The sequence below is a fragment of the Fusarium mangiferae genome (assembly GCF_900044065.1).
Source record: "Fusarium mangiferae strain MRC7560 genome assembly, contig: FMAN_scaffold008, whole genome shotgun sequence".
Lineage (NCBI taxonomy): Eukaryota > Fungi > Ascomycota > Sordariomycetes > Hypocreales > Nectriaceae > Fusarium > Fusarium mangiferae.
In genome coordinates this window covers 1,379,513-1,650,399 of record NW_024573928.1, presented here as the reverse complement: position 1 = coordinate 1,650,399, position 270,887 = coordinate 1,379,513, and the positions used below count along the sequence as shown (strand labels likewise).

General features: G+C 49.5%; 80 protein-coding genes and 1 non-coding gene across 81 annotated transcripts in view; 30 read left to right on the top strand and 51 right to left on the bottom strand.

The window, feature by feature from the left end:
* FMAN_11487 (uncharacterized protein) overlaps nt 1-408 on the bottom strand; it is a gene marked incomplete at both ends in the record, with an annotated part of 1,194 nt that extends 786 nt beyond the window's left edge. Inside the window, 3 exons of the mRNA XM_041834304.1 lie at nt 32-99; nt 146-182; nt 235-408. Of these exons, the coding sequence (XP_041684581.1) occupies nt 32-99; nt 146-182; nt 235-408 (279 nt within the window). The remainder of the gene's footprint in view (nt 1-31; nt 100-145; nt 183-234) is intronic.
* Nucleotides 409-1,567: 1,159 nt separating this feature from the next.
* Nucleotides 1,568-2,031, top strand: FMAN_11486 (uncharacterized protein; the record flags this gene model as incomplete). The annotated part of the gene is made up of 2 exons (XM_041834303.1): nt 1,568-1,818; nt 1,875-2,031. 2 exons carry the CDS (start codon nt 1,568-1,570, stop codon nt 2,029-2,031), a joined length of 408 nt encoding a protein of 135 aa, XP_041684580.1.
* A 90-nt stretch (nt 2,032-2,121) lies between these two features.
* Nucleotides 2,122-7,028, bottom strand: FMAN_11485 (uncharacterized protein; the record flags this gene model as incomplete). Its single annotated transcript, XM_041834302.1, has 13 exons — nt 2,122-3,329; nt 3,381-3,772; nt 3,833-4,121; nt 4,172-5,110; nt 5,165-5,282; nt 5,335-5,450; nt 5,498-5,656; nt 5,705-5,790; nt 5,838-5,872; nt 5,923-6,143; nt 6,194-6,261; nt 6,311-6,771; nt 6,819-7,028. 13 exons carry the CDS (start codon nt 7,026-7,028, stop codon nt 2,122-2,124), a joined length of 4,302 nt encoding a protein of 1,433 aa, XP_041684579.1.
* Nucleotides 7,029-7,841: 813 nt separating this feature from the next.
* On the bottom strand, nt 7,842-8,934 carry FMAN_11484 (uncharacterized protein; the record flags this gene model as incomplete). Its single annotated transcript, XM_041834301.1, has 3 exons — nt 7,842-8,124; nt 8,173-8,605; nt 8,655-8,934. 3 exons carry the CDS (start codon nt 8,932-8,934, stop codon nt 7,842-7,844), a joined length of 996 nt encoding a protein of 331 aa, XP_041684578.1.
* Nucleotides 8,935-11,830: 2,896 nt separating this feature from the next.
* FMAN_11483 (putative sulfate permease II) lies at nt 11,831-14,364 on the bottom strand (the record flags this gene model as incomplete). The annotated part of the gene is made up of 4 exons (XM_041834300.1): nt 11,831-13,248; nt 13,305-13,845; nt 13,892-14,037; nt 14,106-14,364. The coding sequence occupies 4 exons, from the start codon at nt 14,362-14,364 to the stop codon at nt 11,831-11,833; spliced, it is 2,364 nt and encodes a 787-aa protein (XP_041684577.1).
* Nucleotides 14,365-19,910: 5,546 nt separating this feature from the next.
* On the top strand, nt 19,911-21,046 carry FMAN_11482 (uncharacterized protein; the record flags this gene model as incomplete). Its single annotated transcript, XM_041834299.1, has 5 exons — nt 19,911-20,509; nt 20,556-20,629; nt 20,680-20,714; nt 20,765-20,937; nt 20,986-21,046. 5 exons carry the CDS (start codon nt 19,911-19,913, stop codon nt 21,044-21,046), a joined length of 942 nt encoding a protein of 313 aa, XP_041684576.1.
* A 1,319-nt stretch (nt 21,047-22,365) lies between these two features.
* Nucleotides 22,366-23,336, top strand: FMAN_11481 (putative endo-1,4-beta-xylanase B precursor; the record flags this gene model as incomplete). The annotated part of the gene is made up of 3 exons (XM_041834298.1): nt 22,366-22,515; nt 22,563-22,681; nt 22,730-23,336. 3 exons carry the CDS (start codon nt 22,366-22,368, stop codon nt 23,334-23,336), a joined length of 876 nt encoding a protein of 291 aa, XP_041684575.1.
* Nucleotides 23,337-27,334: 3,998 nt separating this feature from the next.
* FMAN_11480 (uncharacterized protein) lies at nt 27,335-28,045 on the bottom strand (the record flags this gene model as incomplete). The annotated part of the gene is made up of 2 exons (XM_041834296.1): nt 27,335-27,443; nt 27,873-28,045. 2 exons carry the CDS (start codon nt 28,043-28,045, stop codon nt 27,335-27,337), a joined length of 282 nt encoding a protein of 93 aa, XP_041684574.1.
* A 1,896-nt stretch (nt 28,046-29,941) lies between these two features.
* Nucleotides 29,942-32,842, bottom strand: FMAN_11479 (uncharacterized protein; the record flags this gene model as incomplete). Its single annotated transcript, XM_041834295.1, has 1 exon — nt 29,942-32,842. The coding sequence occupies one exon, from the start codon at nt 32,840-32,842 to the stop codon at nt 29,942-29,944; it is 2,901 nt and encodes a 966-aa protein (XP_041684573.1).
* Nucleotides 32,843-35,370: 2,528 nt separating this feature from the next.
* FMAN_11478 (uncharacterized protein) lies at nt 35,371-36,531 on the top strand (the record flags this gene model as incomplete). The annotated part of the gene is made up of 1 exon (XM_041834294.1): nt 35,371-36,531. One exon carries the CDS (start codon nt 35,371-35,373, stop codon nt 36,529-36,531), a length of 1,161 nt encoding a protein of 386 aa, XP_041684572.1.
* A 1,760-nt stretch (nt 36,532-38,291) lies between these two features.
* Nucleotides 38,292-39,065, bottom strand: FMAN_11477 (putative het-c2 protein; the record flags this gene model as incomplete). The annotated part of the gene is made up of 4 exons (XM_041834293.1): nt 38,292-38,586; nt 38,636-38,754; nt 38,807-38,865; nt 38,921-39,065. The coding sequence occupies 4 exons, from the start codon at nt 39,063-39,065 to the stop codon at nt 38,292-38,294; spliced, it is 618 nt and encodes a 205-aa protein (XP_041684571.1).
* Nucleotides 39,066-39,909: 844 nt separating this feature from the next.
* FMAN_11476 (uncharacterized protein) lies at nt 39,910-42,808 on the bottom strand (the record flags this gene model as incomplete). The annotated part of the gene is made up of 6 exons (XM_041834292.1): nt 39,910-41,570; nt 41,642-41,925; nt 42,005-42,085; nt 42,133-42,515; nt 42,616-42,643; nt 42,699-42,808. The coding sequence occupies 6 exons, from the start codon at nt 42,806-42,808 to the stop codon at nt 39,910-39,912; spliced, it is 2,547 nt and encodes an 848-aa protein (XP_041684570.1).
* A 1,281-nt stretch (nt 42,809-44,089) lies between these two features.
* FMAN_11475 (putative bifunctional P-450:NADPH-P450 reductase) lies at nt 44,090-47,532 on the bottom strand (the record flags this gene model as incomplete). The annotated part of the gene is made up of 6 exons (XM_041834291.1): nt 44,090-44,765; nt 44,812-45,008; nt 45,055-46,934; nt 46,984-47,200; nt 47,248-47,366; nt 47,421-47,532. The coding sequence occupies 6 exons, from the start codon at nt 47,530-47,532 to the stop codon at nt 44,090-44,092; spliced, it is 3,201 nt and encodes a 1,066-aa protein (XP_041684569.1).
* Nucleotides 47,533-48,795: 1,263 nt separating this feature from the next.
* tRNA lies at nt 48,796-48,867 on the bottom strand. The gene has a single exon. It is a non-coding gene; the product is annotated as a tRNA-Gln (tRNA).
* Nucleotides 48,868-50,249: 1,382 nt separating this feature from the next.
* On the top strand, nt 50,250-51,147 carry FMAN_11474 (uncharacterized protein; the record flags this gene model as incomplete). Its single annotated transcript, XM_041834290.1, has 2 exons — nt 50,250-50,321; nt 50,428-51,147. The coding sequence occupies 2 exons, from the start codon at nt 50,250-50,252 to the stop codon at nt 51,145-51,147; spliced, it is 792 nt and encodes a 263-aa protein (XP_041684568.1).
* A 798-nt stretch (nt 51,148-51,945) lies between these two features.
* Nucleotides 51,946-53,700, bottom strand: FMAN_11473 (uncharacterized protein; the record flags this gene model as incomplete). The annotated part of the gene is made up of 3 exons (XM_041834289.1): nt 51,946-52,969; nt 53,063-53,502; nt 53,557-53,700. 3 exons carry the CDS (start codon nt 53,698-53,700, stop codon nt 51,946-51,948), a joined length of 1,608 nt encoding a protein of 535 aa, XP_041684567.1.
* A 2,179-nt stretch (nt 53,701-55,879) lies between these two features.
* Nucleotides 55,880-56,332, bottom strand: FMAN_11472 (uncharacterized protein; the record flags this gene model as incomplete). The annotated part of the gene is made up of 4 exons (XM_041834288.1): nt 55,880-55,943; nt 56,006-56,188; nt 56,260-56,279; nt 56,330-56,332. 4 exons carry the CDS (start codon nt 56,330-56,332, stop codon nt 55,880-55,882), a joined length of 270 nt encoding a protein of 89 aa, XP_041684566.1.
* A 315-nt stretch (nt 56,333-56,647) lies between these two features.
* FMAN_11471 (uncharacterized protein) lies at nt 56,648-57,799 on the top strand (the record flags this gene model as incomplete). The annotated part of the gene is made up of 1 exon (XM_041834287.1): nt 56,648-57,799. The coding sequence occupies one exon, from the start codon at nt 56,648-56,650 to the stop codon at nt 57,797-57,799; it is 1,152 nt and encodes a 383-aa protein (XP_041684565.1).
* Nucleotides 57,800-58,115: 316 nt separating this feature from the next.
* FMAN_11470 (uncharacterized protein) lies at nt 58,116-60,581 on the bottom strand (the record flags this gene model as incomplete). The annotated part of the gene is made up of 1 exon (XM_041834284.1): nt 58,116-60,581. The coding sequence occupies one exon, from the start codon at nt 60,579-60,581 to the stop codon at nt 58,116-58,118; it is 2,466 nt and encodes an 821-aa protein (XP_041684564.1).
* Nucleotides 60,582-62,101: 1,520 nt separating this feature from the next.
* On the top strand, nt 62,102-63,419 carry FMAN_11469 (uncharacterized protein; the record flags this gene model as incomplete). The annotated part of the gene is made up of 3 exons (XM_041834283.1): nt 62,102-62,380; nt 62,438-63,246; nt 63,299-63,419. The coding sequence occupies 3 exons, from the start codon at nt 62,102-62,104 to the stop codon at nt 63,417-63,419; spliced, it is 1,209 nt and encodes a 402-aa protein (XP_041684563.1).
* A 384-nt stretch (nt 63,420-63,803) lies between these two features.
* FMAN_11468 (uncharacterized protein) lies at nt 63,804-64,746 on the bottom strand (the record flags this gene model as incomplete). The annotated part of the gene is made up of 2 exons (XM_041834282.1): nt 63,804-64,579; nt 64,629-64,746. The coding sequence occupies 2 exons, from the start codon at nt 64,744-64,746 to the stop codon at nt 63,804-63,806; spliced, it is 894 nt and encodes a 297-aa protein (XP_041684562.1).
* A 539-nt stretch (nt 64,747-65,285) lies between these two features.
* FMAN_11467 (uncharacterized protein) lies at nt 65,286-66,015 on the bottom strand (the record flags this gene model as incomplete). The annotated part of the gene is made up of 2 exons (XM_041834281.1): nt 65,286-65,852; nt 65,911-66,015. The coding sequence occupies 2 exons, from the start codon at nt 66,013-66,015 to the stop codon at nt 65,286-65,288; spliced, it is 672 nt and encodes a 223-aa protein (XP_041684561.1).
* Nucleotides 66,016-66,820: 805 nt separating this feature from the next.
* FMAN_11466 (uncharacterized protein) lies at nt 66,821-68,441 on the bottom strand (the record flags this gene model as incomplete). Its single annotated transcript, XM_041834280.1, has 2 exons — nt 66,821-68,138; nt 68,191-68,441. The coding sequence occupies 2 exons, from the start codon at nt 68,439-68,441 to the stop codon at nt 66,821-66,823; spliced, it is 1,569 nt and encodes a 522-aa protein (XP_041684560.1).
* Nucleotides 68,442-69,280: 839 nt separating this feature from the next.
* On the bottom strand, nt 69,281-70,936 carry FMAN_11465 (uncharacterized protein; the record flags this gene model as incomplete). Its single annotated transcript, XM_041834279.1, has 3 exons — nt 69,281-69,894; nt 69,949-70,704; nt 70,822-70,936. 3 exons carry the CDS (start codon nt 70,934-70,936, stop codon nt 69,281-69,283), a joined length of 1,485 nt encoding a protein of 494 aa, XP_041684559.1.
* A 3,514-nt stretch (nt 70,937-74,450) lies between these two features.
* Nucleotides 74,451-77,901, top strand: FMAN_11464 (related to URB1 Nucleolar protein required for the normal accumulation of 25S and 5.8S rRNAs; the record flags this gene model as incomplete). Its single annotated transcript, XM_041834278.1, has 2 exons — nt 74,451-74,607; nt 74,666-77,901. The coding sequence occupies 2 exons, from the start codon at nt 74,451-74,453 to the stop codon at nt 77,899-77,901; spliced, it is 3,393 nt and encodes a 1,130-aa protein (XP_041684558.1).
* A 522-nt stretch (nt 77,902-78,423) lies between these two features.
* FMAN_11463 (putative chitin synthase) lies at nt 78,424-84,139 on the bottom strand (the record flags this gene model as incomplete). The annotated part of the gene is made up of 3 exons (XM_041834277.1): nt 78,424-78,455; nt 78,515-83,763; nt 83,832-84,139. The coding sequence occupies 3 exons, from the start codon at nt 84,137-84,139 to the stop codon at nt 78,424-78,426; spliced, it is 5,589 nt and encodes a 1,862-aa protein (XP_041684557.1).
* A 4,267-nt stretch (nt 84,140-88,406) lies between these two features.
* Nucleotides 88,407-93,848, top strand: FMAN_11462 (putative chitin synthase; the record flags this gene model as incomplete). Its single annotated transcript, XM_041834276.1, has 3 exons — nt 88,407-88,675; nt 88,724-92,422; nt 92,474-93,848. 3 exons carry the CDS (start codon nt 88,407-88,409, stop codon nt 93,846-93,848), a joined length of 5,343 nt encoding a protein of 1,780 aa, XP_041684556.1.
* Nucleotides 93,849-94,459: 611 nt separating this feature from the next.
* FMAN_11461 (uncharacterized protein) lies at nt 94,460-95,954 on the bottom strand (the record flags this gene model as incomplete). Its single annotated transcript, XM_041834275.1, has 2 exons — nt 94,460-95,648; nt 95,698-95,954. The coding sequence occupies 2 exons, from the start codon at nt 95,952-95,954 to the stop codon at nt 94,460-94,462; spliced, it is 1,446 nt and encodes a 481-aa protein (XP_041684555.1).
* Nucleotides 95,955-96,462: 508 nt separating this feature from the next.
* On the bottom strand, nt 96,463-96,843 carry FMAN_11460 (uncharacterized protein; the record flags this gene model as incomplete). The annotated part of the gene is made up of 4 exons (XM_041834273.1): nt 96,463-96,553; nt 96,611-96,679; nt 96,733-96,773; nt 96,829-96,843. The coding sequence occupies 4 exons, from the start codon at nt 96,841-96,843 to the stop codon at nt 96,463-96,465; spliced, it is 216 nt and encodes a 71-aa protein (XP_041684554.1).
* A 4,123-nt stretch (nt 96,844-100,966) lies between these two features.
* On the top strand, nt 100,967-102,815 carry FMAN_11459 (putative cytochrome P450 (involved in C-22 denaturation of the ergosterol side-chain); the record flags this gene model as incomplete). Its single annotated transcript, XM_041834272.1, has 5 exons — nt 100,967-101,138; nt 101,201-101,351; nt 101,412-102,376; nt 102,440-102,723; nt 102,777-102,815. The coding sequence occupies 5 exons, from the start codon at nt 100,967-100,969 to the stop codon at nt 102,813-102,815; spliced, it is 1,611 nt and encodes a 536-aa protein (XP_041684553.1).
* A 755-nt stretch (nt 102,816-103,570) lies between these two features.
* On the top strand, nt 103,571-104,211 carry FMAN_11458 (uncharacterized protein; the record flags this gene model as incomplete). Its single annotated transcript, XM_041834271.1, has 2 exons — nt 103,571-103,859; nt 103,910-104,211. The coding sequence occupies 2 exons, from the start codon at nt 103,571-103,573 to the stop codon at nt 104,209-104,211; spliced, it is 591 nt and encodes a 196-aa protein (XP_041684552.1).
* Nucleotides 104,212-104,436: 225 nt separating this feature from the next.
* On the bottom strand, nt 104,437-105,437 carry FMAN_11457 (putative YIP5 Protein that interacts with Rab GTPases involved in vesicle-mediated transport; the record flags this gene model as incomplete). The annotated part of the gene is made up of 3 exons (XM_041834270.1): nt 104,437-104,837; nt 104,889-105,291; nt 105,393-105,437. The coding sequence occupies 3 exons, from the start codon at nt 105,435-105,437 to the stop codon at nt 104,437-104,439; spliced, it is 849 nt and encodes a 282-aa protein (XP_041684551.1).
* Nucleotides 105,438-106,144: 707 nt separating this feature from the next.
* FMAN_11456 (putative ubiquitin fusion protein (ubiquitin / ribosomal protein)) lies at nt 106,145-107,003 on the bottom strand (the record flags this gene model as incomplete). Its single annotated transcript, XM_041834269.1, has 4 exons — nt 106,145-106,231; nt 106,284-106,394; nt 106,479-106,737; nt 106,990-107,003. The coding sequence occupies 4 exons, from the start codon at nt 107,001-107,003 to the stop codon at nt 106,145-106,147; spliced, it is 471 nt and encodes a 156-aa protein (XP_041684550.1).
* A 213-nt stretch (nt 107,004-107,216) lies between these two features.
* Nucleotides 107,217-108,953, bottom strand: FMAN_11455 (uncharacterized protein; the record flags this gene model as incomplete). The annotated part of the gene is made up of 5 exons (XM_041834268.1): nt 107,217-107,536; nt 107,581-107,998; nt 108,030-108,212; nt 108,259-108,783; nt 108,834-108,953. The coding sequence occupies 5 exons, from the start codon at nt 108,951-108,953 to the stop codon at nt 107,217-107,219; spliced, it is 1,566 nt and encodes a 521-aa protein (XP_041684549.1).
* A 794-nt stretch (nt 108,954-109,747) lies between these two features.
* Nucleotides 109,748-110,646, bottom strand: FMAN_11454 (putative HYP2-translation initiation factor eIF5A.1; the record flags this gene model as incomplete). The annotated part of the gene is made up of 4 exons (XM_041834267.1): nt 109,748-109,818; nt 109,872-110,004; nt 110,108-110,374; nt 110,623-110,646. The coding sequence occupies 4 exons, from the start codon at nt 110,644-110,646 to the stop codon at nt 109,748-109,750; spliced, it is 495 nt and encodes a 164-aa protein (XP_041684548.1).
* Nucleotides 110,647-112,496: 1,850 nt separating this feature from the next.
* Nucleotides 112,497-114,587, top strand: FMAN_11453 (uncharacterized protein; the record flags this gene model as incomplete). Its single annotated transcript, XM_041834266.1, has 3 exons — nt 112,497-112,950; nt 113,004-113,398; nt 113,448-114,587. 3 exons carry the CDS (start codon nt 112,497-112,499, stop codon nt 114,585-114,587), a joined length of 1,989 nt encoding a protein of 662 aa, XP_041684547.1.
* Nucleotides 114,588-114,879: 292 nt separating this feature from the next.
* FMAN_11452 (uncharacterized protein) lies at nt 114,880-116,239 on the bottom strand (the record flags this gene model as incomplete). The annotated part of the gene is made up of 3 exons (XM_041834265.1): nt 114,880-115,733; nt 115,792-115,953; nt 116,011-116,239. 3 exons carry the CDS (start codon nt 116,237-116,239, stop codon nt 114,880-114,882), a joined length of 1,245 nt encoding a protein of 414 aa, XP_041684546.1.
* A 4,685-nt stretch (nt 116,240-120,924) lies between these two features.
* On the top strand, nt 120,925-125,446 carry FMAN_11451 (putative FUN12-general translation factor eIF2 homolog; the record flags this gene model as incomplete). The annotated part of the gene is made up of 5 exons (XM_041834264.1): nt 120,925-121,155; nt 121,360-122,634; nt 122,687-123,198; nt 123,263-123,579; nt 123,633-125,446. 5 exons carry the CDS (start codon nt 120,925-120,927, stop codon nt 125,444-125,446), a joined length of 4,149 nt encoding a protein of 1,382 aa, XP_041684545.1.
* An 818-nt stretch (nt 125,447-126,264) lies between these two features.
* Nucleotides 126,265-129,623, top strand: FMAN_11450 (putative FUN12-general translation factor eIF2 homolog; the record flags this gene model as incomplete). Its single annotated transcript, XM_041834262.1, has 4 exons — nt 126,265-126,732; nt 126,814-127,308; nt 127,363-129,323; nt 129,377-129,623. The coding sequence occupies 4 exons, from the start codon at nt 126,265-126,267 to the stop codon at nt 129,621-129,623; spliced, it is 3,171 nt and encodes a 1,056-aa protein (XP_041684544.1).
* An 816-nt stretch (nt 129,624-130,439) lies between these two features.
* On the bottom strand, nt 130,440-133,234 carry FMAN_11449 (putative heat shock protein Hsp88; the record flags this gene model as incomplete). The annotated part of the gene is made up of 6 exons (XM_041834261.1): nt 130,440-130,721; nt 130,776-131,075; nt 131,310-132,741; nt 132,850-132,881; nt 133,031-133,092; nt 133,222-133,234. 6 exons carry the CDS (start codon nt 133,232-133,234, stop codon nt 130,440-130,442), a joined length of 2,121 nt encoding a protein of 706 aa, XP_041684543.1.
* Nucleotides 133,235-135,446: 2,212 nt separating this feature from the next.
* FMAN_11448 (putative chitin synthase D) lies at nt 135,447-137,868 on the bottom strand (the record flags this gene model as incomplete). The annotated part of the gene is made up of 3 exons (XM_041834260.1): nt 135,447-137,550; nt 137,611-137,777; nt 137,836-137,868. 3 exons carry the CDS (start codon nt 137,866-137,868, stop codon nt 135,447-135,449), a joined length of 2,304 nt encoding a protein of 767 aa, XP_041684542.1.
* A 1,180-nt stretch (nt 137,869-139,048) lies between these two features.
* Nucleotides 139,049-142,846, bottom strand: FMAN_11447 (related to regulator of nonsense transcripts; the record flags this gene model as incomplete). The annotated part of the gene is made up of 9 exons (XM_041834259.1): nt 139,049-139,152; nt 139,212-139,353; nt 139,406-139,702; nt 139,755-140,036; nt 140,087-140,241; nt 140,294-140,585; nt 140,633-142,665; nt 142,729-142,773; nt 142,828-142,846. 9 exons carry the CDS (start codon nt 142,844-142,846, stop codon nt 139,049-139,051), a joined length of 3,369 nt encoding a protein of 1,122 aa, XP_041684541.1.
* A 1,956-nt stretch (nt 142,847-144,802) lies between these two features.
* Nucleotides 144,803-147,583, top strand: FMAN_11446 (putative nitrate reductase; the record flags this gene model as incomplete). Its single annotated transcript, XM_041834258.1, has 2 exons — nt 144,803-146,618; nt 146,676-147,583. 2 exons carry the CDS (start codon nt 144,803-144,805, stop codon nt 147,581-147,583), a joined length of 2,724 nt encoding a protein of 907 aa, XP_041684540.1.
* A 317-nt stretch (nt 147,584-147,900) lies between these two features.
* FMAN_11445 (uncharacterized protein) lies at nt 147,901-149,472 on the bottom strand (the record flags this gene model as incomplete). The annotated part of the gene is made up of 4 exons (XM_041834257.1): nt 147,901-148,651; nt 148,707-148,913; nt 148,970-149,108; nt 149,166-149,472. 4 exons carry the CDS (start codon nt 149,470-149,472, stop codon nt 147,901-147,903), a joined length of 1,404 nt encoding a protein of 467 aa, XP_041684539.1.
* Nucleotides 149,473-151,310: 1,838 nt separating this feature from the next.
* FMAN_11444 (related to helicases) lies at nt 151,311-154,782 on the bottom strand (the record flags this gene model as incomplete). The annotated part of the gene is made up of 2 exons (XM_041834256.1): nt 151,311-153,229; nt 153,282-154,782. 2 exons carry the CDS (start codon nt 154,780-154,782, stop codon nt 151,311-151,313), a joined length of 3,420 nt encoding a protein of 1,139 aa, XP_041684538.1.
* Nucleotides 154,783-155,438: 656 nt separating this feature from the next.
* FMAN_11443 (uncharacterized protein) lies at nt 155,439-157,004 on the bottom strand (the record flags this gene model as incomplete). Its single annotated transcript, XM_041834255.1, has 4 exons — nt 155,439-155,510; nt 155,570-155,967; nt 156,098-156,596; nt 156,657-157,004. The coding sequence occupies 4 exons, from the start codon at nt 157,002-157,004 to the stop codon at nt 155,439-155,441; spliced, it is 1,317 nt and encodes a 438-aa protein (XP_041684537.1).
* A 1,112-nt stretch (nt 157,005-158,116) lies between these two features.
* On the bottom strand, nt 158,117-159,154 carry FMAN_11442 (uncharacterized protein; the record flags this gene model as incomplete). The annotated part of the gene is made up of 3 exons (XM_041834254.1): nt 158,117-158,366; nt 158,420-158,990; nt 159,076-159,154. 3 exons carry the CDS (start codon nt 159,152-159,154, stop codon nt 158,117-158,119), a joined length of 900 nt encoding a protein of 299 aa, XP_041684536.1.
* Nucleotides 159,155-159,807: 653 nt separating this feature from the next.
* Nucleotides 159,808-161,912, bottom strand: FMAN_11441 (uncharacterized protein; the record flags this gene model as incomplete). The annotated part of the gene is made up of 3 exons (XM_041834253.1): nt 159,808-161,462; nt 161,527-161,823; nt 161,885-161,912. The coding sequence occupies 3 exons, from the start codon at nt 161,910-161,912 to the stop codon at nt 159,808-159,810; spliced, it is 1,980 nt and encodes a 659-aa protein (XP_041684535.1).
* Nucleotides 161,913-166,383: 4,471 nt separating this feature from the next.
* Nucleotides 166,384-168,491, top strand: FMAN_11440 (related to `extra sex combs` protein (WD-40 repeat family protein); the record flags this gene model as incomplete). Its single annotated transcript, XM_041834251.1, has 10 exons — nt 166,384-166,446; nt 166,497-166,533; nt 166,614-166,690; nt 166,748-166,822; nt 166,879-167,004; nt 167,070-167,090; nt 167,147-167,308; nt 167,369-167,428; nt 167,478-167,578; nt 167,627-168,491. The coding sequence occupies 10 exons, from the start codon at nt 166,384-166,386 to the stop codon at nt 168,489-168,491; spliced, it is 1,587 nt and encodes a 528-aa protein (XP_041684534.1).
* Nucleotides 168,492-168,524: 33 nt separating this feature from the next.
* Nucleotides 168,525-169,733, bottom strand: FMAN_11439 (uncharacterized protein; the record flags this gene model as incomplete). Its single annotated transcript, XM_041834250.1, has 1 exon — nt 168,525-169,733. One exon carries the CDS (start codon nt 169,731-169,733, stop codon nt 168,525-168,527), a length of 1,209 nt encoding a protein of 402 aa, XP_041684533.1.
* Nucleotides 169,734-170,197: 464 nt separating this feature from the next.
* Nucleotides 170,198-171,017, bottom strand: FMAN_11438 (putative NADH-ubiquinone oxidoreductase; the record flags this gene model as incomplete). The annotated part of the gene is made up of 3 exons (XM_041834249.1): nt 170,198-170,258; nt 170,312-170,416; nt 170,476-171,017. 3 exons carry the CDS (start codon nt 171,015-171,017, stop codon nt 170,198-170,200), a joined length of 708 nt encoding a protein of 235 aa, XP_041684532.1.
* A 600-nt stretch (nt 171,018-171,617) lies between these two features.
* Nucleotides 171,618-172,946, bottom strand: FMAN_11437 (putative BAR domain protein; the record flags this gene model as incomplete). The annotated part of the gene is made up of 6 exons (XM_041834248.1): nt 171,618-171,653; nt 171,718-171,849; nt 171,906-172,506; nt 172,579-172,661; nt 172,721-172,802; nt 172,903-172,946. 6 exons carry the CDS (start codon nt 172,944-172,946, stop codon nt 171,618-171,620), a joined length of 978 nt encoding a protein of 325 aa, XP_041684531.1.
* A 764-nt stretch (nt 172,947-173,710) lies between these two features.
* On the bottom strand, nt 173,711-175,750 carry FMAN_11436 (putative amino-acid N-acetyltransferase; the record flags this gene model as incomplete). Its single annotated transcript, XM_041834247.1, has 2 exons — nt 173,711-175,459; nt 175,517-175,750. The coding sequence occupies 2 exons, from the start codon at nt 175,748-175,750 to the stop codon at nt 173,711-173,713; spliced, it is 1,983 nt and encodes a 660-aa protein (XP_041684530.1).
* Nucleotides 175,751-177,489: 1,739 nt separating this feature from the next.
* On the top strand, nt 177,490-178,842 carry FMAN_11435 (uncharacterized protein; the record flags this gene model as incomplete). The annotated part of the gene is made up of 1 exon (XM_041834246.1): nt 177,490-178,842. The coding sequence occupies one exon, from the start codon at nt 177,490-177,492 to the stop codon at nt 178,840-178,842; it is 1,353 nt and encodes a 450-aa protein (XP_041684529.1).
* A 334-nt stretch (nt 178,843-179,176) lies between these two features.
* On the top strand, nt 179,177-180,156 carry FMAN_11434 (uncharacterized protein; the record flags this gene model as incomplete). The annotated part of the gene is made up of 2 exons (XM_041834245.1): nt 179,177-179,221; nt 179,278-180,156. The coding sequence occupies 2 exons, from the start codon at nt 179,177-179,179 to the stop codon at nt 180,154-180,156; spliced, it is 924 nt and encodes a 307-aa protein (XP_041684528.1).
* Nucleotides 180,157-181,149: 993 nt separating this feature from the next.
* Nucleotides 181,150-182,164, bottom strand: FMAN_11433 (uncharacterized protein; the record flags this gene model as incomplete). Its single annotated transcript, XM_041834244.1, has 4 exons — nt 181,150-181,613; nt 181,664-181,820; nt 181,873-181,926; nt 182,066-182,164. The coding sequence occupies 4 exons, from the start codon at nt 182,162-182,164 to the stop codon at nt 181,150-181,152; spliced, it is 774 nt and encodes a 257-aa protein (XP_041684527.1).
* A 633-nt stretch (nt 182,165-182,797) lies between these two features.
* Nucleotides 182,798-184,681, bottom strand: FMAN_11432 (uncharacterized protein; the record flags this gene model as incomplete). Its single annotated transcript, XM_041834243.1, has 1 exon — nt 182,798-184,681. One exon carries the CDS (start codon nt 184,679-184,681, stop codon nt 182,798-182,800), a length of 1,884 nt encoding a protein of 627 aa, XP_041684526.1.
* A 1,643-nt stretch (nt 184,682-186,324) lies between these two features.
* FMAN_11431 (uncharacterized protein) lies at nt 186,325-189,532 on the bottom strand (the record flags this gene model as incomplete). The annotated part of the gene is made up of 6 exons (XM_041834242.1): nt 186,325-186,391; nt 186,442-188,772; nt 188,839-188,972; nt 189,066-189,083; nt 189,275-189,299; nt 189,360-189,532. 6 exons carry the CDS (start codon nt 189,530-189,532, stop codon nt 186,325-186,327), a joined length of 2,748 nt encoding a protein of 915 aa, XP_041684525.1.
* A 2,604-nt stretch (nt 189,533-192,136) lies between these two features.
* On the bottom strand, nt 192,137-195,340 carry FMAN_11430 (putative protein MCD4, required for GPI anchor synthesis; the record flags this gene model as incomplete). Its single annotated transcript, XM_041834240.1, has 6 exons — nt 192,137-192,912; nt 192,963-193,071; nt 193,128-193,263; nt 193,313-193,500; nt 193,547-195,102; nt 195,160-195,340. The coding sequence occupies 6 exons, from the start codon at nt 195,338-195,340 to the stop codon at nt 192,137-192,139; spliced, it is 2,946 nt and encodes a 981-aa protein (XP_041684524.1).
* Nucleotides 195,341-196,214: 874 nt separating this feature from the next.
* On the bottom strand, nt 196,215-197,723 carry FMAN_11429 (uncharacterized protein; the record flags this gene model as incomplete). Its single annotated transcript, XM_041834239.1, has 3 exons — nt 196,215-196,432; nt 196,485-196,904; nt 196,958-197,723. The coding sequence occupies 3 exons, from the start codon at nt 197,721-197,723 to the stop codon at nt 196,215-196,217; spliced, it is 1,404 nt and encodes a 467-aa protein (XP_041684523.1).
* Nucleotides 197,724-198,367: 644 nt separating this feature from the next.
* On the top strand, nt 198,368-199,690 carry FMAN_11428 (putative MSP1 AAA ATPase protein; the record flags this gene model as incomplete). The annotated part of the gene is made up of 4 exons (XM_041834238.1): nt 198,368-198,394; nt 198,460-198,730; nt 198,791-199,163; nt 199,210-199,690. 4 exons carry the CDS (start codon nt 198,368-198,370, stop codon nt 199,688-199,690), a joined length of 1,152 nt encoding a protein of 383 aa, XP_041684522.1.
* A 926-nt stretch (nt 199,691-200,616) lies between these two features.
* Nucleotides 200,617-202,005, top strand: FMAN_11427 (putative cystathionine beta-lyase; the record flags this gene model as incomplete). Its single annotated transcript, XM_041834237.1, has 2 exons — nt 200,617-201,861; nt 201,910-202,005. The coding sequence occupies 2 exons, from the start codon at nt 200,617-200,619 to the stop codon at nt 202,003-202,005; spliced, it is 1,341 nt and encodes a 446-aa protein (XP_041684521.1).
* Nucleotides 202,006-203,913: 1,908 nt separating this feature from the next.
* On the bottom strand, nt 203,914-205,398 carry FMAN_11426 (uncharacterized protein; the record flags this gene model as incomplete). The annotated part of the gene is made up of 2 exons (XM_041834236.1): nt 203,914-205,290; nt 205,348-205,398. 2 exons carry the CDS (start codon nt 205,396-205,398, stop codon nt 203,914-203,916), a joined length of 1,428 nt encoding a protein of 475 aa, XP_041684520.1.
* An 816-nt stretch (nt 205,399-206,214) lies between these two features.
* FMAN_11425 (related to MCH1 Monocarboxylate Permease Homologue, not transporting monocarboxylate) lies at nt 206,215-208,088 on the top strand (the record flags this gene model as incomplete). The annotated part of the gene is made up of 5 exons (XM_041834235.1): nt 206,215-206,304; nt 206,365-206,728; nt 206,765-207,365; nt 207,418-207,551; nt 207,607-208,088. The coding sequence occupies 5 exons, from the start codon at nt 206,215-206,217 to the stop codon at nt 208,086-208,088; spliced, it is 1,671 nt and encodes a 556-aa protein (XP_041684519.1).
* A 758-nt stretch (nt 208,089-208,846) lies between these two features.
* FMAN_11424 (putative sphingosine-1-phosphate lyase) lies at nt 208,847-212,279 on the bottom strand (the record flags this gene model as incomplete). Its single annotated transcript, XM_041834234.1, has 2 exons — nt 208,847-211,690; nt 211,755-212,279. The coding sequence occupies 2 exons, from the start codon at nt 212,277-212,279 to the stop codon at nt 208,847-208,849; spliced, it is 3,369 nt and encodes a 1,122-aa protein (XP_041684518.1).
* Nucleotides 212,280-214,526: 2,247 nt separating this feature from the next.
* FMAN_11423 (uncharacterized protein) lies at nt 214,527-217,674 on the top strand (the record flags this gene model as incomplete). Its single annotated transcript, XM_041834233.1, has 3 exons — nt 214,527-214,559; nt 214,609-214,705; nt 214,781-217,674. The coding sequence occupies 3 exons, from the start codon at nt 214,527-214,529 to the stop codon at nt 217,672-217,674; spliced, it is 3,024 nt and encodes a 1,007-aa protein (XP_041684517.1).
* A 200-nt stretch (nt 217,675-217,874) lies between these two features.
* Nucleotides 217,875-219,763, bottom strand: FMAN_11422 (uncharacterized protein; the record flags this gene model as incomplete). Its single annotated transcript, XM_041834232.1, has 3 exons — nt 217,875-219,290; nt 219,346-219,541; nt 219,600-219,763. 3 exons carry the CDS (start codon nt 219,761-219,763, stop codon nt 217,875-217,877), a joined length of 1,776 nt encoding a protein of 591 aa, XP_041684516.1.
* Nucleotides 219,764-220,162: 399 nt separating this feature from the next.
* FMAN_11421 (uncharacterized protein) lies at nt 220,163-221,849 on the top strand (the record flags this gene model as incomplete). Its single annotated transcript, XM_041834231.1, has 3 exons — nt 220,163-220,441; nt 220,498-220,956; nt 221,007-221,849. The coding sequence occupies 3 exons, from the start codon at nt 220,163-220,165 to the stop codon at nt 221,847-221,849; spliced, it is 1,581 nt and encodes a 526-aa protein (XP_041684515.1).
* A 51-nt stretch (nt 221,850-221,900) lies between these two features.
* On the bottom strand, nt 221,901-223,002 carry FMAN_11420 (putative electron transfer flavoprotein alpha chain precursor; the record flags this gene model as incomplete). Its single annotated transcript, XM_041834229.1, has 2 exons — nt 221,901-222,647; nt 222,706-223,002. The coding sequence occupies 2 exons, from the start codon at nt 223,000-223,002 to the stop codon at nt 221,901-221,903; spliced, it is 1,044 nt and encodes a 347-aa protein (XP_041684514.1).
* Nucleotides 223,003-223,887: 885 nt separating this feature from the next.
* Nucleotides 223,888-226,062, top strand: FMAN_11419 (uncharacterized protein; the record flags this gene model as incomplete). Its single annotated transcript, XM_041834228.1, has 4 exons — nt 223,888-223,999; nt 224,058-224,126; nt 224,175-224,593; nt 224,641-226,062. 4 exons carry the CDS (start codon nt 223,888-223,890, stop codon nt 226,060-226,062), a joined length of 2,022 nt encoding a protein of 673 aa, XP_041684513.1.
* Nucleotides 226,063-227,597: 1,535 nt separating this feature from the next.
* FMAN_11418 (putative carnitine O-acetyltransferase precursor) lies at nt 227,598-229,969 on the top strand (the record flags this gene model as incomplete). The annotated part of the gene is made up of 4 exons (XM_041834227.1): nt 227,598-227,666; nt 228,000-228,057; nt 228,123-229,785; nt 229,843-229,969. The coding sequence occupies 4 exons, from the start codon at nt 227,598-227,600 to the stop codon at nt 229,967-229,969; spliced, it is 1,917 nt and encodes a 638-aa protein (XP_041684512.1).
* Nucleotides 229,970-230,360: 391 nt separating this feature from the next.
* Nucleotides 230,361-232,227, bottom strand: FMAN_11417 (uncharacterized protein; the record flags this gene model as incomplete). The annotated part of the gene is made up of 5 exons (XM_041834226.1): nt 230,361-230,804; nt 230,855-231,374; nt 231,424-231,746; nt 231,824-232,115; nt 232,181-232,227. 5 exons carry the CDS (start codon nt 232,225-232,227, stop codon nt 230,361-230,363), a joined length of 1,626 nt encoding a protein of 541 aa, XP_041684511.1.
* A 925-nt stretch (nt 232,228-233,152) lies between these two features.
* FMAN_11416 (uncharacterized protein) lies at nt 233,153-234,682 on the bottom strand (the record flags this gene model as incomplete). Its single annotated transcript, XM_041834225.1, has 2 exons — nt 233,153-234,288; nt 234,382-234,682. 2 exons carry the CDS (start codon nt 234,680-234,682, stop codon nt 233,153-233,155), a joined length of 1,437 nt encoding a protein of 478 aa, XP_041684510.1.
* A 1,043-nt stretch (nt 234,683-235,725) lies between these two features.
* Nucleotides 235,726-238,482, bottom strand: FMAN_11415 (putative subunit of pre-replication complex; the record flags this gene model as incomplete). The annotated part of the gene is made up of 3 exons (XM_041834224.1): nt 235,726-235,759; nt 235,814-238,346; nt 238,410-238,482. 3 exons carry the CDS (start codon nt 238,480-238,482, stop codon nt 235,726-235,728), a joined length of 2,640 nt encoding a protein of 879 aa, XP_041684509.1.
* A 500-nt stretch (nt 238,483-238,982) lies between these two features.
* Nucleotides 238,983-240,933, top strand: FMAN_11414 (uncharacterized protein; the record flags this gene model as incomplete). Its single annotated transcript, XM_041834223.1, has 2 exons — nt 238,983-239,196; nt 239,249-240,933. 2 exons carry the CDS (start codon nt 238,983-238,985, stop codon nt 240,931-240,933), a joined length of 1,899 nt encoding a protein of 632 aa, XP_041684508.1.
* A 1,631-nt stretch (nt 240,934-242,564) lies between these two features.
* Nucleotides 242,565-246,292, bottom strand: FMAN_11413 (uncharacterized protein; the record flags this gene model as incomplete). The annotated part of the gene is made up of 3 exons (XM_041834222.1): nt 242,565-243,289; nt 243,342-244,048; nt 244,104-246,292. The coding sequence occupies 3 exons, from the start codon at nt 246,290-246,292 to the stop codon at nt 242,565-242,567; spliced, it is 3,621 nt and encodes a 1,206-aa protein (XP_041684507.1).
* Nucleotides 246,293-247,058: 766 nt separating this feature from the next.
* FMAN_11412 (uncharacterized protein) lies at nt 247,059-248,072 on the bottom strand (the record flags this gene model as incomplete). Its single annotated transcript, XM_041834221.1, has 1 exon — nt 247,059-248,072. One exon carries the CDS (start codon nt 248,070-248,072, stop codon nt 247,059-247,061), a length of 1,014 nt encoding a protein of 337 aa, XP_041684506.1.
* Nucleotides 248,073-248,589: 517 nt separating this feature from the next.
* On the top strand, nt 248,590-251,222 carry FMAN_11411 (putative SEC23; the record flags this gene model as incomplete). Its single annotated transcript, XM_041834220.1, has 7 exons — nt 248,590-248,682; nt 248,731-248,861; nt 248,919-249,213; nt 249,270-249,746; nt 249,802-250,896; nt 250,943-251,142; nt 251,198-251,222. 7 exons carry the CDS (start codon nt 248,590-248,592, stop codon nt 251,220-251,222), a joined length of 2,316 nt encoding a protein of 771 aa, XP_041684505.1.
* A 404-nt stretch (nt 251,223-251,626) lies between these two features.
* Nucleotides 251,627-252,332, top strand: FMAN_11410 (putative ribosomal protein L12; the record flags this gene model as incomplete). Its single annotated transcript, XM_041834218.1, has 5 exons — nt 251,627-251,630; nt 251,685-251,718; nt 251,769-251,889; nt 251,942-252,266; nt 252,319-252,332. The coding sequence occupies 5 exons, from the start codon at nt 251,627-251,629 to the stop codon at nt 252,330-252,332; spliced, it is 498 nt and encodes a 165-aa protein (XP_041684504.1).
* Nucleotides 252,333-254,480: 2,148 nt separating this feature from the next.
* Nucleotides 254,481-259,242, top strand: FMAN_11409 (uncharacterized protein; the record flags this gene model as incomplete). Its single annotated transcript, XM_041834217.1, has 5 exons — nt 254,481-255,859; nt 255,921-256,128; nt 256,234-257,876; nt 257,940-258,549; nt 258,607-259,242. The coding sequence occupies 5 exons, from the start codon at nt 254,481-254,483 to the stop codon at nt 259,240-259,242; spliced, it is 4,476 nt and encodes a 1,491-aa protein (XP_041684503.1).
* Nucleotides 259,243-264,568: 5,326 nt separating this feature from the next.
* Nucleotides 264,569-265,417, top strand: FMAN_11408 (putative regulator of conidiation rca-1; the record flags this gene model as incomplete). The annotated part of the gene is made up of 1 exon (XM_041834216.1): nt 264,569-265,417. The coding sequence occupies one exon, from the start codon at nt 264,569-264,571 to the stop codon at nt 265,415-265,417; it is 849 nt and encodes a 282-aa protein (XP_041684502.1).
* Between the last annotated feature and the right edge of the window lie 5,470 nt (nt 265,418-270,887).

Genomic DNA, 270,887 nt, shown 5'->3' with positions numbered 1-270,887 from the left:
GGACCTCCGAAAGACAAGGATGTAATCGAACCTTGTAAAACGGCGTGGTCTTGTTCTCTGGCAGAGTTCCAGTAGGGTCGTTTAGGCCGAGTGGTACAACTATAAATATTATGATTATGATTTTAAAATACCGGCCATAACTTACGTGTGAGTATACAAGATCCCATTCCTACTATACACAACTGAAGTTCAAGCTGTTAGCAATGCTCCATTCTAGCATCTCCGCCAACCTACCAGAGCCATGACAGCAGCAGCATCATCCCAATACGAAAACCCAATAATACAGCGACACCAAAATCCAAGGGCAACAAACAAAAGCGACACACAAAGAGCAAAACATACAACCAATATTACCATGACAAGATGAGTATGAGACGACTTTGCAGCTTCTTGTTCGGTTAAAGCCATGTTGGATGAGGAACCTGAAAGAACCGGTAATTAACAATGCTGAGAACGTGAATTTTACCCTTGGAGGGGTCATTAATATATAACTTGTAAGTGAAGTCATTTATAGTCCAAGATAGCCACTCCTCTTTTGGCGTTTTGCTTTCCAGAGGACCTGAATCGGTCAGTAACTGCTGGAATGTGGGTGCCACTTACACGATGGCTAATTCCCAGTCTTGATCAAGATCTACCAAAGATCCAGGAACAAAGCCTCCTCGAATCGTATAATATAGCTAAATGGAGTATCACGTCGCTGATCCTCTGTGAGGCCAAGACTTGTTACGTCGACGCTGTTGAAATTTGACTTGACCAGGGGAAAGAAAACCTAAGACCTTGACCCTAACCTAAGTAATAAAAACATTTAGAAGTCAAGGGTACTCTTTACTGAATTCATTTCAATATCTTCTTTTCAAGTCTCATATTTCCTTGCTCCCACAGGCTTAGGCGAAGCAAACCAGCGTGTTGGATTCGCCGCGTGGCATTAACCGCAACTTGAGGGCAGATCCATTCCATACCGACCCATGTCCACTAACGTCGCTAATCCATTCGGGCTGTCAAGCGTCGGGATAATGAGGAAAGGCGACAGGTGAGGCTCAGGATCTTCAGCCTAAATGTCCGAGCACAAACATTTGCAGTAGGATCCATGGATCCTACGATTATCGATACATCTAGAACAAGGGATCTCCTATCTGCAAAAGCCACACAGCTCCTTGGCAAGCGATATTCTAGCTAAATGCGTTCGAGGACTGACATACAACGTGAGTGATCCTGCGACATTGTGAAATCACAATTCGTCACCCTGCACCCACTGGCAAAACACAGCCACCGATACTGAATTCCAGACCGAAGTGGTGGAACAATTGCCCGGCCAGTTAGTCCTCTGCTTCAGCTCCTCCAAAATGGTGTCGGTGGCTGATGCCAACCATCGTCTTATTGGCTACACCTTCACAACGCGAAATACGAGCGCTGGGCAATGTGATACACCAGGCATCCGCAATTACAGGGGTCATCATTGGATGAGGGCTGGCTTGCCATTTTGAAGCTCAATGCATATATCAACGGCTCTCGCAACGATCTATATCAAAATTCATAATCATCAGTCTTGGGCCAACTATCCATCAGCATGGCAACTACCAAAAAACAGAGATTTCAGACGTTGTTCAAAGATGATGCTTCAGATGACAACAATAAAATAGAACTCTTCTCCCCCCTCGAATCTCAGCAACAGACCGAGATCACAGCATTCAACACTATCTCTCAATCCAATGTCGTTCCTCTGAGAAAGCTGAAACAATGGCCTCGAGCTGTCATATGCCCTGCCTGTCGAGAACTCTCTCTGACCCGAGTTGAGCGCAAAATCTGTGGTGGTACACAGTGAGTATAAACCCCGAAATCAGGTATACTGATGGACGCTAACTTAGACTTACCAGTGCCATGGCTGCATTGATGTTTGCATGCACTATCGTCGGGGGCCCTCTTGCGTATATCGGGAATCAGTGGAAAAATACTGAGCATTACTGTTGCAGATGTAACCGCAGACTGGTGACCTGGCACTTCAGCTCTGGGACTGAGATTCATGTTTGGTGAATGATATTATTGTATCGAGAATAGGTGATTCATTGAGAACATGTCCAGTTGTGTTTTAGCCTTGCAAATAGCTCTACAGCGGTTGATCTCTTATCCAGAGCTCAAATCCCATAGCCTCTTGAACTCGCTCTCCCTCCTCAGTAGCTCCCTTGGGTTATCCCACTCGATTACCCTTCCTCCCCCCATCACAGCAACTCGATCAAAATCCACAACAGCACCCAACCGATGTGCAATAGCGATGACCGTGCATCCCACGAACTCCTCTTGGACCACCTGTCGGATCAGTTGCTCGGACTTGGCGTCGACGTTGCTACTCGCCTCGTCAAGAAATATTATCTTCTTGTTAGCTAGTATCGCTCTGGCAAGGCAAAGAATCTGGCGTTGACCTTGCGATAGTCGCTCGATGTCAAGGATGCTGTCCAAACCTCCAAGCTTCTCTACAGCCTCTTTCATCCTAAGGCGATGAAGAACAGCGAGAATCCTCTCTTCAGCCTGCTCACCGCGAGGCACCAGATTATCGCGAACAGTAGTCTTCTTCATGAAGAACGGATGCTGAGGTACGACTGCCACAGAGGCTCGTACAGTTTGTCGCGGAAGTGTAGTGATGTCAATGCCGTCAAACTTGATGCTAGAATTGGAGTCAACCTCCAACATCCGGAGAAGACAGGCCATCAAGGAGCTTTTGCCACTGCCACTGCGTCCAACTACACCGACCTTGAAGCCTGCAGCGATATCCAGACTGACGTCGTGTAGTACTGGCTCACCCGAAGCGGTATATGCAGCTGTCAACTTGTCGATCTGCACATGGCCATGAGGAGGCCAGCTCTCGGGTGGAGTGACAACCTCGTACGGAAGATTCTCACTGTCAGTTGTGGTGCAGAACTCTTTAGTACGACTAACAGCACCCAGAGAAGTCTCTAATTGTGTATAATTCTTGATGAGTTGCGTGAGATACTGCGAAAAAGATGTCACATTGAGAAGGGCCATTGCCACAAACTTCGGCTCGAAGTTGTCTCGAAGCTTAACAATGAGAACCATCAGGATTGTAGCCAGCGCTGCAACTGCAAGGTCAAGGACAACAGCTAGCCAGCGCTGAATACTGAAGAGGAGATAGTATGGACGCTGAGATGCGTCGAGGAACTGGAAGTGTTGTTCTTCGAACTCCTTCACCCAGCCGAAGGATCTGACACTGGATAAACCTTGAAGGGTATCAAGGAATTGCGTGAATAGTGGTGAGTTTGCTTGTAACTCCAGGATTCGGATCTGACGAGAAGTTCGAAGGTAGAATCTCTGAAGCACTGGCGCAATTGTCAGTGCACGGTAACAAGGGGGCCAGGAGCGAAACTTACACCAGCAGAAGAAAGCAAGAGGGGGCAGCGTGGCCACAAAGTATCCAGAGAACACGCACATCAGTATAACAGACATGACGGTGACGCTGGTGTCAATGGCCAGGTCAATCAATGCAAACGGAAGCTCGGTGTCTATGACGGACATGTCACGGCTGAAGCGGTTTGTTGTGACGCCAACATCCATCCTCGAGAAGAATGACAATGGAGCATTCATAACTGTCCGAAGTAGCCGGGCATGCAGAACTTCGCTGCTCAAAGGTACCATGATAACAAGGTAATGCACAGCTGCACCCATGATACCAATTATTGCAAGTCCAGCTAGCATCGCGTAGAGTCCGAGGTAGAAGTTGTTGACGCTTTGTTGAGTAATAACAGAATGGCCAGTCCAGAAACTTAGCAATAGCTCAGTCATCTTGTGGGCCGCGCCGAACAAGACTGTGAGCGTCACTAACAACAGGACATGCCACTTGGGTACTGTGTTGAAATAGTAACCATAAGTAGCAAGTTCTCCCAGTGCTCGGTTAGCAGATTCATTCTCTTCTTCTGGTCCTTGAGGTGCTGAAGTTGATTTGTCGTTGGCTTTCGAGGAGTCGCCGTCTCCCTTGGCAGCCCCGTTCTGCCGAAGATGTAAACCACTGAAGTAATCAGTGTCGTTCTTGAGTTGCTCAAATGTGCCTTGATGTTGAACTGTGCCATGTTCGCTTAGAGCAACTACGTGGTCTGCATATGCCAGCCGATGAACTATGGGATGTTAGTATGTTTCACTTCGACCTGGCGGAAGCTGAACTCACTGGCGTTGGTTACACAAACAACAGTCGTGCCAAGCTCTCTTAGCAACCCTGCTTCTGAAAAGAGCATCCTATAAATATGCTCCTCTGTCGAAGCATCTTGTCCTGAAAAGACATCATCGAAAATAAGCACTCCTGCCATTGAGTAAATGGCCCTTGCAAGTGCAAGTCTCTGGTTCTGGCCACCGCTGAGAGAAACACCACCGCTACCCGCTTTCGTGGCATCCTTGTCAGGCATCTCGCCAATGTCCTGCTCGAGCCCACATGCATGGACAACTCTATCATACCAATCTTTGTGATAAGTGGATATGCCGAGGATGTTCTGTCGAATTGTCAAGTTCTGAATCCATGGCTTCTGGTCAACAAATGCTATTCGTCGAGCATCCGTGTATATAAATCCCTTGTACGGTTGTAGCTCGCCAAGTAAGGCCTTCATGAGAGTGCTTTTGCCAGACCCAACACTGCCAATCACAAAGGTGAAGTGGGATTTACGGATAGGAAAGGAAATATTGCGGAGAGCCGGGGCTTCAGCCTTGGACCATCCGAAGCTGGCTTCTGAAACGATCATGAGAGGCTGGCCAGCTGCCACTGATGATTCGTTGGAGCGGTCGAGTAGCTCAATCGAAGCTCGGTCCTGAGCAACAGCATGTGGCCCGAAGCTTTGGGTGTTTTGTTGGCCTGGACTATCGCGGACACTGAGAGGTAAGCGGTGATCCTTGCAGCTATCCGATAGCAGAAAGCCCTGCATTCGATCAAAGCATGCAAGCGATGCCTTCATTCCAGGGATTGTTCGTATGAGCGTGGACATAGGATTTGACAAAAGATAGATAAGTGAAAGAGAAGTATATGCCGAAGCGGTACTCAAAGGGTTGCCTGTCTCCTGCGATATGACGACATAGGTCGCAAATGTAGCGAGAGGAGCTATGGCCTCCATGGTATTTTCTAGGGGGTTAAGTTAGCGATACACCGTATTCAAGAAGTAAATCGTAGACCTACGGAAGAAGACTCGCCAACACATGAGTTTACGGAACTTCTTGGACAGGTTCAATTCTCTGACACGCAGACTCTGGACCATGTTGTTGAGAACATCCGTCAGGCCAAGCATTTTCACTTCCTGCAATTGCGGTCAGTAACTCGGACCAAGCATCTTTGAATTGAGCACTTACTTTCATTGAACCCAGCATCGAGGCAGTAACATCGATGCGCGTTTGGATACCACGAACCCACTGCTTTTGGGCGTTCGCGATATACTTAGCTATCATCAGGATGCCAGTTGTCGAGACTAATCCCGTGTTAGAAGTGAAGTTACTATTAATAGAGAATTCAAACCTATTGCCACAACCATAGGGGCCAGAAATGCCATGCCAAGCTGTCTGTATAGGAGATATAAAGCCACTGCGCACTCAATAGGCGAGGCCCACATCTCATGTATGCTTGCGAAGTTTAAGCAGATGTTTTCGGTATCGGCAGACATCAGTGTTACAGCGACTGCAAGATGTTAACTATGTACCTTGCCTAAGAACCGTCTTCTCTTACTTGATTCGTCAAAAGCCGTGATGCTCAAATCGAGGGTCTTGTTATATACCAGGCTGATCAAGCTACCCCTGACGGCGGTGACAAACCTAGATAATTAGCGCTGGTTTCTTAATCAGCAGGAGTTTGATCTTACTGATAGGTCATATGCCAGTAGAATGCGTTAGCGATCTTTAGAATGTCAGACTGGATACTACAAGAGCAATGGGCGAGACACGAACCGCCAGTCCAATGAAGACGCAACACCAGGCTCCCGTAAGACCCCATCCAATGGCTTTATCTTCATCCAGGTTACTCGCAAATACAATTGTTCTCTGAATAAGAAAGGGTTGTGCGTATTTGAAAGCCATCAAGCAAATACGTGATGATATTCCAAGGAGAAAGACTCTTCTAGACGACCAGATCGTGGACCAAAAGAGAGCGTTACTCTTTATTTGCTTTGCTGGAATTCCTATCAGCTTGACATGCCGCGTAGATGCATTGTGGACCCACCGGTGCGCCATGACTTCTCAGCTTGTGCGAATAATCTCTTCCCCAACAGACTGTTTTCGATGGCATACCTGCTATCGTATTAGTTGGACCAGTATTCTAGTAGACGAAACAACATACAAATCCCGTTCAGTCAAGAAGCTGGAGAATCCTAATTTCATCAGAGGGTTGATCCACCAGAAGACACTACGGCCTAATATACCGCTCGTCGTCTCTGGTGATAGATCGCGGTACTGGACTCTCAGTATGGACCTCTTTTCCCATGCTTCAGATATGAGAATGAGAGCTTTCGCGCTGGTTGCTGCCGTGAACAGCCTCGCAACTGCGTGCGCTCCGTCAAGAAGCCAAAGAGTTCTTGATATAGCGCAATCGAAGAGGGCTGTAAAAAGTAGATAGACGTTGATGATTGTTGAAGGCCTCACGGAGCGTGTATGCTCGACGTAAGACAGCAAGGCCAACAACAGGCCGTTCACAAACACAAGAGCCGCTGCAGCGATTTGAGGGTTAGATGTAGGCAGAGGTCCAACCGTCCAGTATGTCAATACCACGAGCTGCAGTCCAGTATAGAGGGTGATCAGACCCTGATGTATCGTCAGCATCATCATGACTACAGCCTTGGGGCACTAACCAATTTGATAAGAAGGCGCGAATTCTCAACAATTTTTCGTGGCTCCCTCTTCAGCCATAGTAGTCTTTGCGGGACAAGAATCAAGAACAAGGCAGATGGGACAATCGATAGCACAACATTCTCAAATAAGACAGTGAAATCAAATCTTCCCGAGGCTGAGGGACCGAAATCAGTTTCGGGCAGAACGTTGAGTGAAGAATTAGCATCCATAGCGCTTGTGGCTGAGCAATCTGTACGTCTTCTCGACGGGAAAAGTAGATTCATATCATCATCTTATAAATAAGGTAACTTGGTTATGCCAGTGTAAGACCCAATGACGAATTGACCTGAATCAGTTGGTGCTTACGTGGGTGACTACGTTTTAATGCACTATCAACTGCGGGGAAAGGAGTTGATTGGGTGGTCAGCCAAGCGATAGGACAAACTCACGCCGTCTTACAGGGAGAAATAGGGAATGATAGACTTAACCGTGTTTGCGAAGCAGACCAGATAGATATTCCATGTGACCAATCTTTAAATCAAACGAAATTTGGTGTGCCCCTTCAGTAGGAGATGGATCCTGGCTATTGACATTCTATGAGCTCCAAATTCCTGTTCTCGGGACAATAACAGTCAAGTTCTATTCTAAGCCAGGGCAAACCCAGTAAGCTACGCATAGTCTCTGTCATGGTGAATTACAATCTCTCCTCACAGATGGCAATCGAATTTTAGGTAAGTTGAGCTGGAATATGAGCATATTCCGTTCCTCAGGTTTGATTTGGCGGGATAAGAAGCTAATAAGCGCGTCAAGCTTACAAAAGTTCCTCACCATGCATCTGTTGTCGTCACCACCTTACGAAATCCTTCACCGAATCGCGACAGCTCCAATCAGTCAAAACGGGTTTAGCTCAATAACAGCCAACGTCAATTTCTTCAAATTCGTAATCTTACAACTTGGTATATCCTTCAACCTCGCTTTTCTCCGTCAAAACACATTTGAGCTCCACAGTCGCTATTTTCTAATCTCTTCAACACGTAACCATTTTACTCCTTGACAAGGACAGCTCTGTATCGAACCTTGCCCTCCTTCAAGTCGTGTAGAGCCTTCTCAATCCCCTCTTCGTTCAGAGGGTATGTCATAATGGTGGGCTTGATGTTCTTCCTGGCAGCAAAATCAAGAAGCTTGCGAAGGCTATCGCGAGAGCTGACCAGAGAGCCCTGAACGCGAATGCCCTTGAGGGAGAGCGAGGTCAGAGGCACGGGAGTAGACTCCAGAGCGGCAGTAAGAGGGTAGATGACACCATCGGTATCAACAAGAGGAACGAGGCTATGATTGTTAGTTGTGACGAATCAAATACTGGTGCGGTGTACGTACCTGCTGTAGTCGACATTTGAGCTACCGCAGAGAAGCAAGTGCTTAACGGGCTTGAAGTTCTCGGGAGCCTCGTCTCCAGACTTGAAGACAATAAATTCAGAGGCGCCATAGTCAAGGGCTTCCTGTCTCTTAGACTCGGAAGAAGAGAAGACAACGACGTGAGCCCCCTTGGCAGCAGCTAGCTTGATAGCAAGATGGCCCAGGCCACCAATGCCCATAACACCAACTCTATCTTGAGAGCGAAGACCATACTTGGTGAGAACTGTGTAGACAGTGGCTCCCGCGCAGAGAAGAGGGGCGGCATCAGCGGAGTCGTATCCATCGGGAATAGGAGCAACGGTCTTGGAGTCCCAGACAGCTCCGTAGGAGAAGGAGCCGTTGTCAGTGTCAGAGAAACCATAGATCTGACGCTCACGACAGTACTGGTCAAGGTCTGCAGCAGGGTCAGTACTGTTATTTCCTAGAACTCTCAGGTTTCTTACCTGTACAGCAGTTGTCGCAAGAGCCGCAGATCTGATGTGTGTATCCGAATCCAACTCTGTCGCCAACCTTGACGTTCTTCACTGACGATCCGACCTCACGAATAACACCAACGCCCTCATGACCAAGGACAATTCCACTGGGCTGGTAGAGCTTATCCGTTCCACAAACACCAGAGTGTGTTGTCTCAATGAAGACCTCGTGGTTCTGGAGCTCACGCTCGACGGTGTCAGAGACAATCCTTCCCTCGGGGGTTCCTCGGAAGACCTTGTAAGAGACCATTGTTGCGATGTTATGTATGTAGGGTTATAGAGATGTAGAGATAGAGTTTTGTGTAAAGATGGGGTATATGGTTCGATTCGAAGGGGGCTTCTGGGCTGGTCTTTATATAGAAAACGGCTGGCGATAGCTACGGTTACATAGGGCTATCGGACCGGCCGGGGCAGTCTTCCTCATCGAGTTGGCCGACCACGCGAAGCACGGATTGTGGGTTTGACTCTGGAATGAGCCTGAAGAAAGAGACCGAAGTGGGGATGTGAAAGCTTCTTTTTGCCTTGATATCGGGGTTAGCGAAGAGTCCGTCATTGTGGACATTTTGGCATTCCAGGTTTTGCATGTTTTGGGATGTTTATTTCCGGTGAGACTGATCCAGCATCTTCTCCAGCACCCAGCTTTTGATGCTTCTCTTTTGTTGCACATTTGATATGTTGACAACCGTGATGTTTCTTCACCGACAAGTCGCTTAACATGTCCCCTTGCCATTAATACCTACTTCGGAAACATCGTTATCTTTATCCGTCCTGACCGTTTGTTTCAGGTCCTCGGATCATTCACGTAACTTGTCCCCAGCTTTGTAATCTCAAAATAAAATTCAACCGTTGAAAATGGATTCTCGGACCGCTCTCGGTGGATACGGACCCGGTGAAGAGTGGAGCACGGCGGAGCCGCTTGCCTCGGCACGGAAGTATTTTCCACGTGTACTAACAAGATCCATGACGATTTGTTTCTAGAATTCCTGATGGAAGGATTCGCCATGCAAATCTTTTGCTCCGATCGGCGGACATGATGTCATGCGATGAGATCCTCAGGGTCTTGCATCCTTTGCCTTTCTCGTCAATCTGAGTTGGGATATTTTTGTTTTATGGTCTGGAGATTCGCATTGCATCATCTCGATTTCAATTTGACTAGGCATGAGACCTGGACCAGTAGTGGGAGTTAGTGCCGGATATGCACCACTAGCAGTTAGTCTCCGAAGCTTTGTTCAAGAGTGATGATAAGTTACGAAAGACATAGATATCAGACCATATCTTGAACCATTCTGGCGTCAGGGGTAAGTTGGACGATACGGCCCATGTTCATCCGACATCCGGGGACAAGATGCCACAGATAGCTTTTCTCATGAGACTTGTCTAAATTCTTCTGATTTTCCTGTTAACTTGATGTGCATGGGCTTTTGAAACGTACATTGCGTTGCCAGCTTATGTCCTCCTGTTCACCTGCCCGAAAGATGGAAAGCAGATATCTACGAGGTAGTCGGGCTCTAGGCAACAGTGAGGGCGACGAGTATTTTGCCCGTATGTGTTTTTTTGGTGTTCTTTACCTTTGTGGCCTTAAGGCTAAAGCCTCTTTTTGACCCCTCAACCCTATCACAGAGGTAGTCGGGCGGTATATTCATTTGTATCTCCAAAAATACAAAGAAGCGAAGACTCCTTATGGTGACGATAACTGCCTTCTTTCAACTCATCGCTAAGTTACGTGATACTTTCTGGAAGCACGTGTTCTTTCTGAAGCTTTGAGTCTGCGACTTAGTCTACTGATGGCCAACATATTCAGTTACCCCTCATGGTAAGTCGATACTGTGTCGCTACTCGCCAGGGATGTTTTCATCTGATGGCAACGGTGTTAGATAGTTGAGACCCGAAACCAAAGCCTATATAGTGTATGATTCACAGTGCTAGAGTCTAGGAATAGCCTTTTGCCAGAACAATATTGGCCTCATTCCAGCTCATTTGAAGAGTCCTCGCCCAGCAAGAGATAGGATCTTGTGAACTCTGGAGCACCCCTATGAACTTTTCCCATGGCTGCAAAAGCCCCTTACATCAGACTAGTCGACATAAATGGTGGCAAGGTACGCTCGAGAACCTTCACTTTAGGCTATGCGCATATTGCCTTTGGAAGCCTAAAGTTAATTGGTATTTTTCAGTGTGTTGGCTTGATATATCTCGTTGAGATATCATAAGCTTGAACTATCAATCAATCAGAACCTTCACTTTCCCAAACGCAGCTTCTTCATTAAACTACACTTCTCGTGGTGCTTCACTGTTACCTGCCTCTAAATAGTTCACTTAAGAACCTATGCTAACAACAATATTATGGAGTCACCGCTCCCCGATGCCAAGACGAATTATGATTGGACTCATGGCAGACAGTCTGCTTGTACGATATCAGGCTCACTAGAGCGATTCCTCTATTTCTCTAATCTTTCGTCACCTTGGAAACTTCACTTCGGGGTAATCTGTCCCTGGAAGTGATATTACGTCGTTCAAAGTGGACGATCGATAGCTCGAGGCTCCCATGCACACCACGTACCAAATCCATGATAGCAGTGTATCAATTGCTCAAGTGGCCAGTTTTCAGGATCTTACAAGTATGGTAACGTATCTCACTCAACTAGATAAGTTGAACACTGATTGACCTTGGACTGGTTTCTTATTTGTCTTGGGCAATGACCACACCACCTTCGTGCATGCTCGTGTTTTTGCTTAGCACATGACTTCAAAGACAAGACTTGGAACCGAAATCTGACAGCGAGCATGGAGGGCAGATATAAAAAGGGTTTAATCACTGCCAGTACATATTAGGATTCTGGGGATTGTCAGGCTACTCAGTATAGTCTCAAGTTCTTCACTATTTACGGCAGTCACGAGCAAAAGGCATGCATGTAAAAGTGATAAGTCATTGTCATTCATAAGCCATGGCCAACTTCGCCATCGACATCTTCCCCCATATAAACACTAGAACTAGAACAACATCAAAACTGAATCGGGTATAGACACATCGCCTAACAACCTCTATGGCGATGTGATTCCAACACATGACAAATCTTTTACCATATTAAAACTCCATGAAACACCTTAATACCCAGATACACAACGATTAATATGTAATAATAGCCAATTTAGTGCTGCTTCAACTCAGCGGCGGAAACGGCAGCGTCGACGGCCTCCTGCAAATCGAGATGGAAGAAAGGTCGGTTGAGACCCTGCACAGCAATGAGACGAGCGCTGGTTGGGTCTCTTGTTACACCCTTCTCGGAGCCAATGCTGTTGATAGAGTCGTCAACAGCCTCGATATCCTGCTTGATGGGGGCGCTCTTGGCCTTCTCATCGAGAGCAGCAGCAGTAGCAGCGCTGTCATCACCGCCGAGGTCGGCAATGGAGAAGATAGCCTTCCAATGTCCAGTGCCGTCGTGGTTAGTGCGGGGAGTGCGGAAACCGAAGCCAGCAGCAGCGAGAGCACGCTTAGTCCATCGGTTCTCGATGTTGGCGAAGTGCCAGTCGACAACCTCGGGAGCAGCGAACTTGTCAAGTTGGTTGCGAACATCAATCAGAGCTTGGATAGAAGTAACGTCGACGTTGTTGACACTGGAGAAATCAAGGACGACGGCCTTGAGGACAGGTCTCTCATCATTATCAACAGTCTTGATGTGGCGAGGCTCTCGGTCGTTCCAGGGCCGGTCACCAAGCTTACCCAGAAGAGCAGGGTTAGTTCGTCGGCACTCCTGGAAGATGGTCTCGGTGAGGTGGTTCAGGTAGTGAGAGGCATTGGGGTAGTTGAAGCCCTCGGCAAATCGGTAGATGAAGACACCAGGGTAAGGAGTGCGGACGATGACCTTAGGGTTGGAACCGTTGCCGTGATCAAGGGGAAGGAAACCAGCTCGGAGAGAACCCTCACCCTCGTCAACGGATCCAGGGCTGGCGGTACCGTCACTGACGTTGGCCTTCATGGTTCGGACACGGACAACACCGAGGAAGCGGCCACGGGTCTTGAAGAGACGGAAGACGACGACAGCAGCGGACATAGCGATCGTGGTGTAGATACCGTTCTCGATGGAGCTGAAGATGGTGACGAGTACACCAGCGAAGAAGATGATGACCTCGATGGGTGAGACACGCCAGAACTGGTAGACAACCTTGGGAGGAGTAATGACATCTCCGACAGCGTGGATGATGACACCAGCAAGGCCTGCGTTAGGGATGTAGAAGAAGACAGCAGTAAGGGCGTAGAGAGCAAGCAAGACGACAATTGCAGTGATGACACCAGCAAAGGGAGTTCGGACACCGGCCTTGGACTTGATGGCAGTTCGGGAGAAAGATCCAGTGGCGGGGTAAGCTCCAAGGAAGGGACCGAGAAGGTTGCTGACACCAATCGCGACAAGTTCCTGAGAAGGGTCGATAACATAGTTGTTGACACGGCCGAAAGACTTGGAGATGGAGATGTGTTCAATCAGGACAACGATGACAGCAGCGGGAAGCTCAGAGACGAAAGACTTGATAATGGGGGTGTTGATCTCGGGGACAGCAGCGTGAGTGAAACCTGAAGAGTTAGTCAGTTACTAGATTGATTATCAATTGTGAGACGAGATAGCTTACCACTGGGAACGTCGCCGACAATGCTGATGCGGGGCTTGGAGCGGTGGTTGATGTTCATGCCAGCGCTGATACCAACGTACAGCAGGATGACAAAAGCAGTTCGCAGGGTCGAAATGAAGAAGTACAGCTTAGCGCGCTGGGGCTGCTTCTTGGCCATGGTGCTGCAGAAAATACGGATCAGGTAGAGCATGGTCAGGGCTGACAGACCAATAGCAGCGTCGAGTTTGCTGCCACCCAGGTTCTTGAGGGTGTCGATGATCACACGATACGTTGCCTGACGGGTGTTGACACCCTTGATGCCCATAAGCTTGGGGACCTGGCCAGCGATAATGTTGACACCAGAGCCAGTCATGAAAGCGCAGATGGAAGGCAGAGGGATGAACTCAACGAGCCAGCCAAGACGAGCGAGACCAAGGAATGTGACAATTGAGCCGACGATGACTGCAAGGGCGGAGGCGACAACGTGACCAGGAACGTCCGGCAGGGAATCGGCAGCCTTGAGGACGATGTTGCCTGTGACCTGGGACATGACAGCGACGGGCTAAAGAGTCAGTTAAAGTCGTTCAACAAGATCAAAGCGTGCTTACACCAATGGTGATGTCCTTTGATGTGGCGAAGAACCAGTAGATCAAGACACCCATGAAGGATGAGTACAATCCATATTCGACGGGAAGCTGTGCCAGCTGGGCATAGGCCATAGACTGGGGAACAACGACAGCACCAACAGTGATACCTGCGGGGAGTTGATGTCAGCAAACAGAGTCTCCCCGAGAATGAAACCGCACCGGGGAGTTAACTTACCGGCAACCAAATCACCAATGAACCAGATCAAATTGTACTTGCCGACCCATGACAAGAACGGGAAGAGGTTGTAAAAGTATTCTCCAACAGCACGAGCGCTGGGTGTGATTTCTCGAAGAAATTCACCGACTGTAGGCTCCTCTTCGATGTAAAGGTCTGCATTGGTGATTGAAGGCGCTTTCTCTTCGGGTTCGGTGTGATCGGCGCCGATGAACTTCTCCAAGGCCGTCTTGGCAGAATTCTTGCCAGGTTGAGACATGTTGGAACAGCAATAGCAAAACCAACTGGGGGGAAAGGACAACGCTCAAAAAAAAAAAAGACGATGGGAGAAGGGAGATAAAATAAGATTGTTGAGTAGGTATGCAAGAACGGGGAGATCAAAAAGGTTGATCAGCAACGGCACAACGTGGGTATTTGAGTCGTCAAGACGTGCCGTGGGTCCCCAAGTCGGATTGTCGCTCGGTCGGTCGGGGGTGTGATGCAGCGCTAGCAAGACTTTCTCCTAGTTAGGACAAGTAGTCGAGGTAGCTATGACGACTGAAGTTCTTGGGTCTTCAGGGTCAGAGGGTTGAGGGATGGAAATGGTGAGCCAGATCGAGTCGATCTGTAGGATATATATGGGGTTAAGACCCGTTGAGGGAATTGAGAAGTGGGAGCGAGGTTGAGAGAGAGATAATCGAGAAGAAAGAGGCGAGGAAGGGCCACATATAAATTTAGACCGGAATGGCTGACCACCAGCGGCGATCCGAGTCCAAGGGCGTGTGTATTGTTTGTGAAGTCAATTGCTAAGCTGTCGCTATCGTTCCGTGACCCTGAACCTGTAGTTATCCTGGTCTGGTCTGGCCTGGCCCACGCGGTAGTGTCATTTCGTCTCAATCCAGCCCTTTTTCAGGCTTCATGCAATCGTGACCACAGCCCAAATCCAATGCCACAACGTTTCTTTTTTTTGCGAGCGGGGAGATGAGAGTCTCACTGAGCGAGTGAACAGGGATCGACGAACGCCAAAAAAACTGTGGGTGCTACTGGTAATGCCTGTATCCTTTGTAGCGTGTACATGCGAGCTGGGGTCACATTAGAGGTCTCCTCGGACCCTCGTGCGGTGTGTCATTTCCTTCACACCCCAAGCTCTCTCTTCTCTTGTCTTGTCTTGTACCGCGTCAAGCTGCAGAATTGATGGAGGTAGCGTGGGGAGTTTGCGGCAAAAGCTGGGTGTCCGGGGCTCCATTAGAACCATTGCGTGCTGACCAGGATCTGAGCATGCAATTGTCGCTATCCCAATTCAGCTCCGCCAAAACTCCACCAACATTCGTGTCGTCTCCGTGGCAAGATCGCATCTCTTCAAGAACAATTTTCTCTCAGAGCTTGCATTGAGCGAGGCTTCTGATGCTCTGTAGGTAGTATTGATCAAAATGACAAAGGTCTGTGAGCATTATGCCGACCTTGCATTACAACGCTCAAAGTTCATGAAAAGAGAAAATCCCTGCTAGATCTCGCGACGATATGGTCCCCGATTGCGCCATTTGATCTAAAGCCGTTAACGGTTTAGTTCCGCTTTCTAAGCGGCAGACTTATTCCCATTATGGAGTAGTAGACTTGAAACCATAAAAGCTTTGATGGTAAAATGAGATCATCATTGGATTAGAAATGGACAATGAACTCATCCCATCGAGACACGGAGGAAATCGAGCGTGAAAATTGTTGTGAATTATGCACCACATTTATTGTGTAGCGTACGGAGTATTGTTATCCACGGCTTACAGTGGGTGAGGGCACATCCTTCAGGGACCTTCGGGGAGTTGGTCAGGTAGCTCAGGTACCCCTGTCTTTGAAGTTTACCTCGCCGTTACCGGCCTGAGAGCTTTTCGTTCCATGCAGGCTTCTATTCTCGGGGAGATGAACGCTGTTGGACTCTCAAGCCTTTCATTGCTTTATTACATCGTTTTGGTGCCATTGCTCCCTTGAGAAAGAGTGAATCGTCGCTCTGGATGAAGACTTTTTCGCTGTTCAATCTCTTCAATGACCCAATTTTCATCATGATGGCCTCATCGGCCCATACCCCAACTCCCCGTAACGCTTCGGCCCCACTCCCCTTTGCTACCGGTGCTAACGTCCCTGGCGTTACGGGACCATGAATAACCTTCATGAGACTCGATATCGCATCGCGAATGCCGGTGTGGTTACGGAACAGAGCCCACAATACAATTGCAAATCTCTCATGTCCAAGCTTCGTCATGAAAGTCCTGAGCCCTCCATGTAGTCCAGAATTGCTTCCGGTGAGACTATTGCTCAGCCATCACGACATCCGTGCTCTACGGCTGAGGATTCAAGATGGGTCCCTATTTTCGGGGAGTCCAGTAACAAGTGCACATCCATCCTCATTTGTCTATTCGTCCATTCGTCAATTTCCACCACCCCCGGTCCAGCGCCCAACCCTTGCTGTCTCTCAAAGTGAGTGCACCAAGACAACTTTAGCTTCCCAAGGCTGTGGTTGCGCGGTCACACATCAGGTCTAGACTCGAACAACTGCACCTACTGTGCGTCAAAGAGGCTCTAGATTGACAGCTTGACCGTGATACATGTTGCCGATCTTCCGAGTCGTGTGTGAAGCGGCCAGCTCTCGATCAATAGCTTCAACTTACAAGTCGACGCACTGGCATGGTGCAATATGGCAAGTCCGAAATCTTATCTGTCGCAATAGACCCTTCCATATTGCTCATATTAGTGCGTCGCATGTGTCTTTTCTCATTTCAGGGAACGCGGATCTCCAATCTGGGCGATCGTGGCCGCGTATTAGCTTGCTTCCATTTCAATATGGACCATCGTAACACTCTCCGCGTAATACTCTCGGGCCATCGCTGGGTCGTCGGTCGTTTCCCGCCTTTTCCTTACGAGATCGAAACAGATTTATCCCGCAGTGGCCGGCTGCGTCTGCTGTTTCAGCTCAAAAATGGTCCCTTTCGTCCCCCACTCACGCAGGCACGCGAGCTGGGAGTAACCTCGTTGACAGTCTAACAGTCTCTCCCTTTGTCATTGCTGCATGTCTCATTGGATCCAACAATAACCCTTGTTCCGGACCATCGGGGCTTGCCCGACGGTCCAGCTTGCATTTGGACGAATGACTTGATCAAGAAGCCAATGTACAGCCAAGGCCTCACCTCATCCCTCCCGCTCGGGACCATAAGCCTTCCGGCTTGGTCCCCCACGAAAGGTGACGCCTTCCGGCACAAAGTCCGTCAATCCACATACAATTTTGTCTTGGCCATCTCGATAGCAATTTGCCTTGGCGAACGTGGTATTTGAGCTAATGCAGATGAGTATCAGGGGATTGATATTGCAAGGCTGTCGACGTCGGTCCTTCTGTTCCTTCGATGATCGAATTTGTCTATGCGTTGATGAATTTGCGACAGTTTCAGGGCACTGCACATCGCACCTTGCGATCCAGGCCCCATGGCGAATATTTCCAGATCTTGCGCGCCATCAGGTAAGCTTATCCAGCACTGTTTCTGCGTCCTAATCAATCTCGCCGCGGTTGGTAGGATGAACAACCCAGATCTACCCTTGTCGTCCAGTTGGGTGGTGGTAGTCTAGTGTCGGGGAGTGTGCATTTGGAACCGTCTTAGCTCGGTGTGTTTTTGAGCGAGGTACGGTAGTGCTCACACTCGTTGTACACGGTACTTGATCCCCTGCCAAGCGACGCCCACGTCTTCCTTTAGCGCAGCCGTTGGCTTCTCCCGGGAATGCATCCTCCAAGCGGCGCCATCAAATGCACGCGAGCACATCCCGTTGTTCTGGGAGCTTGGCAACGCACTTAATCGGCAATACGGCACACAACCCTGCCAACAACTGCAAGGTTATCAAGACATAGTCGAGTTTATACGTGGGATTTGCAGTTCCAACTCCAATTCGGACGTAATTGGGTTCGCTCGTGGCTGGTCGTGGCCTTGCGAGATTCGTTCTCTGGTTGATTCGTCAAGGTTCCAATTGGGCACGACATTGTGAGCTGAACCTCCMCCTGCCACTATTGGTTATCGCCCGTGGAATTGTGACAAGTTAACGATCAAAGGTGACAAGCCATTAGACATCTCATCTCGATAGTCAATTGCGTCGAAAGCCACGGCGATGGTGAAAGACGGCCAGGCGCGTCTGTTCCACTTGTCACGACAAAGTTATTACGTCGATAGATGACAGATCGATGTGGTCGTCAGCGTAAAGATCGGTCGGCTACTGGAGGTCCCGTATGCTATGGGGCAACTGATCAACAATCTGGACAATCTAGATGTTCCCATGTCAGCAGAGTTCATTATGCTTAATTGCGTCGACCCACATACCACGTCCCTAGTGACATTCGGTATTCGTCCATCCCGGTCATCTTGTCGTGCCTCGGAGTTGCGTGGATGTGGTGTAGGCGCTGCTGTCGTGGATCGACAGTCTCGCAATGTTGTTGTGAGGTTGAAAGAGAATTTTTCCCTCACGCGGCTCAAGTCGCGTCCAAATTCGGGACCGTCATTTGTCCGTGACTTTGTTTCGGGGAGTTCACGAGGAGTCGAGACTACCAAGCCTCTCTCGGGGAGTTGGTGATGGGTGGAGACTAGAGAATTCTTGATCTGGCCAAGGTGACCGGGACTGGGCACCAGAAATTGAGACAACCGAATGGACAGCGCATCAAGAGTGGCAATTACACTAAGGACTGTTCTCAAGCTAGAGACTTATTGACTGATTGACGACATATTGTCGCAGGTCGGCTGGTGGCGATCCAGTTGGCCATCGAGCTAAAGAAATGATTTTGGTGTGAGTAGCCATTGATAGCCTGGTCAAGACAGATCACAAGGTCGTTCGTGGTCAGTTTACGCTATTTTCTAGACGAGCGGTGAGATTATTGGAGCTAGTTGTGACGTTTTTGGACTTTTTTTCCACCTTGTCCTCGTCAAAAAGCTGTATCACGATTCTAAACGGTCGGTAGTGGAATGAGTAATGATCGTGTAAAGTCGAACAACGTCGGGTTGACCATTCTCCATCCATCTAAAAAGCGTTGTAAATCTACATGAAGCCCAAAAGAGGTCGGGAAAGATAGTAGGGATGTTGGACAGCTATTTGTCTGTGAACTTTTCTTGGTGTTGCTTATTGGGACAAATACTGTAGGGTAGCTCACTTGTGACAGCTCTGATTTACGGAGATCCTGTCTCATCTCATCAGTGTCCTTTCTTTTTTCACTCGGTTGTTCAGGTACAGATAATTCTTTAGAGGCTTTAATACGTATAAGTTACTGGTAGGCATACAAAATTGAACCGGCAGTGGCATTATTGAGGTGAATCCCCAGAGAGGTGAGGATCAGCTTCGGCCCAATACATGGCCTTGGACAAGATATTCTCACTTGAACAGAGCTTCAGTAATCTCGAAGGTTATGGCCACGGTAAGCATCAAAGACGAAGCTAAGCATGACTCGTTTGGCTACCTTTTAACATACGCCACATATAGCTTGAGTTCAGATGATCTAAAAGTGACTAAGTCATACCTCAATTCAACTACCACCCGAAATCGAAGGCAAGAAGAATAAACACGATTCGGTGTTTTAGCTTTCACACTGAACTGAAGTATAGTTTCGCGACTCTTACCTAAAGACAGGGAAGTGATCCCAGTGACTCATTTTCATGCCAAAAAGCGTCACCATCGCAATCCTTCCGATAACCGATATTTACCCATGCGTGACAATGATTCATTCATCCAGGTATCTCAACCTATTTTTCTCGATGCCATTTCTCGATCTGTCGAGTCTAGCACTGTCTGAGGGACTTGAAAGTCATAGAAATGGCGGATTTTGTCAGAGTGTACACGACCGTGCCAGAGCAGCTCTTGGCGCTTTTGACTAAACAACTGCCCTACTCGCTACCCCTCCTTCGACGTCTTCAGTTTACCAAGTTTGAAAATGGCCTACGAGAGACAGCAAGAGTCATACTGGTAGCGGAATCTCAACTTGAGGAAGGGGTAGATCTTCCGAAGAGATTCACTGCGGCGTATATCGACGTCGGCGGTGGCCCTGACACGCAAATGTGGATATACTCGACTCTTGAGCATCCCGATAATGCTGACACCAACGACACGGCTGTCTATGAGCAGCAACTCCAGAAAATTATCGAGGAGAGCGTCGTGGTAGCAAAGGGTTATGGATATCCCCTCGTTTACGGCGAGGCTGTCTTGTTGGGAACATTGCACGACTCGGTCCGAGATCTCCTCTCCAAGACAGGCCGCGTTCAAGCTCGTGAAACAGGGGCATATGACAAATGGCTGTTCAAGTACGAGGATCTTCCGAAGGAAGAAATAGCTTTACCCGAGGGTATGCACTGGGGAACGGCAACAGATGATGATTGCCGAGTCGTCATCTCCCGAACCAATATCCCGAGAACAGTGCAAGTCTGAATTTAGCCAACTGGAATACTAGCTGACTCCCCATAGGCAAGTCCTGAGACGCATGCCAAGCTTGGTAATCAAGCTCGATGACGGAACGCCTGTCTCCTGGGCTTTTCTGGGCAAGTTCCCTCGAGCCTAATTCATGCGGCTCAACTCTAATTAGACTTAGGGTTCGATGGCTCACTAATCAGCCTCCACTGCGAGGTACGTATTTTATGACTTCAAGACACGATACGAAGCTAATTGTGAGCCAGGAACCGTATCGTCGACGTGGCCTTGCCAAGACGCTTGCTGCGAAGTTGTTTCGTGGAAAGTCTCTTGACTTTGCTGATGATGGCTGGTGTTCTGCTGATGTGGCACCAGACAATGACGGAAGTCGAGGAATGTGCAAGAGATTGAACGGAAAACCAACTTGGAGGGTTTCATGGTAAGCATTCGTGTGATTGTAATGGAAATTGTGAGCTGATAATCTCAGGGTGGTGCTGTTTGTCGGAGAGAAGCCACCAAGTGAAACCAATGGTACCAAGAACGCATGATGTACTCTGGGGGTTCTTGAGCGAACAAAAGACTTCTCTGGGCGCATGCTAGGTGCATTTGTTACAGGTTTAGTGCCCATGGCCTGAACTTGCGTTGAAAACAGGCTCATATAGACGGTTGAGACAGAGCGTAGGATATAGAGTGAAGATAGAATGAGACCGGAAGCCCAGTAAATTTTCGCATTCTGGCTGAATTAGTCATTCTGTCAAGCTATGGTACATGCTACTGAACCACCATTCACCCCGGACTGCGCGCAGTCTTCCATGAGGCGCATCGGTGATGATAGGATGTACGTAGGGTTCATTCGAGGAATTTTTCTGTAACAAGGGATCATAGCAAGACCCGAAATCGCGTACTATATCCATTGTTGATGTCGGATATTTAAGACGATCGATCCGTTATCTTGATTGAGTATTCAGGCTAAAAATGTTCCATGGCACTTGTCAGCCTCGACTGCTGAAGTACTCTAAATGCAATCAATGTGTAACTAGATTGTATCATGTATACTTATATCTGGGTCCGATCTAATGTGATTGATGTATGCAGTTGTATTCGGGTATTTGACTTTCGAGAATAGCCTGATATCGGGTATTATCCTTGAAACGTGAAACTTGGGCCACATGGTTCTGGCTTATGCCAAGTTTCAGGTTGAGGATGTTGCCGTTTACCGATGCTGGTTGCAAAATACGGCCCTTAACCCGTTTCAATTGAAATTAACTGTGGAACGCGAGGTTAAACGAGTGGATTTTAGCCGGAATAGGTGCCGTGGCTTTATTGCTAGAGACGACATTGTATCTGATATCAGAAGACGATGTGAAGTCCAGTAATGAAAATATGTGCCGAGATCGAACATATCATGGCCAAACCTTATCTCATGAATCATTAATACTTATTCGATCCTCGGTAAAATTACCATTTGTAGAAATGATTCTTGGAACATGACGAAGCTGTGCGGAAAGCATGAATATTTGCTTGGCATCTAGATCTAATCGGCCCACCATCAGCTCAACGCATTGAAATCACCATCTCCCGGAAACATCAAAACAATCGTCCAATGGACGGAAAAATCGAGCCTCGTTCCTCCTTCATTAAACGTCAAATCATTGTCCGATCGGGAGAACGGGCCGGCCCCACAAGTTGTTTCAGACCAAGCAACACCACATGTTTATTCGAAACAATAGTACGAACCGATATAACAAGGGTCATTTTCTCTATATCTATACCAACAACTTCGCAGCAATGGTAGAAGGAACCATCCTCCATCGCAACACTCGTTTTCTATTCTAACACACTCTTTTTTCTCTTCAAATCATTCATCATGGTTCACTTCACTTCCGTCTTCGCTGGGCTGTCGCTCGTAGCTGGCTCTCTTGCCGCGCCCTCCAAAGAAGGTCTCTTCTCCAAGATTACCAAGCGGGCTGGTACTCCCAACAGTTCCGGTACTAACAACGGATTCTACTACTCCTGGGTGTGTACAACCAACATTATTCTCGGTCCATGACTGACTCTATACAGTGGAGTGATGGCGGTGCCGATGCCACTTATACCAACGGCGAGGGAGGTTCTTATTCCATGGAGTGGAAGGATGGCGGTAACGTCGTCGGTGGTAAGGGCTGGTCTCCTGGAAAGGCCCGGTAAGACCACTCCAACCTTATACATGGCCCCTTGCTAATACCTGGTAGGACCATCTCGTACGAGGGAGAGTACAAGCCCAATGGCAACAGCTACCTCTCTGTCTATGGCTGGACCCGAAACCCTCTCGTCGAGTACTACATCGTGGAGTCCTTCGGTACCTACAACCCCTCCAGCGGTGCTACCAAGAAGGGTACCGTTGAGGCTGATGGCAGCACCTACGACATCTTCGAGACTACTCGCACCAACGCCCCTTCAATCGACGGTACTCAGACCTTCCAGCAGTACTGGTCTGTTCGCCAGCAGCATCGCTCTACTGGTAGCGTCGACACTGGTCTTCACTTCGATGCCTGGGAGAAGGCTGGTATGAAGCTCGGTACCCACGACTACCAGATCCTCGCTACTGAGGGTTACTTCAGCAGCGGATCTTCTCACATGACCGTTTCTGAGGGTGCTTCTTCCGGTGGCTCTACTGGCGGTGACGCTTCCCAGGGTGGTGATGCTTCTCAGGAAGGTGACGCTTCTCAAGGAGGCGATGCTTCTCAGGGCGCAAACGGTCAGCAAGGTGGCAACGGAAACTCTTTCCAGCAGCCTGGCAGTGAGAACCAACCCCAGCAACAAGAGATTGACACTGGTGCTAACGAGCCCTGCCAATAAGTCTAAGCACAAACCTTCCGAGCAAGAGCCTGGTGCTATTGTAAGCGCTCTCTCCTTCACAGCCCAGCTGACTCATGGATACTAACCTCAGCAGTGCGCTTCTGTTTACGGACAATGTGGTGGCCAGAGCTGGACAGAAGCTACCTGATGTCATCGGAGTTGCAATGGGCGCTAGTGGTACTTCCAGAGCTTCAACGACAGGATCACCGGTGATTTGGAGTTAGAGTTGGAGAGACTGTATTCTTTCATACCCATGAATCCTCGCTCTTTAGTTGGGAAATAGTGGCTTGTATATACTTGATGCATAAAACTTATTGACATCTCAAAACGGTAAAGTTGGAGAATTCAAAATAGGCACGATTATTTTCAGTTTCCCATTGCTATTCGCACCTCATAATCGTTGCTGTTGTGAACCGAGCTCGTCCACCCGTGAAGTAAGTGTCGTGGGCGTCACTCTGAGAAAAACAAAACATGATCAACCGGTTAGATTTTGAACCTTCTGTAAGGTACTAATCTAGCTACCGAAAGTATTACACATGTATTATGTGTTAGATAACTGATTCTCGGAAAATCGAAGATATTCTCTTCTTCTGTTACTCAGAGGTTGAACTTGTTCGTCTCCAGACACCCCAACAACGACCACAAGGAGAAAGAAAGAGTCATCTTCGAACTTAAGGACACTTAAGTATATCTACAATATTGCATGGCTGATCATTCAAAGCATGATTAGCTCTCACTTATCGTGCTTTCTTACGAGACTGTGAGAAACGCTTCTTTCTGAATCCCTATCTAGTTGCGATGTAATTACCTTAGTAATATTGGAGTCAGGGTCGGAAGCAATAGTGGCAAAAGACTTGGTGGAAGGATTAGGAGGCATTATAACATTCCCCATCGATAGCAATAAAGCTTATTAAGCAGTGTTATAACTCAACAGCCTTCCTAATTCATGCTGTTAAGTCGTCGCATGTCGTGACAGCCGTTGAAAGCCGTTGACAGTCGTTGACACTGGCAAGTCGGCTTCCATTTAGCGGTTGATTCATCCAAACAATCATCAATCAGGGCACAGCAGAGAAGTTTACGCACCTCTAAGCTCGATTGTACCAGCGACAACTCTCACCATCCTCTTAGAGACAGCTCCGATGCCCAATTCAGGTGCCCCTGTGCGCCACCTTAAGGGCCATTGGTTAGTATTGGAGAAAGCTTAGTATCGAGTATCACTTGAGATTAACCTTATCAGCAGATCATTCACTGTATACTCCTCTAAGAGACGATGCTGTATGCGACATCGAGTCTGTTAGTTTCCCCCGTTCGAAGCCATAAAGAAAACCAGCAACCGAATACTCGAGAATGACTAATTTGTCTATTTACTAACCCCTTCTGTGCACCCCAAATGGTTCCGCTGTCATCTGCTGCTTCATGGTGTGTTATTATGGCCTATGAGCCAACCTTCTGGTGTAAAAGCTAGGACGGTGTCGAGGTCTTAATACCTACTTCCTGAGGTCGGTCAGGACGGTGTCAAGGCTGTTGTGCCTACCTTCTGATGTCAAAGTCAAAATGGTGGTTGGTGAAGGGAGTCTCACATTTAATAGCAGCAGATGAACTTGGGGTGCAGCAGTGGGTCCAGAAAGATGGCTGGAACCTTCTCGTGGTGTTCTGGGTAAGTAACTTCGGGGATGATGATACATATCATGAGTCCCTGGGTGAAGCTAAGACCAGCCAATCCCGGCATCAACACTTCACCATTATACGAAGCGAGCTAATTGATGGAACAAGTGCAGCTTGTCAGATGATTCAGCCCGTTGCTCCCAGAGGTCTTTCTGGCCTAACATGATGCTGGTTACAAAGGCTGACTCGAAGCTATGAAATGGCTTCCTTTCCAAGATTGATCAAGCACAGTGACTCTTCCGGCATTGAAGGACGACAATAACAAGCTACATGGTATCTGAGAATGAACAGTTTACAGTAAAAAAAGGCATATATATCTTTAGACACTCTGGACCTTTTTTTATTAATTACACGATAATAAACTGATGTGCATTATAGAATAAATACCATTCATTCCTATTCAATGGCAATATCTGCCGTGCGTTTCAAGGCTGCAGACATTCTCAACAGCATCCAACTGCTGAACCTTCCCACCAGAAGCCTGTACAGTCCAGTTTCGTTGGGCTCGAAATCAGTTCCAATTCGAGAGACTTATGGAAGGCCTGTCAGGAGAGATAACCCGAGCACTCTGCCAAACAAGAAGCAAGTAGAACTCCATCCAATCAGCACTTCCTTCCAGATATAAGCTATAGAACGGATAAGCATGCGCTCAGAAATCCAACACCTGTTATTCCGCAACGGTTGCCTGATTCTGAACTCACTACATGCCTGATGCAATAGATGTTGGCCCATGTTTGTCTGGCGGTGGACAAAGGGAATTTTGCCTGCTCTCATTTGTGTAGATTTGAAGGATCTTAAAAGCTTCATATTATTGTCAAAATGATATACGCAACGAAGATGACTTACAGTATATGCAGCAGGGTGGGATACAATCGAGTGCCATCTTCAACTCGAAGCCTAATCCATCCGGTGACAGAAGCTGGCCTGGTTCAAAAAGCGGCAAAGGGATCGTCATGATCACGGCTATGTATTTAGCGCGCAGGGAGAAGTCACCTTTTGACCCGCTGACTCGAATTTTGGATTGTGATGACACCGCAATCTTGGTTCGTTTCTCAAGTTCGTTAATAGGAAGAAGGTGGGCTAGTTGGCGATCGATATGTCCGGCGGGTTTTGAGCAACTCATTGCGCCTGTGTGTTTTCTATCAAATTGAAGTACTGAAAGTCAAAGCCAGGATAAGTATGGGCAGTCCGGGTTTTTGGTGAGGCAGGAGCTTCGATTTCAAGCGGTACAATACAAGGATTTAGGTAAATTAGTAGAAACGTAGGACCTCGACCCTAAACTACTATATGAATGATCAGGTAAATTGACCTAAGCTTAGGGTCTCTCTTTATTTGGCGTCTCGGTCTACGAATGTACGAGGTTTCCTTCTTGTCACATGTTTTGTTCGGTCATAATGTTGAACGTCAGGTCAGTGCTGAGGGATGAAGTCATCAAGATGCAACCCAGTCAAGCCCATCAATCTCTCGCACTTTACGGAAGCTCAGCTGTATCTCAATTCATAAAAATCCGCAAGATATCGACACAGCGCTAAACATAATGTCTGGCGAAGATGCAACTCGTCGCTTCACGACAGCGATGCACCAGGTCTTTGGCGACTTTGACAAAGAAGTTAATACCTGGACTCCCCCTGATAACCCGGGCTCTGGCGGCAACAAATAGAGTTAACTTTGGACAGATGCTTTCGGAGTCGTCAACCTCATCACACTCTATGAAGAAATAACAAACAACAAATATCTCGCTCTGGTCAAGCGCCTTACCCAGACTGTGCACGACGTTTTGGGCCGCACGAGGGACGGAGCATCTCGTCTACCAGGCGCAACCGATGCAGAGCCACTTAAAGGTGGCCTGAGAATAGGAAACGAACGAGCGACCGGGAGCGACAGAGATGGACAGCATCATCACTTTCTGACTCTCTGCATGTTTGCTGTCAATTGCCATTCCTGAGCCACCCAAGACCCGTCCTATGATGACTTGGCCATCCAATTACCCAAAGCTATCCATCCAAAGTTCTGCTTCCAGTCTTCAGGTGGACTCAGGATAATCTGGAAGATCTCCATGGATATGGACAAGGTCCTCGTTCCCACCGAAGGGCAGGCACCTCGATGTTGCGAGTGGATTTGTGGTCTTCAGAATGCTCCAAGAGACAGCAGTACAACAGGGCCGAAAGAACCAGTTTCACAAACAAGAAATGAGTGAATATGAGAGGTTCATGCATCAAAAAGGCTCAATGAATCTCAGTCGTGACCCATCGGATCTTGGTATGGGTTTATGGMCCTGCCACTTCTACCCTCACGAGGAGTGGTCGCAGATATTTACTCGGCAAGTCATAGATCTAGTCAACAACCTCTTTGATGGAAAATTCACGGATATGAGCGGAAGCGCTTCCAAGAGACTGGCTTTCAGGGACTTTGGTGCCCGTTTGGGAGTCCACTGCGTCGAATCTGATGAGACATTGAAAGAACAGGTCAGTAAACTGATCGAATTCCGGGAAGGGCATATCCATCAGCATGATACAGATGGCTTGAAACAAATTACAAGGTCATGTATGCGGCGAAAATGAGTCCTGTATATAAGGCTTTACCACTCTCTACTTATTCGTCTGGTCTCTGAACCAATCCACCTGTGCTTCGTACTCTTCTCACAAATCACCAATCCCTCAAGTCTGTACTGCACAATACTCAGTTCGTCAGTCAATCGTAAACAGTGAAGCGAGACAATACCCTTTTCTTCGTCGGTTTAATTACTTTCATCTTTTTTTCCTTCGTTGTTTCTGTTTTTCTCTCGTCCGTGTTATCCTCCAAGAATGACGGTTGACTTTGCAAACGGCCCGCACACCCAAGTCATGAATGGTAGTCTTACACGCCATCTACTGGTTGTGGTTATCGTTGCAGGGCTCACAAAGGTTCCCTCCGGAAAATGTGACGACGTTGTTGCAACCGCAGTGGCAGGAGCACTTGGGGTTGGCCATGTCGACAGGAGTGTTGATGATGGTAGAGGCCTTGACATCAACGAGAGCGACCTTGCAGAGGTTGGAGACAGGCATGATGAAAAATGTGGAAGGGATTTTAGTAGAAGCCTTTTGTGTGGTGAAAAGGTGTCGAGTGTTGGTGTGAGGCTGTGAAGTTGAGAAGTTGGGATGATTGTTGATGAAGAGTTGAGAAGAAGGTTGAGATTGATCGAGGTCAATCTTCAATTTATATGGAAATCTAGAGAGCAAACACATCTTTCTGTGTTCTAGCAGTGTCAGTTTGAACACACCACTGGCTTCCTGAGTGGACATTAGGCGCAGAGGTTGTTCTGGCAGTGGGAGCGTTCGCCGGGTGTTCAAATCGTTGCACTCACGTCAGAGTTCTGCGTCCTTCTCTCCGACTATTGTAATGAACAAATTAACGCCCAGATCGCTACCCCTATAAAGTACCATGATTCAAGCTCTTTCATGGAGGAAGCCTTGACAAAGGCACAACACAAGGTAAGGTCAATTGAACAATGTCTGCATTCACGAAATGACACAGTAGCAGTTCAGCTGCCACTTTGTGGACTATTATAGGCGTGAGCCTTTTTTCTTTTCCTCATTAAATTTAACACTGGCATCCCTTCCGACCAGTCTCACGTAGGATGAATCACAGAGACACTCCCGTTACTGAGTTATTATGCAGTCAACGTCAAAGCCATCCCCGGACGTGCATTATTGAAAGGCTTTACAACTAAAGAACTATAAAATCTGGCCCAAAAAACCCAGACCAGGTGCCCGGAACAAAGCTCGCGACATCAAATTAATGCTCAAGTGTGTTCAAGAAGGGGGGTGAGGGGGGAGATATGGTATTTCAGGCAATACAAGTTTACACGCACAGAGCTCTGTGCAGCACAAGGAGAGTACCAAACCTGAGTTATTGAAGCTATAGTTAGACCCTTTGTTATAACTCACCCTATTGTTCTGCGGCTGCCCTAGATATATCGCAGCATGGGTCGTCGAGTGTGTAAGGACTACGCAAGCAAGAGACCAACTCCCCATTGTAAGAACCTATCCTAAAGTTGGGAAGTCCTAGCATAAAGCGGACCACAAGGCTAGCTCAAGACTTTAGCTGATGCTCGGATACTTTGAGCATACTCTCCATCACTACTAAGGTTGTGCAGCCATCCATGTACGTACAAGTACTGAAGTGGTGAATACCGAGCAACTGAACCCTCAGCCACGACGCATGATAAACCACTTACTGAGAGCTAAAACACCGAGGCCACCATTGACAGAAGTTTATTCAACATTCAGTTGAATCTTTCCTGCTCTGGGAATAGACGGTTACCGACGTCAAATAACTGCCAAACTTCTTAACACCAAATATGTATCAATACTTGGGTACGGGATAGTCGGCCTATGCCTCTCCGCTTTCACCATGAAAAACAGTTAATTCGGGGAGCATATACGCATATGCTGAGACTTCACGCCAAGGAGTTATGTCTCTTTCTTATGGTTGATCGCTATCGGCCCCAACGCCCAGGTGGCTCAAATATGTAGACCTTCACAGAGAGTGATGTGCATCTCTCAATTACCCCGTGGCGAGGTTCTAGGGAGACCAATATATTTGAATAACTGTATTCTTTAACTAGTAGTATTGGTGTCCATCAGCAGGCGCAGCCTGTTGAAGATGATCCGTCTAGAGAGGGTATTTCATCCAGGTTTGGTATCTAAGGGGGAATTTTAAACATAAGCCACATTCGCGAGACTGCCACAAGGGAAAATCACCATCCAAGAACAGCCATTAAACAAGCAAACCATCCCGTTAACAAAGAAAAGCACAGGCCGTTATTCCGTCGTATCCTCCTACGTCCAATCTCATGTAAAGTATGGTATCTTTAAAAGAAACGCAATAAACCTCCTCTTCCGTTCGCTAATATCTCGCTTTAACACCATGGACGTGATTGGTGTGATAGCAGTTCGAATTTAGTCGGTGAAGAACTTGATGACGTTCTGTAGATCGCGCAGGCCGACACCGTGCTTGGGGTAACAGATGTATATCTCCTCGCCGAGGGCGCCGAACTTGGATCGGAATGATGCCTTGCGACGGAGGCCGAGACTGTCGACGATGGATCGGTAGCTGGCACTAAGGAACTTGGCCCGAATACCACCAACGTGCTCACCGGGGGTAAGCTTTTCGGAAACACCAGCGCCAAAGGTGACCTTTCCGCTAACGTTCTGAAGAGCAAAGCTCACAAGTACCTCTATGGCGCCGTTGACAGCACCAGGGAAATCCAGTGCCCACTTGACCTGCCAGCCATGGCGAGGAGCAAGCTTGGCCAAAACGACCATGGACATGACCTTGCCATCCTTCTCGGCAGCAAAGTATCGGCGGTGCTCCTGGTCAATCCAGGGGCGGACCTCAGTAAGGTGAACCTGTTTGCCCTTGCCCTTACGAGTGCCCTTCCATGCCTCAATGGCGGGGTTAGCACGAGAGATGAAGTCTTCGTCGGGCTTCACCTCATGGATCTTGACACCCTCACGCTCAACGCGGCGAGCCTTGGCAGCGAGGCCATCGATCTGTGCGCTGTTGTGCTTATCAGCGTCGACACGCTGCTCCTCAGTGCAGGATAAGCTTCGCCAGCGAAGTTCAGAGGCAAGAATCTTCTGGACTTCATAGGAAACCAGCATCCAGAAAGGTGTCAATCGAAGGTCCACAGTAATGTAGTGGATAAAGTCGCGGATAACTTGAGTGTACTGGCTGCGGTCGCAGAGAGGATCACCAGTAATCATAGCAAACTTCTCGCGTTGGACCCAACCAACAGCGGCACCAGTGGAGTGTCGCCAAATCTGGAAACGATCATCGAGCCAGGAGGTGTTGGTAGCATCGCCGTAGTTGGCAATGAGTTTCTCGATAGGAGGGGGAGAGTCGGCGTGGTGAGGCTTGGTGGTGTCAGCCTCGGGATGAGGCAGACCAGGAGCCTTAGTAGGAAGAGACTTGGGATCACGGTGGAATAGAGATGCATATCGAACATCGCCAAGCTCAAGCATCCAAGCGACGATTCGCTCAAGACCAAGACCAGCACCAGCGTGGGGAGGAGCACCCAGCTCAAAGGCAGTAAGGTAATCCTCCATACCATCCTCGGCCATGCCAGCGGCTGCCATGTTGGCGCGGAGCTCATCAACGTTGTGGATACGTTGACCACCGGAGCAAATCTCCTGTCCTCGAATGAAGATATCGAAAGATCGAGTCCACTTGGGATCCTCGGGGTCCTTGGCAGTGTAAAAGGGGCGAGCGTTGGCAGGGAACTTGTCGAGGACGTAGTAGTCTGTACCATACTTCTCGCGCACAAGTTGACCAAGTCTCATCTCGTCGGGAGTGGACAGATCCTCCTCCTCGACATCACGGCCGTCATCACGGAGCATCTGGATACCTTCGCTGAAGGGGATAATGGGGGTCTCTTCTAGCCACTTGAACTCACCACTAGGCCATCTCTTGCGAATAACCTCGAGCTCTCGAGAGGCATAAACGGTTCTGAAGACTTCCTTGAGGAACATGTCGATGAATTGGATGACCTCATGATAGTCGGTGTCAATGGCCATCTCAAGATCCAGGCCAGTGTATTCTGTCAAGTGACGGTGGGTATTAGAGTTCTCGGCACGGAAGACGGGGCCAATCTCGAAAACGCGACCGAAATCGGCAGAAATAGCTTCTTGCTTGGCGAGCTGAGGACTCTGGGCGAGGAAAGCACGACGACCGAAGTAGTTTACAGCGAAAACAGCAGCACCGCTTTCAGTGGCGGCAGGCTGAAGCTTAGGGGTGTTGATCTCAACAAAGCCTTGCTCTTCGAGGGTGTTTCGGAAGATGCGGGAGACCATTGAGCGCACACGGAAAAGCGCCTGGTTGGAAGGGTGTCGGAGATCGAGGATTCGGGCGTTCATGCGGTTGCGCAGAGTCTCTGGGGGCTTATAGTTGCTGAAGGGGAGGTTCTGAGCGGGGTTGACGAGGTGAACAGACACGACGTCGACCTCAACATTGGAGTGTGTGGCCGATCGAATCGGCTCGGGAGGGGTCTTGAGGGTACCAGTGATCTGGACAAGAGATTCGGGGTTGATCTTTCGGACCCATGTGATAAAGTCGGCATTACTGGCATCACGGGCGAGAACACCCTGAACGGAGTGTGTCTGGTCGCGGAGGAGGAGGAAGTCGAGAACCTTTGAGATAGGTCGCTGAGTCTCGATACGGGCTCGGAAAGTGACTTCGGTGCCAATGGGCAGAGTATCGAGCTGTGCAATTGTGTTGATCTCGCCAGGGTGAACAGGCCAGTCAGAGCTCATGCTTGTTCGACCGCTGTCGAGAGAGGTGCGGCTGCTGGGAACAACAGCGCCGTTGGTGGTGGTGGTTGTGCCATCCATACTAGATCGAGCAGAGTTGCGCAGTTCAACGGCGCTATCGCGCATGGTTTCGCGAATAGTTCTAGATGGAGACGCGGAACGAGGCGACGAGAAAGCCGAGCTCAAAATAGCAGCGGATGGCCTTGTGTCAATGCTCAGCACTGCTGAAGCAGGCCGGCTGGTCTCTGGGCTCGCCATATCGAGCGACGTCGGTGATGATGTCAGACTGGTGGCTTTGGCTTGTGAAAGGACCGAGTCTATGGAGACGGCAGATAGTGGGGGTGTCAACGGGGCGTGCACTGGGGCTGGAGTGAAGGAAGTGATTAAACGTGAAGGAGTTTTAGGTGAAGAGAGGGAAGAGGAAGAAAAGGTTGAAGTAGAAGGCGAAGGGGGAGTTGAAGAATTTGTGGTGGCCGAGGATCCTTTTAGACGATTCTTTGAAGGTAGTGGCATGCCAAAGGCTGATGTGACGGGAACAAGGATGCCCGTCATAGTTAGGTAGCGTCGCGTAGCGCAGGGCCGCAGACGGAACCAGGGCACGGAGGACAGGGATTAGAGGATCGGGGATTTGGGGGTGATTTGATTCTGATTGTGATGACGGGCCCTGGCCGGGAATGTCTGTTTCTGTCTCAAAATGAAATGGATGGTTGGCTGGACTGCTCTCGACTGAGATGGAGGGTGTGGCACGGTGGGTCAGCCACACTTGAAAAATCCTTGCTATCCTGACTTGGCTTGCTAGGGACTGTTTCCGCAATACTTGCTCGAGTCGATGACGATCGAGTGGGCTGCTTTTGGTTATTCAGATTCCTTTTTGGTTGTTACTCAGGGACAAGCCTTCGATTTGATCGTGGCTGTGACGAGGGAAGTATTAAATAGCGTATCAGGGGACACGAGGCTGGAGTCAATATAAGGGTTGGTTGGTGTGAATGAGAATAGAAACACTAAATAGGAAATGTCGTGATGTTTATATCACTTATAGCGGAGTCCGCATCCACGGCACTTTCGGCCTCACGGAAACAAGACTTGCTTACAATGCCGTGAGAAGAAAAGAAAAAACTTCACTGTCAAATTCCTATCGCTTACTCTAGCAACCTCCATTTCGGGCTCGGCCCAGTGCATAAACCCGCGGCGTGGAGGTTGAGGATGACAGATGACTCGGCATTGCCATGTAACTCGTTCCGCGCGTGAGGGTACCGAGAAATTTACGGGTAGATCCAATTGCAATTACAGGTCAGTCAGCGCCGGTTTTAGCTTCGGGTCTAGCACTAGCACCCTACTGTAGCAGCTAACAGCCCTAGGATATGGGGCATCGCTGATTCAAGCATGGCACACCATGAGTAACGGGCCCGGTAGTGGCATGTGGATGCGCATGTGGATGTAAGAGCCTCCAAGGGCGCAAAGTCCGAGTAATTGATTCCGTCATGATTTTTTAATGTATGCCTCTCAGAGATTTCTTTCAGAATGTCTAAAAAGTGACACAGAGTTTTACTGATGGGTTAATGTGTCAAGTCGATCAATTACACTCAGCCACGAAGACTATACCACGTCAAAGAGGACGCCACAGACACACATCCAAGGCCAAGGCCTTATTGCCGTCAGACGTTCAGGTCCTAAGCTTGGCCTCACCCAGAAGCGCCCAAACAAGCAAGGGATGGCTGCCGTTTGCCGTCTGGGCATGTCTCTACGTACCGCCAGAAGTACCGGATACGTCAACGTGTGATACAAATTTAGGACAAGGTGTTATCCGTGACATCAGGAGGGTCGCTGTAGATTTTTACAGCCCCAGTCTCTCTTCAGACTCTCCCGCCCCCGGATGCGCGGGGCTGCACGGAGCTGGTGATTGGAGTTCGGTGGAGATGCTCCGGAATTGGCTTGATAATGCAGCCAAGGCCAATGACATATCCTAAACCCATCGGCGATTGACGACTATCAAACCGTTGATTTTCATGTTTCAGTGCCTTTGTGTCCGTTTTATAACCTGCATTTCACCCAAGACTCTGTAGTGACCTCCCTATCAATGGTAGGTAGAGTAGAATCAGGGGCAGATGACCAGGTTTGTTTACGAGAGATTGTCGGTGACTGACCTGACGTCAATGAAGATGAAATGCCAAACGGAATTTACGGGTGACTGCAGAGGTAGCTAGCCAATTCAAGAGAACATTCTCGTATCTACGGTCCGTCGTGGTTAATAATTCTAGGCTCTCGTCTCTTCTCGGTTTTCCTTCTAAAAACAGACCCGCTTGGTCGTTACGCTCCCGCATTGACCACTAAAATGACCCAGCTAAGCGGGAGACCATACGTCATAAGCATCGACTCTCCAACCTCACGTCACCTAACAACTTTGGTTGGTTCTGGCCAGGTTTTACAGCTTTGTCTCGTCTCTCATGTCGTGTTTTGCTTGCTTATCGCCTAATTCACGTTCACATAATCAATCTCTCGAAATCACCTCAGTCAGTGGGTGATTTGATTACTACTGTTTGATAACCTGCTTTTCCACTTTTGTAGGCGAGACACGTACTACTAATGACGGTCGACAACTTCAAACTGCTTATCCCCCATCAAACCACAAACCTACCTTAGACGCCATCAAACCTCGCGCACGCACGCACGCACATCAGCAAGCTATCATTCTTTTTATTCCTTCTGATCAACAATTCCGAGCCAATCCTTGCCCTTTCTACATCTCCTACCGCGCTTACAGAATACTGCACTGTACCATTATTGTACTGTACTGCATACTGAGTCAACCACGTGTTGCACACAAATCTCCCCACCGCTTCTCCGTGACAGCCGGGTCTCGTCTTGGCTTGGCTTGGGTTTGGACTTGGGCTTGGATTGTGCTTCCTCACTTTGCAGCCTCTCTTGTCTCTGCCGTCTTTTCCTGACAACCCTTCTCGACCCCTACCATAACCAACCTAGCCCGCTGCAATCTGCAGTCTCACCCAAAAGCTATAATCTCATAGGCTGGTGTTGGTGTTTGCTGGCTAGGACCCCTCCCCTCTCCCCTCTTCGCATCTGATATGGAGACTGAATTCACCCCCTCTGAGTCACGGCCAACCACTCCGGAACCTCCGGGCTATGTGAATCCTCTCGAGTCCAGTTCTAGATGGTACCTGATCGCTCGTGCCCAAGCCATTCGTTCTGCTGCCAGTCTGGGCTTCAGTATCGCTAATCGTACGGATCCTCCTGCACCCTCACCAACCAAGGACATCTGGCTCGATGCTACCCTGTCCAAGGCTGATCTTAGCCGCGCCGACCGCGCCAAGACGAAGATCAAGGCCGAAGTATGGATGCCGCCCCGTCCCGCGCTCGGTGCCCGGGCTGCCGTTATAAACTTCCACGGAGGCGGATGGATTCTCGGTCAGGGTACCGACGATGCCCGTTGGGCCGGTGCTATCATGGCTAATCTCGACGCCGTTGTCTTTACTGTCAACTATCGGCTGGCCCCATCGTGTCCCTTCCCAACACCAATCGAGGATTGTGTGGATGCAGTTCTTCAAATCAAGCATCGTGCTGCGGAATTCGGCATAGACCCTGATCGTATCATCCTGTCGGGGTTTTCCGCTGGGGCCACAAATGCCCTGGCAAGTTGGCTCATTCTTAACGACCCTGATCGATGGGGTTACAAGTTTCCTATAGAGCCTCCAAAGATTGCCGGTATCACTCTCTACTATCCACTTCTGGACTGGACCATCTCGCGTCCGGAAAAACGGCTTACATGTTCAAAGCCGGAGTTTACCTTACCCAAGGGTCTAACAGATCTTATCGACGCTTCCTTCATCTACCCAATCATTCCTCGCGAGGAACGTTGTGATCCAAGACTATCCCCGGGGTTGATGCCTGATGAGTTGCTAAAGAAGCTTCCTCCTATTCACTTGGTCTTGTGCGAGTATGACATGCTCCTCGCCGAAGGTCTCAAGTTCTCGAATCGTCTCAAGGCTGCTAACAAGAAGTTCACATTGCGTATAGTCGAAGGAGAGAGACACGCATGGGATTGTCCACCACCGATGTCACCCAAAGAGAGTGTTGCCATTGAGTATCAAGAAGCCGTGGAGACTATGGCCAGTTGGTTTGGGCAGAAGTGCGAGACTGACACTGAATCCATGCGATCAATGAGATTGAAACGGCCGGTTCTCAAGCGACCAAAGTACCTCTCCTTCAAAACCTGGTCCGGGAGGTAGTTGCCCCTAGCAGGGTTCTTGATTCTCGTGGGTTCGGCTTTTATTACTTTACTGTACTTCGTCGTTTCCTTTTTCTTTCAACCTAGCGCGGCGCATGATGCGATTAATGAGACAAGACTTGGCAACATTTGAGAAGCAGGGCATTGGTTGGACATAATCGGTTTTGAGCGAAATAAAATGCATTACATATACAGACATAAATAAGACAGATTTCCCGAGATAATGATCCAGGAACGGGTGGCAGTGCAAAAATAAGCATCAGGGTCTTGGTTCTTGTCAAGATCATGATCCAGCCACTACCAAGTGGGTAAGTCAACTCAATCCAAGACAAGCATTCCCAGCCCTGTCGAGAGACAACCTTCGGCATTTGGTGCTTGCAGTCATTTCCACCCCAGGCGTAAATCAAGAATCGGAACCAGGTACTTCAAGCAACGGAAAAGATACTTAACAATAGCAGCTGGTTTAAGGGTCCCATTTCCGGAAGCGTCGGGGTTACCAGCATTGGCCAGGTCGTAAACATGTGGCATTTCCACGCCCACGCCAATTGGTTCACATACTTACACATGAACTTCATCACAATATTGAAAACATGCGTTAAGAGACTCTCAGCTTAGACTAGCTTCGCCTTACAAACATTGTGCGGGGATCCTTGGTCAGCTGCTTATCTCTACGTCTATATACACGAATAGTGTGAGACATATTGTCTTGTCGACTGAGCTTGTGACTGAGAGTCAAAACAGTGAAACTTTTTCGTCGGGGTTTTGTCAATATACCGAAATTCTTTCGCGATCCGGAGGGCCCGAGGATCCCGGGGGGGATATATCGGACTCCGGCATCGCGTTTACTCATGACGGAATTATCAGGCGAGCATTTCACCTTCAAATAGTTCATAGAATCACGATACGTTTAGCTTTTCAATCAGAATGCCAAGATTGAAAGAATTGTCATCAACCAACTAATTAACTAACTAGCTAGGATAAGCAGCATCCACCGTCTCACTCAGCGCCATCATCATAAGCTTCAAATTCTTAAACGCCCTTCGCCACACTTTACTAGACCCCAAGGTTGGCTTTTTATAACTTTCCCATGCCGTCAAACAGACATGGTGTTCGGCCGTTGGGTGGTGTGCTCGGCTCCGAAGTGCCGACGTGGCTCAGGCGGATCTGGGATGCGATCATGGCGATCTCGTGGTCGTCATGACACAAAGCGTTAGCCATTTCGTGATGATCTGTGGCGGTTTTGAGAATTTCATGTGGCTTGACGCTAAAGCATGTTTTGTTTGCTTAATATCAAGTCTTCGGGACGAGTCATGTTGGAGACGAAGCGTTAGTGGTTGAGAGATTATATCACTACCATGGGGTTCATGATTCAATGAGATACTCGAGAATGACTGAGTATGAAGTCGGACTCGATAGACCATTGAAGCCAGTCGAAAAAACAATAAGCTTGCTGATTATGCTCTATGTTTCGCACTCATGAATTGGTCCAAGTCCATGTATTGAGTCTAGGGTAAGGATCATCATAACAACAGTAAGGTATCAAATGTATGGTCATGCATGTATATTCGTGTCAGTTATTGTCATCTGAGACTGCAGTTATTACTGCCGCAATCTTTTAGACATCCTCTGCAGGATAGCGTCTCGATGCTGAAAGCATTCTGATCAATCAAGCCGTTTTCTCCAACTCGCAACATAATCGTCACCAGCTCTGCCCAAATCGCAGGCTGATACGCTAATATTTCTCGTATATCATGAATTTCTTTACCACTTGGCCTCCTTGCTGTTGATGAATTCCTTGAGGATGGCAACGACCTTGGAGAAGGAAGCAAGATAAGCCTCGAGATCGGCCTGGACCTTCTCAGGGTTGTCACCAAGCTTGGCGTAGAAGTCCTTTCGGTAGGGAACAGCGGACATGGCAGCGCTGAAGATGGGCTTGACCATGAAGCTGTGGTGGGGCTTCAGAGTGTTGCCGTATGCGTCGCGGAAGGAGTCGGAGAGTTCGACGGAGGGGTTTTGGACGTTGTGCTCAAGGCCCTGCTTGGTGAAGTCAAGACCACTAGAGTTGTTAGCTGATAGGAAGTATGTTCGGGGAGGATTGTTCGTACCGGACGAGCCAGAGGCAGCCCTCGGTGGCAGTGTGCTTGCCAGTCTTGAGCTCGTTACGGACAAGGTCCTGGACAGTAGCGGACTCGGCGGGAGCAGCGGCGTGGCGAGCACGGAGCTTCTGTAGGTAGGTGTCAGATTTGTTCGATGAAAAGGGGGATGATGAGACGAACCTCGACGTTGCCAAGGATATCCTTCTTGACGGGGCCGAAAGCAACACCACCAATAGCATCTGTAGGCGCAGTTAGTCATTGACCTCTTAGCAAAACTTTGATACAATGCCGTACCAAAGATGGTGGTCAGGGACTCGGAAGCCTCAAGGAACTCAACGGTAGAGACAGCATTGCCGTTGGCCTCATCGACGGGGACGTCGGCGAAGGTTCGCTTGAGCGACTGGACGATGGTACCACCGGGAGGATAGACAGCAGACATGATGATTGATGATGGAGAAGTGAATGGAAAAGAGGATGAGAAAGTGTTTGGCGGGAGGAGGAGACTTAAAAACGATGAGGTGTCGTTGAATGTTGAAGCGGTCAAGCTGAGCTGTCCCTTTGCGGGTAGGTTTAGACAGGGAGCAGCAATACAGGAGGGGTCTAGCTCAGGGGACCTAGTGAGGGGCTCGAGACGGTGAAGGAGGGGCATTCGTACAGTGTAGATAGATAAGATAAAGCTGGTGCATGCAGCTGAAACAGAAGATATCAGAGCCAAGCAGTATTCTAAGACACCCGTGAAGGCTATAGCGGGTGAAGATCTTAATAAAGCTCATATAGAGTCCGCTAAAGGCCATTTATCATCCAAATACAACGGCGTTTACAGGATCTTCATCGAAGGGTCAGGTGGAAATACCAACACTCCGCACTGTGTTTCGGGGCTCGATTTAGTTGTTCCGTCGAGACCGCCTGAAACCCCACAGTCTCCAATGTTGATCAGGGCGGAGGCCGTAGACGAGAGGCTCAATCTATAGTACGACATGGTAGGACTCTCAGCCGAGACCAGAAAACAAATGGTTCTACAAAGAGTTCTGTGTGAAACCAATAATGCACTACATATGAGTGTAACAATCTGCTTTGAAATGACATGCCGCTGAATCATCAAAGCCTGCTAAGTATCTATCTTATGTGGTGTTGTGTTAGCTGACGACGCTCAAGGCGGAGCCCATCTCATGATACCTAGACAAGGCAAGGATGTCATCATGAACAAAATAACAGTGATTCAACTCATATATACGTTATCATTAAACTATCAACGCCAAAACATTATCCCATAAGTCATCCTATTACGTGTAGATAGACTCGGTCACAGAATTGACCTGCAATCCCCATTCCGCCATCTCAGCATCTTCAAGGAAGCGCAAGGGGAACCAAACCAAGTGACCCTTGATCTGTGACAGCTTCTCTCTGGCGTCTTCGGGAGGCATGAACTGATCAAAGATATGACCAGCTTTGACGCCGCGCGGAGGAAGATATCGATCATAATCGTCGAAAGTCCTGATATGGTCATCTGGATCAGCATGAAATAAGTGGCGGAATAACTCGGTGTTCTTGTCTGCCTGGCTTGTCCACTTCTCCCAAAGTTCGTCGCTGAGAGGATCTTCAACAAACTTGTAGCTCTCATCTTGGTCGTAGATATCGTTGTTGGGGTTGACGGTCGGAGGCATGGCGTTGATATCCTGCGAAGCATCGTGGGGTTGAGGGGGCAAGAGACCCATGTGCTCACGCCAAAGGTATCGACGGAGGGTTGCTGCGTGATAACCTGCTTCGAAAGGCTTTCCATCCATAGTACTGGGGATGAGACGCGTGTCCTCCATGACGACACTAAGCTCACTGTCGTGGTCACCCAGTTGACTTCGATCGTTAAGGTTACTGCTTCCGCAGATGGCAATTCTGTCATCGACCAGCAGCAGCTTGCCATGGATGTAAAGCTCCTCCTGGACCCAGTTCTTAATCTCTGACTCGGGATCCTCCTCAAACCAAGACTCGCCCTTGAGGCCTTCGCCAGTACCAGCCATAGCATGGTGCGCAACAGAGGACGTTGTGTGAACTTCTTCCTTCGGCATGGCAGCCTCAAACTTCTTTCGTGCTTCCATAGTATTCTTGATATCCTCATCAAGCTCCTTCTGCTTTTTATCGCCACGCATGTGTTCATCGCCCTCACTGTCCTCAGGGTCATATGAGCCGTGAATGCCTTCACCCATAATCTCCTCAGCTTCTGCACGCTGCACCTGTTGGTAGCTGATACCAGTCTCCTTCTCAGCCTTGATGATAGCAGGAGTCTTGTTAAGACGATCATAAGATCGCAAGTTGAAGAAGAAAATGTACTTCTCGGGGTCTACGCCCTCAGCGCGGCATTGTCCGAAGATAGAGTGCTCACCCCGGCAAATAGACTTGTACTGGTAATCCATAATAGCTCGCGTGCCCGTAGCAGCTTGCTCTCTGAGATCTCCAGCAAATCCAGGAATAGCAGGAATAAGCACGATGACGCGGAATTTGCGACCCTCGTTTGCGGCCCTCACAACGGCATCGACAATCGCGCGACCAATAGTATTCTTGATCGGAGCCTGTTGCTCGCCTGTGGCAGTGATAAAGAACTGATTCTCAATGTAAACGTAGTGCTGAGCCTTGGATATGATCTCAATATACGCGTTCTGAATGGAGTGGTCGGTCAAGATACCGCTACTCCAGTCGGCGCTTGATCGGACGAGCTGGCAGTTGACGGTGCCTCTATTTTCAAGGTTTTTAGTGCTTAGAGGAGTATACGGATGCTTGACGTATTCTCCAACGGGGTGTTTCGGTCGTTGTACGCCAATTAGGTCCTCATCTTCATTCTCCCTATTCTCCAACACCAACCAGTCGAATCTCTCGTCTCTTTTATATTTATCGCGCTTTACGAAGTTCCATCGAAGTACGAAGTGCTCCGCTACATCATATACCGTCGGGCCTTTGTTAATGGGTTAGAAAGCTCAGAAATTGATGTTTTGTGTTGAGGTTTGGTGTCTGATGCCAACCCACCTTGGATACACATCGCGACATCGTGCCACGGCATACGACCATAGTCTGCTTTGCTTAACTCGTTATCTTGCCAGGAAGACACATTCTGGAAGTCCATAACTCTGTTGTTATTAAAGTCTTGTCCTGGCCAGATTTCATCCTGAACGTTGGTGGGATGAATATCGGACAGAGGGTGCTGGTGGTTATCCCATCGTCCGAAGCATAGATCTAGGCCTCCGACGAATGCGATTTCGTAGTCGATGACAATGAACTTCTCGTGATGTGCCCAGTACCATGTCATATCGCTGTCGAGTCGTCAGTAGATGTCTTGACAGTTGCATGTGGAAAGTCGCCAACTCCTGCGCCCTCTGTAAATGCACTCACCCAAAGTTTTCAAAGACATTGTGATCGGGGTGGCGACCGACATGAATATTTCCATGACCAGGAGAGCCCTTGGGGCAAAGTCTGTTAGAGTCAGCTTATGATGTACACCAGTCAATTGCTCAACCCACCTCCTCAGCGCATGCTTGGTATGAGCTGAGTTGCAAGTCAAGGCCTGCTCAACTTCCTTGTAGACACAAACATAAATCTGGACACCCTCTTCTGCCTTTCTCTTGATCAGTTTGTCCAGTCTGTATTCTTGCGCGGCGTATGGGGGTCGACGGAGGAATAGCTCTGGTGACAGCCACCAGTCGGCGATATAGATGGATTCTTTGGCCTGCTCGAGAGCAATGGACACAGCCCAGAAGTAATCTCGGCCATCTACATACCACTTGACATGGTTGCCAGCGCGCATTGGGAAGTAAGATTTGAAGCGGTTCTGCTCGGCAATGGAAGTTCGCTTGTCGTCACATCGTTGCTCGTGTTCTTCGTCGTGTCTGTGGTTTTTATTGAACTACGCATATGTAAGTCACTATTTTCGTCTGCGTCTGTCTTATCTCATTTCACGGAGCTGATGCGATGCGACACCACCAACAGGACAGGGCGCGTCATACCAGATTTGCCAATTTACCAATTTTGTGCCTGGAGACTCAAAATTAGTGACGAATTCTATTGCGATTGAGTACCAGTTACAGACTTTTGGTGGACGAGATGAACTTTTGCATCGTGTAAGCCATCGCTTAACTTGAGCTTGTCCAACATTGAACTCATTGAGCCAGAGCTCTCATGCTTCTTGTGATCCGCCATGATGGATGGCGCGAGTCACGGCAATTTCACAGGGGTCGTCGAATGAGAGAGCAAAGCGCTCAGGTCACCTCAGGGTCTCTGCACTGCAGGAGATTATCGATCGATCGGGGGGGATGAGGGGTGAGATGAGGGGAAGCAAGCAAGCAATTGGAGGGGCAGTCAGAAAGACGAGAAGAGAGTGAGAGGAAGAGGAAGAGGAAATGGAAGAAGCAGAATTACGAGGGTGACAATGCTTTTGGTAGTTTCTCAATGGTAATAGTAATGGCTTGCTTGTCATGGTCTTGGCTAAACTGGGCACGCGACAAAGCATCTGGTATGGCCTGGTCAAGCCTTGATCCTGATGCGATGGATGGATGCAGTTGGTGAGACAAGACGAGACGAGCAACTGGCGATGTCATCGACCAAGCAGAACCTTCGCATCAAAGACAGGAAACCAGTGCCAAGCCGGCGAACACGGCGCGCAAACCTCTTGGGGGGTTCTAACAATAGGCCCAGCTTGACCAGGACTGTCACAGGCCGAGGCCAAGATCGCGGCATCCGTCATGACCCGCACATACACGTAATACTACGCACAGGGCTGAAAGCAGATGCACCAATTGACTTGTGCCATTTTCACTGTGAAGCTTTTTGGTTTCCGTTCTAATGTCTTTGCCAATTGATCAAGCAGCGACAAGAAAAAGCTTGCTTGGTAACTCTAAAATAAAGAGGCAGGTCAAGCTTTTCCCACTGCACAGTGGAGGGCACATTAAAACTGATCGATCCTGGAGCTATCAGAGCATATGACGTCAGAAGCTGTAGCTTCCATCCTGACCGTTACGAATTCCGTGATAGTCAGCATTTGTTCCATGTTTCAAGCTAATTTAATCAACCATTTCCCTGACTGCCATCCTTGTCTTAAAGGACTCTCTAATTGGCACATCGCGTGGTTTCCCCGTAGTGCATTGACAGCTGCATCTCATATCTGCCAACATTTGAGCTATCCAGGCTAGAAGCTTAGCATCGGGTAGTTTGTCCCAAGATGTGGATCGTTCACTCCATGAATAGAACTCAAGACGAGATGCTGCACCGAACACTCAATCGTCCCCTTTTCGCAGTAAATACTCGCCATTATTCTATATTTACGTCCGGATAGAACAATGAGGCACTATCCGGTGCAACATCATGGCATCCAATACTGTGTAGGAAGTACTTGAATAAATTAAAGAAATACTAAGGGTTGAATCTTTTCCTAAATAACATAAAACTCAGGATCAATGCACACCGGGCTCTTCAATCATGCCTCTAATCGAAAACATCCGTAGCAAAACGCTCATTCCTACTCCTTTCAAACCAAGCCCGTGCCATTTCTTCAGTAACATCCTTGCCATTCTGCTGAGCCTTCTCGATGGCGAGACGGACACAAACATCCTCAACTGCTTTGCCAATTTCACGGCTTCCACAGATGAATACCTTGGCTCCCTCATCCCACACCTTGAAGACATCCGCGCGATCATGGTAGACACGATCCTGGACATACTTGCATCCCTCAGACTTGTCAGCGGCGCGAGAGTACGCACGTCGCACATCTACAGCGCCCATCTTTTCCCAGCGTTCAAACTCCTCGGCGTACAGGTCATCGATCTCCGGGTTTCGACATCCGAAGAATAGAAGAGCTGGTGCGAGAGTTCGACCTGCGGCAAGCATGGCGGCACGTTCTTGGATGAAGCCACGGAAGGGAGCCAGTCCGGTTCCAGCGGCGACACAGATGATGGGAGTCTTCTCGGCGTCGCTGGGGAGGTGAAAGGCTTCGCTGGAGGCACGGACCGAGACGTGGAGTTTGTCGCCAGCAGTGAGATGCGACAGGAAATTTGTGGCGACACCGACATGGCGACCTTGTCCAGAGAGCGAAGGGGCATCGAGGAGGGAGTATGTGAGTGTGAGTTTGGAGGGGTCTGCAAAGGGTGAGGAAGAGATGGAGCTATCTTGTTAGTATATACAGGTGGTGAGGAGGAAAGGGAACATACTATTGTCGTACTCTCATGGGAGGGAGCATGGCCAGATAAGAGCTGATAGGGAGAGCAACAGCAGGGAACTTCTCAAGAAGATCCAGAACCGAAACTCTCTTTGGCGAGATCTCAGCTTGATAAGCATCCCCAGCAAGCCTCTCGAGTTCCTGGATGGTGGCCTTGTCTTCTGTCGCCTCAGCAAGAGCAAGGATGTTCTGCATTTGTTAGTCAACGGTGGACAACAGTGATAAGTTAACATACCCTCTTTGTAGCAGGCTGTGATAATTCAACATATGCGCTAAACACATCGAAGGCAGAAATGGCGACGTTGGTGGGAAGTGTAGTAGGTCCCTCAGACTGGATCTTCAGGAAAGAACCCCAGGCCAGAGAGAATCGTCGGAACACTCGCGCCACAGTCGACTTCGGGTTCAGAGGAAGAATGGCAAGATAATCGCCAGCCTTGTAGGTCATGGCCGAGGGAAGCTGAATCTCAATATGCTTCTTAGCAGGGCCCGATTTGGTAAGAGTCTTCTCAGCAACTACCAACGCTTCTTCGACATCTTGACGGAGACTCGTCTTTCGTGGCGTTGAAACCTCGACCAACAGGCCCTTCTGGCCGCCTGACTCTTCATCAGAGATCTTGTATTTCTCCTTCAGCCCTGGCCAGAGGACAGTATCCTCCCAAGCTTCAAAGTCGCTGAACATGTCACTTGTGGCAGCGTCTGCGCTACCCATGGGAACGAGGCGAGTACCGCCACGCTTCTCAAGAGTAGAGTCAACAAGTTTGGGGATTCTGTGGAATGTCTCAACCCAGTCGTGATGACCACACGCAAAAACAGCGTACGACACCTTTTCCATCTCGTTGCCATCCAAATTCTCCATCCACTTAATGAAGTGGGCAGCGTTGGAAGGTGGTTGTCCTTCGTATGATGCAGTGACTATGACAACGGGACGGTCTTCAGGAAGGCTCTGCTTGGCCTGATCGAGAGGACCAACAGTGGTTGCGCTGAAGCCGTGGCTAGGAGCATCCGAGGCCAGCCTGTTGGCGAGAGCCTCGCATGTGCCACTGTTTGAACCGTAGAAAATAGCCATAGGCTTTCCACTGCCGGCCTTGACATCTGAATTCGCAGCGGATTTGATGTTGTGACTTGAAGAGCTGGTACCTCCGCTTCCTGCCAGAACATGCTCTAGCTCGGTTGGGGTCATGCCATGTCGTAGGGTAGCGTTGATATAGAAGTGTACAGGCTTAATAGTCAGCGTCTGCTGAATCTCCAAAGCGTAGTTGGGATCCGTCATGGTGAAATTGAAGTTCTGGAAGAGAACGACCATGGCGAGAAGAGACTCTTGCCAAGCAAAAGGACGTCCGATACAAGCTCGCTTTCCATTTCCAAAAGGCTTCCAGCAGTTGGGGAATTCCTTGTTAAGTCTCGCGAATTCATCATCAAGCATTCGCTCGGGTATGAACTTGTCAGCATCATTGCCATATACGGCAGGGTCAACGTGGCCCCTAGACAGAAGAGCAGTGACGATTTCGCCCTTCTTGACGAGATACTTGCCCCCAAGGAAGGTATCTTCGATGGCCTCGAGACCAAAGGCACTAATAGGGGAGTTGATTCGGAGGGTCTCTCTCAAAACAGCGCTTATGTAGGGGAGCTTGGTGAGATGCTCAACCAAGACGGGACCACGGCCGACAACTTCGTCGACTTCTTTCTGGACCTTGCTGTAGGCTTCGGGGTTCTTAAGAAGCTGATACATGGCGAAAGATAGAGTGCCAGAAGTGGTTTCGTGGCCAGCGATGAGGAATGTGATGAGCTGGTTGGTGATGTTCTCGTCGGACAACTTCTCTCCCGTCTGAGGATCTACCCCGTTGAGCATAGCAGCGAGCAGATCCTTCCTATCGCTGGGGCTTGCCTTTCGTGCGGCGACGACTTCATCGGCTACTGACTTCATCAATGCAATGTCATTATAGAACTTTTCGTTTGCTGCACGATAGAGGAAGTTGGGCGCAAATGGAGGTCGTCGGTTTCTGTTTCCTGACTCTGTAAGGAAATCGCCCATGGCTTCGATAAATGGGTGCAGTTCCTCTTTGTAATATGAGTTGAAGCGGAAATCCATGGCGCAGAGAGCCAGAGTATCCAGGGCTGACAATTGTTAGCGATGAGCGTGTTGAAGACTCAATGTTTTGCGTACCTAGACGGGTAAAGTTATCGCTAGCATCAATTGGTGTCCGAGGACCATGACGAGCAAACTTCATGCACAATTGGGTAGCGATGTCGTGCATTTCTGGAAACATTCCTCTTATGCTCAAAGGGCCAAAAGCCGGTACTAGAATCCTGTGTGCTTTGCCCCAATTGGGCTCATCCTCGAATGCTGTGAACAGGCCATCGTGAACACCTTCTCGAACTTGCTGTCAAGGGTCAGTGAAGCTCAATTGCTGAGATTTCTGCTGCGTACGCTGAGAACCGACTTTAGGGTCTTTTTAAACCGCTTCTCGTCACAAACTTCGTTGATCAATGAATTGGAAGAGACGAAAATGGGAGCCTTGGCTCCAAGACGTAATCTGAAAATGGGGCCTGAGGGGAATCAGCGGTGGTCAATGAGTTAGTTGACTGTGATCAATTAGTTACCGTATGTATCTGCTAGACGGTTCAGATCAGAGAGAGGATTTGATGTGAATTCTCCCAGGTTTCCAATTAGAGGGTAGCCAGGAGGCTCAGGGATAGGCACAGATTCAGCCATGCTGTATTTGCGTTGCGTTGTGTTGTGTTGTGTTGTGTTGTGCTGTGCTGTGCTGTGTCGCGTCTGGTTTGGTCTGGTCTGGTCTGGTGAGGAGAAGGTGGAGATGTGTTGAATGGGTCGTGGTTCTTCGCTCTTATAGTTGTGAACAATGTGATATGAGCGAAGGAGCTGAGCTGGAGTCCGGATTGAACTTGGCGTTGCAATGGTGGAAAGTTTCTTGACCACCTTTTCTTTGGTTCAGAATAAGCAGCAGAGCAGAACGAATGGAACTGGAAATGATTAAATAGGCAAAAGGTTGAAAAGCCGATGGTTCAATACGACACAGACTCCTTTTCTGCTCGCCTCACAACGTCATAGCAACGCGTCGTATGCAATTGCTACGGCTTTATTACTAGAGAGGCTCACTCAACCAAGACTAACAGAACAGAATCTCCCGTCTCCCGCCTGTCCGTCTCCGTTTCTTCAAAACCCGACCCCGTTTGTGCCAAGTGCCGTGAACGTAAGCCAATCGCTGGAGACGCATTAGATTAGACTCGCCAAGAACCTGTTCAAGTTAGGTAGTCTGGGCGGAATTGCATCTGCATCTGCATCTGTAACTGAACAAGAACGAGCCCTACAGACGGATCTAGCCATGAACCATAAGTCGTACGTTTATTTCATAACATTGCGTTTTATTGAACTGCCTAAATCACTATAGTTCTTTGTTTACCAACTAGAGTATTAGCTAAACTATTTCTTTGTTTCTTTCTTTTCTATCTATTGTCTGCTGTCGATCTCTCATGCTTTCTTATGCCTCGGCATCTCCATCAAATTCTCGGCCGTGTCCGGTGCCCCACTCTTCCCGCACCGGATCCGAATCCCGAGGCGGTGAGACGGCCTGATTTAATCATCCGAATTCCCTTATTATGGAGGAATAATGAATAAGTTAACAGTATTAGTTTCAGGGGATATGCGAAATTGCAACAGAATACGACGCTCACGGGTCCCCCGATTGGTGTTTGCATATACATCTTGTCCTACGGCAAGCGGACAGTCGGCGTGTCGATCACTTCTCCCCACCGTCTTGGCACCCTGAACGGCGTTTATTTACCACCGAAAAGCCCGTTCCTGCAGTACGTAGGTATTCCTGGACTATTTCGTCGAGTGTGCTTCTGGACGGATGCTGCGCCTTGCATGGTCAGCACTAACGGCTCTCCCTTGGTGGTGATGATGATGATGATGGCTTCTAGCAAAAGCTCAGGCCATCATCAAGAGCAAAAGAATAGGTCTCAGAGGGAGTCGAACCCTCGCTGGCGGAATCAGAATCCGCAGTCATAACCGTTAGACCATGAAACCTCACAATATGATGGCTTGGATGGGTGGCAGCGGCAGCAGAATTTGCCAACATCAGGACGTTAGCCCGGAGCTGTTATAGCCACGGCCGTTGGTATTATGTTCCATGGGGAGTAGTTGGATAATCGTATTGTTACAAGGCTCCCGGAAGACCTTTCCATCTTCCGTGTGTAGTCGGCGAGGTCGAGACTTTTAAAGTTATACCCCTGCCTCTGATCTTTGATCTTAGGTCACATCGGCTCACATCTTTATCTTCCTAGTTATCCGTAAACTCTTGTATCCTGTAAACTTAATTTTTGACATTGGGGAAATCGGTCACAAAACCGTAACCTGAAGTATACTATTCTCAACAGCCATTGGTCACAGCAGCAGCAATTAGCAGGTGGGACGCCATGTTGAGAGTGTCAGTGACCAGGGCCGGGGGAAATGTATGTGCACATTAAGCACTTCAGTATTATTATTCTGCCACGGTCTTATCCGGCCCGTTGGTCTATTCTGGATGCCTATTTCACTCACCTATACGCTGAGCACCCATTCTTTCTCGAAACCCCATCACCTCGGCATCTTCCATTATTAACCGTTACGCCACAAACTTGGTATAAACGCAATCGTCCGCCAACTTGAAGCCCCATGTCTGGTGCAACGTTCCAGAACTTCTTTTCGAAAGACGCAAGCGAGGGCAAGTTTGTATCGTGGCGTCAATAACAAAAACGTAGTTGTAAAACTTCCAAGTTGCCGCACAACGAGACTCCGAGACTGGATACTATGTAGATCCCTTTCCGTGACCAGGCACTTCTAACATCAATGCACTGATGAGCTTGTCTCAAGATACAGGTGGATTGCAAATTTAGAAAAGGGAATCTAAGGAGCTGTCCCCCTTACCTCTTGAGCTATGGCTGCCTTGACAAACATGTATAGGTATTGCTACAAGGCAAACACCTAGGTACCTTAAGGTAGTACCTAGGTAAAGGAGGCAGCTGAGAAGTGACTGCTCCCTACCCTGCAAACATCAGAGCCATTCTTTTGTCATTTGGCTGGTTAATGCTTTCCCTCTCAGAAACTCAGAGAGTTGGCTGAAAATTGATAAATTCTACAGTATGTCCTAAACTATCTTTCCTCCTTCGACCAACGTCAACATCATCATCATCAACAACATTATCATCATCATCAACAACATTATCATCATCATCAACAACATTATCATCATCAACATCATCGTGGTTATCATCCCAACTTTCGTTATCACCATATTGGCTAAAGCATTCCATCTTTATTGAAATGCTCCGTCTTGAATCACAGACCAACCCATCCGCTCGTTGTATACTATTTATTAGCCTTTGAGTTTTCCCTCACTTCCCGAGACCTCGACAATTGGCGAACCCGTCATGAGCAACTGCCCCCTCTGTGATCCATCCGGGTCTATAGCGGGATTGATCGGGCCTCAATTCTGCGCAGCCGTAAGTTTTATCTCACATATGTAGCTCTTGAGTTTAATACAGTTGTTTACATCAACAGTGTAATACAACATGGCGGAACGGCAACGACTCTCCCCAGAATAATTAGGAATCAGGACCGGCATCATCTCCTTTGAACCCTCAAGCCTCAGAATTTCAGCCCCCAGCTTCCTCCCCAAGGGTTGCCTTTTTGCCTCGGTCATCGGGAGGTGCCCCAGGCTCTTGGTCAAACACACGGCCTCCAGAAGGGGGACACGCATCTGAAGAGATACAGCCCCCAGAAGAGGGACGCGCATCAGAGGAAACACAGTCTCCAGGGGAGGGCCATGGATCTGAAGAGAGATATGCATCTCAAGAAACACAGTCCCCCAGAAAGAGACACGCATCTGAAGACACAGGGTGTCCGAAAAAGAGGCAGTCGCTTTCCCCACCCCTTCAAAAGACTACGTCACGTGGAGGCAGCAATTCTCCTGAACCAGCACACTCAGTCCGAGGAGGCACTTCAGCACCGGTGGCGGCTCCAACACCCGATGTTGTCGCACGACCTCCTGTGGACGAAGAGATCCACGAGACTGGTTTAGATCAAAACCCACCCGTCTCACCCAAAATCCAATCTCATGATCCATCTCCCCCTTTAGACCAGGATCAGGAGAAGAAGCCGGACAAGAAACCAGGGCCGAGTTGGGCAAATGTTGCTCAAATTACCAAAAAGGAAACAAACCAGTCCCACCTGAAAATAAACATGAGATCTGCGAAACCAAAGAAGCCACCCGAGGACCCAGACTGGCCCTCCACAAAACCCAAGGGCTTTGGCGGCGAGACAAAATAGGAAGCCTGACCAGCAAAAGAGTCGATAAGGGAGACCAAAGATTCTACCAAGAGATGGGGAGATTGAGTCAGTAGCAGCCTGCGTAAGAGCGATCTGAAATTTCTGGATTCATGCAGCGAGATAGTCAAATACATTACTTTTTTCTCGGGATCGAACATGTCTTGTCCTGAGTTATCACCTTGATCATGCATTGAAATTACAAGAAGCTGCCCTATTTTCAATGTGTAATTATCAGTGGGGCGTCTATATTTCATTGATAGCTCAATAGTCAAAGGTTGATGTAAGTTCGGCTCTTGCAAGACTTGTTTGGCATCTCAACAACCAACCAATAGACTTGAGCACATGAGCATTACCTTACAGGAGGCTATGTCCATTGGCACATTCAACAGCCGTTGTCTAGAAGGCAATCGTTTGATATCCATTGACACAACCAACATGGGTCGAGCTCACAGGAAAAGCACTCAACATCAGTCTTCATTCTTATGGGGTATCCCTGACGTCCATTTATGTAATTAGCAATGCCGCTGGTAGCTCAATTCCAATCACTCCCGTGTGCCCTACCAACTAGACCTCTATTCTATTCCGTACATCGAAGCGCATACGTAAAGAAATTGGCACTTGGTTGCAGTCACTGCACGTTGTGTATCGAGGTGGTACGATAGCAATACGTTCTCTCACCAAGGTCTGCCTCTAAGACCTCTCATTGTCTTCATGCCACCTTGCGAGCGAACGACGAGGAATCAGGACTTCTGATATCATCCTTAAAGCGATTCCCCCAGAGTCTGGTGCGTGACGATTCTACTGTCGCCTTTCCTCTCGTGGCGGTCCGTTACCGGGCCCTCCTCCACCAAATCTATCGCGGAGCCAGCTAATGGGGCCATGGCTGCTCTGTCGTCGTTGCTGATCCGAGTCCGCCGCTGACCGACGACTACTCTGGGAAGGGCTTCTCTGTCTCATACGAGCGCCATGTTCACTCGGGGCAGTCGCTCTAGGACTTGTTGGAGAGTGTGAGCTTCGTCGCTGAAGTCGAGACGTGTCGTAGCTAAACCCCGATGTCTCGCCTCGTTCACGCTCACGTTCACGTTCTCTCTCTTGTTGCCGGTTCGAGATAGTACGCAACGCTTCATTCAAGCGACTCTGGCTCTGACTTGGAGGTCGCGAGAACCGCATCGGGCGTGTGTGAGAATGAGGGTTGTCGAATGGTGTCCACTGATTGGGAGTAAACGTGAATGACGCTCGAGTTCCAAACGGATTCGGTTGGTCAGAGTTAGGCCCTGGCATTGGACCTTGGGATCGGGAGCCGTCACCGCTATTATTGTTGTTATTGTTGTTTCCATTGCCGCCATTATTGTTGCCACTGCGATCGGTCTTTTCGATCGGCGTTCGGCAGATGGGGCAAGTGTTGTGCTCCTTTAACCACAAGGTGACACACTCCTCGTGAAACCAGTGATTACAAGGTAAAAATGTGGCCATATCCCCCTCCTTCATCTCATCGATGCAAATGGTACACTCTGCCTTTCCCTCCAAGCCCAACATTAGTTTGTCGACAGGTTTTCGTTCCAGGTTTTTAAGAGCTTCCTCTGTAGCTGGAGGAGCGGCGTTGGACTGGGGATTGGCCTCCATGAGTCCTGTGATGATCCGATCCAGAGCCTCTTGGGAGTACACTGCATCACCATGCATTGCATTTGCTGGATTAAGGAGATTCAGGATATCTTGCAGGCTTCGAGCCAGGCCGGGTGGAGGACCTCCGGCGCCTTCCTCGCCGTCATGATTATGAGCGGGTGGTGGCGGGACAATGTCGCGTAGCATGTTCTGAAAGAAACTGGTACGCTGGTTAGCTCCAATAGTCATGGAAATGGCCGTGACTCGCAAGCCGCCAGGTCGTTCAGCAAGCTGAAACGGGGGTTGTGCATACTCTTGAAATGTTTCGCCTCCTGGGGCACCAGCGGGACCACGGCTTGTTGCATGGATAGGTCCCGAGACGATTGTTACAGAAGTCGTTCCGCCTAGTGGCCCGGACGTGAAAGTCGTCCGGTGAATGCGCGGTCCAAAGTTTGGTTCTTGGGACTGTTCATGTTCTCCTGGGCTCGGTGGGAAAGAACCGTTGCCACCGGGTGCTCGAGGTCCAAATCCGTTAAGCATATCCCAGAAGCGCTCATAAGTTGGCGCAGTAGCGGGATCGTGATGATGTGTATGGTTCGGACCGTCTCGGACGCTCCGTCGGAACACAAAGCCATGCTGGGTATGCTCATCTATGTCGGCTTCTTCAGGATCTGAATCGTATGGGTGATGCTCGGGTGAGGTGGAGGCAGAGGAGCGGTGATCCAAGGCGCGGGGGTCGTTGGCGGGATCGATCTGGACATAGTGGTTAGCATTCTGGATAGGAAGTAGCAGCGTGGGAAAGCATACAATCTCTGTGATCTCGCCGTGACATTCGGGACAAGTTAGTCCGTTCTCATCTCGATACCATTCTCCGGCGCAGGCGTGGCAATAGACTACCTCACGACCTGCGGTCGCGTCGAGGTGACCATGCCTCTGGGCATGAGAAGACATCTGCTGCGCTTGGCTGCGTTGGTACGCAGTCAAGGCACTCAAACCAAGGCCGACAGCAAGGCCGGCGAGGCGAAAGGCGCGCGAAGCCAGAGTGAAAGATAGTTCAAGATGTCGTTGAGGCGAAAGACCGAGGTTGGGTGATGTAGGAGACCAAGTGTGAGAAGGTCTGCGTGAGATCAACGGGTGTTGAGATTAGTAACACAGGTTGAGTGGTGAAGGGTCGGTCGTATGGAGGATTAATAGAGAAGTAATAAATAAGGAGGAAATGGTCCGGCTCGATTCAGGAATAAGAGCCAAACGAGGTTATCAAGACGAAGAGATAGATCTGATCGATGCAAGGTGGTGTGGTATGCTATCCGTTGGTTGACGTTTAGTCTAGCTCTTAGGCTGGTGGCGAATAACTTAAGAAGCGACCCGCAAACTGGGCAAAGAACAACGGTGATGCAGTACCAAGCCAATGACGAGCTGAGTTAGAATAGACACTGACAGTCAGTGCACGTAAGATCAAAAGCGGTATGAAGCGAGAAATAATCTAGGTAGGGTAAGTCAAGGTAGGTGGTAGGTAACGATTGTAGGTGAAGTTGAAGGTTTAAGGCAGAGACAGCGCAGAGCAGCCCAGTGGTTCAAGCCTCTGGAACACGATCGATACCCGCGGAAGAAGATCGGAGCAGCTGAAAGATGGCCAACAGCCTCAGGTTTCCGCACGTAATAGAGACAACATTAGTAAAGAGAGGAAAGGGGGGGGAAGTCGGCTTGAAATCAATATTCAATCAAGCAACTTGAAACAATCAAATACTACCAAATCGATCAATACTAAAGAGGGGAAATTGCCTTGACCAACAACGCAAAACAGCCTTGGAGCCTCAATAAGCATAAGCAGCGGAGCACCCTCATGTAGGTTGTACAAGGGTCCTCTCCAACTGACTGTAGAAAGATACCTGGGCCTAGAGCCGGTAGTGACCTCAGTGGCAGCGGCTTAAAGTGGACTCAGGCAGTTTAATCCTGGTGCCCCCAAGTACCCCTGGACCTGATATTTAGTACCTGACTGTCTAAGTTGGCAGACCGGGCTGAGTTGGCGTGTCTTTGAACATGCAACAGTTCGTCTTGGAGAGAACCGATAGCCAATGATTCACAGCCGACTTGTCCATGGTGCTTCTGTTATTGGTTGTCCTATGTAGTATCAGGCAGTCAGTATCCAAGGCAGACTGGACGGGACTGAATTACTGAGCTATGTCTGAATTACATTTAACGAGGTAGTAGTGCTGCATCATGTTTTATCAAGTTACATACATTTGCCATTACTTCCCTTATGCTTAGCACCAAGGTCCTTGAAAACAAATATATGGTCCAAGCTCAATTAGGTGTTTTGTTATAAGCATTGTCTTCTGAGACCGTCTCAGTTAGTGCCTTTAACATATTCAGACGAGCTTGATCGTGTGTAGGGTGTGCTAGTGAGTCCTTATCGTCGCCCTTGTCTTGGTCGCTCTGGTAGGATTGTCACGTCGGCTCGGCTGTAACGGATCACTATCTGCAGTCGTCTGATGCTTTGTGTGAAACCTGTTCCAGCAATGTGGATTTAGTCCCAACTCACTTCAAGAGGACGAGACTTAAATAATGGCCTATTACTCCGTACGCCGTATGCACATCTTCCCAGCATACCTTAAAGTGTGTTGTGAAGAGAATAGGTCCGATATTTTATGTTCGGCTAACTGTCCTTCTCGTCTAGCATAACGGAAGACATACTACGTAAGGCATTTGGAAATTCCAAATGTGAATGAGTTTATCCCAATTTTGAAGCGCTTTTCGTTCATCATAAAGCCCGTCGAGATACCACCAGTATGAGTCTGCTTCTCGGGAACTAGACGGCAATATTGATTCTCATAAGCAGATTTAGCAGTGCTCTGATTTGCTCTCAGGAACGAGCATTAACACCCACTTGAGAACCCTCTGGTCTGGGAAGCAGCATGTTGGTAAACCGAAGAACAAACTAGAGACTTCTTGGGTCGAAATTCGGCTTCTCATCACTTTTGATCCTAGTCGAGATGTTCTAGGGAGCTTCGTGAAATGGAATATTAGCGACCCTCATCATCACAACATCATAGACACTGGATATTGATCTTGAATCAGATTGTATTCGTCTTGTCGCAGAAATTTGTACAAAGTGTCGTTTTATCCAACTCTATTCGCTCTTTGACGCATTTCCCTTATCCTCTTCATCCCACTGCTTCAACTGTTTCGACCAGCTAAATCCCCATTGTTAGCACGTTCGCTCAGAATCTCGCCAATATGGAACTGGATAGCATACTGTCGGCTAGCGTACCACTGCCCCTGCTCAGGTCGGTGCGCCCATTGTTCTCGTCCAGCGCTGAACTTCCACGTAACCGCAACGATTCCGGCCATGACGACACCAGCAATCAGGGTGTTGGCGCGCCAGTTCGCAGGCTGCGCGTACCAACCACCGGCTGGAGACCAGACGTGCTTGGGGTAACTGTCGCAGGGTGGGTTAGATATGGTCATCGCTTCGCTTTCGGTGCTAGGTTCGTGAGAGGTAAAACTTACGGAACTTTTCCGCCGCCGCCCTAGGTCAATTGTTAGCTTAGACTCACTCCAGTTTGTAGACTTCACTCACCATTTTGAACAATTAATCAACGGACGTAAAGGAGAGGTTTTGGGAGGGCGATGGCGACGTTGAATTGATGTCAAGTGTCCGGTTACCAACAGGTGAGGTCCCAAGCTTCCAAGGCTAGATGGGAGAAACGAAGGCCGGGCCGCCTGTTGTTCCGGACAAACCAAACACCCCAGCTCACACGACTCTCTAGCCTCGTAGCGCAGAACTTTTTACCCGTCGACGACCCAAAAACAGGCGACAATCCCCAATTCGCTTCGTCGCCTCATCGACGCCTTTCACAAACCGACGGGATATTCGAGAGGGAATCTACTGGGCTCGATGAAGAGGGCACGGATCGATCGATGGGGCGGCCAATTGCTGCAGGCCCATGCCCGCGGTATCGGCAGCGGTATCTCAAGACCGGCATTTCTACAAACGACTCGACGTCAAGCTTCTACAGCTGCCGCTTCTCAAATCAACGAAGAAACACCTACATTCACCAATCTCCCATCTCCCTCCCCCGAACGTGCCGCTGAGTCGGCTAAGCTTGCAGCTCTCCACTCCCGGTTATCCCTCTCTAACAAGATCCCTCTGGAAACTCTCGCCCGGGCTCTCATCGTTCCCTCAGCCGACAAAAACCCCAGTTTCAACAACGCCAACCTCGCCTTCCTCGGCAGCACATTCATCAATTATCACGTCCTCGAGTTCCTCGTCTGTAAATGGCCTCGTCTACCAATGACCGTCCTCTACGAGGCCCTCCGTGCTTATTCTGGGAAGGAATCTCTGCATCAAGTGGCTCGTAGATGGGGTGTTGAGGCCGCTGCTGCTCCCGGTGAGGAGGTTGATCCTGGTCTATTACAATGGGCACCCCGTGATGCGGATATGCAGTCACGCTGGGGTTCTGTTCGTCAAGAGTCTGCTTTTACCGACCGATTTAAACCCCGACGAGGAATCAGCAGTCGTGTAGTCTACGACAATGCTTTTGGTGATCCTGTGAACGCCGAGAAGATGAGCAGCGAGGAGGGCTATAAGTATTACCAACACGAGGCGTACTCTTCATTTGTCCAAGCCGTTGTTGGTGCTGTTTACACCCACTCTGGTCAAGACGCCGCTCGCGATTTCGTCAAAGCTCACGTCCTTGCTCGACAAGTCGACGTTTCTACCATGTTCGAATTCAGTCTACCTACACGAGAACTCTCCATGTTGTGCGCTCGTGAAGGATTTGAGGCACCTGTTGCTCGTCTAGAGAGCGAGACAGGTCGGCATTCACGAACTCCCGTATTCATTGTCGGTATTTACAGTGGTTCTGAGAAACTTGGTGAAGGTGGAGGCCCTAGCCTCGACGTTGCCAGATGGAAGGCATCGATGAACGCCCTCAAAGCGTGGTACCTCTACAGCCCCGGCAACAAGGTCCGGGTACCAAGTGATATGTACGAGCCGGATGCTAAGCGCTGGACGGCCCCTCATATCGATATTGGCGAGGTCATCTAAACCAGAAATGTCGTGGTGTTGGATATATATGTACTCAGAGCGGCGTATCAGGCGTCGGCTCTTCATGTGGATAATGAGCAATTTTCGCCCCGGTTGGGCTGTGTATAAAAATTACATGGGAGCATAGGATCCTAGAGGATCGGGATGGGAAACGTCACTGTAAGATACAATGTAACACAATGACAAAACTCAACAAAATCAGAATCAGAATCAAATTTTTACATTACACTGCATCCCTGGCGCCTGCACGGGTATACTAGATACATGGTTCTATAAGTCAAATGATTATTCTGCCAGGGGTGTTGAAATCACAGGCTCAACTGAAATGATCGCCTTCGCCCAGACGGGTGCCTTCGCCTCTCCTCATACGAGATCGATAACGATCCTGACGTTGGGCCATTTCTGCTTCCTCGCGAAGCTTCTTTTTGCGCTGATACACTGCGCGGATGGTATCTCGGATCTGCTGCTTTCCCTCGTCATAGTTTGCTCGAGCCAATGCAGTGACATTATCAATCTGTTCGGGGGTATAGATGAAGTTCCATGTACTAAGGTAATCGGTAGTTCCGGGAGAAATACCAGGGACCTTATCGTTTGAAATAAAAGGCAAGTAGACAACAGCAATGCCAGCATCGGGCTCCATGAGTTGCCAAGATGTCTCGTCCGAGATTGCTTTTGAGGGAGGGGGTGGCTCAGTACTGCGTTCTGTGTTGGTCCCAACCCAGACAGTGCAGTAGCCCAGATCGCCGGACTCTTGATCCCCAGGCTCGAATTTGGTCTTGTCATTCTCTGCCATAACTTGCTTGCCCTCTTCGTGAGCTTCTTGGCGAAGCTCATCCTGCTCTTTTTTGGCTTCGCGGAGTTTAGCCTCAGCTTCACGAGTGGATTTCGCTTGTGCCTCATCTAGCTCTTCCACGACCTGGGATGTAGCTTCTCCAGGCTTGGGCCAGCCAATGCCGACGGGCCAACCCTTGACACCGCGTTGGCGGGCGTAGCCATCGGCGACTGAGAGCCAGTTGTCGGTTTTGATGTCTGCAGAGGCATCAAAGGCAACAAGTACGTCCACATCTCTGCCCGGTCGCAGGAGGGGGTAGATAGGCAAGTTGTTGGACATTCCAGCATCCATAAGTTGAATATACTCGTTGTCATAAATACTGGTCGGCGTGGTTTCCGGTAATTTTCCGTGCATTCCGTAGGCAAAGTTGGGTATTTTGGCAGGATCAATAGGATGCACTTTGACCAAATCATCGTCTCGTGTCGAGATGAGTTCATCAATAGTCCCAAAACCAGTCAGACCCTGGACAAGCGGCTTGATCTCTCGGTAATAATGGCTGAGAGTTGCACAGAATGCGCTACCAAAGATGCCCATGAGGAGTGGCAAACGAAGTTCAGGAAGATGGAAGCCATCCTCAGGAGGAACATCACATCCCTGGTTGAATCTGCGGCCTAGAGCCCAGGTGGGGATTCCGGCGCCAAACTCTTCACAAAAGAATTCGTAGGGAGTGATCTCATACCACTGAAACCAAGCCTCCTTCTTAGCTTTCTCTTTGGCGATCTCGGCTTCGATGGGGCCTTGTTCAGCAGCCTCTGGCAAGTCAGGAATCTCGTGTCTCACAGCAGTATAGATGGGCATTGGCAATTGCCCGTACTGGACATATTGGCGTTGGTTTGAGAGCTTAAAGTCGCGATCGTTGACCCCAAGGTCTCCTTTCGGCACAAGATACCGAGCTGCCAGTAAGACACCATACACGTCAACAAGGCCAAAATCTGCTTTGGGATCACCCTTGAGCTTCTCGACCATGCCACTCAGGAGGTATTTATTAGTGGGCATAGAAGCAAGAGATTGGAAGGCCACAGGTGGGTAGGCGATATGGGTTGAGGCCCTAGCTTTGAGGTGCTCGAGAAGGTTACGAATGTTTCCCTTGTTGAACGATGTGAGACTCAAAGCTTGAAGCCAGCATGAGCCGCTCACGCCCGAGGTGTATGTGACGCAGTCAAACAACCCATCCTCTTCTGTGGCAAGAATTGATCCAGTTCCAGCAATGAGTGCTCTCAGACCTCCACCAGAGCCGCACATGGCAATTGTTGGAACATCATCTGGATGGACATCCTCCTCCTTTAGTCCGAGATATTTAGCCAGCCCTATTCTGGCGACTCGTTTTCGTCGGGACAAAAATTCCTTCTCCTCATCGCAAAGATTTGGTGAAACTCGAACCTTGGCTGAATATCGAATCTCGGGATTGATTAGGGGGTCGTGGGCGTCTTGCCAAATCTCGTCGGCCAGAGACCCGGGGGACATGGAGAGTTCATGCTGAAGTTTCCGAACATAGCCTGGGATAAGTCTGGACCACTCAGGGAGGAGATAACTAACGACCTTGTCGGAGAAGGAAGAGAATTGAACGTCGTTGAGCTTACAGAACGTCTCGAAGCGGCGAGCAAAGTTTATCCAGGCCGACTGATCCGCATCTGATTCTCTATCCTGAGTCTTGTCTTGCTTCTCATCCTTTGGAGAGTCCTCATGGGTTCGCTGCCTTAGTTGTTTACCGGAAAGCTGTGCAAAGTCGTCAGAAGGGTAGAGCCACCAGATAAAAAGCCCGCCGGTAATTACTGCTACTGGAAACGTAGATTTTTGCTGTGCTTCTTGCTTGGCATCGTTCTTGGATGGAGATGTCCAGAGATGGCGGTGTTGACGATGCGATAATCTTCGTCGGGGGATCCGCTGGTGGGTATTGAGTCTTGCAGTGACTCTATTGAGGCTCTTGAGAGAGCCGCGGTAGTGTCTCATGGTTCTGGGTGCAATTGGGTTTTGTCGAGAATTTTATTGTCATAATTTGACAGCGCACAGCACATGCTTTCAGTGGCTGCAAGCCCAAACTCAGTGCATTGTCGCAAGACAGATAGAGGAATGATGGGGTAGAACTTTGAAAGAGAGTATAGAATCGAAATGGTAGATTGAACCGCGAGATTGGGTAGATACCTCGGCAGGTATCCGAAGGAGTTGGTGCCTGGATGCCGGGGATTTTATATGACACTACCGTACGTTGCGCAACTTGTTGAGAATAGCTCAAGATGGCTGATGTCATTCCCAAGTTCCGTCCTGCAAAAGTGGGATGTGGGGTCTACGAATGCAAAACTAGAGGGCTACTTGAGAGCTGAATATGAGTCTCGACCATTCCAAGGTATTTCTCTATCCCCGGTCGAGGTCACAAGTACGTCGGGGGCAGACGGGCTCTCCCGCATCATGCCACGGATCAACCAAGAGAATCGAAAACTCCCGATTATTGTATCAAAATTGTAACTTTTGCGGTTCCCTTCGGAGGTTTTCTCTCTGTTCGGCATGTGGCATTCACTTTATCTGTGCCACGGATCTTCAGGTCCGCTTTCAACTTGGATGGTCAAAAAGCTTGGTTCCGAGCCAAGGAGACAAGACAAGGCCCAATCAGGTTACAGCTGACGGTCAACCCATGCACTCGTTTTTAAAAGAGCTTAATTATTGCCAAGTTTCATCGTGGTAGAGTGACTCGATTTTGGGTGAAAGTCATGGTCACTCGATCTCTAGATCATCTGCTCTGCTCTGATACAGTTACAGAACCTGACAACTCAGATCGAAGAATTGCTGCATAGGCTAGGTCTGATTTGATCGGCTGGGAGACTTGCTCTTAAATAGACAAGTTCATAATACATTTGTCGAATTACGAGTTTGATCTCAAGTTGCCATCGTCATGATACAAGATAAACTCTGGTAGACTTCTCCATCATCTTAATCATCTATCCATTGGAAACAGAACACTCACAGCACTACTTCACTAAAACAACCTAATGGAGGGAACGGCAGGAAAGTGGGGTCATCCGCGGTGGGGGGGAAATGGGAGAGACACAGAAGTACGGAAACGCCAAAAAAGGCGGGCGGTGAAATCGCAAAGCTAAGGCTAGCGAGAGATGGGCCTTTCGATGGATTTTTTTAAGGTGATTTTTTCCTCGCGCCGGCAGAATCAATCAATCGCATTTTTTTAACTCTTCTTCAATTGAATCTGTTTTATACAAACAAAAACTCATCAATCGTGTAACCTCGAGTTAATCCTTTCTATCAAGGTAAGCTTCATTGAATAGGCAACAGTCACACCGATGACTCGCTTTTTTTTTTTTCAACCCCGCCACCATCTTTTACGTTTTCGCGACCCTTTCTCACCTCGCTTCTAGCTTCTTTCCTCTTTATTCTATCACTCAACACTTCTTAGCCTGCGACCGTGAAACAATCGCGATCGCGCATCGTTCCCAATTATCAAATAACGGTCGAAAGTCACAATGAGCGAAGCTGAAGCCCCCAAGCCTGTCGAGGCTGTCCACTCTGAGGCCGAGGTTCCTACCACCCAGCCCACAGAAGAGAAGGTTGAAGAGAAGACAGAGCAGAAGGCAGAGGAGTCCACAGAAAAGCCTGAAGAGAAGCCTGAAGAGAAGCCTGAAGAGAAGGGGGAGATTCTGAAAACCACAGCCAAACATGATGATGCAAACCCTCGCAACAACCGCAAATTCGACCCTTCCACCCGTGAGGTCACTGATGACCCTGAGGCCATCCGCAAGCAGGTATGTGTAGCTTCACCTATGTCCCGTTGTCGCGCGCGTATGTACTTACTCCCGTAGGTCGAGTTTTACTTTGGCGATTGGAACTTCCCTCAAGACAAATTCATGTGGGAGTCATGCGGCGGAAGCGAAAACAAGCCCATGAAGGTCAAGACTATCCACTCCTTCAAGCGTATGCGAACTTTCCAGCCCTACAGCGCCGTCATCGCTGCTCTCAAGGACAGCAAGTTTCTTGAACTTTCCGGTGAGGAGGGTGAGGAGGTCGTCAAGCGCAAGACCCCCTACCAGCCCATGAACACCTCCAAGTCCAAGGTCGAAGCCGCTACCGTTTACGTCAAGGGCTTTGGCGATGAGGCCCCTAACACCCAATTCGACCTTGAGAGCTTCTTCGCTCAGTTTGGCGAAGTCAAGGGTCTTAAACTCCGACGTACCAACGAGGGTCTCTTCAAGGGCTCCGTGTTTGTCACCTTCGCCGACGAGGATGAGGCGAACAAGTTCATCAAGATTGACCCCAAGCCTAAGTGGAAGAACCATGATCTGAAAATCATGAGCAAGCGAGCTTACTGCGACGAAAAGAACGACCTTATCCGACAAGGGAAGATTGAGCCTAACCAGAGCAATCCCCGCAAGTTTTATGAGGGTAGAGAGACAGGTAAGAGTGGACGTGGACGAGGCGGAAAGGATTCTCGTGGCCGTGGTCAGGACGACTGGAAGCAGCGGCGCGAGAACGACCAGAAGAACGGTTTCAAGGATCGACGAGGTGGACGCGGCGGCCGAGGAGGTCGTGGTCGAGGCCGTGGCCGTGGTGGACGCGATGGTGGACGTGACCGTGATCAGTCTAAGGATGAAGTCAAGCACAGCAGCAATGAGTGAGCCACCCTGATCATTATACCAAGATGTATTCGCTAACACACTACACAGCACCACCCCTCGCATCCAGTCCACCGCCGACGAGTGTGCCGATAACAAGAAGCGAAGCCGCGAGGAGGATGCACCCTCCGGCGAGCCTTCTGCCAAGAAGGTCGATGTCAAGGCCGAATAGGTCGAGTTCAAGGCGGAATTAGAATCGCTCATCTAGACCGAGGAGGAAAATGGAACCAAGGAACGAACCAACATCATTTAGGCTGATACCACATATTGAACAAAAAAGGGGGGTTCAAAAACCATGAAGTTTTGTGAAAGGGAGACGAAGCGGAAACCGCTACAACTGTATTATGGGATCTTTTTACGGGGCAACTAGGTGCTTTGCTATCCTTTCCTATTGTCTATCACGGGTGTATAGATGGCTAGTGGCATTTGACAAAGATTACCAAACAAGTGATACTATTCGCAAGTGACTTTATCTCCATTATCGCGATTCTCGTTCATTTTCTCTATATGGTCCCCCTCTTTCTCAGAAAACACCCTATTTTACCTCGTGTCGACTCTATACAGAGTAATCCAGCTTCTTATCGCCAAGGACGCCCCAGAACTCTTCGATAAGCTCCTTTTGACCACTTGGTGCTCCTCGCACAGCAAGATATACGCGTGCCTCAAGCTCAGGATCCCAATTGCCCGGGTTTCCATGTACCATGCGCCCACCAGCCTCGTTGAGGATCGCCCATCCAGCGCAAACATCCCACGCCCAGCATCCACCCTCCCAGTACATGTCAACCTGTCCCGCGGCCACAGCAGCAATGTTCAGCGCAGCAGAGCCCATCGATCGCAACGAGTGAACCATCGATCCGCCGTTCTCGGGAGTCGCTGTGAGCTTTCGGAATGCTTCGACCTTGATGTCGAAGTTGGATCCGTCACGCTGCGCTCCCCATTCAACAGCAACGAGAGAACTGCCGAGGCCCTCGATGGGTCGCGGTGAGCGTGCGAGAGGGAGGCGGCGGGGTTCTTTTCCACGGCCGTGTGTGAGGAAGGCGCCGCAGCCCTTGATAGCGGTGTAGAGAGTGTCGAGCCATGGGTTGTAGATGACGCCAATGGCGGGCTGACGATCGATTGCGAGACCGAGAGAGATGCAGGCGCTGGGGAACGAGTGCACGAAGTTGGTTGTTCCATCGATTGGGTCCACAACGAAAGTTGGCTCAGGGCCAAGCCTAACTCCAGGCTTGTACGTCTCTTCGCCCATGAAGGAGATTAAAGGGAATGATGAAGAGAGGCGAGTTGAGACCATCTTTTCAACGCCCTTATCTGCTTCAGTAACAATGTCCACGGCTGCAATTGTGTCAGCTACAAAACATATCATGGACAGAACATATCGTACAGTTGAGCTTGGTGTCGGTGTCGAGCTCAGCAGGATTGGCAGCCAAGATCATGGCTCCGGCCTCGTAGGCCACTGAGACGAGCTCATCATGAACAGCTTGAAGATCGATATCAGTCATTGTGTATAATGTCTCTCCTGTTGTTGACTGAACAAGATACGATGGTGTTACGATGAAGTGGAGGAACAGATTTATGGAGGGGTCTCGATGATTTGGCGGGGCAGCTCAAGCTGACGTCTGTGAGGAGCCGAAAGCCGGGGCTGGCCAGAACAGACCATTGCAGTGATACTCAATGAACAGGGGCTCAATAGCACGTTGGGTTCGTGCTGTGCTTCAATTGGACACCTGGCATTCCTCGACCATATCTAGGGATAGAAACGCCGTGAATTGAGTGTCAAATCACTATCGACAAGTGTGATATAAGACTTCCGTACACTACCAAAATGAAAGAATCCTCGCAGCACATACACAATGTCATGATATATCAGAATTCCACCCAACCAAGTCCAGGCTCTGCATGGACAACAGGTTCCCAAGCCCAGTAAATAAGAAGGAAAGAAGGAAAGGCAAACATAGCAAAATTCGCAGATACTCCATAATTGCGCAGCTTTTGTCTCGTCCTCCGCAACATCCTCGACTCGTTCAGCTCATGTCTCGTCTTACATGTTTTCCCTAAACACGGACCGTCGCTCTGTCGGACTACTCTCGGCGCTGCCGCTTCTGTTCTTGGGTTTCGCAACTCCCGTGTCAATAGGTCGAGGGCTCACGCCGCGTAAACTCGAACCAGCATCGTCATCGAACGGGTTTCGTCCTCCAGGTCCCGATGCAGGGCTTCTGCTTGCTCTGCGCCCCCGATCTTCCTCTTCGTCGAAACCTCGTCTGCCCGACAATCCCGGCGTCGCCGCGAGGTTCATGTTGTAACCACCGCCGTATCCGGTGTCCCGGCCGCGACCGCCAACGTCCTCCTCATAGTATCCATATTGGTCTGCTTCGTTCCCAACGCGCGAGTCCCACGCTTCATCAGGATCGAGTGGACCGAAGCCACGACGGCCGCGAGCACTGCCGGATTGCTCGTAAGCGCCTGCGGCGGATCGGTTGTTGCGGTTCTTGAATTTGCGAATCTTGTCGTTGAACCAGCCAGCGATGCCGCTAGGGGCGGGCTGTATTCCATAGCCACTGTCTTCCTTATGCCATGGTAAATACGATGCGAGACTTGGAGGGGGGAGCTATATAGATAGGGTATTAGTTTGAATGACAGGACTGGGACCGAAGGGATTGACATACGCCGAGTCTGCGAGCACGAAGCTGTGTGAATGTAACCCATCCAACAGCTCCTGCGACGAGAAGCACAATAATGGCGATCACGATGCCTCCTGCAGTCGACACCATCTTTCTGTAATCTCGCTTCTGTGTGCCCCAAGGGATTTGCGATGCCAATAGTCGCGTGGTGACGAAAGATGAGACAGTGACACAGATGCTGGTCGGGCGCAAAGCGCAACGATTGGGTTGTGGTTGAATAGTAATAATCCGCTGTGGGAAGGAGAGATACAACGAAGGTTTTGTTTGTCGCAGGTGAGATTTGGTGTCCTTTGTTTGACTTTGGCTCGTCTTGGGGATGAAGTGGTGGTGCGCTTCGTCCAAGCTCCTACAGTGCAGTACGAAGATGTCACTGACTGAGGTGGGCTTCAATTGAGATGTAATGGGCGTTGAAGGACTAGACGGGAAAAGCTTAGGGCGGTCCACTTCTGTCAGCGTCCACGGACTAGGGTTGCTTACAGTGGGCTTGGCGCTGATGCCGGCTCTGGGATTAGTATCAGTGGCCCACTGTAGTGGAGAAAGGCGTTTAAGTCCCTGCAGATTCTCAAAGGATATCTACTAATTCCCTGCCCGAGAAGTCTCAACCTAGGTTCAATTGCAACATCTAATGTTTACATTCACATATCCATGTCAATTGGACTTCTTTCCAAGATCAAGCATCGTGAAAATGATTCAAGTGTTCTGCCAAGTCACACTTATATCGTCATCCTATCTCATTAAATAACCAGCCTCTTGTTTCGTCCCTCGTATTCCGCACCCGAGCAAATCCACTCCCTTGCATCCGAGTCTATTTCAGTTCATTACAACGGCTACCAGCCTCTTCGAATAGCAAAAAAATACAATTTACCGCTCTGCATATCTAATTCTTCCTGGGGGCTCATCCCTTGGTACCACATTTGTTCCAATGCCCTCCCTGCCTCGCAAACGACAAGCTCTCCACGAAATCTTCTAGCTTACACCGTCCATACTCATCTCCTCCACAGGTCTCCATTTCCATAACTCTATCATTTATCAACACCCTCACGTATTCTTCTCCCTTCTCTTCACTTGTAGCACCACACTCGAGCTTCTCTACATACATCCGTGCAGCAAAGGGGACTACCCATGCCGATGAGTAGCCATGTGCTCGGATAGCTGGCACGATGTGGTGTTTTGGCAGCTTGCTTGTCGAGTTGTACAGGCCCATTGCTGAGAAAATAGACACCATAGTGTTGTCGTGGCTAAAGTCTGCATATAGCGCCCTGTCCAGGGGAAATGTATCTGGATTGGCGTCCAACGTGCGATTAGTTGTGGTGTGGTCATCAACAGGCTTCCTCGTCAATCGCGAAACAAGTTCGTTGACGTATCCTACGCCCTGTGTCGGTCCCATTGCGTTGCCATTACCATATTCGTAGTATTTGCCCAGAGTCATGTAGTAATCGTAGCTTCGCCAATCTTCTCTGGAGAACATGTCGCAGAAAAGGGATTGTCCCACACCATCGGGAGTGTTGACTGTGTTGAAAGGGCACAGATCCATGAGATAGATCGTCTCCTGTAACGACAGTTTGGCTTTGTGCAGATTCCTGTTCAGTCTATCCCGAAGAGGGGGCAGGAATTTGTTTCCCCAGGCGGTCTGCGCACTGTTATTGCCTATCTCATCGTTGTCCTCGAACGAGCTACATGTTCCATGTGACAGTGTGTTGTTGATACCGGGCTCCTCAGGAATTACAAGAATGTCATCGGTGTAGTCATCTCCAGACTCTCCTCGAGAGGCATAGAACCCTTGTGTGAAGTTGTGAGAGGACATGATAACTCTGTCGGATCCTGATGCCCTGATGAAAGGCTCCGTCTTTTCAGCGAGTCCGATGTATCGCTCATAAAAAGCCTTTCCCGAATAAATCATCTGGTCTTGACCAAAATCGGTCAGATCCTCAGATCCGAGGTTGTATTCGTAGTCCTTGAGCCATTCGTAGCCCTTGCCATAATTGGTTACTGATTTCTGTAGGCGGGCAATGGTGGCGCCGTATGCTGTAGTCTTGCTGGCGGTTGGGTATCGAGCTCCATGACGAGACAGGGCAATTCCTATGGTAACCTCGCAATCATCCGGTGTTGACGAATCAATCTCTGATGGAACAGAGAAGAAGGAAGAATATTGTCCCCATAGCTTGGAAATGTCATTGCAGCTTCCGTCATATTCACATCCCGATGACAGTGTGCTTACAGACGTTAGTTTAGGGTCAAATGCGAGGTTTGGATGAGGGTGCTCACTTGTTGTGAACCCAAATAGCGAGAACTGTGATCAATGCAACTGTGCTTATAACCATGACAAGGTAGCTCCATCGTCGGGTCTCTCGACGCTTATGCTCTGTATGCCAGTTCTCAAGTCGCTCTGCGTCCGCATGGCTCTCTTCGGCTGCTTCATCATTTCCAGATAGTAGTCGCCCTCTCTCATCATCGGCATCAGATACATCTGAGCGGTTTGCTTCTGAAGGCGCGTCGTCGCGTGGAATTCGAACCATTTCTACTGATTCGGTTATCTTGACAGGGATGTTTTAGATGTTTTTGGGAGCCAATAAGTCCCTGTGAGAGCGATAACGTTAAATCAATAACGGCTGATGCGAACAAACACGCAAAGTTTGAGGTGTTGAGCGGCTTGAAGCTCTTTCTTTGGTAGTCTTGCGCTTTACTCGCATTTGTTGGCTGGGGAGTGTTGATTGAGCTGAGCTGAGTATCCCTGAATGTTGGAGGTTCAAAGACACTTCACTTCACTTCAGGTGAGAGTGGGCCACGTGCATGGTCATGAGGCTGACGAATGAGGCACCATTAGCCACATGCCGATGTCTTTAGCAGTTGTTACTGTGATTACGCTCAGTCGTTAATCAGTGAAACGATGATACAAAATTCAGAAGAGGAATAAACACGATAATAAGAGTTGAGTAATTAAACCTCTGTCAGCATCATGAGATTGGATCACACCAATGCCCAAAGTTAAGTGATGAAGACGACAAATGAAGTGGAAAATATCGAATGAAACATGCCGCTCTAGGCGGACTAGATTGCAACTAGCTGTATCATGCAGATCTCAGGATAACATCTCTGCTCCTATACCTCTATCGTTTAACATGGACATAAATTTTAGAGCAAACCTGCCGCCCAGAAACCAGTTCTTTAATCCAAACCCTGTTCCCAAATACTTTATCCCATTACCATAGCATTCTAAATGCCCAACAGGCCTTGCTTGTCACGTAGTCTAGCTACAGGGCAGCAGCTGTAGTACGAATGGTATCATCAAGTGTATAAGTCATAAAAACGTTGAAGAGAAAACGCGGGGTATAAGCCAGAATATCCAATCATTCCTTCACATTGCAACACCGACACTCCTCCTTTGAGGTCGGATATCATTTCTGCCAAACGTTGAAGTGGCGAACCGTGAGATGAGGGGCTCATCCTGTGACACAGCAGCTGTGCTACCCACAGAGCATGTTGTCGGGACTGTACGATTTTCTGCGTCCGATTCCCAAGTGCTGACCGTATCGATTGACTCTGTACTCCGCCGGTGTTCGGATGTTCCGCCCAGCGAAACTTGGTAAAACCCTCGGTTGCCCCTGATAGGACGAGGAGCGTTGGTGACAGAGTCGAAACTCATATTACGGTTGTGCTGTGACCCGGGGAAGAGCCAGCTCGACACCCGGGAAAAAGACTTCTTCTTCCTCAGAGGAGGTCGAAGTACTAAAGGTAGAGGTGGCGGTGGGGGCATATCATCTCGCCTTGGGCGAGAAGGAGGGGTAGAAGGTGACCTTTGCTCACCAGGAGTTCGGGATCTGCGAGGTGGTGTGATGGGAGTTCTCACAGGCGTACGAGGAGACCTGATGGGTGCTGTGTGTGGCCTTTCAATGATATCGGAGTTGAGTCGCTGCGCAAAAGAAGGAGCAGCTGGGGGCAGAGCCGGAATTGACGGCATGGGCTCCAGGTCTGAAGAAGTCAGCGGGAGCGGTTCGTCACCAGGTCCGTAGATCGAGCTCATACCGGGCATGGTTCGGGCGACCGAGTGGGGTGTTGGTGGTCGACTGGGAACATATAGACTCTGTCTCTCGATGACATCGTCAATCTGCTTCTGGAGCTTTTCAACCTCTAGCATAGCACTCGCGACTCGTTCCTTGACCTTTTCCACATCTGGTGAGCTACACGCACGAGGACGACCCCGTGACTTGGGGGGAATTAAGGGCGGGATCTCATCTTCTCCATGAGAGGAACTGGGAGCACTCCCCAGCGCTTGGCGGCGTGGAAAGTGAAATGACATGGGAGAATCTGAGAAGCTCTTCTGGTGCTCCAATGAAGGTTTTACTTCTTCGGGTTGGCTATCTGACAAATCTGACACACTCTCAGAATAGTCTGATGAGGGCGCCGGATTCGCAGGCCTTGGTTCAAAGTGAGGCATGATAGGAGATACAACATTGTCGGCCTGATAGATGCTCAACTCGAGCGGGCGGTAAGGACGATGAGGTAACTGTTTCGCAGGCCGAAGGTTCGAGGCTCTCGACGGCGTAGGTTCAGGATAATCAAGAAATGGGTCGGCGGCAGTTGATACATGGCGAAAGTCTGAAGGGGCTGAAATGAGCGGCCGGCGCGAACTTGAAGAGAGTGACCAGAATCTCCTTCTCTTTGACGAGACACTGTCTCTCGTAGACCTCTCCGACATTTTACGATGCTCCAGCATTGCAACAGGCTGGGGATGGTGAATTGGTTGGTCGTATATTACTGGATATGAACGCTTCTCATCGACTTGGCCTATCAGCAACTGGTCGTCGCTCAACCTGCCTACGGGCCACGAAATGTTCAAAGTTGAAGACGAATCCGAGGCCCAAGCATTGGCAGAGGTAGAAGTAGACATAGACTTACTACGACGCGGCCTCCTGTCCTCTGAGGAGACCAGCGGTGCGCAGCAGAGAGATAGCCACGATGGCCAGGAAGCTGCTTCAGAGCCATGGGCACCGTGAGAGCCGGCGTGTGTCATGCTGCGAAGCTCTCACGTCATACCGAGAAGGCGTTAAGAACGTTGAGTGAGAAGAGAATGGCGGAGAGGAGGACAATTCGTTACTCAACGAAGTGAAAGAAAAATGGCCGAGAAGCTGAAAGACAGACCAACGTATGGGGATAAGGTGGGATATGAGTGTGTATGGAAGTACACTCCTTCGTATATGTAAGCCAGCACCAGTACTAGCACCTGCAGAAGAGGAATGGGACAGGACAAGAAGTGAAGCAAGACGGGAAAGCTGCAGGAAGAGGACCAGGGACCCGGCAGATAAAAGAACAAGAGGAGCAAAGCAGCGGCAAGCAACTTGTAATGCAGCCCAGCCCATCTCGTGGATGACGGCCGGGCCGCGACGTTCCCATGGTGGTATATCCACACCCATAGAGGCAACAAAGGACAGTATTGGCACCCATGATGCCCCTGCTACAAGTCTGTAGTGGGATCTGGGTTGGTTTCAGGCCCCGTTACGATCGAAATTTAGAAAATTAAATAAGAAGAAAAATGGGCGGCAGCCAAGGGAGATGCAAGACGACGTATCGAGTGGTTGACGATTGTCCAAGACGAACCCACGGTGCAGGTGATGGACCGGGGTCGGTTGTCTCGCCGGACCAGTCGGCGCTTAGAAGACGGTCCTGAAGGACTCCCGATCATGTTAGCGCTCCACACCAACTCTATCAAACCACCACAGAGACACATTGACTGGGCCACACGTAGTGCCCGAGATGGTGTCGCTGTTGCCCTTGGCTTAAGTCTAGAGAGTCGAGTCAAGTCGATGTCGTGCATTTGGTCCCACTCTATTCCACTTCCAACTCGCCCTCTGGGTGGTCGTGGATCCTTCCATTGACTTTTTGGTCTGCTTGTCCTTGCCACAAAAGACCCCAGGCAAGGTCTCGTGCTGCTGCCGTATTGGATAGCCGCGTGAGATGACGGGGTTTGAGGCCTTTGCCTGTGTCCGAGGCTGTGTGTCGTCACGCTGCGCATTTCTCACATTCTCTTGTCGAACTGGTGTGAACTTGGGTCTTGGCGAAGGCGTCGTCAAAACATGAGTTCCATTCATACCCAAGTTTTCATTTGGTCTGGCCTGACATGTAACCTTGAACAAGAGACGTTCTTCGTCAGACGTTGTACAGAGCGCATGTTCAAACAACAAAGGTCATAGCTTTTAGCCCTGCTCTCTATGGTAAACACACAACAGAAGCTTGCCTCGCTTGCTGGCTCCTAGTGCAAATCTTAGCCTTGTCGGCTCTGTTTGCCTTCCTTGAATCGACATCTGACGTTGCATCCATACCCAGTACATCTTATTTGGGGTTGCACCGCCGGTTTGGGCAATACCCTGGTCCTCCCGGGCTGATTGGCAGATGCACCCCGGAACCTGGTCTCTTCATCATCTCTTCTCTATCAAATCGGTATGCTGCACGTTTTGTTACTCTTCCACCTTGCGACTGACGACCGCGTTTGTCTGTGAATTGTGAAAAGCTAGGGTCTCTTGAAACGTGGGAGCTTCAGGAACGCCTGTCAATCTGCCCTCTCATCGAATCCGGATGCTCCTTTGGGCCGGGCTTGTTAGTACTTGGCCAAAGAATTGGTGGCTACATCCTAAAACAGCCATGAGAGATGTTTCATGGCACCTAGAATAGTGATGAGCACGAGGCCATTGTGATGACCCGTATTCTGGCGTGAGCTGACACGATACGATTCGCCTGCCTTGAAATCTTGAGACAAAATGACTAAACGATGATAGTCCCGAAATTTTAATATTTGGCGCTGGTAGACCAGAACGGCTGAAATGCATTGCTTGGCCCTTCAGCGGTATCTGACGGTAAGCGGCCATACTACGTTGATAGCAATGTCGTATTGCAATTGCCTCTTCATCTCTCAGTCGTAGAAACAATGCACAGCCCGGCATTTGTCTCAGTGAGAGTCATCAAAACCACTAAACATCAATCAACAAACAAGGTGGGATGGCTAGATGGCTAGGATGGCTTCATTTGTGGAGTCAAGAGGAAGTGTGCCAGAAAAGTCTTGTTTAGGGCACCTCAGCTCAAAGAGACAGTGGAAGGGTCAGACCGTGTAGTTGGGTCGGTGTCAAGCCTGATCGACAGCCGGACCGCTCCCTGTTGCTGCTGCAAACATCCAGGGTTGTTGCATAGCTTAGTAGGGAGTCGCGTAGTGTTGTTTGCTTTTGGACCCTGCGAGCAAAATTCCGTTGCGCTTCCTTCCGCTGCCTTGTCTTCAGACGAAAGTGATTATTGAGGGTGGTGCCCCTGACTTTGCCATTCCTTGGTTCTTAAAATAGCGACTCTTAAGTTGAAGCATGCAACCTTGGCTTGGCTAGGTAGCTTTTGGCAGGGATGCATCCAGAGTCCCTTCGGTTGTAATCCAGTATGATGAAAAGATTTAGGCAAGTCTAGCGTAAGCTAGAGGGCCTTTACATTGGCTATTTTTGTCACTAAGGATAAAGGCCCTGGGTTTTCTTGCCTGCCCTTGGGGGATTTTTAAGATAATGGAGACAAAGCCCGTTCACATGCGATGGTGTGTTCTCCATCAAGCGCAAAATAGCAGATGATGGATGTTCAAGTGGCGATCTTCAGTCATTCTGACTGGCTTTTTTTTTTAGATCATCCCGTACAAGGCGCAATAATCAGTTCGGAGGTCAACCTGTCTCAGTCTTGACTTCGGGAATGGCTGGAGAAAAGACGGAGGATCCTCTCAAGTCTATTTTCCTTGTTTCTTGCGCAGTTGGCTCCTTCCACTCTGCAGCGGCGGATGCAACGGGAGTGGCGCATTTTACTTCACGATGTGGGATCGATGCGGCCTTGTCGTTTTGTGAGTGGAGTTGTTTGACTTGTTTGACTCATTCTGTGTGGGAAGAGTAGCAGTCGATTAGAGGCTCATGGAGATGACTATCTTCAGCCAAGGTTGATTGCAAGGCAATGTTGTATTATGCAATGTAACCAAGTCATGACTTCACTTATCCACCACTCCAAGGAAATGTTGAAGGCATTGGAACAGCGAATGTAAGATGCTGAGAGCAGCAAGCAAACCACCTCTTGCTTCAGGGAACCATCTAGTATCCTTCGCAATGCCTCTGCCGTCCCAACGTACAGACAAGTTCTTTTGTGCCATGGTGTGTACCTTGAGCTTTTGAACCGCCAAAGTCCAGTCTCTCAAAGTACAACAGCCACAAGACGAAAAAACATATTTAGTGGCCAAACAGCACCACAGATGATGGCGAATAGGTGCTGTCAATTGAAATATTGTTGTTCCACGTCTAGATTCGTGAGGTTCCATGTCATTGGACCCATGACTAGAAGAATCGACAGATACCTAAACTTCAACAGGGCGGGTAATAGATCTACCGACCGTACTCCACACTGCTTGTCCCTGATTCCGAATCTGGCAGGCGGAATAGCGGTCACGCGTGGCAAAACGCCAAAAAGTCAAGTAAATTCATGGATTAGAGATCTAGATTGCGACAAGCTCCGTGGTGGTCAAAATGGGCAAACGAGACTTCAACAGCGGAGATGGCGCTGCCGCTTTTCGCAAGCGCCAGAAAGTCGTCCACGAGACTCCAACGAGCGAAGAAGTCACCTCGAGCGATCAATTGCGCAATCTGCTGTCCTTCGACCAGGATTTGCGCAACGCCAGGCATGGTAAGTGACGATGCTATTGAAGGCACCAACGAACTACATCTGATACATACCCCTATAGGCCTTCAGTCTTTCAAGAATCTCCTCGATCAAATAGTTCACGAAGAGGGTGGCCGAAGAGCAAACCTCGACATTCTACATCAATACCTTGAAGCCGTCAAGCCCAGAGATGCATCCGAAGATGCAGTCTTTCTCAGCGATATCATGGAAATGTGGTCTTTCGCCGTGCAGGTTAACAACGATGGTGTCATATCTTCTGTTGCCGTTGTTTTGGCTTTGCTACTCCAGATCCTCTCAGGCTCACTACAGCTTGTCAAGCATGGCCTCGGTATCTGCCAGACCCTTCTCCAAGAGCAGCAACTGAAATCATTGGCAAAAAATCTGTCAGCAGAAAAGAGCAAGGGTTTTATCATCTCACCTACTCTCCGTCTCCTTCGAGAAGCTACATGCCTAGATGGAGGCGCCTATGCGAAGCGAATCTTCCGCGCTCGAAATTTCACATTGACATCGTTTGGACGAAATCTTGAAATTGGGCATGTTGGAGATACGCAGGAAGATGTGCGCAAGGCTTCTGTCAGAACAAATGCTGTCCGTTTTTTTCTGAGCCTTCTCAAGTTCCTAGGTTCAGATGGACGTAAAGAACTTGTATCGCAAAAGGAACTTTTGTCACATGTGACTTACATGATCAAAAGCGACCCAGCCTACCTCGTTGTGGATATTCTCGACTCTCTAAAGCTCTATGTCCTCAAAGATGACAAGATCCCTAGGGAAGTCAAATTCCGATGCTTCAACACCAAGTCGTTGGTGCGCTTCTTGGCTCTATACACATACAGCAGCGATGGCGAAGATGTCGATGAGAAGTCAACGGTGAGCCATAAGGCCCACCAACTCCTCATCTACATCTGCACGACGCCTACAGCTGGTATTCTATATCCGTCCACTGGTCTATACCCCAAAGAGTCTGAAGACGACCCAGCGCCAAGTGGGCGTGCGGAGGCTGGTACACAGGGTGCTCTCTTCGCCCAAAGATACAAACAAGACATTCCTGTGTATAACTTTGTCCTTGCCGAATTCGCTCAAAAGTTGCGTCCTTGGTCCAGTTTGAAACATAGCGAGCTTTTGGTAGCAATCTTCACCTCTGCCCCTGAACTTACTGCAAAATATTTTCTTAGCAACCGATCTTTCACGTTCGAACCCAAGTTATCCATGACATGGATTGGATATGCCGCCTTTCTCTTCAACACTATACAACTTCCTCTCCCTCCTCGCTTCGGAGACCGATCGCGATCTGCCAAAGCACCTCCTCCCACGTCCATCCTTCTAGACAACATTATTCCGCTCCCCATCAATCAAAAAGTTCTGATCCGGTGTCTTTCCTCCAAATCCAACCTCACATCTTTCTTTGCTACCCGCATTCTGATCGTGGCAATTGAGAAGTTAGCTGAAGCTATCAAGATGCATGAAGAGGTTTCAAAGGGCAGTGATCCTGTCTGGGCAGAAGCTAGCCGTCGTTTAATCGATGCTTTTTGCCAACGTATTCCGGACATGAAAGAAATCGTTCGGTCTTACAAGGGAACACCAGCTGAGAACATTCTCCATAAGACCATGGCCAGTCGTTTGCTACGCCTTTACTATGAAGTCATTCCACAAGTTGCCCTTGCTGCCAACTTTGATGTTTCGCCTTTCTTCACAGAAGTTCTCAAATCGCTCAACAAGAAAAGCGAGCAGCATGAAGACGAGTCACTAAGAGTTATGGAGCTCGAGAACTTGGTATCAATTGCCAGTTATTCCCCTGGTATGCGTTGGTTCTCAAGGATAGACAATCTCATTGATGGAGCAGGATCGTCGCCATACACCGCCCTCCTGCGGCTTCTTTGTAATAAGAAGCGAGATCTTTCTTTCCAGCAGCTCAAGAAGGTCCTAGGCGAGGTCGCAGTTGAGAACCAGATGGTAACGAAGGCGTCCCTGATGAGCTCTCTATTCGAAGCCCTCCAGACAACGCTAGCCGATGTCAAGGCAAAGCCAATGGAGAAAGTTTGGTCATATGTTGACAACTGCGTCAACCGGTGTGCCTCGTCGCCCATCAAGTATCTCGATTTGTTAGAAACATATGCCCAGGAAGATGGTGTATCACCTGGTAGTGAGACTGCTTTGGTTGACGTGACCCTGGTAGAGCAGTTGTCATTCGCAATGGGCTCTGCTAGCAGCGATGAAGAAGCTGCGCTTGGCCAATTCCTATCTTTCTACTTCTCTACTTCATACAAGTTCAAGCCAGGAAAACAACTCACCAAAGCTCTACACAAACGCATCTTAGAACAGTTTTCATCAAGCAAGGTCAAGATGAAAAAGCTCGAGGAGGAAAAGTCTGATGATGAAGATGCTGATGAAGATATGCCTGATGCCGATACAGTTGATGCGAATGGTTCAAAAGATGGCTCGACCATTGATTCTTCAAGGCTCGAGGCTATGCTGCTTGTACCACTCCCCGAAGACGAGGATACCACAGCTTTGACAAAATGGGCTGGCAAAAACGCCGAAGACCTCGTTGAAGACGGCTGGGCAGCAGCTCTGATTCGCCTCCTCTCCTCTCCCCATACCAACATCCGCAAGGAATCTCTCACCAGCATTCTCAAGATGGCTGCCAAGCTCAAGGATTCTTCATACGAAGAAAAGGAACAAGTTTGGCTCCTCTTGTGCGAACTTGCCGAGTCATCGCGTGATGAAGTTGAAAAGGGCCCAGTCCCCTCTGCCTTCACTGCTTTCGCCATCCACGCTCTGGATGTCTTGAAGAATCCACTCCACCCGCTCTACCCCAAAATCAACAGCTTCCTCACGCGCAGCCCCGTCTGGTCTGCTGACAAGCTTCCCCTCGTCCACGACATTCTTCACGGTGAACCCTCAGAAGATGATAAGTATTACACCGAAATCACATGGCTTCTGACCTACCTCCTTGACAGCTTGCGCACACCCTCTGACCTTGACATCTTTCATCGCAAGCGATGGTTCGAGAAGATACTCGCTCTGGACGCTAACCCTCACTTGCGTGTCAATTTACGCACTCGTTTGCTGCGTCTATTGTATCGCGCGACTTGCATCGAAGGCGGTAGCACCACGTTGACGACTCGCTTCGGCATCCTCTGCTGGTTAGACTCGCAACGGGCTGCTTTTGAGGGAGGTGAAGAGGCAGATGTAATGGTTGCACTCATGAAAAGGGTATGGGAGACATGTGATCAAGAAAAAGTCAAGGTCTGGAGTAAGGGAGGCGTCGAAAAGTTACTTGCCAGGCATGATTTGTAAAGGTGAATGGATTGGATATATAAGCTATACAAATTTATACATATGACTGTTAATACCCAGCCTAAGGACGACAAGACTTGCGCTTATTATCAAGGAAATGACCATCTGCTATTAGGCACTCGAATGCTCGCGACCTGTGCAGTCGACTTTAAGCATCAATTGAGAAATTCGTGGAGTAAATGTTATCACTGAAACAGCATTGTTCAAATTTGTTCGTACATATGTACAGATCCCATCCATCTACCAAACAATAACCAGAATGGACACCATAAAGACGACAAAATATATATGCCTTTGGACACAAAGGATACTCTCCGTCGCTAACTACCCCACGCATTAATATGGATAAGAGCAGCCTTTTTGTTCTGCCGTTAACAAAAATGTTGAGTTTTTAATTTCCCATCCAAAATTCGCCGTTGTAAAATATGAACGCACTTCAAAACAGATATAAACAAGATAATTGGAAGTCTGAATAGGCATTATAACGACCGTCTCAATGGATACACGCTGAGTCTAAACAGTCTACAGTTGGCCAGAAAGCAGAGCTTCAGTTGCTGAGAAATTGTTAGCATGAGGTCGAACGAAATGCATGGGTCAGAAAGTATTGACTTACCAGAGTTGATGTAGGCCCTCTTCGCGTCTAGAGGAACGTTGAATCGCCTCTCCAGCTCTTGCTTAATGCCCTTCTTGGTGACAGTCATCAAGTCAGCTGTCTTGAGAATGTCGCGAATCTCAGCGAGGAGGGCATCATCACTGGGCATGCCAACCATCTCCTCGGGAGAGAAGAACTGCGAGCCACCAAACTGGCTCGCACGGTTGCCAGGCATCTCAGAATGGGCCAGGGACATGCGAGACATGTTCTGGTGGCCGAAGCCAGCTGTTGAGCCGGGGCGACTGGGCTGGTAACCACCACCGTACTCAGAGAAAGGTCCCTGAGCCTTGGTGGCATAACTATAACCAGAGATCTCTGATCGCACATCGTCACGAGCAGTCTGGGTCTGTGTCTCCCAGAGCTCGGCTTGGTACTCCTCCCACTTCTTGCGAGGGATCGAACTGGGATCAAATTTGCCCTCGTCTGAAACAACGATCTTCTTACCAGCTTCGCCAGCAATAACGCGAGTGTTACCCCAGTTGAAGTCATCCATGTGCCAGAAGGAGTACAGGGGCAGACCGAAAGAGAAGACAGGAATGGCGGCAATGTACATAATCATCCAACCAACCATCTCCCACTTGCGTCGGAGGATGAAGATGACAGCCTGCAGACCGTAGATGGCACCAAGCAACAAGAAAGCTGTAATAGGCACCACTGACGGGTTGGTAGCGACTTGGTAAATCAGGTACACGATATACATGACAATGACAGGCTGGACAATAGTGCTCAGAAGATCGATGAAGACAACGAAACGCATACTGAAACAACAGAAACCGCAAAGCTGGGCCAAGGGAATAAGCTCAGCCAAGTTATGCACGGTAGAGTTGATCCAACGTCGTCGCTGAGACAGGAAGACAGACCAAGAGTCAGGGGCAATAGTCCAGGCCTGTGCGCTGAAGAGGTACTTTGTCTTGTACTTGGAGTGATACTTGAGGAGCAAGGTTGTGAGATATCGATCCTCACCAAGATGGAGCAAGTTCTTCATGTGCAGAGTATCAACACGAATCGTGGAGTAGTCTTCAACGATCTCCTTGCTGACGAACAAAGGCTTGCCGGTCTCCGCAGCGCGAATTCGGTACATGGAGAAACAACCAGGCAAACAAGTGACTGAGCCGAACAAACTCTCGAATGCCTTGGACAAATTGTGTGAAATCCAGTACTCGTAGACCTGAATCATAGTGATGAAAGAGCCCTTGGCGTTGGTGAGAGCGGTTTCACCACAGCAAGCAATCAAGCGAGTATCATCGATGAAGGCTGAAATCATTCGAGTAGCTGAGTCTGGAGCGACGACAGTATCGGCATCAATTTGGAAGAGGTATTCGTAGAAGGTTGGGTTGACGCCAATAATGTTGCGGATCTGGTGATACATCTCCAACTCCATGGGGCTCATGGCAAGGTTGTAGTGGACGCGGTTCAGGAAACGCATGAGAACCATCTGGGAGTCTCTCTTACCACGGTTACCGGGGCGAGAGACCTCAGAAGGCTTGCCAACCTTGACAATGACCATAAAGGGGACGATGTGGCCTTGGACTTCGTAAAGACCCGAGTAGATCTTACCCATGTTGTGCTGTTTCATACCCTCGCCGAGAGCCTCGAAGCTGAGAGGCTCAGGGTCGACGGTCTCAGAGACACCAAGAATATCCAACACAATGCGAGGCGTAGGCCTGTCGTTACCTTGACCGATAATCATACCGTCACAGACAACGACGAGAAGCTTTCGCTTATCATCATACTTCATGCGAGAAAGCGAGTCAATAGCACGGCGCAACGAGTCTTCATCTTCGGTATAAGCGGGAATCATACACATGACGAACTTGTCGAGGTTCTCGGGCACGTTCTTGCCACCGAATTGGAGTGCAGCCAGGAACTTGAAGACCAGGATAGATGCGAGCATGACTGAAATAGCCAAGATGAAGTATGTAGCGAACTGACAGCGGGTGGAGTTTCGAGTATCTGAGTCACCAATGTAGAAGAGGTTGTTCAGGCAGGTCTCCATGCGTTGTTTCTTGACAGGGCTGAGCTTGATGTTATCCCAGTACTTGGAAACATCCTGGCCCTTTGCACTTCGGAACAGCTGGACGACACTGTCCTCCATGAAGTCTGTGGCACCTGGGATGTTGGGAGTAGGCTTGCCAGCCTTGGCCTTGAGACGGAGACCACCCTGGAGGTACTTGGTCATGTCGTAGACCTTTCCGTGGATAGTGACAACGTTCCAGGAACTGTCTCGGGCCAACTTCTTGACATATTTAGGGCTGTAACCCATGCGACCCTTCAGGTAAACATGCTTAAAGGTGTACATTTGCTCGAAGTACCAATCAGGTCGACTGTCGTTGGTGTAATAACGGAAATCGTGGTAGACGGAGTTGACATCAATATCTCTGGAAGCAAGAAGCTGGGGCTGACCGGTGATGTTGGTGTTTCGGTTGTCGAGAGTGACCTCAGGAGGGATCTGACCGTCTTTGCCCTGGCACAGAGCAGACACTTGGATGGGGAAAAGAGCGCTGATATCCTTGCCGGCATAGTTCAAGAGAGTATCCTCACTGACAAGGTTGCTGCCAGGATAATGGTTGGGAATGAAGGCATTGAGGTCAATAACGAAACCGCGGATAGCAACGTAGGCGCCCTTGCTGCCCTTGTCACCGTCGTAGGAAGAGAGTTCGTTGGAGCTGTAGACATACTGCTTGGGGCAAATGAGCGTGGGGAATCCGACCATGAAGAAGGCGGCAACCGCACACATCAACCAAATGAGCATGTTGATCGCCACCTTTTCTCTCCAGGCCATACGAACATCCTTTCGAGGCATACGTCCGATCAGTCTGATGGCGAAGTCGGGGATGAACCAAGTGAGGAAGAAGACGAGAGCCACCCAACGCTTGCGGCTAGGCTTATCTCGGTACTCCTCAACCTCTTCGAGAGACTTCTCATTGCCTCGTTCAGCCATCTGCTCACGTGTGTCGAGGTTCTTGAACATGTCACCACCACCAAAGGCAGAAACACCAGCCTCGGATCGAGTGTCGTCGGTGAAGTAACCACCCTTGGCCTTCTCACCGTACATGAGAGGGGTGTTACCACCAGAAACCAAATGCTCCTTGGAGGCGCCGAAAGCCATAGACTCAGCAGGTGTGAGACCATCGCCAGCATCGGACGAAGGCAAGCCACCGTAGCGACCAGAAACTGACACTGCCTCGCCGAGCTGAGCAATCTCCATCCAACAGCGTTCACTAAGGAAAACACCAGTGGCACCGACTCTGACTTCATTCTGGGGCCACTGCTTCTCCTCAATAACCATCTCAGCACGTTCTCGTTCACTGCCAACCAAGATTGTCTCCGCATCTGTCATACCCAGAAATTCGCCGAAAGGCAAGAATAAACTGAAATCGGCAGATCGAAGACGTTGGCTGATTTCCGCAATACCAAAAGTTTGGACCTGCATACGAACGCACTTACTGTCAAACTGGTTCGCAATTCGTCGATCGTTGGGCTTCAAGCAAAAGACGAAGTATGAGTTGGTACCGGGGTCAGTGACAGCCTTCTGGACATTGTCCAGCGAGGCAAGGAACTGGCCTGAAGCACCTTGATCGAGAGTCATCTTGGCATTCTTCTTAGACTCTCCCGCCTGGCTCTGCTGATCTAACTCCTCCATTGCCTCTTGTTGCTGGCGCTTGTAAGCTGTGCTGGGGCGACCAGTTCGGTGCGTCTTCCGAGACATGACACTAGGCGCTCGCATAGGCTTTGAGCTGACGGTAGCCTGCATAACAGTAGTGCGTTCGTTGGGGTGGGTGACGGTCTGAAGAGCGTCTTGGCCGAAAAGGCGAGCAACGAACTCGCTCTTAGTACCGTTGATCATATTGAGAAGGTCACCAGAGATGATTTCGCCGTTCTCTTCTATGAGTCCCTTGACAGGGTAATCCACCTCACCAGCAAAGTGCTTCACGGTGAAGACGGCAGAGGTGTTCTCAGTCAGGAAGTTGCTTCCAGGAAGCTTAGCTTGAGCGGAGCCAACCTCGATAGCAGCGTTCTTTCCATCGAAACGTCTTCGGAGAGCCTCAAGAAATTGCATATCTGTTCGGTTTCGTCGAGTTTGGTCATCAAGAATGCTAAGAAGACCGTTGCCAGGCTTCAAGATGCCTCGAACAGCGTCCGAGTTGTCGAAATAGCTGGTCGCAGCAACGCTGACTTCCTCGGACTCCAGCATGTCAGCCTTGCGGTCGAAAAAGTTCTGAAGAGTAAGGTTGTAGATGCATTCGGTAGCAGCATTGTTGAGAAGTTGGTCGAGTGCGGAGCCAGTTGGAGTTTGCTGGCAGAAACCGGGGAAATCGACAATCGAGACAGTGTTGGCAATAGACTCCTCTGGTGCACAAAGTCGCTGGTTGATGGTTTCGAGAATCCAAGCAACGAGGAGGGAGTAGAGTGTTCGGGCAAGCTCTCCAGCGTGGGCACGGGCACCGTTGGGGTCGAGCATAACAGTAACACGTTCTCGATGAATCATCTTGGTCTTATAGCCCAAGGTGGTCTGGAGGTCAGCGGCGCTGACACCGAGGAAAGCAGCGATGATGCTGAGAACATCTTTGTTCTTGACAGCAGTGATGGTTGTACCACCCTCGTGAGAGAAACCACCACTATCGTCGCCAGTTACGCTGGTCTGGCTAGTTGTCTCAAATTCTAGTTGACCAATGTGAAGAATACTAGCGAGAATTTGGCAAATCTCGGCAATTTCAGCGCGAGGGAACTCGAGCTTTCGCAGAGCATTCTTGAAGACTTGGAAACCCTCTGCGTCGTTGATTCCAACCTTGAGCTGAGTAGGATGGCCAAGATACTTCCATCGCTTTTGAGTGGTTCCAGTGACAGAACCACCGTCCAAGCCGAGATGAGACTTTTCAGCCTCGCTTGTTCCGGCAAGAAGATAGTACAGAACGTGGAAGTTACGCTCTCCTGTAGGAACATCGGCGATACGGCTACGCTCCAGGCGATGATCCAAGAGCTTACCACCAATCAGAACAGGGTTTGTTGTGGCTGAAGTATCGTACTGCAACTCGTAGAAGAGCCCGGACTTGGAAGCAGTGGGTGTTGTAGCAGTCTTGGTAGTTGTGAGACTATCAAAGACATACGCGGCGAGAGAGAGCTTTGTGGACAGGGGCGTTGATGATTTGTTAAGAAGAGCAGTCAGGAGGTGGGCTCGAATAGTAGACTTTCCAGCGCCAGATTCACCCCTGAATAAGTATATTAGTATTAGCAAACTTTGGGTACAAGTCTCCCGCTTTCGGCATCATAGACTTACAAAAACACAACGGCTTGGTTCTCGGATCTGTGTCCTAATCGCAGAAAGGCTCTGTCAGCGATTTCCTCGGCGCCAGCCATGGCGCTACCCTCCTTGCCACCATCGGGACCCTTTGAGGAGTTGGTATAGGTGTTGAGAGATATGAGAGCGTGAGAAGACAGTCGAGCGGTAGGATGCGAGACATGGAAGCGACTGGCAAGATGAGCAGTAAGATGCGTGTCGGATTGAAGATGTGCAGGCAGCGATGGCAAAGAGGGTTGAGTATGAGGGCCTCCTGCGCCGCCGAGCTGTGGGAGGCTCATAGCCATGATGGACAAGCAGCCAGCGAGTGGCTCTAGAAGGTTATAACGACTCGGTAGATTTGGGTTTCAGCAGAAAGGCTGTTGTTGTGAATTGGGTTATTAAGGAGTTGTTATCGTCGTCGTTAGTTTCGATCGTATTATCGTTTAGGTTGGTTGTTCAACAGTCAAACAGGCACTCAGAGCGAGGGTTTAGAATGCTGGGAGACAAAACGAGCGTCGAATAAAACAATAATAAGGATTAGAAAATATAAGAAGAGCCAGGCTCCGGAAACAGAAGCCTTCACCAGAACGATTGGACTTGGACTGGTAGTCGTAACTCTACGTGCCAAGATAGAGGAAAGGTATCAACACCAACAAAACAACCTGGGCTCGGCTGGGAAAAGGGATTGTTTTTCTTGGGACTGGACTGAAATGGACTGGACTGGACTGGGCACATGCAAGTCTCCTCTCTCTCTCCTCGTACAGGACAGGGAGAGAGTGCTCTACTCTCTCCACGGTAAAAAGGTGGGATTGTCAGTACGGAACACCACTAATACCACTAATGCAGCTCGGGCATAGCGCAAGCCCCCCTTTGGCCTTGAATAATTTCTATGTTTGGATGCTGTCCCACGGCGGCGGCATAAAAATGGACGCCATACGAGGTTTTTCCCTGCCCATAGCCACACGGCACTCCCGGAAAGCTCCAACATGTTCCCCCTGGATCTATCTCTGTCTCTTTTTTTGCCTCTGTTTTCGCCTCGGCTCGTCTAACTCTTAGCAGTGTTTGGTGAGAGTGAGACGTTGAAGCGTCATTAGTAACGAATAATGCTTGGTAGATAATGTTAGCCCTATGGGCGATGTGCTATGATGGCCTCAACCACTAGATCAAAGCCATTCAGTCACAAAGCGAAATGTTGAAGATTGGTCTTCCTGAATGATTTGAAGCAATTCGGCACTTCAGCTAAAGTGTGTAACGAGTGGCATTTCTTTACATTAATAAAAACCACTCAGGAGTGCGTCCAAGTGCCAATTAAAGTTCGCGCATCTGCTCATACATGAGAATTAACGGTTTCTGAAACTGCGCTTGCGGACAACTAATTGAATTTTACAATCATGATGAGACCGAATGCCATAATTTTAATAAAAGACCCGGTGGTGGTGGTGGCTCAGGGCTCCGTCCAACTCATCTAGCTTATTGCACGCCACAAAGGGTCAGCCATGATAATTATAACTGAGACCATGTCTTGTGATAAGCATTCCTCCCGTCTGTCAGCGGAGGGCCAAAAGTTTAGCTGTTTTGTTGATGAGTGCATCATCCATCAGAAGACGGACATGGGGACCAACAAACAGTAGCTCATCATGACCAGCGTGAACTCTATCAACATAGTAGACCCCTAAAAAGAAAACCCTTGCCAACTCTGGCCCAGTAACCAGCCAGGTGTTCCTCAAATGGATCCCCGAATGCTAGACTAACCCGCACAGACAGGGACGACACAGCGGGTCATACAAAAGGCTTGTTTACTTTGATGCTCCATATGTCCTGTACTGTGTGAATACCGATTCATGGCCTCTGTCTCTCTCTGGAGTCCTGTTTTGCGTTGCAGGGCTTGAGATATGTTTCTGCTTCAACGTCGGGTTCCTTGATATTGAGAGCCAGATGATCAATTGACTGATGCTGGGCTCAGTTCCGTCTCATCATGGTGGCAACTTTTATAGGGGATTCCTAAGACAACTCGAAGGGATCGAGACATGAGCAAAAGTCCGGGCAAGACAGCATGCGCCCAATATCCTTTTAACATCGTCATGGCAGGACCATCTACCCTACGCCATCGTCATGTAAGTATGTAGAGAATGTAATTCCAGTGATTATGAACGCTATCAACAATCTCTCTTGAGTAACTCTCAGGGGTATTGAAACTCCACTGGCAACATTTCAGGCTCACCTTGCCTTGTGTCGACTGAACCAGGGAGAGTGTTGCCGCTCTACTGGGGTCAAGACCGCTCCAGTGATCGATCCTACCACTCGGCCTTCTGGAATGTATGAACGATAGTGCTAGCCCGCAACAATTCCCTGTAACTCTTATTTTAGCAGCGGGAGTCCATTGATGAGCGTCATGTGGAGGAGGCACAATCGTCGTCGAGGAGGGCACCCTGTCTTTGTTCGTCATGGCTATAAGATCACGAGGCTTGCAATATTACTTGTTGTTCTCGTTTACGCGACATCCATGCCAGAATTCGTTCAATTTTGCGAAGCGTGAGTGGACGGGAAGCGCGTGCTGTCAGAACACCTGAGACACCCTTACTGGCTGATCTGCGAGACCATATGAGGCGGAGGGAAAGCAAATAGATTAGCCTGTCCCAGCTGCGGATCACTTTTGCTGTCATTGTCAGCAGCGAGCATTACCGTTAGAACTAACGAGAACCAACTGCGCAACTCCCGTTGACGCCTACGTTACCGTTGACTGCCTGCTAGGTACCTTGGGTATTTCATGAATTACGGCGTTTACCATATGCGCCATGCGGCCATGAGAGCCCAGTTGGTCGCGGGCATATCAGATGCTAGTAAACGTTACAAATTTGTCTTGGTAACCGCGGATCGAGCTGGATAGAATAGCATGGAAAGCAAGGTTACATGTAGATCTGCGATAGTCATAGTCTCCTGAAATTAGGACCACAACTAGACAAGATCTTCGGACAATGCGATCTCTCGATCCGGTTGACGTCTGCCTTATCAGACCATGCTGGTGGTGAGCCTGTGACAGTCCAAGGGAGGAAAGAAAGGTTGGGACCTTAATCCCAAATGACAAAAAGACTTAGGTAGGTAGGCTTAGGGGACTCTTTACTAACTCTATTTTAGCACCCTCTTCTAAAGTCTTATGTTTTCTTGCTCCCGAGGAGAAAGTATGGGTTGTGTAACACACACGTAGGGATCTTATTCAGACCGTCATGGATGTAAAAGCACATCATGACACTTCAGAGAGACTGCTGATGCTGAGGTTTGCATGCACAAACGAAGGATCGCGACACGACACAACACAGCATCTGTTCCTCTTACAAATCAACAAGACACGGTCAACAAGATGGATCCATTCAGTCATCCTATATTATACGAAGTTTTGCATATTGTGCATCGCGAGACACACAGGACGGACGCGTAGTCAATACAGGTGAAAGAATATGCACCTTGTCCCAATCCTCGTATTGAGTCGGCCCACACACCTAACCTCCAATCCAGGCCCAATCCTTACTAAACACAAGGTTTACTGCCCTGCCCTCGGGTCGGGCCCCTTACCCCGACAGGCGATGGCACGTCCGGCTGTTCCAAGTTTAGATATGGATGGACAGATCCATTTGTAGTGACAGACTGTACAGTATTGGACAGTGTCGGGTTGGAAGAATATGACACGGAGTAGAGTCATTTTCACTGTTGGATGTTGTTGTTGTTGTTTGTGGAGGGGCCTCCTGTGGCCAGCTGAAAAGAATACTTGCCTCTCATCCAGTGAAATCACCCCTTTGAAGTGCATAACGCGCCTGATGCGCCACGCCCTGAATAGCTACCAATATCGAGATGGGACGTTGGACTTGAGCATTGTATCGAAGTGACTCTATGGTCCTCCGTACACAGTGCATCACATCAGCCGTATCCATCTTCGGAGGTCGCCCTTTTTTGCTGGGGCACTTGAGTGCAGTACCTACAGGACAGGCAATAGCCCCATCCTCTACCCACTACTGGGCTTGCTACCTCTACCTCCCCAGCCCAGTCCAGTCCAGCACGAGACCCAGTCATTTCTTCAACTCTTGGGGAGCCTTCTTTCGAGAACGTTTGTGTCTTGTCATTTCCCTTTGCTTTCGCTTTCGCTACAGCTTCAACTGGCCAGCCTCACTCGCTTTGGCTGTGTCTCTTTTACATCAATCAATCGCTACTTCATAATTTTCAACTTTGACCCGACCTCCTTGCATTAGTACTCACAGCCGCCCAGGCCGTGATACTTCATTCGATCAGCCGAAAAGGAGGGCGGCGTTGCCCAGCGACCGAAACCTTCATCTCATCATTCGACAAACTCCCTCCAAGCCTTTAAGCCGCATTCAATCGATTACAGCCGACCTCTCGTCTATTCATTCGCTGACACTTCTAATTATTACCTGTCTGTCGTTCCTCGGACGTAATACCCTTCAACAGTCTGTTCAGTTGCACTTAGACTCGGCCGTTGAACCCAGCCCCGTGTACAACATCCATATCGCAACGTGCAATAACCTGTGATCGTCCCCGTCGAGGGCATCACCGTTGTTCATCATGGCCAGCCGAATGTCCATGTACTCGATGGCTTCAGAGGCCCTGGGTGGCGGTCCTCAAGCCGCTCAGGTGTCCACCACAACTCTCCTGAACGCCATCCACAACATCTACTTGTCTTCTCAACCCTATCAACTCGATGCCAGCACCAGTCTAGTTGTCAATACGTGGCTTACAGCTGCTCAGGCTGGAGCTACTGTTGATGCTACTCTCGCTGCTCGAGCATGGGAACATGCTCGACGCCGTGCTGAGGATGGCTGTGTGATCTTGGGGTAAGTTCCTTCAAAACGATTATGTTCCGCCATTCTAACATTGTACAGATCACTCCACCAGTCAACTCCCTCATTGCTCGTGCCTTTCCTCAACACTTTCCCCTTCGCCATTCCTGCTTCCATCTACAAGTCTCTGGAAGCTTTACAACCGTTCCTCCGATGCGTTGCTCCCTACAATGCTTCTGCTCCACGACAGATCGCCCTCGGCGTTACACTGACACTGAGTTTGGGAGGAAATGTTACAGGCGCCTCGCTTGCTCTATCCCAAGGTGGCATTGACACCGAGAACGGTTTGCTGAACATACCCGCCGAGGCTGGTTACCGTGCTTTTGATGTATTTTATTATCTCCTCACATCAGCATCCACACCCGCCGAGCGAGAATTCTTAGGCCTCAAATCCCCTTCAGCGTATGCCCTTCTGGCTCGCTCCGGCACATATGAGCCGCCATCCTACCTCATCACCGCCGACGATGGTGCTGCGGCCGATGACTTCCGTCAAGCTCTGAAGGAGATTGGCATCAAGGGTTCTGCCCACCGTAACTTCATTTCCACTCTTGCCGGTCTGCTCAAGCTGGGCAACACTCTCGACTACGATGCCGACTCAGACGATTTTGAGGAGATTTGCGAGGATGTTAGTGGCCTTCTTGGCATGGAACCAGAGGTGCTCATGCAGCAGCTAAGCACTGAGGACCGCCGAACACTCGTTGGTGGTTTGTACGAGGCTCTTGTCGACTGGGTGATTTCAAAGGCCAATAGCGCTATTGCTGCTCAGATGCTTCGCATTCGAGATGGCGACGAGTCCATGGATGGTCGCGGTGTGCGCACTCCCACCTCTAATGAGGACGGTGATACTGTCTCAATCACTGTTGTAGAAGTCCCTGAGCCTTCCATCGGTCGGGCCTTAGCTATGCGTACGATTTTCGATGATACCATTGGAATCAACGCTGAAATGATCGAGGATGGTGTCGAGGTCCACCCCATTGGATCTTCTGTGGTTCGTGAGATGCAGCAAGCCGTTTCTGATGTCGCACCTGATCTGGGTATCATGACTGGCCCCCAGGGAAGGGACCGCCAACATGATCTCGAGAAGCGGGAGGTCATTTTGGAGAAGGTTGCTTACGGATCCGAAGATGACAGTTTCGTAAAGAAGCTGTTGTTCCCTGTGGAGGGTGAAGGAATCAGCCTTGGTCGCGCAGGTCGTTTCGATCTACCTGCCCTTCTGAGTGCCAGCCGTACTTGGTTCCATCTTTCCCTTCATCCTACGGATGACTCGCCTGCCAACTTGGCTACTCTCCCTGCCATTACTTCGGCATGGTCAGCTGGCACAGTCTCCCGCCAGCTTCGCTCATGGAGACTTCCCGAGTGGGCTAATCGTCGTAACCGCAACCTTGATTACACAGCTGACTTCGACGTCGACGAATTCGTCGGTCGATACGGCGCTCTCGGTTGTAAGGATGGCAAAGACGGCATCGAGACCTGGATGCTCGAGAGAGGATGGAGCAACGGCGAAGTCTTCATCGGCAAGGAACGAATCTGGGTTCGCGAAGGTCCTTGGTGGGAGGCGGAGACCATGCTTGATATCAAGCCCGCTCACAGTCTTCAGAGCATGGGTCAAAATCCTTTCACTTCAGGCTTTGACACAAGTTATTCAGCCAACCCTCCCAATGGCAGCGGTTTCTTCCCCCCCCCTGCTATGGACAACAGCTTCAATGGAAGCAATGATCAGCTGATGCACACTCGCAACTTCAGCCAAGGCAACATGAGCCAGGTTACCTTGAACCAGCATCAGAACCTCAACCCCCAATCAGCACCCTCAATTGCCCCCTCAGCTATGCGCAACGTCCAGACCACTGGTGATTACGGTCTCGGTACCAAGGGTGACACATATAAGGGTCAAGTCTATTACAACGAGGATGGTGAATTCACCGGAATCTTGGATGGTGAACTTGCCAAGAACAAGAAGATCGAGTCAAAGCCTTTGCCTTTCGGTCGCCGGGCATGGATTGCTTTCGTTTGGGCCCTGACTTTCTGGATTCCTTCGCCTCTTCTCAAATTCATTGGCCGTATGCGTCGACCCGATGTTCGCATGGCATGGCGTGAGAAGTTCGTTCTTTTCTTCCTCATTATTCTTATTAACGGTATGGTCGTTTTCTGGATTATCGGTTTCGGAAAGCTTTTGTGCCCCAATGCAAACAAGGCATGGAACGTCAAGGAGGTTGCTAGTCACGCAGAGGACGAAAAGGCCTTCTGGGTAGCCATTCACGGAAAGGTCTACGACATCACCGATTTCTGGCAACAACAGCACAGCGATACCAGCATTAAGGTCACGAAGTCCAACATGCTCCCTCTTTCCGGTATGGTCATGGATGACTACTTCATGCCTCCCCTGAACAGGGCTTGCAGAGGCCTTGGTATCAAGGAGACGACACAGCTCACTTTCAACGACACCATCACCAATCCCCTGGCCCAGCACACTTCCGGCTTTTATACCCGCGATCGTACCAGCGCGCTTCATGATCCCGACTGGTACTGGCAGAAGTTCCAGCCCAAGATCAAGGAATACTACCATGGCAATCTCGTTTGGAAGAAGAGTAAGGTTAAGAACGAGGGTGAAAACGAGCAACACATGTGGGCCACCTATGGCAACGAGGTTTATGATCTCACTGATTACTTACATACCCTCGACGTCAACGACAACTTCGATTCCTATAAGTTTCTAAACGAAGATATGGTAGACCTGTGGAAGAATAGCCCTGGAACCAACATCAAGAAGGATCTCGACCTGCTCATCGCCAACGCAAAGAACGAGACTGTCAGTGCCAACCTTAAGAACAGTTGGCAGTGCATTCAAAACATTGCGTATAAGGGTATCCTTGATTTCCGTGATTCGCCACGATGCCAGGTCAACAACTACCTTCTTCTGGCTTTCGCCGTCATCATTTGCATCGTCACCGCCGTCAAGTTCCTTGCTGCCCTTCAATTTGGATCTAAGAGACGTCCATCACCCCAGGATAAGTTTGTCATCTGCCAAGTGCCTGTCTACACCGAGGGTGAAGATTCTCTTCGAAAGGCTCTTGATTCATTGACTGCCCTCCAGTACGACAACAAGCGCAAGCTCATCTGCGTCATTTGCGATGGTGTCGTCGTTGGTCAAGGTAATGATCGCCCCACCCCCAAGATTGTTCTCGACATTCTTGGTGTTGATCCCAAGGTTGATCCTCCTGCGCTTCCTTTCAAGTCCGTCGGCTCTAGCAGTGAGCAACTCAACTACGGCAAGGTTTACTCTGGTCTCTACGAGTTTGAGGGCAACGTTGTTCCCTACATCGTCGTCGTTAAGGTTGGAAAGGAGTCTGAGCAGTCAAAGGCCAAGCCTGGTAACCGTGGCAAACGTGATTCTCAGATCCTGCTCATGAGCTTCCTCAACCGTGTCCACCACCGAGCACCCATGTCTCCCCTCGAGCTTGAAATGTTCCATCAGGTCAACAACATCATTGGTGTAGATCCTGAGCTTTATGAGTACCTTCTCATGGTCGATGCCGATACCTGTGTCGAGGAAGACTCGCTCAACCGTCTTGTTGCTGCTTGTGCTCACAACGCCAAGATTGCTGGTATTTGTGGTGAAACTACCCTGGAGAACGACGAAAAGACTTGGTGGACTATGATCCAGGTTTACGAATACTTCATCTCTCATCACCTTGCAAAGGCCTTTGAATCTCTTTTTGGCAGCGTTACTTGTTTGCCTGGATGGTATGTTTATTAACCCTGCCTGCCGTTATGTCAATTCCTAACCTCCCTTAGCTTCACCATGTACCGTCTCCGAAGTGTTGACAAGGGCAAGCCTCTCATCATTTCTGACGCTGTTATCAAGGACTACAGTGTTTGTGACGTAGACACCCTCCACAAGAAGAACCTTCTGTCTCTGGGTGAGGATCGTTATCTTACCACCCTGATGACCAAGTACTTCCCTGAGATGTCCTACAAGTTCATTCCCGATGCCCAGTGTAAGACTGCTGCCCCCGAGTCATGGAGTGTTCTGTTGTCTCAACGTCGACGATGGATCAACTCGACCATTCACAACCTTGTTGAACTTATGCAACTGAAGGAGCTCTGTGGTTTCTGCTGTTTCAGTATGCGATTTGTTGTGTTTATTGATCTTTGCGGTACCATTATTCTCCCCTCGACCTGTGTTTACATTGGTTACCTTATCTACATTCTGGCCACCGGCTCTGGACCCATTCCATACATCTCAATTGCTATGATTGCTGCTGTTTATGGTCTCCAGGCTCTTATCTTCATTCTCAAGAGGCAGTGGCAGCACATTGGATGGATGATTATCTATCTCCTTGCTTTCCCCATCTACTCCTTCATCCTTCCCCTCTACTCTTTCTGGAACCAGGACAACTTTTCGTGGGGTAACACCCGTATCGTCATTGGAGAGAAGGGCAACAAGCAGGTCGTCGCTGTTGACGATGAGGGTTTCGACCCTCGTTCTATTCCTTTGCAGCGTTGGGATGACTACGCTCTAGCTAACAACCTGCCTGGACGTCGTGGTGGATACCAGGAGAAGACTGACTATTCCTATGGTGACAACTATGAGCTTGATGAGATCAAGTCTGTGTACTCTGCTGGCCCTCAGGGCTCTGTCTTGACTGCTATGCCTGGCCGCAACACCTACATGCCTCCTCAGTCCCCCGCCTTCAACAACGGTCGCACATCGACCATGGGCTTCCAAGATTCTCCCATGCAGCATCGACAGTCGATGTTGTCTATGGGCACAGGTGTTCATGACATGCGTAGCCAGTCACCATACCAGGACTACCCTGGCCAACATCCCAGCGTGAGCAACCTCCGTGGTCAGGCCAATCTCTCACCCGCCACTGGCGGTGGACATAGCCGATCTGGCACTGCTCTGGGTTTCAGCAATGGTGCTCGGTCTCCCATGCCGGATGCCATGCGATCGCAGTCCTCGTTCGACTTCCAACATGGCCACGCGGGGCCCAACGACATGGCTATCGTCGAGTCTATCCGCTCAGTTCTGTGCGAGGTTGACCTAGACACTGTGACCAAGAAGCAAGTCCGCGCTCTGGTCGAACAGCGTCTTCAGACCGAGCTTGTTGGTGAACGCCGAACATTTATGGATCGACAGATCGACCACGAGCTGGAGAACATGTAATTTGCATCTGAAGGAAAATGAAGGATTTATAACTGTTTTTTATACTCTAATCTTGGGTACATACCTTAAACTGGGTTTATACAATGTCGCAGCGATAGTCTATCCCAATATTGGATAGAGTTGCTGGCGCATTTAGCAGAGCATGATGGGAATATGGGTGTTCAAAAATGAGGAAGCGAGAATACCGGCAGGCGTTGGAAATGATTTTTTACTACTGGGCAGATATGGGAGTCGTTCCTTGGAAAGCTTTTACTGGTTGATTTTGAAAAATGTTATTATTTCTTAATGAATGGCTGGCTGGGACCCACTAATGGCTCAGATCTCATACTTTTAATCCTACCTGCTGTCAAGTCTTTTCACATGCCCACTTGTTTCGCTTACGCTTCATCTTCAAAAATCATATGTCAGTATCTAGCTTGACTCTGCCCCGTGAAAGTTCTCCTCTCAGCCCAAAATTCCTTGATGCTACATGTCTCACTCCGATCCTATCGGTCGTTCTGGTGTCGTCCTTGTGTTGTAATCATGTTCTTTATCTGCCCGCTTCATCTCATTGCTCAACCATGGCTTCGTATGTGACTTAGATATCCGGTACCAAAAGCTATATGCCTCGACTACTTCTTACCCAGATTTCCAACGCCCTTTAATCGTAGGTATACATCCGTTCCCCAGCCATATAGACTCTGAACCGCAATGCCACCTCCAAAGTACTCGGCGTATGCCCTGCTCAGAGGTAGTCCGTATCCCAGTCCGGCAATGGAACTACCGCCAGTGCTAGCAGTTGATATCGCACTGAGACCGTCGCCACCATTGCCATCTCCTGGAAAGTCATCCATGTCGTCGGAGAAGGTGGTGAATGAGTACGACCATATATTCGGGCTGACCTCTGGTGGAATCCCGCCACCACGATCGCGAATACGAATTGTCACTCCTGGAGCATTATCATCTAGAGGGACTATCGCATCGTTATTGGTGGCGTTCCGGCTGTCCTTTGAAGGCGAATCACTGTGTTTGATCGATGAATTTGACCAAGATGCTGTAGAGGGTTCTTCGGTCAAGGCAGGCTCTGGTGCGATCGTGACGATTACAGGTTCGTTAGATTTGTTCTCAATTGTAGCACGGAAAGCATTTTTAAGCAGTTCAGTAACTATGTACTCGAGGTGCATAGGGACAAATGCGAATGTGGTGTCTGGCTCGCCATGAATATAGAGAAGAGGCCGAACGCCATATCGAAGCTCACAGATATCAGCGACGAAGCCAGCACATGACTCTACTATTTGTGCGGGGCGAAGAGATGTGTCGATGACTCCAATGTACGAGGGATCATCAGGGCACGGTGTTGGACTAGCATTAGGGTCAAAGTGCGGCTGAGAACTGAAATGTAATGCAATATGCTGCTCCGCAATGAGGCGCGTACCAATTCGAGCGCGGAGGTGCTGGTCGAGGAATTTTGTAACCTCTTCGGGAGATATATATCGTCGACATTCGAGGAAGCCCTTTGCAAGAATGGGAATTGTATCGGTGTGTGTCGCAACGAGCTCGGCCAGTACATTTGTGAAGCGTATCTCGTCTTCGAGAGTCGATATTGGTCGTCCTTCACGAGTCGCGTGCCAGTATGGAAGGAGTATTGATAGAGAATGGAGATAGTTGTTGTATATACGTGAGATATTCGGGTTCGCGACGACGATGTAAGGAAGGTTGCGAAGCGCTTGGATACGATGGGCGAGGCGCACGGGGAGAAGAGATAGTGCAAAATTGGCGGACGAGAGGAGGGACTTTGAGGATAAAGGAGGCCGACCGTGTCTATAAATTGTCAGGTATTGTCAGTAGCTAAAAGGGGAGCTGGACAAACCTCACGAGGTCTGCGAGACACAGAGGATGTTGATGCTGTTGAGCCAGGGTCGCGATCTCATCATCCGACACCTTTGGGGAGTGCAAGTCTCGTCTCGTCAGCAGCCGGCTCCGTGTACTTTCATGGCCCCAATGTGATTGTCTAGGGCCCCTCCATTGAGACAAGCATCGATGTGAGATGTAACGGGACCATGATCGAAGAATAGCAGAGGCGGCAGGCCCTTGCCGCCTTATTGACCTGGTTGAAGAAGCAATCATCGCAGCATTATGGCGTGCCTAGTAAAAGTCTTGTTTTCCCACTCCTCTTGGAGATAATGTCGTTGATATGAGAAAGTATGGAGCTAATCTGTAGAAGCTGGACAGACCGGCAAGTGTCTCCGAGGCGGATGACTCTTCAACGGTCCGGGTGGAGCTGAGAGCTGTCATCTGAAGCGCTTGCGGCCGGCTTATCGCTTATCACACGGCTCACAATTGCGGGGTGACGGGCATACGTCACCGAGTCGGTCCCCCGCTAAGCATCAATCATATTAGATTCTCAGACCCTGGATCCAATGTTGCCATGATGATGGTCATCTTACTACTAAAAGATGGCTCTGTATTCAAATGCTAGGCTTGGTGTGTCTCAAGAAACCACGGCTGATGCATAACTTTTCGATAGAAGACAGTTTAATGATTATATTCCCTGACGCCGATGCAGTAGAGCTTGTGATAATCTATTTATGGATATCGATGGCCTCTCCGAAAGCATCACCTGTATCCCATTCAATCACTGGGTCTTCATCTCACCATCGGGCTCGACTGCCTTGATGTGCTCGTGGTTCTCAAGCGTTTGGATCTTGTCGTCATCGTACTCAACACTATGATCTTTGTCAGCTATCACCCTAGAATTCTCCGTGTCCACGAGGTTCACTTACGCGAAGCCTTTGATGAGACTGTACTCGTGTGTGATCTTGCCGCCCTGGTCAATGGCGTGCTGCTTGGCACTTTCAACGGTTAATTTCACATGAATGAATGTTTTTTTCGAGCTGGCACGTACGACTTGACCTGATCGTCGGACGCGTCGTCCTGGCAGGTAACCTATGAGAGATTGTCAGTTGATGACGAAATAGGATAAGGTGAAGGTGATGCATACGATGTAGGAAGGCATGGTGAGCTGGGTTGAGTGATGGAAGTGTTGTCTCTTGAGGATGGTTGTGTATGAAGCTTCTAAGTTCACATGGCTGCGGATGCTGCCACTTATACTCGCTATTAGTCGGGCTGAAGCGTGACCACGACCCATCCTTTACAACGCAGAGTGCCCTGCTTTACAACGTTTCGAAAGCAGGCACACGCGGGACTACGTGGTTTAAGTGCGACAGAATCCACTCTCGCAGCTTGCAGCTTGTTGGATACCAATGAATCACCCTCCTTTCCAGCTGCCCATTCCGGTATCTCTCGTGGTGGAGAGACTGCTGTATGACGGTTCTCGACTGTTATAGGGTACCTAGATACAGATCTCACTCATCACAGGCATGACGCAATCCAAGGGGGCTTGTGTGACGCCGGCAAATATCTGACTGCTATGACGTGTTTGGGGAAGATAAAGCACTGCAGATGATTTTATTCGAGATTACAGCACTGTTTCTTTTGACAATAATCTCGAGTAACCTTTGTAGAGTGTTAGGTGGCCGAACAGTGGAGGCGTGAAACGTGGCACTGATGAGAATGTTGTGCATTGCATCCATGAATAGGTAGGTAACTTAAATATTTACACGAACATCAATAGGGGTCCTTCCAATCCTCTCCAAAAAGCGTCATAGAGCCAAGGGTCGCAGAATACGGTATTGAGACCGATCGTGAGCTCCCGCCAAAATACACCATAGCATAAATACCTGCGCTGGGGTCCACCGATACAGAGTTGTATTCGTTAAGGGATGTGCTTACACTTGATGATGGATGCTTGATAAGAGAGGGACAACGTTCAGTTTCCAACAGACCTAGTCTAAACCTAGGGGTGTGGAAACAAGCAAACCAAAAAATGTTACTATAAACTCGAAGACTAAAAACCCTGAAAGCTTGGATCTAAACTGCATGAATGTTTGTTGAAAGCAGGAACAATAAGACATCATAAAACCGAAGTCGGAGTATAGGGTAGGCGGTATGGAATGCCCCTCATGATCCTGACGATCCCCCACCTCTAGCGGAAACCCGTTTGTCAGAAATTCTTCTCAAGCAAGTGACGTCGATGATGGATAAGGAAGGCAACACTTAACCAAAATAAGCCCTTGATAAGCTTATCTGTCTGCAGGTCTAGCGAGATTCTTCGCTTCTTGAGTTGCCACGATGGAAGGGTAGTCACGTGGGCAATATACATTGCTAAGCACTAGGTATGCATGACTTGATCAGTAGTAGCCTAAGGAAAACATTTATTTATGGGCAAATTAACTCTGTTCACGCTGGGCTGGGGAAGGGAGCAGATTGTTACCGTGCTCGAGCGTTACAGTCCGATACAGTGACTTCACTGCGGCCCGGGTCGCATTCGTATTCGGGTGTAGTGATTTGAGGTGAAATAAAATGGGCCTGGCGTTAAGCAAGGACGCCATACTCCGTATGCATAAACGACACTGTAGAGCTTTACTTATGGTCAGAGTCTAAGTGGTTGACAGGATCCGACCACCTACATATTAATGATTGCCATATTCGTATTTGAAAACGAAATTCACACTGGAAATGTGTCTTGCTGAAGCACCCCCTACAAGCAGAATCCTGACTAAATCACCCAGATAAGTTCCATATGCCATTCTTCGAGAACAACTCTTGTCTGCTGCTAGTACTTAAGGCAATAGAAAGCCATCGCGAGCTTTCAAACCATGGGCCGTCAATCTGCGAAGGAACAGCGTGACACGACACGAGCGTAAACCCGATTATTTCCAGGTAAACGAATACGTCGTACTCTGTGTCAATAGCGAACCGTTCGTCGGTGTGGAACTCTGACGATCGAGCTAAGGGTGGACCCTGGAGATGAGACTTTGTCAGCGCCCATTGATTGGTTCTGTCCCTGAACTTGTGAATTAGCTGAGCCAATAAGGTAATGATGTATCAGAGTGGGTGGGGAGTGTGAGTATGTAGACCCCAAGGCTGTATAAATCTGACAGTAAGGAGTATGTTGCTTGTTGTTAACGGTCATCACACCTGTTACTTAATCCATACCATACTGGTATGTATGTGATGGTGGTTATGTATCCAATAACCAATTTACGATTTCCACGCGAATTGACAGGCATTGGCTTTGTACCCTACCCGCATGGCAGATAGACTTACTGGGTAAGATTCAAGCGCGATTGACGTTAAGATATTCCCCGGACGTAGCAAGAGGTCCCGGGATATGCTGATAATAACGTGGGAGTTCGGGAGAACAGAAGTCGCAGTGTTCAGCCTCAAACCCATAGCAATGGAGAGCAGCTACGACCGCCACCAACTACGAGATACATGCGAACTTCTGAGCAGACGGAAACTCAGACAAAAGTTTCGAGGTATGATTTACTTGATGCCCCTGTCGAAGGTAGTAGCAGACTCACGTTTAACATACACGACGAGTCGCATGATGACCATTGCAAATCGGATTTCCCCGACAAACTCGCCAATAGCTGTGCCAAACGAACAAGCAGCTCTATGGCCCAAAGTTCAATGATGTAATAAGTATACAATGAGGCTGAAGAGGAAACATACGATGAATATCCGCAGTGCTATCCCGAATATCAGGCTAGGGCCCGCTTAGATCTACGACGGAAGACGCGGAACAAGGCGAAGGCGGTAAACGTTATTAATGCTAGGGCTGTCTATTGCGTACATACGATTACGATCAAGGCTGGTGGAGCTTAAAAGACAAGCGAACAAGCAAGACATTATGGTAGTTGGCCTAGTGTTATTATGGTTGGTGTAAGTGGTGATCCAGAGGTCACGAGTCTATGTCTATTGCAAGACCAAGCAGCGTGGCGCTGGTACAGATAGAACGAGACACTAAAGGTTGTACGTATGTAGTAAGAAATCATGTCAAGTTGTCACTCCGGGTGAATGATGATACCTACACGAATACTACGAAATGCAAGTGGTCTGCTTTCCAGTTCCAGTTCCAGAAGCAAATGCGACAGGCCCACATTAGACCCTTTACGGGATCGTCGGGGCTTCGAAGTTCGGAGACTAAACTAAAGTAGGAAGCTTTTCGGTGAAAGATGTCGAGTTGGAGCATGGAAATTAGCACCAGGTAAAAAGGAATTTGATATGAAGACCCAGTGAAAAAAAAAAGGATAGGAAATTGTCATGGAAACATGCAATCTTCCTTTTACACCCCTTTATCTTGATATGTAGATCTGGAAAGGCCCAATAAATGAATTACCAGTTATGCGTCTTTATTGAGCGTACACACAGATTTATCCTCCTGGCAATCGAAGAAAACGGTCGTTATTGAAGTCTTTTGAGGAAGGTTCCATGTGTTAATTGGGCGGGCGTATCTATAGAAGTGTGGCACTCAGCCGACCCCCACCAACAAGTCAACCACGCTGCAACTCCACCTCGCATCTAATCTGTCTCTCCTCACGCCCTGGCCAACAACATCTATTTGGGACACAAGGCCACAAAAAAGCTTGCAATAGGAACAAAAAGTAGTTTATGGTAATCAGAAAGTAATCAACAACATTCCTGCCAGCCATTGGCTTGTTCAATACAGAGATGGTCCAGCAGTGTATCTTTCATCACATTCATCTCTTTAAATCTCCGCCCTTGGCGAATTCGCTCCCGTTAATCGTTCACACCCTGTCCCTTGCCCTTGTAGTGCTCGTACCTTGACCTTGAGACCCCAGGGCCCTCTTTTTATTTTTCACTCTCTGCCCGTTCCCTGTAAATGACAAGCCAAGCACTGATCTCATTGACTGACTGAACGGACTTTGTTGACGGGAGGCGCCTGCACCTTGGACAGCCAACGGCGCAGACGGGAAGACTGGACAATTACTAACCTTGCTAAGGTACCTCCTGCATCTGGAAAGAAACACAACCTCCACTTCTCCTACTCTACTTCCTCCTATCCTCTCCCCTCCATCCCGTCTCTATCCCTTTCCTCTCCTTCATCCGCATACTACTTCTCAGTCCCAAGGAGTATCACTGGTTGCGAGAAACTCAACAACCACATAATAATCTCGCTTGGTTGCGAGCTCCAACTCGACTTGCGGCGCGGTTCATCCAAACGACTGGACTGATTTGATTCCTTACCGTCGCATATCACCGCCCTCAACAAAATGGAGGCCGTCAACGCTACCTCCAGTGGCTTCTCGTCTGTTCTGGCCGGCACCAAATACGCCAATGTGGCTCTTCCTCCTCAGGTCGAATATGTTATCGAAGCCGTGTCTAACGCCGGCGTCTGGACTTGGGTATTCACTTTCATCGCTCTTTGTGTTGCCTATGATCAGAGTATGTTATTGTTCCGTTACCGGGTAACCCAAGGCGCATTGCTAACCAGAGCTCCTAAATAGTTGCCTATATCATTAGGAAAGGCCCTATTGAGGGCCCGGCCATGAAGCTTCCCTTCATCGGCCCATTCCTTGACTCCATGGATCCTCGATTTGACGGTTATCATGCCAAGTGGAGCAGCGGTCCCCTGAGCTGTGTTTCTATCTTCCATAAGTAAGTACTGAACGAGCGATTCAACATGACGGAACGGCTATATTGACATTGAAATGCTAGGTTCGTCGTTATTGCTTCCACTCGTGACATGGCTCGCAAGGTCTTTAACTCACCCGCCTATGTCAAGCCCACTGTTGTCGACGTTGCTCCCAAGCTTCTGGGGCACGACAACTGGGTGTTCCTCGACGGAAAGGCCCACGTTGATTTCCGCAAGGGTCTTAACGGTCTCTTCACCCGCAAGGCCCTGGAGAGCTATCTGCCTGGCCAGGAGGAGGCTTATAACACTTACTTCAAGCATTTCCTCAAGATGACTAAGGATGCCGGCGGCAAGCCTGTCCCTTTCATGCACGAATTCCGTGAGGTTATGTGCGCTGTCTCTTGTCGTACCTTTGTTGGCCATTACATCTCTGACGAGGCTGTCACCAAGATCGCCGAGGATTACTATCTTATCACTGCTGCACTCGAGCTTGTCAACCTCCCCGTTATCCTTCCTTATACAAAGTCTTGGTATGGCAAGAAGGCCGCTGATATGGTTCTGGCCGAGTTCTCCAAGTGTGCCGCCAAGAGCAAGGTTCGCATGGCCGCTGGTGGTGAAGTCACCTGCATCATGGACGCCTGGGTTCTGTCAATGATCCAGTCTGAGCGCTGGCGTGAGGCTGAGGAGAAAGGCGAGGGACACACCGTCGAGAAGCCCACTCCTCTTCTCCGCATGTTCAACGATTACGAAATCTCTCAGACCATCTTCACCTTCCTCTTCGCTTCTCAGGATGCCACCAGCAGCGCCGCTACTTGGCTCTTCCAGGTTACCGCCCAACGACCCGATGTCCTCGACCGTGTCCGGGAGGAGAACATCAAGGTCCGTAACGGTGACCCTAACGCGCCTATCACCATGGATCAGCTCGAATCTCTTACTTACACTCGCGCTGTTGTCCGAGAGCTTCTTCGATGGCGCCCTCCTGTCATCATGGTTCCCTACGTCACCAAGAAGGCCTTCCCTCTGACTGAGAACTACACCGTTCCCAAGGGTAAGTTGAGAAGTTTCCGATCACATTTTTGATCGCCGTGACACTGACTCGAATCCTCAATAGGCTCAATGTTGATCCCCACCACTTTCATGGCTCTCCACGATCCCGAGGTCTATGACAACCCCAGCCACTTCGACCCCGAACGATACTACAGCGGTGATGCTGAGGAGAAGGGTTCCAAGAACTACTTAGTTTTTGGTACTGGGCCTCACTACTGCCTTGGACAGGTGTACGCTCAGCTGAACCTGGCTCTCATGATTGGAAAGGCTTCAGTCATGCTTGACTGGAAGCACCACGCAACCCCTAAGTCTGAGGAGATCAAGGTCTTTGCCACCATTTTCCCCATGGTATGTACTCGCTACAGGGCAATACAGTGCAATAACGACTGACTTTGAAATAGGACGACTGCCCCCTCACCTTCGAGGAGAGGAAGTGGTAAACGGTACGGAGGAACTTGGTCGACACTAGATTCAATACGGACCATTGGACACGATTCCGGCATCCCTGATGCACAGGGCAGTGCGGTTGCAGCCCAAGTGTATCTGATGAGGGAGGCCGAAAGAATGATCGAGGAAGATGGCTGTGAATGGCTTAAGCTTCCAATGAAGATAAAATAAGAGATCAACTGTTGGCATATGATTAGCTACAGGAAAATTCTCTGGAGATGAAGCTTGAAGAGCCGGGAAAACAGCTCAATGTGGACGGAAAGGACAATCATGATGGTTAACAGTTTTAATACCTATTCTCGGTGTATATAGTTGGCTGCCTGAGGGCATTTGGGACCGCAAGGTCATAGAGATGATTGCCATGATTGGAACTGGCATTTGGACAGCGAATAGCAAAAGATTTCAAAAACAGATCAGATGACCGAGTTGAGTGAAGTGACTTGATGTCGGCTCCAACTTAGGTCAGCATGAGGGATTCATGATGGCTATCACTTTGGAGGCTTGAATATGGAGGCCGCGTCTTGTTGATTTTCGATTGATTTTATTACCGGTGATTACGAAACGTCTATTCATTCATTACTACGATAACATCATGGCATTCATTTTATCGTGTCTGGGCATCACCCTGGTCCCAGCCTCTTAGTCAGTGGCCTTAGCTCGGTATAGTCCACGATTCGCCATCTTGAACCTCAATTCACATTTCCCACCTCGATATTATCTAGGGAGTACCTCTCTACACTAATACAAAATGGCGGCCCGTCGCGCTCTCTTCTCATCAGCCTCGCGCGTATCCGCTGCTATCCAACATGCTCGACCTATCTTGATAATTGCAGCTCGCTCGCCAAGCCCCTCGCTACCATCCCGAGCTTTTGCGCCCTTTCAGTCTACTGCAAGCTATGCTGCCAAAGCCCAAACTAAAGCCCAAACCAAAGCAAACCCGATAGATGATCATGCCCCACCGGACCCCAAGCCATGGAGCTTTGGAGATATAAAGAACCATATTGAGAAATCTGACCCGGGCAATGTAGTCCTCATCGGCACGTTCACCTCTAGGCATGTTGGGAATTCGAGTTAACAAGCGCAACAGACGTCCGAGAACCAGTCGAGCTTTTCGAGACGGGCAAGATCCCCGGTGCGATCAATATTCCTATCACATCGGCAGCCCAGAGCTTCCATATCTCTGACGAGGATTTTGAGGACATGTACGGCTTCCAGAGACCGGCAAAGAACAAGGAGCTTGTGTTTTATTGCAAAGCAGGAGTGCGTGCGAGGGCGGCAGCGCAACTGGCTCATTATGCTGGCTGGGACAAGATCGGCGATTATGCAGGCAGCTGGCTGGACTGGGAAGCCCAGCAAGGACCAGTTGAGAAGGTTAAGAAACGATATTGAACAGACAGAGCTCGATAAATGCAGACATTCGTTGGCAGAATGGTTGGTCAAATAAAAGCGCCTTCTAACTTATTGTACAAACAATTACCAAAGATCTGCTTCCTTAGGGACTCCTTTTGACTATACCTTAACTGTAATTGTGGCCTAGGAATACATATTCTCTTTACACGTGTCATTCAATTCCTGACTTCCATCTCATGGTTCTAGTCGATTTGCTACCACCCCTTAAAACATGCTGCTACCTTTACCCTCGTCCGGCTTGCTGGCCACGGGGCTACCGTGAGCAAAGAAAAGGATCTTGATCGCAAGGGCCAGACCAGCGTGTAGCAGCACCACAACGACCAGCAGCACCTTGCTGACCTGGCGATCTGTGGCGCTGAGCACAGGGTAAAGGTTTCGCAACAAAAACGCAACCGAGATTCCGAAACCAATACCGACAAAGACCCAGTTGAGTATGGAGATAGGTGATGAGCTAATGAGGGCAACGGGGACCCAGATCAGGTTGGAGTAGCCGTACAGAGCCCAGCACTCGAGGAGATTGGCAGATTCGCTGCCGAAGTAACGGAGGGCGAGGAACAGAGCCATAGGAATGAAGAGAGTGTAGCCGTAGATGAGGCCAGCAGCGCCTGTTTGTCATTTTAGTGCGTGACTCCCAGCCAATATCACATGAGACATACCACTTAGCAGCTTGAAGTCATAGAGGAATGGCCCCTTGCCCGTATCCGACATATACTGGCTAATGGTGCCGCCCAGGAAAAGGATCAAAATGACCGTCGTGGCGATCCAGAAAGGTCCGTACAGATCAGGGTTGCCCTCTAGAACGTCGAGGAAGTTGGCCCTGGGAAACAGAGCAGCCCAGCAACGGGACAGAACAGCTGAGGTGTCGACATCGAAGAATTGCGCATAAAAGTTCATGCTCCAGAGGAAGCGCTTGGATGAGCCGGAGCCGGTCGAGGCCGTCGCTGGTGGAGGAAGACCGCTGCCGCTGGAGGGAGGTTTGCGGGTGTTGGGGTTTGTATCATTGAAGTTAGACGTATGGAACTCGAGGTCTTCTTGAAGATCGGTATGTCCGAGGTCGCCCTGAGCATCGTATTAGTTTAGTCAAAGAGCCTTGTGTAAATATCTTGAGGATTGCAGCATTGCGCCTGAGAGGGTAGCTAGCTAGAGGGGACATGGCATACCTCATCGTCAACATCGACGACGGCGTCGTAACCGGAACCAGACATGGTGAAGTTGGGTAGGTATCTTATCTAAATATATAGCTTTGAAAGGATAAAAAGAACGGCTCGTTTGCAGTCGATGAACGTATTTGGTGAAAATGGACGGCAGTGACAAAGTCACAAGGGAGAGTAAGGTTGAGGTGCTCCCACTGGTTGCTGTCGGCTTCTAATTGGGACAGTTTGGCAGTTGTCGTAATAGGAGCACGCGCACCGTGCCAAGCTCAGAACCGACGATTAACCGGCGCTTGATAATTGTCGGCTTCAATCATATGTATCGAGCTCAGGGTAGGGATTATCAGTGGAGACGAAACAACCCTGCAAGCTATCGCAAGGGAGATTTAGTGAATTGGAGAAGTGTTGCATTCAACATGACAGAATTAATAGAGGAATACGCCGTAGTTTGAGAATCAATTGTCGGTAGCTTTGCCAGCTACAAGTTGTGTTGTTAACATCATAGCACAGTCACTCATTTCCCTGCCCGTAACTGTCTCGAAGCGTGAATGCTTTTATTTCTTTTGAAGGGGTCTGGCCGGAACACCTCGCGGCACGGCACATCGTCAATATGGGCATCATCTAGAATGTATTGCCTGAGCTGCACATGCTAATGTAAAAACAACCAGCCTCGTTTGAACAAAAGAAAAGAAGCTCTCCTCTGTCCTTGCCATCGACCCCCAAATGCCAAATCCCAGACGCCACATCCATGGAGTAATCGTTTATTTGAGCTTCTTCTTGGGTCGGAGCTGGTTGGTGTGTCCACACTTGCGCTTGCGGCAGTTGGTGGCACGGGGAGGGAGACGAGCCTGTTGATGCTGGTTAGAATCCGGTGCGTTGCGGGCGGCAGGTTCGACATACGTAGCACTTGCGGCAGATCATCTTGTCGCAGTTGAACTTGGAGGCAAGGGCCTTGAGCGAGGGCTCAATGATACCACCACGGAGACGGAGGACGAGGTGAAGGGTAGACTCCTGTACAAGGCGTAAGTGGATGTTCCCATAATTTCCCAATCATCTTCCTGCGAATGCAACGGCATTTCGGATCCCAGCACGCACCTTCTGGATGTTGTAGTCGGAGAGAGTTCGGCCATCCTCGAGTTGCTTACCAGCGAAGATCAGTCGCTGTTGGTCCGGGGGAATTCCCTCCTTGTCCTGGATCTTGGACTTGACATTGTCGATGGTGTCCGAGGACTCGACCTCGAGGGTGATGGTCTTGCCCGTCAGGGTCTTCACGAAACTGGACGGTTCTGTTAGTACACAACGGAAAGAGGCGATTTTGGTTGATTTTTCGCAATCGGTGGGCTCGAGCTTACATCTGCACTACATGGAGAGTCAGTATTTACGCCTATTGAGGTTGTTTGAGGCTATAGTTAGGGGTATACTCACTCTTTACTGATTTTTGTGACGTGACGATGTGAGGATTGGAAAGCCGGTCTTCTTCTGCGCGCAATTGGTGGGGCGAACAAGTTCAAAAAGGAAGGAAAGCCCTAAGGTTGAAGATGATCACGTGCTGGGCTCCCGCCCACCAGAACCGTTTCTGTGAGGCGAGGGGGAGTGGATCCAACACCTCCCGTCGCCCATGATGTCCTGGTTCACGTGGAAGCTTGCGGTACCTGATGTATTAGATGTAAGTCATAATAAGGTAGGTATCCATGGTATTATCGGCCATGTTATTGATATGATCAAACAACTTCCTCTTCTTGCTCTTCCTCTCCTTGCTCTTCTTCTCGGCGTCTCTTCAATTGCCATGAAATCATCTTCTGCTCCAACATGTAAACTGCTTGCACTATGTCATCAAGCGACAGGCCTGATATGTGACCTTGACCACCGATCAGCTCGAGAGACTATATGAAAAAGGCCTGATAACTTACCAGCAGCTTTATACAATGCCTGCGCTGTCTCTGTAAGGTCTTTGACCGAACGGAACGCTTCATAGCTTGGTTCTGCTAGAGTTTTCCCGTCTTGTTCTGATCCCTCTTCTCCTCTTACTGTAATTGCTTGACCAAGGATCTTCCGCATTTTGTGGTCATTATCTTGTTCAGTGTTTTCTCTTGGAGGAGCCTCTGGAGGAGGTGCCTTCTCTGATGGAAAGAATCTGGTGATTTCCGAATCATCTTCCATTTATTAGTATTGTCTTGATGCCCTGGGATGAACTCACTCTTCCTGTCGATCGTGCTCGCAATATGAGCAAAGTATTGGTCAAGCTCCTCTGTGGCCATTGAAGTAACTTGGTCAGCGGTAACCTGATTGAAGCTGGGCTCCTTCCCAGGTGTTTGAGATGCTTCTATTAATTCTTGGGCGCCTTTGAACCACGTTATCCAATCAAATCTGATACTCTGCTCTGTGCCAGCGGCGCGAAGAAAAGGGGTGTGCTGTCCCAACGGAAAGCACAGCTTTGCTGCAACCACAATAGCCGACATGAGCAAGATCTCGGGATAGTCTATATGAAATCGCCGTGACTTCTCAATGGGTAATTGAAAAGAGAACTTCATCACCGATAGTATGCTTCTTGCTGCGATGAGCGTTTCCACTAGAACAGTCAATACAGGACGGGTCGGCGTCTTGAGAGCACTCGCCTGGTAAAGTGAGCTGCCTGACAAAGTGTACAATCGTTGGTGTATCATTAATGGCTGGGAATATCATTCCATAGTTGTGATGATATGAGAGAGCGAGATCTAGCACAGCATTGTGCATGTCGATGCCTCTGAGAGAAGAGCGCAGGGGTAATTTGAGGGCCCTGGTATAAGCAGATGGCAGTCGATCTTGCATTTCTTCGGGAAGATCGTAGTACTGATATCTGTTAGCTGAGGTGATAAACTCTTCAAGGTTGACTTACTGCTCGTTTGTAAGGCATTCGTCTAGAATTGGCCCAGGCGCAAAGCTCCCCAATCGTGGTAGGTATCCTGAGCAACAAGCATCCGAGGTAGCACAAGGCCAAGGTTTCAATCATTCTCGGCACAGGCCAATCTGGGTTGTCCTCTAGATTCCAGCTACGAGCTCTTGCACCTTGCTTCTTAGGAATGTCATCTTTTTCTGTGTCTGTAGGCTGCGAACTGAATATCGCAAGGCCATCACCCGTTTGTTGTGTTTCCTCCTCAGCCAGGAATGCCCCAGAGCCTCGAATGCGAAGATCCCACAGATCGCGCACGACAGTCTCAAGTTCTTCTCGATGACCTTTGCTCTGAACGAGCCAAAGGAGCTGCTGCCTTAGCACTAGCTGTAGACATTCCAGAAACAGATTCTTGCCTGCTTGCCCTGTAAGATGGCGCAGCTCTTTTTCCTTGACCTCCTTGTCCTTTTTTGTCTTTTTACCAAGCTGACCAGCATCGACATCATCACCAATGTCGAATTGAATGAATCCCTAATATGATTTTCAGCCCAGGGTCTTCGAGAGTGTAATGCAAGACACACCTCAACCTGATGTCCGTTGGAGCAGAAGCGCAGACCATTCTCCAAATACCATCTTCGAGCACCACATTCTGGACATCTCTCCCCGCGGGGAAACTTGCGAAGATCTCGCCTCTCATCCATAATTTGCACTGATTATGGCATTTCGCATTTGCTTTTGTCGTTGTCTTTGCTTCTGGCTTGCAAGCTCCGTCGTTATGGGTTTGCGATGGTCAAAAAAACGTGGTTAGAGCGAAAAAATATATATGTAGGTAGGTACTTGCCCATATGTATTTGTAGGATCATGTTGTACACTTTGTAGCGAGCAAAATCATAAGCATTGTATACACAATTATAGCTGTATAATCATTTCGATTTAATTATCTTATCCTTCATTTCACAGGGTTGTGGTTTTTGGATTGTGTATTAATAAATGCAGGTTTGTACCACACCTAGACCCAAACACATGTTCGTCCATACCTACAACACCTTACTGTCTCGTCCTAAGTACCTACCTACCTACCTATGCAACGCACCCGTATTAAGCAAATGTTACCGCGGTGCCCAACGACTTTACAGAATTCACGTCACTCAACATCAACAAATCATGATCAACTCCAAAGCTCTCCCATTTTTTTTCTTCATAAAATTGCCGCTACGTATCGTGACATGATGGCATGTGCAGCGTGTGAGCTAGGAACAAAGGAAAACATTTTTTTGAGCCTGAGGCTCGGGTGCTTAGAATTGCCGTATATCATAACCGGCAGGCAATCCTGTCCAGATAGAGTCCTTCTGCGCAATGCCCAATCCATGGCCCAGGAGTATTGATGCGCCAAACATTCATCAAAGCAAAGATCCCTAGCCCAGATCATCTTTCAATGCGGAGCTCAGAGGCTAAGTGCCATTTAAAAGAGGGTGCGGATCAAAGGTTAGGCGATTTAACCCTGGTTGGGGGCCTCCTTGGCTTCCATGGCGCACTCCTCGCCCATGGAAGTGAGAACGATAACGTCTGAGAGGCATGATTAGGCAACTCGTCGATTAAAGACCACAAAAGCAACTTACTGGTGTCCTTCTCCTCCTCCTTGAAGAGCTTGGTGATCTTCTGGCCAACCTCGTTGTCGGGAAGGGGGACATCGTCCTTGGTGTCACCGTCATCGGTCATGAGAGAGAGGAAACCGTCGTCGGAGATGTCGAGCTTGAATACATGTTAGTTGAGCTGGTGGCGGAAATGACCGGGGGTCTGCTCTTCTGAGGAGAGGGGTTGTTCCTCTTTTGGAGCGGGGCAAGGGTTTACACACCAGTTGGTACTCGCGACGAGAGACGTTGGGGACGTCCATGTTGTGAGTAGAGGGAGAAAGATCCTCGTACTTCTTGCCAGTGAAGATGTCGGTAGCAACGAGATGGACCTTGGCGTGACCGTGCTTTCCGGTCTTGGAGGTGGACATGTCGACGATCTTGCAAGGGCGGTTCTTGATCACGACGAAACCGTTCTTACGAAGAGCAGAGCACTGCATAGGGTAGGTAAGAGAGGCACCGGCATCGGCCGAATCGAAGGTCATCTCATGCTGTGCCAGGGTGAAAAGGGGCGATTAGCAAAATTCTTGATAGATATGAACATAATATGACGGTGATGGCCATTTTCATGGTTTGTGAAGCTCGATTCAATAACTCAAATGGCAAAGTATTGTATCGTGGGGCATAGGTCACAATGCGGGGTGTCAATCTCCAGGCGAAAAATGGGCGCAAGGGAAGATTTCGTGGGCGCGTGCGCCTGGGATTCGACAGAGGCAGCAGCAGAAGCAAGCAAACTCACCTCAGCATCGTTAGGGGCGGCCATTTTGACGGTATTGACAAGAAGTCGAGTTCTTTGAAGAGAAAGGAGTGAGGTTGAGGAGGAGAGAAGAAAAAAGCTGAGAGTGGTGCTTAATAGTGGGATGGAGAAGAGAAGAAGGAGGAGAGGGCCAAACTCGGAAAAAAGAGATGGGGGGCAAAGAAAAAGGTGCGAGGCCCTCGACAAGTTTTTTTCCTAAAGTCTTTGATTGGTGTAAATGGGCGTAGCAGTGGACACTATTTTCCAGGCTGTAGTTTTTACTTAGGTCCTGTGGATGGACGGACGCTGCCGGTGGATATGATAGCCCAGCTTGCCCAGCTAGCACAGGTAGAAATTAAGAAGAGCACAGGCAGTCTTAGCTCTCGTAAAACCTGTAAGCACTCAAGGCGTCCAACCTTTGTCCTTCTTTCCAGTGGCCGAGAGGGGAGCCCAGTCCATGGAGATGGACCCTCGACATTGCCCCTCGCCTGTGAGCTACTCGACCCCTCCTCTCCCAGAACTCTGTTCCCGTACCAGTGGAGGGGTTATTGCTTACAGGGCCTTGAGGGCATCTGTTCCGCTGCAAAGAAAACTGAGCGGGGTGGAGCGGGAAGCCACCAGGAAGTGTTAATTGATGGCAGCTTTAGGTTACCGCCTTGACGATCGGTCATCTCAGCAAAGCTCGAGGTGGCGGGGTCAAGACAGAGTAAACATTGCTCTGGCCATTCACATGTCAGAATTTGTTTTTATTCTGGGTCGAATATTGAATTTGAGACTGAACTTCCAACCTCTGCCAACGGACAGAACTCAAAGAAAGCGAGGTGGTCTAAAGGTCACGAGGGCACTCTAGGCATTTCAAGAAGCAACCTGACACGGAGATTCCCAAGCCATCACTGCGTCAAGGCGTCAAAGCCTGCAGGGGGTCATTGATGCTAACCTCAGGACTCAATGGCTGAAATGCAACTGCTCACGCGGGGAGCAACCCATCCTATGTTTTTGATTTGGGGGCTTGCTTCCAGGTTCCCCTCTCAAACCTGAGGTGGCCATTGGTGCCCGGGACCTGTGTGTCTCAGCAAAATGGCTTTGGTGAACTGCAAGCAACTCTTGCAAGCATGGAGCAAGGCATGGATGGTCATGGATCGCAGTGTCGCACAATAAAAGCCATCACATTTTATATCGGTAGGCCGATTGCTACCTCAGTCCCTATAGCGTAGGTAGCAGGTACTAGGTATTCGAGCCATACCTAAGCATCGCCGTGCAAGCTGCAACATTACCCTTTCTTCCACTGTTTGCTCTTCTGTGGCGCTTTGAGCCTAAGACGAGCCAGATCATCTCCTGCTGAGGACGATTTTCGATCTAATAATAAGGGGGACCTGGGGGCCGAACATAAGTAGGCCCTGGTTCGTGCTGCTAACCATAAGGACGAATACCAGACTGCTGTGTTTTTATAGTCTTCTGGTGCCTTCTTATGCTTCTGTCCAAGGCGGTTGTAGTTTTGATGTGGTCGGGTGGGTTTGCATTTTGCCGACAGAGAGACAGACTATCGGCTGGCCAAGATCTGTGTGTCGTTGCCAAAATTACCTACCTAGAGAGAGCCCCGCACAGCCACACAAGGCTGGAGTTAAAGTGTCCCCGGATTGAAGTGTCCAATCAGCTTTCACTCGACACCTTCAATTTCATGGCTGTCAACAGCCTCGCGTTGCAAGCTGGCCAAGCTGACCCTTTTGCGCCCAGCTCAGCTTCACTAATAGCTTGATGCCCATTATCGACCAACGCATTTGACTTCGACAACCATTACCATGATATTGCCTACGGCTCTCGAACCCGCGCATTAATCTTTATATATTGAATTCTGCTACTGTCCTACCTCTCCCGGCATGTGGCTCGACCGACTGGCGGGAGGCCCGGCCAGCAGTCCTGGACCCTCTACGCCTCAACCCGGTGGCAGAGTATATCCTAAAAGAACTTCGAGCACTCTGAGCCCATATGTCACATCTCAGCGTCCTGGGATTTCTCCGCGAGGCTCCTCGCTATCACTCGTATCCAATGATTCCACCATCTCACTCCTTTCGTCTTCGCGAAGGCCTAATGGTTCCAACTTGAGGCAGGCCTCAACAATAGACACGGGATCTGATTCTTTGGAGGTGCTAGAGACTTTGCTAGCAGGCTTTTCGAGCGACCGCGAACAAGACGACAAGAAAACTGCCATTAATGAGGACGATATCAACTTCGAGGCCGTATTTGGGGGATTGTCATTAAAGGAGCTTGCCACGTCCGAACCTCCTGATACAATCACAACCAGCAACCGCAAGCCAAAAACGGCAGAAGAGAGTCCGTTTATCGCAACATATGCCCTTTTGACCCCTATAATTAACATATCATAGGCGAGAATGATAGAACCAAACTCGAAGATCTTCACCGATCGATTGAAGCATGTGACGATGTACTCAATTCAGTTGAAATCAGCCTTGCCAACTTCCGTAACGACCTTGCCCTGGTATCCGCAGACATCGAGTCTTTGCAAACCCGATCGACAGCCTTGAATAGAAGATTGGAAAACCGGAAGCAAGTTGAGAAGGCACTGGGGCCTCTGGTAGAAGAGCTAAGCTTGCCGCCCGAAGTTATCTCTAAGATCTCTGAGGGGCACATCGATGAGACGTGGGCAAAGATGCTCGCCGAACTGGATCGCAGGTCGACTCTATTTAAAAAGAAGTCCGAAACTCAAACTAGTAATGCGGCAAAGGACCTCGAACCGATTCTTGACAAGCTCACTTTCAAGGTATCTGCACTCTGCCATGCTCTTGTCAGAACTTCAACTAACTCTTCAGGCAATCGAGCGCATACGAGACTTCATCGTGGCTCAGATCAAAGCACTGCGTTCACCGCATATCAATGCCCAAATTATTCAGCAACAAAGTTTCCTTCGATACAAGGATCTTTACACATTCCTGCACAAACACCATCCGACTCTCGCAAATGAGATCGCCCTTGCATATATGAACACTATGCGGTGGTACTACCTTAATCAGTTTTCCCGGTATGAGAAGGCTCTCGGGAAAATCAGGCTTCACATATTAGACAAGAACGACGCTCTTGGCCACGAAGATGCAACCCGCAAGGCTACTGTTCTTTCGAGCAACAGGGCACCAGGGCCTCCTCATGATGCATTTAACCTTGGCCGGCGCATTGATCATCTGAAAACTAACAATCAAGCGGCACTCTCCTCATATCTCGCCGAAGAAGACCAATCGACTCACTACCTCGAAGTACCCTTCCGCAACTTCAACCTGGCACTTATTGACAATGCCACGGCGGAATACACGTTCATGGCCACCTTTTTCTCTCCCGCATTGTCCTACAGCCAGATTTCGAAGAACTTTGACTATGTCTTCCAGGCTACCTTCGAACTCGGCAGAACACTTTCCAAGACTCTGATAGGGGAGACATACGACGCGCTTGGCCTACTTCTTTGTATCCGGCTGAACCAGCATTTTGCTTTTGAGCTCCAGCGCCGAAAGGTCCCTGCTGTGGATGGCTACATCAATGCTACGACCATGCTCCTGTGGCCCCGTCTTCAGGTCATAATGGATCGTCACTGCGATTCTGTGCGCCACCTCAGCAATGCTGTGCCCGCCAAACCGAGCCGCACCGAAGTCGCTAAACTCTCTGCGGCACCTCATGTTGTGACCCAGCGTTTCGGGCAGCTGTTGCACGGCTTATTGGCCCTCAGCACTGATGCCGGTGATGACGAACCTGTTGTGTCCAGCCTGCGCCGCTTGCGCTCCGAAGTTGAGACCTTTCTTACTCGCCAAGCTGAGCTCTTCGGTGACAAGCGTAAGAGCGGGCGCTTCTTGTATAACAACTACTCACTTATCCTCACCATTATCAGCGATGCGAACGGTAAGCTTGCTGATGAGCAGCAGGGGCATTTCGAAGAACTGAAGACTCAGTACCAAGAGACGTCCTAGAAAAGTGGCTCATCTGGATACAAAATTGTTGGGAAACAAGAGGGGTAATCCACGGGAAAATAGTGCATTCTCATGTCTTCCCTTGGGTGTAACTAGTGTATATTTCTTTTGCATGGCGTCTCGGTGAAATCATCTACGGGTCTTGTTGCTAAACAGAGCTTTGAACAAACAAAGTGTTATCTATGCCATTCTAGCGTGGGGTAAAACATTTCATCTGCCAACTTTTATAACCAATATGCCGACCTTGAGCAATTTATCTGAGCAATTATCTTGCGGGTGGGGACTTTGGTGTCTATGGAGAGAAGAATGAGGCAATGCGATGGACGAGTATTGGATTGCGGCGAAGGTAGAAAGCCAAGGCTCCCACAACAAGAGCCATACCAACGGTCTTGGCTGGGCGGCGGTAACGCCAGAGGACCGACTTGATGTGATCCCACATTTCTTGCCAATGAAGCTCATTGACCTGCTTCTTGAAAAGCTCTGAGCCCTCTTCCATGGTCTGTTTCGCACAGGTTTCGATATCCCGGGCTGTCTTTAGAGCACTAAAATTAGAGATGTGTCGCCAGTAGCTAAGAGTCTCAGGAGGATGCTGCCCAAAGAGGGCGGCTGATTTTATAATAAGCTCGTCCAGATCCATTTTTGTTGGGACCTTGCCCAAAATGACATGCAGCATATCAGGCTCGTCTATCTCGAAGATCTCATTTCGACGGTCAAGAATGATCTGCGCAAACACGTAGACTGTGAATACAGGCTCCCGGGCTAGGAAGACGTCGAACAATCTGGCGATGTCTTGATAGGTCTCGATGTTGTGGGCATACATGGTCAGGGTTCCGGCTAAGGCATAGAAGGGCTCAACACCTGCAAGATGCCGTCGGAGCTTGGGATCAGCAGCATGGAGAATGTCCGGCAGAAGACGGAGTTGAGCGGTTGTTGGCCCAAAACTGGGCAACATAAAGTCCCGTATCCTCAGGACGGATAGGCGCGCGAGAACACGAGCTCTCCATGTTGGTGCCAGCACCAGCAGTAGAACCTGAGAGATGTCGTGGTAGCCCTGGAAGTAGCACAGATAAGGGTAACGACGTAGGACCTCGGTGATGAGAGATGAGAGTTCTGACTTGCGGAGACTCAGCTCTGCGTCGGATTGGTCTGGTACTGCATTAGCTCTCGCGACGTCTTGGGGGGGCAAGTAGGAATTGAGAAATACTGGCTGGGTAATAGATGAACGAGCGATTGACATCGAGCTGGACCTGATCCTCGTCTCTATGGCGGGGKAATTGCTTCCATGCGTTGGATTCTTCTTGAGGCAAAGCAAGATCATGGTCATCCTTTTCGTCAGAGGGAGCATCAAGACCTAGTAAGATGGGCCCTGTGAGATGGTGTCAGTCAATGAAACGGGGTGTATACACGGACGGTAACAACGAACATGCTTGTCTTCGCAATGCATCCGACAGGAATCCACCATGAGCTTCAGCTAGCGACCGGAGACGGCCAATGTCTCTCCATTCGCATGCTTCGATGATATCTGCAGCTTTAGGATGAGATAGCATGTCCGGTTCCTGCGATGTCTCTATGTTGATGCTGGCATTGGTATTGCTGCTGGTGCGACTGAAAGACAAGGGCGACTTATTATCGCTATCCGCCGGATTATCCATGACTGGCTCGATAGACAGAAAAAAACAAGCAATCTGAAATGGGGGATGTAACGAAGCGAATCGATGAGAAGGGATAGTATCAAGTGGCGAGTCTTGCCATGGCCAAGGTTGAGGGAACCTACCAGCTCAGAAACAGAACAACTTGTTCTTGTTCCCTTGCTAGCTCCTGAAAAGCCTATTTGTTCAAGTTTATGACTCTTCTGCTGTCTTGTTGCCGATAATGTTTGTGTCGCAAGGGACTTGTGGCGGGTGATTCGTGTCACTTGGTGGATGAAGATTATAGTGCAAGCGTAAGTCATGAGAGGTATGAGAGTTGCTTTGCTGATAGGACCGTAAGTAAAGTTGATCCCTGTTTGGATGACCCAAGGTCTGATTCATTCAGATTTGATACAGAGTTAGGGGCCATGTACCCACTCTAACCACCCCCAGTAGTGGGTACCTAGATTTGAAATCACATCCACCATTCAGTTAAGGTACCTACCAGGTGGGTCGCAAAAAAACCGACACACCGATTAAGCCTGACAGAAATACCCGATAGAGAGATCTCCTATCACTGATCTAGTGATTTTTTGTCACTACGGAGATTCTTATATGGTGAGAGAGCTTTCGTGTGCCGGTTAATTTGCAACCCACCTGCCTACCTAGGTAGGTAGGTTAGTAGTCTAGATAGTTGATAGCGGCGAGGGCAGCCAAGCCATACCTAGGTACTTACTTTTGGCACACTTGCTTCTCTATTCTATGTATATTCTCGTTCGAAGTCTTTTTGCTTCTTGGTTTAGCAATGTGGATACGGCTTGCCATCACCATTATCATTCGTTCTGCTTGTATCGCACATGGTTGTTCAGGCTCCTTGACTAACGTCACCTCCACACCCTGTGACCATGGACAATCAGACATCAAGCTTCAGTCTCGATCAGGTCAAGACATGGCACAGCGGACTGCTCATTGGATCGATTGTTTTGACAGTTTGGGGATGCAGTCGTCTACAGCATTCACTCTTGACCTGGTTGGCGTTGCCATGCTGCTGCATTAATTTCCCGATGGCAAGTTTGGTGATGCTTATTAGTTATTTTTTATGGCCATGGACTGTCCGAGACGGTGAATGGCAAGTTCTGATTATCAACTAACAAAGACCCGAATACCTAGACATAGCAATTTTTGTATTATGGCCGCACTAGCAAATGTCGTTTCTAGAACTGCATTTGGTAATCAGTTTGGTAATCAGCTTGGTAATCGTTTTTGTTTGCCATGTAGGGCCATCATTAACAGAGTGAAGATATGCACGGAACAGTCACCCGTTAGATGCTGGCCATAGCATGGCGAAAGGGATCTGGAAGTCTCCGACAACGGCTTGGTGTAACTGACATGTCGTGTTCGAGGTACAAACCATTGTGAGCCACATTTTACAGAGCCGGCATGAAAACAACTTCCCCGGGAGCTATAGACAAAGATTGACTCGCGCGAGCTGTGATAGTCTCAAGACCAAAACCCAAACTCGAGTCATCTGCTGCAGTAGTTGTCAGCTTGGAGCTTTCCCTAGCTCTGGAGTGGAGTTGATGATTGAAGTGTCCGTAGTACGCGTAGAAGTGTCGAATCTAGTGCCGTGGGGAGAAAATGGAGTGGATCACAAATCCTTGCTCAGATCAGTCCCACTAGTACAGCTTAAGTTTGGATTTTGAGAGCTGATGGCGACTAGCCTAATAAGGTACTAGGTAGCTGGGGAGCAAGAAGGCTTTTGGACATTTAGCTGCGATGATAAAATAAGCAAGTCTACAAGAACATTAAATTCATGCAAGACTTACCTAAATCTTTTCATCACTTAGAGCATATTGCAAGCTTCTATAATCCCCATGATAGGAGATCTGCGAATTGGGGTAGTAATTGCAATTGGTGCCGGAGTGCCAAGAGAAAGACTGTGGCTGGTTTAGCGATGGCAAAAGCCCAAGAATAGGTTCGTTCTCGAGATACAGTCGAAGGTCCCCGAATGCTGAGACCTCTTTGTAGATCAAACGGCATTAATAAAGAAAAGCACAAAGCCATTTGATCGATTGACTGGCTAAGCGTCATTGTGACTGAGTTCGTGCCCACTTGATCCTTAGGCGACTAATTCAAGTCGGTGTGACCAAAAAGGCAGAAGGGCATACTCTGTGTCTCGTGTGAGGATGGAGGTGACAAAAGGAAAGGGACGGAAGCTGAGACACTTGGCTGGTCCAGGCTCGGCCTAATGGCTGCTGGAATTCCCACAGTCGTTCTTCTAGATGATTTATTAATGGTTTCGGGAATGTCAAGAGCCGCTCAGGATGAGAATGTGATATGCCGTTGGTTGAATCGGAGCGAAGTCCCATGTACTAGACTAGGTTGTCTGTGGTCGGCCCAGCTCAAGAAGCTCAGCTAGAACTAGTTTTTCTACTAGTCGATCGGTAGGAAATGACGAAGCTGACAAGAAAGATAGTCGAAATAGTGCATCCCCTAAATTAGTTATCCGTGATTTCTTATACGTAGTACGTAATTCGGAGAGCAACTTCCTCTAAGAATCGGACTGCAACACAACACAACGCAACGCAACGCAACACAAATGCCGATGTGAGTCGACAGCCAACCACATGAGGTGTGGTTGGCACCCGTTTGACCTAAGAAGAGCCGCTCGAGTTACCGACCCCCTGGTTCTCGGTCGCCTCTTGCGGAGTTTTGCTCGGGTGCTCATCAGAACCGAGCTGATGAGCCTTGGCCGACTACCAATTCTGCTGCATACCAAACTCCAGGGTCGTGCTTCATGGATGCTTTCTCAAGAATGTGTGGCTGTCCTTGTGAAATAACAGGGATCGGCCGAAGTTCGAGGATTCTTCACCAGTCTGTCGAGATCAAAGGCTCTTCCCTGCGATGTCGGGTATCAGATCGTCATCATTGACGAAGATGGTACGTTATGTACAGGGATCTAGGGTTGAACATGTGCTGTATATGTAGGTATATGTACGTATGTACAAAAATGGTTTCTTCTTTGGCTGAATAGTAGTCGAGATTGGTTCTCGGAGAGGGATTATCAAACCTTAGTGGGGGTTCCACGAAGCAGCCCTCTACGGAGTACTCAGGCGGAAGATTCTTCTCAATCGCAGTGAATGGAGGAGCCTCCAAGCACACCTACCTGTTGGTTGCACACTACGATACAGACTAAAGCAGACAGGTAGAAGGTTGGTAGGCACCTTGCCGACTCAAGGTACTAGAGTTTTCATGGGAGTTACCTTGGACTACCTGGCCTTTGTCACGGAGGCAATTGGTGTTCCAGGGCAATTCTGAGTTAGATACTATGGGCAATCTTACGATGTTGCTTGAAGTTGCTGGCCTGGTTCCATAGGTAGTATACGCAAGGTACCTTAGTACCTAGGGTGAAACCGGGTTGTCCAGCTATCATCACTCAAGGCAACTTGCAGGTGAACAAGGATTCATGGCGCGTCGAGCATTTGAATTTGACCTTTTTAGTGCTGGGGACCATGATTCTTTTGTGTCACTCGTTACACAGACGGAATCTTGCAGGGACCCGACTGGCGCTAAAAATCTATCCGCCGCTCGAGATCTTTACGGCAAAAATGGAAGTGGAGGGCAATCAAGTGGAGTGGACCTCGGGCTTCCATGTCGCTTCTTAAACTTTGATTCCCGTGGAGCCTCACACGCCTCGCCTCGAATCTCTCTCTGTCTGACTCTCTATCTCCCTCTCAGACCAGTCTGATTCTTATACCGACTCCACGCCCCATGGTGGCTCTCATTTCAATTCAAGTCCCAAGATTGATTCACCAGTCCTTGGCTATAAGTGCCAAGCACTAAACGAATAGGGCTTCTGTCTAACACGCTGCCCTGACCTGATCAATGATCGATCCATCCTTGGAACAACTCACACCTCATTCTAATCTCCGCGGTGTCTCCAAAAACACACACACATACAAACCTTGACAGCTCGATTTTTTCTTCTTCCTCTTCTTCTTCTTCTTTTTTTTTTACCTCACAAACAAGATTTGGTCGTCTCTCTATCACCCTTGATTGTTAGTTTCTCCGGTATCTTTTCAGAGCTCAAAATATTCGCGCTTTCGATAAATACTGTATCACAGATCGAGCAAGCTCACTTAGCCCTGGACGACTTCCTTAGCTTCTCTTCCACCCGAAGTCTTCTTCCACCTGGATTCCAACCTTCAGGTATCAGATACAAAAACTTCTTATATCGCAGCTAGCCCACTGCCTAATAGAGGTTGAGACTTTGTTCAAGCTTGTTCATCGACCCCCTCTTCCATGACACGCAGTCTTCTGCAGCTAAATCGTCATTGTCGAAACCAGGAAAACTGCTGTTAGGCGTTAATCAGGCGGCCTCACATTGGTGTTGGACCGTCGCGCATCTTTCTCCACTGGACAACGCCAGCACCAACAACAACAGACCAATATTGTACAGCACAGTCAGTACATGCAGTAGCGAGGCACCTGGCGCTTGAGTCCGTTCAATGCTTGATTTCTCGATAATCTGGCCCCTCTTACCTGATTGTACTTCGACTCGGCATATTAGCTATCACTGAAACGTCACCAATGTCCCGCGTGATATCCTTCGCTCCATCGTTTTGACAACCTCCTGCAACCATCACTCCCGCCCTTGGGACATCATCCGCCACCTATAACTCAATTTCTAATGCCATGAAGCGGACAGAATGGCTTTTCAGAGCAGCGTTCTTAGAGATGGCGAGTGGGTGACGCAGACCGTTAACTTTCAAGATGCTTTGAACGCCTCCTCGACCACGCCCAAAGCTGCCTCAGATTCAAGTCTCAAGGCACCTGAGTGTGGAATACTCTCTAGGACTGTCATTGAGAGCCCTGTCGTTCATTGGATCCTCCCAGCTTGCTTACGATCGCGCTCTCACAACGATATCGCATTCATTGGCGTAAGTCTGCTGTTTCTTCCACAACCTTCGTATCCAAGCCCCATATGCTGGCGTCATCCCTGCCCGTGGCCATTTAGACTGTGATTTGAGATGCCACGGAATTACGCCTTTTCTGGGTTACTTGTCCATAAATGTCGGGGCTTGAGCTTGACGTTGCTCCTCAAAGCCTTTGTCCAAATGCTGAGTTGTTGCTAACTAGCCTAGGATCGCTTCGTCCAAATCAGCGAACTCCGCGATGACGGACAAGTGCATGAGGTTATACGAAAAGCTGACTTTGGTACACGAATCCGAAATGCGATAGTTCTGGGAGGTCCGCCCAAGGGAGACATCCCTGACGCAGCCGCTGCTTCAACCAAGACCGAAGGCGCTGATGTTCCTATGAAAGATGTCGCAGAGGCGAGCGAAGCCAAAGAAGCCAAAGAAGCCAAAGAAGCCAAAGAAGCCAAAGAAGCCAAAGAAGCCAAAGAAGCCAAAGAAGCCAAAGAAGCCAAAGAAGCCAAAGAAACCAAACAAGCCAGCGAAGGCGAAGAAGGAAAAGGGGCCAAAGAGGCCAAAGAAAAGCGTGCACTACCACCACAGCTACTGGTCCTAATGCTCGAGACTGGTGATGCCGTTTTCCTCTTCATTCAAGAGCTTTTCGATGGGACACTGCGCTTTGAAACCACCACGTTTGAGAGCCCCAGAAATCTACAGTTCTTGGGGTATCACCTGTCCATTGACCCCTCGTCGCGATATATGTCTGCTGGATCCGCTGAAGGTGGATTCATTGTCTACGAGCTAGAGTCGCTGTCCCATATGAAATCTCAATATGAGGACGGCGGATCCTTGAAGCCTGTCAAGTCTACCCGCGTTCGAATAACGCAGGGCGTCATACACAAAATGGAGTTCTTATATCCACGACCGGAAGACGATTACCATATCATTCTCCTGTTGATCATTGTTAGACGCGAAGTGAGTAAGCAGGCTCACGTGTCTCGCATGGTCGTCTACGACTGGGAGCTTGGCGACGAACTTACCGCAGTATTTCGGTCAGAGAAAGGGACACCACTGCCAAAAGAGCACCGAATGCCTCTCATGATCATTCCCCTCAAAGTCAATACTGCCTTCTTGGCAGTTTCAGAACACTCGATTGGCATAGTAAAGAACGCATTCACAGGGCAGACGTCGTTCGATACCTTGGAAACACACTCCCCTCAACAGACTAAGTTGCATCATGGAGCTGCCGAACCGCTCTGGACCACCTGGGCGCGACCCTTTAGGATTAACATATACCTGGAGAAGATGGATGTCATTTATCTGGCTCGCGAAGATGGCGTTATTGCACATATTGAGATCGATTCGCGAGATCTAGTTCCAACAGTTATGACTCTCGGAACCATCAGCGCCAATATCACAACCGCTTTCACTACAGCTTATGATGTCTTCTCGGATGTTTTGATAACTGGCGGCGACTCTGGTCCAGGTGGAATCTGGAAGGTGGTTCGCATTGTCTCTTTGTATCTTAGCCTCAGCTAACATCCGATTTCCGCAGCTTATCCCTCGCAAAGATCCCCAACAAGTCAGCATCATTCCCAATTGGTCTCCTGTGGTCGATTTGGTCACGACAGATAACAATCTCTCCTGGAGGAGTGATAGCAGGAGGAAAGATCTTTCGACGAAACGCAAGGTATCATCAAACTCAAGACCGAAGTCGGATCGCATCTTCTGCACGTCCGGCCGTGGGCCCCGGTCGAGTTTGACAGAATTGAGATGGGGCATTCAGGCACGGATTGGCCTTGAGTTCGACCATGACCAACATGTCCGTCAGTCCTGGATGTTCCCAGTTGAGGCCCAAGGAGAGCGAAGCTTCTATGTAATTTTGTCACTGCCGCATTCTACTGATGTCCTTCACTTCCCCGCTGATCTCAGCAATGCGAATGCTCTGTCGCCAGAGGCCTGTCCGTTCGATACATCGTCGCGAACAATCTCGGCATGTCAGACAGAACAGACCGTGATAATTCAAGTCAGTGAGACCTCCACGTGTCTTGTTACACCTACACAGAGGCAAGTATTGACAATCCTGAATTAATTCTCTTTGATTCCGCGACAGCAGCTAATAGAAGTCTAGCTCACGATACAATCATGGTGAAGTCTGTGAAAACCCTCTATTGCTAGCTGAACATGCGTGCTGCACAGATGATATCGTAGTGATATCCTCAAATGGTGCAAGCGCTTCCCAACTTGATGTATTGCTGGTTGACCAAATGAATCTGACGCACTCAACGTCCATTAATGCCAAAGGAGAAATAACTTGCATTGGTCTTTTCAAGACGTCAGCACAGACCTACATCATTGCAGGTTCTGTTACGGAAGGGTTGCCACTCTTAACTATATACTCGCTGGCTGGCCTTGAAATTAGCAGCAACGCCCCTCAGCCAGACCTTGGTAAGTCTGATGTTGGCTGTTGATAAAGAATGAGTTTGCTGAAGTACCCGCAGTTACTCCTGACCAAAAAGGCCACTCTCATATGGAGGCATATACAAGTGTGTTAGCCATCCATGATACCGCTGAGGAGGTCATCTTGGTGCTTGGCACGAGAAGCGGTCATCTTGTGACGATCCTGATAGCAGGAGAGGATATTGCGCATTACTCACATTCAATTGAACAGATTGGCATTTCACCAACCAATGTATTCCCGGCATCTAGCCTCTTTGGTGGAAAGCAGGCCTTTTTCACATGCTGTGACAACATCCTATCCATTATGACGGACTTTTCACCAAAGGGTAGTAGATTCAAGACCAAGACCCGAATCTGGGCAACCGACTCGAACGAACCTTCAATGTCATCACCCCCCGTTCATGCAGCCTTTGGCCTTCAAGGCAGCCTTTCTGGATACGAACGCCATATGTCCCTGATGTTACTATCTGGGACACGAGTTCTTCTCGTTGATATATGGCCGCATGTTGGACCTGTTCCTCGCAACATTCTTCTCGGCGGAACACCGATGCGCGTCATCTATTCTCAGACCTGGAAGGTCTTGGTGGTTGCACACTTGAAGGAGGATCGCCCGACACTCTCCTTTATCGATCCCGAAAGTGGTGCGAATGTCGCAACGGCAGCGAACAAGGATAAGCAGCCGTCCGATTATATTTCCGGCCTAGGACATCTAGGCGACAGGATATTTGGTCTCTATGAGTGGACCTATGTCAAAGATGGGAAACATTTTCCGTTCATCATCGTAACCACTCAACATGGTCGACTGATGATTGTGTCTGTGACAGCGGTCAAGCCTGAGAGCGACGATTGCCCGACAAGAAAACTGCAGTTCTGGACCCGATATAAGAAGAAGGGCTTCGCCGAGCCTATTTACACAGTCGTTGGAGACGATGTGGGTCTTCTATTTTGTGTTGGAAAGGTTCTTCACTGGGAAGTCCTGGACCTCGCGGAGAAAAAGCTCAAACCTATGAAGCAGTTCAGGCTGGATTCTCCAGCCACAACCCTGCGTGTGGAAGGCACAAAAGTCTGCGTCTTGACTGCCCAACACTCCCTTCAGGTCATTGACCTGAACGTGGAATCGGAAAGCAGTGACCCTTCTATTATTCACAGCGACCGAGTGACTCGGTTTACGGGACATGTGATAGAGATGGGAGACTCTGAAGAAGAGCCAGGTAAGTGGCCAGTGAGTCTTATATCCACGGCACAAGCAGGGTTTGCAGGAGTTTGGATCCCATGGAGTCAACGTCATAAAGAGTTCGAGGTTGTCGTCGCAGGGCTTTTGCCGACATCTATCAGGAGATTCCGCAAGGGGCACACTCGACCTTTCTGGTCGGCTGTTGACCGCCAAAAACGATACAATACTTTGTTTAGTACAGCGGATCAGGCAGACATACTGGGAGTGTCTATTGATGGTTCACTACACCAATTTTCATTGATAGGTTTAGATCTTTGGCGGTTCCTCAGGTTGATACAGAACTTGGCATACCAGGACAAGGAGATTTGCCCCTTCGTCCGGAACAGTTGCTCGTCCGGGGCCAGCGATCCGGGGATGGATCTGGATCCAGAGCTCGAGCCCCGGCGTGCCCAGGAGATGATGCATGTCGATGGTGACTTATTGCAACGTTGCCTTGATATGAGTGCGCTGGAAAAGCTGGTGTTGATTGGGGACGGGATTGATTTGTTTTGCGAGTATTTGGACGGGATTGACGATGGCATATATACCGAAGGTTTCCGGGAGACTGGCTCTCAAGGACGAAAGAAGTACATTGAGCTGGGCTATGAGATTCTCGAGTATGTTCTTGCTCTAGCAATCTGAGTTGGGAACATGTCGAATCACGTGGAAGGGCATTTAATATGGTATAGATAAAATAACGACTCTTGACGGTAATAATCAGATTTATGAGTCAGATCATGACTCAATTTGACTTCTGCCTACAACGCTAGGTCATCTTATGCTCAAGGCTTGAGGCTTCATCTCATCAAGTTTGCGTGTTGGTGAAGGCTTACATAATATGGCACATTCACAAAATAATCATGATTCCTGGGGTTTTTGTCATTGCCCCGCACTAACTAGACTGAGCATCTGAGGTCGACTTGAATTACCCGTTGCCAAACGTTGTGACTTTTTTGCGAGGGGCAGACCGAGCAGACCAAAATTTAATGAGTGACAAGTGCGTGCGAGACAGACATGTCGTACGCCTTTTTAGAGACTGGACATGTCACGAGAACAATATTTAAGAGTCTAAAGATTCGCCACTGAAAGGAAAGCCCTGGAGGACGGATACAGTGGTTGCCCGCAGCATTGCCCCGCCTAAATTGGTAGCCCAACCCACCTACTCGCACGCTTCAACCTGGCCTGACCATATAGTCTAGGCGTGCATTCGATCCTCTCTGCCTTGCTTGTTTGATAGTGTGTGTGCGCGTGCGTGCTTGAGAGAGTGACCGAGACCACGAAAATTTAGCCAGTAGGTTGCCTCGTTCGTCTGGCACAGTTTTGTAACGTTATCTTTTTTTGGGCTTTGGTATTTTGTTTCCACCTAGGTTGCCCCCAAAAATTCCATAAATAAGGAACGTTTAGCCCCGCCAACCTTGACGACTGCATCTCGAGTTTCACCCAACGAGACAACCGCCGAGATGCCGCCCAAGAAGAAGGGAAACAAGAAGAACCAGCAGGACGATTGGGAGGCCGAGCTGGGTGAGAGTATTGCCCCGCCTGCCAATGCCAACGGTACCGATGGTGACGCCAACCCCAACGACGACGACGATGATGGCGGTGCCGGTGGCCTGATGGCTACTCTGCGCAAGAACAAGGAGAAGCGCAAGAAGAAGGGTATCGTCGAGCCTGAACCCGAACCCGAATCCGAGGCCCCAGCTACCCAAGAGCCCCCCGCCCAAGCCCCCGTCGAGGCCAACATCGACGATGAGTTTGCTCTACCCGAGAAGAAGGGCAAGGGTGGCAAGCAGAACAAGCAAGCTGCCAAGAAGCCCGAACCTGCTGCTGCTGCTGCTGCTGACGATGCCGCCGACGGTGGCCGTATCCTGACCAAGGCCGAGAAGGAAAAGCTCAAGAAGGAGCGTGAGAAGCAGCGAAAGAAGGAGCAGGTACGCTACAGGTACACCATGGATATAGCATGGTTCTATTCTACCTAAATACAGCCTGCTAACAACCCGACCCCGCGATAGGCCGCTGCGAAGAAGAAGGGTGGCGCTGCACCAAAGGCTGCCCCTGAGGTGAAGGAGAAGCAGGAGATTGCGCCTGTTGAGGCTGCTCCCGCTCCTGAGCCCGCCGCGGGAGGCAAGAAGAAGAAGCTCCCCGCCCACCTTGCTCTGCTCCAGAAGCAGCAGGAGGAACTCAAGCGCCAACGAGAAGAAGCTGCCAAAGCCGAAGCCGAAGCGAAGGCCCAGGCCGAAGAAGACGAGCGCCTAGCTGCTGAGGAAGAAAAGCGACGCGAGGAGGCCAAGGCCATCAAGAAACAGAAGGAGAGGGAGAGAATCGAGCAACTCAAGAAGGAGGGCAAGTATCTCACAAAGGCCCAAAAGGAAGAGAAGGCCCGAAATGAGCGAAAGCTTCAGCAGATGCTGGCTGCCGGTATTCAAGTTGGACCTGCAGGCGAGCCCAGTGAGAAGAAGTCCAAGCCTGCGGACAACAGGAGAAAGAAGGGCCGCGCCCAACAAAAGGTATACCTTGTGATAAAAGACACCGAGAGATTAGGATTCGCTAACCCTAGGCAGATCGATGAGGAGAAGGCTCTTGCAGAAGCTGCTGAGCGAGCTCGACAAGAAGCTGAGAAGGCTTTGAAGGAAGCTGAAGAGAAGGCTGCCCGTGAGAAGGCCGAGGCCGAGGCCAAGGCTGCTGCCGAAAAAAGGGGTGCCGAGAGTGATGTGGAGGATGATTGGGAGGCTGCTGCTGCTTCTGACGGCGATGTCAAGGACAGCTGGGATGCCGATTCTGACGATGAGGCCGAAAAGGCCAACAGCACATCGGAAGCGAAGGCTGAAGAAGAGTCTGGAGACGAATCCGAGGAGGAGTCTTCTGATGATGAGGCTGCCACAGCTGCACAATTGGCGGAGGAGAAGCGGAAGCGAGAGGCTGCTGAGCGCCGTGAAAAGGCTCACCAGGCCGCCCTTGCTGCCCGATCCAAGGATAACCTGCGATCGCCTATTTGCTGTATTCTGGGCCACGTCGATACTGGAAAGACGAAGCTCCTGGACAAGGTCCGTCAAACTAATGTCCAAGAAGGTGAAGCTGGTGGTATTACACAACAGATCGGTGCCACGTACTTCCCTGTTGAAGCCATCCGACAAAAGACGGCTGTTGTCAACCCTGACGGCAAGTTCGAGTTCAAGGTCCCCGGTCTTCTCATCATCGACACACCTGGTCACGAGTCCTTCTCTAACCTCCGATCTCGTGGTTCTTCGCTCTGTAACATTGCCATTTTGGTCGTCGATATCATGCACGGTCTCGAGCCCCAGACACTTGAGTCTATGCGCATGCTGAGAGAGCGCAAGACTCCTTTCATCGTCGCCCTCAACAAGATCGATCGTCTCTACGGCTGGAAGCAGGTTGCCAACAACGGTTTCCAGGACAGTTTGGCTCTCCAGAGCAAGGCTGTCCGCAACGAATTTGAGACCCGCCTCGAAAAGACCAAGATTGCCTTCGCTGAGCAGGGTTTCAACTCCGAGCTCTTCTACGAGAACAAGTCCATGTCAAAGTACGTCTCGCTTGTGCCCACTTCGGCACACACTGGCGAGGGTGTCCCGGACATGTTGAAGCTCATTGTCCAGCTCACTCAAGAGCGTATGGTTGGCTCTCTCATGTATCTCTCTGAGGTCCAGGCCACTGTGCTGGAAGTCAAGGCTATTGAGGGTTTCGGTATGACCATCGATGTCGTCCTGTCCAACGGTATCTTGCGAGAAGGTGATCGCATTGTGCTGTGCGGTACAGAAGGAGCTATCAAGACAAATATCAGAGCACTGCTTACACCAGCGCCCATGAAGGAATTGCGTCTCAAGTCCGCCTATGTCCACAATAAGGAGGTCAAGGCTGCCCTGGGTGTCAAGATCAGCGCCCCTGGTCTCGAGGGTGCCATCGCTGGCTCACGCCTGATGGTTGTTGGTCCCGATGACGACGAAGACGATATTGAGGATGAGGTTGAGTCCGATCTTGCTGTCCTCTTCAACCGTGTCGAGAAAACTGGTCGCGGTGTCAGTGTCCAAGCGTCGACTCTTGGTTCGCTCGAGGCTCTGCTCGATTTCCTCAAGGACTGCAAGATTCCTGTTGCCAACGTTGGTATCGGCCCCGTTTACAAGCGTGATGTCCTGCAGTGCGGTGTTATGCTGGAGAAGGCACCAGAGTATGCCATCATGCTCTGTTTCGATGTCAAGGTCGACAAGGAAGCACAGCAGTATGCAGAGGACAATGGCATCAAGATCTTTACAGCTGATATTATTTATCATCTGTTCGATGCCTTCACCAAGCATATGGACGAGCAACTCGAGAAGAAGAAGGAAGAGTCCAAGATGCTTGCTGTCTTCCCTTGTGTACTGAAGCCCGTCAAGGTCTTCAACAAGAACGATCCCATTGTTATTGGCGTTGATGTCACTGAGGGTCAGCTCCGAATCAACTGTCCTGTCGCCGCTGTCAGGAATAACCCTACAACCGGTGCCAAGGAGATCGTCAAACTGGGCAGAGTGTATGTTTCTAGATCCTCTCCTCCCCCAAGAACCCCCGTTAACAGTCTTATAGTACATCAATTGAGCGAGAGCACAAGCAAATTCCCGTGTGTAAGCGAAAGGAGCCTTCTGTCGCTATCAAGATCGAGATGGGTGGCAACCAGCCCATGTACGGCCGCCATCTGGAAGAAGACGAGACCCTTTATAGTTTGATCTCTCGAGCCAGTATCGACACCCTCAAGGAATACTACAGAAAGGAGGTCAGCAACGATGAGTGGCAGCTTATCATCAAGCTCAAGCCCTTATTCGACATTTCATAAGTAGCCAAGATTACAAAAAGTTAAGAACATGGGTGGTGTGAAGCTTCTACCTCATCAATCGCGCCGGGAGCTTGGCTATATCGTGTCCTGGAGGCGAAACTCAATGTTTCGATAACATGCTGACAGGACATCAGGTTGCAGCCAGTTCCCTTTGCGGGGAGAACAGTACGAGAAATACAATGCATATCAAAAAGAAGAGAATAGGAAAAGAAATTGCATCAGCTTGTTTGAAGGAATTGTGTACGGTGCTGATTTACATTTTTGGGCAGTAAAAAAAGACTGAAGAGACGTGAATTGAAGGGCAAGGGAAGCTCTCAAGGCAACGTAGTCGTATAGAGTAGGGCTCTTTACTAACGAGGGCTGAAATGATTGAATCTCATGTTTGCTGTTGCTACGTCACGAGTGTGAACTGGATCAACGACACCTGCTAGGTATTCAGTCCGATATGCTCTCAGCAGACGCTCGCTTCCAACTCATCACGATAACACACTTGAATAGTGATGGAAGAAGCTGAACCAAACTGGAGTGTGTGGATCCTAACTACTAACTTAAAAGTGTAAAAAAGAGGTCTAACGTTCGGGTAACATATCCGTCATGATGATCCGGGCCCCTTTCTTCCAACAAAACAAACAAAGCCGTTGCAACCATATCGCATGTTCTATTTCTCCTTCTCCCAAACCCGGTGCCCTTTCGTTTTTCAACATTCGTAATCTTTTTAGGTGTCATTCATCTCATCGCATATCATGCAAGCATCACACACGCAGAGCCAACCGAGCATGCATCTGCAGTGTTGAAATTCCCTCCCTAATTTATAATTTACTGCGGGTCGGCAGAGCCCTCGGTCTCCTGTTGCGGAGCGTCGGCATCCTTCATCTCTTGGTCTGCATTGGCTTTCTCGGCTTCCGCAGCCTTGCGAGCATCCTCCTCAGCCTTCTTCGCAGCCCGTTCGGCCTCGGCTTTCTCCAGAGCGGCTTGTCGTTCAGCCTCGACTTTCTCAAAGTGACGCTGGACAATGGGACCAGCCATGGCGCGGATCTCGTCAATCTTGGCGACATACACACCCTTTGTGGTATCATCACCCTCCTCGTACAGCCAATCCTAGAATTGCTATTAGTATGAATCTTCGAGCTTTCAGGGAACTTGTGAACATACCTCTGTGGCCTCAAGCTTGGCCTTGATGGTCTGCTTCTCCTCTTCGCTGGCAAACTCAGAGTACTGCTCATCCAGTTTGGCACGGAGGTCGTAGATGTAAGCCTCGAGCTCGTTCTTCTTCTCCTCGGTATCGGCAACAAGCTTGTCCTCCATAACCATGGCAGCCTCCTTCTCGAGAAGGCTGGCCTTGGTGGAGTCGTCAAGAGAGGCACTGCCTGTGGAGATGGGCAGGTCACCCTTGCGGACCTGCTTCTTCACCTTGCGAGTCTTCTTGGGGGCATCCTTATCGGTCTCCATGGCCTTTTGGGAAACGAATGTTAGCGATCGGGGTTCATAATTCGATTCTTCTAAATGTTCTGGAACAGCGAAAGCGGGACGAGACGAGTCGGTTTCTTCATCATCATCGAGTCGCGGGCGCTTTGCAGGATATGCTCGGCTATCATCTCCAACGGATGCGGACGATGAAGAGGCCGAATCCTGATCTTGGACATGGGGGGAATCATTGGGCGCCATAAACGGCTCGGACAAACTCACATCGGGATCCTCGTTAACCTCCTCCTCAACCTCCTCTTCCTCGACGTAGTAACCAGTCTCGACGTTCAGGACGCCGTGGATGTTGACACGGGCCTTGAGTTTGCAAATCATGAAGTCGTCCTTACCATCGGCCTTGACGTTCTTGACAGAGAAACGGCCAATCCAGGGGTTAGTCTTGCCGGGGAGTAGCTCAGGCTGGGCGTATCGGGCCTCGAGATCGAAGGGCTGTTTTCGATAGAAGGTAAGGATCTTGGTCGATGGCATGACGTTGCCCTTGTTGAAGACAGTCAGGCTGGTGTCCTCGTCAGGAATATCGGGGGCCTTCTCCCAGGCGAACTCGATGGGGTAGCTGATGATGTCCTGGACGGAGAAGTCTCGGACACGGAAGACAGGGGAGAGAATGGCACAGCTGAAGGCAGAACCACGGGCAAGAGCCTCGTCGGCGTTAAGAGTAAAAGAGAGAGGCTTTCCAAAGAACTCCTGGATGCGCTCCTTAAGAGCGGGGACACGAGAACCACCACCAACGACCTCGATAACATCGATATCATCCTTGGTGAGCTTAGCCTGGGCAAGGGCCTCCTCAAGGGGAAGGTGGGTTCGGGCAAGGAGAGGCTCGATCATGGCCTCGAACTCCTGGCGAGTGATCATGGCAGAAGCATCAATGTCGTTCATGAGAGACTCAATGTTGACAGGAGCTTGTTGGTTGGCAGAGAGAATCTTCTTGGTCTTCTCAGCGGCGGCGATGGTACGGGCAAGGGCACGGCCGTGGGTCATGATGTCGACCTTGTATTTGCCCTTGAACTCCTTGGCGAGGTGGTCAACCAAAGCGCGATCGAAGTCACGACCACCGAAATCCTTGTCCCAGGTTGTGGCCTTGACAGCGAGCTCACCCTTCTTGAACTCAACAATGGAGACAGTGTAGCTGCTGTGGCCGACATCGACGAAGCAGACACGGCGGGGAGCCTCCTCAGGGGCCGGCAGGTCGAGCTTTGTGATGCCCCAGCCAAGAGCGGCGGCTGTACCGTCGTTGATGAGACGGAGAACACGGAGTCCAGCAATCTCGGCAGCGTCGATAAGAGCACGGCGCTGGACATCAGTGAACCAAGGAGGGACACTTAGGCAGACGTCTTGAACAGGCAGCTTGAGCTCGGCTCCAGCGGTCTGCTTGATCTTGCTCAAGTACATAGCGACCAGCTGAGTGGCTGTGAACTTCTCCTTCTTGCCCAGGTAGTTGATTTCAGCACCGACCTGGCCATTGCAGTCGGCCAGAGGAGCGGTCACATATTGCTGCTCAATCTGAATATCGGGGTCGTTGAATTGTCGGCCAGCAAGACGCTTGAGGGAGCTGACAGTGTTCTTGAGGTTGGAGATTTCCTGGGTCTTGGCGGCCTCTCCGAGGTAACGAGACTTGGGTCCGAATCCTACTAGGGAACTTGGGAATAGAATTGTCAGGATATATGTGTCTGATAAAGGAATGTGGTGGGGGGTTATTTGACCGCACGCGACAAGCAACGGGGTCAAACAAGAGGTATAAACATACGGAGTTGCTCGGTTTGAAACTTCATTGGTGACCTGTACAAGACAAACGAAGTCAGTTATGGGGAGCCCTTACAGTTGTCCATCAATCCCCTGAGCAGTGTAGGAGCGACGAGGAAGAAGGTATGGAGGGGCAGGGCAGTCGACTGGGATGGATGGCGGGGGCGTTATGAGGGTTTACGCACAACATCGACACCGCGGTTTCGAGCAACGGCGATGACAGTCTTGAGGGTTCCGAAATCGATTCCTATACAAAGGAAAGCCATCAGTCAGTTTTGGTGTTGTTCAAAGTTGGGTTGTTCCTTGTGAGGAATAGCGATTGGCCGAGCACCGCCAGCAGGAAAAAAAAAGTGAGTACTCGGAGGGCATCACTTACCAACGACACTCATGATTTCGACGGGTGGGGTTTGCCCCGAGACACGGTATTAAAGTAGAAAGAGGAAGGGGGATGTAAAGTTGAGCGATGCGCGGGTAAGCTCAAAAGAGAAGAAGGAAAGCGATCACAAAAAGGCGGGAGATAGAGGGAGGATCGTGAGAATGGATAAGATAGAAAGAGTATGGAGGGGAAGAGTAAAGGTCGGTAGGGTATGAATGGCTAAGGTAAGGTTGGTTTGGTTGGGCGGCGGTTGTTTATGGCCTGGCCTGGTCCGCTGGCGCTGGGTCAATTTTTTTTTTTTTGGTGGAGGGGCAGCGAATGGGGGATCCCGTTCAACAGGCTGCACTGTACTGAAATTTTCAATGGTTCAGTAGCTACAGGGAAGTGCACTGTATCCAGTACCTGCGGGTCGATGTACGATGTGGCGGACCTGCAGTCAGAGCGATGATGTAAACCAAGTATACACTACTTGAAAGCCTTTCGCGATTCGATTCTTTTCTTTAAGCTGTTTCTAGAAGATGCGAAGTTTCGTTTTTTCAAAAGAGTTTAGAAATGTCTTCCGAAAGAGATGTTCTTCGACTTTTTATAGCCTTGATAGATCTATCTGGTGAGGATAAACCAGCGCAATATCTCGTTTGTGGTCACGTTGAACAGTCGACTAGACTTAGCAGACCCTAGAAACGACGATAGATTTCTGTGCGATTCTGTCACCAGATCCAACAGCTCCTGTACGCAATCAAATTGCCTTACAGTGGATATCAGGGATTTAAAGCAGATACGGAATCTCCACAATAGAGGAAACGCAAGGCACCAGCATCAGCCACGACATTACATACATGGTATGATACATCACAGCAACTACTAATGTACTCGGACCTAGGTAGTAGGTAAGTAAGTACTAAGGTAGTGAGTGATACCAAGGCCTTGACTCGAGCCTTGGCCTCAGGGAGCAAGAAAACACTGGCTGGACCTTAATAGAGGATGTCAAATAAACTTAGTAAAGAGTCCTCTAAGTTTAGACTAGATATACCTAAGCATTTTTATCACTCAGGGTCAAGGTCTTGAGTTTTCTTTCCTCCCCTAGCTTGGATGAAGCAAGCAAAGATGGTGAATGCCTCCCCCCCTCCCCCTTCCCCTGTTGTCTTATCAGGACAAAGTACACCTCAGCAAGTACAAATTGAGTTGTCATGCCCCTCCCCCGCTATTCCACCATTTCAAAGACAAGGCAGACACAAACATGGAAGCTTTGTTAATGGAGGGGCACAAACAGTACAGAAAACCCCTCTAAACGGGTGGGAGCCTCTGATAACGATAAAGCAAGCAGCAAGTAATAATATGGAAGTTTTCCATCCATGGATTAATTCCTCGCTACCTACCTAAGCTCCTTTAGTCTAGTCAGGTATTCAACATGGCAAACTTGACTATTCCATCACATTGAATCCCAGCGCACTCCTAACCCCAAACTGACGACACAAGAATATCTCCATCAAGAATATTGAAGAAATTTCGAGACTAGGTACCTATTTTGGTCGAGCTCAATAATACATACCACCACCTTAAACCGGGGCCAACCTCCGGGTGTGACTAAAGACAACATTTGCATGATCTTGACACAGCCAAACAAACCGTGCCAAGCTGTTCGAAACTAATATCATGCACTTTTCACTCTTGTGCTCCGCCAACTTGGAAATGAATTTTCAGGTGATCGACTGGAATGGCCTGGACTAACTCACCGACAAACCCTCATTTGTTTCCCCGGCACACCGAACCGACAATTTGTCCATGAATTAACAGGAGTAACCTCATGCTGGTGACAGTTGTTGAAATTGCATATACATCAGGACGCCACATGTCAGTGAGGCTATTCCGTTTGCTTTCGCCCTACCCCGTCCATACTGTATCCGAAGTTAGTTGTGCATAGTAAGTGACAGGGTCACTTGGAGCATTCGACCCCGGTCGACGAACGACCTGCCTGACCTTCACTATCTTCATCTCTCTTGTGCTGTCATGGTGGCCCATGCAGCTCCAGAATTGCGGGGTAGATGTGGGCTTCACCATGTTTGGATTGACAGCCATCCAACGCAAAACCTGCTGTTCGTTGTTCGAGATAGCTTCACTTTTTATATAGGTATGTATAGTCTGAGAATGATGAACCACACAAGCAACTGGCTCAACCTAAGCAATATAAACACTGGCTTGATTCGGGTATAACCATTCGCCTTATTCTAACGGCTCTTCTTCAGCCTCCCTCTCGTCATTCGACTAGCAAACGACATGTTTGATCCAAGCCTTGTTTGTTCCCCGTCAAGGCTGGTACCAATGCTTCTCTCCGTAGAATTTCGACGACGAGATTCAACTGGCTCATCTTGGGCGACCTGATTGTATTCGATGGGATTTCGGGAAGTGGTCATATCTCCCGAAATTTCAGCACGCCTCATAGGTGAAGCCGAGAAGCCGTGGCTAGACTGGATGCCCTCCAAATCCCTCACTTGGGAAGATCGGTCCTGTATTTGTTGTGCGATCTCATACTTTCGAATGTTTTCCTCATCCATCAGGAGCTTCATTCTTCCCTGTGTTCCAACTCCGAGATCCGCACACTCTTGAGGCTTCGAAAATACGTGGGATGTTGCTTTCCCCATTTCAATATCCTCTGTGCTGGTATCGATCTCATCTGGATGAGCATATGTTCCCGATGCTGTCTTTTGACGTGCCGAGAACTTGCCATCAATCTTGTCTGGTGGTCGCACCACGCTTCGAGTTCGTCCGAGTTCGGTGGTTGCGGTCGACTTACGGTTCGAGGCAGCCCTACGTGCTTCGTGTGCCACTTTAAACGTCTCGGGGACCACGTTTAGTTCGTCTCCCTGTTTCTCAGCTTGTTCCACTGCTTCTCTTGCTGTCGTGTGAGCGTCTGCCGCCGCCGCATCGGCTCGTGGCCCACCCCAAGTTCGCTGCCCTGCTGTGAATATACCGTAAACCATATACAACCAGTTGTAGAACGGATTAAGAATAAACATGAGGGGGTAGAGCCAGATTTTGAATCGCCGGAGCTTGGCTCCAAAATACAGCATCAGCAGCCAATTCAGCCCCAGGGAAACAGCAATAAACCCCACAGGAAGGTCGTCCACTTTCTTGACTGTAGTTATCAGGGCCAAAACCATGATGAAGAATAGTAATGCTGTTGTTCGGATGGTATTCTGCATAAAACGGACCAATATGAGAACGGGGTAGCGCTTCCACAGGCGCCAGTCCGTCAACATACAGACCTCGTTTGTGATGAAGCCCAGAAACCATCGGCGCCGCTGCTTAACCAGGGACCGATATGTTTGCACAGCTTCGGTTTTGCAAAAGGCCGATGTGCACATCTGGATCTGGTACCGCTTCCTGGCTCCAATCATGAATAGATGGGTTAACCAGCGATCTTCTCCCAAGTGACACTTAGCAAAATCGAACAGGTCTTCACAGTGCTCTGTTTTGTCTACAAAATAATATTTGGCCATTCTTCGAAAAGCTGAGAAGCGCAGCATCGTCAACGCTCCCGGGAGACAAGTGACAGAACCACAGCCAGATTCGACGGTTCGTTCAAACAACTGTCCATGTATGTATTCCATGTCTTGTAGCAGGGTAATGATGCTATGTTTTTTCGTCGTCGATGTAATGACGCCTGTCATAGCCAGCATGTCTCTAGAATTGCCAGGGCTGAGCTCCATGTCGTAGACAAAGTTTTGTAGGCATACATTGTCTAGGATACAGTCGGAGTCGATAAACAGAATGAATAGATTGTCGTTCCGCTTGAGATACTCCTCGTACACTCGGTCGATGAGCTTGAAGGTTACTTTCTGGCAGTGGCGTTTTCCTCCATGCTCAAAACGTGAAATGGTTACACGTGCAGACCGATATGTGACATCAATACTCGTGGGGTATGTCTCCATCTTCATGGACACACCAAGCTTATCGATAGTGCTGAGGTACAGTTCGTCCTCCTCCTCCCCGTCGAAGGACAAGAAAACATGGATACAGGCGGGKGGGKAATCGCATTCGACAACTGAGTTGACAGCTTTGAGGAGAACCTCAGGTTCCTCTCTGTAACAAGGCATGACTATGACGACCTTTGGCGCAGTAACATCATCGAGCACCTGTTTCATACGCTTCGTTCGACCGAGTTGATTTGTCACGACTTGGTAGATACAGAACAACCATGGCACTGTCAGGAGGATCGCGAAGGCCCAGAATGCAAACCACTGGAGAAAAGAAACCATCTCTTTCGGCCACAACTTTGTAACAGTATCCGGAAGTGGCAGCGTCACCACCATGATTGGGAGGAATATGACCCTAGATTTGATATTAGCTAAGGCCATGTTGTATTATGTTACGGGACGGGGCACAGCTTACCGGAGGAGAACAAAGGCAGTGCCAACAATGATGCATAAGACATTAATGGACCAATGTTCTGCCTTCTGAAAGACTTTGACGAGACAATAGACGAACGCTGCCAGCCAGAGAAACCACTCGAGGCATGCCATCAAAAGCACGATGCCGACTATACTGGTGTATATAACCTGGAATGATCAAGTTAGTGCACATGACGGAGAAAAACACCGCAGAATGCCAACTCACGTTTTGCAACGGCCAGTCCTTCAGTAGGGCCATGATTGCAGAGCGGCATTACCTCCTCGTTTGACAGAAGTCGGCAGGCAACGGAGAGACAGTGTCAGTGAAACAGATGGAAACAGTTCGTAAACTCGACCTGGCGCACGGCGACCACTCCCCAAAGATTCGTGTGCTGGAAGCCGTGCTGGACAGTGACCATGTGAGACAGGAGTCAAAGAAGCACGGGGCAGTGCTCAGAAAGGGGCCGTCTCTTAGATTGGAGGCACTGCCTTGAGGTAAACTCCCGGCGGGTGCCCGCAGAATATTGCGAGGCTCAGATGAGTCAAGCTTGGTGACACAAGCCAAAAAACGATTAGGAATGAAATTGAAGGAGAGCAAGTACCATGACTATCAGAGGAAACTGCCTTCGGAAGCTGCATAAGAGGGAAGGTGCGAAGAAGATGCTGAGAACGGAAGAAATATAGAATGCAAAGACGTTCAGATCCCCGTGGGAATTCAAGGCAGGATTGTCCATCTAAAGGTCACCAAGAACTGGGTGCCATCCCAACCTCGTCACAGTTACACATGATCTATTGCCTGTCAAAAGGTGGACTAATAAGCATTGGTCGATCTGGAAACGAACAAACACGCACATATCAGCGTTAGCATTCCCACTCTTGATTAACTCAATGCGTCGACCAGGTCCAATGCTCTCTAGCATCAAGTTCAGTATTTCAATCTCAAGCTACAGCGTACTGATAACCGGCAACCGGGTAGGGATTCAAATGCCTTCCTTAGCTATTCATCTGCTCAAGGCATGTTGGGCGTCTAAACATCCTCAACTCCAGGCGACGCATGCGCTTCTGGTGTGCCTTGTCCCTTTCATTTCCTGGCAAACACGTTGCTGCGTCGCGCGCGTGCGACAGGGTCGCCTTCTGACGTCCAGGCTTATACCGCGCAAGCTATCTTACTGCTGCGAGAATACTTCAAGCAATGGAGCTAGACTGCGTGAGGCCGCAGTATTGAAGAGCACAGCTTGCATCAACGTCAAGGAGAATTCAGCTTACTGGACAGCCCTTCGCGCGACGTGCAAAGACGGCACGAATGTGGTACAAGGTTGGTTCTTAATCACAGCAGCCGTGACCATAATTCGGAGGCGAAGAGACAGCCATCGAGTGATGTTGATTTATCGTTAAGGCTGGTGGTTTCCTAATTAGAAGTCTTACCCATTCGAATATCTTTACCAGTCGACATCGCTCAGTTGGAGTTTACGAGATCTTTGGCTCTTATCCTTGTTCGATCTCTCCAACCGATTGTGGTAGAACGTCGCCGGTCGTTCGTTGCCTGAATTAATGTGTGAATATTGGTGTTGTGATGAATTTGTGTGGGTTGAGGGTCTGTACCACCATCCTGGTCTTCATTCTGCTGAAGATCATAGTTGAGCACCAAATTCTTGATGCGTTGTTGTTCCTCCCTTTCAGCCTGTTGCTGGTTCTTCATTGCAATAGCAAAGGTAGAATCGGAGGGCAGTTCGACGGTCCGTGTCTAATTCCAGGTCAGCATTTAGAGAACGGCACAAAGTGGCGATGTAAACTACCTGCTGGCGGTTGCCCTTCTTCGTCAGTAAGGAGAACGCCATAGTATGGCCAGGAGGAGATTCTCCTTCGCCTCCCTCTGTTGATGTAGCCTCGCGATGTTTGGACCGAACTGGAAGTGGCACATCAAAGAGCTGCTTGCGCTCAAACTTGCGCGACTCGAGACTTTCAGCCATCATCTTGGCATACTCGCGCTCAAAATCAGCCTCATCCTCAGGGTCAACTTCCTCTTCTTGTCGAGTGACTACGATGGCTTCCTCGTCAAAGGTACTGTCGTCGTCGGAATCTTCCTCTACGTCCTGTATTACATTTGTCAATCATGGCCAAGTATTTCGCATTTAATTGACTTACCTCTGCCTCCTCTTCCTCAGAAGCACTGTCTTCGTTGTCGTCGCCATCTTCATCATTGTCCACGTTGTCATCGTCCGACGAAGCATCGCTTGTGGCATCATCCACGTCGATTCCCTTGTCAACGCCTGCCGACTTCTGGTCTTGAGCAACGGCAAGTTGGAAGGCTTTTACGGCCTCATCCAAGCTTGTGGCAAGTTTCCATTGCGGCCGAGTCAGAGCAAATGTGTCTTGAACCAAAAACTCGATATCCATTGGCAGGGACACTTTGGTGAAGATGTAATACTGCCAGAGTGTCGGTTAGAGACAACAGAAGGGGGGGTGTGGGATCATACTTGAAAGAATGAAAGGAAGTAATCCAACTTCTTGCCCGCTGCTCCGCGGTTGAAGAACATGCCGCAGGTTTCCAGCATTGTAGATGCAAGTCGGATGCGGAAGAAGTCATCGGGAGGATCGAGTGGAATATATTTACCAGGAACAGGTGGGCCGCCTGTAAGTTCAGTCAGTTGATGGGCAAGTTAGTAGTCTACGGAACGTCTTACCATATCCGAATGTCATAATCTTGTACATGGTGTCAAAGATAACAGGATGTTCAAGCATACGGTAATTATAAAGCTCGCCAAGATACTTGACTTCGGCAATACGTCGCTGATAGAACCTATAATCATTCTGCTCGAGACCAAACGTCATAGACTCGATCACGTTATCAATAACCTTGACCACAAAGGCAGGATGGTAGCGATAGAGCGCGCTGAGCAAGATACCAAGAAGGTGAACGTTTCCGTACTTGACCTTTCCAGGCTTTGAGAACACCTTCTCCAAGATGGCGACAACCTAAAACTATCAGCAATTGTTCATAAAGTACTATTTCTACTGCATACCTCTGTCTCCTCCCAGTGGAGCCTTCGAATCTGCTTCAAGATCTTGCTGTAATTTCTCTTTGTCATATCAACATAGATCATTTTGCGAACAAATAGCTCCATGGGAGTGCGCTCCTTCTGCTCGATAGCTAAACGCTCTGGTGGGTCAACGTAGTAAACAGCGTTATCGATGAGCATCCGCTCTGGTTGTCCAATATGCTGGACGGACTTCTTGCGCTGCAGAGTTTCAAGAAAGCTCGTCATACGAGGAGCTGTTTCAGGGTTTCGAAGCAGATACCGGCCGCAGTTCTCAATAAGGTTGCACAAGATCTCAATGTTCATGCGTGAAAAGTCATCGAGGCTGACTTTCAGACAATGAAAGACAACATGCTCGGGCACAATGCCGAATTTTGTCAACTCAGCAAGATACCGTACGTTGCTCAGACGGACTTGTCCCAAGAAGTCCTTTTCCTTTCGTCGTTGAAGGCTTCGAAACTCCGCATCAAGGTAATCGACCAGGCCTTTTGGAACATCTGGCATATATCGACCCAAAGTCGCCACAAGACGAGACCATGACGGGAGTAGGTCGCTACGGCCCTTTGGAACTTCCGTCAGAGCCTTCACCAGTCGGTTGCGAGAAGCCTTAGAATTCAGGAAGCAGAAATCGATAGCTGTCTGGTCTGCGATGTCCTTGTTGGTCAACTCTGGTAGACGCGCAAGCAGGGCATCGACTTGCGCTCCAATGGTTCGGTTAGCGATAGATGTGGACTGGTCATCAGCTGTCTCGGCAGTCTTGGGGGCTTCCGAGGCCTCGGATGGGTCTGCCTTCTTCCCAACTTGTTCGTCCGTGTCTGTCTTCTTCTTTTTGCCGTCCTCCAGTAAAATAGCTGGCACCTTGCCTTTAAGATCAACCAGATTTTCGTAAAAGCGTCGCTCATCTTCATCCTCCCAGATTCCGGCACCATCTCCCATGGAACGAAGATAATCGCCAGTTTTGACGAGACCGATAGACCCGTTGGAAGCGGCGAATGAATCATCTGAGTCTTTGAGGTCCGGCATTTCGGCCCCAATTGCGTCCGCAATAACCTGTGCGTTGGAGACGAGGCGTTCTTGAGCCTTGACCTGCTTCTCATAGTTCGCCTGTCGGTCTTCAAAGACTTCACCAGACTTGACATATACTTCGGCATTACGTCGAGCTTGCGACTGTATCGACTTCTGATCCCGAGTGATATGGCCCTTAACATCATCAAAATACTTCTTCAATATGCTTCTGAATCGATCACGCATTTCGGGTTCGGTAAAAGGCTGATCTGCGTCAGGAGACGCCTCATTTCCACTATTACCATCCTCGGCTTCGTTTCCTTCAGTAGTGCCATCTTCCTCTACTGTCTTTCGGCCATCAGCGCCTGTTGGTTTTACCCCAAGGATATCCCAGCTGAATGACTTGACAAAGATGACAAGAAGCGGAAGGTTGGCATGTTCGCGGTCGTGTCCAAGCAAATCCTTAAGTACTTCGAGAGGGAACGGTTCCGCGCCGGTGCCTTTGTTCGTTCGGGTCTTCAGTTCGGGAATCTTGCCTGCGGCTCCTTTTGTTGCGTCGTCGGGCCTGCTGACATCGTCAAGGGTCCTGATGACGCCAACAAGCCACAACTCGGTCACTACACGAAGCAGTGCGCGTTGTCTTGTGATGCGCTCCTTCTCTTCTTTCTCACGAACCTCTAGTGCCAGAGCTTTGAGGATACCCTTATCCGGAGTTGCCATCCCTTTTCCGAGAAGCCAAGCTAAGTATTCCGTAAACTCGTGAGGACCAAATCGCTGATGGAGAGCACTGACAATCTCCACGCCGGCCTCGATCTCGCCAGGCGACTTGAGTCGGCATAGCCCCTCATAGCAAGCAGATATGATCTCGGAAAGGTACTTGCGTAGGCTCAAAGTTCGGATTTCCTGGAGGAAGGTACTGAGGGTAGCGGCGGTGATAGCTGTTCGCAGTCGTTTGATGAAAGCGGTATTCTTCTTGAGAGACGAATCGAGAGTCTTTGCAACAGGGAACAAGTCTACAACAGGAGTTGTTAATAGAAGATAGCGGGGGAGTAGTGGGGTAGACAGATGATTCATACCAGATTCGCCATCCCAGGCCTTTTCGTTCAAAATGCGCAGTTCGCCTAGAGAGATAATTAGCTACTATACAAAGTAAGAATGGTGGTGAGAGATCATACGTTTCCTTGCGCGATCCATGGCCGGGTCACGGTATGATTTGAGGCGATTCGCGACCTGGTAAATGTTCTAGATCGAATGTGAGATGGGTGGAGGCGGCGCTACATTCAGCGCAGACTGCCTGCTAAGGGATATATTTCCCCAGAAATTGATGCTGTAGATAAGGCAACAGAGCCGACATGGGTGCGTCCGTCAAGCCAGGACGGGGGATATGCGATGTGGCAGGGCTGATACGCCGGGGCAGTCAGTGTCTGTTTGAGGTTTTGCTGTTACCTGATTTTGAAGTCGACAGCGATGAACGGTAAGGTACAGACTGCACCTAAGAGGTGGAGGTGGAGGTGCCCAGGGTGGGGTCAAGTTTCGCCTGCCACCAAAGTCATATTGGGTATACTCCATACATACCTAAGCCAGGTATATAATGGAAGCTTTGATTTCTACCACATGTAAGTCAGGATCAGTAGGTACATTTGAACGAGAACTCTAAGATACCTCTACTGAACTCACAATTAATTTCCAGTCACAAGACAGGGAGGTATTTAAGGTAACACAAGACTTTGAGGTCTGGGCAATCACCAACGCTAACGCTGCACTAAAAGCGTACTCAGAGTTAGGATTCAGTCATCGCATCGCGATTTTATTGAGAGTTGCAGACTATAAGACATATGATTGGGAAACTAAATATTATTGTAGATTGATAATGGACCCTGCCGGGTGGTGGTCAGCTCTAGGTTAGGCTACTCGTCTATGTGTAAACAACATATCCCTTAGGTAGGATCCCAAAGTGCACCTTTCAAGTATTTTTGTGGGGCTTGACCCAGTATTGATTGGCTGCTGATCAATACGCCACAAATACCAGCCTTAGGTAAGGAGGCAGAACGGTGCAGCTAGAGGTTCTGATCTGTAAGCTGCAGTATCAGAGGTACCTATATTTAGGTGTCATCTCTATATAAGAGAAGGTACTCTTGATATTAAGTAGCTGATTGGCTAACCCCCGCAAAGATACCTCAAAGGTGCACTTTGGGATCCTAAGGGATACCTAAGTACAAGTGCCGTGCTGTCGGGCTACTGTAGTCGTGCCAGAACAATGTTCTAGCGTCTGTGCTGCATGAAGGCCTTGATTCGATCTTGGAGCTTACACCCAGAGGTAGACTAGAGACTCCGGAAGTTTCTGAGATCGAGTACCAAACGTTATCGGCGTATCTGAAAATGGAAAACCATCCGAAACTCACAAATACATTATTTTGGTTCTTTCAGGTATCATAAGCCATTGATTCAGTAAACAATTCCAGCCTATGCAGAATATAACATCATATCATTCAAGACAACTTAGACATCCATATCAGTTCCTGTTTCATCATAATCCTTCATCAACCTCAACTCTATCCATTGATAGTATGACCATGGTCATTTCTGGACGAAAAATGTGCCCACGGTCTTGAGATGTCTAGTATCTCCGGGCAGAAAACTTGATCACCTATAATCCACGAGACATTACCGACAAGCACCCATCTATGCGCTGCCTGGCTTCCCACTATCTTGATCTGCTTATCAGCCCAGTTGCAATGTGGGCCCTAGGTGATTCAGACATCTCCGGGGGCAATCAGCTAAGGAACAGACGTGATTCGCCCATCGCCTCTATCTCCTGATAACGCGCACTCTTCAACCTCCGCGGGATCAGACCAGAGCCCAATGCATCCACTCAATCGTAACTTGCATCTCCTCGCGGGATATAGAGAAACACGATATCATGAACCAAGCCTCAGCAGATCCAAATGGAGAACCTCAGGGGGGTCCTAGACCCACGAAACGGACAAGCGGCAGTGCCATCACGTCTGATCACCCGCGATAAGACTTATTATACTGCACTTTCTGCTGCCTCTTAGACTAATCTTCAATTCAAACAATGCTATCAATACATACGGCTGTGTAACCATTCTTGAGTCCTCTTCACAACTGGCACACATATCTTGATACACTATGGAGACTTCAACAACAGCAATAACAACTCTCCTACATCAGGAACAGATCCCTGAAAACTCTGAACCAATCTCAGCCCATACACATACCCATAGCCTTCCTCCTACTCCTCCAGGAACAGCAAAGCCATCTCGGATAGGTAGCTTCCACGATCTACAAGAACTCTCATCAATCGAATCCCCTCGTCTCGACCATATCAAGCCTTATCCTCTACCTCCAAAATGCTCCCCAAAGTCTGTCCTTAAGGAGGATCTCAAAACCCCTGACAACTTTGTTGAGAGAGATCCACGTCTCATTCGTCTAACTGGAGTCCACCCGTTCAACGTTGAGGCACCTCTGAGCGACTTATACGACGAAGGTTTCCTAACCAGCGAGAATCTTCACTATGTCCGTAACCACGGACACGTGCCTAGATGTGAAGACGATGATATCCTCGACTGGGAGTTCGAAATAGGTGGCCTTGTCGAAACCCCCATCAAGATGAACGTACGAGATCTCATCAACGACTACCAGCAATTGACTTATCCGGTAACATTCGTGTGTGCTGGAAACCGTCGCAAAGAGCAGAACATTGTTCGCAAGACCAAGGGGTTCTCTTGGGGAGCTGCCGGCCTGTCAACAGCTCTCTGGACCGGTGTTGCCATCGGAGATCTGCTTGCTGCAGCAAAGCCCCTGCGTGGAGCCCGGTATGTTTGCTTCGAGGGAGCAGACAAGTTACCCAATGGCTATTATGGTACATCCATCAAGCTCAACTGGTGCATGGATCCTAACAGAGGTGTTATGGTGGCTCACAAGATGAACGGTAAGACCTTGCATCCAGACCACGGCAAGCCTGTTCGTATCGTCATTCCTGGGCAAATAGGTGGTCGAAGTATTAAGTGGCTCAAGAAGATTACTGTCACACAAGAACCCAGCGACAACTGGTACCACATCTATGACAACCGAGTCCTACCCACCATGATCTCGCCTGAAGAGAGTGCAAACTTGCCCGAGGTCTGGAAGGATGAGAAGTATGCCATTTATGACCTAAGCACTAATAGTGCCATTTGCTACCCTGCCCACGAAGAGAAAGTCTCGCTCACGGGCGCTCCGGCAAGTTATAAGGTGCGAGGTTATGCCTACGGTGGTGGAGGAAGACGCATCACACGAGTCGAAGTTACCCTTGACAAAGGTAAATCTTGGAGACTCGCCAACATCCGATACCCAGAGGATGACTACCGCAACGCCCCTGAGGGTGATACCCTCTACGGGGGGCGTGTCGACATGTGGTGGCGTGAGACATCATTCTGCTGGTGCTTCTGGGATCTTGGCATTCCTCTGGATGAGTTAAAGAGTGCAGATGATATAATGATGCGTGCTATGGACGAGTCTATGAACGTACAGCCTCGAGATATGTACTGGAGCGTACTGGGCATGATGAACAACCCATGGTTCCGAATCGTGATCCATCAGGAGGATGATGCACTTCGCTTCGAGCATCCCACCCACGCTACTCTAAAGATCAAGGGCTGGATGGAGCGAGTCAAGGAGGCCGGCGGTAATCTTACCAACGGCTACTGGGGCGAGAAGGCTCCTGGTGAAGTTCAAGAGGTGGTGGTAAAGGAGCCTGAGAAGCAGATCTGCATGACCAACCCAAAGATCAACCGAAAGATCACCATAGAAGAGCTCAAGGCGCACAGTGGTGAAGAAGAGCCTTGGTTCGTTGTCAAGGGCGAAGTGTACGATGGCACTCCTTACCTCTCTGGTCACCCCGGTGGTGCAGCATCAATCTTTGGTGCCGCTGGTCAAGATGCTACTGAAGAATTTATGGCCATTCGTAAGTCCCACCTAATCATACCAAGTCCACTCAAATGTCCACTAACATTTGCATCAGACAGCGAGAATGCAAAAGCCATGTTGCCCACATATCATATCGGCACCCTCGATGAAGAATCCCGTGCCATTCTCAGTGGCGATGCTACCAAGACGAGCGATGACGCAAACCGAGAAGTATTCCTCCAGTCCAAGACATGGAGCAAGGCTATTCTGGATAAAAAGACATCCATCTCACCAGATACAAAGATCTTCTCCTTCAAGCTCAACCACGAAGGCCAGAAGATCGGCCTCCCCACTGGCCAACATCTTATGATGCGTCTCCGCGACCCTGCCACCCGTGAGGCCGTCATACGCTCATACACACCATACTCCGACGGCTCAGATTGTGGTCATCTAGATATTCTTATCAAGATCTACTATGACACCCCTCAGCGCAAGGGCGGTGTCATGACACAAGCGCTCGATGCCCTTCCTATTGGTCACTGGGTTGACTTCAAAGGGCCTACGGGCAAATTTGTATACCAAGGCAATGGGCTCTGTACAATCAATGACAGAGAACGCCGTGTTCGCCGTTTCATCATGGTCTGTGGTGGTTCTGGAATTACTCCTATCCGCCAAGTACTCCGCGCCGTCATGCATAATCCTAACGACACGACACCATGCCTGGTCTTCAACGGCAACCGGAGTGTTGACGATATTCTTTGCAAGGGAGAGCTCGACCAACTGGAGGCTGCCAACCCTGCCAGATGCCGAGTCGTCAATGCCCTCTCTAACCCTCCACCAGAATGGAATGGCCTCAAGGGTTTTGTGAACCAAGCCCTGGTTCCTGAACAAATGACTCTACCCAGCGCAAGCGGCGAGGGTGACGAGTTGTTGCTTGTTTGTGGGCCTCCACCTATGGTTAAGGCTGTTGAGGCCTCATTTCTGGGCATGGGCTTCAAATCAGATGATTTTGTATTCTTCTAAAGAATCTTTGGGCGATGATCTGATGGTCAAAGTAGACTACTTATGTATGTGACGATGTTTCTTTATAAGGAGGCGTGAGGAAAATGGCGTTTAGAGGATATATAATTTTTCTTTGGGGATTCCTTGCCAGCTCCATAAAATCAGAGTTGAGAAACGTACATATGAACAAACAATATACTATACATGCTTCCACAACCAACTCTGTGCATCTTTGCCGACAGACTATCCTTGAGCAAAAACAAACTGGAAAGGAACTCCCGGACATAAAATCGTAAAAGGTTAAATAAAACCGGTGCTATCAAACGAATCGGCGAGTTTTATCGATGTCCACCCTCAGAACTACTTTCAGCACCTCCCTCAGATCCATGGCCAGTTGGGTTTGGATAGTAGAATGCTGCAACGGCGATTGCAACGTACAGAATAATGAGCAAAAAGCCTTCCAGGTAGTTGCTCTTCTGATCTTGAAGGAATCTACCAACGGTTAGAATGGCGAGGATGAGCATGACGAGGTCGAAAACTGCGAAGTTGAGATCAAGACCCTTGTTGAGGCCCCAGCTGACAACGACAGCAAGAGGAGCGTTAAAGAGAGCAGTTTGTAATGTAGCCCCAAGCACGTGGGACATCGCCAAATTGATTTGGTTATCCCAGGCCTCATCGATGGCAGTCAAGTGCTCCGCCAGCTTCTCAACAAGTGGAACAAGAATAAGGCCCATGAAAGCGTCACTGACATCACCCCGTTTGATGACAGATTCGATCTGCATGACGAGAATAACCGCCGTCCAAGCAACAAGACCTACGGCAATGACCAAAGCGATGATGCACTCGGTGAGTGTGAGCTTGGCCTTGGCTTGGTCCTTGTGCTTGTCTCGATCATTGTGCTCATCCTGTTCGAATACAGCGGCGTAAATACCATGGTGAGTTCGAGCCTGATAAAAGACATATACAAGGTAGGCGATGATCAGAAGGACCGAGATGACGCGCGAAATTTGGAGTGTCCTGTGATCGAGGTTTGGGGCGCCATTGCCAACACCGTACTCGAAGACAGTGGGAAGGGCAAGAACAACACCACTATGAATCAGTCAGTTATTGAAAGTAGGGTATAGGACCCGGAAAGTAAACTGACGCAGTAAGAAGTAGTCCGCTTCCGGCTTCGCTGATAGCCTCGTTAAATTCCTGTTCTTCTTTCAACATGCCACCAACGAAAAAGCAAGCACCGAGGCAGAGTAGCATGGTAGCAAGAATTGAACCCATGATGGCCGCCTTGATAACGAAGAACATATCCTTGGAGAGGAGAACCATGAAAAGAATAATTTCGACGATAGAACCAATGCTACAAACGAACAAATCAGCTATTGTTTCTCGGGCTCACACCCGTGAGGAACATACGTGATCTCGAGAAGGACACCCAAGACATGAGGCAGCTTTCGTGAAAGCTCCTGACCAGCAAATCCGATCAAATTGGCACACGGGACCATGGCGATATAGGCCAGCGCGAAAATGGTGATATGATTATTGGGCATAGCATCTGATACGCGTGAGTCAAGTCTACACAGGAGACGAGATGTTTGTCGGAAAGACTTACAGCGAACAGCAATAGCAGCAGGGACAAAAGGCCAGAGAAAGTTGCAAAGCAAACTAGCTCGACTGGTTGATCTGAACGAGATCTTGGAAAAGTGAATAGGATGGAAGCCCTTTCGGCCACTCTCGCCCGCAGGCTTGATATATCGAGACATTTTGCCGTTGCCGTGATGTCTTTTCTCTCCTCTCTTGTGTTCGCTATATGTGTTTGGAATTGGGAGAGTACGGTCGTCGGATGAGACTTGTCGCATGTCGGGAGAGTTGTATGAGCGATGTCGATGGGAGCGTGAAGAGGAGCGATCTCGAGGCATGTTGGTTGCCTTTTGTACTCCGTATCTCAGTTATGCTCACTTCACTTCAGTGCAGTACAGTTCCGTTATAGTTTTCCCAAATTTCCGAGGGAGAAGGGTCGAGACCAGGAACTAGGACCTGGGGGCTTGCGGGAGGGAGCCAGCTGCCAGACCGCCCAGGGTATACGGATTGGATAGATAGGTAGTCTAGGTACGGATAGTGTGTGTTTACTTGCTTTGTGGAGTGGTTCCTAGTAGAAAAATAAAAGGGAGGAGAAAGAGGACAAAGCGCGTAACAAAAGAGGGAAGGGATGGATGGATGGATATAAATGGATGCGACAGAGACGACGAAGGCACTGCTGTGACAAGGCACTCGCTTCTAGTCGATCCTCTATTCAATGGATGCATCGCTATCCATAGCACAACAGGTTTCACACCTCCCGTCTCGGCAGCTAACCCCCCCTTTTAGATCTCTCGATCCATTCACGGCTTCATCTAAATCTCCCAGTAATTGTACATAAAAAAGACCCCTTGACCCTCGTGAGCCAATGAGATAGCTCCAGCATGATGAGGATACGGTCACCCACAATGCTTGTGCCCTGCCAAGTTTCGTCTCTAGCAGGCCAAGCCGGGCCCAACCGTTAATTTTCGGGGGGGCATTGCTTGGCGGTGCCTTGGATCTCACCCTAGTCCAGCTACGTCACTGACGCTTTAGCCACTGTCCAATCCATGGGACGACATCATTGTACGTACAGGTGCTCCATTGCTGATTACTAGCATTTCTCTTACCATTAAAAGCAGTCTTACCGCACTCTCACTCGTTCTTCTATCCCTGGCTCTACTCGTCATACCAACAGTGGTGTCCTACGTAACTAACTAACTTACTAACTAGTGCCATTCAAATTATTCTTGTTTTTATCCTTATTTCACATCCTTCACACTTTACCCTTCCGAGGTCTAGACCCAAGCCATCTAACCCCATACAGGCCACCTCAGCAACACCAAGGCACACCGCAGACGCCAGACTTGGAAAAGGCCTGTTCATCAGCCAGACAGGGGCATTTGTTCTGCGATCCCCTGTGCCGGTTTCCCGTCTACCGACACTCCCATTCAAACACCCATCTCTTGTGGCTTGACGCCTAGAAGGAGGCTTCACATCGAATTTGCAGGCCAGTATGCAAATCCTCTCTTGCTACAGTAGTTCCTGTGTAAGATTCTGATATCACAAATGCCAGAGCTGACAGCCTCGCTCTGTTTGTGCCGCTAACCCTGAACAATTTCTGGGATCGTTGGTGCACATCACCATATGTGAGCAGGCAATGCAGTAGAGGAAAGAATCAAGTCCCCCTATATGCTTATGATGATACTAGGACTGCTACCAGAGCCAGACGAGATAAATCGTGACTACTGGGGACGTGGCGTCAAGTATTCGACAACATTAGAAAGGGCTTCCCTTGGTTTGCCCAACATTCGGTTGAGTTGTAGCCATTCTGGCGACCCCATAAGCCGAAGTATGCATTGCTACATAGTCGATATCATAGTTTGATGTATCTTGTCATAGAAGAGGGACATTCATCCTGGGCGAGAACAATCTTGGGATTCAAAAGCAGAAGTACGCCCTGAAGGATAAAGGAATCCGAAAAAGAAAAAGAAAAAAAGGCTTAGAGAGTCGAGAAGAAGACGAAGTTTGAGCATGGACCACACATAAGAGAGACTGGAGATCTAAATTCATTATTCGGAACAAAGGTAGGTATATACCCTGGGGGGATGCAAGTAAATCCTTTGCCAAGCCGGCTGTAATCAAAGAAGTCAAAAATAACAGTGATAGCAACACGTATCCTTAGGCCTCATGTTGTTATTTATCCGTTGTTATCGGTAGTGCTGCGGTTCTCAAGGGCAGTCTCTTTGGCCCGGTATGGAACAGGTTCTGCCAGAACGACTGTCTCGGTACCTATGGGAATGTTTAACTCTGGACCCATCGGCAGTGACTCCATATCAATCTCGACGTTCAACAGAGTCTTGAGAATCACTTGACTACCAGCTTTACTCATCACTTCGTTCGCTTGCTTGCACAACTCCGATGCCACACATTCAACACAACCTCGCTCACAGTGACAGTCTTCGACCCGCTTCAACGCATCCCGTAGTAGTTGATCGATATGGTCAAATGCTTTCGTGCTGATACCTGATCCTCCTGCACCACCTTTAGCATCGTAGAATGTTAGCCGTGCTGGTCGCTTCCGCTGTGATTCTTGTTTTGCAAACTCTTTCACCGCCGTCTTGCACTCTGTCCGTACATCACCAGGCATGCTGATAACGAAGGCTGGCAGTAGACTCATAATGGCATGCTCTGCAGCGTGTATCGCGGCGGCAATGTGAAGACGTCTCTCTTGGAGAATTCTCATCGCCTTCTTAGGCACATCGAGCCACATTCCCTTGCTGAAACGTATGACTGGTGGATTGTCTACATGCACCGCATCCAACACTCGGTTCTTCTTGTCGACCTTGAAGAATCCAAACACGTTTTGCTGGATCTTGATTGTTCCATAGTAAGCATGCGATCGAGAATTCGAAATTTTTCTGATGGCCTCTGTCTCCGTGGGATCGATATCAGTATAATCACGCTGAACAGTTGTCCACTCAACCTTGACCCTTTCCACCCTGGCCATTCCTTTGTCAGGTTGGAAGTCTCGTACAAGGTAGGGATTACCCTGGTGAAGAAAAATGGCTCCATCATAAAGTGTAAAAGTTGCTCTTGAGGCCTCCAGCTCCTCCAGAACAACATTCCGGCCGTTGGTGATATCTATGATAGCAAAGTGGTCATCTTCTGTGTCTCGTATAGCAACATACTTTGCAGGGACAGGGCGAAATCGATCATGGCAATGATAAAAGCCCATGTCATCTTTGATTAGGCGTTCCATGCAAATCTTCGGCAAGTCTTTGCCAAAGTATTTTGCATCATCTTTCGGGCGTATTGGCATTTCATATGCCGCGCATTGAATGTGTCCTTCACGCACAAGCATATTCTCCAGATCAACTTGCAACTCACAATTGGGCTTTGTGAATAGCTCGTCTGGGTTCTGCATGTAGTGCTGGTCTGTGGCAAACCCGTCACCAACCAGTATCGAAAGTGAATCCTTGTTGCGACGGCCAGCACGGCCACTTTGTTGTCGCAGGTTGGCAATCGTATAAGGGAATCCCCACGTCATGACACAATCAAGGGAGCCTATGTCAATGCCGAGCTCTAACGCAGTGGTTGCAACAATTCCAAGCAGTTGACCTTGAAACATTTCAGTCTCGATCCTGCGGCGATCTTGTGCTGTATAGCCGCCACGATATCCCATCACCAGATTGGTACATTCTGGCCGCCCCAGGTTCTCGAGCTCCTGCTTGATGGTGCTCACGAGCAACTCACATTGCGCCCGAACTCTGCAAAATGCAATGATCCTCACACCTCTTAGCATCAGGGTACAAAACAGTCGCGCGCATTCAAACTTGGTGCTGCCGCGGCCAGATGCCGGATCGCCAGGGTCTTTATATGGAGTGTTCCAGCACAAAAACTCCTTCCGCCCTGATGGAGATCCATCGTAATCTATCAGTTTGACGTTTTCTATGCCGAATATTGTTTTGAAGTGTTGCTCTGGGTTCGCAACTGTAGCAGAACACGATATAAATTTGACACGCCGGTTTCCCACGGCGGCACATATTCGCCTCAATCTTCGCATGATGAAGGACATGTGAGACCCCATTTGACCATTATAATAGTGCAACTCATCCACTGTTGACGATTAATACGCATATATAAAAGGTCAATCAAAGGAAGCGCTTACCAACGACATATTTCAAGTTCTTCAGGTAAGATCTCCATCGTTCTTCTTGGGGTAATATGGTAATGTGAAGCATGTCTGGATTAGTAAAAATTATTCTTGCTTGCTCCCGAATCTCATTGCGCTCAATCATTGGAGTATCCCCATCGAATGTCTCTACCATAGTCTCTTCGAGACCAGGCATATAACTCATCATCTCTTTCAAGCTCCTCTTCTGGTCCTGTGCTAAGGCTTTTGTGGGGAAGATGTACATTGCTCTGGAGTTATAATCCTCTTCGAGGGCACGAATGACCGGGAGTTGGTAGATCAAACTCTTGCCAGAGCTTGTCGATGTTGATACTACAACGTGTTTGCCATCGTGGAGACTGTTGAGGGCCTCTGACTGATGCGCATAGAACTGTGTGATTCCCTTGGCGTTGTATAGAGCGTTCACCAAATCCTGGCTCAAAAGAAAGTTGAGGTCCCCATACACAGCCTCCTGCTTCTCAAATACTCGATGCCCATCAGGGACAATCTGTCCAGTATACCAGGGGCTCTCCTTGAGCTCCTGTACGATTTCTGGCACGGTCTTTCGTTCCTTTGGTATGCTCTCTGGTATCGAATCGGCTGCCTTGGCCGGGGCAAACTCTTCTTGGGCAGAAGGGGCCGGGATGTATTCCTGTGTTTGTTCTTTGAGAACTTCAAGTGGATCAATCCCATCTTCGGAGCATTCATTGAGGAAGGCATTAATAGCATTAGTGAATCTTTGGTTACGCCTCTCGATCAGATTGGTCATCTGTTTCTGGCTAAAAACAGGCATTCTCAGCTGCTCGTCTCTCAATTTTCGGTTTGGCTTCGTTGGCTCGCCAGACTTCCCTGGGACTTGTCTCTTCAGATCGCCATCAATGAATTCGAGAAAAAGGACTTCTCGTCCTGCAGGTTCAAGTTCCCGATCATGTTGTTTGTCGAGGCCATCCATGCCAGTGTACCCGCCCACTGACGCATCATGCGCAGGAGCCTGAGACCTGAATGATTTGCCAGTTCGGAAGACGTCGTCCCTTTCAGTGCCTTTGACATCAAGTTGTAGCATGTTCTCGTCGACATATGCAAAGAAAAGCCCCTCAGGACGAATCGCTACCATGGAAGCAATCTCATCGACCAGTAGTTCCCGCTTGATATGGGCTTCAACGGCAGATTTTATAGTGTCAAACGTCGTGGCAAGATGTTTTCGTGTGGTGCAAAAGGTGTAGACAAGATTGAGAGCTCGATGCGTTCGTTCAACCTTCTTAAACTCTTCTGGCCATTCCACAGAACAGGGTACGACCAAACTGCTGGCTTCTTTGTGAAGGGTCGGCCGTGCTTTTCCCCTCTTTCCTCCTCTTCTAGATTTCGAGTTGCTCGGCTGACTTGAAGTCGGACTCTCGGCTGTTGAGTCCTCGCCGCCATCACGCTTGCGTTTTGCTCCTGGCAGTGAATATTCTGTGCTAGGACCAACTCGGCCTGATATTTCCTTGCGTTTTGTCATGTCATTAATGGGGACTGAAGGAATGTGTGAGGCTCGGCTGGGCTCATGATAAAATCAAAGCCGTTTCAATACGTGCAAGTGGCGACGTCATGCATGGCTCGAGTCACGAAATTGATGCCATATCACGTGCATTGATTACAATATCACCGACTGCAAATGTGATGAGACATACAAAGCCTACCTACCTTAGCAGAAATGCAGATGTTATTGTATCAATCGAAGCGTGTTTTTTTGTACGAATACGACTTCATGGCCAGTACATAGCTGTGCCCAATCTCCATCTACCCTGTCCAGTGTCCAGTGTCCTGTGTCCAGGACTTATACTAATGGCTTCCAAATACCATTGTTAAAGACACAGCAATGCTCCTCAAATGATAGCTCTTTATACACAATTCTATCCATGGTTCCGTGCAAAAGTCAGAAAGCGACCAGGCTCTCACGGTGCATTGTATCAACATGTGTGCTCCAAGCTGGGCACGACTTTCTGACCTTCTAGTCATCTGCCCTGCTTGCCACTTGCATAAACGGCAACTGGCTAGACTAGCTCCCCTCATGTATCAATGCAAATCCCCGTTTGCGATTCTATCAGGGTTCGAGGCAGGGCATCACCTCTTTATGGGGTTTCAACAGCTTTGCAAGAGCTTTCCAAACAGTGACTAACTGTTCTGGAGTTCTTTTTGAATGATTCCAATCTCATTCATGAAAAGCTTTGCGTTGGCAGCTGACATCTACGTGACATTTGTCAGTTCCAAGTAGCAGATAGGAAATCCAAGGCATTGCGACTTACTCTCATTGTGATGCTCACGGGTTTGGACTGTTCACCCTCGAAAGCAGTGAAGAGGATGCCAACAGACTTCAATGAAGCCTTTTCTTGGAATTTCATGGCGGCGACAAGCGCTGTGTTCAAAATGACTCGATGTGTTTGATCTTGGCGCATGATGAGACGGGCAACCTTGTGGCCTTGGGATTCTCCTGCAGCCTCCTCGTCCACTTCTAAAGCGGAAGCATCAAATGATCCGGGGATAACAGCGCCGTTTTCGTCGTACTCGACACAGGCCTGAGGCACATTAATTTTAAGCATGCCCGCACCTCGTTCTTTCCAGCCGGCCTCTTTGTCGTGGTAAAACATCTTGGCTCTTACAGAGACAACCGTTGCCTCGCCGGCTTCGCCATCGTTGACCTCGACTGGTAACTGTTAGAACTAAATTGACAAAGAGATAGATATGAAACTCGCTTTTCTGCAACTTAAGCTTCTTTTTCTCGTCGGATTCCTTCTCTGGCGAAACAGCACGTTCGGCTTCAGGGGGTTGCTCACTCTCATCTCTTTCTTCTTCCTCTTCGTCACCGTCCTCGGATTCACTATCCGGGGCTCCAAATGGCTTCGCAGGTTTCTCGCTCTTGAGGGGCTCCGCACCAGGCGCAGCGAAGCTCGAGAGAGGTTTGGTACCCCCTAGAGCAGATCCAAAAGTGCTTCCCCCAAAGGGGCTTCCATTGCTTCCAGTTGATAACCCTGCAAAAGGCGACGCCCCTCCTGAGCTTCCAAAGGTCAGCTTAGGTGGCGCGGCAGGCTGTGCTGTTGTAAATGAAGGCGGAGAAGCAAATGAGCTAAGCGAGGGCTTTCCAGCAGCGAGTGATCCGAACGCACTTCCGCTCTGAGAGGCACCAAGAGAAGCAAACGGCGAAGTCCCGGACGACAGCTTGCCAAAGCCAGACGCCGCGAAAGCGCTAGCAGATGTTTGCCCTTGGGACTGTTTTGTCGCTGATTTGCCGGCTTCGGTGTCTTTGGTCACCTCGCTGGAAGCAATCGTTGATGGCTGCAGAGAAAAGGTTAGTCCAGCCTCTACACTTGGTAAGTAAAACTGCGGTTAGCATACCAAATCTGCATCTTCGTCGCGATGTCGCTTCTTCTCGGGCTCGGTTCGTAGAGCTCTATCCTTGGCCGAGTCCGATGATGCCACACTGTTCGAATCGTTTTCTTCAGCATCTTTGCTTCCCTCTAGTTGGTCATGCGCGCGCTTCTTCTTAGGGGATGCGATTTGCTCCTTCAAGTCATTATCGGGCGCATCCGATGTGTTGGCAGCATCTTCTGGACCAGATGTTGGGGGGTCAGAGATAGAGGATTGTTTTAGTTCACGACGAGTAGCACGAGTCTCTGCGTCTTCCTTGGTCTCGACGTTGAGAGGTTCGTTCTTGGGACTGGCATCGGGAGCGTCGTCGGCCATGGCGTCCAAAGGCTTGGTGTGATGACGGAAGATCAACGACAAGAGGATTGGGTTTGATAAGGGGAAGATGCTGGACTTGAGTTTATAGCGGAGGATATAGAGCAAGACATGTAAGGTCCGAGAATCACGGGTGATGTATGAGCAAGAATATGCGCTGGACTTGAAATCAGGCTGGGCGCAGGTTGTCTGAGTTGGGTCACTGTTGGATGTTGGAATCGAAGGTTGTGTTGAGCGCTGCGTGGAGCCAATCAAACACATGCAGAATCGCCAATGTCAAAATAACCAGAGCTAACCTAGACAGCTGAGCCTAGGTACTGTAGCTAAGGTATTCACCGCCCGACTGGCGCTAATATCCACGCCAGCAGGAGGGGTAACAATGGAGGATCGAGATTGGACGTCATTTTCACGATTAAACAAAGACAAAATGATCACAGACAGTTGGGGAAAATGTGAAACGCCCCGAAATACTCTATATAAATTGGCTTTGTACTGAAATTTGATCCTTAACCATGACTTTGTTCCACCTTAAAACAAAAAACATTGCCTACTTAGGTACCTTGCCTTGACCGACCTTGAATGGATCAAAGCCCGCCAGTTCATATCTGATGTACAGACCTAGTGCTTCTACTCCGGGAGCAGGGGTTGTAGCATTGCTTGAGGTTCAGTTGTCACACAACAAACAAGTTCGAACTACTAATAGTATTATTGATGAATGTGTGGCCATCTCATTATCAGCCTTCCATATGCCTAGAAATCTCAGCATCTATGATAGGATAAGATAGGACCCAATGGCTCGGTACCGTATCTGCGCGTTAATCGCTCCAGGATCTGTTCCGTTTCGGGAAAACAAACAAACAAACTGCCATATTCGACAATCGACAAAGCATACCATGATAAAAAGTGATACATGTTTGCAAAGAATAGTTCAAGAACCCTAGAAATCAGTCCATGACACCACTCCATCACCGAAACACTAAACATCGCAGTCCTAGTCAGGATTCGGTTCGTTTCAAGTAAGAATACATCAGTCTAAATCGACCATTTTAACCACTCCGTCTTTTCAAATCACAGCAACTTCATACCGAGTCACGTTTCCTGGTAACGAGCCCGTCTTAGCTGATAAAGCACAGACAGCCAAGACCGAGATAGAAGACAAGTAGAGGGTACACTGCAATGGCAACTCGGTTCTTGACAACTCCGCTGCCACCTAAAATGCTGACACCAGCAGCCAGAGACCAACTGATGAGGACGATATAGATGGGGATGCGAGCGATCCAGTGAAGGCCGAGGGCAGACATCATAGCAGCAAGAACCAGGGGGAAAAGCGTGTATCCGATGATGCAGACACTCTGGGCGAAGGAGCTTTGAGCAAGTTAGCGAATGTCACATGAGCAAACCCAGACAGCGAAACATACATGTTACCACCCAACAGTTTGATCTGTAGCGTCACGACAGCCTCACCGAGCCAAATCATAGCAAAGACGCCACTGAATACAGCATCACGCTGTTCAGATCGAGCGGTGATGCTGAGGAGAACACTTAGAAGAAGGCAGAAGATCAGAGGGCCCCAAAGATCCCAGTCGCGAAGACCAGGAGTCATGTTGCTCTGGAGCAGAGCCTCAGCATCAACCATACGGCTCGCCAGTCCAGTGAGTTCTTCCCTTGTCCCTGAAAGACCAGCGCCACGGATGCTGGAATAAGCGCCGCGCAGACCCCCCTCATTATCGAACATAGTACCACCCAGGAGATAGCGCGGGTAGAGCACTTCTCTGAGCTTTGCCCAGACAGCGAGCAGGTCGCGACGCAATGTATCCCATACGGACTCTTCAATTGTATTTTGAGGAGCTCTTCGGTCTTCTCCGGGGATTCGTGAGGTCAGATAACCTTCGTTCAACGGTCGCGATGATGAGCTGGAGCCAATGTTGCCTGTCAAGGGCTGACGGGTGTTGTTGGTCGCAAGAGGGTCGTCAAAGTCGTTGAGATCGGCTGGATCTAGGTCAGTTTCCACGGAGTAGAGAATAGAGCTCTGTATGTTCCAGCAAAAATAAGGGCCCAGTGTGCGATCTCTTACCATCATCAGGGTCGATCAGGTCGTCCTCATCCTCCAAAGGTGGGTTGGCATAGTGCCCTCGAGCGTTGGAAGCTGACATGATATGTAGAGTATCGTGTCGCTCGGTATGAACAATCGGTTGTGTAATTAGTATTGTGGTGTTCTTTCCGGCGTCACAGAGAAGTCGTGTGAAAGTTGATGAATATGAAGCTGACGTACGTATTTCTATGTAGGTAATAACGGCGAAACTTCCACGGTCGCCTCTCCAGAAACGGGCCCCTTGATGCAAGGTGGCCCAAGCTTCCCCTGCATTGCAACCAATCACAGCGCCGTCCATTTCGGGTACGGGCAGGGGAGCCTCTAGGTAAAGGGCATCTCTTGAATGACAGATAATTCTGATTCAAACACGCATTTGCTATACGAGAAATGGAATCTCTTCTTTGAAGCGCGAAGAAATAAAAATATATTAACCACCTTTCAGGCTTTTACTATTTCAAATTGTCTGACGATTCTAACGACATCATCTCATTTCTCATCACTTGGGTACAACATCAGTACGACTCAGAGCTTCTTCGTGATTAAGAAACAAGCCTACAGCCACTGGGCTCTTTTGAGTTACAGGCGAATAAGTCAAAGCTCATCGACAAACACACCATTCAATCCTTCCCCTCTTCTTGCATTTGTTCAATATTTCATGATCAATGATGTACGTCTCCAGAATACTTTCCAATAGACCCCACCTCGAACGGCGTATTAATGCCATCCGTTTAGAGGATTATGGGAATGATCCTCGGCTGACGTGGTGGGAATTTGAGGGTTTCCAAGCCAATGCTGCCCATCGCTCAACTGGCTTGTTTGTTGGTTCACTGAAGAAGCCGAAATATTGGAAGGATCTTGATGGTGTTGACGGCTGTTCTGGGCAAATGCCTCTTGGTTGCGCTGGTGAGCTGATGGTTGTGAATACCATGGATTACCATTGCCATTGGCCGCACGGTTCTGATATCCCAAACCAGTCGTACTGTAGTCTGCTGTTCCCTCCATTGAAAACTCAGTTGACACCGAGTCCTGATGATGGAACGATGGTTGCTGTCGTCGGGCCTCTTGAGCCCATCGCTGAGCAGCCTGGTTGTAAGGCCCTTCGTAAGAAGCGTCTACCGCTTCAGGGTCCCATATGGGAAGACCGTCGGGAGGTTGAGCCTCTCCTGACGGTTGGCCATGACCATAAGATGCTATGTTTCCGTTGATACCCACAAGGGCCCAAGCAAATACGGCAACATCTCTAATAGATTGCATGAGCTGATCCATAGGGGGGCCACCAGCAGCTTGAATACCGCTTCGCGGTGGCATACGGTGTGGGGCATACGGAGCTTGGAAGTTGTGAACAGCTTCGTGAGGATAACGGGGATATACAGGTTGTTGCGCCCAAGGAGCAGCGAAAACACCGTGGTCGAAGGTAGAAGGAATTTGGGGAGGCTCAACACTGGGAATCTGGGGTCTTGCTCGGCGGAGGATGACGACAAGACCATCAGAGGTACACGAGACGACCGCTTCCAACTCGACAGAAGGTGCCAGGTGTCGTGCTGGGCGATTGCGGGATCTGCGTGCCTGGGACACGTTATCCTCAGGTGGCGGCGGCGACTGTGGTGTAAGAGGAGTCTGGTAACGAGTTGCTCGTGAGCTAGAGCCCAGAGCATTGGAGCTCGTAGTGCGGGATTCACCTGATGTTTCGTTGGGAGTAATGCCATCCTGCATATCCACATCAGGTTCTACCTTGATGGAAGGACCTGCCGAACCCCGGTGGGAATTGGAGTTCGAATCGAGATCCATGGCACCATCCAACTTAACACCACCTCCCTCAGAATCGCTGGAGCGGCGGCTCTCAGCACGTCGTTGCTGATTCGGAGCCATCGAGCCGCTTCCAGATCCATTCTGGTCTAGGGACGGATTGTCGGTGGTGCCGTTTCTAAAGTGACGGGGCCCCTCGCTTTCATTTCGTCCACCAACACCATCAATTGTCGACTCCTCATCAACATCGCTGCCTTCTTCCTCGAAGTCTTCGGGTCGTCGTGGATCGCGAGACCAGAATCGCAAGTAAGCAATGGAATCGTTGGCTTTTGCACTCTCAATGCACTTGAGTGCATCATCCAGGCAGGTCTCTCGAATACATTCGTAGAAGCTTTTATGTTGAACTTGATCGGCAGGAACGCCGAGGATAGAGGCGACAGCATCGGTTGCAAACATAATAGTCAATGTTCTAGTAAACCGATTAAGGATAAGAGCAGCTCGGGGTTCACGCTCCACGGGTGGCAACCTGAACTTGGGGGACAGGTGTTGCAACATGTGATATCGTGGGTCTCGAGGAGAGCGTGAGAAGAGACGCCGGACTTGTGGTGCGTCCAGAGCACGTCCTGACTTCTGTTAATATATGCAAAAGGGTATATCAAGGGGGCAAGGTAACTGCGGTGAACATACTCTCACTCTTGGCGTCACGCCTGTAGATACTTATACAAGCAAAAAGAATATCGTGGACGATTGAGAAGCAGCATTCACTGCTTACCCAACGACCATCATGAGAGCGAAGACGTGCATAGTGCAAAACGGCAGCCTTGTCCAGCAAGACGCCACGACTATGCACGGATCGCGCATACGGGATTTCATCCGGATGAAAGAACTCAAAAGCTGATTTATTGATGACGTCCTGTGGAGAGTATCCAAGAATTTCAAAGATGGAATCAGACGCGTAAAGGATATTAGCGTCCGGGTGTAAATCTGGGCGAGAACGGGTCAGCGAAGGTCTGAGAGAGAAGACGCAGGGACAGAGATAGCTCACTATGTATAGTCAAGAAAGTATGCTCCATGAAGATGACGGTGCAAGAGCAGCGAGCTCCGCAACGAATTGGCCTGATAGTAGAGTTCTAATTGAAAGCGAGAGATTGCAGTGTGCAGGCCAGGCGTGTCCAGTGAATGTTGGCTAATACCAATCAATGGTCACTGGAGAGACGAGTATTGGATGATTGTTCGAGATCAGAGTTTAAGCGAGTGCACGAAGGGACTCGACAGCGTATAAATCAGAATCGAGGAACAGGAGAAGTGATGTAAGTGGGTTGAAGGTCTCCCACCATCGATAAGTCTAACTTGAGATAGTGTCTTTTGGCGTCAACTGCCAGAGTGGATCTAGTCGATAGTACGCGTGAGACTTTGCGATCTAGGGGCGGGTAGTGTAAGATATCTTGGATGACAGGGCACGGACGTGGTAATCAAGTCCGAGGCCCTAATGATATGGGCTTTAGGGACTAGATAGGGACTAGAATAGAAGTACAGTGTTTGGGAGTTGTTCAAGATGAGGTAATTGTTGATCTGGTGATACAGATCACGAATCTCTTGAAGGAGAAACTGAGATTGACGATAATGGACAATCGGAGAGTACTTTGGTCAAGTAGTAAATAGATAGATGCTCGGGTACTGAAATACCTGGCAGTTGTAGAGTTCTCTCTATGGTGCCTAAGAGCACTGAGGAGAATGAAGAATGGGAATAAATTGAGTTGTTGCAACTGAGATAGACAAGTGCGGGCAGCGAAGAAATATATATAAAGCGACCAAGAGATGGCTGCCAACTGCGAACCAGGGTTATGCACGAATCCAGTCTAGACATGGCCCCGGAGCAACGCGCATCCGGGAATGGGGAACTCAAAGTTGTTGTCTGTATGTATCTGTATGTGAGGCTCGACAAAAACAGGGAGTGAAGAATGAAAAATGAAAAATGAGATTCTCCCCTGGGCTTAACCGGGGCTTGAGGAGGTAAGGTTGCTTGGTTGGTTGGCTGGTTGGTTTGCGATGGATGTTTGGCTGTTTAATTAGAAGAGGCTGTCCACACTCGACGTCACAGCTGAAAGATTTGTTAGTTTAGTGCTCGACTATTCTTCGAGTCCAGTCCTGGTCTTTTGGCTTGATTTTGAACTGCTCCTGAAGTCCCCGGATCGCAAATGATATCGTCAACGATATACTTGAGACAATGTTGTTGTCGAAAAAGGATCGTCATCCTCAAGTACCTCGTCAAGGAGGCTTATGCATCTGAGACAAGGTTGTTTGCAAGGTATATTCCAACCCCATCACACAAAAGCTCAAGGCTAGGAGGGACACGAAATGCCACTTGCAGCGATGGTGAAGAAACCCCGAAGTTCGTCGGATGCACCGTTGACGGGCGGCGGATTTAGTTACCGTTTGTATGTAGGTACAGTACCGTCCTGTACCTCGACTACTAAGGTACTGCCTAGTACCTACTATACCTAGGGAGACTCGACTCGACTCGACTCGAAACGAGGCTGCAGTTCTGGAGGGTAGCCACGATGTGTTACTGGGTTACGTATGTTCTGTAGTCTTGGTATTAGGTAAAAAGCAAAGAAGCTCAACGCCATCCTTGACACTCAGTGGGCGAGTTTCGAGAATAGAGACAACAAGAGTCTCTGGCTCTGCTGCAGGTTTATCCGGTTGGGGAACCCAATGAATGGAGAAAACAATTGGGACAACCAACCAAGCCACCAACCCTTGAAAAGCTGAAAGGAAATGGCTTGCAGTCCTCATTGTTCTCATGACTCGAACCTTGCAAACTTTTTGATAGGTTTGTCTACTCTCGGTACATGTTCTCTCTTTACCTTGGTGCTGTGGCTTTCTTTTTTGATGGCGGGGAAGGGAATGAGGAATGACGTTGAACAGAATGACGAGTAAGATTCACGACCATCTACGGAAGAGGAATAGTTGTCAATCGCCGAAAGACGGGAACCACAATTAATCGCCGCTCCGATGTCGAAACAACAGAGCTTAAACAGGGATCGAGCTTTTTGTACTATCAATCGAGAAATTGGCTTTGTTCTCTCCGATACTTTCCTCAATTATCACTCAGGGATACACATTAGCTACCTACTGCATAACATATAATTTCAGCGTTTCAAGATGAGGAATAACTTCTACAACAATGCAGGACTATTGAACCCGGGCCAGCATATACCTCTTGTGACACAATTTTTTTGTTGCCTCATCTGTAACAGGTAGTCTCTTCCTATCTCTCCATGAATACTAATCGTCACACTTTTGCACGACCAGATCCTTCGTTTTTGTCTGTTGTGCCACAATATGCCATGCCCCCATCCGTCTCAGCATGCTGTGTTCCTCGAAACTCCACGCAGCAGCGTTATCACTAAGGAGGGAGCAGCCGTTGTTGCTTTTGTGGCCACCTCGATAATGCTCTGCCCCCCAGCAGGTATCTTTTGAGGGCGTGTCCATCGAAAGACCCTTGCTCTGGCGGAGTGTAACTCAGACCCGGTCTTGGTCCTGGCCTTGGTCCTACTGTAGTCTAGGGGCCGAAGCCCATTGTTCAAGCGCGGGATCTGGACGTCGTCGGTTGACGGCGCCTTTCCCGTCACACAACCCTTTGGATAACAGACAATGGGTGGCTAGGTCATTTCGCCCTTGCTGAAGCCACAAGAGACCAGTGGACGGATGACTTCAATCCCGGCCCAGCCCATCTCTCGATGGAGCACCGTCTGATACTGCAAGACGGTCCTTGTGTCCCTCACAAGAAGCTAGGCGAAATTTATCGGGAAGTCGTTGCGAGGACCCTTGAACACCCTAGCACGTCAACGCCCGTGCTGCCATGGTGGGTGGGTGGCTTGGTGTGCTCAGTTGCCAGTCCCTGACATTGATGATCGACAACTAACTACATAGGACCTTGATAGTGAGGCTAGCGTGACGGAGGCTTGATTGGTTGACAGGTAGCCATCCATCCTTTGTGCATCAAATGTTACTCTGGTCCTGAAAATGTAGCCAGTAGTCACGAGAGTGCAGGCTTCAACATAGCAATCTGAATTAGACATGAAGTCTGGCAGACATCTGGAGCGTCATGAACAGGGCACAGTCTTCAGATGAAGCGTAAAACTTCTAGATTTATTCATGGTCACGGGATCATGCATCAATGCTACACACAGGATTGCGAGACGGATACGAGCCAGAGACACGCCGATGCGGGTGTAATGAGTGACTGTGCGTCAGAATGGCAGTGAGTTCCCTCAAAACACCACGCTTGGATCGGATACGATAAGATCAGGCACTCGGCTGTGCAAGGTGGTGATGCCGGTAGGTGAGATTCTGTATGGACATCTCACAGCTCCGCAATTTCGAGGTGTATGGGTAATAAGATGTCCGAGCTCACGACATTCGTTTCTGCGGTGTATGTCAAGACCTCATACGAGGCACCAAGAGGGTGATTCTCTACCTTTGCCTTTGATATGCAAAGCCACAAGCTCTTGGACTTGGAAGCTGGCATTCCAGAGGTGACAATTGCGCAACTAACTTTAAGAATGATTCTGCGGTGCTGCAGGTTCTGCAAGGGAGACTGGATTCAAGATGTGAACGACATGCGACAAGAGGAATGATTGGTGATATGTACTTAGTGCAAGAAGAGCACAGTATTCTGCAGCCAGGAGGAAATGCTCCATGGCCATCACGATCCATCTCTTGACATTGACAATGAGGACTAACCTAAACCCAAAGCAAGCTGGCGGCCGTTGAGACGTACGTTAAATACCCGTCGTTGGTCTGGGTATCTTCGCTTAGTCTGATATTTGACTCCTCAACCTACGTATTTTTATAGAGTCCAATTTCAGACTGTCTGATGGTAGAGTATCTCAGGTATATGCTTGTTGAGATTTAGCGAGGGTGGGGGAGGAAGAGTAGGAGCCTCAGCTCAGGTGGGAAGTAGAATCGATTGCTTCGCCAATGAAAGCTCCCGCTCGTCGATTCAACCAACCAGAGCCTGCGCTTGCTCATCACTCAGATCCACTCTTCCTACTAAGTTACCTCTAGTCTTCGCTCTTCTTTCGACAGCACAACATGAAACCAACGTAGCATCCATCATTCAACTCGACGCGCATCGCGTTAATTATTATTCTTCTTCTTGATCCTGGATTTTTGACGTGAACGGCAAAGCAAGATAAATGGCGGCTTCTTAAACATATTTTTAATTCTGATATTCGCGACTCAGACCCCAAAGATTTTGTTTCTTTTCTTGTCTCAAGGCGCTGCTCTTTGAGTTCTCGTCAACGGCGTTTACTTGGTTGTCAGTCTCCCAACCTCGCGTCTCAGACTAAAAGCCTTCAAGAATAGGTACAGCATCAGGCAGGCAAGCAGCTTTCGTCTACACGCCCAAGAGGAGAAAACACTCTCGCCATCTCGCCGCGATTCTCATACCACCCTTTGTGCAACATTGTAAGGCCGTATCTAAGATTCGTTGCCATACCATAATCTTCAACTGTCACTGTTGATTAGCCAGCTAGTATGGCTATCGCCGATGATAACGCGTTTGAGCTTCCCAAGCTTCGTTCCTCGTTCTCGCTAGAAGTAATTATTAGCAAGCCCCATAGAGTCTTTGAAACTAACAAATGCAATAGAACGACACAGAGTTTCTCGAGAATGACAACGTTGCTGGTATAACCCCCTTTTTCATTACACTCAATAGTCAATGCATTGTCTTTTCTAACGCGAGAACTATCTATTCTAAAACATAGAGTTCTTCGATGTGAAGTTCTGTCCTTACCAGCCGCTTGATGCACAACCAGTCTTTGCCGCTATCAGCAAAAAGCATGTAAGCCTCCCCTCAGCCTGTTCAACTCTGACGGAATGAGTTCTCACACGTGCCTAGGTGGTTATCTGCACCCTATCTCACACAGCTGACAACAACCCATGCGAGGTCCTCTCGGTGATCAGAGATGATGATGTGCGTATTGCCTAATGTGCTCTGCCTGCCCATTGCGGTTTGATAACATTGTCTAGGATGAGGCTTCCGCATGCTGTTGTACTTGGACAAAAGATCCCGTAACAGGCGCCCCCTATCTATGCATAGGTGGAGTCGATGCCAAAGTCAAGATCTATGATGTTGTGAACGGGAAACTATACAGGGTATCCTCTATTCCAGGGAAATGCTGTGCAATGGCAGTCGCTGACTCTTTCTTGCTTGATTCTAGTGCCTGACCGGCCATGGAGGTGTTAGTTCATCAGCTCCAATTTGTCATGCCTTGACACAGAAACTCATTTGAAGCAGGATGTCAATGATCTAGCAACTTCGCCCGCAGACCCGTCTATTATCGCCTCCGCTTCTGGTGACACGAGTATTCGTGTCTGGAGTCTTGACCCAGTCCACGCAAACCGGCCCTGCTTGGTTATCCTCGCCGGCGAAGGGCATTCATGGGATCTTCTGAGCTTGGTGAGTTTTTTTACTAATTTCATCATGGTCTTCCTCTTGAATGCTGACAATTGCTGATAGGCTTTCCACGACACTGGCCGGTACATTCTGTCTGCTGGACATGACCAGATTATCAACCTGGTAACTATGCTTCAATAAGCTTCAGGCGGACATTTCTGATTCATCAAAGTGGACGCTCCCAGATCTCCCCACCGAGGCCATTACAACCCCTGTCCGTGTCCATTACCCTCACTTTTCGACCTCAGCAGTCCACAGTGGTATCATTGATTGGTAGGTTCTGTGTTCATATCTGATGATCTAGATGCTAACACGGTATAGCGTGGCCTTCTACGGTGACTATATCCTTTCCAGGGCATGTCATGACAATGTTATCTCACTTTGGAGAATAGAGGGTTTTTCTTCTGCAAATCCTCCCCCTCCCCAGAGCATGGCGCCGACAGCTCAGACAACCGTTCCAACCAATTACGATGAGGCAAGCCGTCTCACACGGTCAGCGTTTGTTCCAACGATGTCTCCCCAGTGCCCTTCTCAGTATACCATGCTACTGCAGTTCCATACCCCTAACTGTGGCCCGCAGTTCTTCATGCGTTTCAAGCTACATTTTGTGCCGGACCAGCATCCGGTTTTAGCATTTTGCAATGCTGGTGGGAACGTTTTCTTCTGGGATTTTGAACGTTTGCTAGCGTATCGAGAGTTCATGGAAGTGCTGAAGGACCCCAACAGGGACAGGAGTAAACCAGTTCCCCATCCAAGTTGGATGCGGCTTGTGAAGGGTCGACCCCCCAAGACGGACTCTAATAAAGGCCGGAGCGGAGGGGCCGACAAGGACATCCCGAGCGCCTTTCGGGCAGACGCAATCAGGCTGAGCGAAGAGATTGGCGACTATAACGCAGAGACCTTAGAGACGTGGGCGTCGAGGTACAGCCAAGAGGACCCCCATGAGCCATTGAAGGCACATAAGACAGAGTCTTCATCTGCCAACTTTGTGGGTCGACAGGCAGCTTGGAGTCCCGGAGGAGAGTGGTGTGTCGTGGTGGGAAGCTCGAATCAGGCATTGATCCTCCAGCGCTGGGCTAACAAAGGGTCAACATCAAGAGCATCTGCCTCCGCGTCCGCTTCTGTATCTGTATCTGCCCCTCCGTCCGCTCCCACATCTGCCCCTATCCAAAACGGTACGAGTTAGTATGGCGGCCGAAGGATGCGTTGATCATCAAGACTAGAGACCCCTAATCGGTAGACTTGAGTAGAGTGGAATGGAAGTATCTCCCTCGACATCACCTGAAGGGTTCAAAGCTTTCCATGCAGCTTTGTCTAACTCGCCTCCATATGTGATTATTCTCTCCAGATGATTTCTGGCACTCTGTTGTTCCGTCAGTCTTGCTTTCTGCACTTCTTCGGCCTGATACTGCGAGACGGGGCTGATGGGAATAACTAGGTCTGCAATGTAGAAAGAGGCCATGGCGTGCAATCGAAGATAATGTTGATTCCTTGAGTACGGCATATCCTGCATCAACGTATCCATCCTCTTCGTGATGTCCTTCATGATGGATAATGTTTGGACTCGCAGCTCGTCCTTCTTGAGAAGTTTCCTCGCTTCCACGCTGTCTGTTTCGTCACTTGCGATGCTTTCATCATTGCCGAAAGACTCTCGGCGAGACTCTTCATCAATCTCGTTCTCCAGCCGATCAAGGGCCAGTATATGTTCGGTATGCGTATTGTAGATTTCGCAGCTAAACAGAGCAATCCAGAAATCCAAGGCTGAGACGACCTTTGGGGTCTTGTAGTCATAGGGATGCTGCTGTATCAGTGTATCGAAGTAGGCCTTGACCTTGCTCATATTAGCAGCCCGGCCCCATCTCTCGGAAGATTTCAGCTGATTCCCATGTGAACCATCATCTTGCCGTGAATTGTCTTCACCTTCACGCATGAGAATTTCTGCACCTATGGCCCAGAGATCATGATGTCGAACATCGACAAGGAGACCAGAAGGACGCAGTTGCAGAATAAGGCCATATGCACGAGATGCCTTGGGGATCTCTCCTCGATCAAGGAAGTAGTGAATAGACTGTAGGAGGACATCAAAATGACCGCCTCGTTTACGACTTTTGGATTTCTTAGACTTTGGGCGTGCTGCTTCGTCTCCTTCCGTTTCTGGGGCTTCATCACTCTCAGCTTCGATAGAAAAGGCTTCATTAGATGAGCTACCGCGATGAGGAAAGTCGCGTATGCGCTGTGAAGGGTTCTCATCCGTTTCTGAGAGGCCGGCGACAGCGAACTGGGCAACTACACCAGGAGAATGGCTGAGAGGGTTGGTGGAGCTTTGGGGCTTTGAGCTTGGAGAATCGACACCTGTTGTTTCTGACCGTTTGCGTTTGTTTGATCTTGATTGTTGTGAGAATGATGGCGGGTCGAGTAAGGGGTCCATTTTGCGATTGAATTATGAGTGACGCTGAGGTTTGATGCTGGTTGATGTAAGAGATCTTGAAAGTCCTGGTAGGCAAGGTAGGTTAACTAGTAGTTACCCTAGGTGTCTACTAAATAAGACACAAGGCCCCACTGATGTAAGGTAGCTTACCTACCTGTATCTAGGTATATCGTTGCTTCGAATTGCAGAGAGACAAACACTTCGGCTACAGCTATCTTCATACCTAACCTGATGCAATGAACAAGCAGGATGAAAACTGAACACACCTCGGCTTGGTGAAGGCGAAGCACGTTAAAGTACTGTTAGCAGTTGATGTCATGAATTCACATCCCGGTTCATCAGGAGAGCTCTTAGGTTCATTTCTAACTATTGACCCAATCACCAAGCCCAGCATAGTCATCCTATGTACATAAATCCCCTCTTCTTTTACAATCAATTGCTTCATTTTCCACTGCTGGCTCTGTTTAGGTTCGGTCAAAGTAAGTCCACTGACCCGGGACGGGCTTCTCCTCGAGATCCTCCCAGCTATAAGCTTTTAGTAATAATTCCAGACTGTTGATATAGTCGTTGCAACTTACACCTTGGTCTTCTCCATGGTCTCAACTAGCTTAAGCTCACCCTCGGCAACTTGAATAACCTCCTCGATAAGGCCAGCTCCAATCTTCTGCTCGAGCTCGTGGACCCTGTCGTGCGAATTAGCCGGCCTGTCACTTCCAATTATGAATGTCCAGAGATAACGTACTGGTCGGCAGTCATCTGAGGCTCATCCTCCCACTCAATCTTCTCATGATCTTCGAGAGGCTTGCGTTCTGCCCAGGTAACCTGGTCCTCTCGCTCCTTTTGTGTTCGAATTCCCTCGTACTCAGGGCCCTCATCCTCCTCGCCATTCCACTCCTCGACTCGAATATCGCCCGCCTCGTGCTTTCGGCCCACCACAAAGATCTTGTCGCCGAGCTTAACAGTATGGGCTTCGCTACCATCAACGCGACCGCTGGCTACTCGGAACTGGGAGGAGTTCTTGCTGACGAGCTCCTTGGCGCGAACCGCCCACTCGTTGTAACCTGGAGGGATCATCTGCTCGACGAGGGACATGCGGTGCTTGGTGACAGCCTCAACGGATTGGCGGTACATGGAGGTCTCGGGGATGCTCTGGAGCTTGCTGAGGGTTGTGCCGTACAGGTAGAGGAGTGTCGATCGGGGCGTGGCATGAGTCCAGAGACCAGTGAGACCGGTGGGAGTACCGGCCTCTAGGTAGCGCGCAAACACACGAGCTGTTGGCCTCATCCTGGAGAAGTCAATTGCAATTGCTTCGTCGTGACTTTATTGACGGAATGGTCAGAGGAAATTGAATTGACCTCATTGGACTCTAGACTAGACGCCCCCAGCATTGACGTCTCAAAATGCACGTGCGTGCTCACGTGACTCTCCAAGCCATGACGAGTTAATGCCAGATCATTGAATATGCAGTTGTAGGTACTCACCATGGCCAGGGACAACTCAATATTTTACATTGACGATATATCGCAGTTGCGCATGTCAGCTATTGATCGAGATCATGTAGGTCTAATATCGTTGAACCCATTCACACCACATCACCGGTCTCTACATCTTGGAGCTAGCAATAGACTCATAAAGTTCGTTGCAAGGATAACGAAGAAAGAAAGAAGCCCTCAAATCTTGAGTTGGTTGATATCTCAATACTTGAATCAAGACAATATTTTATACCTTCCAGGCATATAACTTGGATCCTGAGTAAGAAAACTGGAAAAGAAACACAACACGCGTTGCATTCGCTCATATCATGGACGTAAAGTCCGACTCGGCGTTTGCATGCCGCGTGTTTGAGCGACACATAGTTAAATCACACATCCCTTTGTCACTAACTTAGGAAGACTCCTCGCGGCTCTTTCGGTAAGCGGCCTGTAGCACAACATGTCAGCCCCTTTCTACGTGTCTATGCTCAAAACCCAGAGGCACGACGCACTTCTTGCTCAGACTGGAGGCCCTCGATAACGGGGGCGAGCTCGGTGAGAATCTCGTATGCCTTCTTGTGGTATTCAATCTGGGCGGAGACAAGTTCGGCAAGGTTGCGCAGGGGCTCAGGTGTGTCGAGAACCTGATTTGGTCAATACGGTCATGCTGGATGATTAATTGTTTTGGGAGTAAACTCACATTCTTCATGACACCAACGGCCTCCTCGGTCTGAGTGACAAACTCGTCCTCAGCCTTCTCGATTTCCTCCTGGGCCTCAGGACTCAACTCTTGCTCCTCATGGGGCTGGTCGCCATGGGCATGGCCACCCAGCTTGAAAGTGGTACCCTTGGCATGAGCCTTGACGGCATCCAGAGAGAGGCGAGAGTTCTCAACGTTCTTGCGGGCGCGGGTAGCGAAAGTCAAGTTGGTGTTGAGGGTAGTGTTCCAACCAGCGAGGAAACGGCTCTGGATCTGGGCATCTTGGGCAAGACGAGCCTCACCAACACGCTCGCTGGCAAGCGCATACTTCTCCAGGGCGGTTGCGAGGGGGTCCTCTCCGGCGCCAGTGTGGTGCTGGTGGAGGAGCTGGCTGCTAGCCAAACTGGCACGAGCGACAGCATGGCTGAATGTCTTAGGTTGAGGCTTGGCGGCGGGAGGAGCGACGAGGGCAGCCTGGGCTTCGGCGGGAGATGTAGCAGACGAGAGGAGGCTAACCTTTTCGCTGACGGTGCGGCCGAGATCCTGGAAAGTCTCCTTGATGTTGGGGGGGTAGTCGTAGGCCTCGTTAGAATACTGGGAGCTATAAAAAGCATGTTAGATCACCAACACCCTTGGCATGTTATGGCGCAGACAGATTATCCGGTGGACTTACGTCACAGCAAGCATCTTCTGGTGGGCTTGCTTGAGGGCATCGACGCGCTTCTCGAGATCGATGTAGTCAGGAGGGAGTTGGGTCTATAGGCCACATGTAAGAACACCAGCTGCGCGATAGAGTGCAAAACGGCTCAACCTACCTTGTCCTCAGTTTGACCGAACTGCTCCTTGGTATACTGGAAGGTGCGCGACGCAAAGGGGGTGATAGAAGCCCCAAGGTTGCTGTTTGAGCATGGTGAGCCTGAGGTTCAATCACAGCCAGCACTTGGAGGAACAAGATTGCGCAACTGTGCTATCTCGTTAATTCCAGGGGAGCACATACGAGAGGTTCTTTCCAAGGTTGGTTCCAAAGTTTCCGAAATCCATTGTGTCGGTTTGTCCGGGATATTTGAGTATTCGATCGGTTGTTTGATGCGAGGTCGATTGGAGATTTGGAGAAGTGAAAAGGGGACGCTATTGTTGCGTCAACGTGGATTGAGGCAGAAGTAGGTGAGGTAAAGGTCAGGTAGGTACCTACTTAAGGTCTGGTTAGAGATATGGGAACGCTGTCACAAGAGAAAACCCCACAACAGCAGCCCCGGTATTGTAGCTGACTGGAGCCTTGAGTCTTTCCCTTTTCCAGGGGCTCGAGGGGCTTACAGGCTCACCACTTCACAGGCTGTGTCCCCCTACAGTTGAGTCCAAGCATCCATCCCAGGACATCCATTCAAAACGGGCCCTCCTAGGCGAGTGCAGATCTCGAAAGGTGGCCCTAGCTCTTCTGATACAGCAAGGTACCGATGCAAAACTCCCTAATAATCAGCCACAACTTAAGGGTACCTCAGATCAGCCGTGACCGCACGAAACTAATAGACTACCTTAGTACCTAGTAGGTAGGTTTCTGCCTACAAAGATAAGCCGCTTTGATGACGAGTCCTCTTGACGAATCCCTTTTGTAGGGTGTTTTAACCACAACGAATCTGAAGCAGGAAACCACAAGTGAGAGGGTATCTATCGATCAATTGATAATTGTACTGGATGGGATAAATAATAGATCCGATGTTCTTTTAGACTCCGTAAACATTGCTCGTCGAAATACTTGTTCCGCCTCTTCCTCTTCGAATCGCATGAAAGCTCTATACTCCCATCAATCAATCCAAAATGTGTTTATTGTCAGCCCAAGAAGGTTCGACTCCCCTGCATACCGACTCATAATCTCGCAGCATGGGACTTTGGCTGTCCAAATTGGGTGTTGTCCAGAACATAGTCCAGTTGCACCCAGACAACTTACTGGTACCCAAAGATCGCTCAAAATACCATTTGTTCACCGGGTTATCCTTCCGACTTCTCCACGATACACCATCGGGGAGACAGCCTCGCACCATAGCGTTGAAAACAATATCAGCGCAACCACCACTGCCCTGGCTCTTCCTCAGGACGGCGAATTTGTCTAGATATGGGACGTAACGGCCTTGCTCGTACGCGGTCTGGTCATCCAAACCTTCGGGTTTCTCCCACGTCAGGATGGCACCGCCTTCGTATTCTCCAGCGATGATCACGCCGGCCAGATTCTCGTTGACTCTATTGAGATAGTCATCTACATCCAGTTTTCTGCCAAATGAGTCCTCGATGAGATGGACCAGTCGAGGGAGGTCGATGCACTTATCAGTCAAGCGGAGTCTCGGACTTCCAGGCTTGGGCGGAACCCATGGACTCTCCCGAGGGTGAGGGAATACTCGAAGAGGCATACCCTTTTTAAGTAGAGTTGAGCCTCCAGATGCCCCCACCGTGGGTTCCCTACCGGAATTCGTTGGTGCGCGCGCCATTGGGAGGGACGACGAGAAGACGGGCTTGTCTGTAAGAAGGTTGTGCAGTAGTGGGTTTTTCTTCCTCCGAGTTGTTACTATACCACCGATTCCAAAGAGAGAATCAGACCCGGTAGCTTCGTTGGGCTCAAACGACGTTTTCATAAGATTGGCCGCAGCGCCGGGTGTAGTAATGAGAGCAGATGAAGTATGAGGTAGCATCGCCAAAGCATCTTTAGCAAGGGCCAAATTCGCAGCATGTGCAGTGATCGAGGCGCGGAGGTCCTTGTCGTCTGCTAGGGGGGATCCGTCAGGGCCCATGAGTTCTTTAAGAATCGGTTCATATTCTTGTTCCAGGTTAATGAACCGATGGGATGCACCAGGCCGGCCCGTCATTGGTGTTGCCCCAAGTGGATCAAGAAGGATGATTCTCTCTACGAGAGCAATGGGTTTTGAGGGGGCAGCATCGGCCTCAGCAAATGTGTTAGTGGTATCGGATTGCACGCCTGCAAAGTACCTAGTGAGAGCCAGCACGATTTGATTCGAGTCGGCAGGCTGGGGCGGACGGGTTTCATCGCGGCTGGCCACGGAAGGGATAACCGGCATCATGCGGTGATGCAGAATGTGGTTGATAAAGGCAGGATCGTCAAGTCGGATATCAGTCGTCTGTGATTTGCCCTTCTGTCCGACGGGTTCCGAGCACACAAACGCATGCTTTACCACACGAGCGCCATGTTCTCCGAAGCTGTCGATGGCTTCACAGAGGCGGAAAGCCTGGTCTTGGAAAGTCATGCGAGATTCATCAATGCCACAGTCAATGACCACGACGCTCAAGAGCCCGAGCTTGCGCAATTGAGACAGCGTATTTGCTACTCCCGCTAGAGTTGTGGCATCGATCTCTTGTGGAACCCGAAGCTTCATAATAGCAACATGCGGAGGTGCGACGTCTAGTGGTTCCGTTTCCTGCTGCGGATCACCCTGGACGAATAGAGGTGCATCAGTGAGAGACTTTGGATTCTTGCCGGTGTACTTCTGAAGATATCCTTTGGCATCTCGTTTGGTAGCTGATACCTCCAAGACGGAGACAATGAAGTCCTGGTAATAATTAGATCAGTCGTGCAGTGAATAAGTATCGAGTTTCAGGTGGCATACTCTGTCAATGGCCTTTTTCTTGGCCAGCGCTGTAGAAGCTGCCGACATGCGACGAGTGGCACCTTTGCCGAGACATGGCAACGAGATGCTATTGCCGGATTGTGAAGCAAAGCCGCGATATCGGGGTCGAATCGGGGTCGCAATGCTATTTGAAGATGCTATGAGGCGTGACTCCGTAGATGGTGCACAGTGGCCACATCGAGGTGCCTGTTTCAATACGCGGGGCCAACTCATGATGTCCGGTGGTGATGACTTCGTGCCTGGTTCTTGGCAGGCTGGTACAGAATAAGGTAATAAAAGAACTTGGAATAAGTCTTCGTCTTAAAACAAACACCTCCCCCGAATGACCTGCGGTTTAGTGAAATATAGGTGGCCGTAGGGGGAGAAAGCTCCATGTTAGCTGCAGAGCATCGCTGGGCAGGGAACCCTAGATGAGGGAAGGATGCAAGAGAGCAGTCGTGACAATGCTCTGCCTTCCCGTGAGTCAAAATTGACCGGCACTTAAGTTATCAGATGGCCGGGTAGTGGAGGTGTAACGACTTCTTTTTTTGGTTGGCAGCATGTGGGCGATAAGCTGATAAGCCTCAGGTTATGCCGATGTCGCTGAAGATGACGATGCCGTTCCACATGACGAGAGAATAAAGACCTGGACCTATGAGTAAAGTACTAACCCATGTAATTAGTAATAGTAGGTACCTTAGTAGAAATGAGTAATAAAATAGAGGTTGCCTGTTATTTTGCCTCGTTTTTATGGCTGCATTGTTCTCTTCTACCAACGAGGCTAGCCACTTACATGGCCACTACCAAAGGAAGACATGATATAAAGCTTGACACAACCTACCTAGTTTGACCCTTTTCATAGATTGGCATATGTTCAATATTCCTCATGATTTGAAGCTTTCTGGTTTCCGCACAAATCTCGCGGACAATGCCAACATACAATATCCCTGTCAAGCACTAACGAGTCCCCCATAATAGATGAGATCATAGTCGAGCGCCGTGTCGATACTTTATAGCACATTAAAGCAGCGACTGTTTACAACAATGAGCCAGCAGTCCATCTATCGATAGGAGATAGATATTTATCCAATACCAGAAGAGTTTCGTCAATAAGATAGATTATTTGAATAGAGCAGTTGTGCCTATGTCACGATCCTATCCTCCTTCATGCATCCAGAGTGTCTGCTTCGGCCTGTAAGGAAAGAATGTTATTGAGAAAAGGCACTGCAACACCACCGCATGCAAAAAGTCTTGCCAAATATATATGTATGCTGAATCATGCTCTACAGCCTGAAAATAGATCTCTTCCTGTCACATGTAAGTGTGGCCCAACCTTGCGGCATCATGCGGCAGAGGCTGATATTGAGCCTATTAAAACTCATGTTGAATTCGCAAAAGGAATGAACGGCGTTTTGATGCCGAGTTTCAGCTTTTAACGCACCAAAGCCACAATATTGGACGGTCTGTCATTAGCGCGAACTGATAGCATTTCAATAGTCTGAATCAGAGCCGATATATCCGGTTCAACTCGAGACCTTCCCTACCTGTAAGACTTACAATTCTTTGACTACAACATGCTATTTAATGATTAGGTATTGCTTTAAAAACCGGAAAGACTACGAAATTTATCAATCCAGATATGCATACTGAAAGCCTCGTTGCTAGAGTACTGGCTGATACAGCAATATAGCCAGGTATTAGTTGATGGCCTGATGATGGCAAGAAAACGATGTGATGGTTGCTTTGGCAAAGTCTGCAATGTCTATCATCACCGCCCTAGCGGAACAGCAAGTCAGAGGCCATTTTCAACGCCATCTTTTCAAGGGTCCAGGGCGAGACCCCAGCTCAGTCATGAGATAAGGCTGATTGAGGTAGAAGGAGGGGAACATATATGGGAATGTGATTCTCGCTCTGATATGTTTCCTTTGTTGCATCGATCTACGCAAATCGTCTCTTTCTGCAAACGGCGCACCATGATCATTACTTCGATAACCACGGCTGAAGTCCGAGTAGTTCTTCGTGTATACTTCATCATTGTCCTTGCCCTGACAGGCTTCTTTGTGCGCAGGGTTCTCCATGGACGCAACAAGCTTCGCATATTGGGTGGAGGCAGCATTCTAGCCACGCGGGCACTCAACTCTCTTGATGGGCTAGACCTTTTATTTGCTCCCCTGAAACTCCGAGCTCTTCCTAATGGTGCTTTTGGCTTCTCCTTCTTACTCTTCTTGTTTGTCCTGGGAAAAGCTGCCGATCTTCTCACCTCCTACCTCGTTGTCAATCACTTGATTCAATCACGCTGCTCGTTTGGTCAGGGCCTTGTATTTGACGATGGTACAAATCTTCCCATGCCGCCATTCAATGGACGGCCTTTCCAAGTTGTGCAGAATGCACAGCTGTTGGCCGTCAATAACTCATGTCCTTATGGTATCTACAAGAAGCTCAATACCGATTCAAGCTTCTGTCCAGAGAAGAGAGACATTCTCGGATCATGGAGCTGCAACATAGCCAACGACCAGACACCGCAGAGCTGGCCATCTGGAACGAACTCTTCAGATATCGCTCGAGACATGAATCAGAAGGGACTGATATATGACAATGGATACGTCGAGCAAACCCAATGGTCCTCCGGATTCGTTAACCATGTCGTTATCTGGAGCACGTCTGCAACTCTCGACAGCGACGGGTCTTTATGGTCTGTCAAAGCAGCCGTCGAAACAACATACAAGTCAGAGGATGATATCCAGCTCACTCCAATAACTTGCTCCGTCTCGGCATCAGGTGCAGAGCAAACCATCAAAGACATGGCATCTGGAACAACTCTAAAAGAATGGGTCCCAACTTTTCAGGGTTTGATGTACAACGGCTTCAACACCTCCGCTATCCAGGACGTACAAGATGGACTGGCGATACTTTTGAATACAATGACTATGATATCCGGCGGAAACAACTATCTTCTTGCTGAGCCAGGAGCAGGCCAAGACAAGACCCAGGGATGTCTCGCAAGAGCGGCGTACGTCCCGACAGTTATGGTGGTCATCTTCCTTGCTGTGGCAGGTCTTGGTGTCACAGCATGCGTTGCATGGTGCATAACCTCAGTCCGTCTATTCCGATCCCCATCTGAGTTGGAGGCACTCCCTCTGAGCGCTGAAGAGTGGGCAACGTTTGCGGCAAGAGAATACCTCAGTACTGCGAACAACAATCACGATGTTGTCGTGGCACCAGTGGAGGCATATGAGTTAAAGAGCTTCAGCGTCGGATTCTCTCAGCCTAATATTGGAAGAATAGGCATGTTCCAGACAAGGCAAGGGAATCTTTTGAATCAGTGAAGTTTTCGAAGCAATGAAATTCCTTTGAATCAACTATATATGTCCTTATGTTTACTTCTTTCGTGTTTGCATAGTACTAACGAATGCTGGATATCTATACCCCATACAGCTTACACCTCCACCCAACTGCATTGCATCGCAACGGAACCAAACTCCACTTCATTCATTATTCCCGCAGACTTGTTGGTTCTCGTACTTGGAATAATTTATAAGCAGATAAAAAACTACTTATTTCCGACTTGTTCTGCTACATTGTTGTATGTCTAAATAATCTCAGCATACTAACCGGTAGCTCCAACGTCTGAGACTGATCACCACGACCTAGCTCAACACGATGCCTCCCACACTACTATGGATTGGACTCGGGAACATGGGGAGGGTAAGACTCATGTTGCTATTTTAGAAAACCAAGGAATGAAAACTAAATGGTGACAGGGAATGAGCAAGAACATCGTTGAGAAGGGCAACTTGGACGGTCCCCTTCTCTTGTACAACCGTTCATCTCAGAGGGCCACTGACTTCAGTGCCAAGTTCCCGGCCGGCAAGACTGAGGTCGTTGAGTCACTCGCCGACGGCGTCTCGAGAGCCGATGTCATCTTCTCCTGCGTTGCCAACGACGAAGCCGTTCAAGAAACCTTCAAGGCGATACTTGAGGAAAACGTCAAGGATAAGCTATTCATCGAGAGCTCAACAATCCACCCAGAAACCACCGATGCCATTGCAAATGACGTTGTGGCCAAAGGAGCCGAGTTCGTCGCTGCTCCTGTATTCGGTGCTCCTCAAATGGCTGAGGCTGGTCAGCTCATTGGTGTTCTTGCTGGACCTGCTGCCAGCGTTGCAAGGGCAAAGCCGTGGTTCAAGGGCGTAACTTCCAGCAAGGAGATTGATCTCTCGGATAAGCCTTACAGCAAAGCCTTAACTCTGAAGGTCCTTGGAAACACATTTATCCTGAACATGGCCGAGCAACTCGCTGAGGCGCACGTTGTGGCCGAGAAGACAGGTCTGGGCACTGAGGCCATTCATCAGATCGTCGACTCAATCTTCGGTGGGCCTTACGCTGCCTATAGCCAGCGTATGCTCACTGGCGACTACTATAACCGTGATGAGCCTCTTTTTGCAGTTGAGCTCGCCCGAAAGGATGCTCGACATGCTATGAGCTTGGCCGAATCTGTTGGTGTGAGACTTCGAAATGTTGAGGCTGCTGATGCGCATTTGGCGATGGCTTATGAACATGTGGGCTCATCGGCAGACATGGCTGGAATCTACGGGGCTATTCGAAAGGAATCTGGTCTCAAGTACGAGAATAATGCTTAGATGTTTGCGTATGTGAAGCTTTGGAAATACCGACAACCTATCAAGAAAGCATTGTATATACAAACACTCTTAACTATATGTCCGCGTACGCTTGGTAGTATCATATAGACATCGATTCGATACTATTTACTTAAGAAGATATATTTATTGAGTAAGTCATTATTAGAATTCAAGTCCAACGTCGACTGCCTGTGTAGGGTAGCTAGCTTGGCGTTCCCGCTGACTCAGCCTGGACCTTGCGGGAGTGATGCAACCAATCCAGCTACAAGCTCTCAATCATCGAATACACCAACCATTAAGCAAGCTCCCGTATCCCGAACTCAACCCAACCTCTTCAATCACACGCTTTCTCCGATCGTTATTTCCCTGCCGGCAGGATCAGACCCGAAGCACAACCTCAATCATGGCTCAAGGGTACGCAACGACGCAATCCCTCCCCTGTAAACGACGCGTGTAAGGTCTAACCAGAGCGCAGATACGCCGTCTTTATCGGCCTCGTTGTCATTGCCGCCCTGTGCGTGGCATCGTGGTTCCTTGCTCCCAAGGGCGAAAACCAAGTGTCGGTCTACCAATCCCGTCGATGCGATGCATGCCAGGCCGCTTGCGACAGCACAGCTGACCCTTTCTTCTTACAGACTCTGGCGATCCTCTGCTATCCTGGCCATCGTGAGCTGCTACCTTATGTGGGCGATTACGTTCCTCGCCCAACTTCACCCTCTTATTGCGCCGAGAAAAAGCGGTATCCGAGAAGAGCACCTCCACTAGATACCCGTCTAGAATACATGCCAAGGAAGAGCTGGAAAGATGACGAGGGCTGTTGTGATGGTACGGTTGTAATTTTACATTGTTGGACTTTTGAAACTTGAACTGGTATTGCTTTTTATTACATATGGAGTTGGAACGCCTGTTATACCAAGCCAAAGACGCACTTTGCAGACCATCATTTTGCTTTGGACAATTCCCGTATGATTACTTGGCTTCAGTGATAAATGCCTACCCGACAGCAAGACGGCCTGCCCATTCCTTCGCATACATCAATAACGCCCATAGAGCTTTGCCGTCTGCTGCCACGCCACTTTCACCTATCGAGTCAACGTCGGCAAGGCCAGCAGCGAGCAAAACAGCCCGGCCGACCACCCAGCGTGAAGCCGCCCCTGCGATAGCGAGTAGACATGCTATGGCATAGTTGCAATCAAGTAGAATGCGTAGCGCCTCGACATTGTTGGCCACGACAGCCCAGCCAAGTGATCGAGCTGAGGCGGGAACGTCATAATCCCATATCACCATCAGGATGGGGAATAGCTTCGTGGAGGATGATACTAGAAGAGCTGTAGACACTGAATTGGGTCTTGTGTATTGAGGAAGAATGCCAAGAAGGTTGAGGGGGGAGAAAGCGGACGATGTGAGGAAGCGTATGCTCACATGGAAAGCTGCTGTCGAGAGCGCGCAGAAGATGACTCGGGCAAGAGTTAGTTTATGATCAGAGCTGTCTTGGGAGCCATCTTACGGAAGAAGAGATACTGAAACACAATCGGTTGTTGTGAAAGTTTACCCAAGTTGCTTGCGCCTGGGATGGCAGCAGGCACCATCTGCTTCTCCAATCGTGCCCACGTCAGGTACACATCAAAGAGAAGAAGAAGAGTGCCTAGACGGATAACCGAAGGCTAAGAAGTCATTAGTAAGGTACATATGCCGTACTCTTTATTCATCACTTACATCTAGGCGATCATCATCCCGCATCAATGTATTGTATAGTAAATGCCGATAGACCTACACCTGTTAGTACATGAGAAATCAAAAACACGCATTGAAGGCTCGCCTGAGGTTTGATCAGGACTAAATCGATAAAAAGCACGACAAAGTCATGTTCGACATACTTGTCGCAGAAGCGGCCACAGTTGCGACACACAGTGAGTCGGATATTGTGTCCGCTGGCCTTGTCTCCTGCGCCAGAATATGCTGTCCAGAGCGTCTTGACAGGATGTCTGCATTCGATGCAGATTGGCATATTGCCCCGCTACTAGGTGGCTTAGAAGGAATGACGATTAATCAGTAATTCAACTGGGTGTCGTCTGGCTAGCAGCATATCATGGCCGGGCGGTTATGGATAGTAGTGAGCGAGTCGTGGTGTTTAAAGTACTATAGACGGTGCGAGCCACGAAATTGACAGGTGCTCGGGGATGACGTGGAGATAAGGGCGCTCGCTAACTTGGGATAAATGCCACCCCCTGATTTGATATTCATGAATATTGAAAATTAATGAATACAGCCTATTCCGTAGCTACCTCCCAAGCAGGTGCTTACCGATTGCTTGAGCCACTTATCAACAACTGGCACTCTATTTCTGAATTGTCCAATGTTATTGCTACCTATGATTGATCATAAGCTCAAGATCAACCTAAGTATGTCTAGATGTATATGATATATGCAGTCCTAAAACCTATTAGAGTTTTAGAAACACCCCAAGTTCTTCAAATTTGTTATAACGTATGCAGTACCAAGTATCCTGAAGAATTGCGAATGCCTCCCAACGCCTCGCAGCTTAAGACTAGCTCCAACAAACAACGCCCGCTTGTCCCTGCCCAGGCATATCTACATGATTCTCAGCGATGGATCCATGAAGCTCAAGCTCTGGGGCCTCTCAATCGTCTTTATCACCCTTTGCCACCATTCGTCCTCGAACAGCCCCCTCACCTTCGCTTCGGCTACTGCTCTTAATCTGTAGCGACTCCATGAGGCTGGTCGGTGGTGCCCCGGAAGGACGCCCATCATCACTGCCGGTATCTGTTAATTCTATTAGATCGCCGTTTCGTTCGGGTCTGCTGCCTTCAGGCATCCCTCGTATCCTATCCAGTTGCGAACTTGGCTTGCGTGACAGGGCACCCCTAAGCCACGTCTCTACAGCCGCAGCCGCTTTGTCCAGTCCGTTGCCCTGCTGTGTTGAGCCGATTTCTTGGCCCTCCCCTGATGGGTTCTCAACTATGCTCGACGATTCTCCTGATTTAAATCCAAAATGGGCCGTTTCTGAGCCCATAATAGACATGGAGGGTATTCCCTCCAAGGTGAGCCCAGGTAAGTGCTTCTTGGTCCATGTGGTGAGATAGTCCTTATCCGGACCAGGAGCCCGTGTACTCATACCCATGGAGCCAACACCACCAGGCCGACGCATCCAGGCCGGCAAGGTTTCGCCACCTTCGCTGATCGCACCTCGTCCCGGACTTGACACAACGGTGCCAGAAAGTTGGGGTCGGTGGCCGAGGGAGCTCTGGCGACGAGACGAAGTGCCTGCAGATCCAGGAGGGTTACTGTATAGATCAAGGCTCTGCCGTGGCGTCGAAAAGGTCGAAACAGTCCTAATGCTCTTCTTTCGTCGAGGTGGGAAGTAACCCATAGCGTTTCTCGCAACCCGTGCAACCTCGACTGGTTGAGGAATTGAGTCAATTTTTACCCAACGTACATGTGTCCACGGTCTTTCTTCTTCTTCAGAAGGTTGTGTCGCTGACGGCGTTCCGTTAATTGGCCGGCTAAAGAAGTCATCATGAAGTGCCGATGAGTTCTCTTCCACTGCAGGTGTTGGCGCAAGCAAGTCGACACTATGGGCGTTGTGCCACGAGGGTGGATCGCATGGCCGCCCTCTCACATCGCAGGCATCAACGGGAATTGTCAGCCATTTGCGCACCTGGATACTATCTCGTGTCCAGAGTCCATTGGCCTTCCTGAACGCATCCTCTCGACACTGGTATTTCAAGATTATGCCTGCATATGTATCACTGGATTCAACCTTGTGAATGTAGACCAGGTACTCTTGAGCCTGGGATTGTTCGGGAGTCGATTCGTCGGAATTACGGCGTTTATGATTCCCACTGACATCTAGTCCACCATTGACGCCATCGTGGCTCTCCAGCACCATGGCCCTTCTCGCAGCTTTCAAAGCCGTTTCCCGCTCTGCCAGCGAGCCAGCGCCCACATCATTCAGGTTTGGTTCCTGGGGAGGAGCTGGGCCCCAAGCACCACCTGTCTTCTTCATACTACCACTGCCGGAGAAGTCCCTGCCCCAGGTCCCGGGTCGAGGGCCTGCTCGATTATGGGACTGAGACCTTCTAGCTGCGCCATTGTCACCCGATAGGAGAGAGGAGGTGAAGCCCTGGATCGAAGCCCAGCTTTGCGTTAGCGAATCGTTGAAGAAGTTGCTCAGATTCGCTGCGCTATTCGTGCGATGAGGGGTAACACCTCGTTCTGAGGGTAGAGGACTCGTGGAGCGGCTGTTGGCAGGGCTCAAAGCTGTCAAAAGGCCGTAGCTCCGCGCAGGAGATGGAGAAGCAGCGTTGTCGTGAACATCGAGGTTACGGCCTCGGCGGGAGCGGCTGGCTTCTCGGGAAGTCGCAGTGTCACTATCGTCGTCGAAGGCGCTAGCAAGACGCCGGTTTCGTGGGCGAATAGAGGTAGAATCCGATGTGTTGGCGGGTGCCAGGGCTGATGAGGACCGTTGCGGCGAGGGCCGCACAGAGCGTCTCGGTTCGGTCATGATAGTCGCCAACTCGGCGACGATGGGCGCTCTCGGATTGTGCTGTGCGGGTGCAGCTTTTACATTAGTGCGCAGCACTTATGGCACAGCTACCAGAGTCCGTATTCGCAGTCATTCAGTCGAAAGAGGGCGACGTATCAAGGAGATGCTGAGGGTCGAGGAGGCGAGATAACAAGGCGGAGATGGGATAACTTAGGTCAATGGAGGGTCCTTCCAGGGATCCCCGATTGCTAGCGGAGGCGATGAGTAAGGTCGAACGGAGCCGATTCTCTTGGTGTTTAAATAATGAACGTATTCATGCCCTGCTTTGTGGCTGGCGATCGTGAGAGAGAATATATCTCAGCGGTCGTGGCATGGATTATGCTTCGTCGTGGGATATGATTGAGGTGGTCGTTCTAACTCAGGACAAGGTTGCTGGCTCCTGGCCCACCGAAGCCTACATGGACAGGTAACTACCTAGGTGTAGCCAATGCTAGATACCTAGGTACCGAGTAAGGTACGGAGTACCTACTTAGGATTAGGGAGTATCCTAAGTAATGGGGCCAAGGTGGCACTCAATTACAGCCCGGTATCATGGAGGCCAGACCTTCACGGGCTTTGCACGGCCTGGACCGAAGCGATGCAAGCGGCATTGACTCGATCAATTCCAGTTCCAGCTCTTCATTCCAATCATTCCAATACAAGCTTTTTCACTGACTGATTTCTATGCTGGGGTTTGTTGCTCAAGACGACATGTTGTGCCCCAATCAGATAATTTTAGCATGCATACATAACCAAAGCCCTTCCAATTAGCGAGTAATGGACTCGCTTTAGGTTGTACTGAATGCGTTGTCGATTTTGGGGGCCGCGTGGAGGATGAATCCCCCGACCCACGTCCACCTTTTTGCGCTCAAGATTGGCTGATGTTTCTTGCCTAGCGTCACGGATCACAATAAACCCCACTGACCATGGTGACTTTGGCCCCTGAGAGCGGCGTCAAGTCCCTGAAAACCCTTCCAGAAGGCATCCACAGGCTGGGACTGGGACCCGGGGCAGGCTACCATTAGAAACGACTACATCGTCATTGACGACTCCATGTCCCATAAGTATTGGGGGAGGGTATATACGATTTGCGCACGTAGTGAACTCCTAGATGGGTATAAATAGTTCTTTCAATATGAAGTTAAGAATATAGCGCCTTTGACAATAATAATCCTCTATCATTGCTGCTTCTGTCTTCGTTATCCTCAAAGCATACCACATCCAGTTAAATACCCTTTCAATATAATCTTGCCTGGTTTATGTGACCTCCATTTCTACCGATGATCTTCTGTGCACCATATAGCTATGATAGTGCCTGGCATCTGCTATTGTCTTCGACAACAGGGTCCAATTATTCGTCATGTTTTGTCTCAGCGGCGCCGTGACAAAACCCGTTCCCTGGCTCCATATCACAAATTTGAGGTTTATCAGAGATCGTGTTCAAGACATGCCCTTTTCCTCAACCACCTAGACAAACCGCCAAGTGCAAGGAATAGTCATCACGTGGTCATCGGCCCAGCTTTTCTCAAAGGCATGAGTTTGTTTACTGCTCGTTTTCATCCAGAACAACTGCAACATCGGTGACGGCCACCTCAAGTCGATCTGTCCCAATTATTCATTTTTCAGCCAAGGGGCATGTCAAGGTTAATATGATTAGCGTCGGTCCCGTTGATGCCAAAGAATTGGAACCTGAGACATCATTAGCCCGTGCAATATAAACGCGGTATTTCATGACTTACCAGTCTTCGACATTTAGTGTTGTTGGCACCGCTTGCCCTGGTCCCGAGGCAGTGCTCCAACTGTCTGGGCTCTGTCCTTCTGGCAAATTCGGATCCATGTTTGGCTGCCACATATTCGAATGTCCCTGAAAACCTTGGGGCATCATCCCATTCCCTCGTTGTTGATAATGTCCTGATTGTTGGTTATGCATCCCGCCTTGTCCGTTGTTCGGAGGTACTGAGCCCATTGCATTGTGATCGAGATTGGAGTGTGTTTGTGTTGGTGACAGGTTAGGGAAAGCTGGCATGGCAGCACTATCTGGGAACAACTGGTCAGGCTGGAAGTTTTCCCAAAGGGACTGTGATAAGTTTGGAGAATTCCTCGTAACAAGATAGAGGTCAGGAGGTGTTGGTGGTACAGAGAATGATGGGTTGAAGGGTGTTGCTGGCCGAGTTTGCGGGCGCGAGTTCGTCCCCCCCATGAACGTATCTGCGGCACTCTGTCGCGCATTAGGTGACGTGACTGGTGGCGGCTGCATCGTGCTTCCCGATTCGACCTTGACAGCACTCGGAGTCTGGGGGCGCGACCTCTCATACGATTCTTGAGGCTGAGGAGTAGTGGTGCCGAAGTCGATGGCCATGTCGTCGTACTTCCGCTTCGGCGCCTCGGCCTGTCGATTTTGTTGCTGTTCAAGATGCGAGAGACTTTGGCGCAAGTTCCGGTGTCGCTTACCCTCAGCCCTTTGTAGCCGCTCTTCCAGTACCTTATTACCCATGATGGACTCGAAAAGAGCATAAACCATCTTGCCAACAAGCCAAACTCGCGAGATCTCCTTCATGGCCGACATGCAGCTGCGCAGTCTATCTTGTGTCACCTGCTGGATCGATGGCACTGGAGACTTCATCTGATAGACGTGCATGATGAGAGCAGAAAATAGACTATACACAACAAAGGCTGGACAATATCGCAGCTGGTCATGTGCGGCGAGGTTTTCTACGATCGATGTGATCATAGCTGCCGCCTGAAAAGCGATATTACGTGAGGGGTAAGGTGAAGGGTCAGGCAATCGTGATGAGCCACCGGGCGGCATATGGGCTCGATGAAGAAGGCATAGCGTTGTATAGTAATTCGAGTGTAATAACGCGGACCAGAAATGATGACGAGGCATCTCCCAATAGACAATTTTTGGGCAATTTTGTAGCCAGTCAGCTAAAGCCATGTCGCTGTGTGTGAGGTCGATAGCATTTCGTTGTCTTCCTTTTGATGCCACGGAGTACTGCTGTGATAGAACCAGGCCCATGATTTCGCACAGTTTGACGTATTCGAGAAAAAACTGCACGTGGATGGGATCAGGAGGATACTCGCTTGCTCGATCAATCTCGTCCTCAATAAAGTCGTCTTCAGTCAACATCTCCACATCTGCATCGTCAAGATTGATGTGAACTGGGCGACCCAGAGCAACTGCAACCGAGCGATCGCGGGTGAAGAGGGACCACCATATGCGCTTCCACAGCCTTTTGTCTGCCCGGCTTAGTTGTGACTGTTCCACGGATCGATGCATGCCTGAGCCTTGCGCAACAATCGTCGCCACACGACTCCAATAGAAGACATTTTTAGTGACGTCTTCTGGCCCTTCCCAGTACCAGCCCATCAAAAGGAGAGATTGAACAATTGTCACACGATCGTCTTCATAGTTTGCGTCGTACAAGGCCTTGGCACGTTTGTAGAAAGTGAGAGCAGCAGGAGTCGTTGAACCGTTGGCATCCATCAGCTGTGGGTTGTTACAGGCCCGAGTACCCGCCAGAAGAACGGATTGAAGAAGAAGTAACGACGGTGGGTTCTTAGGGTCTCGATACTGTCGCATGAAGCGGGTACGGTTGATGACGGGTACGATGGGATGCACCCATTTGAAGTAAGCGTCGATGAGCTCGTCGCATAGCGATCGTGGAGGCAGTAGAAACGCCCCTCTTTGATGTAGGATATCGATTTCGACGTTGTCGAGTTCAGTAAGTCGAGCTCGAGAGCCGCGGACGTTCTCAGGCAGTGGATAATGCACAACATCTGCTGAGCCTTGGCGATCATGGACAAGTAGAGTCAGATTGGAGGATTCGCCAAGGTATGCAACCCGTCCAGCTTCGGTAATGGGAGCGCGTGTAAACTTGGGTTTCATTACAAGGTCAAGATAGGTCCCACTGTCGACCTCTTCTTTACGTGCTTGAGCTTCCGTCCAGTTGGTGGGAGGTGTGCCATTGTTGGAATGATATACCGAAGGAGCTCGCGGGGTGAGTGATGAGGTGCTCGAAGGGGCCACAGGGCGCGGTGAAGGGTCTTCATTTGCATCGCCGCGATCGCTACATATCACGAAGCCTCTGGTCAGCGCTGAGGATCGAGTAACGATTGGGGGCGCATTCTCATACCTATCGGAGTCTTTATTGGTTTGGCTGCCCGAGCCCTGTGTCTTTTTGCGCTTCGGATTCGGGATACGACACTCGATCTGGAAGGCAACGCAATTGGTGCAGGGCACACCGAGGCTTGCGGCGTCGCATCGAACCTGCAGAATATGATGGTTAATGTTGCTGTCGGTGGTGAAGTCGAGAACCAATTGGGTCGCTCTGGACTCCTATAAGCGAATGTTTGCATTTACCTTTCTAGCATGGCAAGTCTGTGGAAGCGTTGATTAGCATCATGGTCTTAACTCTTTTCTCAAGAAGAAGATCATCTGTACAGCTGTCGCGGATGCCGTGATAAGAATCATGATGAAGTGGGCTGGAGCGCGCCAATGCCTCGGCTCATGTTGAGGGGGGCAGGCTCTCATGGGTGACTAGGTTCGGAAGAAGTCTTAAATGTGCTTACCTCGCATGCACGCGATGCTCGCTGTCTTTTAAAAGAACGAGTTTAGTACTTGCAACATCATATCGAGTATAGAACGGCGACTCACCTTCGAAAACTCACTCCGCCCGCGGAAGTCGATGTTGAGGTGCTTGGAGCGGGAGGAGCTGGTGCCGACGACTGTGACTCTGGCTGCTGCTGCTGCTGCTGCTGCTGCTGCTGCTGCTGCTGCTGTGGTTGCGCCTGCGGCGTGCCGCTGCCTGACGACATGTCCACGTCCATGGAATCGGAAATGTCGGGGGCGAGGAATTGAAGCGGAAGCGGAAGCGATCGAGAGACGTCAAAGTCGGTTTCGAAGAGGGGGACAGGACGGGATGGTCGAGTTGAGAAGGCAGTCAAGGTAGGAAGGTAACGTTAAGGCAAAGCAGAGCCAGGCAAGGCAAGGCAAGCCAGGTTCCATGCGATGGATTTGCGCGCCAGGACAGGCAGACAAAAAGAAGCACTGACACAACCACACCTACCTTAGGGAGGTAGGTAGGTACTTACCTAGACACCACAGCAGTAAGGTAAGTACCACCTAAGGTACCTCACTGTCCTGGACCAACTCACTGGACCTAGCGGGTTTGGTCTGAGTGAACCACACCAAAACGGCAGGTCTGAAGATCTTCGATTGGATCTGGCGGGACTGAGCTGGGTGAAATGAATGAAATGAAACCCTCGGGTACAGACTCCTTGGCTGTAACCTCTACTGCAACCTCGAGCCTTGAAGTCGTTTCGATTTTGAACAACGAAAAGCGCATAGCAGGGGGTCGGCTTCTATGATACCACCCAGCAACAGCAAGACGCCTAATTGTAAGCAAACGGATCGGTCGGTGGAATGCCCCCGCTGTAGTGGTAATAAGGGATTGCCGTAGAGGATGCAGAGTTCAGTTATTAGGTAGGTAGTGGTTAGTGGTTAGCTTGACAGCTACCAATAATGGAATGGAACCGGCCGAGGTGCGCGTTAGCGGCGGGAGCGGGGATATCCATACGTAAATTAGAGATCTGCCCAGTCTTGAAAGTCGCGATGAACTAGTATACGGAGTAGTAATGTAGAGACGGGGAATATGCTTTCCCAAGTAAAGGGGAGAATGAGAGGTTTAGAAGGATTAATACTGCAGAGAATGACAAAGCATCGACCAACTAACCAATAATCAAAACGTATTTGTCTCGGAGCATGTAAGAAAGGAAGCAAAGGACAAAATGGAAAGGAGAGGAATAGCGGGAGTGTCGGGGGTGCGCGGACTCCTCCAGATTCTCAACTGCACTGCGGTTCAAGGGTGGCCCTGTAATGTCGGAGATGGTGGACAACACCTCTCCACTATGGGCCCGTCTATCTTCCGGTGTAAAGAACTCGGCGCTCAGTTCAGTTGAGGAGGGTCCACAGCTGTATGGAACTTGTTCCGCAAACCGTGTCAGTTGCTGATTGATGCCGTATCAAGTGCAATCCCCGAGAGAGAGGGTAGAGTAAAAGTTAGACACAACGATTTATGAATATCACTGTACAGGACAAGGCCTGGCAAGATTCAGAGACATCTTCACATCAACCAATACGAGGAATCCTGCTTGATAATATTCATGTGAAAGCCTAGTCAGTCATCTCACATCCTTAGTATTTAACTGCCCTGTTAGATCCAGGAGAACATGGTTGGCAATAGAGATTACCAGTATCTAAGATTGAATCCTTCTCATCAAAACCCGGCCCCATGATCCATCTAGAACTGCGGTGTGAGCGCGTGACCAGTCTCTCAGAGTGCGTGCCTGCGTTCAGAATTCAGAGAGGTGCAGTCTGTCAACGTTTCACGCCTAAAAAGAGTTTGTGCATAAAATGAAGTCCCCATGAATTGATCGACAGTTGGACCGTTTTGATCATGATGAGACGGCGGGCTGTCTTGTCGACGTCGTCATGGCTGGCACTATGTGGTTCGTGGCATGTGAACGTCTTGAGGACTCATGGCGGCGGCCCAAGTTCCTAATTAAGTTTGGTCTGAACAGTTGAAGCAAGTTCACTAGGTAGTCGAAACAGAACAAGTCGTGGCAAAACCTGGGGAAGTAACTTTCGGTGAGATTCTTGTTCGAGCTGAGTTTCCACGCCAAAGTTCAGTACCTGACGTAAAGTTCGAGGCTGGATAAAGATCTATGCATGCTCTATATGCCCACCATTCAAGGCACTGCTAGGTATACATGTATCTACTGATCGCTCCTCGTTCTCAAAGTCCCATTGTTTCACTTAAGCTTTTCACATGAAAATGGTAACTTACTGGTACGTACAGTACAAACGCCCACATGGTGAGGCCCCCGCAAAATCCGACCCACACCTCCGGGCTTCCGAATCGGTCCCCAGATTCTTCTCAGCCGGCCCTTGCAACACCGTTAATTCGTTGTGATCCTGATGGATGCGCAGCTAAACAGAATACATGTTGCCAAGAATCCTTAGACGCAACCTTTTCATGACCGTGTCACCCTGGAATCCGGCCATCTTCCGGTAGGCTTTCCCTTCAGCCCTATACAGCTCGAGGCTGTGCCCCTGTAGGATGTCACATGTGTTCATACTCGTACGTATTCTATTCAACCCTGATGTCACTTCGCCAATGCCAATGAAAAGTTAGATATTCTAGGGGAGGAAAGAAAACTCAGGACCTTGATCCTGAATGACAAAAAGACTTAGGTAGTATAGCCTAAACTTAGGAGACTCTCAGCTAAGTTTATTTTAGCACCCTCTACTAACGTCTTATGTTTTCTTGCTCCCCGAGGATATTGTTGGTGACTTTACTATGTAAACTGTCAAGAGATCATCATTGTACATTGAACGAATTATCCTTTGCAGGAAACATTTACTGCCCATGGCTACCGTGCAAGTGTCTTTGACGGAACCTTGCCGTTTGTCTCAGGCTTGACGCCATTGGCGGCAGCTGGTTGTTCATGTTCGACTTGAATGCCGGCGATGAATGCCGCACTCACCAGCTCGAGTGCCGCGACAAACACACACAAGAAACTGGCGATTGCAAAATGTGTGATCGTTGAACCAATTTCCAGCCATGAGCCCTCATCTTTGACAACCCAGAAAAAGTAGAGTGTCAAAACATCACTGACTGTGAGGACAACCATGAAGAGCGCAGATGGTGCAACACCTAATCTCTTGTTCAGAACTCCCAAGTTCGCTGATATCAGGAAAAATGGAATAATGATCTTGAGAATCAGCAAAGCACCCTGCGAGAAAGGATCAAACACTGGGATGAGCCTCGATACACTTTCCAAGCTAAACGATGAGATGGAAGCGATATTGCCGGTACTGAAGAAGGCTGACTGTAGAAGAACCATGAAGAACAGTGCTATCCGAGCATCTGAGAGGGTCAATGGCCGGAATGTACCCAATTCACGTTTCTGCTGTTCAGCGACAGCTGCCTCGTTCTGAGCCTTGCCCTTTGAGAATGCATGAACCGCGTACTCGAGGCGCACCCAAGCCAATAGAGTGACACTGAAGGCCACATAGAATAGGCCTTCGTATGAAATTGTCAGGATGATGAACGTAGGTGCGCAGGTTAAGAAGATGATTGCAAGGCGATGCATGTAGTGGCTGTTAGGCTGTAGCCGATATGCCAAGGGCATGAGGAGCGACACGACTGATAAATGTTAGTTACATATGACCATGTATCAAATCTGATTGACTCACCCAAGACGACCCAACCGACTACTTGGTTGCCCTTTGGAAGACCGAGCTTGGCTTGCAGTGAAGTGGCACTGGAGTGTGTGACGAGTATCGCAAGTACGATAAGGCCAATCTGAAAAGTGTATGAGCGGTGCAATTCTCATATGCTCTATCATAAATCAAACTTACTTGAGTACCAAGGAGCGTTCGACTTGTATGGAGACGCTTTGATTTGCTTTTGAAAGCGGTGAAATCCGAGAGAATAAAATCTTCAAGAGCCAAGTATGCGAGACCGATGACAGTCATCAATCCACCGCCAATCAAACTTTCTAATTAGTGTCTGTAACAATTCCTGGATTGAAGATGAAGCTTACATTAGGGATACATTTTCGACCTTCATCGCGGGTAGAAGGGTGAAAGTACTCATAGCCAAGCAAGAAAAGAACCACAAGAGGGTCAGGAATCCATGGGACTTCAAGAATGAGACACCCAGCGTCATTGGCCAGAAAGCACCCAAGACAAAAAGCCCAGTCAGGACCTCACGATGAATGTATCCAATGGCCTAGGACTAGTAAGCAAAAGGCCGAGTAAACATGAAGAGAGCTTACCAGAGATTGAATGATACCAAAATAGAGGACGACATTGAAAATCAGCGCTGCAACCGCACCACCAGACTTGACATTGCCAAACAGATTCTTGAAACCTTTGGTAAAGCTGGCTCTTCTAGCATACACCTCTTCCCAAAACAAAACAGGGAAAAATGCATACAGATAGTACGCAGGTGGGGATTCAGAGACGACGAAGGATGAGTAAAGAGCGACAAGTGCTGAGGAAAAAAACGCCGATCCAAGCAATGTGCGTTGAGGGGGAATGCTCTCCTGAACCACATATAAGGAAAGGACGGTGGCGGTCGCATAGGTCATCCATCCTAAATAGCCAACGGTGATCAAAGCACGTAGAAACAACCAGTCATAAGTCTGCAGGTAGCGAAGTCCCTGAAGCCCAATTTCCATCAGAGCGTCTGATTCTTCAATGGCCTCCTCGAATTGACCAGCGTCAACCAAAGAGCGGATGTGAGCAATGCGCTGCTCAGGGCCAAGGTTCTCATTGCTCAGAGGTCCGTAAGCCTGGTAGCGGAGCTCCACGTTTCTCTTGCTCTCTTCCTTTATACGGTATTGCTCAAGAATTACCTGAGCATTGACCAGGGAAGCTTGTGCCTTTTCTTTTATGTTCGCAGATAGGAAGTTCAAAGGAAGTTGCCCCACGCCGTTCGCTGGAAACTCAGCGCCGATAAGATACGACATCAACGTTGCGACATCAGCCTGAGCAACATCATGTCTTCGAACATGGTCCAGATTCCAGTCTGAAGAGTACTCATCATGGCCAGGGGCAATATTGTCCGGATGCAACTCGGGAGTGGCAACTCCCGAGCCCCATGATATGAGAGGAGTTCTGGTATTATTAGGGTGTCCATCGCCATGACTACCCCAGTCTGTCATGCCGTGGTCGGCTGTAAAGACGAACGCAGTCCGGTCATCGGCATAAAAGCCTTCGATGAGCTCTACCATATCCTTCACACCTTGATCAACTACTTTTATATTGTGCAGGTACTCTTTGGAATAAGGCCGGTAAGAGTGTCCAGTAGTATCCAGGCCGAGCAGATGGAGGAAGAAAACCACCTTGTCCTCGCGAAGAGCGGTATTGAGGGTCTCGTTCGTCGCTGCTGCGGCGAAGAAGTCCTTGACATGGTCGAACACCCAGTAATCAAGCTCCGTAGCATCTTTGGAGAAATCCTCAAGCTCAGCTCCATATGCAAATGCATCCACCCTTCCTGGGACAGCACCATGTTGGAACATTGGCAGAATATCGGGACTTCCCCAACTCCAGGTATGTCGACTGCGATTGAAAACACTATCGAAATTAACCGGGTTCATTTTCCATCCTGTCGCAACGGCAGATACATCCTCGTACAAGCCGGCAATGAGGGCCACATGGCCGGGTCGGGATTCCGTTGGCACACGAGTATGCGATACGCCAAAAGTACCATGCTCAAGCACTCGGGAGCGAAGGTAAGGAGCTAGCGGACGAGGGACGAGGTCTTCATCGGATTCGGGGTATGGTTCGGGGTGGGCTTGAAATGCTTTGTCGGCTCGCAAACCGTCGCCTAGACGTACAGCAACTTAGTCGCACTGGCCAAATCACGCGTTCTAATCCAACTTACCAACGAATAGTACAAGGCGATCTGCAGGAGCCTTTGGAGAATCTTCCGTGCGCTCAACATTGAACAATCGCATGCCTGAGACAATCGGGCTGACAAAGTAAATGTCGAAGATGGAAAAGATATAGACCAAATGGAAAGCGACCGCAATGGCCATGAAGCCAATACGGCTGAAACCAGCCATGGCGACGTAATTGATAAGCTCCGGCGCGTAGTTGCAAATATAGACAGTTCGAATGATCGACGATGGGTTGTTCGTTGTAAGTCAGGGTCGTGGAAGACGATGCTATATCAAAATCTAATGGTACCACATAAGTTGAAAGTGCCTTGAATGAGAAGACAAGAAAAATGGAAGCAACAAATATCAAAAGAAACAAGAGGCAGTGAGCAAATCCTCCTTGATCTCGTCAAACAAAGAAGTAATAAGAGACAGTCTCCATTGAGTTGAGTTGCAGGTGGAGGTCAAGACCAGATATAAAACCGTGGCAAGAATTGGAATGACGCTGACGAGGGACGCGTCTATCCGACAAATTAGTGCAGGACCCCATCTGCAGGGGAAATACGCTAGTGGCCCTGCGCTACAACCCCGCTGGCTTGGGCCTGGATGGTCCTCAGCTTTTACACGTGGTTGGCTGCATGAAAGTCTCATTGGATCCAAGCCTCCCGTCCCGTCAATGTAAAATCGAGCCCGGGGCTGGTATTAAATCATATCAGCCAGAGGGCGGGAAACCCAAAAGATTAATAGGCACAAGCGATCGTGAGGGAGCTGGTCCTGGATATGTCAGCCATTCTTCACTAGTCCATGGCCTACCTCACGCACCTTGACAGATATTGGAAGTTAGCAACCTTGATAAACGAACGGTGTCGAGAAACTGGTTACCAACAAGGTTCTCATTGACGCCCATATGGTATCTAAGGTAACCGGACCCTCTATCTAGAATCGTTACTAATCTATCTCCATCGAGTGCTTGCTCGTACACACATAACGCTGAAATAAGTCTTGGGTATCACTAACAACAGGCACATCCTACCGCAACAACGAAAACTAACATATTCTACTATCTGGACAGGTCGTCTGCCAAAGATTTGCTGACCCTCAAGTAGAACTTGGGCGCTTGAGACCTGGGGAAGACAATTTCCTCTGTGAGATAGTCTGGAAGCATTTCCATCAGCTCCATGTCACGTCCAGCGTCTAGCTGTGGTTGATATGTGAATTGCACATCCTCGATGTTGTCTGAAGTATCGTCGTTGTCAACTGTGAGTTTGAAATGAAGGGCTGGCTACAGTCAGTATACATATGGAGCGAGACCATCGACCATTAAACTTACTCCCATTGCGCCCAGTCTGTATGCAATCGAAGGTGTCTCCTATTTCTTCTTGCTTTACACCACGCATGATCAAACCTGTCATATCTGCGTATAGGTTTTCCTTCGCTTGTGCAATGGCTTGTGCAGCGTGTGCAGCCTCCGCCTGTGCTGTGCGATTGGCCGGCCCCGAGGCTTTGATAGCGCTTCCTGGAACTCTGGTGTTGGCATTTCCCGATCTCACAGCGGCCAATTTATTTGAAAGAGTTTTGATTTCTGCCTCGGCTTCGGATAAAGAACTGTTCAGGGTCTCAATGTTGCCCTCCAGATTCTCAGCCTTGACCTCGCTAGCTTCCAGTTGCTTTCGAAGCTCTTCACCCTCCTTCGCCAGGGCAGTCTGTGCAGCAAGCTCGACCTTAAGCTCAGATATAAGCTGCGTAGCAGCTGTGGGAGTCAGTACAATGTGCGGCGCAGAGGAGTTCTTGGATGAGACTTACCCATGGTTCGCTCTTCAGCTTGTTTCTTAAGTCGATCGAAATTCCGCTCGGCTTCTCGAATGCCAACCTCACGTAGATCCCGATGGCGCATCTCGAGAGCCTCGTACTTCTTGGTGAGTTCCCCCAGCCTTCTCCGTAATGCGGCGTCACTGGTACCATAGCTAGACCATGACTCCAAGGGCTCAGCCGTTCCTGTAACAGAGTCGCGATCTTCGTCTTCTTCCGGTACGGCGTCAAGTTCCATAACTTCTTCTGCTTGTGTCTCCGGGATCTCTTCAATGGGTGTGGTTGGTTGTCGCGGGGGTCGACCACGTCGCTTAACAGCACTTTCAGGAGCAAGTATTGAGGGCTCGCCGTTCAGTTTCTTTGGGCGCCCGCGCAGCCCCCTTTTCGTCTCAGTCGCGGGAACACTTGGAGGAACTCCAATATCTTCAAATGTGACCGTTTCATCTGGGGCGAGTTGTTTGGTCTTGCGGCCTCTTTTCGTGGCACCATCATTGATTTTGCTCGTGGCAGCGGGTTGCGCAATTACTTCAGGTACATAGGCGAGCTTATCGGTGCTGTTTCGACGCGTCGTTCGAGGTGCTGTTTTGATTACCTTGCTGGCCGTTCCTGGTGGTCGACCGCGGGGCTTCTTTGTTGTACTCATGGTGCGCACAACTGCTTGAAGCTCAGATTGATCAAACATGTCTAGATCGGGTTCTGAATCTGAAGCCACGAGTCCAGCAAGGCCTGTTGCAGGCTTTGCGCGCGCGCGTGGTGGCATGGTTACTTGTGTCGGTGGTTGCGGATGAATGTGTCGCACAAGCACGCGCAAGAGAAGCAGTTACAAAATAAAAATACCCGAGGAATAGGGACAGCTGAAGGGTTAAAATCGAAGAATGCGCGACTACAATGGCATGGATATCAATGACAATTATTGCGAGTGATGGGCGGGGATAGTAATGCCGGAGGGGACAAGTCCAGATCAATGTTGAATATTGGGATCTCATTGCGGTACCATCCATGTAAACAAATGGGCTTAGAGACATCCATGGATCTATGGTCCGTGCTTTCACTGGCGCTAGCCGCCACTTACCGGTAACAACGGGATGTCGGGCGGGCATGTGCCAGCGCATTAGGTTCCTGCCGAAACGCGCATATTGATTGATCTTCCATTTTAACTATTCTTCAAACACCGAATTCCAGCCTTCGACCTTTAGACCTCTCAACGCCTTTCCAGGTGACGCCGGCAAAGGCGATTTTTTTGTTGAACTGGAGCATCTACCACCAATTGCAACTTGATTATCGCGTGGCAGCCATCGCCCTCTTGCCACCTGCTCTCCTGGTCATCTCATGCCATCCGAGTCAGCCCCTTGGCTGCGCTGGGTCCTCGGCATGGGGGAACGACGTAAGCTTGGCGATGTCGCCATGGACATATTGCTCTTTGCGGGCATGGTAAGTGCAATATTTCTAAATTCGCTGTTGAATGCGAGGGCATCGTGCTCACAGAAGTCTGTTAGATGACGGCTGGCCTCTATGTGGCTCGAAATTTCCTCAACCCTATCCTGAGCAACATTGCCGACCCCGATAAAGAAAAACACGAACAAGCCAGACGCCAAGCTAAAGCGCATCTTGAGCGGCTAAATCGACACAAGAAAGACGGACTGGATTATGGAGATGACAGCGATTCGAGGACGGGGCCACGACCGGAGGATCTGGTCTTGAATGAATACGAGAACCTGGTTGCACTTGAAATGGTCCCTCCTGAGGACATCTCTGTTGGGTTTGACGGTGAGTGAGCTTGCAGGTTGAGGCCTTATACCTTTCCCTGTAATTCGCTAACAATCGCAGACATCGGCGGTCTGGATACGATTATCGAAGAACTGAAAGAGTCGATCATATACCCTTTGACGATGCCTCACCTTTACTCTCACGCCGCACCTCTACTCTCTGCTCCCTCCGGTGTTCTTCTATACGGTCCTCCGGGTTGTGGAAAGACAATGCTCGCTAAGGCTGTTGCTCATGAGAGTGGTGCTTCTTTCATCAACTTGCATATCTCGACTTTAACAGAGAAATGGTATGGAGACTCGAACAAGATTGTCCGCGCCGTATTCTCCTTGGCCCGAAAGATGCAGCCTGCTATCATTTTTATTGACGAAATCGACGCTGTCCTCGGTACTCGTAGAAGTGGCGAACATGAGGCCAGTGGCATGGTCAAGGCCGAGTAATTCAACAATCACATTTATTTAATTGACACTAACAAAACTTAGGTTCATGACTCTGTGGGATGGTTTGACATCCTCGAATTCTTCAGGGATGCCTGCTCGAATCATGGTCCTTGGTGCGACCAACCGTATCAATGATATTGACGAGGCCATCCTTCGTCGAATGCCAAAGAAGTTTCCTGTCACGCTACCAGGAACAGAGCAGCGACGTCGAATTTTACAGCTCATATTGCAAGATACCAAGACGGATCCTGAGCATTTCAACCTCGATTACGTTGCAAGAATTACTGCTGGGCTCTCTGGCAGTGACATCAAGGAGGCCTGCCGAGATGCAGCAATGGTGCCCGTACGAGAATATATGCGGCAGCATCGTGAGAGTGGGCACGCGATGTCGTCCGTGGATCCCAGGCAATTCCGTGGCATTAGATCAGATGATTTCCTCGGCCGCGAAGGAGGACAGATCAAATTGCAACCAAAGCGACGGTCGAGCGGTGTTGAGGAACTGATTGCGGAGGAACAGGACTAGCATGATGATTACCTAGTAAACGATTCAGGCCAGCAACAGCCGATAATGTTGAATAGAAACACTCAACCCTGGCCATCACCTCACCAGTCATTGTCCAATCAGCAGCATCACGATGTCTGCTTCAGGCTTGCAATCCACTACACCATACCACTCGCACTGTCCTCCTCTCCCCCACAAACTGAAAATATCCGCCAGGACTGAAGATACGATCACGGTGCTCAAGTCGGGGCCCGGTTCCGTCCTCCGGGGTTCCCGTACAGTGCGTTTCACTAATAAGGGACGCACAGCACGCAATGGGCCATGATAGTGTCTGATCACGTCATTTGCGATACCCACTATAGGTTTCTGGGGTCCGATAGCAATATACCTTGTCCTGAGTACCGGCAACCGGCATTCAGCAGGTATCTCAGCATCAATCGCCCTCCGTTGATCGGTCGGATGACCCAGAAGAATAGCGGTGGGCGGGACCCAAACCGTCACAGTGGATTCGAGTAGAACTATAGGGCCCTAGGGCCTCCTGAAAGATGGTGTAAGATCCCCTGTAATTGGCGCCGCAGTTGCCCTTGTACAGAGCGCGGCACTCATATTGCGTAGTTCTTCCAGTGCAGATAATGAGGTTTGAGTTTGTAGACCATCTTCTCCAGCCCAGACCGCCGACAGCGGGAATGACTCCCCGACTCCCGAGCGACCCTTCTCTTCCAAGCTCTGACTCGGCAAGTCTTGACCTCTCCCCTCTAGAAACTCTTCAATCCCTCTCGCTTCAATCACTCTTCAATTGTATTTGAGTTTCGCTCTTGTCGCATAAACTCCGTTGCGATTTCTCTCTAGCGCCCGCCTCTCCTCCGACGTACCCAGAACCCTTCTCCCCGCCATCACCTCCATTCAACTCGACTTCGACACAAACGTTGCGACTAAATTTATCGAGAATGTCTGCCCCTTCGCCCACTGACTCTGGCAAGTCAGCCAACCCTCTCAAGCGAATTGACAATGAGGGACATGATCTCCCTCCATCTCCAGCTCCGTCAAGCCCTCGCAATGGTCGCAAACGCTATGCCCTCGCCACAGAACTTGTATACACAGATAGCAAGGACCAATATGGAGCCTCCAGCGTTCCCATCTATCAGTCTGCCACTTTCAAGCAGACATCGGCCAGCGGTGGCCAGCAAGAATATGACTACACCCGCTCTGGAAACCCCACCAGAACGCATCTCGAGCGACACCTCGCAAAGATTATGAACGCTCAGCGAGCGCTGGCTATCAGCTCGGGAATGGGTGCTCTCGATGTCATTACTCGTCTACTCCGACCTGGCGATGAGGTTATCACTGGCGATGATCTCTACGGTGGCAGCCACCGTCTGCTTACTTACCTAGCTGCCAACCAAGGCATCATTGTTCACCATGTTGACACAACAACCGTTGATAGCGTGCGGGCACGCCTCTCGGAGAAGACCGCCATGGTTTTGCTAGAGACTCCCACCAATCCTTTGATCAAGGTTGTGGATATTCCATCTATCGCTCGCTTGGCACATGAAGTCAACCCCAAGGCGCTCGTTGTTGTTGATAACACCATGCTTTCTCCCATGCTGTTCAACCCTCTTGATGTGGGTTGCGATATTGTGTACGAGTCTGGAACCAAATACCTGTCTGGTCACCACGACATTATGGCTGGTGTTATTGCCATGAATGACACTCAGATCGGAGACAAGCTATTCTTTGTCATCAACTCCACGGGCTGTGGCCTATCACCAAATGACTCTTTCCTGCTCATGCGAGGTGTTAAGACCTTGGCTATTCGAATGGAGAAACAGCAAGCCAACGCTCAAGCCATTGCAGAGTTTCTCGAGTCCCGTGGCTTCCGTGTTCGATACCCTGGACTCAAATCCCACCCTCAATACGATCTGCATTGGTCTATGGCTCGCGGTGCTGGCGCGGTGCTCTCGTTTGAGACTGGTGATCCGGCCGTTTCTGAGCGTATTGTTGAGGCTGCCCGTCTCTGGGCCATCAGCGTCAGTTTCGGCTGTGTCAACAGTTTGATCAGCATGCCCTGCCAGATGAGCCATGCCAGCATCGACGCCAAGACTCGAGCGGAACGACAAATGCCTGAAGATATTATCAGATTGTGCGTTGGTATCGAGGACCCGAATGATCTGATTGAGGATCTCTCTCGCGCTGTAAGTAACGATCATTGCCATGTTGGGCAAAGCTAACAGACTATATAGCTGGTTCAGGCTGGGGCTGTGACCGTGACTTTGGATGGTTTCCACGCTGCTGGTGCAGCCAAGGAACTCGGAGAAACGCCCCTTGTCATTCAATGAGCTACGAAAGCATCGCGAAAGAACATGCCAGGCCAATGCAGTTGAGCCTCAAGGAACATTTTGATTTTTGCAAGCGAAGTCGATAGTCTGTTGATTACCATTTCTCTACCGGACTTGTCATGGTTCTCGGCCATTGACGGGTGGTGGCAAAGGAAGTTCACCGCCGTATACCGCCTCACCGGCATTCATATCAATAAAAAGCAAAGGAAAAGAAGGCCTGTATTATCATCTCGAGCTGGCGTTGGAAGGGATGAACAATGGAGTTAGATTTATTTGTTTTGGGAACCTGCAATAGGTTTGAGACAGATCCAGAAATACGACAGATTCAAGATCCAAACGTACCGGTCTGTTGTATCAGAATCTCGTTGATGCTCAAGCGTTCTCGGCTTGTCTCGTTGATCCAGGACGCGAGCATATGGCTGCCTCTTTTGTCTTTCTTCCCAGGCTTTGGATGATTGTCCTGGGTCGATATGACTAGTCCATCTCTTTTAAGCGCGCTGGTATACACGGTCAGTGCAAGTCTTGGAACGTGAAGAAAAGGACCCGACCTTGTCGCTTCTCTCCCACTTATCTCGACTTTATGTGGCATCGAGTTCCTCCTATTGCTGTTGCTAGTGGTGAGTTTTACTTTTGGCCAAGAGGAGTCCGACACAATGTCGTCCCCCAGATTCTCGAGCATACACTCAGGCGTATATTATACTTCGGCAAGCGATATCCCCACGGGCTGGTCATGCTGAGCTTCGATCTCAGCTACTTCCAGCATGTCCTTACCACCAGCCTCTCAGTTCATCACCGTCACCATGATAGTCTCGGCATCGATATCTCATCAAGCCGCCCACATTTGGTTGGCGAAGCTACGCGAGACCTCAGACCTGAAGATCGCGCTCATGCTGCTTGGGGTATGACGGCGCATCCTCAGGAGAAGGATATTCCATCACATCTCATATTCGACGCGCATCACGCACCTCGTCACGGGCGTGGTCACGTTGGTGTAACGAAATGTGCCGCGGGGAATTCAGAACCATAGCCGTATAGATATAGGGGTGGTACAGGCGACGGCGGTCGCACGGAGTACTTGCCGGTCAGAGTCGGGAGTTAATAGCCTTGGTGTAATTTCTGGGGGTGAATGAGAAAAGAGTGAAGAGTGAAGAGATATCAAGACACTTTCAACTGCACCAACTAGGATCGAAATGCCTGTTAAGCTAGCAATGTAACACCAAACATCATTTTCCAACAGGACAATATAGATAGCCTTAAAAAGGAGGTTCAGAACTCCCCGTCCCATACTTTCAATCTCGCGATAGCCTCATCATAGCAGTGTGAGGTATGCCACACAATAGAGTATTGCTCTGACTACCCCTGGCGCCTCTTCTGGTGTAGCACAACACCAAATCGCCTCGATAGCCATACAGTCCAAACTTCTAAATATTCTTTATCATTGATCTAGACTCATCCACGTGCCGGGGCACGCTTAATCCTGCTCGTCAAACTCTCCTGCCTCCTTGTCCAGTGTTACACGAACCTGGAGGTGAATGTAATCAGATGAAGTAATAGCCCTTTTTATATCTAATCTCCGTAGTTCACTCCTGATTTGAGTGAAGTCCTGCTTCCTTGTCTACTATGTCTCATTGCATCTGTCACTTGCAGGTTGGTCTCCGAGACATGCATTGAGATGTCTAGGGTCCGTTCCTACGTGGCTCACCGGTGAAGGAATACGTGCATTTTGACCATCAGCTGAGTAGGCACCATGCGGAGTGTTATGCTCCGAAACATGCTCACGACTCATATTGAACCCTGGGTACAATGATTCTTTATTCATATAAGAAACAACAAACTTAAACACAGTCTGCCAAGCTAAATGTATACAAGCGCGCTCGCCTCAAAACTCCGCCAAATGCATATGGCAGCTCAAGAAAAGTCAAAACGGTCGGGAAGGACAACAGGCGCCACCAAAGTCCACGTATACATGCCGTAGCAAACCCAGGCACTAACAATCTTGACCCAGCTCGCAGCGTAAGTACGGCCAACGGTCGCAAAGTCACCATCCTTGGTAGATTCGTCAAAGTTCATGGTGAGTAGAGTAGCCACCCAGGCAGTGGCCAAGAAGAAGATGATGTGGAACACTGAGTAACTGTACTGGGTCCTGTTTCGCTCGTCATCTCCTGCAGGAGCGTCCCCAGCATCACTTTCGTCATCGGACAGCAGGGCGTCAGCTGGGAGGCTGCCTTCTTCGACAGCTCGACGCAAAGCCTCAGCTCGCATTTCCCGACGAGCACTGGGCTGTTGGGTCACAAGTCCGTGCTCATCGTCGTCGGGCAACTGTATTCCATTCGAGTTGCCAAGTCCGAGACTCTGGGTTGCGGCTCGTGTGGTAGTGTAAGCAATAGTGAGTAGAGTGACAATGGCACCAATAACAATAGAGGTTGCTCGTGTTCCCTGTCCCTGAATAAGAGGGTTGCACTCGTTGTTCGGCTCCATTGACACAGCTGACATAGTCAAGTATGTGCAGTAGACGGCAACCATAGCAGCTTGAGCAAGTCCCGCCTTGGGATTGAACTCTTGAACAGTAGGATTGACGGAAATGACCGAGATTCCGAGCCATAGAATCAGATTGATGGTGATCACAGCCTGGTTCATAGAGCATGAACCGCGAGCAAAGAATATGTACTGCACAATAGTCATGGCAAGCGATCCGATATACATGCCGAGAGTAGAGCCAATCAGAACGAATCGCCAAACTCTTGAGTCAGTATCCTCGATCTGAGCCAAGCAATACTCAGCCCAGTTGTGAGCTAGGTCAACAAGCAAGATGAGTCCGAGTAAAAGGAACAGCATGGCTGCGGCGAAAGCAATGTAATTGCCCCAAAACAAGAAGAAGCTGTCAGGGATCAAAAAGGAGAGAACAACAAAGGCGAGCCATGCGATAACCTTGGGGCCCCAGTAGCCGTTCTGAATAGCTGCACGGGGGTTTTTCGAAGTTGCGACACCAAATAGTAAACCAGCAAGGATGAGATGGAAGAGACCAAGCGCAAAATTAATTCGGTGAACCGCGAACCAGCCATGACATTCACCAGTCGGACAATTAATCGTAACGTAGTCGAGGGTAAGTTTCTGGAGTTTCTTGATGGCCCAAGGCGTGAGCATTATCCATGCGATGATCGAGTTGACGAGGAGGAGGAGCGCGTATGCGATACGGGTTGCGATACTATTGCCGCATTTGCCGCAGGCGCTACAGACCATGGAGCAGGTCGCAGCGCCGCAACAGCTGGCAGCAAAGGAAGCAATCTGATAAAATTATTAGCGATCGCAGGAGAGGATGATTGGAAAGGATGGGCAACATACGGTACCAATGCTGGGTACCGCCAGAAGTGGCAAAGACAAGAGGGCACCCATTGCGACGGCGCGCGACGAGGTTGTGGACGTCTAGTTGAAGTCGGGATTGGTGGATTTTTGGTATGCAAAGGTTTCGTGAGAGATTAAGCAGAGCATAGAGACCAGAATCGGTGGCGTGAATCACCTTTTAGAACGGTGCCTGATCTGTCTAGGTAGAGCCTCTAGAGGATGTTGGAGATGGCAGGATACATGAGGCTACAATCAAAGAGTGTCCACGTGAGATTACGTCGTCAAGAAAAGCCGAAGAACAGAGGGGGGTAGGTACTCCGAGTATGTGGCTTGACGTTCGAGAATGTGGCTGTCCCCGGCATCCGGCCCCAGTATCATGCATAGGTGATTACCTTACCTTCCTAGGTATGTACACACAAGGGCTAGTCTCGGGATCTTCTCCGCGCTCAGTTGTACAGTTCGTCCCTGACTCCCTGTTATCATTGATCAATTAATCAATCAACTTCCCTCCACTCCCGTCCCGACTACGTGAGCGAGCCACGAGATGCTCCATAGTATTCGTCTCCCCTAACTAACCCATTTGTTCCTGACCTTATCAATATCCGAAATATTCCTTTATACCTTACTTACATTAGCCACGTGTGCTACGTTCGGTACTCTTCTTACATCAGGAGTTTCCTATCTCTCTCTTTCTGTCCTCCCCATTATCATCCAGCAAATTGGGTCAGCATCATCCTCGCTGGCCAAATGTTAACTTTTACTTCATAGAAGCGCGTCCCCTCATCTTCAAACTACCTACCTGAGATCATACTCAGTCACTCGACTATCATTTACTTAGCCTTATTCATTTTGTTTTTTGTCGTCAAGATGCATCAAGACCAGCAACAAAGCCTCTTTCAGGCCCGTATTATTGCCAGCGTCGCAGCTACTATCTTATCCCTGGCTTGTGGTACCAATGTTGGTCTTCTTTCAGCAGCTATATCATTGTTGAGTAAGGTATCTAACGGCAACTTATAGTATGTCTACTCAGCTTGGGCTCCGCAATTTGCGGAACGACTCAAGTTGTCGTCTACAGAGAGTAACCTGATCGGCCTGGCTGGCAACCTGGGAATGTACACCTTGGGAATGCCCATCGGTATATTCGTTGACCATCGTGGTCCTCGGCCTGCTGTCCTTGGTGGAGCTATATTTATGCTCTTTGGCTACTTTCCACTACATCAAGCCTACCATCGTGGATCAGGATCAGTCATGTTGATGTGTCTCTTCTCTTATATGACCGGCTTAGGTGGTTGTATGGCATTCGCTGCTGCTGTCAAGACGTCTGCTCTCAACTGGCCCAACCATCGGGGAACCGCCACAGCCTTTCCTCTGGCTGCCTTTGGTCTAAGCGCCTTCTTTTTCTCCTTCGTGGGCGCAGTCTTCTTCCCTGGAGACCCCAGTGCTTTCCTTGAGCTTCTTGCTTGGGGCACTTTCGGCCTTACTTTTGGCAGCTTCTTCTTCCTCAAGGTCCATCACGAACAGGCTGAGTATGAGGCTGTACCTGCTTCGGACGAAACCCCAAGTATTCCATCTACCGACCCCCAACAACTCCGGCCAGGCTCCTCCGACGAACCAAAACCCTACCGCTCGTCTCGAGCAGAGGACGAACCCGGTATGTTGACTAATTCCAGTAGTAATAGCACCAGCACCAGCACAATTAGGAGCTCCCACGCACCCGCTGTAGCATCCTCATCAACCGCCCCCGCCAACGCCCCAGATCCGACGGGCTCTCCTGGAGTATCATTTGCGCCTGAATTTGGCCTTGTGGTCGCCCCCGAGAATCCCGAAGACCTCGAGGTCGGCGAGACGTCCCCCTTGATATCTCGAGCCGAACATCCCCCTCTTGGAAATAGTGATATTAATAGCGGTGGATCTCATCATGTAGACATCCGGGGTCTTGCTCTCGTGCGCAGTGTCAGTTTTTGGCACCTTTTCGTCATCATGGCTATTTTGGCTGGTGTTGGTCTCATGACCATCAAGTATGATTAGCTCCCATCGCTTTTCGGATTGCTCAGCTGACCATGTCTCAAGCAACATCGGCAACGACGCCAAGGCTCTTTGGAAACACTACGACAAAAATGTTACTGACGAATTTCTCGTTCATCGGCAACAAATGCATGTATCGACTCTCTCTATTTGCAGTTTCTTGGGGAGACTATTGAGTGGTGAGTCGCATGACAACCCTGGGCTTGTTTCCTTAGTTCTAACCATAGGCTTTAGGCGTGGGTTCTGACTTTTTGGTGAACAAGCTTCACGCCAGCAGGCTCTGGTGTCTTGTCGTCGCTTGCGCGGTCTTCATCTTCGCTCAAGTGTGCGCATCGAATATTGAGAACCCACAACTTCTCGGGCTGGTCTCGGGCCCATCAGGACTCGCCTATGGATTCCTATTTGGCGTTTCCCCTTCTCTCGTCGCCGAAATGTTTGGTGTCCGAGGATTAAGCCAGAACTGGGGCTTCTTGACCATGGCTCCCGTTATTTCGTCCAACATTTTTAATATCTTTTATGGAAAAATCTATGACCAGCATAGTGTTGTTGGACCAGACGGTGAGCGTTTCTGCTCAGTTGGACTCGAATGCTATCGCTCTGCTTACTGGGTTACCCTCATCTCCTGCTGCGCGGGAACGGGTATCACTCTTTGGGCGATCCGTCACCGACATAACAAATATCTAAGAGCAATGGACAAAGGTGATGAAGAGGATTAGGAGGGCTCAACTGTGGCATGCGTCGAGGTTTGTGACTTTTGCCTCATCCCGGTGGCATTCCACTAGATCGTACTTGGAGCTTCAACGGCGTTTATGAAGGATTACTCTCCTGAGCTTGGGCTTGCAGTTGGGACGTTAGACGAGAAGATAGACTGGCGTTTCAATTTCACAATTAGGCAATAACTTGAACATTATCATGAAGAAAGTCTCATTGCAGATTTATATTTAAATCAAAGTTGACTGTTTCATAATTGATGATGCCTTGTTCACATATCCAAGGTCTTATTTCACAATCATCAAAACGAGGCTCGACATTAGAATTATTCCACCATCCTGCCATTTCTAAAAATGGCAGCGTTTGAACAAGAACCAAAGCCAAAATGGGCAAAGGTGACTGACGACCTGCAAATGAAGCCAGGCGCTTCTAACATTCCCTTTATTGTGCCATCTACCCATAAAACGCCGAAAACAATGCTCATATCGTGGCCTGGTGCCGAGAGGAGGCGTATAACGCTATCCATCCGCAGATGCTCAGCAGACGTTGATTCCAGAACCATGCAAAATAAATAGGTATTACCGGGCAAGCCCGCGCTGCAAACCAACCAGGAAGAATAGTAATTCGTGGGAACAGAAAACAAAGTAGGAAGTGTATGGTTCGTCGAAGGGTCGTGCTTGCACAATGCTACGCGATGATACGCACAAAAGCGTGGCAACACGATACATTATGATCCACAGGATGCTCATGGTCATCGAGTCCTTCACAAAGAAGTTTTGGACTTTTTGTGTTCCTCCGTTGGGCTGCTTTCAAAAATCGCGCCGAGTCCGCTTAGGGAGAAGGGGTCCTTAGTAGAATGCAACACGACTAGCCAAGCAGCAATGATGTTCACCAAGTAGTGAAGCATATACGCGTGAGAGATCCCATACATGGCGGCGTAGAGCGCTGTCGCGAAAAGAAGCAGGCTTGTTACATAACCAAAAAGTCTACCAACTTGGGGTACCATCTTGCCTGTTGTCAGATTCTCCACAAGAAGGATGAAAGGCATTATTGAAAGAACATTATGATGTGAAGAAAATGGCGTGAGCCAATGAACGGCCAAGTTGCGAATCCATACTGCTAGGATGGGTAGGTTGATCGGAAGAATCCACAGCATTAGAAGCAGGACAGAGTGTGCATAGTGGTAGTAATTCGAGTTTGCATCCGAAGGGGCATTTTCGTTGATACGAAGAGCTCTTATCACCGTGAAAAGCTGCACCAGGCATGCCACCAGGTAGGCAAATTGGTAGGGAATGAATGTCCAGACGAGGAACAGCAGAATGGCTGTAGTGATCATGCGCCTCTTGGGAGTTGACGGGACAAATGCAGGTGTTCTCGCTACTCCATCCTCTTCAGCTCCACTTGAGAGGGAGAGTAGGGTTAGAGCCCAATAAAGGACGCCAAGGACGTGCGTGAAGACTTTGGTCACGTAGTGAACCATGGCACAAACACCAATGCAAACGACACCAATCAGGGGAACAAGAAACCAGAAGAAGGGATCGTCAGTTCCAATCAGAATGTCGTTGCGATGAAAGTCAATGGATAAGGGCGTAGCAGGCGCTTGGTACCACCATCTGCCGAACCAGATAGCTGGAACCCCTTCCATTGACATCGACAAGAGCGTCAGAGATACGAGCAGTAGCGGTATCGACTGGCGCAGACACAAATCCAGACTCTGTGAGAATGAGATGAAAACCCCTGAGCTGTCGTAAACACGGAACTGCTTGCGCAAAACGAGAGCCACAGTTAACATAGGGAAAGCGGCAAAGACGGTCCGGTACCTCATGTAGAGCTTGCCGAGGCTGCCCCAGAAATCAGGCTTGATTTGAAGGCGAATATTTGAGCCGCATGAAGGATCTGTCCAAACTTGAAAGGTAACCCCCTTTTCAGCCCCAGATCCCAGCGACGGGGGGAGATAGGGAGCCACGCCATGCAAACTGACATCGACAGACTGAGCGTTGACAAAATACTTGGACTCATATGGCCGATCAAGATATTGTCGGACCAAAGGGCTGAAGAGGGCCTTTTCAGCTTGGCAATGAGGACTTGTGATTTCCAGCTTATAGGCAAGAAGAGCCGACTGTAACGAGGCGATGTTGACCTCTGTAGTCAGAGGCCGGTTTGCAGGCAGGTCCACGGTGACTCCAGATAAAAGTAGTTTCGCTAGACTAGTGTCTTCTTTCTTCGAAAACGCAGACTGATCGCTGAACTCGGCAATCAAGAAACTGCGCGTGCTTGAAACAGACTTCTCTATAACAGCCACAAATTGGTGATCGGGCAGCTGGTCGAGATCATATTGAAGGTATGAGAAAGGGACAATTTCTCGCTCTCGGTCGAGGTAGAAAGGATATCTAGACGAGGCTGTGGACGCAGGCAGCAGAATCCGGTCTGAAGCAGCGTTCTTACAAGCAAGCCTGGTCGAACCACCATCGTCGGTTGAAAGATCAATTTGGAATGGATATAGCGATGTGGCTTGCCCAGACTGGAAGGGGAATACGCTGCAGAACAAGACTTCCAACTTGCCGCTTTCACCAGCTTCGTCTAAAGCAGCATCCGTAAGAACAGTGAATCGTTTGACCTCGGGAGATCCCTGCGGTGGGATGGGAAGCAGATGAGCTCGAGGCTTCGGCTGCTGGCCGATTTGACTAAGGACGAGCCGCTGTCCTGCTGGAAGAATCGAGTTTGAGTCGTCGCTCAATGTCAGAAGAGTGGTGGCTTCTTTCAGTGGCAGGTCCTTTTCCATAGTTGGCTCCATTCCTGTCAGAAATCGCTTTTTGAAAGTCTTCATTCGATCAGCTCGCGGCTTAGTTTGCGATCCTCGATGAACATCGACGATATCATAGAGAGTCTTGGTGATGACTTTCCGAAACTGGTCACACCAAAGAATAGCCTGGTGGTCCATACTTGTCCAGACAGTCGGTATACCGGTTGTGAAGACAGTGAAACCATGTGTTGGAGGGACCAGAGACTCGAGACTTGCATAATCTGATGGAACCACCGTGTCTAACCCACCGCCGGCGATCGAAACCAGAGTAACATGCCACAAAGGGTTGTTGTTTGCCCATTTTTGCGAATAAGCCTGACGCCAATAATCGTTGATCTCATCGTAAATTTGAACTATTTGCCCGTCAAAAGTGACAGGGGGCCGAGCATGCGGTGCCGACATTGTGATAATGGTGTTGATCGAATTCGTTTGATAATTAGGCTGAACAAGCATAGCTCTTGCGACCACTCCGCCCATAGAGTGTCCCAAAACGATAACTGATGTCGGATCAGGGAGGTGGCCCCCTCGAGTTGCGCGTTGGGGGTCAGAGTAAAGCGACAGTATGTAGCGAACAGCTTCATTGAGGTATTCGGCTTGGTCGAGAAGCGTCTGGCCATGAAATGCTGTGATATCCTCGTTGAAATCCACGGTAAAGAAATCTAAACTCCGGACGCCGGCATCAAGAGTCCCATGATCGTGCTGAAGGCTATTGTGAAAGTAATTTGCAGCTTCGGCAGCGATTGGACGGACCTGCTTGTAGCTGCCTGCGTTTCCGGGGATGAACAAGACAGGGATGCCCAGAAGCTATCAGCATGCGAGTTTAGTTACCAAACGAACGAGATGTTGGGCGAAAGACGCTTTGACGTACCTTGTCCGGTGGCTCTATGCCTTGTTCTCGATACAGATACAAAGAATACTTGGTTGCAAAGCGTGTATGCTCCGTATCAAACTCGGTGAAGCGCACATATGATGGGCGCATGTACGACATCCGGCAACCCTTTGGATCGAGTTGACTGGTCACAAGAGACCTTAGGATACTGATAAGAATGACGATACCCAATGCAGAAATGAGCAAAACAACGATGGAGAACCGTGGACGGGGTATGCGTCGATTCGGCGACGGAGACTGCGTCGGTGTCCTAGCGAGAGCCATGTCGGGGGTTGATGGTGCTGCAAGAGAGGTGGGCTTTAGGGCGGTGGTTTGGCGAGGCTCTTCGCGAGGCTGGCCGTTTCTGCCATTGCGATCGTTGGAGGGCTTCCAATTAAGACTACTCGGTCTTCGAGCTCGTGCGGGTGATATGCGCGTTTTTGAATTGGGATCGGGGTCGGGAACATCGGAGTCGAGGGAGGATTCGTCACCGTCGTCGGCCGACCCGGAGGAGCGCCTCTTCATGGAGAAGGCGCGTGAAGACTCGCCGCGAGCCTGAATCGAGAGGAGGCAGAAATGAATATAGAGGGAGAGGTGCTTACTGCCCAAGTGTCGAGGAGGGTCGCGGCGATCTTTAGGTTAATTGGGGGCGGCTTCGGTAAACTTGGTCAGGCTAAGGCTGAGGTCAAGGTTGAGGTCGAGGTCGAGGTTGGAGGTGGAAGCTAAGATTAAAGATCAAGGACGAACGAGCCAACGACGCTTACAATATTCGCTTGGCTAGGACGGACAGGTTCGGTAGGCAGAGCACTACGAGAGAAATCCAGCAGGGGTTTTATTTTAGTGAGGGTCGGTGAAGGCGCGATTGGAGATTTCGTAACAGAAGAAGACCCGTTTGCGACAAGATGCAACCGGGGGTTGTGGTGGTTTGACCACTTTCTAGACTCTCCAACATGGATCCAGTGCGAGGTAGCGACGAAACGAATATTCGTCCAAGCTTTTGCAACGACAAATACAATTAAATAGAAACAGCGAGAACGACAGTGGCTGCAGCCAATTTTGAGTGGTTAGCGAACGAACAATTTGATTGAAAGCAAGATGAATGTTCACAATAAGGGTAAGTTACCTACCAGTAGGTAGGTAGGTAGCTAGTGAGCAAGTACAGAGTCGGGTACTAACTAACTATGCCGCATGCCGATTCCCCAGGCCCTTCTGAACCCAATGAATGTGGGTGGGAAATTGGATTGGATGTGTCGATGGCTTCTCCCACTCATCAGCCGAGTCGGAACCACTAAAACGTTGTGTGTCCCCTTTTTTCCCCTTCCATGGGGGCTGGTATTTAAGCGCCACACATTTGGAGAAACCTGTGCCATTAGCGGGAGAACCCCCAACAAGAAGCCATGGATGGAAATTGACAGGGAATTGGTCATCAATCACCTCGTCGTCCTGTCACTCACAGCATCGTGGCAGGGATTTTCTGCAGCCATTTAATTACAGGCTCGTCAAACGTTTTCTGAAGGATCATTTGTGAAGCCAAGCTAGTGTATCTACGGATACGGTTGCTCGCGTTTAAAATTATCATGTTCACAACCGGTTACTACCGAGTCTGCTGGGCAAAACCCATTATGTCTCGACCAGCCTTTCGATTAATGCTCATAAATGGACTGGGATAGCGTCACAGACGCTTCATCCACCCTTTGCGTTGAGAGGCTGCCTGGCCCTCAAGACAAGAGCCAACTGCGTCACTCCAAATGCACGACAGTTCACAAAGTTCTCTAGCTCCACAGCCTACCGCCAACGCCTCTCCCTCTTTAGTCCCGCGTTAGGCTGCAAGTAGTGCCTCACCAAGCCCGTCTTCCGTCTTGGCCAGTGATAGCTTCCTTGAACTCAGAACAAAGGTTGGAAAACAAGAAACTTGACATGTCTTGCCCATCGGAACTGGGACAGAGAACCGGCGCGTGCGGGTTCTTGTTCGTAGAGCCGCATCTTGAGTGGGTTTTTCTTAGTACCCAAGGTAACGTACCCAGGTACCTACTAAGCTACTACCTACTATACCTACCTTACCTACCTACTAAGGTAAGGTAAGGTAAGCCTTCTCCATCTGGACTCAGTACCTACTTGTAGCTCTACAACCTATATCTAGTGAGCCTCAATCGAATGTCTCCTATGACTTATCGTTATCCCTTATCTTCCTTCTGATAGCGTGAGACTCAGCATAAGTACTACAAATTCATAGTTGTATTTCGTATCTTGGTTTCTGAACCAGTCCGAAGCTACCTCTCTAGGAGCGGGATTTTGGAAATGCAGTGTCACCCTCTCCATGCAGGCACATGACGAAAAAGAAATCCCATAGGTTGAAGCTTCCGTCTGACGCAAAATCATCTCGTCGAGTGCATCTCGGATTCTAGGTGACGTACCTAGGTACCTAACTTAGATGAATTCACGGGATTGGCGACCCGTTATAGGAATATGTGATAAATGAGGGAGTATCTTTCCGCGGGCGGTTAGGTAGGTCCTCCATCCATAGGTAATCCAATTTGTATTCATGCATATGGCACCTCCCGTCATGATGAAAGATAGACGGACCAGATGAGTACTTGAGTCTGATTTCGTTTTTTTTAAGCTGCACATTTGCAAAAGAAATTAAAGCTACGGTCTTGTCACAACCTTCAAATGGTGCCGTAATCATAGTCGCATTGAGGTCTCATCACCCTGGGCTGCGTTGTTGGTATCATGTGCAGGGTCCTTCGTGAACCTCTGTATGAAAAGGTCCACATGGCAACCATAAAACAGATCGATGGACGCACGGTACATGACATATTCACAATCGTCCATATCATTATGCTAACTTTCCCAGGTTCATCAGATCCAGTCCGGCCAGGTTATAGTCGACCTTTGCTCTGTTGTGAAGGAACTGGTTGAGAACAGCGTCGATGCTGGGGCAACAAGCATAGGTAGGCATCCGACCGTTCCGATCGAACAATCCATCGGCAACAATAAATGGAGTATTCTGACTGACCTTCCCACAGATGTTCGTTTCAAAAACCAAGGACTTGATCTCGTCGAGGTGGCTGACAATGGGTCTGGCATCGCCCCTGCCAACTATCCATCAGTAGCTCTCAAGCACCATACGTCAAAGCTCTCTTCATACTCGGATATAGCTACGTTAGAGACATTTGGTTTCCGGGGTGAAGCATTAGCCTCATTATGTGCTTTGTCGATTGTGAGCATCACGACTTGCCAGCAGGGCCAAGCTCCTAAGGGGACCAAGCTCAGCTTCGAGCCATCAGGGGCCCTCAAAGGAACTGCAGTTGTTGCAGCTTCAAAAGGCACAACCGTTTCAGTTGAGCGTCTCTTCCACAACCTACCAGTTCGTCGGCGTGAGCTTGAGCGAAACATAAAGCGAGAGTGGAATAAGGTCATCGCCCTCCTTGGACAATACGCTTGTATTCAAACCAATCTCAAATTCTCCGTGTCTCAGCAACCAAACAAAGGGAAAAGAATTCACCTATTTTCGACCAAGGGTAATCCGACCACAAGAGAAAACATCATCAATATCTTTGGTGCAAAGACGATGACGGTCCTTGTGCCCCTCGATTTGACTCTGGAAATGCATGATTCCACAGGCGGTCCAACTTTGCAAATTGACCAAAAACACGAATCAAACTCTAGGGAAGTCCGTGTCGTGGGGCATGTTTCCCGGCCTTCTCACGGTGATGGACGCCAAACTCCAGATCGCCAGATGTTCTTTGTGAACGGGAGGCCATGTGGCTTACCCCAATTCTCAAAGGCATTTAACGAGGTGTACAAGGCTTACAACAACTCACAAGCTCCTTTCATTCTAGCGGATATTCAGCTCGATACCCACATGTACGACGTCAATGTCAGTCCAGACAAGAGGAGTATATTGTTACATGATCAAAACATACTGCTTGATAACCTACGCACTTCCCTAGCAGCCCTTTTCGACTCGCAAGATTACTCAGTCCCAACCTCTCAGCTCTTGCCCTTTAAGAACCGCACTGAGAAGCAGTCAACTACTAACACGCCCTTCAAACCATTATCGATCACTTCTCAGAAGCCTCTGGATGATTCCCAGCCTGAAGTCGAATCAGATGGAGACAATTACGAAGGCAGCGCCATTGACAAGGTGCCACTTGGTGCCGTAAAGAGGGTTGGCAGGTCAAAATCATTAGAGAAAAACATTAATAGTCAAAACCTGATCAGTGGATGGGTAGAGAGGGGATCAACGTCGCGGCCAAAAGACCGAAGCGCCACAGCGTCAACTTTTGCACAGAATCAAAATCCATCCGTATGCCCTTCTATGAGGCGAGAAGAGCCAAGCCTCTTTATCCGGAGTCCCTCACTCTCTTCCAGCAGTGATGAGAATGATGCTGGGAAGCCACTCCCTGTGCGCGATTTCAACAAGCAACTGAAAGTAAACAGTGTTATGAAGACTGGCTCTTCTCCCATCAAGAGGAAATCATCAGAATTGCTTGAGACTGAGCCCCAGATTCCTGCTACTGAACCACTGAGGCGTGGACAAGTCGAGAGCTCCGACACTAGCCCGGTGAAGACGCCACGGAAAAAGGCAAGATCTGAGGCCGCTACGATAGTCATTGGTGATGAGATCATACAGGATGCTGCGAGTACCCCTGATGGTCATGCCAATAATGTGGCTGTTTCTGAGGATGAAATGGAGGTTGATGATCCAAAGCCATCTTTCGGAAGCCGCCTGACACAGATCTACGCAGCTGGCAGCCGCACGATAGAAAGGAAGATATCTTTTCGTAAGGAGAGAGCGGGCAAGGGTGATGAAATTTCCGATTCTGAAGGCACAGATACAAACAGCGACAGCGACACATCCAATGCGAACAGGGATGTGAAAGCTATCAGTGAGCCAGCTATTCCGGTTGCTGAGAGCGATCGACTAGACAAACAGACAGAAACAAGGGACTTGTCTGATATTACGCCCTTCACATTTGTGGTTGAACCTGCCACAACGGATCATAAGACTCAATCTCTCAAGTCTAGTGTACGGAAGAAAGAGTCTACAGCCCAACTACTACAACACCTACGAACGGACGAAAGTCTCATAAGGCTGGTGTTGGAATCATGGAAGAATAACCTCAGTCCAACTCAAGACTGTACGACTGTCGATGAAGAAGTGACAGATCTTGCGGCAGCCAATGCGGAAGAGAAATTGTCACTTACTATAGCTCGCAAGGATTTTCTAAAAATGAAAATAGCCGGGCAATTTAACATGGGTTTCATCATCGCAACACGTCCCGCGAGCACCAAGTCGGAGGAAGACATCGAGGTAGCTCAGAAGGACGAGTTGTTTATCATTGACCAACACGCAACAGACGAGAAGTATAACTTTGAGAGATTGCAAGAGATCCAGACAGTACAGTCTCAACGACTAGTCCACTCGAAAAGGCTAGAGCTGACAGCACTGGAAGAAGAAATTGTGTTACAAAATATCCCTGCCATTGAGGCTAACGGGTTCAAGGTCCATGTCGACATGACTGGGGATGAACCCGTGGGCTCAAGGTGTGAAGTCCTGGCGCTCCCCATGAGTCGTGAGGTGACCTTCTCGATCACTGACCTTGAAGAACTGATAGCATTGCTTGGTGAGGAATCATCTGAGTCGAAGCATATTCCCCGCCCCTCCAAAGTGAGGAAGATGTTTGCATCAAGGGCATGTCGCAGCAGTGTCATGATTGGGAAGGCTTTGACGCATGGGCAAATGGAGACGCTTGTGCGGCATATGGCAGAGTTGGACAAGCCTTGGAACTGCCCGCATGGCCGTCCAACGATGAGACATCTGTGTCAATTGGACTCGTGGGATACGAAGGGGTGGAGGGACGACAACTTGCAGGGTCCATCGGTATCTTGGCGAGCGTACTTGAATGGCGAATAGTACTGTTCAGTAGCGGTGCGGGTGTGGGAGAAATTCGTGATTTGAGACTTTTGTATTATCAAACACCTAAACTACCTAATAAACTACATATCCGGATATCTTGCCATGTCCCCAAACCTTATCCTTGCCAAACATTCAAACTTTGACGCATCCTGCATTTAAAAATCATGAACAAACACTGAAACACATGTCCCGTGTTCTCATCTCCTTTCCGCGAGGGGATTACGGGCATCGAGAAAAGAATATCGGTTCCCTGCCGCTCGGCCTTCTTCTACCATCTTACCACTAACATTACGTCGTCCATATGCCGTGGAAGTGTTCTGATTGTAATCATTACCCGTGGAGACCTTGCGATTATCGCTGCCAATCATAATGGGGGGGGTTGCACTCTGAAGTTCTCCGTATGATCTCGCATAAAACTCAGACTCTGGTTGAATAGAGCTCTGACGGTTGCGCGGAGCCAACGCTGGCTTCTCGTCAGCGATATCCCTGCTCGCACTGGCACGTCTCGCGTTTGTGCTGATATCGGTTAATGAGTTCTTGAACGGGAAGAATGGGGTCTTGGCGCGAGGGGGGGATTTGCGTTCTTGCTGTGCAGCAGGGGGGTTCAGGCGAAGGGGGTGAGGGCGAAGCTCATCGCCATTAACACCAAGGTCGTAAGATGGGTTGTTTTCATCACCATATTCGGAATCGGAATCGTCATGCGCGTATCGTTGAGCCAAGGCCTCATATGACTTGTTTTCGCGGTTCGCAGCACTTGTCTTCGCCGCTTCCAGTTCACGGTTTCGTTGATTCGTTCGGGAGATGAGTGAGTCGGTAGGCATCCAGGTCTCGGTAAATCTAGCCGGGCGAGGTTGACTATGCCTGTTGTAGCTGCTAGATGGGCGAGATCCTGCCTGGTCGTCGAGGGGGATCTCGCTATAGGCATCGTGGTAAATTGAACGGGTGGCAGTAGTTCGTGTGGTGGCCCTCGAAGCAGCCGAATCGCGACGCTCACGACGAGGACTTCCAGGGCCTCTCTGGTACTGTGGAGGTGGGGGGAACTTGGTACGGGAGTCTCGAGTTCCAACTGTCGTGCTCGATCCGTTGCGGGTATGAGTGAAAGGAATGGCGCGTGGTGCGTCAATGCCATCATGAATACCTTCTTGAGGCACGAGAGATTCCCGGCGAGCACTTCGGGGTGTCGACAGGCGGGCATCACTGTCCATGGTGCTAGCGGTCATCACCGACGACTTGTTCCTCTTGTGCATTGGTCGAGCAGTCAAGTGACTCTCGAGAGGGTTCATATCAGGAGGCATCAAGCTGATCTTGCGGAACATGAAGCCCAGCCAACCAGCAATCGCTAAGCTAATGAGATGGAGACCACCGGCTGCGACAAAGGTGTAGAAAAGAACAGGCTTGAAGGTATTCATGAGCGATTGGTCCGAGAGGCGGGTAATCCAGTCTTCGCTCTTGGTGCGCACTGATAGGGCACCAAAGGCGTAGAGAGGGGCGACACCAAGATCGGTGACGCCGCAGAAGAGCTGATAGGATGCAGAAGATGCAGGCGATCGTCCTGCAGCGTTCCGAGAGAGATGATAAATCCCGTAGATGCAGTGTAATATCACAACGCCAGGCTAGATCATAAGTCAGATACAGCTTGCGAACATTGTTAGAGGATTAGGCTCTTACGGTAATTCTCATAACCCAGCCCTCCAGACTGGGCACCTTGTCAATCAGAATCATCAGCGTAAGGAGTCCAAGAGCCGATACTAGCTGCAATACGCGCAGCCCAGATTGAACATGACGGAGCCATTTGATGAAGCGCTTACTGCGCGGGCTCATAGAAGCATACTCGTTGGTCCTATAGGTAAGAACCTGGTGCATACTGAGGAATAGTTAGTTAGCATTGAGATCCGGTGCTGAGGCAACGCCATAGGACTTACTCAGGATGCGTGTTGAAAGACACAAGTGGTCCATTGGGCTTCTTACGCGGCTTGGGAGGTTCCCAGCTTGCTCTTGTGACAGCCTTGGGATCAAACTTGGGCTCCGGGAAGCGCGAGTCGCTGTGGACGGCGCTGTAAAGAAAAGGCGCTTGCGACGGAGCCATGTCTGTAGTCGCAGCGCGATGCGCTTGAATTTGCGCGATAGTGAATTGTTGGTTGTGTTGTGCGCCTCGTGCTGGAATGAAGACAATATCATATGGGGCCCGGGAAATGGACGGTTGTTCAATCACGTACAACTGGCGAGTCGTTATAATGAGATTGTTTGTTATCCGAGAAACTGGGGGGCCGAGGGGGGTCTTGTTGAGAACAATGGTGTCGCATGTATGTCTCTGACGAAACTTGTGTACATGGGGTGGGCCGTGTTGGCACGGCAACGCGACGTCTGCGCTGCCAGCCGACGCTGCATCGGAGGTCGGACCCCAGCCAAGACCGGTCGGCGATAGACCCGTTGTTCCTTGGGTTTGGGTACAGTATAGAATCATCATCACCAGCCGCGAATGATGATGTGCTTAATAGCACGGCGCTGCCGTCGCTTCAATACAGTGCCTCGGGTTTCTAACATAATTCCTGCTCGATGTTTCTCCTCTACGCTTCAGCAAACTTCTCGACCTCGGGATGCGCCATTTCGCATGGCAGTAGTAGGATCCGGACCCGCCGGTTTCTATACTGCCTACCGAGTAATGGCGAAAGTGTCAGGAGTGAAAGTTGACATGTATGAGAGTCTTCCCGTACCGTTCGGTCTGGTTCGTCATGGCGTTGCTCCAGATCATCCAGAGGTCAAGGTGGGCTACCCTATAGAACAACTAATAGACTAGGATACTCGCTCACACAACAACAGAATTGCCAAGATAAGTTTGATGAAATTGCATCGCAGCCCAATTTCACATTCATTGGTAATGTTTCTATTGGCCATTCTGGCAACTCCTCGAAGCATTGTACAGTAGAGTTGCATAAGCTAATGCGGCACTACGATGCTGTTCTGTTCGCATATGGAGCATCCCAAGACAAAAAGCTCGGTATCCCAGGCGAATCGACCCTCAGCGGTATTCACTCAGCTCGCGAAGTTGTAGGATGGTACAACGGTCTTCCTGGATGTTCGGGCTTAGACCTGGACCTTTCACAAGCCGAGGAAGCTGTTGTTATCGGCCAGGGAAACGTTGCTCTCGATGTTGCACGAATGCTTTTGGAAGACATCGACGTTCTCAGAAAAACAGACATTACAGAGAAGGCGCTTGAGACGCTGTCGAGAAGCAGAGTCAAGAGAGTCCATGTAGTAGGAAGAAGAGGGCCGATGCAGGTAGGTCTCGCTATTGATGGCTCAATCATCACAGCTCTAACACACGACAGGCTTCATTCACCATCAAAGAGGTGCGGGAACTCATGAAACTAAGAGACGTGGGGTTTTCACCCTTCAATCGATCCCTCGTTCCTGAGGATCTAAAGTCTTTGCCACGTGCCTCAAAACGACTCATGGAAGTCCTGTTGAAGGGCGCATCAACCCCCAACGAAACAGCTCCCAAGTCATGGTCTCTGGATAGCTGTCTCTCACCAAAGCATTTTCTCGGAAACCAGGATGCACCCTCCAAGGTGGCAAGCACTGAATTCGACATTACAGAACTCGCAGCACCATTTGACCCCAAGTCATCTGTCAAAGCCACTGGCAAGACCGCTATCCTGCCATCTGATGTTGTCTTCCGTTCAGTTGGATACAAATCCGTAGCTCTGCCTGGGTTTGCCGAAATTGGTATTCAATTTGATAATCGTCGCGGCGTCGTCGACAACGACGGCCTTGGTAGAGTGACGAGGATGGTTTCTGATACACATGCTGGGAGTGTTCACAATGAGAGGGTCCCTGGAGTATACTGCGCCGGTTGGGTCAAGAACGGCCCGACTGGAGTGATCGCATCAACTATGCAGGACGCCTTCACGACAGGTGATGCGATTGTTCATGACTGGCTATCAGGCGGTTGCTTTCTCAATGCTTCAAATCATGACAGTGTGACAGGGTGGGAGGGCCTGAGACACGATGCTGGGCCATCGACATGTCGAGCCGTTGCTTGGGACGACTGGAGACATATTGACCGCGCAGAACGAGAGCGCGGGCAAAAGAATGGAAAAGAGAGAGAAAAATTCACAAGCACGGATGAAATGTTGGCTGTCCTCGAACGATACCAGAGACGGGCACTTTAATTGTTTGTATATTACATCACTCTGTACTTCACACGACGTACATCTAGATGCTTAGGAGCTCTTGACCTTCTCAGTCAGCTCAGGTACCTTTTCGAATAAGTCACCAACCAGACCAACATCGGCAACCTGGAAGATGGGAGCATCGGGATCCTTGTTAATCGCAGCAATGACCTTGCTATCCTTCATACCCGCAAGATGCTGAATCGCACCCGAGATGCCTACGGCCATGTACAACTGAGGAGCAACAACTTTGCCTGTTTGACCCACCTGCAGACTGTTATCGGCATAGCCACTGTCAACAGCAGCACGAGAGGCACCAACAGCAGCACCAAGGGCATCAGCGAGGGGAAGCATGACCTTGTCGAACTCCTCCTTGGACTTGAGACCACGGCCTCCGGACACGACGCGGCTTGCAGTTGAAAGATCAGGTCGGTCTGACTTGGCCAAATCTTCCGACACCCACTCAGTAGGTGACTCGGGCTTGGAGTCGACTCCATCCTCGACGGTGGCGGAACCTCCCTCTAGAGGACCAGCAGCGAATGCAGTTCCTCGAATGGTGATGACCTTGACAGAGTCTGAAGACTCAACGGTAGCGATCGCGTTACCAGCGTAGATGGGACGGACGAATGTGTTCTCGTTCTCAATTGCTGTGATATCTGATATCTGCTGCGAATCGAGCATAGCGGCCACTCGAGGCATGACACTCTTGCCGAATGCAGTGTGGCCTGCGATGACGTGTGTGTAACCGCCTTTTTTGATATTCTCAACCAAGAGGGGGGCATAGTTCTCGGGGAGACCCTTGATGGAGAGTTAGTGTTGCGCGCGTGCAATTAGATCCATGGACCTTTCCACCAACCTTCTCATATGCACTGTTATCGACAGCAATAATCTTTTCCACGCCCTCAGCTTTGGCAATCTCCTCAGCCACGGACTTGATGTTGTTGCCAGCAATAAATCCGTGTACTGGTCCACCCAACTTCTTCGCAGCTGTGAAGGCGCTCAACGAGCTGTGGTTGAGTACACCATCCTTCTGTTCGAGGATTGCCAATGTGGATTGCAGGCGCTGCCGTTGTGCGCCGAGGCTGTAGGCGTGCGCGCGCGCCATGAGGCCAGTGGCCCTTTGTGCCAGCACTCGTTTCGCGGTCGGAAGCATCGTGAGGGTGCTGTTGGGTTGTGGTGATGGCAATTCAACTGCCCTCTCCAGGTCCAAGAGTGAGTAATGTAGGTAAGGTCAAGTCGGCGACGGTTGTTAACGGCCCGAGGTCGAGGCCGCTTGCTCTACCGCCGCCATCGGCCAGACCGGGAACCCACGGCATGTGGATTAAAATGCCGAATCGGCTCAAGTGATATCCATTCACATGACAGCTTCAGTATCATAAAACAGCTACATTGATTTGTCTTCAAACTGAAGAAGATATTTGCGCTTCTATATTATGATTCATTCTGTTGATCTGAGACTGGTTTGTCATAATGTATAGGACAGTACCATAACGATAACCGCAATAGGCTGGATCTCAGTCTGCGTCTGGACGTTTAAGAACTGCGTTGACAAGCTCACGACTGAATCAATTGACAAAAATGATCTCTTCGGGAAACCTGACAAGGCTGCATATAGAAAACAGCTACAGCCTCTAGAAACAGAAAGCATCTCAACTATCAATTGTTGTCATCTAAATCTCGTTAAAGGATTAAGCTACCTAAAGGGAGGTACTACGGAGCGGGCCAGTGCAAAATGCTTAGCTAATACAGATATCACGTGATGCAGCTTGTTCCCCCTGGAACTGCGCGTCCAGATGTCACGAAGTTGAGGCCAGTCAATTCGCGCCAAAATTTCTCCAAGACGCGACCCATTTCATCGCCAGACTCCATCAACATCACGACGCTAGCGACATCGAATTCCCGACGACGTACGAACAGTCATCCCTCTGTTTTGTGATAATACTGTTCGCCAAATATCGCACAATACTCTGATTGTGCGCGCTCGACTGATTCGCCGTCCTGAACTACCGCTCGCGGTCTGATCGCGATAACCATAAATATGGACGACTCTGCTACATATGGCTCGCCTGGCAACGGTGCGTCGCCCAACAGCAACCCTATCCTCGCCCAACCTCCCCTGCAGCCAGATTCAGGTGCAGGCGACAGCGAAGGTAAGTGCGCATTGCGATTGCTGCTCCCTCGATTAAACACGTTGCTCACGGGAAATAGACATCCAGATGTCCGAGGGATTGGCCACTGAGTCAAACATTAAACAGGATAGTACAACTCCTGCGCCAGGTAACCAGACTGTTTGAATTATGATGCAATATTTACTGAGACATCCAGCTCGAGGCGATGAGGAGATGAACGATGCGCCCGCTGATGATACCAAGACGAAGGAGGACGGAGTGGCCGCTACAGAAGGTCAAGAATCCAAATCAAAGGAGGTTGTTGAGTCGGCTGCTCGCGACCATCTCATCGCGCAGACTCACGCGATTGTCCTTCCCAGCTACAGTACCTGGTTCGACATGAATGCTATTCACGAAATCGAGCGTAAAGCTATGGCCGAGTTCTTCAACAACCGGAACCGGAGCAAAACACCAGCTGTCTACAAGGATTATCGCGATTTTATGATCAACACATATCGCCTCAACCCTGTTGAATATCTGACAGTCACAGCCTGCCGCAGGAACTTGGCTGGCGATGTTTGCGCCATTATGCGCGTTCATGCCTTCTTGGAGCAATGGGGCTTGATCAATTATCAAGTAAGGAGCCTTGTCACTACATTTTTAGGTTTTCTGACATCCAGTAGGTTGACGCCGAGCAACGCCCATCACACGTTGGACCACCCTTCACTGGCCATTTCAAGATCATATGCGATACTCCCCGAGGCCTACAGGCTTGGCAACCCTCTGCCGACCCTGTGGTTCTGGAAGGCAAAAAGAGCCAAGATACCGACCAAAAGGCTGCTGCTGCTGCTCCCGCTAAAGGGGAGCAGAACCTTGAAATTGGACGAAACATTTACGAGGCCAATGCCAAGAACACCCTCATTAACAAGACTGAGGGCAAGACCAACGGTGAGACGCCAGCCACCAATGGCGCAGCTGGTGCCGATGATGCCACCAAGACCCCCATTTCGAAGGTCCATTGCCACCAGTGCGGCAACGATTGCACTCGGATATACTATCACAGCAACCATACAGATGCTAACCCCAAGGCTAAATATGACCTTTGTCCTAACTGTTTCACCGAGGGTCGCCTCCCCGCCAACCATAATAGCAACATGTATGTGAAGATGGAGAACCCCACCTACACATCGACCTTGGACCGCGATGCTCCCTGGACGGATGCCGAGATTCTGCGACTCCTTGAAGGCCTCGAGCGATTCGACGACGATTGGGGTGAGATTGCAGAGCATGTGGGTACCCGCACACGGGAAGAGTGTGTTCTCCAATTCCTTCAGCTAGATATTGAGGAAAAGTATTTGGACTCTGAGGTTCCCATCAGTGCCCCGACTGGCTTGTCTCTCCTTGGCCCCCAACAAGGACAGCTGCCCTTCAGCCAAGTTGATAACCCCGTCATGTCTGTCGTCGGTTTCCTTGCTAGCCTGGCAGACCCAGCCAGTACAGCAGCGGCCGCAAGCAAATCTGCCGAAGAGCTCAAGCGCAAGCTCCGCAAGCAGCTCGATGGTGACAAAGCCGATGACGACTCGCAGGCCAACGGTGACAGCAAAGCCAAGAGTGACTCTATGGATATCGACCTCCGACAAGAGACCACGATGACTACAACCACAACTACGACCACCACCACCACAAAGACAAATGCGCTCGCATCCATTCCTCTGGCTTCGATAGGGGCTAGGGCTGCCGGATTTGCCTCTCATGAAGAACGCGAGATGACTCGCCTGGTTTCTGCTGCTTCAAATGTGACGCTACAAAAGCTTGAATTGAAGCTCAAGTATTTCGACGAGATGGAGGCCGTCCTGCGGGCGGAGCGACGAGAACTTGAACGGGCAAGACAGCAATTGTTCCTCGATCGATTGACCTTCCGACGTAGGGTTCGAGAAGTGCAGGAGGGCCTGAAGGCTGCCGCGGCTGTTGGAGGCGAACGAGGCGTACGACTTGCACAAGAAGCTATGAGCGAAGGAGACCGGTTGAGCTTCCAGGCTGTCCCAGGCGCGCAGGCTGTCCCACCTCCCAGCAGTGATGGCCAAATCAAGAGCTATGAGGCATGATGGATAGAGTTGAGACTGGGTAGCGTGAGCTCTAATTAGGGGAAAGCACTGTTTGGACACTTGGAATTAAAGTCACGGCGTCTGGTTGGTACAAGGAATTGAAGTGCCGGGATCATCGCCAATCTCAACCTATGTCACTTTCTGTCACTTAATATGAGCTGCCTCTACACGATGCTGGTACAATTGTGACGGGTGAGATTGAAGCATAGCCTTCTTGAGGGTCTCTACAGTCCCTGGCTAGAGACAACTTGGGAGATTCTTCAAAAAGCAACTCGGCCACTGATGGACAAAAGGCCTGCAAGTTAATCTCGTCTTCTGGGAATAGTGTACTAGTACACGGTATAGATGCTTTGGTGGGTTTGTCGCAGCAGAAATTATTGGTCAATGAACGGTTGGGTTGTAAATTGGCGAATTGGAATGTTTTATATTAGCTGTTATGTTCTCTGCCTATCTCTCTCTCTCTCTCTCTCTCTCTTTCATTTTGTAATCCGTGGTTCTCATAATCCACTGTGTATGTTGGGTTTTGCTGTTTGCAACAATGCATTGAGATAGTTCACATTGTGAATGACAGACCACATCGATGGCCGGGTGAACGGGAAAGAGAGAGTATATAAGATACAGTGTAATAGACTAAATTCTCAATGCTCTCTCCAAATGGCGATTTAAGGCTTTGGAAGATGTCAATGGGCCAAGGGAACAAGTACCATCAGATGGAGATGAGGTCTCTCCACTTCCCCAACGATCAGGGAAAACTGGGGTATCCAGGCTTTGACTTATTAACTATTGTTTTCTTATGACACAGTGGTGGACTCCGTAGTTAAAATCGGTGGACTAGTTGTGAATAATGACTGGATGCATCCACGTGACCACTTTAAATAGAGCATAATAAGCTGACTACCTTCTGATAGAAAAATGCTTCGACTTTGTCTAACCCTTGTAGTTGGGACCGACGATGCCTGCTTAGCTACCTTATACCTGAATATTACCAGTTGGTCAGGTTGGAGCAAAGAGGCTCAAGTGATTGCCTCGGAGATGGTGGATCCATCAGATGCATGCAAGACATGATTGGCTGGAAAGGGTATCCCCAGCCCCGGACAGGCCACCTCAGTCCCGCCCGTCGGCCCTTGAAAGTTCGTACCTCGGCCCAAGGCTTTTGAGGGGCCCGGGTGACGTCTCGGTCACAAGCAAGCGTCGTATTAACTAACTACTCCATAACAAGTCTCGTGCTGGGCTGATATCCACTGCGTCTGTGCATCCCATCCCGTACCATACCATACCATCCAATCCAGTGTCTAATCTGGCGACCCTTGTCCCCTACTCCACGATCGACTCCATCCTGGAAGCTTGCCGTCTTCTGAGCCGAGGCCAGAGCAATAAGCGTCTTGTGCGAAACCGGCACTATTGCTGTTCCAATATAGAGCCCCGACAATATTTGTCGCATACATACATACATACATATCTACCCCAACTCTTTTCGGCTGTCGTCTTGACGTTTCCTACTCTTCTTCTTTGATCGCTTGTTTTTCGCGTTGGCCATGTTGTTGACTTCAGCCCGCTCGCCCGCCCTCAGGAACAGCTTCCGTAACCTCACCAAGACACGCGCTGTAAGTCAACCCCTTCGCTCGTTATAAGGCATCGTCACATGTGGTCGACAAAGAGAAGAGGCATGGCAGTCCATCGGCTATCCTATCCTATCCTATCCTATCCTCCTCTCACTTCTCGCTCATGGATGGATGCCGAGTCATTGGCGGGCGGCAGGCTAGGGTCCTAGGATTGCTTGCTTGCTTGTGATCGAATGCTCCACTCGCCCGGATCCATGATAGACGGATCAACAGGCATCACAGTTGCTCTTCCACTCAAGTCGATCGTCTTGGCCCATTTGATCATGAAGCGCGCCTACTCTAACCGATAAACGTATCTGACAATATGAGAAACAGGCGCAAACTTTCATCATGGCACCCACAAAGCGAGCCAACAGTTCCGCCGCCTCCTCAGGTATGCGCTATTCTCCGCAAGCCTGAACCTTTCGGACCCAACGTGCTGATGCAAATTACGTGTAGGCTATGTTGAGAACCACTCCAAGGGACCCATGCTGCGATGGCAAGACTCCCTTCCTAAATTGCCCGTCCCAACACTCGAGGAGACTGCGAAGCGTTATCTCAAGTCGCTCCACCCCCTCCTATCTGCCAGCGAGTACGAGGCAAGCAAGAAGGCCGTCGAGGAGTTTGTCCGCCCTGGTGGTGTTGGCTCCAAGCTTCAGGAGAAGTTGATGGCCAAGCGCGAGGACCCCAACACCAAGAACTGGATTTACGAGTGGTGGAACGATGCGGCCTATCTCTCATACCGCTATCCCGTCGTCCCCTACGTCAGCTACTTCTACTCTCACCGGGACGACCGACGAAGAAGAGACCCCGCGAAGCGAGCTGCTGCCATCACAACATCTGCCCTCGAGTTCAAGAAGCAGGTTGACGCAGGCACCCTTGAGCCAGAGTACATGAAGAAGTTGCCTATCTGCATGGACAGCTACAAGTGGATGTTTAACGCTTCCCGTGTTGCGGCTAAGCCAGCCGACTACCCTGTCAAGTTCCCAGCCGAGGAAAACAAGCACATTATTGTTATTCGCAAGAACCAATTCTTTAAGATCCAACACGAGGTTAATGGAAAGCAGCTCAACACGTCAGAGCTTGAGCAGCAATTCAAGCGTGTCTATGAGCTTGCCCAGCGCGTTCCTGCTGTTGGTGCTCTCACCTCAGAGAACAGAGATGTCTGGACTGACGCTCGTGACATTTTGCTCAAGGCCAGCCCCAAGAACAAGGACGCTCTGGAGGCTATTGAGTCGTCATCTTTCGTGGTCTGCCTCGACGATGCGGCTCCAGTCACACTCGAGGAGCGTGCTCACCAATACTGGCACGGCGATGGTGCTAACCGCTGGTACGACAAGCCTTTGCAGTTCATTGTTAACGACAATGGCACTTCTGGCTTCATGGGCGAGCACTCCATGATGGACGGTACCCCCACCCATCGCCTCAACGACTACGTCAACGACCTCATCTTTGGAAACAAGCTCGATTTCTCAGATCCCAGCATCCGGTCCAACTTGCCTGAACCACAAGTCGTCAAGTTCGACATCACGAAAGAAGTACAGAGCGAGATTGATCGCGCGACCAAGGACTTCAACGATGTCATCAGCAAGCACCAACTTGCCGTTCAGGCCTATCAGGGTTACGGAAAGGGTCTCATCAAGAAGTTCAAGTGTTCTCCTGATGCTTACGTTCAGATGGTTATCCAGCTCGCCTACTACAAGATGTATGGCAAGAGTCGACCTACTTATGAGTCTGCCGCTGTCCGACGCTTCCAACTTGGACGTACTGAGACATGCCGAACTGTCTCTGACGACTCTGCTGCCTGGGTCAAGTCCATGACTGATTCCTCCATTGACGAAAAGACACGCGTGGATCTCTTCCGCAAAGCCATCAATGCCCACGTTGAATACATCACCGCTGCCTCCGATGGCAAGGGAGTTGATCGGCATCTCTTCGGTCTTAAGAAGCTTCTCGAGCCCGGCCAAGAGGTCCCTGCCATCTATCAGGATCCCGCATACAGCTACTCCAGCTCATGGCACTTGTCCACCTCTCAGCTTAGCTCAGAGTTCTTCAATGGTTACGGTTGGAGCCAGGTCATCGATGCTGGTTTTGGTATCGCATACATGATCAACGAGAACAGGTATATATTGCCCCCCAAATTCCCAATGGAGAAAGGAGTCTACTAACATGGCGATAGTCTCAACTTCAATGTCGTTTCCAAGGGCCTGGGCAGCGACCGCATGAGCTACTACCTCAACGAGGCAGCTAACGATATGCGAGATCTGCTCACACCTACTCTTGAGCCCCCCAAGGCCAAATTGTAAATATACTCACAACAACATATTTCTCAGGCAGAAGGAGTCTCTTGCTGTTGGATGGATTGGCATACTGTCGCGGTTCAAATCAACGGCGTTTTACTTTTTGGACAATGTACTCTAGACTTGACCGTCTTTTTGTGCGCTGTCATATATAGATGGCACTAGATATCAGAGCGACATGTTTTTAGCAAAGGCAGCATAGATTACACAGCCAAAACAATGATGGAGAAAAGTTCCAAAATTCTAAAAGAGGCGCCATTCACTCCCAGTGTTAGTTGCCATTACGCGTCTAGATACATGTGATACGGGCCCAAATAACTACACCACAGAAAATTGTTCGGAATATCCTATCTGTCCTACTCCTACATATGCGGATCCAAGGTATATACCATCTGCTTTAGCCGGCATGGGCCACAATTTCGTTGACCAAGTCTCCCTTAGACTCGTCGTAGTAGGAGCAGATTTGCGAGGGTAGGGGCACCTCCTTATAGTCATCGTCTTCGCCAGAAATAACGTTGAGGTTGACACCTGCTGATTTACTGGTGAAAACCTTGGTTCCTATACTCTCCTTGCTGAAGTAGATCTGGGCACTGTCGACCTGATCCAACATGACAGTTGGGATGGTGCCCATGACCTGAAGAGCAAAGTTGTTGGCTTTGACAACATCGACTGTCGAAACAAGGGTATCAACGATCAAGGACAGACGGGTGGAATTCTCGACTGTGACCTGGTTGGCCTTGCCCCTGACAATGATGGTGGTGTTGTTGCAACGGCTGATGAGAACCGAGTGTGTAAGCGAAGCCTCGATCTCAATTGGCTCAGCCTCCTTCTCGTAGTTTTCCTGGTAAAACTTAGCAACATACTACCATACTTTTCGCACACAGAACATACAATAGTCCATTTATTGCCCTCTAGCTCCTTCTTGGCTGGCTTCTTGATACGCATACTCTCGGGCTTAGGCTTCTTGCCAGGAGCAGGGCTCTTGCCCCTCTGGCCACTTGAAACCGTTGAGCCACTGCGAAGAGACGGATTCTTATGCGTCATTTCGGACTTGTCCACTTTACGCAGACCCTTGGTGACAGCATCGCCCTTGTTGAGCTCTGAGAAGACAGCTCCGAATCCACCAGATGATGCAGGCGCAGGAGCATCATCTGTCTTGATGTCGAGAACAGGGGGAGGGCCAGGAGGAGGAGGGGGGGGAGGTGGTGGAGGAGCACCACCAGCAGCAGGTGCCGGGGCAGTGGGAGCGGAAGCAGGCGCAGAACCAGCAGACAATGACTTGAGGACTTCCTGGGCAGGCTGGCCATTCGGATTCCATGGTATGCCTGTTGGGAAGTATTGCTTGACATAATCGGCAAGATCGCGAAACATCTGATAGAAGCTCTGAACCCATTCAATCTGCTTGGGGTCCCTGATATTATGGTTAAAGGTGATCCGCTCAAGCCAGATGGTTGACTTACTTATCCTTCTGCTCCTTCAGTACTCTGTTTCCAAAGAATTGAGCCGAGCCAAGGCACTCGTCCACGTGCTTGTAGGGGCGAGTGTCAATAGTAACCCATGCAAGAACCATGATACCATCGGAGACAGTGCTGAGTTGCGTGTACATAGGGCTAGGACGGTTGGCGTCCTTGAGCTCGGTAACAGCCACCAGTGCCTCGTTTATGGGTTTGATGAGGCTCTCATATACTGGCAGATCAGGTCCGGAGAGGTTTGGCTTCTTCGCCTTTGTGGAAATCAGGAGAAACTTGCGCTGCTCCTGGAAACCAGATTTGACGAGCGTAGCCTAGTATTATACCATGATTAGTCCCTGCCCCGTAGAAGGTTTTGCGTATTCATAATCCTTTAGGTGGTTGCGCGTACCTGCTCAGCGACCAATCCTCCTAGCTGGTGGCTCAACTTCACATATTTATCGACGGAAGTGTTTAGGAAAGCATCAAATTCCTCGATAGATTCTGGCAGCGGCTCAGTGGCAGGCTCGGGCTTCACGGTAGCGGGAGTAGTGGCCTTGGTATCGGAAGCGGCTGGAAGAGGAGGAGGAGCGGCTAAGGAGGGGTTCGGAGGTGAAGGTATCGCCTGGTTGAGAACGGCGGCATCGGCAGGAGGCTCGGTCGAAGAAGCGATATCCTCGAGGCGCGAGGTTGCAGCTTCAAGCCTGGATGGCTTTTATCAGCGTCTGCACATCTCGGACTGACAACGCAACGAGCGTCAAGAGCTTACCTCTTGATAAGCGTAGTCAAGTTATGCATCTGACTATTAGCAGCCATGTTGAATAATCGTCTGTTGGTTTGTTATTTTGTCGAAGTGCCGGACTGAAAGCGTTCCACTGAAAACAAAAGAAGGTGAAGATATGCTTGGGCCCTTGAAAGAATAGTTGATCGGGTGGCAGCGACGTGCTCAGGCAACAGGATAGTTGCTTTGTAGGATTGCGCAAGACGGAACGGCGAGTAGCTTTCGAGCTATAGGACGTAGGTGCCTAGCTAATGCCACACAGAAATGCAAGAAAATGAACAGCAAGCTTAGTGACTGACTGAATCAGTGCTGTTTCTTTCGCTAGGTACTTATGCAACAAAGAGAGAGTCAATCAACAGACAATTGAATAAGTACCTACTTAGGTTGGTAGATATTGAAGATGAGACGAGGTGAGGTGATTGGAGCTCGGTCCACGAGGTTCAAGATCCAAATAGGGATGGATGACTACTAACTGTTCCAGGGACAAGGGGAAGCAGTACGTAATGTACGGCAAGTATACTTCACGCTAGGCGTCTCATTGCCGTGAAGGTGAGTACTGCCTAAGTACCTTGTATTTCAGAAATCGGCCAAGCTCTAGGTAGGTAAAGACGTGGCTAACCTAGAGGGGCATGACAAGATTTGAACACCTCCCAAGCTGGGTGAGGATCGCAACAATTTGCCTTTCCATACAAGACGTAGGGAGGCATTCCATCAACGCCGGAACCAAGCAATCTAGCGCCGACTGATATAATAGACGCAAACCCGGACATCTAGATAAGTAGGTACTACTCCGTAGACTTTCCATACAAATGGGTTGCTTAGACTACCTATAGTTCGTGACTGACTCAAGACTAAACACCCATACAAATGTGCTCTATTCTTATTATTCTAAATCCCCTATAACCCATCGTAATTTTATAATATAGTTTATGATGTACTATATCCAATGTTTCATTTCATTCATAGACGTTTGCGAAATTCGCGGAGACGGTCCTCAACATTATGTCCATTCCAAGCCTCGCGGCCTTCGGCATCTCTACCAATCGTTGGAACACCGACCTGCTCAATGGCGAAGCTTGCGGCAACAGTGGCACAGGCTACAGCGTCCTCAAGACTCTCGCCTCGGGCCAGAGCCACACCGAGGCCGCCTAAGAAGGTATTCCCACCTCCCGTAGGATCAATAACCTTGGATGGATCGGTGTGATAGGCGGGAACCCATTTCTCGACACCAGGATCGACCTCGATCTCTTCGCGAGCCACAATACCATCGGCATCTTGGAGAAGGCCGGCAAACAAAGCCTCCATATCCGTGTCTGGCTGAAGGCCACCCCTAACATAATCTTTCTTTCGTCGCTTGGTCGCCTTGGGGTCACGGCCTCGCTTTCTTCCTCCATTCTTGGCGATGTAGCATCCCTTCTCGCCAGCTCGGATAACAAGAGAGAATGACTGCAGAGGCATGCTTGCAAGAAGCTGCTCGCAGGCTCTTTCTACAGCAATGGTAGAGATCTCACCTGTTTCTGGATCAAGTCCACCGTCACCCATGAACCCAGCCAATTCTGCATGGTTCGGGCTGCAGATATCGACAAGAGGTAAGCAGTTGGTGCAATTGAGCAACTCGTCAGGGGTACACAGATCAGGCACAGGCTCCCAGATGAAGATGGGTTTGGTATATGTCTCAAGGGGCACGACCTTCTTTCGAAGTGAGGTGATCTCGGAGACAAGATCCCTACATCGATTTGGCGAGCATATCAGGTGGAACGACCGTGATTTAAGCAGCGGTGGTGTCAGATCCTGAGCAGTCAACCGTTTCTTGGGAGTCAGGTATTTGAAAGCTCGCTTCTCGGTAGTGCCTTCATAGCCGTTCCAACCTCGCGTGGTCAAACGAAGCCCGTCATGACGGAACAGAGCCGAGGTGGACCAGCTATCGATGAGCGTAGAGAGAGAGGGCGGGAAATCCGAGCCCTGATCGACAATCCAGCCAACCGAAGCAGATTTGGGTGGGGGGGAGAACAGGCGAGCCCCAAGGGCTGAGTAGGTGCCAGCACCACCAAGGATGTCTTTGACAGGCGGAGTTGGCGGAATGAAGTCGATATCGTCTTTCCGGTCGAGTTAGTTAGTGTGTGATCTGAGCAACGGAGCAGTTTTGTAGATAAGGGCGCTGGCTAAGGTAGGTTAATGAATCTTCTCACCAATTATAAACATGCCCATCGTAACAAAATCGATTGGGACAGCTTCTTCGCCTGATGAGTCGCTGACCTTGCCCTCAATTATGGCCAACGGGGGATGTTTTGGGGAATTATCTGCTTCTGGCCTTGGCCCTGCCTCTGGTTCAGGTGCTGGTTCAGTGCCTGGTGCACATACATCACCGTTTTTGTGTTCACCTGCATCATCGGATTTCGTTTGGTCTAAGTCTTTCTCTTCCTCTACAACAGCAGCTTCCCTGCTATCAGTAGGCAGCCCAATCTCTGAAGTTTCGGCTACATCTGCCATGATGCTTGTGAGGTGGTAAGGTAATGACCAGTTATGTGGAAGGGTACGAGACAGGTCTTGAACCGGCAGAAACTCCCTATAAAGACACTGGCTATTCGATAATGAATAAAGGCAATTTCTACCGCGGGACTGTACAGTCTCGGCTCATGGACCGGTCAGGAATAGAAATATTCAGCAGTTGGTGGAGTTTGCGGTCAGGGTGTTGAGTATGAATGCGAATCGGATCGTAAGAAACAGCCCGGGGTCCAGACTCTTAATTTTGCTATACCAGGGTCAGTTTCTTTGCTGGGAACTACTGTGACTCTAGTATAAGGTAGTTAAGCTGTGATTCAGTTATAGAATCGTTGTATAGGTAGGTAGGCCAGAGTTGCCGAGAAAGAAAGAGATGGACCAACTTCCAAAGGAACGGATGAGTGAGCAATTCTAGGTGACTTTGGTTTAGGCGGTGTCCGTGGTGGGTTGGGCACATGGGAACTGCTGCCCAGGTTGGTACACGTAAGGATGGAAGGTTACGTATAGAAGGTGTCCTCTTTACCTAGTACCTATATAGTACTAAGGTAAGGTAGGTCAGCACCTAACGAGGTAGTGGAGCGAACAGAATATATCATCAGACCTTATGGTTGCTGATAAAAAATGCACCTCATGAATTCAATCAAAGACTCTTTGTGTGTCACATCCTGAGCAATTGATACGTGGCTCAATATTTACAGGAAATTTTGAGTTTCTCCTATCCTGGTCAATTCATCCTCCTCTGGGTTCAGCTCAAACCACCTGTACCTACCTAGGTGATTAGGCAGACTTATTGTCCACAAATTGTTCAATCAAAGTCTCGATTAAGGAAGGTATTGAGAGAGACCCTTACAGACCTTGTGGAATTCCATTCACCTGGCATCAATCATTAACTACCTACATAACTCGACCAACCTCGTGTCCATCCATGTCGTTATCAACTTCATAGTAGTACCAAGCCAACCAATAGATGCACCAAAACAAATCCCACCAACGCCAGTCGATTGCCTCGTATTGCTGACACGTTACAAGATTTAGATCTTGTACACAAGATCTCCCTCCGTGAACCTGGAATGAATGTTAGTAGGTCAACGCGTGGGTGGTTGCAATAAGGAGACTTACATAATCTGGTTTGCCTCTCCCATTTTCTGGAGCGCCTTTGTGGCCTCTCCTTTATCAAATGCATCGCGACGGTTCCCAATCTTTTTATTCACCGCCTCCACGACTGCATCCAACTCGGCCGCGTCATCTTCAAACAGGTCTGTGTTGAGAAGCTGACCAAGGGCTGTTCGGAAGGTTGTCAGTCGCTCAGAGCTGATGGGAGTATCGTCAATTGCCAATGCTGCAGCACCGCTGGCAAGGTCCTCGTCGCCATCCTGCGACTCTAGCTGGTTCGAGGATGGTAGCTGAGAGGCTGGAATTGAGGATGCAAATGAAGCCTGCGATTGTGACTGGTCTTGTGTTCGCCGGCTAGATCTTCGCAATGTGCTTTGCGAGTCATCCTCAGGAGCATCAAGTTCTCTGCTGGACCGGGCAGTGTCACTGGTTTCTCTCGCTTGAAGGCGACTACTGTTGCGTGTAGCCCTCGAAGTCGACCTGTTTATTTGAGTGGCATTGGCAATGCCACCATCGTCATCTTCATCATCACTGGAACTCTCGTCACTGGATGATGCAAAGTCAACCGTCTGGGTCTTTCTCCGCTTCTTCCGCGATTCTTCAACAACTTCCTTGAAAAGAGCGAACCGTAAGATACCCTCTGCAGCAGCCGCATCGCGCTCCTCCACCCTGTTTGATAGGCGGGATTTGGCATGTGCTGTGGCAAGACGAATGATGGTCTCCAGAGTACGGACGGTCAAAGGACTGGTCCTTCGCTGGTTGCCCTCCATCTCGTCGTTCCGTAGACCGACATAGATATCAGCGATTCGGTCAGAAGCCTCTTGTGTCAAAATGGGCTTGATTCTCGTCTTGGCATATTGGATGTACTTCTTCATGAACGGGATGCTAAGGATTTCGGGCTTCTTGTTTGTACCGCGACCAGATGTGATTGTGACACCAGAATGTAGCATTGCATCATACTTTTGGTAGACTTCAGTTGGTCCCTGGGACTCAGTTTGATTTGAAGCCGAGACCCCCAGGGACTGTCCACCTTGCTCACGCACGGGAGCGCCTTCTTCAGTTCCTGGCTGGCGATATCGGTGCATACGAAGGACGTGTTCTGACACATGTCGATCTCGCGTATCCTCGATGTCATCTGTGACGACAAACAGTAAATCAAAACGTGAGAGTAGAGAGTCAGGCAGCGCAATATTCTTGTGAGGATCCTTGTGAGGATCATATTGGCCGAAAATAGGGTTAGCAGCAGCAACAACACTACAACGAGCATTCAGCGATGTGTGAATACCCGCCTTTGCGATGGTAACAGTCTGCTGTTCCATAACTTCATGGATCGCAACTCTGTCAACGTCTGACATCTTGTCGAATTCGTCGATACAAACGACACCACGGTCAGCCATGACCATGGCACCGGCCTCCAGTCGGCGCTCACCCGTCTCCTTATCAGAAGTTACCGCTGCAGTGAGACCAACGCCCGAGGAGCCACGACCAGTTGTCGCAATCGCGAGCGGTGCAGTATTTAGGACGAAACGTAGCAGCTGAGATTTAGCAGTGGACGGGTCACCGACCATCAGAATGTTGATATCTCCACGCAGATGTGTTCCATTTTCGAGGTTCTTCTCCATACCACCCAGAAGCATGAGTAAGATGGCCTTCTTGACATAATCGTGCCCATATATACTGGGGGCAAGTGATTGAGAGAGCAGCTCCAGAAGGTTCTTCTTCTTGGCCACCTTGTTGATGTTACGAATGTCGGTATCAGTAATGGTTGCAGTCGCCACACCACCTCCGGACTTTGAAGATAATAAGACAACATTGTTCGTGAGAATCATCGTTTTGAAGAGAGCACTGTTGTGATTGGTATTACGGTTACCCAGCGTTCGATAAATGCCGACGAGCTGCACTCGGTCGCCAGGCTTCACACTGTCGACGAGGTCATCGTCTAGAATGGCATCGACTCCGCGGGGAAGTTGCCCTGCGGGTGCTCGCTCGGGCATTTCCTGGATAGAGATGGTCTGGTGGTCTCGGTATGTGCAAAAGCCATACTCTGTAATAAGCGGATTACCGTCGTCGTCCTCGCGAGGGTAGACGCTTGAAGTGGTAACACCGTTGGTCATGGTCTGATCCTGGTACTCGCGAAAATGAAACATGTCTTTTTTCTCATTGTAGTGAACACTCTTCACGACCTTGGGGCGGATGAGAGAACATCGAGTCACAATACCCTCGATAGAGACCATGTAGTTGAGGAGGTGAGACGACAATGTACGGGGATTGCAAGCGTTCAAGCCAAAGCTGCCAGCCCAAGCGCAGTAATAAATTGTGTCTTTTGCGGTCTGGTCAGGTCGTGCCTGTGGAATGGTTTGGACGATGTTCTTCAGGGCTTGATCAAAAGCCAGAGTGAAATCGAATGGTTGTTGTAAGAGGCCCTGTGCGAGGTCCGGGCTGTGGTTGCGCACATGATCGAGATTAACGGTCAATCGACGTTGGTTCTTCTGTAGCATAAGAATGATATCGGATCGATAACTTCGGACTTGGGGATCATCTGCGGAAAAGAGTTAGCTAGGCACAACGATCGGTCTTTTTGCAGAACGGGCGGTGGACGTACTGGGATCAAGGAATTCCTCCGCTTGGCGTATGCGATCGCGCACGCCTTCATCTTGAAGCATAAAAGAGTCCATGTCGGCGGTTCCTTGTATTGCCGTTTCAATGAGCGACTTCGTCAAAAGTGATGCCGATATGGAACCTAGTTAACGTCCTTAACTGAACGGTAATCAGATCGAGGGGTGAAAGTAAACCAGGCGGGGCGTTGCTAGGGGGCTGCTCGAATTTGCTCCGCGCTCCCTTCGGAAGAACGCGTCTCTTTCGCGTAAAGTGGTAGCTAAACCTGGTCTTCAGAGGTGGCTGATGTGTGGCTACGCTGGGCCCTATTTCGTCAGGGAGCTAGTCCAGTTTCCGTAATGACCTATGGTCTTGGTCTTTAAGAGGGAAGTACATACGGATACGCCAAGCCTGCCTACCTAGGTATGCATTTGCCTTATGCTGGAATCCCCATGGTCCTCCACGTGGAGCACTCATAACTCTCGACCTTAATGATCTCCCCTACGACGTCTTTCCTATACCACCACACATAAGCTAGCCCACTACCTGAACGGATGCTATTCACCGGTGTTCGTACACAATGTCGGTCGGGCTTTCTGGCAACTTGCATACCGCTTTAGATGAAGAAGCAAGGGCTGAGGTTGACGTTCTCAATTCGCGGCTCGAAAAGACGACGCAATTGACCAAGAAGATTCAATCGTGCCTCAACCGACTCGAGTCGACAGGGAAGAGTGTCCAAGATGTTGCAGGACCTCTGAATGGAGAGACCAGGCGCCTGCAGATATTGGGAAACAGTAAGAAACAGACTCCATGTCCAGCAAATGCTGACAACTAACCATTGGGTAGACGTTGATTCGGTCCTGGCCGCTATTGACCGATTGCGCCAACCTGCAGATAGCAAAAATGACGAAGAGCAGATCATTCGAGTCGGTCCTGAGAAGGCTGGCCTCTCTAATTACCTGGCTTCTATCAAACGTCTAGGGAAGGCCTTGAACGAGATGAAAGCCTCCAACTTGCGCGCCAACCAACAAACGATGGCCGATCTAACACGACTCATCAAGTCTGGCAATAGTCAGCTAGAATCCCATTTCGAAACACTGCTGCGCGCCGAGACTCCTCGATCCGTCGAGCCGTTGCACTTTATCACAAAGGACAAGCCTTTCCCAACACTGGCTCAGGACAAAATAGCCCGGCTCGGTCTGGTCTATTCATATGTCATTGAGAGTCACCACAGCGGATCCTCTGAGCTCGCCCATATATATGCAGAGGTACGCGGCCCATACCTCTCAACATCCTTGGCCAATCTTGCTGCCGCAAGTGTCAACACCGCCAAGAAGAAGAGCCCAGATGCCGTCTACCGTGCGGGGACCAACGGTATAGGGACCTACTCGCAAGCTATGGAGGGCCTTTTTGTCTCCGAATACGACAATGTGTGCAGTGTCTTCTCGCGTGAGGATTGGGGCGTGGTCTTCCAATCAACTTGCCAGGCAGCGATGGCTGAGCTTGCACGAACGTTGCGTGAACTCAATGCTCATATCAAAAGTCACCTCAACACCGACTGTTATCTGGCATATGAAATCACCGAGATCATCTCGGCTCTCTCAGGCAAGCTCGAAACACGCACCGGAGAATTGAAAGGGGCACTCGCTGCAGCCCTGAAGCCTGTTCGAGAGACTGCCAAATCGTCCCTTGCGGAGCTCCTTGATGAGACCAGGCGCAAGATCAGCATGCTACAGATGTTACCGTCAGATGGCGCTCCTATACCCCTCGTCTCGGAGACAATGCAACGCCTTCAGACGATGGTACACTTTCTACGCCCCATCTCGAGTATAATGATATCATTAGGGGACGGTGGATGGAGCTCCAACGCGGCAGCTAGCGGACGCTCGACCGATGCAATCCCCAGTCTAGCATCCTTTGACATAGGAGCGGACGGCAAAGAGATCTTTTCGCATTATTGCACTGATACCATCGAAATGCTCCTATCTGGTTTGGACCAGAAGTCGCGCGTACTCATGAAGAGTAGGGCTGTTGCTGGGGTATTCCTGGCCAACAGCGTTGTTATCATTGGAAGAATGGTTCAGAGCTCAGAACTTAGCGGACTGCTTGAGAACAAACTTGATATTCTCGACCAATGGCGCAAAAAGGCAACGGCGGCTTATACGGATGTTTGCAAAGACCTTTCCGTCCACCTGTTCGACACTGTGCATACCAATCGTGCGCATCGTCCAACTTCTGGCCCTGTGGACTCTACTTCGATTGTCAAAGGGCTGGGAAGCAAAGACAAGGACAGGATCAAAGAGAAGTTCACACAATTCAATAGCGCATTTGATGACATGGTTTCTCGACACAAATCATACAGCATGGAGCGGGAAGTCCGGCGAATGTTTGGGGAGGACATCCGCCAGAAATTACAGCCTCTCTACGAGCGGTTTTGGGACCGGTATCACGAAATCGACAAGGGCAAGGGCAAGTACGTCAAATATGATAAGACTTCCATTGCCGCTGTATTTTCCAGTTTGGCTTCCTGAGCATAGGGCAAAGGGGTGTTCGTGAGCCTGGACCTTTAGGCACTATAGACGAGGACACGCTGATGAAGAATGGAACGACGTATGCTGCTAGCCGACCTGTGGCGGCAGTTCCGCTCTTGTTGCAAGAATGTTTATCCCAGATGAATATCGTCAATATCTTGTCACCATCCTGATTCACCCAACCAACCGATTTCCCCGATCTTGCCCGAGGCACAGTGCATGAAACCTGAAGGATTTATTCACCGGCTATGCCATGTCCCCCTTCATTTACTGCCATGCTCAATCCAACTTCAACATCTGGCGATTCTTCAAGATCCTGGGTAGCCATGCAAATCAGGAGTCGAGCAAAAGCGATTTGAGAACAGCAACGCAGCCCAAAAAAAAAGATTGTTTGGTCCTCTGGCCGGTTTGTTGAGGCTACAGAGGCGGCTGGCGAGTCGCAGAGTCCTCAGGAGGGACACCTGGGACATGTGCCGCAGTAGTCGTGAGTTCCGAGATCGTTTGCTTTGCAACACGCAGTACAGCAACTGTTGACAGGCACCTGAGATTCGACAACGGCCATTGTGGAGGTGCTGAGAAAGTATTTGAGAGTTTTGTGTAAGTCACTTGGCCCGTGTGGGGAGGACGGTGTTACTCAAGTTGAGATGGAGTGCTTTTTGCTTCAAAGGCCTGAAGGAGAACCGATCAACGGTTCCAGAAGCTTTATACTCTGTCCATCCTCAAGGGTCTGAGCCAGCAATGCCACGATGGTCTTATCCGTGGACCCGAAAGTGAGGCTGATGCTATTTCAATTCGAGTCGAGGTGGTCCTCGTATGTGGGAGGGACCGGAGATATGTGCAGGGGGGCTTTACTGCCTTCTTTCTACGGATGGATTGAAACATGAAACAGTCCCACCCCCCACGTACCTAGCGCGTCATCATGCACAGCTTTATACTACCTTCACCACGGCGAGAATGAGAGCAGCCCTTCAACTGCCAGCCATAGAGGTCATCGTCATCATGCATGTGATGCGACTGTTAGTCCAGTCTCCTGGAATTTGGCGCCACGCCAGTTGAGACTTGAATCCTGGTTCCCAGTAGATGGCAGCTGTCATCTGGTAACCGACCCTTTTGGAGAGCCCACAAGTGAGTGAGTGGGCTGGCATCTTCCTTCACTCTGCTTGCCCAATATCTTGCATTTCCTATGTGTCTTGGGCCTCGGAGGCTCCCCCATTGTAAATTAACTGGCCTCGCAAAGGCGATGATGAGGCTTATTTTAGAGGTTATTGGGTGATAGTAACCGATTGTCACACACTATCCCATGATGCTTCACGCTGCCACTACAATGACAGGATACCACTCTCGGGCCTCGCTCGGGTCTTACCATGCATGCAGTGGTGCCCGAAACAAGATACGAGCAAGTTGTTTGTCGCCATTCGGCACAACATGTAAATACATAATCTAATAAGTATTTTACTTAATCTAGCTCATGCACATGCATCATATCCATCTGTCTCGCAGCACGCCGAATTTACTTCACACGCGCTAGCCCGCTTCTCTGTCAGACCAGATCCATGTTCCTGTGTCGATCTCTGCTGTGATTTGAGGACCCTTAATTCGATTATGACAAGTCATGCACAGGCAGAATTCACCTATCGGTCTTTGACACCACTGCCAAAGATCTCGTCGATTCGCGTCCGTCGCTCCCACACAATGGCATTGTCCTCCCTCCGTTTGAAGTAGAGTATGCGGTGCTGCGGGATAAACTCCTCATCAGTCTGCTCCGTCTTCCAATGTTCCACTGCCCTCTCACGAGCTCCGAGGAAGCGGTCCTCGTAGCCAATGATGTAGTCGCCTGAATCGAAGTTGGGGTCCCAGCGAAGCCGGTTGAGCACATCTGCAGCTGTGCGAAACTTGCCCAACCCTGGTGTCTTGCCCACAACCGCAGCTCGGGATCCAGGCCCTGTGCTATTATGCCCTTTTGATTCCACCTCAGCATCGTCGAAATCTTCCTCTTCTTCAAGCTCTTCATCGGATCCGTCATCGTCTGTCTCGCCCCCATATTCTCCCCATAGACTCTGATCGACTTCCAGTGAGCCAAGATCATGAGCCCTCGCGACAGTCGCACTCATCCAACAGAACTGGGAGTCATAGTACTTCTCGTCTCGGCGAATCCTCGCTTCAAATTCTTGTAGCACTGTCTGCATGACCATACCCACCTCCTTGGCATCTTTTTTGTTTGAGTCATCGTCCCATGCAAGGCCAATGAGGTAACAACCATGATACTCAGCGCCAGATGTCTCTGCTCCCGCAGACACATCCAAGAAACGAGATGGCCATATGCGTGCGGGCAGGTGCTTCAGTTTCCTGTGTATATCTAGACAATGTCAACATGATACGTCTTGCCAAACGAGAGAAACGTCCCCTACCAACTAGTAGCATAACGCAACGCGACTCAAGCCAGCCGATGAAGCGACCACTCTTTTCCTCCGACGGGCCCCAGTAATGCGCATCAATCTTGATGTATGTTTTGAACGCATGCAAAAATTCCGTAGATGCTGGGGCTTGAACTGATCCTAGAGCTGTCTCGGGCTCAATACCCAGTAGCTTACTCCAGGTACAGTCATCATCTGACAGCAACTTTTTGGCACGACCAAATTCAGAAGAAATGGTAGCCACTGTTGGGGTAGACGCGACAGGAGCAGTGTTGAGCGCCGGGGCATGCCAACCGATCAGGCAGAGGGGTTCTCGGAATGTTCGGTTATATCTCAATTCTTTGTGAAAGAACGAATCAAAGACCATCGAGTTCTTCCAGTCGAACTCCGAGTAATGATGAAAGAAGGTGACGACAATATCGGCTGGGGTTACATTTTCATTCTCGTAAGCCAATGCTTTACAGACCGGAACAAGGAGGACGCTTATGTGAATACCACCAAGGAATCCAAACTTTGCCGAATAAATACCTCGCGCCTGGGCCCAAGATTTGATGAACAAGTGCGCCATTCGATACTGTACCATATCTGGAAGTGAGCGGCGAAGGTAGAACAGATCGCGGACAGGCTTAAGCTTAGCAAGTGCCTGGAAAGACAAGGCAAACGCTGGGTCGCTGGCTGGGCGCTTCATAACTTCAGGCCATCTATATCCGCGAATTAGCAGTTTCCATCTTGAATATAGACATCAGTCAATACTACCTTTCGGCTATCGATGTAGCTGCACAATACTGGAGATCGACTTTGATGCCATTGACTTCTAACTCCATCATGTTACCTGAATTGGCCTTGACTCGTCGCAAGATTCTGACGCCCAAGGTCGTTGCTCGCTTCAACCTTTGAACAGCCAATGCAAAGAATGTCTTTGAGCTGAATGGGCCAATGCACAGGCAGTCGATATCAGAAGAACTTGTCCAGACGCCGAGGCCATAAGAGCCAACTGGGACCACAATAAATGCAGGTCCAGATCGGGATTCATTCTCTGAAATCGAGGACGTAGCATCTGTAAGAACCATTTCAAGGGTCTTAATCGCTTCACTCCGGTCGGTCCTTTCCCGCTCATTAGGCAAGCATCCATGTCCTTCCAAGAAGTCCTCCAAGCTCTCGCTGTTAGCCAAGCCAGGAGGAGGTTGTCGAAGTGCAATTTTCATCTCAGGGACACAACATCGAGACATATCAGAGGGCGACGACTTTACCAGAAGGCATCTTATGCCCCAGTGATCACTGGCGTATGTGGGACCACTCTTCTCTATTGAATCGAAGGCTGTCTGACCAAAAGTATTGAAACCACGCGGGTTATAGTGGCCATTTGCCCTGACCAGGATCTTGTCATATCTCTGCGGTCTGTTATTCAGCCCATTTCCAACGAGATCAGACGCCAGTGTGTTTGTCAGTGGGTCGAAAGTAGCCCCTTGTTCTCCCTGGAAGGAGTCTAAGACGTTCCTCTTCTCGTTGGCTATGTCTGAAGATTCGCCTGACTCCAGTCTCGTTGCCAGCCAAGTATCTAAGAAGCCAGAATCCGAGATAGTCCGGTCGATGACTCGCAACTGACGAACAGTTTGGGCAGAAATATCATTCTTTTTCTTGGCAGCATCTATGGTGTAAGTTGAAGTCGCAAGATTGAAGTCCCCAGCAATGATGCATGGGTGTTGCCGAAAGGTAGCAGACAGATAATCGAGCATCTTCTGGACTTCTTTCTTTTTGGTGGCGACGGCGCCGTCAGTGAGTCCTTGGCTCAGATGACACGCCACAAGGATCCAGGGTTTGAATTTTCCATCGTCAGCATCTCTTGTACCGATGCCGGGAAACCGGGCCACGGTACAGCCTTTGTGCTTCCTATGGAATGGGAGATAGTGCCATTCAAACTCAAATCTACTCAAGACGACAGTATTGAGGAGGCTAGGTAGTGGCCCAATACCGGGATGATCTGGAGGCCCATGAGTGACGAAAGGATAGCGACTACGTATATCCTTGTTGGCGAGGAGGTCAGGAAGAAAATGGTCTGTGACTTCTTGGAGAACAACAATATCGGCAGCAGCATGAGCCGAGAGCAGATTTTCCACCAGAGCTGGATGCCGATATGATTGAGGAGGCCACTCAAATTCTGCCAAAACATTATAAGAAGCAACAACCAATTGTTCAAGGATGACCTCGTTCGTATCCGGAGATGTGTTTATCGACTCAGCCGTTTCCCAGACCCCTGAAGACTGGATTGAGTGATAGCATGGCTGGAAGGCAATAGTAGACAATCTGTCTATATGATCATTGAAACCTTGAGGTGGTGTTATCCGACGGAAGATTCCCAGTTCAAGATCTAGAGTCCCCCAAAGCCTCATAGGCCGTGGTCCGCTTCCGCCTTGCGCAAGTGCGCCATCGCGGATAAGAATAGCAATTTCTTTCACTTCCCATTCTATCGGTGCCAAGAGGCGGGCCTTTTCGAGGAGAAAATGATGAGGGGCAGCTGAGGCGTCTTCACTCTGACCGATGGTCATATGAGGAACGAAGCGTTCATTCCGAGCTCTATGTGAACAGCCAAGAGCATTGCAGATTATATCCCTGATCTTTGAGAGCTCGATTGTAGTAGAATCTGACTCTGAACCCAGAAAGACAGTGTTGCGGCTTTTATGTTTGAAACAGTCAGCGACATTGAGCGCAAGATGAGCCCGATCCTGTATCACAAGCCCTTCGAGTGCTTGAGCTGCATTCCCCAACACTTCAGGCTGGACAAATGGGTAGATAAGATTGATGTGGGGAGGCCACGCAGAATACGCCTTATCATAAAGACTTCTCAGGTGATCCACTGATGGCCAAAGTCCACGAGGAGGGATAACACATAGGGCAGTCTCGTGCGAGTCGAACCCATACAGTGATGTTCGTTCTGTCTTTTCCATAACTCTTATGAGATTCTCCTCCAGATTCCGGGTATATATGAGCTGAATGATGTTATGTGAACTAGAAGCGCTATGCCTCAAAGAAGATAGGCTGGGTTCGAAGTGTAGTTGGGAGGAGGGGGGTCCTGCTAACGTTGCAGGGGTAAGATAAGGTAGAGAGGATCGGCGGAGGGTTGTCGTCTTGCGTATTGTTGTATCAATGAAGTTACTAACAAAAAGAAGGCTTGCCTTACTTCTTTAATGCTTCATCTTCCCTTCACAAGGCTGACAGGTGATACAGAGATATATGACCACTGACTCATAAATTTCAGGCGTCAACTTCAAACTGACCCGTGGCGGAGCAAGCCTACGGTGTGACTCACTGTGAGCTATACATGATTTTGAAGAATATCGATCTTGTCAACTGAAGACATGTTCAGCTGGCGGAGATAGGGAGGGAAAAAATGTCGGACGATAAAAAGATTTAGGTAACTTAGTACCAATTTAGTCCAAGTTTAAGATACCTTTTACTGGGTTTATTTTGACATCCTATATCAAGGTTCGACGTTTTCTTGCTCCCCTCGGACTGGCTATAAACCTTCCCCGGGTTGATACTAAGTAAAAGGCACTGTATCATCAGGATTGCATTTTTCCTTAGGCACTTATGAGTCAATTATTAATATCATATTTTAAAATACTACAACATCAATAAGGGCCAATGCTGCAGTCCTTGGAACAGTCAGCCGTTCGCTTGACGAACAGCTCATCAAGATTCCGCAATAGCACATTATCCCATGTTCTCCGGCCCCCAATCAATAATTCCTGTTTCATGCCCCTTACCTTCCATTAGAGCTTCAAGCTTGTCTTCGACTGTGACCCAACCGTGACGCTTCTGTGAGATAGCGTACTTGATTGGATCCCTCCACTCTCTCCACCAAGTTTCCTCACTCTGAACAATGCACCTTCTGTCAGGCTCCCCGTTCTTCGCTGTAGCAAATGGCCAGACGGCTTTGACCACTTCGTATTTGTGCTTGCCAGAGAACAGGCTGGTCACACTTGTGAAGAACTGATTGACTTTGTCCGGGTTCTGTATCACGACACGACTATGGGTAACCACGAAGCTGACATCAACTACGCCACGGTAGTTGAGTGCTGCCACGAGGCTGCGGAATTGTCCTTCAAGCCATGCCGTATCGAGGTTTGTGACCACTCGTTCAAGCGTAAAGACTTTGACAGAAGCAGGATCCTGAATGAAACGGCGGCACCATTCGTCCAACCCAGCATCGCCGACTTCGGGTAGGACATCAGGTTTGAGACCTCCACGATAAGCTAGCTCCCCATCGCCAACACATCGAATATAGTCTAAACGCTGGTTATCATCATCTGGGACTAGCAGGCTCAGAAGGTTAAGTTTGATGTCAAAATCGACTTTGCGCCCCCGACTACCACGAATGTGAATCTGGGGCTTGGGAGGCACCGAGGCTTGTGCGCGGATGAGAGCGATAAGCGCCTCAGGCTTGGCCGATAGATATTCCGCACGAGATGAGAGAGTCTTATAGTCGTTGGAGAGTTTGAAGAGAGGAGGAGAGTAAAGACGGTAATCAACCCGCGGTAATCCAGGAAAGCGTGCTGGGCCTTTATGGGCTGCTGTGGCTTGTGAGGTCGGGGCGGAACCAGCGCTTGTCGAGACAGAAGGTCCAGAATAAGGCGGCAGTGTTACATGATGCTCTGGAGTCTCACCGGTCAAGACTGTGACAGGTGACGATGGCTCAGGCTCGGTGACTGCTGCGGACTTTTCCATGTGTAGTATGTAGGAAGACAAGAAGATTTAGGATAAGAGATATTGGTCAGTAGGCTATAAAATAAATGCAATGCCCTTCAGGTAAGTGAAGATGTATGGAATGTTTTGATCAACTTTGCACAGTAAATATGAAAATAACAATATTCTTATACAATATTTGAGAATAATCAAAGAAAAGTTACCCCGTATTACTTTGGAAGTTTTACCTAAACTTATGGTTCTTACCTTCCTTACCTGCCTAAAATACTAATTATCTATCGGGGCACCGAGCGCCACCTCTCAGCCTTGCCCCACTAGGTACTTACCTAGGGTCGTCAATCTGGAACCTGGCCAGAGCCTGAGTCTTGTTGTGAACACATAGCTACATCCCTACCTACCTTTGGTTGCTATCTCAGCGTCCAGCATCTGCATTTCTTCTACAAGGCAAGCCAACTGCCATACTCACTTTTTACCTTCAATTCCTATAATAACTTCTTCAACGTTCCGCCCCGCGCCTGCTACTTAGCCAACCCCAACGATGGATTACGAGACGCTCAAGGAGCAATGGAGCGAGGTCGAGGACCGCGATGGTGTCCGTCTAAGCTGGAATGTGTTTCCCAGCTCACGTATGGTATGTTTACAGCTTCATAACACTCCATCTTGAGCTCACGCTATATAGGAAGCCTCTAGACTCGTCGTGCCCATCGGCGCTCTCTATACCCCGTTAAAGGAGAAGCCCGATACTCCTCTACTCCATTTCGAGCCCGTTACATGCAAACAGCCCTGTCGCTCTGTATTGAACCCGTTCTGGTACGATGCCCTTTGAAAACGATTGTTCTAGTTTCATGAGCTGACCTGATACTGAAGTCAAGTCGATGTTCGTGCCAGAGTTTGGATCTGTCCTTTCTGCCTTTCGAGAAATCAGCTTCCACCTCACTACAAGGACATAACTGCAAACGCTATCCCCCCCGAACTTCACCCTGCGAATACCACGATAGAATATCGCCTCTCACGACCTGCTCCCGCGCCCCCGATCTTTCTCTATGTCGTCGATATGTGCCAGGAGGCTGACAGCCTCGCCTCTTTGAAAGAATCGCTTGTGATGAGTTTGAGTCTGCTTCCCGAGAACGCTCTTGTTGGTCTCATCACTTATGGCACAATGGTATGCCATTCATTTTTTTTCACCATCCAGATGTCATACCACTAATACCTATACAGGCTCATGTCCACGAGATCGGCTACGAGGAATGCGCCAAGTCCTATGTTTTCCGAGGTAGCAAAGAATATGCTGCGAAGCAAGTCCAGGAGATGCTTGGTCTATCATCCTCCGGCGTACGACCCGGCTTGCAACCTCAGCCCGGTCGCCCATTCCCTGCCGGCCCGGCATCTCGCTTCCTCCTCCCTGTCCAGCAGGCCGAGTTCCAGCTGACCAAGGCTCTCGAATCCCTTCAAAAGGACCCCTGGCCAGTTGCGAATGACAGACGTAACCTTCGATGCACCGGAGTTGCCCTCAGCGTTGCCGTCGGTCTTTTGGAGTCATCTTTCCAGAATGCAGGTGGGCGCATCATGCTCTTTGCTGGAGGCCCTGCTACTGAAGGCCCTGGCATGGTCGTGGGGCCCGAGTTGAGAGAGCCTATCCGATCCCACCATGATATTGATCGGGACAACGTTAAGTATTACAAAAAGGCTCTGAAGGTGCGTCATTCGGTACTTGCACTCTTTTGAGCTCATTCTAATCGTCTCATTATAGTTTTACGAGAACTTGGCCAAACGAACGGCACACAATGGTCACATTATTGACATTTTTGCTGGTTGTCTGGATCAGGTCGGTCTCCTCGAAATGAAGGGCCTATGTAATTCAACCGGTGGTCACATGATTCTGACTGATAGTTTCACTTCTTCCATGTTCAAACAATCATTTGTACGAATCTTTGAGAAGGATGGCGATGATAATCTACTCATGGGTTTCAACGCAGTGTTGGAAGTTCTGACCACAAAGGAACTGAAGGTCACAGGTCTCATTGGACACGCAGTCTCTCTCAACAAGAAGTCGATCTCTGTGGGCGAGACTGAATGTGGAATTGGCAACACATGTTCTTGGAAGATGTGCGGCATCGACCCCAAATCGAGCTACGGTATCTACTTTGAGATTGCCGGCCAAGGTCCTGCCACACATCAACAAGCACCGCAGAAGGGCATGATGCAGTTCCTGACGTACTATCAGCACTCGTCGGGCCAGTTCCACCTCCGCGTCACGACTGTCGCCCGCAACCTTAGTAGCCCTGCTGGGGACCCAGCAATCGCGCAGTCCTTCGACCAAGAGGCCGCCGCTGTCCTCATGTCACGAATTGCCGTGTTCAAGGCCGAGGTTGATGATGGCCCTGATGTCCTACGCTGGGTTGACAGAATGTTGATTCGCCTCTGCTCCAGATTCGCGGACTACAGGAAAGATGATCCTTCATCCTTCCGACTGGAGAAGAACTTTACGTTATACCCTCAATTCATGTTCCATCTCAGACGAAGCCAGTTCCTGCAGGTTTTCAACAACTCTCCAGATGAAACAGCCTTCTACCGCCACGTGCTCAACCATGAAGATGTTAGTAACTCACTCGTGATGATTCAGCCAACCCTGGACTCCTACACCTTCGACCAGGATGGCGGCCAGCCAGTTCTTTTGGATTCGGCCTCTATCCAACCAACTCACATTCTGCTTCTCGATACTTTCTTCCACATTCTCATCTTCCACGGTGAAACAATTGCAGAGTGGAGAAAGGCTGGCTACCAAGATCAAGAAGGTTATGAGAACTTCGCTGGTTTGTTGGAACAACCCAAGGAGGATGCTCGCGTAAGTTCACCCTCGACCACTCTCAATCCGTCACTAACCTGTCTAGGATCTCATCACTGACCGCTTTCCTCTTCCTCGATTCATTGTTTGCGATGCTGGCGGTTCTCAGGCTCGATTCCTCCTGTCCAAGCTTAACCCATCTACTACACACACCACTGGTCCATATGGTGGTGTAGGAGCCACCACTGCTCAGACAATTTTCACAGACGACGTATCTCTACAGACCTTCATGGACCACTTGATGAAGTAAGTTTGAACCCAGTAGGCAGCACATACTGAGGTGAGCTAACAAACTTTCTAGGCTTGCTGTGAGCGGTACCAATTGAGGTGGCCAACGAACGGCTGTATCGCAGACCTACTGCCATCTCAAGAAGTCAATGGAAATTCAAGTCTTACGATTGGGTGTAGATAGTGACCACGCAGTTCTCATAAGCCCACAATATTAGTTAAGATGCATTATAATTAATCAAAATCCGAGGCCAGCCCTTCGTCGATCTATAATCTTGAGTACCTCGCTGCGTTGTGATGGTTTAGTTCACCTCCACTGTTTGGGAACATGATAGCACGTGATGCTTGCTGACTCGGCAGCTTAGGGCAATGTGGGGCCCACATCCTGCATTTTTAGTTTCGATATTTCGCGACAACCTCAAGTTTTCTCTTCGATCAACCTGCCTGTTCCATACTTCCGGCACGCAAACCTCGAGCCTCTGCCGACTTTCACGACACAAAAATGCGTTCGTCTCACTCCCGAACATCAGGCACGATCATTCTGCTTACACGATGAACAGCTCCCAAGTTCGATCCCAATGAGGTCAAGGTGATGTAGGTTGTCGTTCGCAGAATTCGGACACCATGAAATTGACATTTTGCAGCCACCTCCGCGCCACTGGTGGTGAGGTCGGTGCCTCCTCTGCCCTTGCTCCAAAGATCGGTCCTCTGGGTCTCTCTCCCAAGAAGGTCGGAGAAGACATTGCCAAGGCCACTGGCGACTGGGTATGGTGTTCGATCCCATTGCATATTGAAGTACACTAACAATTGTCCTTAGAAAGGCTTGCGCGTGACTGTCAAGCTCACCATCCAGAACCGTCAGGCCGCCGTGTCGGTTGTGCCCACTGCTTCCTCCTTGATCATCAAGGCTCTCAAGGAGCCTCCTCGTGATCGCAAGAAGGAGAAGAACATCAAGCACAACAAGTCTGTCAGCCTTGACGAGATCATCGAGATCGCCCGCACCATGCGATACAAGTCTTTCGCCAAGGAGCTCTCTGGTACTGTCAAGGAGATTCTCGGAACCGCCTACAGTGTTGGCTGCCAGGTCGACGGCAAGCCTCCCCAGGCTATCATCGAGGCCATTGACAGCGGAGACATCGATAGTAAGTCTTGGTGCCCCCTCCTTGAAATACCATTATGCTAATATGCGAATAGTCCCTGAGGAGTAAATGTTTCTAGCGCCCTATTCAAAAATCTCACCAGTATGAGAAACAGAAAATAGACTCATTGATCGATGGCCATGACAAATCATTTCCGTCCAGTCCCTGTGATTTGCTTCGGAATTATGAACCCTTGACTCACTCCGAAATCTACCATTTTGCCCCGTGGTTTATTTCTATTTTTGTGCAAGGGAGAGGAACTTAGGCCCAATACTCACCGCGACATACTAGCGATAAAGCTCTTGTGGATGTAGCGGTCCATCATCATGGCCACATGACACAGAATTTCCAATACAGAGTTGCAGGACTTCCAATCTAAATTCCCTTCCATTTATTTCGAGAACATCTCCCTGCCACTCTATTGGACTGCACAATCTCTTACTCGCGATGTCTCCTCGAATAGGTAGAAATGGGCATTGAGAAAGATACCATCTATCTAAGCTAACCGGGAAGAATTTGAATCAAGTCGTACTTGTGGTAGCTGTAAGCGTTTTCATGGCATAACCTACATGACATTGTTTCCACCATTGAGAGTGCCAGTTCTCCGTGAAGTTTACCAAGGTTTCAATTATGAATCAGTTGAAGAAGCACACCTTCAGTCTGATCTACTTGCTTACGAGACTACATCAAGTTATGTGAAATCTTCAGGGTTGTGAGAAGGATACAGCTGAGTTGAGTTGAATGGATAAAATGCCGAGACTCTATCCACATGCGGCAAGTACACCAGCGATGTGGTATGATGGGCGATATCCTCAATAGTCTCGTCGCATCTGAGGGTATTCATAGAATATCACTCGCATCCACGGTCACGGGTGGGATCAGAGGCCCCCTTTCCAACCATTTCCAACGCCCCATGCTGGCATGGATGATTGATGGATCCAATGACTATCAGGACATGCTGCAGCAACCTCGTAGCGCAGGGCCCCTGTATGTGCGTTGCATACCTTAGGTACATTGCATGCAGCTCAACAAGGACGGGAGCAATACTGGCTTGGTATATACTCAATGATTCAATTTACAAATACTTGCCTTGGCCCATACTTTCTTCCCTCTCTGCGCCGAGTCGTTTATCCGCGTCAAATGGTAAATTGGCGCAATCTTTATCTGGGGTTCGAGTTGTTGTTGGTTGGGGAAGTGGGCAGTGTAGGTAAGCATGAGTGTGGATGGATGGAAGGGAAATGGTCTGTCCGCGCTTATGGCACAAGCCGGGCTGAGAGGGGCCTCAAGGAGCAAGAAAACTTGGCTTCTCTATTCTAAGTGATAAAAATATTTAGGTAGCTTCAGTGTGTATTTAGGTCTCTTCAAGATTGGTTATTTGTGTCATTTGAGATATATCTCCCAGATTTCTTTCCTCCCCTTCCATCCATGCATGCCTTGAGGGGCATCACAGGCAAAGTGGTGTCCAAGTTTGAGGTGAGGTGCCTTTGTGACTCCGTCTCTCCCGCCCCAATGTGGGACGGCCTGTCCCCCCCCCCCCCCCCGCTGTCACAGGTTCTCCACTAACCACGGGCCTTGCTCCATTGAACCTGGCGCTAAGTGCCTGGCAAGCAACGTGCCCATAACCTCACTTACCTAACCTGCCTAGTACCACTACCGATACAGCTCTTTCTTGTCAACTGCTTGTTCTGCTTGTATTGACCTGAAAGCCTCCTTTAGCATTTACTTGACCGATATCTAGGGATCTGGGGCTGTCATTATACTCTGATTCCCTACCACTGCAATCAGAACCTCCTTTGTGAGACGATGAATGCGATAGTGATTTCTCGTGCGACTTGATATTCGGTCCCTCTGCGATAGAATCGATAGACACTGCTGAACAGAGTCGCCTAGAAACGCCTGGCCCTCCCTCTTTCCCTCACTCTTACTCACCAACACAAAGACCATTCTGGTGGTTTCAAGACAGCGCAAAGCTCTCTCGCAACAGCTTGAAGTTTCTGGTTCTTTGGTGTGTCGTTGGCGCTACACTCGCCTTTCTCACTCGCCCAGATGCTTGTCAGCAATCAACTCGACACTTCAATACCAAGCGCAGCCGCCAGCCATGCCCTTTAACCAACAGGCCATGCCCTACAGATTTCAATCAGTGTCTTTTGTCCTGCGTTTTCAGTCAGTTTTGTTTCCTCGCCAAAATACCCCGTTGTCATGTTACCTCTCCTTCAAATGTCCCCTCACGCGGTGACGCCGCCGCAGTCGAATCTCGATACCCTCTCAACGTTCCCAAATAACGACGACGCCATTTTTAACGACCATCACCCTCGCAATATCCCAGCGCCATATCAGCAGTCTTTCGCGATTCGCACCTCTCGACCTCACCGGCACACTATCCCGTATGGCTCAGCTCTTTATCCCCCCCGCCAAGAGCATCATTTACGACGAAAGACACCAAACGGTACTGTCGATGCCGGATATGACGGCTCGCCGTCGTTGTTCTCCCATGGTCCCCCGCCTACAAAACATTTAATTCTACCTCGATCAGCGACGGCTACGGCATTTCCCCTGACGGGCCCTTCTATACGCCAATCTCATTACAATGGGAGCATCGACTACCGCCGTCCCTCTTCGGTCGGCAATACTGACCTCAGTGATGACCCGCAGGCCCGTCCCGGATCTTCCACTTGGGCTTATGGAGGCGATACGGCATTGCATCGTGGTGCACTTCCTACTAATCATTATGGCCTTCATCAAGCCGAAGGCCAGTACATTCCCCAAGGCCAGCCTGAAGCGCTGGGGGTATTCCCTAATCTTTACCAACCAATAATACGAGCTCACGAGTACAATGTCAGGGCATTTTGCCCACCCCCCATAGTCATGAACGAATCGCTGCCTTTCGGTCAACCAGGCATGCATACGCCATGGAATTATCATGGCCGACCTGACCTTGTCTCAGCAAGGCACATTCAGCCGCAGGACTTGCGCTCTTTCCAGCAGCATTGTGGTTCTGACTTCGCACGTCGTTCTTCCTTTGCTTCAGGCTTTGACTCGGAAACTCAGCATCATCCTGGATTCGATTCGGGCATGCAAACACAATCATATCTTCGGCCACCTCATATGAGCAGCCAGCAAGGTTTCAGAGAGAAAGTATTATTACAGGCGCACAGGGTCTACGTTGATCTGCTGGCATACGCACAAACTATCCGGAAACCGCAGGGCTCCAAAGGAGCAGTAGGCCACAACACGTCCCCTAGGCTTCTCGTTTACCCTAAACCTCCGAAACCTTCCTTGAGAATATCTGAAGCCGCATTTGGACAAGATCCTACATTATTTAACAACTCCTCTGAGAATGATTCGTACCAAGACTTCCAGTCAAGGGGACATGTGGTACCCTACTTTCAGGGGCCGTATAACAGTTATTCTTCCACGGGTAATTCAACACTTTTCGCGGCAGCAAAGTCTATTTTAGATATGCTCAGCAGTCTTTGCGAACAGAGTACCTGGAGCTGGATCGACGGGATAATGCTAGGGGGGTGTTTGCACTATGGTCTAGATCAATATCAAGAGGCGTTGGAATGGTTCTCGAGAATTACCGCCCTTGACTCGAGGTAAAACTCTTCTCCCACGTGAACTGTCAAGTGGCTGTTCATTGTTCTGACTCTTTCGCAGTCATGTCGAGGCAATTACGAATAAAGCGGCCACTCTTTACTGTCTCGGCCGCCAAGACGAGGCCGAGAAACACTGGATCAGAGCTGTGGAAGTGCAGCCTAGGTACTTAGAAGCTGTTGAACATCTTGTTGGACTTCTTTACAAAAAGCGCAGCAAAGAGGCCGTCGAGATCATCGACCACGTTCAACGCGCTCTAAGAGTATTGCCGGTATGTAACCCATTAGAAATGATTGGCAGCAGCCAGCATGCTATTTACTATAGGCCTTGACAGGGTGCAGAGCGCCTGTGTTGTGGGAATACTGACATGAGATAGGCACAGAATCAGCAAGCCGGATCTCACGACCAACTAGTGAAACCTCCTGGTTTTGCATCCAGTGGCTATGCTATTCATGGGAAAGAGAATGGGCGTGTCCTGGCTCTCATACATGCGAAGGGAACCATGCTATACAGTCTCAAAGATGTGAACAGAGCATCAGAGGCTTTTGAAGAGGCTGTGTTGATCAGCGTAGGTCGCCAAATGACTAGTATACAGGATCTTGTTCGTCGAATCCAGATTGCTTTATCTCCAACAGAAACTCCAGTCTCGCATAGGAACGCTAGACACGGTACTCGACCCTTATTACTCCCTCCTGAAAGGGCTCGTCATACTGCACAGCTCGTCTTTGGCGGCACCGGTTCTCTACCGGGACTGCAGCATGTAGCTGAAGGCTCAACAAAGCGAGCTGCTGTGCAGACCACGAGCAATTCGCTGTTATCGTTGGCTAAGATATTCCAAGATTCTTTGTCAAGTGGGCAAGGAACCCCGAACATTCTACGACACCCTTCTGGGGTTGAAGATATCTTGGCTCTATACTATCTATCACTTTCACTTCAGGAAAGCCCTTCCACGGCTAACAATGTTGGCATCCTCCTCGCCGGTGTTCAACAGATAGCATCAAATCCCCCGACTCCGAATGTTGATGTGCCTGCCCATTCGAGCATTCCCGGTATAGTGCCAGGCAGCGGCCTGGCTTTGGCTTTGGCGTACTATCACTATGGCCTACGCCTGGATCCCAAGCATGTCCATTTACACACCAACTTGGGAAGCCTGCTCAAGGACATTGGACAATTGGATCTTGCGATACAAATGTATGAACAGGCCGTGGCATGCGATGGGACTTTTGATATCGCCTTGACAAACCTCGCCAATGCTGTCAAGGACAGGGGACGCATCAACGATGCAATAACGTATTACAAACGCGCTGTAAGCTCTAACCCCGACTTTGCTGAAGCCGTATGTGGTCTTTCTACAGCTCTCAACTCTGTTTGTGACTGGAGAGGTCGCGGCGGGGTTATTTTGAAATCCGGGAAATACGATCGATGGCACGTGGATGACAAGGGTCTGCTCATTGATGCCCGTTCTTTCGGCCGTGACAGCGGCCTGGTCAAGCGTGTCGTACGGATTATCAATCGCCAGTTGAGTGACGCATCACATTGGGGTCAGGGGGTTCTCGATGAGAAGAAAATCGCCTCGTTTACGCGGCAGATTAAGGAACTGGGCCTGGTCACATCGTTCGACCCTGAGCAAGCTCTCAGGGGATGGAGCAACAAACCATGGGAGGGCTCACGCGTCATACGTTTGATAGAGCGTGCAGCTCGTGCAACGCAATGGAAATGGTATCAGGATCAGCACGTCTCTGGCAGCCAAACACAGACCCAGTACACTCGGCTTCGATTACCCAGCGGGCTTAGCGTTCCTTCAGCACCAACCGTCCTACCCTTTCATACCTTCACATGCCCCCTATCAGCAAAGGACATTCGAGTAATTTCTCAGCGTAATGGCATTCGAATATCTTGTTCAACACTACGGTTGCCATGGCTCCCTTCCACAGTCTATCCCCCACCGCCCCCACCTAACCCACACCTTAATATAGGATACGTATCCTCGGACTTTAACAATCACCCCTTGGCTCACCTGTAAGATCTCCCGTCTTTTGAGTGTGTTTCCAAGTCTCTAATCGTGTACGGATCGGAATTTAGGATGCAATCAGTATTTGGATTCCACAATCCAAATCGGGCACGCGCTATTTGCTATGCTACAACCGCAAGCGACCGATCTGTCCACCGACAGCAGATCGAAAGAGAGGCTCCTGTTTTTCATGATGTCAGCAGTTGGCCCGCAGAGAAACTGGTAGAGCAGATCATCAAGGACGAGATTCATATACTTGTCAACCTCAACGGCTATACGAGAGGGGCACGCAACGAAATTTTTGCTGCACGACCCGCCCCAGTCCAGATGTCCTTCATGGGCTTTGCCGGTACTCTGGGTGCTGAGTGGTGCGATTATATCCTGGCCGATAGCACAGCCATTCCGCCGGAGACCCTACGGCCCTGGCGTGGAAACTTCGATATCGCCGATATTTTTAAGGACGATACGGAGGGCGAGGAGGAAGACTGGATGTACTCGGAAAATATCATCTATTGCCGAGATACTTTCTTCTGTTGCGATCACGCTCAGTCATGCGATGCAAGTGAACGGTCGGTTACTTGGGAACAAGAGCAGAGGCGTCGCTGGAAGATGCGAAAAGAGCTTTTTCCTGCTTTGAGTGATGACACTATCATCATGGGCAATTTCAACCAGTTATACAAGGTACGTCCGTCACTCATCCAGCTCTTTACCGGAGTTTCAGTGACTGATCTCGAACAGATCGAGCCTACAACCTTTAGAGTATGGCTTAGAATTCTGGCACAGGTGCCAAAGGCAGTGATATGGCTACTTCGATTTCCGGAACTCGGGGAAGCTAATCTACGGCGAACTGCTAGTGCTTGGGCTGGCGAAGAAGTGGCCAGTCGTCTGATCTTCACAGATGTAGCGCCAAAGAGTCAGCATATCTCGAGGGCTCGTGTGTGTGACCTATTTCTCGACACCCCTGAGTGCAACGCCCATACAACAGCGGCAGATGTTCTCTGGTCAAGCACACCCCTGCTCACGCTTCCTCGATACCCATACAAGATGTGCTCTCGTATGGCCGCATCAATCTTGAAGGGCGCTCTACCTAAATCAAACGAAGGCCGAGAGGCTGCAGCAGAGCTGATCGCCGCGAGTGAAGAAGAGTACGAGCAACGCGCAGTTGAACTCGCCAGCGGCCTCAGCTACACCATGTGCGCGGACGGCTATGGTCAGGGTGATGGCCGCTTGGCAGATGTACGCAAGTTGTTATGGGAAAGCAAATGGCACTGCGGGCTCTTCGACACGAAGCGTTGGGTGAATGACGTTGAGACAGCCTATGAGCAAGCGTGGCAACGATGGGTTGCTGGCGAAGGCGGCGACATTTATTTATGAATAGGTGATGAGCGAGGCAGCTCGCGGTGTTGCGGGTATTGGACGGAAAGGTACCTATATATATACATACTCGAGGATCTGACAAAAGTCGGGGGTATTGAATGTGTAAATGATGTGTGTGGGTAAGCCGGAACATGCTATTGAGGTATGTCTCAGGATGGCGTTGTGGTATTTTTCTTGCTATTTCGACGTCGCAGACGGGTAGTTCTCTCTCATTCGCAGCAAATGGGGCTCGAGTTTCTGACATATCCTCTCGAAGTGCCAGTTCATCGAGTCGATGCATTACAATGTCCTGACAGACAGGTCGACAATTACACTAATCCACTATATATTGTAGAATCGCAAGAACCACGGGGAGAATGGCACTTGACATCTTGTCATCGCTGCTCACCGCACTCCGATAAGCAGAACCCTCACGATGACATTGCTGTGTTCTGTTCAAGAAGCAGCAGCTAACTTAGTAACGTCAAAGGGAGGTGTCTACCCGTCTAGGGTAGGTAGGCAAATACTGGAGGTACTTTGCGTGGTGTAGGGTGGGTGGGTTGACATGCGTCACAAATAAGGGATGGGATGGATGAACGGCGCTTGAAAAAGATGAAATGGCTCCGGATGCGGCTGGTTCTGGAGCAGATCATCCGCAAGAGGTAAATGATGTGACCATATCCCCAGCTGAGGTCAGGGTAAGCAGCAGGGATCTGGACAACAAGACAGGGGAAAGGAATGGTTTCATTGGGCGATGTAGACGTCAACTGAGAAGCCAGCTGAGCCGAGCTGAAAAGCCGTTGTCTGTTTCGCTTGGCATGATCCAAGAAGGGTTTGGACACTGAAGGGAGGCCTGACGCCACAACGTTTTTCGTTTTTAGTGGCCGGTGTCGAACGGAGCCTTTGGATTAGGGGCTCCATCAACGTCCGGGGCGGGGGAAAGACTGAGGTGACTATTGTCAATATCGTCGTCTCCCCATCGGAGCCTCCCTCATTCGGTCAAGAGGTAGGTTATTCATGGAATATTTATAAAGTACGGAGTAGCATTCACCAAAGGGGCAGCTCCTGTTGCTTTGCCAGCCAGACCATACAGCACAGCACAGCACATAATACGGATCAGATACTGTAATTTCAGTACTAAGATAGATAGATAGATGCCAAAGAAGGGAGGCTGCAGAGTACAACAGCTCATTGTGGACTCAATAATGACAGCCGTGATGTAACCATACCTTGATTGATAGGCATGAAGATCCATCCTTTCACGTCTAGTACATACATACGTGTGTATGTAGAGCCCAAGCTGGCGGACCCCGATGGGTCTATCTGCCTCTGCCTCTGCCTCTGCCCGCAAGAACAGTAATTATGTACAGAGTACCAGTACTATGTGAACGCAGTCCAGGAGCTCTTAGCAAGTCAAGACATGTTGTGACTCGAGTATCTCTCCTGTGCGTATGGGATGACCATGACCATGGCCATGCCATGCCATGCCATGTGCTGTCTGTGAGTGATCCAACGCATGGTCTGATCTGATCTCGGCAGCCGCCTTGGCCCTGGACAATCTCTTCATTTAGATTCATCCGTAGACGAGCCCGCTTGCCCGCCCGTTTTTGTTTCGTTTCGTTTCGTTTCGTTTCCAATGGGAGAGTGGTTGGTGCAAACTGCAGCGTTGCTATGACCCCATCGTCGTTTACGCAACCCCTGCTCGTCCAGACCTGGGCGGGTTAGCATTCTCCGCACCTGATTAAACGTGGACGAACGGCCTGTAACGCAGTTAGCACCTAGGGAGAAGTTAATTAGAACAAAGAACTAACTAGAGGACTAGTGCTCTGTAGAGCAACGAGAACAAAACAAGATGATGACCGTGACGGGCCAGGGTCTAGATATTATTCGGTTGTCCAGGAAAGCGCCCATCCATCGATCACTCTGCATTTGGATACAGCAATCTTATTTTCCCATCCATTGCAACGGTAGTCGGACAGTCGAGTCAGGGCTTGGAAGGTCACCACCGCTTTCTTGCGTGGTCTGGTCTGGTCTGGTCTTGACTTGACTTGACTGGGTTGGGATTAACGAAATCAGGGATGGAAATCTCTCACTCGCCCGCCCTTGATTGACTCTTGTTGAGTACCTAGGTAGTGCTTGTGTAATGGTCATATTCAAGAGAATGAGTGAAAGCCGATGATGATGGACTGCCGTGTATCGCGGACAAGCCTGCGTATCTTCAAAAGTACCTACCTAAATACACTTGTCAGTCGAGAAGGACTATGTAGGTAGGTAGGTAGGTAGGTAGTGAAGCAAGACACTCAGGAATGCATATCTTTTTGGGGCTGAACAGGTTCGGAGGTGCACTGCTAAAAACCAAAAGGTCCGCCCAGGGGACAATCAAACGGATTACATGGTACTAGGTACCTACCCTACCTTACCTAAGTACCTTACCTACAAAGAAGCCCGAGCAGAAGATCGGCCAGTAGTCCCTTGACCCTGCCGACTACACATGGCATTGGGTCCGTCTGTTAATCCAAAGATCCCAACCAAATGGAAGGGTTGTAGCGTAGCAGTGCGGATACGTACCTCCCTACCTAGCTATCCGTAGACCTGTACTGTAGCATTGGGTTTGGCATTGACAGTAGCCACCCGTTGACGATGATCGTCCTGCTTCGTACCCTGGTCCTGGCCGTCAATGCACAGGACGAACAGGCCCACAGCGCACACGCTGGTAGCGATGGTGACGGTGAAGTATGCGACCCTGGCTCTGAAACGACTCAGTGGTGGACAGACAGTATGTACTAAGCCAGTCAGTCAGTCAATCAATCCATGTTCCTAGTATCCATATCCGTGGTAGACAGAGGCTATCTATTCCCAGTGACCATTATATGTATTCAGCAACTTGATATTATCATGCAGCAAGCATTATTCAGTCTGTCAGAAAACCATCGTAACGTGCCTGTGCATACAAACACGGAGTGGTTGAACCGAGAGAAGCGGATGGGCCGATAAATCTACCATAATGGTTCAGAAGGGTTGGTTTTCCCCTCCCTTCTGGTATCATTCGTATTGATACAGCACTCGAATCAATAAGGAATTATTCCGATCTACCTCTATCCACTTCAAAGTCTCCCCTAGATGACAACTGAGCTGTCACTCATGTAGACCCAACAACAGAAGCCTGACTGACTGGCTGGCTGGCTGGCTGGCTGGCTGGCTGTTGGGATGTGAACTCGGACTAAGGGATGACAATATCATACAAGCCAGCGGCGTTGAACTTGAAGGTGTATCAAACTCTAACAGGCGAGTGACTTACCAGATGCGACAGTCACAGGCTGAAATCGAGGGTACACTATAGTGGCTTAGTAGACGGTAAGGTCCGAGTGAGTTGGGCCGAGGGGAGACCACAGGACGGTTGCGATATCTGTCGATACTCTGTAGAGTAGCCAACAATAACCTCCATTGTCTTGACAACCTACTTACAGCCCAGTGGATAAAGACGGTGCCGAGCTGATACGCCGAGCCCGCCGGGCTTGTACGATGTAAGTCGTCGCCCACTTACGCAACCAACAGCCAGCGTTATGTTAATCGGCTGAACAGTACTGCCGTCCTGTAACAATACTCGACACCTCTTTGTATTCCGTGGGATCAGGTGAGGGGGAACTCATCCAATGAACGAAGCGAGGGGCATGATAACAAGGACAGTTGAGTTCGTTTACCAGTGAACGGTGGAGCAAGCCCTTGAGCTGTAGGTTCATGGAAACGACTGCGGCAACAAAGCCCAAACTGCTTACTGGTAAATAAAACAGCTGCCTGGAGAGACTCAAACTCAAGCACCTTATCGCGCCGACTAACAGTGGCAGGCGTTTGACACAAGGTAGCCATGGCTGTGCTGTAGTTCTCACCAACAAAATAAGAATGGCTTGTCTTGTGCGTGACCAACATAGACTGCAAACAACACAGTAGCTCTCGACCTTTATTTTCCATTCCACGATGATGCTATGGGTCCGCACAAGCAGGTAAGTCCCTGGCGGATCTTGATCTGATTTGCAATCAGGAACTCGTGAGAAACAACCGCTTCCAGCCCAGACCAAAAGCCCTTTCAGGATCTAGGTAATACGCCATGTCAACAAGTCAGGAACTACACAGTAGCTTCAACAAGGCAGCTCCGAGAGGATAGTTCCAGGGGCGTCCAAGGTGAGCAGCCCAGGGCTTGAGGCACTCAGCGGCTCTACAAGAGATGAGTCAAGCGGAAGCGTGAATTCTGTCAAAGGCTTGCCTCTAAATGTTTATTTCCTTGATTCTGCTTTGCTCAACGAACACATACATACGTGCATTGGTTTCAGAAGACGAACTTTATTAGACATACAGTCTTTTGACTTTTCGGACCTCGATTTGATCACCAGCTCGTGTGCGTGTTGTCAATCGATAACTGCAAGCATTCTTTCTGAGTACTGACTGGTCAGTGATCTAGCTACGGAGGGCATTAATCGCATCCGGTCAACGTTTCAGCCAACCAACGAGCCGCCTCCGCAAAGTTAGCAGAGTTGCCCTTCCGTTGCCGCTATGAGAAAGTCCTGTCAGTTAAAGTCAGTCGCTGAGTGAGAGTGAGAGAGTGTCGCTTTGACAGCAGCCCGGTGGGTCAAGACGCCTAACCGATCCCCTCAACGATGCGATGCCTATCTTCACCCCACTGCGCCCTCAGATACTTTACACCCTGCAAACAACCTTTTCCGCTCCATTCACCCCCCAAAAGTGATTTGAGATAAACCAGATTTACGCCCCCCCTGGCTAAGAGCGCCACAGCCCCCAAGTCGAACTCGACAGCGGACATCCTGGTGGCAGATCAACAAAGTTACCTTACTTTAGTTTGTTGACCCAGAACTCGGCCACTCCAGCACGTACAGTACCTGTCCTGTCCTCCTGGGCCTGTTCGGTTCTTTTCTCCTTCACACCCCTCCCCCCCGGCCTTGTCCTTGCTCGTTGGTGTCACGATTTTACTTTACTTTTACTTTGCCTTGCCTTGCCTTACACCTCTTCCCCATACATTAACTCCCATACATAGGCTTCATGCCTTCCTTCCGCCCCATCCTTTTCTCACGGATATTTTATCACCTTCCTCCCTCCTTCTAAATCAACTTCCGTCTCCTCCTCAGAGCCTCATCTCTCTCCATCTCATCTCCATCTCCATACAAACTAATCCCAACACCTTGACAACAACTAATACATCACACCAAGTTTCAATCTCACGTGAAACATCGTCACCAAGAGGCACCTTCATACACAAACACACACACACACACACACACACTTATATATACATACATACACACTCGTCACCAACCACTAGCCGTCACCCAACATGAACAACCCCGCTCCCATCCAGCAGCGGAGAGGCCCTTGGTCACAATATGAGGATGTGTATCTTATGGAACTTGTTCGCACGCATGGAGCTCTCAACTGGGTTCGAATTGCGTCAACCCTGGGAACCCGTACACCAAAGCAGTGCCGCGAGCGTTATCATCAGAACCTAAAACCAACACTCAACCACGAACCCATCACACCCGAGGAAGGTGTCATAATCGAACGACTTGTCGCGGACCTCGGGAAACGCTGGGCTGAAATTGCACGCCGTCTCAATGGCAGGAGCGACAATGCCGTCAAGAACTGGTGGAATGGTAGCCAAAATAGACGTAAGCGCACGGATCGACGACGCGCTGCGCAGGATCATCACGAAAGCTACTACCCCTCGAACCGCCCTGGACTATCCATTTCTACACCAGCCATACCCATGCATGGAGCACAACTCTCACCCCTAACTGGCACCACCATGCGTCATCCCATGCATTCATGGATTGAGGCTCCTCTCCCCTCGCCATGCTCTTCCGATTCTGCTGAATCCGAAATGGGATCCAACTATACCACATCACCTTCCCATCAGACCACGCAACTCGCTGGGCCCGTCGAATTACCACCTCTGCGTCACTCAGGCTTGCCAACAGCTGGTGACAGGCTTCCCAGCTTTGACAGATTGGCTCCTCCTCCCCATGCTTATGCGGACAGGCCTGAGTATCAACCCAGGTTGCCCCATTTTGCCCCTCAAGCGCAACTACTCACTGCGCCTAACTCGCCTATCCAACAACAGCAGCAGCAATCACAAAACCGAAAGGCCCAAGATTCCAGGATGCATCTCTCCGCCCTCATGGATTAGGATAATATCGCAGTTATACGGTCGAAGAAGGGCCTTAGCCACGCATACAATGCGGTGTTATGTGCGGGAACGTGTAGATATTGATTGGGCGTTGTCACCGCGAACTTTACAGGCCGTGACGGAGTCTCACAGGGTCTAAGGGACATCGGATTTGGCAAAAGATACCAGGCGTTCAGGGAAAGGTTCTCGGAATTGAAAGCGTATGATGGTTTTACGAAATACTAATAAACCCGAGACTAGATCTCGAATGACGGTTTAAGCAAATAAAATATACTTTGGATTATCTAACCTGTCCTGATATGTATACATGTGGTAATTGTCCTTCATAAATGCATTCAATGGTAGAATATCTTGCCATGATCTGAAGGCTGTAACTCCTTAGGGCATTGGCTTTGAATCGGCCGGCTTGAAACGCTTGTCAATGCACCGGGCATACCAACATACCTAGGCAGAGTAATCTGGTGGGGGATGGTTGACGTTGGAAAGTGGCAGCGTGATAGTCAGGTCACAGAACTACGAGAGCAGCTAAGGTAGGCTGCTTGATGGTCAAAAAGTCCGATTTGGCAGGACAAAGTAGGTACGCTCGCTGCCAGACTTGCGTTTGGCGTTAAACCCGACCCGATGCCCTGAGGACGGAGCGGAATCACAGTCACAGTTGCAGTGGTAGTCTCTACGTATGCGCCAAGAGAGGCAACTTGAGTTGTGGAGAAGAGTTGCTTCTTCATCATAGTTAGAGCAAGCAAGCAAGTAAGCTAAGGTAGGTAACCAACAACAGACATGATCCATGCACGCCTATTGTTGTGGATGGGGGGGATTTCCCAATCACCTCTCTTTTTCTCAGACACAAAAGGAAGTACGGCTAGCCGCAGGACCAAGGTCGACAGGTAGAGACAGAGATAGAGACAGAGACACGGAGAAGCCAAGACATGCATACACCGGCGGGATACGGGATCGACGTTGATCTGCACTATACTGATGAAGGCTCAGAGACTTGAATTGCTGTGAGGTATCCGTACAGATACTCCATATACATGCATGCATGCTTCAACTTACATACCAAGATTTAGATGCAAAATCTCGATTCTGCACCCCTAGTCCACGGCTGAAAGTCGATAGTACCGTGGTGTAGACGCCCGGGCAATGGACGATGCAAATAGGGCTGGGGGGGGGGGGGGTCCATTGTTTGTGGGGATACAAACTTGGGTAGTGATTCAAGGTACGAGACTACATCCGTAGGAAAGGAGGATTCCAATTTCTAGTGCGTATCTTCTTTCCGTACAAGTTCATTAATTGATTGATTGATCGATTGATCGAGGTTGATGGCTCTCCTGTTCTTGTCGGGGCTGGCACTAATGGATCCGAGGACACTAACAAGGACCAGTTGGCTGGCGCTCTAGTGGTGGTGCAGGCCCAATAGGGACCCCTTTCCTCTGGGATGGCGCTTTGATTTGTTTCTTATTCTTGATTACTGAGCTCTCTTGGTTTTGGGGAATGTCGTGCCCTGTTGGTATCGATGGGTGCATCCACAGGTAGAAGGGATCTGCTAACCTGAGATGAGGGGGTCTCTGTTGGGGTTTGTTCCCTGCTAAGGTAGAAGAACTGACTGAGTGTCATTGAATGAATGAATGCGTGAGCGAGTGATTGATGGTTGATTGAACTGCACTGCACTTGATTCAAGGCGTTAGCTCCAAGACGAATGATCGATGATTGAATGATGCATCTGACTAGCTACCGGCTGGACGGTGTCCCGAACGAAAGGGAACCCGTCATTACTGCTCTAGGCGCTGAACTAGTCCTGAGTCGGAACATGGCATGGCCCAACCTGGAAATTTGAGCAAGACAGGGTAGTATCGTGTGCCGTTGCTGTGATTGCTTCCGTCGACGCAACGCTTTTTTCGGGTGCGTGTGGCCCAAGAGCCAAGGGCGCGGGTTTTGGACTGAAGATGATGGGTGTGGATTTCATTTGATTAGGTAGCAGTGACCAACTAAGATACATACCTACATACCCACCTCACCTAACCTTACGGGGGGTCTAGCTTGTCTAGGTACGGGCTACCTAGGTACTGAATTGGGTTGCGCCGCGCTGTGCTGCGCTGTGCTGTGATCCATGCCTGCATTGCATTCATCGACAATGATTATTGATTTGATCACCTTGATTGGATGGGTATCGGTGGAGAGATCGGGGAGCCGCCAACCGCCCCGGTCTCTAGGTGATGAATGTCTAGCAGCTAACGGTATCTGACACGATCCGTGTGTTCAGTCCTCTGTAGGCTCAGGCTCCCTTGAATTATTGACCGTACTTGGTGAGTAGAGTTGCTATCATTGACCTGACTGAGGAGTACGTTCGCAATCGATGCTACTTTCATCTCTTGATTGCTTTTGCGTACTCGATACCCTGTCTATATGCTACTGTACACCCTGGCCAAGGTCAGTATCTACTATAGTAGGTATGGATTCTTTTTGATTTTCTTCTTCTTTTTCTTTCAAGCCAGCCCCATCGGTCATTTGCGACATTCGATCTGGCACTTGATTCAACGTTAATCTGGCAACTAGTGATGAGGAAGGATCTGCCTCGAGCCAAACAGGGTGCTGTGCAGTACTAACACTTCCTGGGTTGTTCTTCTTGCTCATGCTGCGTGCACAAGCCTCCTTTGCCTGACTCAAACCCAGGAAAGCAAGGACCTGTACTCCGTATCTTCAAGCAAGCCTCATCGGGAATATTTATCCTCCATTTACATACAGTGATCGACATAATCGTCTACGGAGTACAGTATTGTACAGCACCTTTATATCACCCTACCCCTTATCCCTCCATCTTAAACGTCTAGTCACGTATCCTTACCTCGACCAGTGCCGAGGTTGGTTGACCGGCACCGTCTTGGATCTCATTTTAATCTGTGATACAGGGCAAGGCGAGACGGGACAATCCACCAACCCAGCATCGGCAGCCACTGATGTTAGATGCGGTGCACTATCCAATACCACCCATGTCCGTCTGTCTGGGTTGTCTTGGAGGGCCTGGGGAGCCGGAGTGTACTAACAGGGAGGTCGACTGAGGCCTCTAGGGATTACTTCCTCTCTTCCCTTCTCTTCTCTTCTCTTCCCCGGCGCAGTTGACATCTCGTAGTGCTTGATCTCATCAGCGTCGGCAGTCACTCACTCAACCATAGTTCCAAGTATCTGTAGTGTGTGTGTGTGTGCCCACAGCGCGCAACACGGGAGCCAATCTTGAACCTGTAGGGACTGTACCCGTCGCCGTCAACTTGGCGCCGATCCCGCTGGTCGAGCAAGGGAAAATTACCGTGTGTACTCCGTACCGTACCCCAAAAGTGATCTAATCTACAGGGATTCTTGAGCCAATCACCCGGGAAGGACAATTCCCGACGATACGATAATCCATGTCTTTATCATAATGGTGGATTTAGGGGTCGATGGGAGATCGCTCACAATTTCTTTTCTTCTCTTTTCCAACCATAATGACGTGCCGGGCCGAGGATGGTCAGTCCGAATAGCTTCGGGGAGTGTTTCTGAGCTCAACCGTGAAGGGTTCGAAACTCGCTCACTTGGCTTCTTTTTTTCCAGTGCAGAACGACGAGCCAATCATTCATCTGTCTCAAACACGTACCTCAGCGTTGCACTTATGCAACCTCGCATCTCTTGTGCAGCATCTCCGGCAGTGGAACCAATGTTTCTATTTTCTGCTGGTTCCGTGTGGATGGTACGAAATCTCATGGTCGTTCCGCGCTCCTGCATGTAACGCAGCGCAACGCAACGCTGGCAACGCAGCTCTCGCAGGCGCAGATGAACGTCAACCAGCGTTGTCGTAGTCTCAACGGTCACAAACAAGGGCGAGGGGCTAAGTAGATTTTGGTCAAGATGGAGAGGTGCACAACGGGGATATCGTTGTAGTGCACCCTTGTTCCAGGATACGAAGAGCCACTGATTGGATCAGAAGGCAGCTGATGATTCCCAGGTTTTGGAAATAACACCCATACATACATGGATGACCAATAAAGCAGTAGGGGTTTCAGGCGCGCTTGATGGAATTATTGGCCTCTGGGCTCCATCAGCCAACCATGGCGAATTCCACAGCAATCAAATCGAAAGATTGTTCGCAAGCTGCTCAGCCGAAGCAAATAAACTTCTGTTCCAGGGGACCATGACGATTGAGTGGGTGGGTATGTGGGTGTACAGGGTAGTAGTGTCACCGATGAGGCGGGCTGCCCGTTTAGCTGAGAGCTGGAGCAGGGTTCTTGGTGGGCAGCCGATGACATTCGGGGTGGCTCACATGAAACCTAGACGTTGCAACCCATCGATGACGACTACGAATTGCAAGAGGAGGAGTGGATGCACCGCGAAAGTATGTAAAACTCCAAAGCTCGAATTCGAAGCGAATCGGCTGCGATCGAAAACTCTAACTCACTCGACCGTTAGGAACAAGATCTACGCTGCACAGAAAGACTCAAAAGTATGTACAAGCATACATACATACAGACAGACAGACACGACTTCTATGTACAGGAACGAGAATGGCAAGATCAGTCTTTATTTCACAGCTGTCGTGAAGCAGTTGATGATCTGCGAGTGGACATTTTGTCTGACTCTCAATCCTGTTACCGTCTGTACGGTTGCTTGTTACATCACCGACTTCAGCCTTGACGGTCAGTCGGTCAGGTCAGGTCAGGTCAAGTCAAGTCAAGTCAAGTCAAGTCAATGTCCATGTCAATCCTGGACAGTTTTGAAATTGCATGCCTTAGCAATATGGACATTCTCAAAATCTCCTTTTCCGTTATTAGAAGCTCAGTTCAATTCAGATCGATTGCGATCATCAGCTAAGAGGTGTCCCATCCGGGCCCCAATTTTACTACTGCAAACATATAGCATCACACTGAATCGAACATACACGCCCCCTTGTCCTCCCCATCTCACCCTCCACTCTGCTCGTAAACTTCCCAGAGATCGAGTTGAAGAAATCGAGCTACCGTATGCTGTGTGTTCATAACGTTTGAGACAGAGACAAGCAATTGGATGGATCTTATACGGACGGCAGCTGGGGTTAATACCTTAGCTTACAGGGGGGGAAAGATGGCAGTCTCAACGGTTTCTTTCCAATTCACGATTACTGATCGCCAGGGGCCTTCCTGACACTGAGTGTCACGTCACGATGGCTCTGTGTTTCTGTCTTTGTGTTTCTGTGCTCGGTCGGGAGCTTGGGCCATGTCCCGAAAATCTTCGGGCGCCCGTTGCGTTTCGGCCTTTGAGCTTCTCGTTGTCTGATTTGATTGGGTCGTTTGATGTGCCAATGGATCATCACATCATGCCCTGTCCCCCGTTAAGAATGATCTTCCTTGGTTTCTGTAACCCTTGTCCCCCAGAGTCAGACCCTTCTGACCCTGTCAAGCTGATGCTTCCCTGGTGCTTCCACCGTTCTGGCGGCGCCTGTCATGGAGACATGCACACACACACACAC